Below are 288,358 nucleotides of genomic sequence, written 5' to 3'. Positions count from 1 at the left end.
TGCCGCACACATAGGGACTTGATACAAAAGAAAAAGTGGTTTTATTGAAAAAATTCCATTTGGAATTTTTTCAATAAAACCACTTTTTCTTTTGTATCAAGTCCCTTTGTGTGCGGCACTCTTTCTATTATATTTTTGTTTTTGACCTGCACCAAGGGCATTTGGGCTTGTATAGGGTGTGCTCCTCCCTGTATACTATATATATATATATATATATATATATATATATATATATATATATATATACATACAGATATGTTCTACCCCTGGCTTTATTACTGGTGCATTTCACTGGACGTGATGTGTCCGTCCTCATTTCACTTTATCTAGAATTCAGCTCCCAGTAAGCCAGAAGTTTCCATATTACAAATAACCTGGAATGAGATTGGCCCATTGAAGCTAGAGGGAACTTGTCATTTTTCCCATCATGCACCTGTGCTGTAGCGCTATTATTTTCACATCTTTTCTAATAGCGTTTGAGATAGAAATGGTTAATAAGGGTTTCTTATCTAGAAAACCCCATGTTATAACCAAAGGATGTGTTTGTTTTAAGAGACAAGGCTGGATATTTCCAACAGGACAGTGTCTCTTCTTGTTTCCACATTCAGGGAAGTGTTAGTCATGTTTACACACATTCTGGCCTAAAGAATTCTCACTGACTCCCATCACTGTCATGCCTGTGTATAGCAACGCCATATTCCCCCCGGGGGGAGCGAGCAGTGGCACTGGGATCAGTCCGTACAGTTGGCTCATAAACAAGAACTCTGTTGGAGGGTTTCCCTGGGTTCTTAAAAGGTGTTCTCTAAGGATAAAAACTAAAAAACACTATGTAAGAATAGGTATTTCATTTTACTTAGCATAATTCAGCAGGAACAGCCCCATAGGTTTGCTCATAGCCTGTACAGAGAGATACCATAAAACTATGGCACATAGGGATTCCCCTGTACTAAGCACAATTCAGCAGGAACAGCCCCCTAAGTTTGCTCATAGCCTGTACAGAGAGATACCATAAAACTATGGCACATAGGGATTCCCCTGTACTAAGCACAATTCAGCAGGAACAGCCCCCTAAGTTTGCTCATAGCCTGTACAGAGATACCATAAAACTATGGCACATAGGGATTCCCCTGTACTAAGCACAATTCAGCAGGAACAGCCCCCTAAGTTTGCTCATAGCCTGTACAGAGAGATACCATAAAACTATGGCACATAGGGATTCTCCTGTACTAAGCACAATTCAGCAGGAACAGCCCCCTAAGTTTGCCCATAGCCTGTACAGAGAGATACCATAAAACTATGGCAACATAGGGATTCCCTGTACTAAGCACAATTCAGCAGGAACAGCCCCCTAAGTTTGCTCATAGCCTGTACAGAGAGATACCATAAAACTATGGCACATAGGGATTCCCCTGTACTAAGCACAATTCAGCAGGAACAGCCCCCTACGTTTGCTCATAGCCTGTACAGAGAGATACCATAAAACTATGGCAGCATAGGGATTCCCCTGTACTAAGCACAATTCAGCAGGAACAGCCCCCTATGTTTGCTCATAGCCTGTACAGAGAGAGACCTGGGTTTGCTGGCTTATGTTTCATGAAACCCGTTTCATTTCAATAGTAAAGGATTCCGTGTTCGCCGTCTCTTTCTTTCTTTCTTTTTAATTTAGGTTGCAGCTTAACCACAAAAAGTTCCAGTCTCACAGCTCAACATTTAACAAGTGTCTGTGCTGCGTGTCACATCAAACTAATGGAACATCTTTTCTAGGTGGGAAGCCATTTTTAACACCATGTCTTTCTCAAGCTCATTTAATGTATATCCCCACCCAAATAGAAAAAATTCTAAGTATACATTCTAGTATACATTCTTACAAAAACATCAGTGGTTTTGGTTATCTGTAACTGCAACATAAATTTTAAATGTATTTAAAAATCTGAGCTGCCAATCATATATCACCTAGACGGCAAGATTTTGGTGTGATACAAAGCTTTGCCTTGTGACTGTAAATTCCAATACTGAAGGGGAAAAAAATGAAATAGTTTAACAGTTATGGGATCCCTTATCCAGACACCTGTTATCCAGAAAGCTCCGAATTACAGAAAGCCCGTCTCCCATAGACTCCGTTTTAATCAAATAATTCAGAATTTTAAAACTGATTTCATTTTTCTCTGTAGCAATAAAACAGTACCTGTACTTGATCCCAACTAAGATATAATTACCCCTTATTGGGGGCAGAACAGCCCTATTGGGTTTATTTCATGGTTAAATGATTCCCTTTTCTCTGTAATAATAAAACAGTAACTGTACTTGATCCCAACTAAGATATAATTACCCCTTATTGGGGCAGAACAGCCCTATTGGGTTTATTTAATGGTTAAATGATTCCCTTTTCTCTGTAATAATAAAACAGTACCTGTACTTGATCCCAACTAAGATATAATTACCCCTTATTGGGGGCAGAACAGCCCTATTGGGTTTATTTAATGGTTAAATGATTCCCTTTTCTCTGTAATAATAAAACAGTACCTGTACTTGATCCCAACTAAGATATAATTACCCCTTATTGGGGGCAGAACAGCCCTATTGGGTTTATTTAATGGTTAAATGATTCCCTTTTCTCTGTAATAATAAAACAGTAATTGATCCCAACTAAGATATAACTAATGCTAATTGGAGCCAAAATAATCCTATTGGGTTTAATTAATATTTTATTGATTTTTTTAGTTGACTTAAGGTATGGAGATCCAAATTATGATAGATCTTATCCTGAATACCCTTGGTCCCGAGCATTCTGGATAAGGGGCCCTATACCTGTATAGTGTAAGTAAAGTTTATTTTGCTCAAATAGCATGATAGAAAAGGATGTCCAACTGGAGGCCTGTGGGCCAAATGTGGCCCTTCACAGGATTTTTTTGGCCCCCAATTTGCTCACAGGCTTCACTATATGACATATAATTGGCCCACTAATATAATAAGTTGGACAGCACTGAGTCTGGACTGGATTTAGAAGAGCGGGTCTGGATGAATGCCAGGCATTATTACCCTACTGGAAAGGTTACAGGGAATGAATGCTGCAAACACAGTATAAATTACACGAGTAGTATCATTTAATCCTAATTGGGATAAGACTATACACAAAGGAACTGCAGAAGCTTTTCCATATTTCTGCTTTACCAAGCCGACTTGTACAAAGGGAAAGCCGCGGTTCGTTTCATTTCCCGCCAATTCCCACTTTATTGGGGCAGTTTGGTGCCGTATTGGTGTTTTCCTCGTGTGAGGAATGCGGGGAATCCTGCCGTGTCAGGGGCCGGGGAGATTTCATAGGTAACAGGAAGACAATTGTTCTGCAAATAAAGCAACTGTTCCGTTTAGTATCGACTTTATGATCCGCAGAACAGGCAGAACAGATTCCATGACTCCTTGAGTAGTTTTCAATCACCGGAGTAAAAATAACATATTTACTAGCATATTTGCACATTTTATGTTTTGTGTTCCCATAAACCGACGGCTCGAGAACACTCCTTCTCTGAGTAATTGTATTAATATGTATGTATATGTATTAATTGTTAATTATTAATTATGTATTAATATGAGTTCCATACGTTGCACTATGGGGCTATAGGGGATTGTGGGAACAGAACACTCTGCCTCTGTGTAATTGTATTTATAGGTGTGAGTTCCATACGTTGCACTATGGGGCTATAGGGGATTGTGGGCACAGAACACTCCGCCTCTGTGTAATTGTATTTATAGGTGTGAGTTCCATATGTTGCACTATGGGGCTATAGGGGATTGTGGGAACAGAACACTCCGCCTCTGTGTAATTGTATTTATAGGTGTGAGTTCCAAATGTTGCACTATGGGGCTATAGGGGATTGTGGGAACAGAATACTCCGCCTCTGTGTAATTGTATTTATAGGTGTGAGTTCCATACGTTGCACTATGGGGCTATAGGGGATTGTGGGAACAGAACACTCCACCTCTGTGTAATTGTATTTATAGGTGTGAGTTCCATACCTTGCACTATGGGGCTATAGGGGATTGTGGGAACAGAACACTCCACCTCTGTGTAATTGTATCTATGGGTGTGAGTTCCATACAGTGCACTATGGGGCTATAGGGGATTGTGGGCACAGAACACTCCGCCTCTGTGTAATTGTATTTATAGGTGTGAGTTCCATACAGTGCACTATGGGGCTATAGGGGATTGTGGGCACAGAACACTCCGCCTCTGTGTAATTGTATTTATAGGTGTGAGTTCCATACGTTGCACTATGGGGCTATAGGGGATTGTGGGCACAGAACACTCCGCCTCTGTGTAATTGTATTTATAGGTGTGAGTTCCAAATGTTGCACTATGGGGCTATAGGGGATTGTGGGAACAGAATACTCCGCCTCTGTGTAATTGTATTTATAGGTGTGAGTTCCATACGTTGCACTATGGGGCTATAGGGGATTGTGGGAACAGAACACTCCGCCTCTGTGTAATTGTATTTATAGGTGTGAGTTCCATACCTTGCACTATGGGGCTATAGGGGATTGTGGGAACAGAACACTCCACCTCTGTGTAATTGTATCTATGGGTGTGAGTTCCATACCTTGCACTATGGGGCTATAGGGGATTGTGGGCACAGAACACTCCGCCTCTGTGTAATTGTATTTATAGGTGTGAGTTCCATACAGTGCACTATGGGGCTATAGGGGATTGTGGGCACAGAACACTCCGACTCTGTGTAATTGTATCTATAGGTGTGAGTTCCATACGTTGCACTATGGGGCTATAGGGGATTGTGGGAACAGAACACTCCACCTCTGTGTAATTGTATCTATGGGTGTGAGTTCCATACAGTGCACTATGGGGCTATAGGGGATTGTGGGAACAGAACACTCCACCTCTGTGTAATTTTATCTATGGGTGTGAGTTCCATACAGTGCACTATGGGGCTATAGGGGATTGTGGGCACAGAACACTCCGCCTCTGTGTAATTGTATTTATAGGTGTGAGTTCCATACGTTGCTCTATGGGGCTATAGGGGATTGTGGGCACAGAACATTCTTTCTCTGGATACCTGTAATTATATACATGGGTGCCACACTGTCTCCCTTAATTAAGACATTACAGAGGGCAGAGCCTATATCCCAATAAATAATGTCTCCCCAGATGTCACTGTCAGGACACACCTAACTCCAAATTCAACTCCTGGAAGGAACAGCCTTTCATAGAAGCATTTCCTGCTGTTTACAATGGGAGCCTGACAGGGTGTTAATGCTTCCAGCACCGACCCTTCAATTTCATCCCTTTCATTCCCTGAGGATTACCCCAAAATAAATCCAACCATCAACATATTGTCAATATCAATGGAACTGTTAGAACAGATTAAAAACAAATCCAGTTTAACGAGATACTTTAAATAGCAGCAGGGCTGGGGATAGAAACAGGGCCCCCGGCTATACAGGAAAGCACAACAGCAGGAGGGCTATGTAGGCTATGCTTGGTATTGTTCCATAGCATAATGTAACCCCTACTGTAAATTATAATATATAAAGGCACAAGGCTGCAAGCTGAGTTATACAGGGAACTCTGAGTATCACTCATGTATTATAAGGGATAATGTACCCCCTACTGTAAATGATAAGGATATTAGCAGTCACTGAGGGGTTCTGTGCCCCCCATATAAAGGCACAAGGCTGCAGGCTGAGTTATACAGGGAACTCTGAGTATCACTCATGTATTATAAGGGATAATGTACCCCCTACTGTAAATGATAAGGATATTAGCAGTCACTGAGGGGTTCTGTGCCCATATAAAGGCACAAGGCTGCAGGCTGAGTTATACAGGGAACTCTGAGTATCACTCATGTATTATAAGGGGTAATGTACCCCCTACTGTAAATGATAAGGATATTTAACACAATTTAAATTGGTGCTACTTTCCTTGCATATTTATTTAGCCTTTAACTGAACTAGCTGTGCATTGTGGGAAGACCTACATACCAGCTACATTGCAGCTGCAGCCTTACAGAGTAGCTTGCCAAACAGTCCCCCATTGAACCTACTAAGCCCGTTTTCAAACAAAACATTAATGCTTTACCGTACAATAAACTCTGACCGGTGATAAAGACCATGCACGGCTCTGCTCCTGCCAACAATAATAATAATTAACATTGGCTCCTTCTGCCAGGGGATTTTCATTGTCCTAAGGAGAGGCTGCGGAATGTCCGGCTGTCAGAGATACATTCGGCAGGATGGGACTTAATCCTTCAATTTGCTGGAGACTGGGGCACAAGAAGTAAATTCCAGGACACTGCTGTAACTTGTACAGAGGGCGCATATAAGCCAAATATTATGACTGCCACAGCCTGGCGTGGTACTAACTGTGTATTCTGGGGGCATACTGCATACGTACTTGATCCCAACTAAGATATAATTACCCCTTATTGGGGCAGAACAGCCCTATTGGGTTTATTTCATGGTTAAATGATTCCCTTTTCTCTGTAATAATAAAACAGTACCTGTACTTGATCCCAACTAAGATATAATTACCCCTTATTGGGGCAGAACAGCCCTATTGGGTTTATTTAATGGTTAAATGATTCCCTTTTCTCTGTAATAATAAAACAGTACCTTTACTTGATCCCAACTAAGATATAATTACCCCTTATTGGGGGCAGAACAGCCCTATTGGGTTTATGTAATGGTTAAATGATTCCCTTTTCTCTGTAATAATAAAACAGTACCTGTACTTGATCCCAACTAAGATATAATTACCCCTTATTGGGGGCAGAACAGCCCTATTGGGTTTATTTAATGGTTAAATGATTCCCTTTTCTCTGTAATAATAAAACAGTACCTGTACTTGATCCCAACTAAGATATAATTACCCCTTATTGGGGGCAGAACAGCCCTATTGGGTTTATTTAATGGTTAAATGATTCCCTTTTCTCTGTAATAATAAAACAGTACCTGTACTTGATCCCAACTAAGATATAATGACCCCTTATTGGGGGCAGAACAGCCCTATTGGGTTTATTCAATATTTAAATGATTTTTAGCAGACTTAAGTTATGGAGATCCAAATTACAGAAAGATCCCTTATCCAGAAAACCCCAGGTCCGAGCATTCTGGATAACAGGTGCCGTACCTGTACTAAGAAAGCAGTTCCAGCCCCATAGTGGCAGCCGCACTCTACTTTCCCCCACAAATTCTAAACACACAGTAGCAGTCAGAGGTAGCCCAGCGGGTAAAAGTGTGATTACTGGTAATTCCATTTCATATGAGTATTAAGCAGACGGAGGTTTAAGAGCAGCGCTTTCAGTAATGAGGGCTTATCCCCTGGGAACCATGCCAGAGCTGTGAAACCCAACCATTAAATACAGGTGACTGACTGGCATTAGCACTAATTATACCCACATTTCTCAGGGGTTTTTTTTAAGCTGCGACCTCTTAAATAAAAACAAACCAAAAATATACACAAACCAAATACATACGCAGGTATTGGATCCGTTATCCGAAAACCCGTAATCCAGATTTTTAAAAATGATTTCCCTTTTTCTCTGATACCAACTAAGATATAATTAATACTTATTAAAGGCCAAACAATCCTATTGGATTTATTTCATGTTTAAATTATTTTTTAAAGGAAAAGGAAAGTCATTTTGGCATTTTACTGCCAATAGATTTGCCACATTAGTGCCACCAAGAACAATATATTTATTCTGCAGAAACCATTACCTTAAGATAGTAGCGGCCATTTTAAGTAGCTTCCTGCCTGCAGTCTAGCCGTTATAGCTGAGATCACACATTCCTAAGGGGGGGGAGGGAGTTTTTAGCATTCTTATGGGAGGGGGAGCAGGAGAGGGGAGAGAGGAGAGAACTGCGCAGACTCTGGCCACGGGAATTACGGATGTTTCTGAGAGAAGAAGTCAGACACTGGAACATCATGTTTAAAAAAAGAGAGACAAGAAATCCTGTTTCTTTTGATAGAGGACTCAGTGCAGCGTTTCTGTGAGTGCTTATGGCTGTATTTACATAGACCTTTCTGATAAAGCTTACTTAATTTTTACCTTTCCTTCTCCTTTAATAGGCAGGGGTGGGCAGACTTTTTTCGGTCCCGATCCACCGATGACCGGGGAATGCGGAAGTGCGGCGTGAATGCGTGCCTACGCGACGCAGCAAACGTATGCAGCACTTCCGCATCACCAGCTTGATCACGGTCCACCAAAAATCCAAGGGGGATAGACTGGTGGACCGCTATCAATGTATTGGCCACCCTTGGCCAATACGGGTATGGGGATCCAAATTTTGGAAAGCTCCATTACCTGGAAAACCCCAGGTCCTAAGCATTCTGGATAACATGTATATATAATTTTACACTTTTTTGCACTTCTGTATGGTTGCACTGATGCCACTGCATCTGTCCTGCTTCTTTTGCACAAATGCACTGACTGATGTTAGGACTGAGAGTTTAGAAAAGTAGCAAAGCAGAGTAGAAAAGGGAGCTTCTTTCCATGCCAGCCCCATTGCACGCTGGGTAATGTAGTTTTACATAGACCTTGGCTGTAGGCTATTTGTTAAATACAAACTACATTACCCAACATGCATTGGGAGCAGCATTCCAGGTACAAACCCACCAAGGCTTCAGAAAGCAGCCCAAATCCATTCCTTGGTGGGTTTGTACTTTGGAAACCCACCTGAGCTTTGAATTAGTAGCCCAATTTGGCAGAAAAAATGCCAACCTAGCAACCCATATCTTGATTTAAATTGCCTCACACGAAGCTTAACTTTCCCCTGTAAAGTTAGCCAATGGGATTGAGCCTTACTGTCCTGTGGAAGCCCTTGTTACCCAGCAACACCTAAGTAATTTCACAAGGCGGGAAATTTACAGAACAGGAAGTGCCCCTAACACAAACACACACAGACACAAATATAAAAATATACAGATAATGAAACTGAAAAGAAATATTCTGATTTCAGCCACCATGTGTAACTGTAGGTGCCATTTGCAGTACCCATGCCTCTGTAACTTGTTGTTCTGGTGATCCCCGGCCGCCGCCTGTATATTTCTGACAGAAGATGGGTCGGGCGCATGGGGCAGGGCCCACAATGTAACATTTGGTACTCGGCTGGGTAGCTGCAGCTCTTTGTGGTCTTGTGCAAATCAGCTGCACTCTCTCAGGATGTTTAGCCGAGTGTATCTAATAGTAAACACGTGGTTTGACTGAAGGGATTTTACGCTGCAGAGGATTCAATAAGGCGTGTATACACCGACGCTCAGAGTATTACACCATTTATAAACCCTTTGTTACATGAACAAAACGTGGCCCCGGGGCTTTTATACAACTCCCGGCGTCCCCTAACTGTCAGTCTCTGCAGTATGGACGGTGTGTGAGATGTCTAAAGGGAAAGGTTTCCCTGTTAACAAATATCATTATAAGCGCTTCAGTTTAACCTTCTTGTTGCTCCAAACCAATATTGCCTCATTCTATCTCCCAGCATGTTCTATCAAGGAATAAATATAAGAGTGTGGGGAGTATGGGAGATGTGGCCTATCTGTATAACACTGCTAAGCAGAATTCAAGCCCTCCAGGCTCAGGATAGAGTCTCTGGGCTCCCTGCACCCTAACCTTACTGGTTCTGTTCCACTCGTGCTGAGACATGGGAATGCCTCTGCCATAAGTTCTAGACCACTAAGGATGCAAAATCACATCACCTAGAGCTCATTCATATGGGGCTATGAGCAAACTTAGGGGGCTGTTCCTGCTGAATTGTGCTTAGTACAGGGGAATCCCTATGTGCCATAGTTTTATGGTATCTCTCTGTACAGGCTATGAGCAAACTTAGGGGGCTGTTCATGCTGAATTGTGCTTAGTACAGGGGAATCCATATGCTGCCATAGTTTCATGGTATCTCTAGGTACAGAGGCCTTTAAAAAAGCAGGAATGATGGAGAAAATGAGATTTAGATGTCAGAATACAAGCTGGCTGTCGGCACTGTATGAAAAGGAATTCAGTAACAATAACCATGTGGGGCCTGTCAGAGTGCAACCCAAGTTCCCGCAAAGCCCCTTAATGTTATTTGATTAAAAGCAGAACCTCGAGCAGGAAGAACCAACTGTTCTGACTGTCAAGAGAAAAGGGACAAGGCAGGAATGCCAGCTTTGTTACAACACGCTCCGGGGAAGAGAAATGGAGGAGCCTCAATACACACAGCGCTGGCAGGAACAAGCCGAACAGAAAAGTTCTCACAAACTCTTTCAAAAGGAATATACCAAAAGACAATGGAAATCTGAATTTTTTACAGCATTAAATGGGGTGATACTGAGGGTGACCAAAAATTAATTAGACACAATTGCCTGGTATGCTGCTTCATATAAATGTGATGTTCTCCTCCCCAGTGGCACGTTATACTGTGACTAAATGTGATGTTCTCCTCCCCAGTGGCACGTTATACTGCGACTAAATGTGATGTTCTCCTCCCCAGTGGCACGTTATACTGCGACTAAATGTGATGTTCTCCTCCCCAGTGGCACGTTATACTGCCACCTTAGGGCTATGTGCTGCTCTCCTCTCTGACAGCCTGCTGTTCTCCCTGCTATACTGCCTCATCTATAGGTACTGCTCTCAAACACAATGTCCTTATCCTTAAGGGATAATGTACCCCCTACTGTAAATGATAAGGATATTAGCAGTCACTGAGGGGTTCTGTGCCCATATAAAGGCACAAGACTGCAGGCTGAGTTATACAGGGAACTCTGAGTATCACTCATGTATTATAAGGGATAATGTACCCCCTACTGTAAATGATAAGGATATTAGCAGTCACTGAGGGGTTCTGTGCCCCCCATATAAAGGCACAAGGCTGCAGGCTGAGTTATACAGGGAACTCTGAGTATCACTCATGTATTATAAGGGATAATGTACCCCCTACTGTAAATGATAAGGATATTAGCAGTCACTGAGGGGTTCTGTGCCCATATAAAGGCACAAGGCTGCAGGCTGAGTTATACAGGGAACTCTGAGTATCACTCATGTATTATAAGGGATAATGTACCCCCTACTGTAAATGATAAGGATATTAGCAGTCACTGAGGGGTTCTGTGCCCATATAAAGGCACAAGGCTGCAGGCTGAGTTATACAGGGAACTCTGAGTATCACTCATGTATTATAAGGGATAATGTACCCCCTACTGTAAATGATAAGGATATTAGCAGTCGCTGAGGGGTTCTGTGCCCATATAAAGGCACAAGGCTGCAGGCTGAGTTATACAGGGAACTCTGAGTATCACTCATGTATTATAAGGGATAATGTACCCCCTACTGTAAATGATAAGGATATTAGCAGTCACTGAGGGGTTCTGTGCCCATATAAAGGCACAAGGCTGCAGGCTGAGTTATACAGGGAACTCTGAGTATCACTCATGTATTATAAGGGATAATGTACCCCCTACTGTAAATGATAAGGATATTAGCAGTCACTGAGGGGTTCTGTGCCCCCATATAAAGGCACAAGGCTGCAGGCTGAGTTATACAGGGAACTCTGAGTATCACTCATGTATTATAAGGGATAATGTACCCCCTACTGTAAATGATAAGGATATTAGCAGTCACTGAGGGGTTCTGTGCCCATATAAAGGCACAAGGCTGCAGGCTGAGTTATACAGGGAACTCTGAGTATCACTCATGTATTATAAGGGATAATGTACCCCCTACTGTAAATGATAAGGATATTAGCAGTCACTGAGGGGTTCTGTGCCCCCCATATAAAGGCACAAGGCTGCAGGCTGAGTTACACAGGGTAAGTGCCTGTATCACAACTCTACCTGATTTTACAATTGATCTGATGGTAACCGTAGACTAAAGGCCAAATGCTCTGCTGGTTTCCCTTTATTTCATTAATAGCTATTATGGAAGACAAACACAATGAAAGCACAAGTACAGACGGCTGGTTTTCATACTCTCATCGCCGACTCCTTTGCATACAAATTATGCAAGAACCTCAAACTGGAAAAACAAATTCCAAACAGGAGAAACAATCACACATTCAAATTGGTTTGGGGCTAAACTCATTAATAAAACAAAGCATTCACCTGTCACCTCATTGAACTGAAACGGGGGGGGTTAATTAACTAAGGGACATATTAAGTTTTATTGGCCTAATTCTCTATTGTATAATGATCCATGTTATACCGGGTACAAACGCAGGAGATACAGTATATACCGGGTACAAACGCAGGAGATACAGTATATACCGGGTACAAACGCAGGAGATACAGTATATACCGGGTACAAACGCAGGAGATACAGTATATACCGGGTACAAACGCAGGAGATACAGTATATACCGGGTACAAACGCAGGAGATACAGTATATACCGGGTACAAACGCAGAAGATACAGTATATACCGGGTACAAACGCAGGAGATACAGTATATACCGGGCACAAACGCAGAAGATACAGTATATACCGGGCACAAACGCAGGAGATACAGTATATACCGGGTACAAACGCAGGAGATACAGTATATACCGGGTACAAACGCAGGAGATACAGTATATACCGGGTACAAACGCAGGAGATACAGTATATACCGGGTACAAACGCAGGAGATACAGTATATACCGGGTACAAACGCAGAAGATACAGTATATACCGGGTACAAACGCAGGAGATACAGTATATACCGGGTACAAACGCAGGAGATACAGTATATACCGGGTACAAACGCAGGAGATACAGTAATATACCGGGTACAAACGCAGGAGATACAGTATATACCGGGTACAGACGCAGGAGATACAGTATATTCCGGGTACAAAACGCAGGAGATACAGTATATACCGGGTACAAACGCAGGAGATACAGTATATACCGGGTACAAACGCAGGAGATACAGTATATACCGGGTACAAACGCAGGAGATACAGTATATACCGGGTACAAACGCAGGAGATACAGTATATACCGGGTACAAACGCAGGAGATACAGTATATACCGGGTACAAACGCAGAGATACAGTATATACCGGGTACAAACGCAGGAGATACAGTATATACCGGGTACAAACGCAGGAGATACAGTATATACCGGGTACAAACGCAGGAGATACAGTATATACCGGGTACAAACGCAGGAGATACAGTATATACCGGGTACAGACGCAGGAGATACAGTATATTCCGGGTACAAACGCAGGAGATACAGTATATACCGGGTACAAACGCAGGAGATACAGTATATACCGGGTACAAACGCAGGAGATACAGTATATACCGGGTACAAACGCAGAAGGTACAGTATATACCGGGTACAAACGCAGGAGATACAGTATATACCGGGTACAAACGCAGGAGATACAGTATATTCCGGGTACAAACGCAGGAGATACAGTATATACCGGGTACAAACGCAGGAGATACAGTATATACCGGGTACAAACGCAGAAGGTACAGTATATACCGGGTACAAACGCAGAAGATACAGTATATACCGGGTACAAACGCAGGAGATACAGTATATACCGGGTACAAACGCAGAAGGTACAGTATATACCGGGTACAAACGCAGAAGATACAGTATATATCGGGTACAAACGCAGAAGATACATACATATTCTATAGCCCAGATGTTGCTGGATTATGATTCCCAAAATTCATCCACATATGATGAAGACCAAAAGCATGCTGGGTATTGTAGTCCAGCAGAATCTGGAGAAGCATGGATAGGAAACCTGGCTTGTAATGGGCCAACGGGGTTATTTATAAGTGTGTCTATACTAAGATATTGCCCCTATTGACACTATTCATTAAATGTTACCCCCAACTTGCAGCTAGGGAAGCAATTCATTCAGATGCATGGCTGCACATAAATCAGTTCAGTCTGCAGCATCAAACCGAATTGCTCATTAGCCATGCAGCATATGGATTCAATAGGTGGCAAGTATTAAAGGGGTGAGGTTGCAACTAGGGATGCACCGAACCCAGTATTTTGGGTTCAGCCGAACCCCCGAATCGATCCCGATGGATTCGGCCGAATACTGAACCAAATCCTAATCCTAATTAGCAAATGCTAATTAGGATCCAGAAGGGGTTAAAGTTGCTGCACACTTCGCTTCCCTGTTCATACGGACATTTAACCCTTCCAAATCCTGATTATTATAATTATTAATTATACAAATTGGGATTTGGATTCGGTTCAGCCAGGACCATAGATTCGGCCGAATCCTGGGCGAATACCGAACCAAATACTGGATTCGGTGCATCCCTAGATGCAACCATACTTGCAGCCGATGTCCGCGTAATTGCATTTGTTTCAATGCGTCGGGCACAGTTGCAGTTGACGTGCCCCCCCCCCCTTGCAGCTGCAATTAAACTGGGGGATAATGCTGTATTATGGGTAAGACAGGGCTGTATTTTTTTCACAAAGGATATATATATATATATATTTTTTTTATATATATATATATATATATAAAATATTGGATTTGGTGCATCCCTAGTGTAGAGATAGAAATACAAATCAAATTTGGTCAAATTCAACCATTCCCCCAAAGAGCATTTGCAACACTAATATTTCTATTATCTCTTCCTGTTTATAATGAATTTGGACCAACTGTAAGAATATTTTTTTTTCCTTCACTCCCAACTGGCAAATACTATTATTTCCTATACGGGGAGTTAGAAGTCATTCCCACATCGCCATTAATGCCAAATGTCAAACAGACACTGAGTAGGAAAATACACACTGACTCTGTGTCGCTCGGCCACGTAAAGGTTCTTTGGTTCAATTCACAAATTCCACGAAGCTAGTCGCCAGTTAGGAAACTTATAACTTTATGGAAAAAATACAGCAGGCGACGTGGGACCTCTACCAGTTTGTCCCGAGTACAGAAACCCAGCAGATTCCCTACATTCTACTCAAACAGCGAAGGCTGCGCATATGGGCTACACTCTATAGAGATACATAGGCAGGTCTGTCCATGTTACTACCTGCTCTGCTTTATATACAGAGGCCTTGTGTTCTATTGAAACTGGCCCCTTGTCATCAGATTTAACAGTTATTGCACCAAGGAATGTAAATACTATCAGCTCCTCTCATTAGTATCAAAATACTTCCACTTGTAAAGCAGTGAGCCTAGGGGGCAGTTACTCCAATATTTCTATATATCTGTAACCTTGTTATGGGCTAAGGGGGCCCAGCCTGAAGGCCAGTTAGGGGGGGATTTGGGGTGAGTGCTTATTTGTGCCCTGGGTACCCCTGGAACTATAGCGGGGTGACTGTTACCCCAATGTTTCTATATATCTGTAACCTTGTTATGGGCTAAGGGGGCCCAGCCTGAAGGCCAGTTAGGGGGGGATTTGGGGTGAGTGCTTATTTGTGCCCTGGGTACCCCTGGAACTATAACAGGGTGACTGTTACCCCAATGTTTCTATATATCTGTAACCTTGTTATGGGCTAAGGGGGCCCAGCCTGAAGGCCAGTTAGGGGGGGATTTGGGGTGAGTGCTTATTTGTGCCCTGGGTACCCCTGGAACTATAGCAGGGTGACTGTTACCCCAATGTTTCTATATATCTGTAACCTTGTTATGGGCTAAGGGGGCCCAGCCTGATGGCCAGTTAGGGGGGGATTTGGGGTTCTATTTTGCCTTAATGTCACAAAGATATTGATACATAACAACAAAAAGTCCAAATCTTCCTGACCACAGGGTGTGAAAATTTGCTGTTCTGTATCACTTATCTAGAACATAATTTGGCAACAGAGGGAAGTCAACTTGGAAGGAGGAAAAGGAACATTTTCCTTGTGTGACCCATAAGCCACCCACAGAGGAGCTTGTATCTTGTATCAGGAACCCGGGGAATACAGATTCAGACCTTGAGGAGTAAGAAGAGATTTCTGTGAAACGAAGGGAAAGAGGAAGAAATCGCGGCCAGGGCTGTATCACGGAAACACTGTGGAATGGAAAATTGGCAGCTCTTGGGCTTGGGAAACTAATTCTACCTGTCAGGGCAGGGGGAGAGAACAAAGAGGGGGGGCCCCTCGCTGGGAACGGCTGGAGGGAACGGATGAAAAGGGACACTGTTCTCTCATTTGAAACCTCAGTAAACTGATCCCTTTAAACTAAACAGTCGGACAATTCTCCCCAGGATGGAAAATGTCGAGTCGCAGATATACAAATATTCCAAGCTCTTCATTAGGGCGACGGGGCTGATACTGCCATTTGTTTACTCTAGATAGGGTGAGAGGGAAGCCCTTCTAACTGGCGCTCCTCTGTGCTGAGCGGCGGCCGCCTTTCATCTGCGCAGGTTGCAAACGTTTCCTGCATACTTGCCTGAGAATTCACATGTTTGTGCTTTTATAATGAACAAAAACATCTAAGAGAAGCGCCAAAAATCTTACAGGCCCCTCCCATCTCCACCCCCCCAACTCATTCAGTGATCAGATCAATTGAAAATTCAGGGACACATCAATAAAATTCAGCTGGAAGGGCTGCACCGCCTGCAATTAGATGTAAATGCAAGTGCGGCCCTGCAACATGCATTTATTAAACATGTCCCTGAATTTTTGAGGGATCTGGCCCAACAAACAAATGCACTTGTACGTACATGTAAACCTGTGTCTATGTGCATTCCTGCAAACTTTCCATGGAAAAACTACAGGGCTCATTTGTATTTATTTACCCAGATCTGCCCAAACCACGCCCACAATCTGCACAAACCACACCCAGAACACCACCCAGGGGCCCTGCAGGTGCAGTTTCCCTTTAAAAAACACTGGCTTGCTCATTTAAAGACTGCAGTGGGATTTCTGGGAGGGGGCAAGTTGCCTGAGCTGAACATTGTTAAAAGTAAAGGCCAAGTCAGAGAGGCTGCTGCTAATACAGGTATGGGATCCCTTATCCGGAAACCCAAGCTCCGAATTACGGAAAGCCCATCTCCCATAGACCCCATTTTAATCAAATAATTCAGATTTTTAAACCTGATTTCCTTTTTCTCTGTAATAATAAAACAGTACCTGTACTTGATCCCAACTAAGATATAATTACCCCTTATTGGGGCAGAACAGCCCTATTGGGTTTATTTCATGGTTAAATGATTCCCTTTTCTCTGTAATAATAAAACAGTACCTGTACTTGATCCCAACTAAGATATAATTACCCCTTATTGGGGCAGAACAGCCCTATTGGGTTTATTTAATGGTTAAATGATTCCCTTTTCTCTGTAATAATAAAACAGTACCTGTACTTGATCCCAACTAAGATATAATTACCCCTTATTGGGGCAGAACAGCCCTATTGGGTTTATTTCATGGTTAAATGATTCCCTTTTCTCTGTAATAATAAAACAGTACCTGTACTTGATCCCAACTAAGATATAATTACCCCTTATTGGGGGCAGAACAGCCCTATTGGGTTTATTTAATGGTTAAATGATTCCCTTTTCTCTGTAATAATAAAACAGTACCTGTACTTGATCCCAACTAAGATATAATTACCCCTTATTGGGGGTAGAACAGCCCTATTGGGTTTATTTCATGGTTAAATGATTCCCTTTTCTCTGTAATAATAAAACAGTACCTGTACTTGATCCCAACTAAGATATAATTACCCCTTATTGGGGCAGAACAGCCCTATTGGGTTTATTTAATGGTTAAATGATTCCCTTTTCTCTGTAATAATAAAACAGTACCTGTACTTGATCCCAACTAAGATATAATTACCCCTTATTGGGGGCAGAACAGTCCTATTGGGTTTATTTCATGGTTAAATGATTCCCTTTTCTCTGTAATAATAAAACAGTACCTGTACTTGATCCCAACTAAGATATAAATAATCCTTATTGGATGTAAAACAATACTATTGGGTTTAATTACTGTTTTTTTTTATTTCTTAGTAGACTTAAGGTATGAAGATCCAAATTACAGAAATACCCCTTATCCGGAATACCCTTGGTCCCGAGAATTCTGGATAACAGGTCCTATACCTGTACTCCTATTTAGAGATATTACTGGTGGGACAATAAAGGCTTGGGGGTACGTGTCCCCCTCAGTTATACACTTTCCCTCTTCCAGTTATTCTTGCAGTTATACAGTCAGTGACAGAATTTAGTATTTTTACCCGGATCCAATGTAGAAAGTAACATTATTTTAGTGCCATTCAGTGGGGTTGGGAGCTGCCGCTTTGTGTTACAGAAATCTTGCTTTTGCCAACAAGCTTGATGTGAAAGCTCAGAACTTTCTGCAGAACCATAACCACATTTAAGGCTTTTTTTTTTCCACCCGGGGTTACAATGTACCTCGCCCACGCCCTGCGCACCGAGCCTCAGCCGCTCCACTACTGACAAACACAACGGCCTGAGTTACACTGCTGCAGCCTGGCTTGAAACGGGAAGTCACAGGCAACTTGTCATAAATATAAATATAATATTCAATCTATTCTTATTACTTGGGTGTAATTAGCAGGACTACTAATATATATTTAAAGGAGAACTTAACTCTGAACATAATGTCACAGTGGCACAAATCCTATCTGATCCCCCCCATTGTAAGCAGCAGTCCTGCCCTGCTTTATGGCTGAGATTCTAGCTATCTGTATAACAGAGCATTCTGTCATAGTGGCACAGATCCTATCTGATCCCCCCATTGTAAGCAGCAGTCCTGCCCTGCTTTATGGCTGAGATTCTAGCTATCTGTATAACAGAGCATTCTGTCACAGTGGCACAGATCCTATCTGATCCCCCCATTGTAAGCAGCAGTCCTGCCCTGCTTTATGGCTGAGATTCTAGCTATCTGTATAACAGAGCATTCTGTCACAGTGGCACAGATCCTATCTGATCCCCCCATTGTAAGCAGCAGTCCTGCCCTGCTTTATGGCTGAGATTCTAGCTATCTGTATAACAGAGCATTCTGTCACAGTGGCACAGATCCTATCTGATCCCCCCCCATTGTAAGCAGCAGTCCTGCCCTGCTTTATGGCTGAGATTCTAGCTATCTGTATAACAGAGCATTCTGTCACAGTGGCACAGATCCTATCTGATCCCCCCATTGTAAGCAGCAGTCCTGCCCTGCTTTATGGCTGAGATTCTAGCTATCTGTATAACAGAGCATTCTGTCACAGTGGCACAGATCCTATCTGATCCCCCCATTGTAAGCAGCAGTCCTGCCCTGCTTTATGGCTGAGATTCTAGCTATCTGTATAACAGTATCAGTTGAATTGTAGAACATTCCTTTTTTTTTTACTATTTATATAAACATTTGTATAGTTTTAACTCCCTATCAGACCTCCAGTTTTAGTCTAGCAAATGTGTCACTAACGCGGGTCCCTGACGTAGTTCCTGGGCTCAGCGCTGATGAAATGCAAATGAAAGAGAAGTACGAGCAACAAACAGTGTCAGGCTTGCGATAAAAGGAAAGCTGCTCTTACGTAGACGTGCCACACACAGCACTTACAGATACGTGTTTGACTTTCCATTCCTGGATAAACCATCAGCTATAAAGTTCATGTGTCCTGTTGGCTACGTACAACCACTTTCCATTTGCCCTGACGGCTTCTTGGGAAAAGAGCTGTATTTTAGGCTTTGGATCTAAATCATTTGTTTCCACCTAGGCCTAGCTTAAGCTTATACATGCATCGATATCATTGTACAAAACATCGTTCTGTACCAGTTTCGGACTGTGTGTGGCTTACGAATTATCATCCCAATAATTTTCATACCAAGGTGATCGGTCGTTTAGCCGACTGGAGGCCCTACAATGGGAGTCCCTTTGGTACGATTGGTGCCTGTAACTAGTGATGGGTGAAATGTTTTGCCAGACATGGATTTGTGGCGAATTTCCACGTTTCACCATTGGCGGATTGTTTTGTGAAACAGATAAAAAAATTCGCCACTGAAAAATTCGCCGTGCGTCCAAAAATTGTCGCCCACGTCAAAAGAATAGTCGGGCGACGAAAGAATAGCCGCGGGAGACAAAAGAATAGCCGCGGGAGACAAAAGAATAGCAGCGGGCGACAAAAGAATAGCCGCGGGCGACAATTTTTTTTTTTGACGTGCGACATTTTCGCACTCTCGTGAATTTTTCTCTGTTTCGCAAATCTTTTGAAAGATTCGCGAATTTTTTGGGACAGATTCGCTCATCACTACCTGTAACTATTTCATGCTCAGAACCCCCTCCCATTGGTTATATTTAGGGCTTTATCCTACAGTTTCAGGCTGAATGTGAGTTTTAGATCGTTGCATTTAAACATACGATCGATATCCGAACTTTAGTCGGAAGAACGTGTATGGCCGGCTTTACTTAGCATACCTACCTGCCAACATGAGAATATTAAAGGAAAACTAAATACCAAATTATGTGCCATTTTATTATGGGGACCGTAGTCACGAGGCCAGCATATTTTAGTGTAGGAGGCACCACCACCAGGTTGCTAGGTTCTTATAAGTAGCTCCCTAAGTATCTCCCTGTGCCAGGGGTAGCAGAAGATGTTTTTGGTTGGGGGGTGGGGCAGGAGAGGGAGGATTTTTGGACACGAATACTTTTTGTGGCCAAACAGAGCCTTCCTTGAAGCCCATCCGCATTGTCCCTCTCCCGCCCAAGCTGCCCGCCGCTCGGCCATGGCCCCCCAGGTTCCGACGCCTATGCCCTGTGCTAAATAAAGCCGGGTGCATGTGTAGTACAGTAATTACATGTTTACTTGCTTTGTCCCACTACCCGACCCACAACTGCGCAACCTTATCCGCAACCCACTGACCATCATTAAACAGGAAGTGCTGTTGTTGCAAATGGGAAGTAACATCATCAAAGGTGGGCGGGGGGCAGAAAAAAGTTTTAAAAAATGTTTAAAGAAGTAAAATATAGATACTATAGGTAATATAATATAAGATAAAAAATATGTATAAGACCTGCAACTCAACCCAAAAGCCTCAGACCCGCAACCCGCCGACCCAGCATCTGAAAATCCTACCCACAACCTGCAGGTACCCGACCCCCTGCAGGACTCACAGAGGCACCCATATGTATTATATAAGGATATATTTATCTATACAGTCCCCACTAACCCCACTAACTTTCTGATTTTTCTTTTCTTTTTTGCAAAATACAATTGATAACAGTCTCTATAAGCTTTTTGATGCTTAATGGGAGGGGGGTTGTTTAATGTAACATCAGCTTTTCTGCATAAAGAGGAGATACAGGAGATACACAGCCCAAAAGCATTGCAGTAAAGACATTTTGTAGGTAATAGGCGCGGAACAGTTCCCATTTAATTCAAGCCCTGTTTTGTTTTGTTTTTTTATTTTTGCCTTTTCCTTGGTGATAAAATCGTACTTAACGCAGCGGAAAAGAACTGTGAAGTGGAAAATACACATAAAGGGTTTGGAAAATCATGCACTTATGAAACTGCCTGGAAGGTCAGCTATCCGGTGGCACTGCAAAACAAACCTAGCTGGGCCAGAACCACAGCTGTTTCAAGTGGTACTAGAGGCTCGGGCAAACACAAACGCCATTGTTTTAGTCAGAAGGAATGTTTAACCTTTTGGCTTTGGGTTTTGGTAACGCTGGGAGCGACACCTTAACAACAACTGAAGGGCCACGAGCTGCCCAATACTCATATCCTATCACTTTAGGTGCTGCTGTAGTTTATCCCAATATTTATGTCCTTAGGTGTGGGGGTGCTATTTTCACCAGGCACTGCAATGATATACTTTACTATAGGTGTTCTTGTCCCCAACCTTTACTTTTACATATAACAAACGTGGGGAATAACACAAGCATGAAAAAAGTTCCTATATAAGTCCCAATAAGGGCTATGATTGGCTATTTAATAGCCCAATGTTGACTGGCAGCCTACAGGAGGCTCTGTTTGTCAGTACGCATGGTCTTTATGCCTCCAAAACTTGCTTCCAATTCAAAAATTCTAAATTAACTACCTACTTTGAGGCCACTGGGAGCAAAATCCAAGGGGTTGGTGAGCACCTTGTTGCCCCCGAGCCACTGGTTGGAGAACACTATTAGTTACACTTCCACTATAGGCATTGTTATGCTGTTATTTCCAGTGCTGCTATAGGAGTTGCTCTGTTATTATTCCCATTGCTGCTATAGGTGTTACTGGGTCCCTACTGCCACTGCTATTGGGTCTGCTGTGCTATTATCCCCTGCAAAAACAGCCACCACTGTACTACTATGCCAGACAGTCTGGGCAGTCAAGAACAGTCTATGCACAAAAGCTTTCCCTGAGCTCTGGCCAGAAATATCAACATACACTTACCACCCGAGGCTTCGGTTGCTCGATGGTCTGCAGGAAAGGAGTGCTCTTCTCTGGGGATTTCTCTGGGTCACTGGAGATATCATCTTCCGACTCATCCCAAGAGGAAGAGAAGCCGGTGGAAGAAGCAGACGAGGATGACAGTTTCCTAGGCAAACATGTTGGTGGATTGGTGTCGGGGCTAATGCTTTCTTCGCCATCTTCTCCATGGTCAGTCACAATGACGGCAGGTATAAGTCCCGGCTTTGCATTCCCAGGTGAGGTTGGTTTATCAAAGTCATTCACCTGGGGAATAGGGCTACACAGCTCTCCTGTGCACAGTGCAATGTTACCAATGGACAAAGTATTCACCCCAGGGGAAATGACCATTGGTGATGGAGGAGCTGTTGATGTTTCTTCCTGGCTGGAGCAGGACAACCTGCGACGTGTTTCTGGTCCGAAATTAAAAGCCGTCACTTCTCTTCTGTTTCTACGTAAAGGCGATGGTGACCGACTGCCCAGTCGGGGACTATGAAGCACCGGGGAGGTGGGACTGTTCTGGGCCTGAATGTGAGCTTCAAAAAGCTCCACAAACTGATTGACTTGCACATTCTGAAGCTCCCTTTGAATCCGAGACAGACGCCTCTTCTCCTCAGATTCCATTAACCACGTCCCCTGACCCATTCCAGATCCCGAAGTGGAGCCTTGTCCAAGCTCTGACAATGTCCTGGAACGTGAGGCTATCAAAGACCCTGTTTCTCCCACGTGCCCTCCATGAAGCCTTAGTGGAGAAGGACTCCGGTCACTTCTTGGCATTTGTCTGTCTCTCCTACTCCAGCTCGGGCTGCGACCTCTCAATGTGAGTCGATCTTGCTCTTCTGTAGGGAAAATAAAAGCGCTGGAGTTGTTGTTCTTGGGAGAGCACCCAGGGCTGGAGGGGCCCGTGCTACGGAGAGGCAGTGAAGGGCTGGCCGGATAATAGGCGCTCCGTCTCTCGGGTACAGGCAGCACCGGTCTCTGGCAACTCGGGCTAGTTTTAGTCACGCTGACACTGCCTGTATTCACATTGTTGTTATTCATGATCACCAAACTATTCAAGGCATAACAAAATACAGCCATAGTAGTGTGAGGAGGTGGCTCGGCACTGAAGGCTCACGTGCGGGGTTCCCAAAGGCTTCTTTTCCAGAACAGCATTGCCCGGAACGCTCAAGTAAAGAAAGCTGCTCTGGGCACTTGCCCAAACCTCCATAAACAAATCAGCTGTAAAAAGAGAAGGAGAGACGTGTAAATGACGGAGCTTCTCCACGTGGTCTGTTTCCCAGTGAACACAAAGCATACTGGAACCAACACAAAGGAACTGAATTGGTGCTGGGCTTTTGGCTTTGGTTCTGCCCCTAGTTCATGTAATAAAGAAACTAGATAGTAACAAGGCATTGCAACCAATCTAGTTTCCAGGGTCGGTGACTTTAGCAACATATCACTGAACAATCATTATAATAGCTAATGGTTAATTAATGAACAAAAAATGAATAGCAACGGCATTGGTACTGACATTCTTTCCCTTATACAGAAACCCGTTATCCAGAAAGTGCCAAATTACGGAAAGGCCATCTCCCATAGACTCCATTATAAGCAAATAATTCTAATTTTTAAAAATGATTTTCTCTGTAATTATAAAACAGTACCTTGTACTTGATCCCAACTAAGATATAATTACCCCTTATTGGGGCAGAACAGCCCTATTGGGTTTATTTCATGGTTAAATGATTCCCTTTTCTCTGTAATAATAAAACAGTACCTGTACTTGATCCCAACTAAGATATAATTACCCCTTATTGGGGCAGAACAGCCCTATTGGGTTTATTTCATGGTTAAATGATTCCCTTTTCTCTGTAATAATAAAACAGTACCTGTACTTGATCCCAACTAAGATATAATTACCCCTTATTGGGGCAGAACAGCCCTATTGGGTTTATTTCATGGTTAAATGATTCCCTTTTCTCTGTAATAATAAAACAGTACCTGTACTTGATCCCAACTAAGATATAATTACCCCTTATTGGGGGCAGAACAGCCCTATTGGGTTTATTTCATGGTTAAATGATTCCCTTTTCTCTGTAATAATAAAACAGTACCTGTACTTGATCCCAACTAAGATATAATTACCCCTTATTGGGGGCAAAACAATCCTATTGGGTTAATTCAATATTTAAATTATTTTTAGCAGACTTAAGTTATGGAGATCCAAATTACGGAAAGATCCCCTGTACGGAAAACCCCAGGTCCCAAGCATTCTGGATAACAGGTCCCATACCTGTATTATTTATTTTGCTTTTACCCAGCTGAACGTCCTTGTATCAAACTAAAGCCTATAAAAGCCAATAAAAAGTTCTTCACCTTGAAATTAACTATTAGTATGATGTAGACATTGATATTCTGAGACAATATGCAATTGGTCTCCATTTTTTATTTTTTTTGTAGGTTTTCAGTTATTTGGCTTTTAGTTCAGCAGCTCTCCAGTTTGGAATTTCAGCAGCTATCTGGTTGCTAGGGTCTTGTTTACCTTAGCAACCAGGTAGTGGTGTGAATGAGAGACTGGGATATGAATAGAAAAGGGACTAAAGAAAACAAGGAATAAAAAGTAACAATAAAAATAAAATTGTAGCATCAAAGAGAATGGAGATGGAGCACTCTCTATTCCAAGTAGAATCAAACATAAAGTATTACATAACAAACAAAATGCCATGCAACAACTTCCCCTTTAAATAATAAAGAGAGTCCCGGAGGTTGCTGGGTGCAGCGTAAACACAAAATGACGCTGAGCGAGAGCGATGTCGGTTTTATTGTGCTGTGTAAAGTTCAGGGTTGCTGCTCTATACTGCACCTCGTTGTATTCTCATTATTACGTCGATGAGAAATACTGGGCTCCCGGCCAGAAAGTGAGACTGGCAAAGCGCACAGAGAATATTAGACAATGCGATGGGGGGGGGAGTGGAAACACATTAATCCTCAGCATTCAGAAGGTAAAGCCCCAGAACTATTCATCAGGATCTGTAATGGGGCAATATGGCGGTCAGATTCTGTTCTGCAGAGCAGTAATATTCCCTGTAATAATAAAACAGTACCTGTACTTGATCCCAACTAAGATATAATTACCCCTTATTGGGGCAGAACAGCCCTATTGGGTTTATTTAATGGTTAAATGATTCCCTTTTCTCTGTAATAATAAAACAGTACCTGTACTTGATCCCAACTAAGATATAATTACCCCTTATTGGGGCAGAACAGCCCTATTGGGTTTATTTCATGGTTAAATGATTCCCTTTTCTCTGTAATAATAAAACAGTACCTGTACTTGATCCCAACTAAGATATAATTACCCCTTATTGGGGCAGAACAGCCCTATTGGGTTTATTTCATGGTTAAATGATTCCCTTTTCTCTGTAATAATAAAACAGTACCTGTACTTGATCCCAACTAAGATATAATTACCCCTTATTGGGGCAGAACAGCCCTATTGGGTTTATTTCATGGTTAAATGATTCCCTTTTCTCTGTAATAATAAAACAGTACCTGTACTTGATCCCAACTAAGATATAATTACCCCCTATTGGGGGTAGAACGCCAAGCCTACGGGTGGGTGATATTGGGCTAATTTGATCAAGTTAAACGATGGACTTAGGCACCGTTGGTCATGGGACCGCATCAACGAGCCAATGCGGTCCCCAGTCCAAATGCAAGATCAAACCTGCCTGATCAAGATCTGTCCAATTTCAGGCCAGATGTCGGGGAGGCCCATCATTGGTCTAGAATCGGTCTAAAGGACCAATATGACAGCTGAAATCTGCCCGTGTATGGCCATCTTAAAGCCTTACCAACTAAGCAGATCTTTCCCTGACTTGGCCACCCAGCTGGAAGGTCCCACCTAATTGATCTAATCCTCATCCCATTGATGGGTGATGCACCTACGGTATCAGGGGTTCTTCTAAGTAGAGGGACCCACACCAGTAAGTCGTATAACTTATATCATGTGGCCACAATTCCCACTGGGACATTCTTCTGGTAAGTCCCAGCAAGTCCCAGCAAGTGTAGGTGGCCCAAATCCCACCTATCCAATTTCCCACAAAAGTAGCCCAATCATCTCCAACTCCAAAAGTCCTTGGATAAAAAAGCTCTGACTCTTGAGGGGATTGGGGGTCCCAGATTTACCGTGCTAGAAATTGAACACCCACGTATCTATATATATAAAAAAAAAAACATTTTTTGGATCATGGAGCCTCCCAATGTTATTTTACCCACCATGAGCATCAACTAGATCTTCTCTGCTAGTAATCTCAATAAATAAAGAATTTCCTCCAGGATGTGAAGCGGAAGGATTCGGGACCTGGAGTCAATCCAATTTAAAGGGGCTGCAAACCCAAAAATAACATTTGGTCTAATGAAAGAAAATGTCTTCCTATATACATTCATGCACCATTTTCACCCGTTTGCTGGTAAATGTAATTGTCTTTGAAAGCAGATACTGTTCCTTTCTGCACTGGTGGTTCTGACTCTTGAAACAATATAGTAGAAGGCCACTAGCCTCCCGCCAAGACCCCAGTTCCTACAATACAATGTTTCTTCTGCTCACTGTTTCAATAGCCAGAACCAGCAGTGCAGAGAACAGTGAAAATGTGTAATGAATGTATATTGGAAAGCTGTTGGAAAGGGCCCCCCGCCATGGTACCCCCCTGCGTGCATCTATTTTGAGCAATTTGCTATACTATCAGCCTTCCTGTTCCTCCCCTCTGGCCTGAAACTGAAAAAGCTAATCTGGTTGTCGTGGGGGGGGGGGGGGGGTCACTGTCCCCACCAACTATAATAAGAAGCTAACTGACAATGAGGCTTAAGTTATCCTTTTTTTTTTCTTTGCCAGGGAGTTGAAGCCACCAGTAAGGTAGCGGTTACTTTTCCAGCCCGAGAGCTGCACAACTACATGACACAATTTTAAAACCACAAAATAAATGAAGACCAACTGCAAATTTTCTTGCGGTCTCCATTGTACCAAAAAGGTTAAACTACCCCTTGTATATTCTCTTCCTGCGTACTGATAAGCAGTTGTGAAAACTTCTTGTGGCCTTGGGCAATTCGCTGTTTTGTGCCACGGGGACAGCGTTTGGGTTGTAAGCTCTTTGGTTCAGGGTATGGAATGTTCCTTTATGTGTATTAGTGGCTCCTATATGTTTGCAGAGCATAGGTGTAATGCATCCAGCCATCCCTACACACTGCTGGTACAGCATCCATACGGATCCCTACAGTATCAATGTTACAGGGGGTGCAGCAGATCCCTACAGTATCAATGTTACAGGGGGTGCAGCAGATCCCTACAGTATCAATGTTACAGGGGGTGCAGCAGATCCCTACAGTATCAATGTTACAGGGGGTGCAGCAGATCCCTACAGTATCAATGTTACAGGGGGTGCAGCAGATCCCTACAGTATCAATGTTACAGGGGGTGCAGCAGATCCCTACAGTATCAATATTACAGGGGGTGCAGCAGATCCCTACAGTATCAATGTTACAGGGGGTGCAGCAGATCCCTACAGTATCAATGTTACAGGGGGTGCAGCAAACTGATACTGCAGCAGCCGTGTAACCGGGGGTACACAGAGCTATACAACTATACAGCAAATCTTATACTGTAGCCATCTAACTTGGGGTACAAGAAATCTATACTGTAGCCATGTAACTTGGGGTACAAATAATCTATACAGTAGCCATCTAACTTGGGGTACAAATAATCTATACTGTAGCCATCTAACTTGGGGTACAATAAATCTATACTGTAGCCATCTAACTTGGGGTACAAGAAATCTATAGCGTAGTCATGTAACTTGGGGTACAAGAAATCTATACTGTAGCCATCTATCTTGGGGTACAATAAATCTATACTGTAGGGACCATATAGAAGAGTAGACGGGGCAATACAGGAGGGGGTAGAGTGCTTATTTAACCCTTACCAGAGTTCTCTCTCCTCTTTCTGGGTAGTAATTGGCAGTTAAAGAGGCAGAGGTGCTGTCATCTCCTTGTGTGGCAGTCTCTCTGTCCCTGCAGTATTGGTGCTGTTACCCTCCCGGGCTGTCAGTACCATGGGACTCTACTGGTGCAGTCTCAGTGATGTGACTCTGTCAGTGCAGTCCCAGTGATAATACTCTATGTACAGTGAGAGTGATGTTAATCTCCTGGTGCAGTCACGGTGATGTTGCTCTCTCTCTACCCCTATGCAGTCACACAGTGATGTGCCTCTGTCTCTCTCTGGGTGCAGTCACACAGTGATGTCTCTCTCAGGGTGCAGTCACACAGTGATGTGCCTCTGTCTCTCTCTGGGTGCAGTCACACAGTGATGTGCCTCTGTCTCTCTCTGGGTGCAGTCACACAGTGATGTGCCTCTGTCTCTCTCTGGGTGCAGTCACACAGTGATGTGCCTCTGTCTCTCTCTGGGTGCAGTCATACAGTGATGTGCCTCTGTCTCTCTCAGGGCGCAGTCACACAGTGCTGTCTCAGGGCGCAGTCACACGGTGCAGTCTCAGGGCGAAGTCACACAGTGCAGTCTCAGGGCGCAGTCACACAGTGCTGTCTCTCTCAGGGCGCAGTCACACAGTGCTGTCTCTCTCAGGGCGCAGTCACACAGTGCTGTCTCTCTCAGGGCACAGTCACACAGAGATGTCTCAGGGCGCAGTCACACAGTGCAGTCTCAGGGCGCAGTCACACGGTGCAGTCTCAGGGCGCAGTCACACAGTGCAGTCTCAGGGCGCAGTCACACAGTGCAGTCTCAGGGCGCAGTCACACAGTGCTGTCTCTCTCAGGGCGCAGTCACACAGTGCTGTCTCTCTCAGGGCGCAGTCACACAGTGCTGTCTCTCTCAGGGCGCAGTCACACAGTGCTGTCTCTCTCAGGGCGCAGTCACACAGTGCTGTCTCTCTCAGGGCACAGTCACACAGAGATGTCTCAGGGCGCAGTCACACAGTGCAGTCTCAGGGCACAGTCACACAGTGCTGTCTCTCTCAGAGCACAGTCACACAGAGATGTCTCAGGGCGCAGTCACACAGTGCAGTCTCAGGGCGCAGTCACACAGTGCTGTCTCAGGGCGCAGTCACACAGTGCAGTCTCAGGGCGCAGTCACACAGTGCTGTCTCAGGGCGCAGTCACACAGTGCAGTCTCAGGGCGAAGTGACACAGTGCAGTCTCAGGGCGCAGTCACACAGTGCAGTCTCAGGGCGCAGTCACACAGTGCAGTCTCAGGGCGCAGTCACACAGTGCAGTCTCAGGGCGCAGTCACACAGTGCAGTCTCAGGGCGCAGTCACACAGTGCAGTCTCAGGGCGAAGTGACACAGTGCAGTCTCAGGGCGCAGTCACACAGTGCTGTCTCAGGGCGCAGTCACACAGTGCAGTCTCAGGGCGCAGTCACACAGTGCAGTCTCAGGGCGCAGTCACACAGTGCAGTCTCAGGGCGAAGTGACACAGTGCAGTCTCAGGGCGCAGTCACACAGTGCAGTCTCAGGGCGCAGTCACACAGTGCAGTCTCAGGGCGCAGTCACACAGTGCAGTCTCAGGGCGCAGTCACACAGTGCAGTCTCAGGGCGAAGTGACACGGTGCAGTCTCAGGGCGAAGTGACACAGTGCAGTCTCAGGGCGCAGTCACACAGTGCAGTCTCAGGGCGAAGTGACACAGTGCAGTCTCAGGGCGCAGTCACACAGTGCAGTCTCAGGGCGCAGTCACACAGTGCAGTCTCAGGGCGCAGTGATAGAGTGCAGTCTCAGGGCGCAGTGATAGAGTGCAGTCTCAGGGCGCAGTGATAGAGTGCAGTCTCAGGGCGCAGTGATAGAGTGCAGTCTCAGGGCGCAGTGATAGAGTGCAGTCTCAGGGCGCAGTGATAGAGTGCAGTCTCAGGGCGCAGTGATAGAGTGCAGTCTCAGGGCGCAGTGATAGAGTGCAGTCTGTGGGCGCAGTGAGTCGGGGAGATGCCGGTGGGTGAGAGCAGGAAGGAAGCCGAGCAGTCAGTGTGGGGTTGCGCTGAGGGGAAGGAGCTTCCTTATTGTGGGGCTCGGCAGGAGGGGGACACTGAGGAAGTTTCCATTGGGCTGAGGGCCGCTCCGCACTCCCGCACTCCCGTACTGCCCGGCTCTCCCGCTGCTGAGGGTCAGTGCCAGGGTGCCGTGCCCTAGGGTGCCAGTCCCGGTACTGCCAGTCCGGCTCATAAGCCGTTCCAATGGCTCTAGCGGCTCCCGGTATCTTTAGCTGAGGGAAAGGGGGGGGTTCGGATGGGGAACTCTAGTCCCGTATTGCGGCTGTGAGTGGGGGGCGTGAGGGGCTCGGCTCAGAAATACTACTGTTATACAGTGTGTCCCGCCGGGGAGCCAGCACTTTATCTCTGTAGCAGTTACGGGAGGAGATCCTTCTACTCACACCACCCCCCCCTCCCTGGCACAATGGGCTCAGCCCCACAGCAGGGGGCGGGGCTACAACTCCAGCGCTGAAAGCTCAGCCTGTGGCGGAGAGTCTGTGGGGCAATAGCAATGTGTAAAGGTGCCAGTGTGGCTAGTGTGAGTGCCAGTGTGGCTAGTGCCGGGCTAGTGTGAGTGCCAGTGTGGCTAGTGCCGGGCTAGTGTGAGTGCCAGTGTGGCTAGTGCCGGGCTAGTGTGAGTGCCAGTGTGGCTAGTGCCGGGCTAGTGTGGGTGCCCAGTGCTGGGCTAGTGTGGGTGCCAGTGTGCCCAGTGCTGGGCTAGTGTGGGTGCCAGTGTGCCCAGTGCTGGGCTGGTGTGGGTGCCAGTGTGCCCAGTGCCGGGCTGGTGTGGGTGCCAGTGCTGGGCTGGTGTGAGTGCCAGTGTGCCCAGTGCCGGGCTAGTGTGGGTGCCAGTGTGCCCAGTGCCGGGCTAGTGTGAGTGCCAGTGTGGCTAGTGCCGGGCTAGTGTGGGTGCCAGTGTGCCCAGTGCCGGGCTAGTGTGGGTGCCAGTGTGCCCAGTGCCGGGCTAGTGTGGGTGCCAGTGTGCCCAGTGCCGGGCTAGTGTGGGTGCCAGTGTGCCCAGTGCCGGGCTAGTGTGGGTGCCAGTGTGCCCAGTGCTGGGCTAGTGTGGGTGCCAGTGTGCCCAGTGCCGGGCTAGTGTGGGTGCCAGTGTGCCCAGTTCCGGGCTAGTGTGGGTGCCAGTGTGCCCAGTGCTGGGCTAGTGCGGGTGCCAGTGTGCCCAGTGCCAGGCTAGGGTGGGTGCCAGTGTGCCCATTTCCGGGCTAGTGTGGGTGCCAGTGTGCCCAGTGCCGGGCTAGTGTGGGTGCCAGTGTGCCCATTTCCGGGCTAGTGTGGGTGCCAGTGTGCTCAGTGCCGGGCTGGTGTGGGTGCCAGTGTGTGCTGGTGTGGGTGCCAGTGTGCCCAGTGCCGGGCTGGTGTGGGTGCCAGTGTGCCCAGTGCCGGGCTAGTGTGGGTGCCAGTGTGCCCAGTGCTGGGCTAGTGTGGGTGCCAGTGTGCCCAGTGCCGGGCTAGTGTGAGTGCCAGTGTGGCTAGTGCCGGGCTAGTGTGGGTGCCAGTGTGCCCAGTGCCGGGCTAGTGTGAGTGCCAGTGTGGCTAGTGCCGGGCTAGTGTGGGTGCCAGTGTGCCCAGTGCCGGGCTAGTGTGAGTGCCAGTGTGGCTAGTGCCGGGCTAGTGTGGGTGCCAGTGTGCCCAGTGCCGGGCTAGTGTGGGTGCCAGTGTGCCCAGTGCTGGGCTAGTGTGGGTGCCAGTGTGCCCAGTGCTGGGCTAGTGTGGGTGTCAGTGTGCCCAGTGCTGGGCTGGTGTGGGTGCCAGTGCTGGGCTGGTGTGGGTGCCAGTGTGTGCTGGTGTGGGTGCCAGTGTGCCCAGTGCCGGGCTGGTGTGGGTGCCAGTGTGCCCAGTGCTGGGCTGGTGTGGGTGCCAGTGTGTGCTGGTGTGGGTGCCAGTGTGCCCAGTGCCGGGCTGGTGTGGGTGCCAGTGTGTGCTGGTGTGGTGCCAGTGTGCCCAGTGCTGGGCTGGTGTGGGTGCCAGTGTGTGCTGGTGTGGTGCCAGTGTGCCCAGTGCTGGGCTGGTGTGGGTGCCAGTGTGCCCAGTGCTGGGCTGGTGTGGGTGCCAGTGTGCCCAGTGCTGGGCTGGTGTGGGTGCCAGTGTGCCCAGTGCCGGGCTGGTGTGGGTGCCAGTGCTGGGCTGGTGTGGGTGCCAGTGTGTGCTGGTGTGGGTGCCAGTGTGCCCAGTGCCGGGCTGGTGTGGGTGCCAGTGTGCCCAGTGCTGGGCTGGTGTGGGTGCCAGTGTGTGCTGGTGTGGGTGCCAGTGTGCCCAGTGCCGGGCTGGTGTGGGTGCCAGTGTGTGCTGGTGTGGTGCCAGTGTGCCCAGTGCTGGGCTGGTGTGGGTGCCAGTGTGCCCAGTGCTGGGCTGGTGTGGGTGCCAGTGTGCCCAGTGCTGGGCTGGTGTGGGTGCCAGTGTGTGCTGGTGTGGGTGCCAGTGGGCTCAGTGCAAGGGGTTACACAGTATAATAAGGCGCTTCCCTCAGGGGGCCCTGGGATGCCGGGGACACCTCTTCTTACAAATGGTAGAGGTACTGAATGGGTGGGTTTGGGCCGGTCCCCATGTTTATTGTTCTAATACACGGATATACAATATATATATATATACCTGTAGGTGAACTGTGGTCTTATTTTGAAGTGAGTGTTACTTGGGCAATTTTCATGACAAATATGGGCTACAGAGCAGCACAGTAGGGTAAAACTAAAGACCATTTGCAAAGATGCCCTCTCCTTCCTCTTAGATACTAACAGGTAAGTTTAAGGGGGTCTTTCCAGCTGATCAGATAGATTCATAGTTATCTATAGCAGATCTACAGCATATGTACATGTATAGATGTCACAATAGAGCTATATATTATTGTAATATATTACTCCTTTTAATTTCTAAATATGTTTCAACCATGTTTTACATTCCCTGTTTCTTATTTTTTATATATCAGTTTGTTATTTCTGATAGGGACCTTACAGGTTGCCAATAGCGCCTCCTGCTGTCCTTGCTTATAGAAGCTTATAGAAGTGTTCCATGCTTACTAAATATGTCAAACCCGGTGCACCCATGGGGTTATTTGTGTAAACTTTTAATTTGTTTTACGCAATTTTCTAGCTAATTACCTACAGTTACATATGTCAGAACTTCTCTTGAGTATCTGTGCCACTGTGACAGAATGCTCTGTTATACAGATAGCTAGAATCTCAGCCATAAAGCAGGGCAGGACTGCTGCTTACAATGGGGGATCAGATAGGATCTGTGCCACTGTGACAGAATGCTCCGTTATACAGATAGCTAGAATCTCAGCCATAAAGCAGGGCAGGACTGCTGCTTACAATGGGGGGGATCAGATAGGATCTGTGCCACTGTGACAGAATGCTCTGTTATACAGATAGCTAGAATCTCAGCCATAAAGCAGGGCAGGACTGCTGCTTACAATGGGGGGATCAGATAGGATCTGTGCCACTGTGACAGAATGCTCTGTTATACAGATAGCTAGAATCTCAGCCATAAAGCAGGGCAGGACTGCTGCTTACAATGGGGGGATCAGATAGGATCTGTGCCACTGTGACAGAATGCTCTGTTATACAGATAGCTAGAATCTCAGCCATAAAGCAGGGCAGGACTGCTGCTTACAATGGGGGGATCAGATAGGATCTGTGCCACTGTGACAGAATACTCTGTTATACAGATAGCTAGAATCTCAGCCATAAAGCAGGGCAGGACTGCTGCTTACAATGGGGGGGGATCAGATAGGATCTGTGCCACTGTGACAGAATGCTCTGTTATACAGATAGCTAGAATCTCAGCCATAAAGCAGGGCAGGACTGCTGCTTACAATGGGGGGGATCAGATAGGATCTGTGCCACTGTGACAGAATGCTTTGTTATACAGATAGCTAGAATCTCAGCCATAAAGCAGGGCAGGACTGCTGCTTACAATGGGGGGGGGGGGATCAGATAGGATCTGTGCCACTGTGACAGAATGCTCTGTTATACAGATAGCTAGAATCTCAGCCATAAAGCAGGGCAGGACTGCTGCTTACAATGGGGGGATCAGATAGGATCTGTGCCACTGTGAAAGAATGCTCTGTTATAACAGCCATTGAAGGGATTTTGGCTTGGCGGGACTTTACTGTAAACTCTACATCAACATTGAGAATGGGTAACCATTGCTGATATACTTTCATAACAAGTCATACTTCCCCTTTAAAAGAAACTACTCACGTGTTTGTGTGTTGCTTGGTTACCAGGCACCATTGTTCCATTCTTCCTGCGCACCTGTTATGCCATAAGCCCCAGTAACATGTTCCTATTGTTGGTCCCCGAGCGGCCGTACTGACAGCGAGAAGGCCAACTCCGGCACGTTGAATGTTGCAGTTTGTCAGACAGGGATGTGCGTCTGGGCAGCGTCAGGGCGCTGAGCTCATTCACTGGCTGTTTATACTCCTCTCTTTACATAAAGGGTGCCAAGCAGTGCGCATGGGGGGGCGGGGCCAGGAACAACGTGGGTGTTAGTGCGCCGGGGAGGAGGAAGCAGTGGGCATAATGTTGCTACAGCATAAGGTACATGGAGCTACATGCAACTACTTCATAATGACTTCTACTGGCCCTATTAGTTTAGCTTATTCCCCCAAACCCAACTACACGGGGCTACTTTAAAAGGTTAAGTTAACTTTTAGTATGTTGTAGGCAATAGGCAATTCTAAGCAACTTTTCAATTGGTCTTTATTATCTTTGTTATTGTTTTTGAGTTATTTGCCTTGTTCTTTTGCCTCTTTCCAGGTTTTAGATGGGGGTCACTGACCCTGGCAGGCAAAAATACTATTTCTCTGTGTGGCTTCAACTTTGTTGTTACTGTTAGTTTGTATTACTTACCTTTGTATTCAGGCCCTCTTCTGTTCAGATTCCAGTCTCTTCAAATCAGTGGCTGGTTGTTAGGGTAATCTAGATCCTAGCAACCAGATCGCTGCTGAAATTCCAAACTGGAGAGCTGTTACATTTAAAGCTAAATATTTCAAAAATGACAAAGACCAACTGCAAATTGTGACACTCTTACAAATCTATCAATATATTCACACATATAAACTATATATACCGATATCTATACTAACTGTAGATCCCAATAGCCTTGGATATTATGCTTCTTCAGGAAATCATCCAGGCCCCTCTTTTATAGAATCAGGCCCGGACTGGCAATCTGTGGGTTCTGGCAAATGCCAGAGGGGCTGCTGTAAGGTGCCATAGGCAGTCACTATTTATTTGGAGCTGTTTGGGCCTCTGTGTACTTGGGCCTATTTTGAATCTCAGTCCAGACCTGAATAGAATCACAACATCCCCCAGCAGGGCATTCCCCAACCTCACCACCCTCACCATAAAGGACCATCTACCCTGCTTCTAATGAAAGTTCTGTTCTTATGTTTGGTTGCTGTTTCATGCACAGAAGTTTGGTGACAATAGAGTAGACCTGAGAAAGAAGGGATGGATGGTGACAGAGTAATGAAAGATGGCAACAATACAGCTTGAAGGAAGCTATAGAGCATAGGGCAAGATTGAGAGGCAAATGTAAGATGGAGAGAGGAGGGCAAGATGGAAACAGAAGGGCAAGATTTAGAGAGAAAGCCAAGATAGAGAGAGAAAGGCAAAATTGAGGGAGAAGGGCAAGACGGAGAGGGAAAGGCACAATTGAGGGAGAAGGGCGAAATGGAGAGAGAAGGGCAAGATTTAGGGAGAAAAGCAAGATGGAGAGAGAAAGCCACGTTTGAGGGAGAAGGGCAAGATGGAGAGAGAAAGCCATGAGATTGAGGGAGAAGGGCAAGATGGAGCGAGAAAGCCACGAGATTGAGGGAGAAGGGCAAGATGGAGAGAGAAAGCCACGATTGACCTTACCCCAGGGCGCAGTTATGCCCCCTAGTGCTCACTTAGCAAACACTTGGGTCCCAGGGTAATATTCAAAACTATTCTAGGAACAAGTGGCAGGTTTCTGAAATGGAGGGCAGAGGCCTGTTGCACTTTAGCTGAGCAAAAGTTTGAAGCCGATTAATTTGTCCTTTTTTAACCTTAGCTAGATGGAGAGAGAAAGCCATGAGATTGAGGGAGAAGGGCAAGATGGAGAGAGAAAGCCACAATTGAGGGAGAAGAGCAAGATGGAGAGAGAAAGCCACAAGATTGAGGGAGAAGGGCAAGATGGAGAGAGAAAGCCACAATTGAGGGAGAAGAGCAAGATGGAGAGAGAAAGCCACAAGATTGAGGGAGAAGGGCAAGATGGAGAGAGAAAGCCACAATTGAGGGAGAAGAGCAAGATGGAGAGAGAAAGCCACAAGATTGAGGGAGAAGGGCAAGATGGAGAGAGAAAGCCACAAGATTGAGGGAGAAGGGCAAGATGGAGAGAGAAAGCCACGATTGAGGGAGAAGGGCAAGATGGAGAGAGAAAGCCACAATTGAGGGAGAAGGGCAAGATGGAGAGAGAAAGCCACGATTGAGGGAGAAGGGCAAGATGGAGAGAGAAAGCCACGATTGAGGGAGAAGGGCAAGATGGAGAGAGAAAGACACTATTGAGGGAGAAGGGCAAAATGGAGAAAGACACGATTGAGGGAGAAGAGCAAGATGGAGAGAGAAAGCCACGATTGAGGGAGAAGGGCAAGATGGAGAGAGAAAGCCACGATTGAGGGAGAAGGGCAAGATGGAGAGAGAAAGCCACGATTGAGGGAGAAGGGCAAGATGGAGAGAGAAAGACACGATTGAGGGAGAAGGGCAAAATGGAGAGAGAAAGACACGATTGAGGGAGAAGGGCAAAATGGAGAGAGAATGGCAAGATTTAGGGAGAAAAGCAAGATGGAGAGAGAAAGACACGATTGAGGGAGAAGAGCAAGATGGAGAGAGAAAGCCACAATTGAGGGAGAAGAGCAAGATGGAGAGAGAAAGCCACAAGATTGAGGGAGAAGAGCAAGATGGAGAGAGAAAGCCACAATTGAGGGAGAAGAGCAAGATGGAGAGAGAAAGCCACGATTGAGGGAGAAGGGCAAGATGGAGAGAGAAAGCCACGATTGAGGGAGAAGGGCAAGATGGAGAGAGAAAGCCACTATTGAGGGAGAAGGGCAAGATGGAGAGAGAAAGACACGATTGAGGGAGAAGGGCAAAATGGAGAGAGAAAGACACGATTGAGGGAGAAGGGCAAAATGGAGAGAGAATGGCAAGATTTAGGGAGAAAAGCAAGATGGAGAGAGAAAGACACGATTGAGGGAGAAGAGCAAGATGGAGAGAGAAAGCCACAATTGAGGGAGAAGAGCAAGATGGAGAGAGAAAGCCACAAGATTGAGGGAGAAGAGCAAGATGGAGAGAGAAAGCCACAATTGAGGGAGAAGAGCAAGATGGAGAGAGAAAGCCACAAGATTGAGGGAGAAGGGCAAGATGGAGAGAGAAAGCCACAATTGAGGGAGAAGAGCAAGATGGAGAGAGAAAGCCACAAGATTGAGGGAGAAGGGCAAGATGGAGAGAGAAAGCCACGATTGAGGGAGAAGGGCAAGATGGAGAGAGAAAGCCACAATTGAGGGAGAAGGGCAAGATGGAGAGAGAAAGCCACGATTGAGGGAGAAGGGCAAGATGGAGAGAGAAAGCCACGATTGAGGGAGAAGGGCAAAATGGAGAGAGAAAGACACTATTGAGGGAGAAGGGCAAAATGGAGAAAGACACGATTGAGGGAGAAGAGCAAGATGGAGAGAGAAAGCCACGATTGAGGGAGAAGGGCAAGATGGAGAGAGAAAGCCACGATTGAGGGAGAAGGGCAAGATGGAGAGAGAAAGCCACGATTGAGGGAGAAGGGCAAGATGGAGAGAGAAAGACACGATTGAGGGAGAAGGGCAAAATGGAGAGAGAAAGACACGATTGAGGGAGAAGGGCAAAATGGAGAGAGAATGGCAAGATTTAGGGAGAAAAGCAAGATGGAGAGAGAAAGACACGATTGAGGGAGAAGGGCAAAATGGAGAAAGACACGATTGAGGGAGAAGAGCAAGATGGAGAGAGAAAGCCACGATTGAGGGAGAAGGGCAAGATGGAGAGAGAAAGCCACGATTGAGGGAGAAGGGCAAGATGGAGAGAGAAAGACACGATTGAGGGAGAAGGGCAAAATGGAGAGAGAAAGACACGATTGAGGGAGAAGGGCAAGATGGAGAGAGAAAGACACGATTGAGGGAGAAGAGCAAGATGGAGAGAGAAAGCCACGATTGAGGGAGAAGGGCAAGATGGAGAGAGAAAGCCACGATTGAGGGAGAAGGGCAAGATGGAGAGAGAAAGACACGATTGAGGGAGAAGGGCAAAATGGAGAGAGAAAGACACGATTGAGGGAGAAGGGCAAGATGGAGAGAGAAAGCCACGTTTGAGGGAGAAGGGCAAGATGGAGAGAGAAAGACACGATTGAGGGAGAAGGGCAAGATGGAGAGAGAAAGCCACGAGATTGAGGGAGAAGGGCAAGATGGAGAGAGAAAGCCACGATTGAGGGCGAAGAGCAAGATGGAGAGAGAAAGCCACGATTGAGGGAGAAGGGCAAGATGGAGAGAGAAAGACACGATTGAGGGAGAAGGGCAAGATGGAGAGAGAAAGACACGATTGAGGGAGAAGGGCAAGATGGAGAGAGAAAGCCACGTTTGAGGGAGAAGGGCAAGATGGAGAGAGAAAGACACGATTGAGGGAGAAGGGCAAGATGGAGAGAGAAAGCCACGAGATTGAGGGAGAAGGGCAAGATGGAGAGAGAAAGCCACGATTGAGGGCGAAGAGCAAGATGGAGAGAGAAAGCCACGATTGAGGGAGAAGGGCAAGATGGAGAGAGAAAGCCACGATTGAGGGAGAAGAGCAAAATGGAGAGAGAAAGCCACGATTGAGGAGAAGAGCAAGATGGAGAGAGAAAGACATGATTGAGGGAGAAGGGCAAGATGGAGAGAGAAAGACACGATTGAGGGAGAAGGGCAAAATGGAGAGAGAATGGCAAGATTTAGGGAGAAAAGCAAGATGGAGAGAGAAAGACACGATTGAGGGAGAAGGGCAAGATGGAGAGAGAAAGCCACGATTGAGGGAGAAGGGCAAGATGGAGAGAGAAAGACACGATTGAGGGAGAAGGGCAAGATGGAGAGAGAAAGACACGATTGAGGGAGAAGGGCAAAATGGAGAGAGAAAGACACGATTGAGGGAGAAGGGCAAAATGGAGAAAGACACGATTGAGGGAGAAGAGCAAGATGGAGAGAGAAAGCCACAATTGAGGGAGAAGGGCAAGATGGAGAGAGAAAGCCACGATTGAGGGAGAAGAGCAAGATGGAGAGAGAAAGCCACGATTGAGGGAGAAGGGCAAGATGGAGAGAGAAAGCCACGATTGAGGGAGAAGGGCAAGATGGAGAGAGAAAGACACGATTGAGGGAGAAGGGCAAAATGGAGAGAGAAAGACACGATTGAGGGAGAAGGGCAAGATGGAGAGAGAAAGCCACGTTTGAGGGAGAAGGGCAAGATGGAGAGAGAAAGACACGATTGAGGGAGAAGGGCAAGATGGAGAGAGAAAGCCACGAGATTGAGGGAGAAGGGCAAGATGGAGAGAGAAAGCCATGATTGAGGGCGAAGAGCAAGATGGAGAGAGAAAGCCATGAGATTGAGGGAGAAGGGCAAGATGGAGAGAGAAAGCCACGAGATTGAGGGACAAGGGCAAGATGGAGAGAGAAAGCCATGATTGACCTTACCCCAGGGTGCAGTTACGCCGCCTAGTGCTCACTTAGCAAACACTTGGGGCCCAGGGTAATATTCAAAACTATTCTAGGAACAAGTGGCAGGTTTCTGAAATGGAGGGCAGAGGCCTGTTGCACTTTAGCTGAGCAAAAGTTTGAAGCCGATTAATTTGTCCTTTTTTAACCTTAGCTAGATGGAGAGAGAAAGCCATGAGATTGAGGGAGAAGGGCAAGATGGAGAGAGAAAGCCACGATTGAGGGAGAAGAGCAAGATGGAGAGAGAAAGCTACAATTGAGGGAGAAGGGCAAGATGGAGAGAGAAAGCCACGATTGAGGGAGAAGAGCAAGATGAAGAGAGAAAGCCACGATTGAGGGAGAAGGGCAAGATGGAGAGAGAAAGCCACGATTGAGGGAGAAGGGCAAGATGGAGAGAGAAAGCCACGATTGAGGGAGAAGAGCAAGATGGAGAGAGAAAGCCACGATTGAGGGAGAAGAGCAAGATGGAGAGAGAAAGCCACGATTGAGGGAGAAGGGCAAGATGGAGAGAGAAAGCCACGATTGAGGGAGAAGGGCAAGATGGAGAGAGAAAGCCACGATTGAGGGAGAAGGCCAAGATGGAGAGAGAAAGCCATGATTGAGGGAGAAGAGCAAGATGGAGAGAGAAAGACACGATTGAGGGAGAAGGGCAAAATGGAGAGAGAAAGACACGATTGAGGGAGAAGGGCAAGATGGAGAGAGAAAGCCACGTTTGAGGGAGAAGGGCAAGATGGAGAGAGAAAGACACGATTGAGGGAGAAGGGCAAGATGGAGAGAGAAAGCCACGAGATTGAGGGAGAAGGGCAAGATGGAGAGAGAAAGCCACGATTGAGGGCGAAGAGCAAGATGGAGAGAGAAAGCCACGATTGAGGGAGAAGGGCAAGATGGAGAGAGAAAGACACGATTGAGGGAGAAGGGCAAGATGGAGAGAGAAAGACACGATTGAGGGAGAAGGGCAAGATGGAGAGAGAAAGCCACGTTTGAGGGAGAAGGGCAAGATGGAGAGAGAAAGACACGATTGAGGGAGAAGGGCAAGATGGAGAGAGAAAGCCACGAGATTGAGGGAGAAGGGCAAGATGGAGAGAGAAAGCCACGATTGAGGGCGAAGAGCAAGATGGAGAGAGAAAGCCACGATTGAGGGAGAAGGGCAAGATGGAGAGAGAAAGCCACGATTGAGGGAGAAGAGCAAAATGGAGAGAGAAAGCCACGATTGAGGGAGAAGAGCAAGATGGAGAGAGAAAGACATGATTGAGGGAGAAGGGCAAGATGGAGAGAGAAAGACACGATTGAGGGAGAAGGGCAAAATGGAGAGAGAATGGCAAGATTTAGGGAGAAAAGCAAGATGGAGAGAGAAAGACACGATTGAGGGAGAAGGGCAAGATGGAGAGAGAAAGCCACGATTGAGGGAGAAGGGCAAGATGGAGAGAGAAAGACACGATTGAGGGAGAAGGGCAAGATGGAGAGAGAAAGACACGATTGAGGGAGAAGGGCAAAATGGAGAGAGAAAGACACGATTGAGGGAGAAGGGCAAAATGGAGAAAGATACGATTGAGGGAGAAGAGCAAGATGGAGAGAGAAAGCCACAATTGAGGGAGAAGGGCAAGATGGAGAGAGAAAGCCACGATTGAGGGAGAAGAGCAAGATGGAGAGAGAAAGCCACGATTGAGGGAGAAGGGCAAGATGGAGAGAGAAAGCCACGATTGAGGGAGAAGGGCAAGATGGAGAGAGAAAGACACGATTGAGGGAGAAGGGCAAAATGGAGAGAGAAAGACATGATTGAGGGAGAAGGGCAAGATGGAGAGAGAAAGCCACGTTTGAGGGAGAAGGGCAAGATGGAGAGAGAAAGCCATGAGATTGAGGGAGAAGGGCAAGATGGAGAGAGAAAGCCACGATTGAGGGAGAAGAGCAAGATGGAGAGAGAAAGCTACAATTGAGGGAGAAGGGCAAGATGGAGAGAGAAAGCCACGATTGAGGGAGAAGAGCAAGATGAAGAGAGAAAGCCACGATTGAGGGAGAAGGGCAAGATGGAGAGAGAAAGCCACGATTGAGGGAGAAGGGCAAGATGGAGAGAGAAAGCCACGATTGAGGGAGAAGAGCAAGATGGAGAGAGAAAGCCACGATTGAGGGAGAAGAGCAAGATGGAGAGAGAAAGCCACGATTGAGGGAGAAGGGCAAGATGGAGAGAGAAAGCCACGATTGAGGGAGAAGGGCAAGATGGAGAGAGAAAGCCACGATTGAGGGAGAAGGCCAAGATGGAGAGAGAAAGCCACGAGATTGAGGGAGAAGGGCAAGATGGAGAGAGAAAGACACGATTGAGGGAGAAGGGCAAAATGGAGAGAGAAAGACACGATTGAGGGAGAAGGGCAAGATGGAGAGAGAAAGCCACGATTGAGGGAGAAGGGCAAAATGGAGAGAGAAAGACACGATTGAGGGAGAAGGGCAAGATGGAGAGAGAAAGCCACGTTTGAGGGAGAAGGGCAAGATGGAGAGAGAAAGCCACGTTTGAGGGAGAAGGGCAAGATGGAGAGAGAAAGACACGATTGAGGGAGAAGGGCAAGATGGAGAGAGAAAGCCACGTTTGAGGGAGAAGGGCAAGATGGAGAGAGAAAGACACGATTGAGGGAGAAGGGCAAGATGGAGAGAGAAAGCCACGAGATTGAGGGAGAAGGGCAAGATGGAGAGAGAAAGCCACGATTGAGGGCGAAGAGCAAGATGGAGAGAGAAAGCCACGATTGAGGGAGAAGGGCAAGATGGAGAGAGAAAGACACGATTGAGGGAGAAGGGCAAGATGGAGAGAGAAAGACACGATTGAGGGAGAAGGGCAAGATGGAGAGAGAAAGCCACGTTTGAGGGAGAAGGGCAAGATGGAGAGAGAAAGACACGATTGAGGGAGAAGGGCAAGATGGAGAGAGAAAGCCACGAGATTGAGGGAGAAGGGCAAGATGGAGAGAGAAAGCCACGATTGAGGGCGAAGAGCAAGATGGAGAGAGAAAGCCACGATTGAGGGAGAAGGGCAAGATGGAGAGAGAAAGCCACGATTGAGGGAGAAGAGCAAAATGGAGAGAGAAAGCCACGATTGAGGGAGAAGAGCAAGATGGAGAGAGAAAGACATGATTGAGGGAGAAGGGCAAGATGGAGAGAGAAAGACACGATTGAGGGAGAAGGGCAAAATGGAGAGAGAATGGCAAGATTTAGGGAGAAAAGCAAGATGGAGAGAGAAAGACACGATTGAGGGAGAAGGGCAAGATGGAGAGAGACAGCCACGATTGAGGGAGAAGGGCAAGATGGAGAGAGAAAGACACGATTGAGGGAGAAGGGCAAGATGGAGAGAGAAAGACACGATTGAGGGAGAAGGGCAAAATGGAGAAAGACACGATTGAGGGAGAAGAGCAAGATGGAGAGAGAAAGCCACAATTGAGGGAGAAGGGCAAGATGGAGAGAGAAAGCCACGATTGAGGGAGAAGAGCAAGATGGAGAGAGAAAGCCACGATTGAGGGAGAAGGGCAAGATGGAGAGAGAAAGCCACGATTGAGGGAGAAGGGCAAGATGGAGAGAGAAAGACACGATTGAGGGAGAAGGGCAAAATGGAGAGAGAAAGACATGATTGAGGGAGAAGGGCAAGATGGAGAGAGAAAGCCACGTTTGAGGGAGAAGGGCAAGATGGAGAGAGAAAGACACGATTGAGGGAGAAGGGCAAGATGGAGAGAGAAAGCCACGAGATTGAGGGAGAATGGCAAGATGGAGAGAGAAAGCCATGATTGAGGGCGAAGAGCAAGATGGAGAGAGAAAGCCATGAGATTGAGGGAGAAGGGCAAGATGGAGAGAGAAAGCCACGAGATTGAGGGAGAAGGGCAAGATGGAGAGAGAAAGCCATGATTGACCTTACCCCAGGGTGCAGTTACGCCGCCTAGTGCTCACTTAGCAAACACTTGGGGCCCAGGGTAATATTCAAAACTATTCTAGGAACAAGTGGCAGGTTTCTGAAATGGAGGGCAGAGGCCTGTTGCACTTTAGCTGAGCAAAAGTTTGAAGCCGATTAATTTGTCCTTTTTTAACCTTAGCTAGATGGAGAGAGAAAGCCATGAGATTGAGGGAGAAGGGCAAGATGGAGAGAGAAAGCCACGATTGAGGGAGAAGAGCAAGATGGAGAGAGAAAGCTACAATTGAGGGAGAAGGGCAAGATGGAGAGAGAAAGCCACGATTGAGGGAGAAGAGCAAGATGGAGAGAGAAAGCCACGATTGAGGGAGAAGGGCAAGATGGAGAGAGAAAGCCACGATTGAGGGAGAAGGGCAAGATGGAGAGAGAAAGCCACGATTGAGGGAGAAGGCCAAGATGGAGAGAGAAAGCCATGATTGAGGGAGAAGGGCAAGATGGAGAGAGAAAGACGCGATTGAGGGAGAAGGGCAAAATGGAGAGAGAAAGCCACGATTGAGGGAGAAGAGCAAGATGGAGAGAGATAGCCACGATTGAGGGAGAAGAGCAAAATGGAGAGAGAAAGCCACGATTGAGGGAGAAGGGCAAGATGGAGAGAGAAAGCCACGATTGAGGGAGAAGGGCAAGATGGAGAGAGAAAGCCACGATTGAGGGAGAAGGGCAAAATGGAGAGAGAAAGCCACGATTGAGGGAGAAGAGCAAGATGGAGAGAGATAGCCACGATTGAGGGAGAAGGGCAAGATGGAGAGAGAAAGCCACGATTGAGGGAGAAGAGCAAAATGGAGAGAGAAAGCCACGATTGAGGGAGAAGAGCAAAATGGAGAGAGAATGGCAAGATAGAAAGGCAAGATGGAAAAAGAAAGGTAAGATTGAGGGAGAAGGGGAAGGTGGAGAGGGAACGGCAAGGTAGGGAGGGAAGGGTAAGATGGCAGCATTAGGACAAGCCAGCAACACCAGGGCAAGATGGGGACAGTATAAAAAGATGATGATATTAGTAGAGATGTAGTGAAAGTATGGCAGGTGTAGACAGTAGATGAAGGAGGAGACTGTAGGCCAAAATGTTCACATTAACACCAGTGGGGCTCACAGTGTCAGCTCACCAGTAGGCTAATGTCAGACTTTGCTTTCCTTCTACCTCCTGTTTCCATTGCCGCTACTCTAATTTGATATATATATATATACTGCAGTCACTGGCATCAGGCACAGCCATTATGGGGTGGAATTAGCATTTGTTTGTTTGCCAAGTGCCAGCCAAAGGCCTTGCTAGGGGTTACAGGTGTGGGGCAAATGTTATGTTTGTTTCTGCATTCCCTTCCCAGGTCACAGTGTTAACATAACATGGGTCATTTACCTTACCCCAGGGCGCAGTTACGCCCCCCTAGTGCTCACTTAGCAAACACTTGGGGCCCAGGGTAATATTCAAAACTATTCTAGGAACAAGTGGCAGGTTTCTGAAATGGAGGGCAGAGGCCTGTTGCACTTTAGCTGAGCAAAAGTTTGAAGCCGATTAATTTGTCCTTTTTTAACCTTAGCTGCTATGCAATTACGTAACTCAGAATAACACACAGTTCCATTAAGCCATTTCTGTATGTTTTGAGTTTTCTCTTCTATTTTTGTCTATTTTGTCACTGATGTGTGAAGCAAGATGTGCTGATAAATTATATGAAGTAGGAAAAATCTATTCGCTGAAATTGAAAAATGTACAGAAGAAAATGACCCTGAAATGAAGAACAATGTACTGGCACGGAGCCCTGGTATTTCCACGGACCCTGTAGCCCGGCGGCTGGTTACTGGGGGGAGCAGAAAGGGAATTTTCTCTGGGCCCCCAGGAAAAAAAGTGTGCACAAAAAGTGCAAAGGCGAAATGATAAATATGTAACAATGGTTTTCCATATTCAATATTGACGTCAGGGCTTTCAAACAAACCTGCAGCCCTCCAGCTGTTTTAGGACTTCCCAATGACAGCCCAATGCTCGGAGCGCTGAGCCAACAAAAGTAGACTGGGCATCTGGGGGGCTCACAATTTCTGCATTGTCAGGGGCCCCTCTACTATTTCTGGTGCCATGTCTAGTCTAAAAGTGCGGCGTATCTAACCACCAGCGTTTATGGAGGGGCAACTGTATTGTGCACTTTGTAACCATAAAACCTTATTTACACAGCACACATTCCTCTAGATAAACACGTGCTGAGCCACTAAGAGAAGATTTATTAGTACTGGAGAAGGCTGACTTTCTACCTTAAGGCAGGGTCGTATTTAGCCCTTGGATGCCGCATTATAAATATTTATTATTTATTTATTAGTGAAAAAAAAAATGCCCCCAGCCGGCAATGCAGATTTCCATAGATAATCCGGCAATGGTGACGTGCGCGTAATGTCACTAAAGGTGGCCATACACAGGCACAAACGACGGGCCTGCCCAAACGACAACTGGCCTGAAATTGCCCAGATATCGGTCGGGCAGGTTAAAAGAATTAGTCGGATCGGGGACCGGATCGGCTCGTTGATGCGGTCCCCGAACCGACTGCACCTATTCCCGGCATTCTACTTTGATCGTTTAGCCCTGAATTCAGCCTGAATTCACCCGATATCACCCACCCATAGGTGGGGATATCGGGAGAAGATCCGCTCGCTTGGCGACCTCACCAAGTTAACGGATCTTAACATGTATGGCCACCTTTACACTACGTCATAGGTCAGTAGTACAGGGAGAATACCTAGATACAAGAACTTATTGTTAGATAAGTACAGAATATACTGATTTATATACATTAATTGTGCACAATCAAAGCTCAGGGAAACGTTTACCTATAGCAAAAGGCTGGAGTACCGGCGACAATTTGTGCTCTGCATCATTATGAGAGTCAGGTAATTGCGGCAGTCTACAGGGGTGCTAAGCATTTGCACAGAAAGGGTTAATACACTGGACTTTTGGATAGGAGGACTCCCGGAGAGGTCACAGAGGGGATATATGAGTTATACCGGAGGTTGTGTATCGAGCCATTGCCGACAAGAGAGTTTCCTGTTTCCATGTGCCATTGTTTATCCGAAGGGTTCATAACATTCCAGGCGAGCGGAAAGGAAGCATCGGATCAGTCATCAATATAACTTGCGTCTGAGATACCATTTGGCTGCTCTGTAGCATAAGTAACAAATGCCTGGATTCTCCATGGTAACTGGATGACTGACAGCCATGTTTAGCCGAAACCCAGTAAATAAAGTCTTTGAATAAAAATGTGCACTGCTTGTTATGTCAAAAAAACAAAACAAAACTAAAAATAAATATGATGTGTAACAGCAAAGAGGATCAGCAGCCCTATAACAGTAATGATGTCTCTGTCCCTATATATTAGGTACCTACCTAGTGCTACCAACCCCTATTTCTGTAGGGAAATGAGAGCAGGGCAGGCAGTAACCCTTCCAACACTTTCCCCTGTCTCTGCCCCTATATATTAGGTACCTACCTAGTGCTACCAACCCCTATTTCTGTAGGGAAATGAGAGCAGGGCAGGCAGTAACCCTTCCAACACTTTCCCCTGTCTCTGTCCCTATATATTAGGTACCTACCTAGTGCTACCAACCCCTATTTCTGTAGGGAAATGAGAGCAGGGCAGGCAGTAACCCTTCCAACACTTTCCCCTGTCTCTGTCCCTATATATTAGGTACCTACCTAGTGCTACCAACCCCTATTTCTGTAGGGAAATGAGAGCAGGGCAGGCAGTAACCCTTCCAACACTTTCCCCTGTCTCTGCCCCTATATATTAGGTACCTACCTAGTGCTACTGACCCCTATTTCTGTAGGGAAATGAGAGCAGGGCAGGCAGTAACCCTTCCAACACTTTCCCCTGTCTCTGCCCCTATATATTAGGTACCTACCTAGTGCTACCAACCCCTATTTCTGTAGGGAAATGAGAGCAGGGCAGGCAGTAACGCTTCCAACACTTTCCCCTGTCTCTGCCCCTATATATTAGGTACCTACCTAGTGCTACCAACCCCTATTTCTGTAGGGAAATGAGAGCAGGGCAGGCAGTAACCCTTCCAACACATTCCCCTGTCTCTGTCCCTATATATTAGGTACCTACCTAGTGCTGCCAACCCCTATTTCTGTAGGGAAATGAGAGCAGGGCAGGCAGTAACCCTTCCAACACATTCCCCTGTCTCTGTCCCTATATATTAGGTACCTACCTAGTGCTACCAACCCCTATTTCTGTAGGAAAATGAGAGCAGAGCAGGCAGTAACCCTTCCACCCCATGTCTCTTTCCCAATACATAAGGCACCTTCCCAGGACTTCCAATCCCTGTTTCTAGAAGAAAAATGAAAGCAGAAATGACATTAGGCTTATGGCAGACAGGTCATTTCCTTTAGGATTTCCATGCTGAAATCCGCTGTGTGCGCTGATGGGCCGATAACGTGCCTGTCAGCGCACACAAATTCAGGAAGCGGAAAGTAGTAGATTATCTCTTCCCCACTGCTGTATATACGTCAGCGTAGATAACAACCCATCTTACATTAGCCATACCTGTCTAAACCTTCTCCCCTCATCCAGGACCACCACCAGAAACTTTGGGGCCCCACACAAGAACAGCTACTTAAGTTTCGGCGTAACGTACACAATTCGCGTAACTATTGCCATGCCACAGGGCCCCTTACGAAAGAAGGTTCCACAGGGCACAATTGCAGTACCGCCACTCCCTATACGCAGCGTATGCAGTCTGTGTAGGGCACCAACAGAACAAGTCATCGTCGGTGGCTGCTGCTCCTTCTCTCTTATGCGTCAGCGATGAGGCGCAACCTAGAAGTGCCTGTTGCCGCGGCATAAGAGAGAAGGAGCCGCCGATGATGACTTGGTCTGTTGGGGGTACTTTCTATGGGGGCAACTGGGGGCACTGTGTGTGGGGGATACTGTCTATGGGGCTATTGGGGGCACTGTGTATGGGGGCTACTGTCTATGGGGGCACTGTCTATGGGGCTATTGGGGGCACTGTTTATGGGGGTAATTGGGGCACTTTCTATTGGGGGCACTGTTTATGGGGCAGTTGGGGCACTGTGTATGGGGACACTTTCTATTGGGGGCACTGTTTATGGGGGCAATTGGGGCACTGTGTATGGGGACACTTTCTTTCTCTATTTATGTATTTACTTTTATTTGAATAAAGTTTTATTTTGGCGCCTATAGTAGGTGTTTTTTTTTAATTATTTTATTTTTACTTCCGTAATATTTGGGGGAGGGGGCACAAAAGTAAATTTCTGCATAGGGCACCCATTTGGCCAGCAGCGGCCCTGCACAATTTTACCCCCTCTTCCCCCCTAATGGTGGCCCTGCCCTCATCTATGTCTTTAGTATCAGCCCTCACACAACGCCGGAGTTGTGATTACGGCGCCCCGAGGCCGCCCCCAATTTGTGTATAGTCAACTGCCAGCTGCCCCCTTCCCTTTTAGGTTATTTTACAATGAATAAAAATAAAAGCAGACTATAGCCCTGTGTAGCCGCCGTACCGCTTTGGCAATAAATGGAACGTTTGAAGACGCTCACACCTACATTAAATGCTGCAGACAGTGGGATAAAGGGATTTTTTTATCTATTTTCACAATGGTAAATGTCACAATTCAAGCTATGGGCCTGATTCACTAAAGTGTGATTTAACATGCGCTATTTATAGCATGCGTTAAAATTTTTACCACGTCTTAATTTTGGCGATTTTTCGCACGATTCACTATAAGCATACTCGCGCTTTTTTACGCGCGATATTGTATGCGTTATTTAACTCGCGAAGACTATTTCAATGCGGTATTTGCCAGTACATGTGCTAAATTACGCCCGCGAATAGTCGCCGCATATGAATAGTAGCTTAGAAATAGTGTATAAAAATTGTCGCTGCATATAAATGGTGTATATAAATATTAGCCACATATAAATAGTAGCATATAAATAGTAGCCGCTAGTGATGAGCAAATGTGTTCTGGTTTCTTTAGTGAAAAATTAGCAAATCTTTCGAAAGATCCACGAAACGGCAAAAATGTTGTGCGGGCAAAAAAATTGTTGCCCGTGACTATTATTTTTTGACGCTTGTATAAATTTTTGTATGTGCGGTGAATTTTTGCGTGGCAAATTTTTTCAGGCGTTTCGCCATTGGCGGATTGTTTTGCGAAACGCATGAAAAAATCCGCCGCAAAAAAATTCAACGCACGTCCAAAAATTCGCTGCGAATCCATGCCTGGCGAAACATCTCATCACTTGTAGCCAAATAGAAATAGTCGCGCAAATGAACGCACGCCATGTTAGCCATACACACCAATACTTGCAGAAAATTACTGTATTAAAAATGACCATTTCCCTGCAAACTGGCGGCTGCGTCACTCTAGGGGAAACACAGACTTGAATAAATAACACTGTAAGTCCATATTTTATTGCAAAAAATCATTTACTGTACTTTTGTATAATTTTTCGCCTGCCTGTAGTAGGTGTTAATTTTCGCATAGCCGAATGCGATATTTAGCGCGCAAAAGTTATAGTGAATCATGCGATCGTATTCTTTTCAGCACAGAAATGAACGTATGCGGTAAAACTAGCGCGAGAAATACCGCATGCGAAAATGCGACTTATCGCATGCGGTAATGCTGTAGTGAATCGCGCGCTAATTGTCGCGTCTTTTTTACCGCAAAAAAGCGTGCGATAAACTTTAGTGAATCAGGCCCTATGTCTCTCTGAAGGATTATTTCTAAAGGATGAATAAAAGGAATGGCGTTCAGTGCCCGTTCAGCCAGGAAAATGGAAAAACCTAAAACTTTAGATAAAGGGGAAATCTTTGTGTTCAGTTTCTTTTCATTCAAAAACCAATTTCTTAATCTCATATTCCCACAATTCCTCAAACTTTGGCCCCATTTCCCGTCACAGCAGAAAAGTTTTTGGCCTTTACTTGACAACTCTGGCATCCAAGATTTAGCCTACTGTATGCAATACAATATGGCAGCTCCCTGTTATACGGTCATAGATAATATCCTTGTATTACTTATATTGTATTACTTGACTTGTATTTTACAATAGGGGGCACATTATTCCCTGTATAATATATATAGTTGGGTCATTTCCCTATGGGACCAAACTGTAAATTATATACTTATAAATGGTGCTTAGTGATGTTATCGGTTATAATCAGAGCTTAGTGATGTCATTTCTGTCACATGACTCACTAAAACTTGTGTATTATAATAAATAAAGTACCTCCTGCTGTAAAATATGAGGATATTAAAAGTCACCTTGGAGTTCTATGACCTGTATAAAAGCACAAGGCCTCCATGGAACTCCTCAGTGACTTATAATATGCCTATATTTTTCAATAGGGGGCACTTTATTCACTATATATTATAAGGAACTCCTCAGTGACTTATAATATCCCTATATTTTTCAATAGGGGGCACTTTATTCACTATATATTATAAGGAACTCCTCAGTGACTTATAATATCCCTATATTTTTCAATAGGGGGCACTTTATTCACTATATATTATAAGGAACTCCTCAGTGACTTATAATATCCCTATATTTTACAATAGGGGGTACTTTACTCACTGTATATTATAAGGAACTCCTCGGGGGCTTATAATATCCCTATATGTTACAATAGGGGGTACTTTATTCACTATATACTATAAGGAACCACTCTGGGGCTTATAATATCCCTATATGTTACAATAGGGGGTACTTTATTCACTATATATTATAAGGAACTCCTCGGGGGCTTATAATATCCCTATATGTTACAATAGGGGGTACTTTATTCACTATATATTATAAGGAACCCCTCTGGGACTTATAATATCCCTATATGTTACAATAGGGGGCACTTTATTCACTATATATTATAAGGAACTCCTCGGGGGCTTATAATATCCCTATATGTTACAATAGGGGGCACTTTATTCACTATATATTATAAGGAACCCCTCGGGGACTTATAATATCCCTATATGTTACAATAGGGGGCACTTTATTCACTATATATTATAAGGAACTCCTCGGGGGCTTATAATATCCCTATATATTACAATAGGGGGTACTTTATTCACTATATATTATAAGGAACTCCTCGGGGGCTTATAATATCCCTATATGTTACAATAGGGGGTACTTTATTCACTATATATTATAGGGAACCCCTCGGGGGCTTATAATATCCCTATATGTTACAATAGGGGGGCACTTTATTCACTATATATTATAAGGAACTCCTCGGGGGCTTATAATATCCCTATATATTACAATAGGGGGTACTTTATTCACTATTTATTATAGGGAACCCCTCGGGGGCTTATAATATCCCTATATGTTACAATAGGGGGTACTTTATTCACTATATATTATAAGGAACTCCTCGGGGGCTTATAATATCCCTATATGTTACAATAGGGGGTACTTTATTCACTATATATTATAAGGAACTCCTCGGGGGCTTATAATATCCCTATATGTTACAATAGGGGGCACTTTATTCACTATATATTATAAGGAACTCCTCGGGGGCTTATAATATCCCTATATGTTACAATAGGGGGTACTTTATTCACTATATATTATAAGGAACTCCTCGGGGGCTTATAATATCCCTATATGTTACAATAGGGGGCACTTTATTCACTATATACTATAAGGAACCACTCTGGGGCTTATAATATCCCTATATGTTACAATAGGGGGTACTTTATTCACTATATATTATAAGGAACTCCTCGGGGGCTTATAATATCCCTATATGTTACAATAGGGGGTACTTTATTCACTATATATTATAAGGAACCCCTCTGGGACTTATAATATCCCTATATGTTACAATAGGGGGCACTTTATTCACTATATATTATAAGGAACTCCTCGGGGGCTTATAATATCCCTATATGTTACAATAGGGGGCACTTTATTCACTATATATTATAAGGAACCCCTCGGGGACTTATAATATCCCTATATGTTACAATAGGGGGCACTTTATTCACTATATATTATAAGGAACTCCTCGGGGGCTTATAATATCCCTATATATTACAATAGGGGGTACTTTATTCACTATATATTATAAGGAACTCCTCGGGGGCTTATAATATCCCTATATGTTACAATAGGGGGTACTTTATTCACTATATATTATAGGGAACCCCTCGGGGGCTTATAATATCCCTATATGTTACAATAGGGGGGCACTTTATTCACTATATATTATAAGGAACTCCTCGGGGGCTTATAATATCCCTATATATTACAATAGGGGGTACTTTATTCACTATTTATTATAGGGAACCCCTCGGGGGCTTATAATATCCCTATATGTTACAATAGGGGGTACTTTATTCACTATATATTATAAGGAACTCCTCGGGGGCTTATAATATCCCTATATGTTACAATAGGGGGTACTTTATTCACTATATATTATAAGGAACTCCTCGGGGGCTTATAATATCCCTATATGTTACAATAGGGGGCACTTTATTCACTATATATTATAAGGAACTCCTCGGGGGCTTATAATATCCCTATATGTTACAATAGGGGGTACTTTATTCACTATATATTATAAGGAACTCCTCGGGGGCTTATAATATCCCTATATGTTACAATAGGGGGCACTTTATTCACTATATATTATAAGGAACTCCTCGGGGGCTTATAATATCCCTATATGTTACAATAGGGGGCACTTTATTCACTATATATTATAAGGAACTCCTCGGGGACTTATAATATCCCTATATGTTACAATAGGGGATACTTTATTCACTATATATTATAAGGAACTCCTCGGGGACTTATAATACCCCTATATTTTACAGTACTTTATTCCCTATATTTCCTTATAAACAATTTATATTATATATAGTTATGTATTATCAGAAATAAGACACAGTAATACAATAGCTGAAGTTGGAAAAAAAAACCACACATTCAACCTTTTGTACAAATGAAACGTACCTAACTGTTAGTGGATCCAAATGATGCTGCTGCAGGTTACAGGGTGGAACTGGGCCGGCGGGACACTGGGAAAAAAAACCTGGTGGGTCCCAGAGCCAATCCCTGCTTGCCCTCCCCGTCACTCCTCTGCTGCCCCCCCCCAGATGGTGGCAATAGTAAGTAAGTAAGTAAGTGCACGCTCTGTAGGGAGGGCTTGTAACCATGTTAGTACACCTTTAAGATGTTTTTGTGCTACAGTAAATATCATGGGTGAATACAGTACACAGCATTATTGTTCTGCTGTTACAGTAATGATCCTATAGCCGTACCCAAGAGACGACAGAGATGCCCCCCCCTGCGCCCATGAACAAGCCGGGACTCGTCCCTATTGTTCTGCATAAAGGTGAATTGTTCCCAAACTCCCATCTGCACTGACGCCCACATTCACTATTCACTTGCAGAATGCACCCTTCAACTCAGCTCTGTCTATAGGTATATATTATACAGGTATATATTATACAGGAGCTTCCCAGATACTCGCCGGAGCAGGCTGATTGGTATAATTATCATTTATCCATGCCTAGCAATTATAGCACAGCAGGCAGACGTTGTGTGCAGAGGGAAAGCGAACAGGGTGCTAGCACCCCACTCTTCCAGGAGCGGGGAAAAATCTATACTATGAGGACTGATTCACTTAAACAGTGCAAAGGGCAGAAAAACAGTACAATTGACCATTTCCCCCCACAGTTTAAATGTAATTGATAATGAGAATTTAGGGTGGAGACACACGGAGCTACTAGTAGCAGCTACTTGTCACGGCTACTAAAATAGACAATGCTGATCATTTACTGATAATTGTCTCTTTGTGTGTTTTAGCAGAGGCAATTCCCAGTACTGTCTATGGCAGGGGATTTTCTGGCGTTTAGTAGCCGTGAAAAAGTAGCTGCTACTAGTAGCTAGTAGAGGGGCTCAGACTTGGATTTAGTAAGTTTCCTTGGTGATGTAGCCACAAATAGCCATGCCCCCTCCCCAACTTACTGTACAATATACTGTAATATAGGGAGCAAGATAGCAGCTCCCAGTAGGTATCAGAATAGCACTCAATAGTAAGAAATCCAAGTCCGGCTTGGGACTCCTCCAGTTACATGGGAGTAGGAGAAACAATAGGTTAGCTGAAAGCAGTTCTAATGTGTAGCGCTGGCTCCTTCTGAAAGCTCAGACTCAGTCACACTTTACTGCTGCGCTGCAAGTTGGAGCTCAGTTTGTGGCTGCCATACTGGATTTTCCATAACTCTTTGCCATTGGCTACTGTGAGTCATTGGTAATGAAAGCATTCGAAAGTCATTAAGAACTGTGCACGCTCCCTCTTTACCGAGTGATTAATTGTAATGATCAATTTCTATTATACTATCCTATCTCTGCAGGAATGCCCAGTGTTATATGGCAGCCATATTGGTTCCCAGAAAACATATCAGTGCTTGATTTCTTAGATTCAATAGCACTTCAGGATGGAACTGTCTCTGCTGCATATAATGAAGTGCTGTAGAAGTGTCACAGACTTTACTGGATCAATTCCAAGGCTGGAAAATACCAGAATTTTTTATTTATCCCCAGTCCCTGTCATATATGGCAATATATGGTGCTGTCAGTGACATGGCCAAGCTGTCATCTCTCTGGGCTCTATAGGAGATGCTGGGAATGTAAGAGGGGGGCTATCTGAGAGGGCCCTGAGCACGGCAAGGGTGACCCTGTCCTTTCTTGTAAAAAGGAAATTATATATATATATAATTATATATTATTTGCCAAGCTCCCAGCATCACCCAAAGGCTGAAGAAGAGAAACTTCTGCATTCGATATATTCAATAAAGTAGCACAGGGAGTCCTTACAGGCCTCACTAGAAATACAAAGCTGACAGGGGGTGAAACTATAGAGTAAGCAAACCAGGCACCTACTGGGTGGCTCCGATCAATCTGCACCAACACTGTATATAACTGTATATAACTGTATATAACTATGTGCCCTATGCAGATTTTGCAGACAGTTCATACGTTTAGAGCTTAGTGTAACAGTCTCTCTGTCTGTTCTGGACCGGCTGCTCTTTAAACCTGTAAATCCCACAGTGAAACCATAATTATTTGCTGTTTATTCTGAAGCTGACAGCAGCTAGCTATAAGGCCCTGGGACAATAATGAGGACTAAAGGGTTTAATAAGATAAAAGAGAAGGTGGCACTTTGGTTAAGGGAGTTTATGAATGAAGAACTTGGAATTATATTGTACTGAAGGGGACAATCCATTTAGGATAACAGATCCGACCAGAGTCGGACTGGGCCAGCAGGGTGATGGGAAAGAACCCAGACCTGATCCAGGCCGCCGCTCCGCCGGTCTGTGGATCTCCCATCCCTGACTGAAGTATGCACACTCAGGGGAGGGGGTTAAGCGGATAGCAGGGGTGTCGGGGGGCCCCTGGGGTGGCAGCCCCAGTTGGCCCTGTATCTTCCCAGTCTGACCCTGTGCATCACCATGGTATTTGGACAAATAAGCAGGGACACACTGAGATACAGTATACTTTTAGGAAGCCCACAACAGTGTTGGACTGTGAACCCAGGGCCCACCAGAAAACCTTAGACCCTAGGCCCACTTTCCGAATTATTTTTTCTTCCTTTCCTCACCCAATCTCTTTATTCTCCCAGTCTCTTTTATTTACACACTAGCATCTATTCTTCCATCTATTTCTCCTCTTTGTTCCCATTCAGAAATAGGGAATGGCCATGAAACAGGCCAAATGGTGAGGAGCAGGAGGACCCACTGACCCCTGGGCCCCCCAGGAGTTTTCCTGGTATCCTAGTGGGCCAGTCCGACACTGGCCCACAATAAAGGCAGAAGCTGTTACAGACCATAACAATCAGATACATAGGTTTGAGGGGGCAAAACAGAAAGGCACATACTTTACAAATGGCAAATAAAGCCCGGCTTTGTTTTTCCTTAGATTACTTCAATCTACAGGATCCTAAAATTTTGATTACAAGCAAACTTATTTTTTTTTTTAGTTTCTAAGCTTTATATACATTAAATCCAGGTATTATTGCAGCCAGTTTTAGAATTAGGGAACACAATGAATTTGCCCTGGTTCCCTGCATTAGAGAGGTCTCTTGGAACAGGACACAGAACTAAATGTACAAAAATCTAATTATATTTTTCAAACTCTAAAACATTTAATTTCTACCTCACAGATGCACAACATGCGGCCCTACTGCTCATGGGCTGTTACTTCAACATCCGCCTGTGGGCCCCCGACTGGGTAAAAGTGATATAAACAGATACTGTCCCCATTGTGCCAAGCTGTCTCCATTGGGTGCTACTGTCTCTATCACACCCTACTGCTGCAATGTTGCCCAACTGTCACAGTCTAGCCCTACTGTCTCCCTCTTTCCCTAATGCTGCCATATTTACCTACTGTCTCATACTCTCGCGTATATTCCGTCTGGCCCTGGTGCCACATAAATATTGAGTAATCCTTTCTGTACAATATCCTCTGTCAGCCACTGACTAGACTGAGCTGATTGAGCCATCAGTGCCCCCTATGGGGTAGGTCTTGAAACTCCTCTATTGTATACACTAAACCTTCATAGCCACATTATGTTATTTAATGGAGCCACACTCTCAGCCTGCATCTTTTTACTATTAATATAATTAAAAAACATGTTGGGGTTAGTCTTAGCCTCTGCCCCAATCTATTCCTCATTTTCTATCTTCACCTTCCCGATTGCCATTTTACAACATTTGTTATACTATTTATATTCATTGAAGGCAGCCTCTGTCCCCTCTGACTTGTAGTTTTTAAATGTTTTCCTCTGCTTTCCTATTAACTTAAAAATTAAGCCACATGGGGTGGTCTTTAACACTCATACATTTATTTGTTAATGGATTAAACTAATTTAACAACATTTTAAACCTAACGTCCCAATCTATGCTTTAATTTTCCACAGTGTGATCCCCCCATGAAGGGAGAAAAGAGACGCAACAAAACTACTGGTTTACACTGCCTGTTTAGCTAACTGCCAACTGTATGTCTGTAGTGCCACCTTGTGGACAAGGAAGGAGTTGCCTGATAGAGAAGAAACTGAAGCAATATTGGTGATCAATATGGAACATAAGAATGCAGGCTGCAGTTCCCTATCAGGTCAGCCTAGCTGCTGATTGGTTCCTATTCTACAGTGCCGCCGCCCCCTGCACATCCAGAGAATTCAGCCAGCAGGAAGTGGAACAGATGGGCGGGACTAGTATGGTTTTTGCAGAAATTGTCACTAAATCAGCCTAAAACACTACATTTTAGAGAACATTCCTTCTGTATTTAGATGAGTACTATCCATTGGCACAATATTGTTTTTCACATGTCCCCTTTAACTATCCAAACAACACACAGACACATACACAGCTGCGCACTGCTAGACACATACACAAACAGACCAGCACCATGAGACATAAACTCACCATACACAACTACATTGGCAGATACAACCAGACCATGCAATGCCGCATACACACATCAGGCACAGGGGTACACAGGAGTATACTCAGGTACAGACACATTAGCACACACTGGAACACAGTTCCCTGTATAACTCAGCCTGCAGCCTTGTGCCTTTATATGGGGGGCACAGAACCCCTCAGTGACTGCTAATATCCTTATCATTTACAGTAGGGGGTACATTATCCCTTATAATACATGAGTGATACTCAGAGTTCCCTGTATAACTCAGCCTGCAGCCTTGTGCCTTTATATGGGGGGCACAGAACCCCTCAGTTACTGCTAATATCCTTATCATTTACAGTAGGGGGTACATTATCCCTTATAATACATGAGTGATACTCGGAGTTCCCTGTATAACTCAGCCTGCAGCCTTGTGCCTTTATATGGGCACAGAACCCCTCAGTGACTGCTAATATCCTTATCATTTACAGTAGGGGGTACATTATCCCTTATAATACATGAGTGATACTCGGAGTTCCCTGTATAACTCAGCCTGCAGCCTTGTGCCTTTATATGGGGGGCACAGAACCCCTCAGTGACTGCTAATATCCTTATCATTTACAGTAGGGGGTACAGTATCCCTTATAATACATGAGTGATACTCAGAGTTCCCTGTATAACTCAGCCTGCAGCCTTGTGCCTTTATATGGGGGGCACAGAGCCCCTCAGTGACTGCTAATATCCTTATCATTTACAGTAGGGGGTACATTATCCCTTATAATACATGAGTGATACTCAGAGTTCCCTGTATAACTCAGCCTGCAGCCTTGTGCCTTTATATGGGCACAGAACCCCTCAGTGACTGCTAATATCCTTATCATTTACAGTAGGGGGTACATTATCCCTTATAATACATGAGTGATACTCAGAGTTCCCTGCATAACTCAGCCAGTATTTTTAACAGGGAATGTAGATTATCCCTTATATATTATTTAGCACCAGTATATTTTGCAGCACATTACAGGGATTATACATCATTCACAAGAGCCAATTATCCTGCCTGTATGTTTCTGAGAGCGGTAGGAAGGAAAGCAGAGATCCTGGGGGAACCGACAGACATAGGGAAAGTTACTCACTAAAGGAACAATGAATATCCAAATTGGCCACAAGGTGGCACCATATAGAAGTACAAGTAAAGCAATTGAGCATGCAAGTGTAATGTGCAAAGTGCTATATGACCGCAATGTTTTTACCCACAATGCAATGTTTTCCCCAGAATTCCACTCTACTTGCAAACCAATTGGAATTTCAGCTCTTCTAGTGCATTGTCCAATTGGTCTCTCTGCACCAGCGATGCGGCACCTCCTCGCCCCTCTCCGACACTGACAAGTTAAGAGACCAGGATGCGGCACAGGGGCCAGGATTGCCCCTTCCTGCTAGAGTCTTATTTACCCTAGCAACCAGGCAATGATTTGAATGCAAGACTGGAATATAAATAGAAGATGGGCTTAATATGAACTAAGAAAAAGTAAGGAAGAATGAGAATAAAATTGAAGCCTCACAGAGCAATCGTTTTTTGGCTGCCGGGGTCAGCGACCCCTATTTGTAAGTTTGAAAGAGTCACTGGAAGAAGACAAATAATTAAAGAACTATAAAAAATAAATAATCAAAACCAATTACAAGGTCGCTAGAAATAGGACATTCTGTAACACCCCAGGCTAAGCACGAAACGCGTTAGGCTACACACATGGGGCTGTTAATGTTTTTAATGGATTGAAATAAACCAAGTTTTTAGCACAGAAGTTTAGAATTGGTACACTTTACTCTCTTTGGGTCACTTGGATTTCTTCTGATATTTAGTCTATATGGACTGTTTACCAAAATTTCTTTACTCTTGTTTCCTTTTTTTATTCCTATTTTTTCTTGGGGGTCCAGAATCAGGATAGTTAAAAAAAAAAAAATGGATTGGGAGTTGTCTTGGGAAAGATCTGAGATAGGATTGTCACCTCTCCTGTTCGGTAACTCCAGGCAAGGAGGCGGGGCATAATATCACTGGGCGGGCTGTCGTCACCACAGGGGCGGGGCTATGACACAATTGTCCAATTGCCGCATTATTCTTCGAGAATCCCCAGGCTGTCCAGGTCAAAACCGGACAGGTGGAAACCCTAATCTGAGACCAGTATGTTGATAGAATGTTGTATTGCTCTTGCCTGGTATCAGAAGCAAAACTGGATCATATTTGCTCCCAAATGGCTGGGCCTTTCTGGTAGAGGGCAAGGGTTTGAGTTGATTGGGGCCTGGCTTGTTTGACTGGAAATGATCAGGCAGATCCACCTAATATGTTCCAATTTTTTATTTCTAATATTGAGAACTATTCTGGAGATAAGGCCATTCATGCAACAATGCAGCAAGATTCCAAGTGCAAGATGGAAGCAGTGCAGGGTCGGACTGGGGGTACAGGGCCCTATGGGGCTTCTGCCTTTGGGGCCCCTGCACCCCCCAATGGCCCCAACCACAGCCTTTCAACCCCCCCGCCACCCGTTGGACCCCCTCCCTCAAGCGTGCCTAAATTGAGCTTACGGTCAGACCGTCGGGGGAGATGGGAGGGAGACCTGTGGCTCGGTATAGTGCCCTGTGGGGATCGGGTCTGGGTCCCTGGGGCCCACAAGGTTTTTTCCCGGTGTCCCGGCGGGCCAGTCCGACCTTGAAGAGTGTGTAAGTGTAGCATCCAATCCAGACAGGGCTATGTGCCATAGTGCCAAGGCCAAGTACAACAGAACACAACAGATATACACGGCACAGCAGCACAAGGGTAAATATACAAGGTTAAGACAAGGTAAGTGTAACAGTGCAGTGAATATCAAGCTCAATAGTACACAGGACCAAGGCAAGACCAAGCGCAACAGTGCATAGGACTAAGGTATGAAGACGTGCAGAAGTACATAAGACCACAAAAACACAAAAACAAGATAACACAAGTCTAAGACAATACTGAGTATAACAAGGCAGAGATAAGGCCAAGACGAGACTGAGATCAGTAGTCACACAACTACACAGCGCTGAATGCAACAGTACGCAACAGCGAGATAAGGAACGCAACCAATGGCAACTGTACACGTCAGGCAACCAAGTGCCACATCACACAAGGCAGAGAAAAGAAAAACACTGCGAAAAGATCAGGTGAAACCAAACTCACAAATATTTCGGTAAAGGGAAATGACGTAAAAATGCTGAAAAAAATGTATTTTGCTCCCTAACAGACCAATTTTCTGTACTTTTTCTTCCTCTTCCAAAATTTTCAAAACATGTTGTTAAAAAAGGGGCTATTTTTGGTGTCACATGTACGTCCTTTATGAAAATTAGTCACAAAAAAACACACAACTTTCTCTGCCGTAACCAAAATGTTGGGGGGAAATGCCAATAGGTTAATTTGGCTTGAGTCTGTATCAGGTCAGACTGGGGGGTGCGGGGCCCACAGGGGCCCTACACCCCCCAAAGTGCCTCCTCTGGCCGTGTCCCCCGCAGGGGCCCCCACCGCGCACTCCTAACCCCCACCCGCAGGGGCCCCTGTCCGACGTCCTCCCCTGAATGCACATATATGAAACGCATCAGAGGAAGCAGCAATAGGGTCGGGTCTGGGCCGCTGGGGCCCACCAGGGCCGGAGCCCACTGGGTATTTTCCCTGTGTCCCAGTGGCCCAGTCTGACCCTGGTCTGTATAGAGAAAATGTTTTGGCGCACAAACGACATTCTCACAGCACAATAATGACAACTGTTTACCATGTATACGACACTTGTTAAAATTTGGCACCGTTACAACAAACCCATAAAACTATTAAATACCTTTTGTGAATTTGTCAAGTTGGAAACTGACACTTTAAGGACTGTGTACTTACTGACACTTTTGTTAATCCCCCCCTAAGTGCCGCCAGCGGTGCCCAAAACCCTGCAAGTAAAGCTGAGTGCAACACACAAGGCTGGGACGTTGGCAAGCTCAATGCATGGCCGGTAGCATGGGAATTAATTCATAGGTATCACCATCCATTTAAGAGGCTTGTGGGGTAGTTCTTCTTAAAGTTAACTTTTAGTGAGTTGTAGAATGGCCAGTTCTAAGCAACTTTGTAATTGGTCTTCATTATTTCTTTTGCCTTATTCTTCTACCTCTTTGCAGCTTTCAAATGGGGGTCACTGACCCCGACAGCCAAAACCCTATTTCTGTGAAGCTCCAGTTTTGTTTTTATTGCTCCTTTTTATAACTTGTTTTTCTATTCAGTCCCTCTCATATTCATATACCAGCCTCTCATTCAAACTGCTCCCTGGTCGCCAAGGTAACTTGGACCCTAGCAACCAGATAGCTGCTGAAACTCCAAACTGCAGAGCTGCTGAACAAGAACATTTGTGCCTGGCATATAAATATCCTTGGTACCTACTGGCTTTGCCCTTGGAGAGTGAGGGTTTCAAGTGACAAGACAAACAGATTTTGTCGTTCATTACCCACGCGGCGCTAATCCTTACCGGCAAATGTAACATTGACTTGACATTTAAGTGGCGCATTCTTTCAGTGCCCCTTCCCGTATCGCCTTCTAGGTGACGACGCTCTCTTTATTTTTAAAGCTGTTTGTTGTTTTCATTCTGGGTCCAGTTAACACTTGTCTGTCTTATTGTCGCTCCTATCACAGATGTCTCGTCCATGTAAACACTGACATTGCACAAAATGCGGTGCCAGTTTCTTACTCTTGCCCTGCCAGGCAGAAGGCATTGTTTGTCTGCAAAATCTTATATCTTTTATACTCATCAGTTTAATTTAGGGATGCACCAAATCCACAAGTTGGAGTGACAAGTTGGAGTGATATCCCCCCCCACTCACCCCCAGCAGCCGATCAGCAGAACAATGGGAAGGGAGCAAGATAGCAGCTCCCAGTAGGTATCAGAATAGCACTCAATAGTAAGAAATCCAAGTCCGGCTTGGGACTCCTCCAGTTACATGGGCGTAGGAGAAACAATAGGTTAGCTGAAAGCAGTTCTAATGTGTAGCGCTGGCTGAAAGCTCAGACTCAGGCACACTTTACTGCTGCGCTGCAAGTTGGAGTGATATCCCCCCCCTCACCCCCAGCAGCCGATCAGCAGAACAATGGGAAGGGAGCAAGATAGCAGCTCCCAGTAGGTATCAGAATAGCACTCAATAGTAAGAAATCCAAGTCCGGCTTGGGACTCCTCCAGTTACATGGGAGTAGGAGAAACAATAGGTTAGCTGAAAGCAGTTCTAATGTGTAGCGCTGGCTGAAAGCTCAGACTCAGGCACACTTTACTGCTGCGCTGCAAGTTGGAGTGATATCCCCCCCCCTCACCCCCAGCAGCTGATCAGCAGAACAATGGGAAGGGAGCAAGATAGCAGCTCCCAGTAGGTATCAGAATAGCACTCAATAGTAAGAAATCCAAGTCCGGCTTGGGACTCCTCCAGTTACATGGGAGTAGGAGAAACAATAGGTTAGCTGAAAGCAGTTCTAATGGGTAGCGCTGGCTGAAAGCTCAGACTCAGGAACAAGGCACTGAGATGGCGCCTACACACCAATATTACAGCTACAAATACATTTGTTGGTACAAGAATAAAAGGGTAAATGGCAGAGGGAATTATTTGCTGTGTAACAGTGTCATTCAGAGATAAAAATCATGGCAGTGTCCCTTTAATGTACATATCAGTGGGTGATACAGTATTGTACCTTTAAGATAGAGGAATTACAGATGTAGGTCGTGGACCCTTTTTACCCACCTACATCTGACCTTCCCTCTCCTGGATAAGCATGCTGGGAGTTTGAATTCAGCAACAGACCTTGGGCCATGCTTGTGGTATCCCTAGGCTGGGGGGGAACAGACGGAAGGATTATTGGTGCTAAGTAAAGAGTCTTGATCTTGTAAATCCTCCTGAACTTGCAGCCTGAGCTCCGGAATGTTGGCTGCTTTCCCCCCTGCTTGAAGGCTGGGAGTGACCTGCAAATAAAGGTGCGCCATTGGCTTTAATGCTGATAATCAGTACAAAACAACCATAGATCACTTTAACCACTGACACAGCTTCCGGCTCATTCTGCTATTCAGGAGCTGACATTGTTATTGCACTCAAATGCTCCCCTGATGGATAAACAGCTCTCAGCCAATAGGGTACAAGTGTCGGAGAGTCAGAAAATGGATCAGTGGATTAACCAGCAGTCAGACAGGTTCCATATGGACAATATAGTTGAACTTCATTGACTTAAAACCTCAAAAACTATGTAATGTTACGCTGTACAGGTATGGGACCCATTATCCAGAATGCTTGGGACCTGGGGTTTTCTGGATAAGGGTTTTTTCCGTAATTCGGATCTCCTACCTTAAGTCTGCTAAAAAATTATTTAAACAGTAATTAAACCCACTAGGATTGTTTTGGCTCCAATAAGGATTAAGTATATCTTAGTTGGGATCAAGCACAGGTACTGTTTTATTATTACAGAGAAAAGGGAATCATTTAACCATGAAATAAACCCAATAGGGCTGTTCTGCCCCCAATAAGGGGTAATTATATCTTAGTTGGGATCAAGTACAGGTACTGTTTTATTATTACAGAGAAAAGGGAATCATTTAACCATGAAATAAACCCAATAGGGCTGTTCTGCCCCCAATAAGGGGTAATTATATCTTAGTTGGGATCAAGTACAGGTACTGTTTTATTATTACAGAGAAAAGGGAATCATTTAACCATTAAATAAACCCAATAGGGCTGTTCTGCCCCAATAAGGGGTAATTATATCTTAGTTGGGATCAAGTACAGGTACTGTTTTATTATTACAGAGAAAAGGGAATCATTTAACCATTAAATAAACCCAATAGGGCTGTTCTGCCCCAATAAGGGGTAATTATATCTTAGTTGGGATCAAGTACAGGTACTGTTTTATTATTACAGAGAAAAGGGAATCATTTAACCATTAAATAAACCCAATAGGGCTGTTCTGCCCCAATAAGGGGTAATTATATCTTAGTTGGGATCAAGTACAGGTACTGTTTTATTAATACAGAGAAAAAGAAATCATTTTTAAAAATGTGAATTATTTGATTAAAATGGAGAATATGGGAGATGGCCTTTCCGTAATTCAGAACTTTCTGGATAATGGGTTTCCGGATAAGTGTATATAGTAGCAATACAAAACACTTAGGGGCGCATTTATTATAGGGGTTGTTCACCTTTAGATCAACTTTTAGCATGATGTAGAGACTGCTATTCTGTGACAATTTGCAATTGGTCTTCATTTTTTATTATTTGTGGTTTTTAAGTTATTTAGCTTTATATATTCAGTAGCTCCCCAGTTTGGAATGTCAGCAGCTATCTGGTTGCTAGGGTCCAAATGACCTAGGCCAGTGCTGTCCAACTTCTGCGGTGCCAAGGGCCGGAATTTCTCTCGCATACACAGTGGAGGGCCGCTAATGGAAGCCAGTTTGGCCATTTTAAACCACACCCACTTCAAACCACACCCATTTTATCACAATGGTCGCTGTAGGGATATCAACCATCATTCATATGTTTATGAATTATATTATGTCATATTAAGACACACCCTTAAATCCATATGCCTCCTCCTCCCCTGTGGATAGCACAGCAACCCCCAGTACATAATTACACACCTAAGGGACCATTTAATGGCTATTTCCAACTGCTAACAAACTCCCAGAACAAACCCCTGCCAGGTTCACCTCCCACAGGCAGCATAGGGCAAGCAGAGTATGGCACACACAGGCAGCATAGGGCAGGCAGAGTATGGCACTCACAGGCAGCATAGGACAGGCAGTGTATGGCACACAAAGGCAGCATAGGGTAGGCAGAGTATGGCACACACAGGCAGAACTCTGCCTGTCCTATGCTGCCTGTGTGTGCCATACACTGCCTGTCCTATGCTGCCTGTGAGTGCCTGTGGGGGCACATTATTAATTGCAAGATATTGCATATAAGTTTAAGCATTTAATAAAGACAATATATACTGTATATAGTACTTACATTAGACAGAAAGAATAAATCACATTACATTGCCCACAGCTCGGCTGTACGTGGCCCAGTTAGTGGGGCCCAAACCATAACTGAGCCTACAGGTCAAGTACTTTATGCACTAGAATTGTACACAAAGTTGTGGGTATGTTCAGTCTTTATACACAATTACGCACAATTATATTACACACTGACAATCAAACAAGTAACTTCACTATCACAAGACTAAACATTATTGTTGCCCCAGAATTATTATTGTGAACCTGGGTTTCTTCCAGGAATCTTTTATTTTGATGCTCTCAGCGTCGATTTGCCCGGAATCTCTTATTCTTTGTCGGCTTCCCCCTCTGATAGATTTGTAGGCAGCGCGTTTCGCTGTTCTCTCTGTATCAATAACAATTCATTAGGAGAGTGAGTTTGCATCGGGATGCTGTATGTATCAAGAGTGTGTTTAGGTTTTATACACAATTATGCCCCGTGCTGATGGGGAGGAAACGCTGCCGGGCTAAGGTCTAGGTACATTTAATAAGAACTGTGCATAAATCCTGATACTTTACTTCCTATTGTAAGGTAAAAACTCAGAAAGCTTTATCAGAAAGGTCTATGTAAATACAGCCATAAGCACTCACAGAAATGCTGCACTGAGTCCTCTATCAAAAGAAACACAGGATTTCTTGTCTCCTTTTTTGTAAACATGTTCTTCGGTATCTGACTTCCTCTCTCTCAGAAACATCCTTCATTCCCGGGGCCCAAGTCTGCGCAGCTCTCTCCCTTCTCCTGCTCCCCCCTCCCATAAGAATTCATAAAACTCACTCCCCCCTCCGATCAGAATTTGTGATCTGAGCAATAACGGCCAGAGCTGCAGCAGGAAGCTAGGAAGACCAAGCTAAAATGGCAGCTGCTATTTTAAACAAACACAGGGAGCTTCTAGGGCTGTTACTCAGATATGGTAAAGCTTTCTGCAGAATAAATATAGTGTTCTAGGTGCCACTATTTGGCTATTGGCCAAAATGCCTTTCCTTCTCCTTCACCTTAGATCAACATTTTTTTGCTCATAGATGTAAGCAGGCCCAGAAAGGCTTGGGCCTAGGGCAGCACAAATTTAGGGGCGGCCTAGGTGCACCCGGATTAGAAATCCAGCGCTGGGGCTGCCCAACTCAAAACTGCACAGGTCCATTCTGGAGCGCAATGACCTTATCCCATGTCAATGAGTTTAAGTACAGGGCAAGTTGCAAAGTGCAAAAAGTTTGCAAACACAATGTCATGTGCAAAGTGCAACTTTCAGATGCTTGCTGCCATGTTGTTTTTGGTTCTGCAAATTGGGAAATTGAAGTACCAAGGTTTTTAGTTATTTTCTAAGACTGGTTTGGATTTAGGTGAGTGAGGGACTGAGTGAGTGTAGGGGGTGAGCGAGTGTAGGACTGGTCACAACACTGTGCAACAAGAAGCACACATTGCGTCGGCCTGTGGACCTCCTTTGAGAAGATTTGATTAGATTGGAGTCCTTGGACCTTTGATATTTTACAAAGGAGCTCAAAATGGCCTGCGTGCCTTTGCCACAAGGTGAAAGAAAATGTTTATTTACAGATATGGACCCATGCTGGAGGGAGGAACCCACAGTAGCACAAAGCCTGGCAGGGCACTGTATATACCAACAGCAATGCCTTCCTATAACCCTCACACAAGAGCCTCTCTGTAATGCAACTGTTATCTGTTTGCTCCAGGGGCCCCGGCCAAGTCTTGCGCAACCTGGAAGTCTTGCCTCATAACGAGGCTCGTTAGGAACTTCCCTCTGTCCGGCCAGAACAAATGTTATTATTCTACACTTTCTGTGGCATTTACTGCCAGGGACAAAGACAATGCCTACATTTATACCTGCATTACTGTCGCACTGAAAATTAAGTGAGGATAAATTGAATTCTAAAGGTCAAGTAAAGACTGAAAACAAAATTAACCCTATTTTGTATTTTTCAGAGGGCTGCTGAGTGGAAACAGAGGTACAGCAGCCTTTTATTCTCACTGAGGATGTGGCACAGCCTCTTGCCTTACTGCCCCTTCTGTGCCAGTGACTTGGGCATGCTCAGTGCTCTATGCACATCTGGGTTGGCTCGTGCCATTGAACACATAAAAACCAGTCTACTGCATGTAAAATAATAAACCTGATTGGTTGCTTTGGTGCAAGTGTGCTCGCTGTTTATAACTGAGCTCCTGTGTATTTCCTTATCTCTTGTTTAATTGCCTAATTGCAAGATTTGATTGATTATACAAAAAACTATATATATTTAGTTGCACTAAGGCTATGGCCTTCATGGACCCGACCAACCCAGAAGTCGGACTCCCGCTGGGCCTCAGACACCCCAGTCCGAACCTTCCTCTGGCCATCGAGCCCTACAAAGTAAAAGTAGGTCTAAGCCTTAGTTCCAAAACTGTGGGGCTAGTTGCCCTTAGGGATTTGGTGCAGGGGCAGGGAAAGCTCAGCCTGAGGGTCAGTTAGGGCCATTGCTCTCCTAGAGTTAGAGCAGTGGTTCTCAACCTTCCTAATGCCGTGACGCCTTAATTCAGTTCCTCATGTTGTGGTGACCCCCAACCATAAAATTATTCCCAAGACCATCGGAAATATGTGTTTTCTGATGGTCTTAGGCAGGGGGTCCCCAACCTTTCTTACTCGTGAGTCACAGTCAGAAGTAAAAAGACTTGGGGAGCAACACAAGCACCATAAAAGTTCATGGAGGAGCCAAATAAGGGCTGTGATTGGCTATTAGGAGCCTCTATGCACCCTACCAGCTTACAGGGGCTTTATTTGGTAGGAAATCTTGTTTTTATTCAACCAAAACTTGCCCCCAAGTCAGGAATTCAAAAATAACTCCCTGGTTTGGGGGCACTGAGAGCAACATCCAAGGGGTTGGTGAGTAACATGTTGCCCCCGAGCCACTGGTTGGGGATCACTGGTCTTAGGCGACCCTTCTGAAAGGGTTGTTCGACCCCCAAAGGGGTCCCGACCCACAGGTTGAGAACCGCTGAGTTAGAGTAAGATTTAATGTGAATATGTATTGCTATGCTGCCCTAGATATTATTAAAACTATGATTGAATGACTGATATACTGACATTTTCCTATATAGCTGTACTTATTTCAGGAGTACTATAGGTTGGGCCTTCAAAGGCGTTCTAGCCAATGGCTGGACCTTCAAGTGGGGTGAAAACTTAAAAAGTCTGATAATGCCTGGTCTAAACTCAGACTGACTGAGACCTCAATGCCGGGCCAAGCCGACTAGCCACCCTGCGATGCTCCAGTATGGTTCCCCCTGCACTGGAGCGGCACTGACAAGTGGCAGTGAGGAATAAGGGCCAGACTAGGGGTAGGCGAATAAATTGGTATGTGCCCCACCATGGTTGTGCCCTACACATGTGCCTCTTCTGCCTTCCCCTAGTTCCATCCCTGACAATGCTACATGCAGGGAGAAAGTGATATATGAGATAAACCCCCATGTAATAAAAGGTGCAAAGTTTGCCCAGGATCAGTAAGGCTAATGCAACACCATCCGTATATATTTTCGGCAAGCCAAAAAATGCTCGTTGAAAATATACGCCATACGCTCCTACCTGTGCCTGCACCCGAATGAATACGCTCAGGTGCAGGCAGATGTAGCCAATATCCGCCAAATAAGGCAAGACTTATATATATATATTTTTGGCGGATATCGGCTACATGTGCCTGAACCTGAGCGTATTCCATTCATTCGGGTGCATGCACAGGTAAGGGCATTTTTGAGCGTATGGAGCATATTCTTGGCGTTTTTTGGCTTGCCGAAAATACGCTCCATGCAAGTGTGGCATTAGCCTAAAGGTGGCCATACACGCTAAGATCCGCTTACTTGGCGAGGTCGCAAAGCGAGCGGATTTTCTCCCGATATCCCCACCTATGGGTGGGCAATATCGGGCTAATTCGGTCATTTGGCCCTGGGGCCAAACGATCGAATTGGAACGACGGGTATAGGTGTCTGTCGGTTCGGGATCTGCATCAACGAGCTGATGCGGTCCCTGATCCAATTGATTTTTAAACCTGCCTGATCGATATCTGCCCGATTTCAGGTCAGATACTGGTTGGACAGGTCCGTTGTTAGTGCCCATACACGGGCCGATAAGCTGGCGAATCTGTCTAAGGGACTGATATCGGCAGCTAGAATAGGCCCGTGTATGGCAGCCTTAACCCATAACAACCAACAAGATACGTGCTTGTGAGCAGTAAATGCTAAGTGGTTGCTATAGGCAAGATGAAGTTTAGTAAACTTTGATCCTGATATTACAAACCCCTAAAGTGTGATAAAGCCCCCCTGTATCACCAACATTTGGTGAGATGCCCTGCATTGCATTGAAAATTTGACTGTAATTAATATGGGGATGTCATTTACTGCAGTGTTGTGTTACTCAAATTTACCAAACTCAGTGTTATTCCATGACTGGATTTTCCCCCTGACACATTCCCTTATCTCATGTCCTACATTCTGAGCAGCAGCCCCTGCTGTACGGTGCACTTATCAGCCTGCAGCCACCCTTCCCCGGGGCCCCCGTTAGACTTTTCTACTAAGTGCCCATATAAACTGTCACACTTTCTCTTTGTGGCTGCTTGCAATGCCGTTTAGTAAATACCTAGCACAGATGGTTCAAATAACAAACACCTGGGTTACTGGGGATGCTGGGAATTGTAGTTCAGCAAAACCCAACAAGCTGCACATTAGCGGCAGGGTGCACTGGAATTCTCAGGAGAGCAGGCAGACTGGGGAAGATTAAATATCAGCTGGCGTCTGCTACATTGTTTCAAAAGTCGGAACTGCCAGGACAAATGATATAAAGTGACAGACAGATACTGCTTTCAATAGCAATTCTGTTTACAGGTATTGGACCCCTTATCCGGAAACCCAGAAAGTTCCAAATTACAGAAGGGCCATCTTCCATAGACTCCATTTTAATCAAATAATTCACATTTTTAAAAATGATTTCCTTTTTCTCTGTAATAATAAAACAGTACCTGTACTTGATCCCAACTAAGATATAATTACCCCTTATTGGGGCAGAACAGCCCTATTGGGTTTATTTAATGGTTAAATGATTCCCTTTTCTCTTTAATAATAAAACAGTACCTGTACTTGATCCCAACTAAGATATAATTACCCCTTATTGGGGCAGAACAGCCCTATTGGGTTTATTTAATGGTTAAAAGATTCCCTTTTCTCTGTAATAATAAAACAGTACCTGTACTTGATCCCAACTAAGATATAATTATCCCTTATTGGGGCAGAACAGTCCTATTGGGTTTATTTCATGGTTAAATGATTCCCTTTTCTCTGTAATAATAAAACAGTACCTGTACTTGATCCCAACTAAGATATAATTACCCCTTATTGGGGCAGAACAGCCCTATTGGGTTTATTTAATGGTTAAATGATTCCCCTTTCTCTGTAATAATAAAACAGTACCTGTACTTGATCCCAACTAAGATATAATTACCCCTTATTGGGGGCAGAACAGCCCTATTGGGTTTATTTAATGGTTAAAAGATTCCCTTTTCTCTGTAATAATAAAACAGTACCTGTACTTGATCCCAACTAAGATATAATTACCCCTTATTGGGGGCAGAACAGCCCTATTGGGTTTATTTAATGGTTAAAAGATTCCCTTTTCTCTGTAATAATAAAACAGTACCTGTACTTGATCCCAACTAAGATATAATTACCCCTTATTGGGGGCAGAACAGCCCTATTGGGTTTATTTAATGGTTAAAAGATTCCCTTTTCTCTGTAATAATAAAACAGTACCTGTACTTGATCCCAACTAAGATATAATTATCCCTTATTGGGGCAGAACAGCCCTATTGGGTTTATTTCATGGTTAAATGATTCCCTTTTCTCTGTAATAATAAAACAGTACCTGTACTTGATCCCAACTAAGATATAATTACCCCTTATTGGGGGCAGAACAGCCCTATTGGGTTTATTTAATGGTTAAATGATTCCCTTTTCTCTGTAATAATAAAACAGTACCTGTACTTGATCCCAACTAAGATATAATTACCCCTTATTGGGGCAGAACAGCCCTATTGGGTTTATTTAATGGTTAAATGATTCCCTTTTCTCTGTAATAATAAAACAGTACCTGTACTTGATCCCAACTAAGATATAATTACCCCTTATTGGGGCAGAACAGCCCTATTGGGTTTATTTAATGGTTAAATGATTCCCTTTTCTCTGTAATAATAAAACAGTACCTGTACTTGATCCCAACTAAGATATAATTACCCCTTATTGGGGCAGAACAGTCCTATTGGGTTTATTTAATGGTTAAATGATTCCCTTTTCTCTGTAATAATAAAACAGTACCTGTACTTGATCCCAACTAAGATATAATTACCCCTTATTGGGGCAGAACAGCCCTATTGGGTTTATTTAATGGTTAAAAGATTCCCTTTTCTCTGTAATAATAAAACAATACCTGTACTTGATCCCAACTAAGATATAATTACCCCTTATTGGGGCAGAACAGTCCTATTGGGTTTATTTAATGGTTAAATGATTCCCTTTTCTCTGTAATAATAAAACAGTACCTGTACTTGATCCCAACTAAGATATAATTACCCCTTATTGGGGCAGAACAGCCCTATTGGGTTTATTTAATGGTTAAATGATTCCCTTTTCTCTGTAATAATAAAACAGTACCTGTACTTGATCCCAACTAAGATATAATTACCCCTTATTGGGGCAGAACAGCCCTATTGGGTTTATTTAATGGTTAAATGATTCCCTTTTCTCTGTAATAATAAAACAGTACCTGTACTTGATCCCAACTAAGATATAATTACCCCTTATTGGGGCAGAACAGCCCTATTGGGTTTATTTAATGGTTAAATGATTCCCTTTTCTCTGTAATAATAAAACAGTACCTGTACTTGATCCCAACTAAGATATAATTACCCCTTATTGGGGCAGAACAGTCCTATTGGGTTTATTTAATGGTTAAAAGATTCCCTTTTCTCTGTAATAATAAAACAATACCTGTACTTGATCCCAACTAAGATATAATTACCCCTTATTGGGGCAGAACAGCCCTATTGGGTTTATTTAATGGTTAAATGATTCCCTTTTCTCTGTAATAATAAAACAGTACCTGTACTTGATCCCAACTAAGATATAATTACCCCTTATTGGGGCAGAACAGCCCTATTGGGTTTATTTAATGGTTAAATGATTCCCTTTTCTCTGTAATAATAAAACAGTACCTGTACTTGATCCCAACTAAGATATAATTACCCCTTATTGGGGCAGAACAGCCCTATTGGGTTTAATTACTGTTTAAATACTTTTATTAGCAGACTTATGGCAGGAGATACAAATTATGGAAACCCCAGGTCCCAAACATTCTGGATAACAGGTCCCATACCTGTACAAATATCTTTAAAACCATTAAATATTTGTGATGAATGTACAGATTTTACAGAGCAAAATGTTACTTTTGTTTTTACATCCCCTTTAATTTTGACTATTCCTGGATTCCTCAGTGATGGGAAAACAAAATGCTGTTTAAACCTGTATTTCAGTGTGATTCTTCTCTTTAAAGGGTTAATACATTTTGGATCTCTTAGCAGTTCACTAAGAACACTCCCTTGTATGTGTCATTTCTCTCTTTTCATCACCCCCCCCCCCATATGTAAACATGTTTATACTCAGAAAGTGGCCCAGATATGAGCTTAAGTGATTCTTGCAAGAAGGCAGAGGGTTTTAAAATGGATAATTAACTAAAAAAAAAAAAATAGAAAGATTGTATATCTTACTAAGATTTTGGTTAAATTATACTCAGTTTCGTTCTTGCATATGAAAATGCAATTGTCAACACTGTAAGCAGCAGTCCTGCCCTGCTTTATGGCTGAGATTCTAGCTATCTGTATAACAGAGCATTCTGTCACAGTGGCACAGATCCTATCTGATCCCCCCATTGTAAGCAGCAGTCCTGCCCTGCTTTATGGCTGAGATTCTAGCTATCTGTATAACAGAGCATTCTGTCACAGTGGCACAGATCCTATCTGATCCCCCCCATTGTAAGCAGCAGTCCTGCCCTGCTTTATGGCTGAGATTCTAGCTATCTGTATAACAGAGCATTCTGTCACAGTGACACAGATCCAATCTGATCCCCCCATTATAAGCAGCAGTCCTGCCCTGCTTTATGGCTGAGATTCTAGCTATCTGTATAACAGATCATTCTGTCACAGTGGCACAGATCCTATCTGATCCCCCCATTGTAAGCAGCAGTCCTGCCCTTCTTTATGGCTGAGATTCTAGCTATCTGTATAACAGATCATTCTGTCACAGTGGCACAGATCCTATCTGATCCCCCATTGTAAGCAGCAGTCCTGCCCTGCTTTATGGCTGAGATTCTAGCTATCTGTATAACAGATCATTCTGTCACAGTGGCACAGATCCTATCTGATCCCCCATTGTAAGCAGCAGTCCTGCCCTGCTTTATGGCTGAGATTCTAGCTATCTGTATAACAGATCATTCTGTCACAGTGGCACAGATCCTATCTGATCCCCCATTGTAAGCAGCAGTCCTGCCCTGCTTTATGGCTGAGATTCTAGCTATCTGTATAACAGAGCATTCTGTCACAGCGGCACAGATCCTATCTGATCCCCCCATTGTAAGCAGCAGTCCTGCCCTGCTTTATGGCTGAGATTCTAGCTATCTGTATAACAGAGCATTCTGTCACAGTGGCACAGATCCTATCTGATCCCCCCATTGTAAGCAGCAGTCCTGCCCTGCTTTATGGCTGAGATTCTAGCTATCTGTATAACAGAGCATTCTGTCACAGCGGCACAGATCCTATCTGATCCCCCCATTGTAAGCAGCAGTCCTGCCCTGCTTTATGGCTGAGATTCTAGCTATCTGTATAACAGAGCATTCTGTCACAGTGGCACAGATCCTATCTGATCCCCCCATTGTAAGCAGCAGTCCTGCCCTGCTTTATGGCTGAGATTCTAGCTATCTGTATAACAGAGCATTCTGTCACAGCGGCACAGATCCTATCTGATCCCCCCATTGTAAGCAGCAGTCCTGCCCTGCTTTATGGCTGAGATTCTAGCTATCTGTATAACAGAGCATTCTGTCACAGCGGCACAGATCCTATCTAAGGTAATAAATACCACATATCAGTGCCCACTGCTCATACCTATATTTATGATCCTATGCTACCCCGTGGCTATTGCAGTTCAAGTTTAAGACCCAGAGGAAGCCTGCAGCACAAGTTCATATGCAGCCAAATGAGGGATCACAGAGGGCAGTAAAGTGTAGCGACTGCTCAAGGTCAGGCCGGGTTACATTCTAAGCAAGGAGGCCCAGCAAGAAACAAAAGTAGCTAGGTTTCTGCACTAAAGCTCTATACAGATACAAAATGCACATTCTCATGGCAAAACCAGCAGATAGTTCCTACACAATACAAAATCTTAATTGCTAATAAACTCCAGCATTTTGATTGTGTCAATTTCTAAAAAAAAGAACAGTATATAATACATATATAATACATCCCTGCATCATAGCACAGGGCTGGGGCCTTAAAGGCTCCTGTTATACCACGGGAACTGTATACAACATACATCCTGGCCTGTAACATACCACAGATCTGGTGCCCTGTATTTATCTCCTATACTATGGGGCCTGTGTGCAACATACTACATCCCTGTACCACAGAACACAGCCAGGGCACTTTCATCCTCTGCTATACCATGGGCACTGTATATAATATACTATATCCCTGTAACAAAGCTAAAGTGGGCGTGGGCCCCATACTATACCATGGACACTGTATATAATATACTATATCCCTGTAACAAAGCTAAAGTGGGCGTGGGCCCATACTATACCATGGGCACTGTATATAATATACTATATCCCTGTAACAAAGCTAAAGTGGGCGTGGGCCCCATACTATACCATGGACACTGTATATAATATACTTTATCCCTGTAACAAAGCTAAAGTGGGCGTGGGCCTGTGCTATACCATGGACACTGTATATAATATACTATATCCCTGTAACAAAGCTAAAGTGGGCGTGGGCCCCTTGCTATACCATGGACACTGTATATAATATACTATATCCCTGTAACAAAGCTAAAGTGGGCGTGGGCCCCATACTATACCATGGACACTGTATATAATATACTATATCCCTGTAACAAAGCTAAAGTGGGCGTGGGCCCATACTATACCATGGAAACTGTATATAATATACTATATCCCTGTAACAAAGCTAAAGTGGGCGTGGGCCCCATACTATACCATGGACACTGTATATAATATACTATATCCCCGTAACAAAGCTAAAGTGGGCGTGGGCCCCATACTATACCATGGACACTGTATATAATATACAATATCCCTGTAACAAAGCTAAAGTGGGAGTGGGCCCATACTATACCATGGACACTGTATATAATATACTATATCCCTGTAACAAAGCTAAAGTGGGCGTGGGCCCCATACTATACCATGGACACTGTATATAATATACTATATCCCTGTAACAAAGCTAAAGTGGGAGTGGGCCCCATACTATACCATGGACACTGTATATAATATACAATATCCCTGTAACAAAGCTAAAGTGGGAGTGGGCCCCATACTATACCATGGACACTGTATATAATATACTATATCCCTGTAACAAAGCTAAAGTGGGCGTGGGCCCCATACTATACCATGGACACTGTATATAATATACTATATCCCTGTAACAAAGCTACAGTGGGCGTGGGCCCCATACTAAACCATGGACACTGTATATAATATACTATATCCCTGTAACAAAGCTACAGTGGGCGTGGGCCCCATACTAAACCATGGACACTGTATATAATATACTATATCCCTGTAACAAAGCTACAGTGGGCGTGGGCCCCATACTATACCATGGACACTGTATATAATATACTATATCCCTGTAACAAAGCTACAGTGGGCGTGGGCCCCATACTATACCATGGACACTGTATATAATATACTATATCCCTGTAACAAAGCTACAGTGGGCGTGGGCCCCATACTATACCATGGACACTGTATATAATATACTTTATCCCTGTAACAAAGCTAAAGTGGGCGTGGGCCCCATACTAAACCATGGACACTGTATATAATATACTTTATCCCTGTAACAAAGCTAAAGTGGGCGTGGGCCCCATACTAAACCATGGACACTGTATATAATATACTATATCCCTGTAACAAAGCTAAAGTGGGCGTGGGCCCCATACTATACCATGGACACTGTATATAATATACTCTATCCCCAGTAATAAAGTTTAGGTGGGCCCCATACTAAACCATGGACACTGTATATAATATACTATATCCCTGTAACAAAGCTAAAGTGGGCGTGGGCCCCTTGCTATACCATGGACACTGTATATAATATACTCTATCCCCAGTAATAAAGTTTAGGTGGGCCCCATACTAAACCATGGACACTGTATATAATATACTATATCCCTGTAACAAAGCTAAAGTGGGCGTGGGCCCCTTGCTATACCATGGACACTGTATATAATATACTCTATCCCTGTAACAAAGCTAAGGTGGGCGTGAGCCCCCTGCTATACCATGGACACTGTATATAATATACTCTATCGCCAGTAACAAAGCTAAGGTGGGCCCCTTGCAATACCAAGGGAGCTGCACATAACACGCTATACCTCAGCAAAGAGTCGGGGCGGGGCCAGCGGACAGGCCAAACTGCACAACATGTTGATGTTTCTAACGCAGCACCTGGGAGACCCGCCCAACGCGCCTTCCTATTGGCTGTACCTCGTGTTATTGAAGGCTGATTGGCCTCACCCACATTCTGTTCCCCTTCTGCATTTGACTAACGCGACTGACTGACAGCTGCAAGGACAAATCACACGCCAGCTTTCAGTTGATTAGCCAATGAGGCGGAGGAAGGCGTGAGTGTGGGCGGGACAGCGTGCGCTGGTAGGATGGGTGCGCGCTGCTGGTAAACAGTCCGGACCGCGTGTGAGACTGAGAAGCAGCGAGAGGAACCGCGGCACCGACTCCCCGGGGCTTCCAGCACGGCTAGCGGCGCCCAGGCAGGTACTGGGGCTCTCCGTAGCGCTGTGCGGGGCGGGCCTGAGGCGCCTCAGCTGTGTGTGGGCAAGTTTGTCCGCTGTCTCATTGTAATGTCCCGTCTGGCACCCCGTATATTCTGGGCTGCTAACGGGGAGATCAAGCCGCCAGCTTAAAGGGGAACTCGTCCCAATATAGGGGCAGGTCACTGGGGACTATGTGAGGAAACAGGGACATGTGAATGGGACTGTAAGGGGTGTGTGAGAACTTGGGGCGCATCATTAGGGGTATAGGGTGTATGTGGGGTAGCAGGGGGCAAGTGTGGGGTAGCAGGGGGCAAGTGTGGGGTAGCAGGGGGCAAGTGTGAGAAGCAAGGCTCCTCTGTTAGTAGGCAGGGGGCAAGGAATTGGGGAGGTAGGGGCAAATAATTGGCGGGGGCAAGTAACTGGGGCATATGTGGGGGGGAATAACAGGAGGAATGTGTGTGGGGGGGCAAGTAATTAGGGGCATTTGTGAGATGAAGGATTGGTAAGTATTTGGGGTTGATGTGAGTAGGCAGGGGGCAAGGAATTGGTGTTTGTGGGGAGGTAGGGGCAAGTAACTGGGGCATATGTGAGGGGGGCAAGTAACTGGGGCATATGTGAGGGGGGCAAGTAACTGGGGCATATGTGGGGGGGGCAAGTAACTGGGGCATATGTGAGGGGGGCAAGTAACTGGGGCATATGTGAGGGGGGCAAGTAACTGGGGCATATGTGAGGGGGGCAAGTAATCGGGGAAATAGGCATGGGGTGAGTAGGCAAGGGGCAAGTTAGGGCATGTGTGAGGGAAAGCAGGGGTTAATTGCAAGCTGTATGTGAGATGGGCCGCGTTTCTCCCAGGGGCAAATAACTGCGTGTGTGTGTGTATATGTGTGTGTGTGTATATGTATGTGTGGGATAGTAGAGCGGGTCAGTAAGCTCTTGGGTCCATGGCAGTGACCAGCCCCCGGATTTAGGCATCAGTTCTGAGTAATTAGGGGGTAAGTAGCTAATGTAGGTAAGCTAAGGGGGGGGGGGGGGTCCAGGGCTGCTACTGGGGAAACAGGGCCCAGTGAGTGGCTATTGATCAAGGGCACATGAACTGGCAGTTTATTGGGGGCTCTCAGTCGGCCATTGCAATACAGAAAGGCCAATGAAGCCTTGTGCCTAACGATCTATTGTCCCCCCCCCGTGTTCCATATGGTATTAGTGCGAGGGACCCTATAACCCAAGCGCATTGCCAGCTGCACCCTCTGATAGTGTCAGGGGTCACAGTGTGTGCGGCTGCATTTGTTGCGCTTGGTCGTTATGTCTGTGCCCAGCGTGCAGCCCAGGCTGAACATATGGAAAGGCGCTTGTGTTCCCTTGGCTGTGAGTAAGTGGGTGTGAGTGTGCAGCACAGCGGCCAGCGGGACCTAATGCTCCTCGTGTGCAAATCTCCTTCAGAGTCGGATATTTCCCTTTCATTATTGCTATATATTCTCAGTAGTCACAAACAGCCGTGCATGCAAACAAATACTCTATTGGTGCTGAGTAAAGCAGCTGAAATGTTTCTCCCATGTGAGAGTCTTTAATCAAATATTAATCAATATTTAACCCCGCGCATTCCTTTTGTTTTGCTTAAACATTAAGCCGTGGGGTTGGTTCCTCAGCCTTTCTAAACTTGCTTTTCTCAGTCTCTCTGCTAGTTTACCCTGCATTTTCAAATACGTTTCAAACCTAATATTGTTAATTTATATTGAAAGTTGCTTGCAATTTAAAGGACATGTTAACCCCACAAATAAGTTTTTGCCTAATAAAAGGAAACATTATTCTAATATGGAGTTATTATTTTTCAGTGTTTTAATAGTTACCTGTAAATGTAATTGCTATCGAGAGCAGCATTTGCTGAACTCCTGGTTGTTACTTTTTATACATTGTTGCAAAGGTCGGTCTCCCCCCAGGGAGTCAGGTCTGTCAGGCTGCTGCCTTGTGTTACACTGTTTCAGGGGTCAGTCTCCCCCAGCGAGTCAGGTCTGTCAGGCTGCTGCCTTGTGTTACATTGTTTCAGGGGTCAGTCTCCCCCAGCGAGTCAGGTCTGTCAGGGTGCTGCCTTGTGTTACATTGTTTCAGGGGTCGGTCTCCCCCAGCGAGTCAGGTCTGTCAGGCTGCTGCCTTGTGTTACACTGTTTCAGGGGTCGGTCTCCCCCAGCGAGTCAGGTCTGTCAGGCTGCTGCCTTGTGTTACATTGTTTCAGGGGTCGGTCTCCTCCAGCGAGTCAGGTCTGTCAGGCTGCTGCCTTGTGTTACACTGTTTCAGGGGTCGGTCTCCCCCAGTGAGTCAGGTCTGTCAGGCTGCTGCCTTGTGTTACTCTGTTTCAGGGGTCAGTCTCCCCCAGTGAGTCAGGTCTGTCAGGCTGCTGCCTTGTGTTACTCTGTTTCAGGGGTCGGTCTCCCCCAGTGAGTCAGGTCTGTCAGGCTGCTGCCTTGTGTTACACTGTTTCAGGGGTCAGTCTCCCCCAGCGAGTCAGGTCTGTCAGGCTGCTCCTTGTGTTACACTGTTTCAGGGGTCAGTCTCCCCCAGCGAGTCAGGTCTGTCAGGCTGCTGCCTTGTGTTACACTGTTTCAAGAGGGAAAAGGACAAACATTACTTCTAATATCAATTATATATACAAATAACTCAAAAACCATTACGAATTTGTGATGAATGTCTATTGCAAAGTTGCTTAGAATTTTGCTTTCTTTTCTTATGTTCTGTGTTGACTTGTCCTTTACTTTCTTTTCAAATAACTAGAGATCCCTGTTAATGTATGTGACTCCTGTGCAGCAGGTTGCTGGCTAGTCGGATTAAAAACAAAGCGTCACTAGTGCGTATTGGCAGAAGGCTGCTTGCAGGTAAAGTGCCGCTGTGCCTGCTGGGAAGGGGTGCGGTTGGTGTTTATAAGGAGAAGCTGTTGAGCAAGGTGCCAGGGTGAGGCGTTCGTAGTTACCTGGTTTTCTAGGTAGCACTGCTGGATATCTGGGGCATATATGTCATTATCTCTATGTAAAGGCCTAGTGGGGGGGGGGGGGGGGGGAAGCCTTGGCTGGTGACAAGATTTATTCACCCGTTAATTAAACAGTACCTGCTATCGTTATTTACTGTGGTCACGGTCAGTAATTTATGGCACTGTCATTAAAAGCTGAAGTTTGCATTTATGGTTGGAAACCATGTACTAGTTTCTTATACGGTCTGTCAATTTCATATTTATCTAGGGGAGTTTAAGCAGCAGTCCTCCCTGCTTTATGGCTGAGATTCTAGCTATCTGTATAACAGAGCATTCTGTCACAGTGGCACAGATCCTATCTGATCCCTCCCATTGTAAGCAGCAGTCCTGCCCTGCTTTATGGCTGAGATTCTAGCTATCTGTATAACAGAGCATTCTGTCACAGTGGCACAGATCCTATCTGATCCCTCCCATTGTAAGCAGCAGTCCTGCCCTGCTTTATGGCTGAGATTCTAGCTATCTGTATAACAGAGCATTCTGTCACAGTGGCACAGATCCTATCTGATCCCTCCCATTGTAAGCAGCAGTCCTGCCCTGCTTTATGGCTGAGATTCTTGCGATCTGTATAACAGAGCATTCTGTCACAGTGGCACAGATCCTATCTGATCCCCCCCATTGTAAGCAGCAGTCCTACCCTGCTTTATGGCTGAGATTCTTGCGATCTGTATAACAGAGCATTCTGTCACAGTGGCACAGTATCTGCCCTGCACTAAAAATATTTGATGATAAATATTAGATCATGGTAGCTCTTTAGCTGTCTATGTATTAGACTACCAATGCACAGCATTCCTTGGCACAGGGTGGGTTAATATTTAGTTTATGACATTCAGTCATATGTTAGACTCATTCATCGGAGCCTGTTATTCGCCAGTATCCTGCTCCGTCACCTCTCGGTTCATTGTTCCGCCTGTGCCTGACATGCTGGGGGGGTAATGGTTCTGCTTTTGTCACGGCCGACTTCTGCTCGTGCCTGTTGGTCAGGGACACCCTAATGGCTGGGAGTGGTGAGTGGCCGACGCAGGAGTCAAACAGGGTCTGTGTTGCCCCCCTTTGGATCTGTCTTTCCTTGGAGTTGCTGATTTTTTTTTTTAAATTTTATTTTTGGCCGGCTGCCTCCTTGGCACGTGAGCTTCAGCTTGTTGTTTTGGCTTAGTTAAACCAGTCCTGGCCGTAGCTGCAATCCCGGACAGCAGAACTGTATGCCCCCACCCAAATGAGCAGAGCATGTGAAGAGTTAATGGGAAGCGGACATATTCCCTTCCTGACGTTTGCACAGAACACGTGGCCCTTTAGCTGTTTTGTTGATCTTAAACTCCCAACATTCTCTGAGCTGCTGTTGTGCCAGAGCTGAATTGGCAAATTATGGGTGAAAAATGCAGTTGCAGACATTTTTACATTATACATTATTCCAAATTTTTAGGTATTTTCTTTTAAAATCAAGCTGTTAATGTTCTCAGCACCTCTGACTCCTGAAACAATGGAACCTCTTCTGCTAACGTTGTTTCAAGCGAACGCAAAAAGGGATAAACAAATGCACCTTTCAGCCTGTTCATTTTCCCATAACTGGTATCTTACTCTGTATAGTTAAAGGGACATATTGTTTGAAAAACAATACTGTGCCAGTGAATTGTACTAATAAAGAAGGAATGGCATTTAAAAAGTAGTGTTTGGGGCTGAGTTTTTGAAAGTTTCTCCAAAAACCCCACTAGCCCCGCCCATCTATACTACTTCCTGCTGCCTTCTTTCCCAGGCTGTGCAGGGGGGCCGGCGGCACTGTAGGAGAGGAGCCAATCAGCAGCTAGGCTGACCTGATAGGGAACTGAAGCCTGTCTATGCTTGTGTGTGACTGCAGGGCTGTGATTGGCTCTCCCCTTCCTACTGTGCTTCTGGCAGGGACCGTTAGGACACACCCACCCCTCTTGAAACATAGACAGGGACCTGAGAGAATCTATAGGGAGCTCCAATAAAGGGGCCATTTTGGCAGATATTATAAAGTTTTAGCCCAAAGTGAGACCAGCACCATGTATAATAATTTCCTACAAGATTAGAGTTTTTTTTCATTTATCCTATATATTTCCTTTAAGTACATATGGCTGACAATTTTATAAGGGTATAGCTTTGTGTACTCATGGAACATTCTTAATCAATATGCAGTAGAACCCCCAAATTTATTTTCCATTGGACCACATCACAATGGTGTCAATTCCAAGTAAGAAATTGGAAACATAAATAAAATGCAGTAGACCCCCCCCCCCCCCCAATTTAACATTATATTGGGCTGGGAGCTGCCATATTGTTTCCCTTAGATACTTTTTTGCCTATGTGGTAGCGTCAATATCTAGGGTTGCCCCCCCAGCTGGTCTTTGACTGCAATTTGCCAGCTAGGACCAATTTGGGGTGGCAACCCTACCCACAATCCCTCTCTTCCCTAACTCTCTTCTCGGCAGATTGCTCCCTTTTATATAGAACCCAGCTTCTTCCCAGCCCATTGCCCCACCTGCCCATTGCCCCGCCCATTCTCCTGCCTAGCCCACCCACTAGCAACTCTAGGAGTATCTTCCTAATGGAGAAACTTCTCAAGCAAACAATACACAATCTTTGGAGTGGGGATAAACTACAGTTCCCAGCATTCTTTAGCAGTTGCTGGCTTATAGGGCATTCTGGGAATGCAAGAAGTGAAAGAAACAGGCTGCATTTACACAGATAGGAGGAATGCTGTGAGTGGCTAGCCATAGGCATCCCCGTGTATGTGTTTCTATTTAAGGCTAATCTAATATGTTTGCTCTGTTTTATCTAAAGCCGTGTAATAGGATTAGCCAAACACACATCTCTATGGTGTGGCACAGGGAATCTTGATCCAGCAGACACAGCTAATAATCCCACTCATTAATCCTGTAGGATGTAGGGCAGGGATGTCAATTTGTGTCTATGAGGCTGCTGTGAGCTGCTAATCCTGTGCCTAAAGCCATAATGGCGCTGACTGAGGAGCCTGGGATGCCCCAATCCTACAAACTGGGTTCTCTCAGTACTTGGCTCCAAGCTAGAATAGAACGGTGATCAGGAAGCCCAAAACCAACCCCTAAAGCAGAAAGACTTGCCTAGAATATTGGCTTGCATGTGTTTAAAAATGTATGTGCCGGGATATACAGTAATTGTTCTTTTTCTCTGATCCGTGGTTCCATTGCTTCTAAAGTACAAAGCGGGACCTGATTATAAAATAGATGCTAAGGTTCCTTCTATAAAATTCATAAGGAGGAAATGGATATTTTATTTAGGCCAGATACGTACGTTTTATTGCTTTGAGCTGCCCATACACGCGCCAATATTATACAAAATGCAGTTTTTGTATTGAACGTGTATGCTCGGCTTTAGCTAGATTGATTTATCTGCTGCGCTGCAAGTTGGAGTGATATCCCCCCCCTCACCCCCAGCAGCCGATCAGCGGGACAATGGGAAGGGAGCAAGATAGCAGCTCCCAGTAGGTATCAGAATAGCACTCAATAGTAAGAAATCCAAGTCCGGCTTGGGACTCCTCCAGAAACAATAGGTTAGCTGAAAGCAGTTCTAATATGTAGCGCTGGCTGAAAGCTCAGACTCAGGCACAAGGCACTGAGATGGCGCCTACACACCAATGTTACAGCTACAAATACATTTGTTGGTTCAAGAATAAAAGGTTAAATGGCAGAGGGGATTATTTGCTGTGTAACAGTGTCATTTAGAAATAAAAAGTGCCCCATAAATATCATGGCAGTGTCCCTTCAATGGTGCATAAACCAATGGATCATGGGGAGGAGGACAGTGTCAGTGTATTGAACATGTGTCGGAATTTTATAAGTTGGTCCTGTAAATGTAGGAGAGAAGAGTGGGAACAAGCAGGTCACACTGACCCACAGAGGAACACTGATCACTTATCTTCTGCACAGAAATAATTTGTATAAAAAATGATGCCCATCATCTGCCCTGTGTGCCAGTGGGTGCCATTTACCCAGTCGTTTGGATGAATCCTTTGTTTGCGAGTAGATCTTGGATCGTGGAGACTCCCTGGTTCATTGCAAAACGCACTGTTAAATATGTCCCCTTTGAATGGTTTTATTTTTGCTTTTTTTTAATGGTTTGTGGTCTTTTGAGTGAATAATATTGCAGAATATTTTATCGACCGCTTTAGATGCTCTTGCACACCTGTGTTTGCTTTTTTAGCAGTTTAAAGTGCTGTACAGCTTATATATTGTACTAGTAGCTGAAGGGGGGGACTTTTATAACAAGCTCCCATGGCTTGAAAATGCAACTTGACACTTGGCGTGCTTCATGGAGGTCAAACCTTTGGCAGGAACCCCATAGTGCTTAACAAGGTTACAGATATCGAATAAGATTCTAAATACAGGTATGGGATCCTTTATCCGGAAACCCATTATCCAGAAAGCTCCGAATTACAGAAAGGCCATCTCCCATAGACTCCATTATAAGCAAATAATTCTAATTTTTAAAAATGATTCCTTTTTCTCTGTAATAATAAAATAACCTGTACTTGATCCCAACTAAGATATAATTACCCCTTATTGGGGCAGAACAGCCCTATTGGGTTTATTTAATGGTTAAATGATTCCCTTTTCTCTGTAATAATAAAACAGTACCTGTACTTGATCCCAACTAAGATATAATTACCCCTTATTGGGGCAGAACAGTCCTTTTTGGGTTTAATTAATGGTTAAATGATTCCCTTTTCTCTGTAATAATAAAACAGTACCTGTACTTGATCCCAACTAAGATATAATTACCCCTTATTGGGGCAGAACAGCCCTATTGGGTTTATTTAATGGTTAAATGATTCCCTTTTCTCTGTAATAATAAAACAGTACCCGTACTTGATCCCAACTAAGATATAATTAATCCTTATTGGATGCAAAACAATCCTATTTAATGTTTTGAATTTTTTTTTAGTAGACTTAATGTATGGAGATCCAAGTTACGGTAAAACCCCTTATCTGGAATACCCTTGGTCCCGAGCATTTTGGATAACTGGTCCTATACCTGTATATTAAAAAGTTGCTTAGAAAATACATTTTTCTGGTGATTATGCAAAAGCAGTGTTTGTGCTGAATCCCCGTTCTGGCAGTATGCGTGCCCTGCTTCCTGACTCGGGGATGCCACTTCTATTTCATTGTTCCATGCAGTGACGGAAATTAAGAAAATAACACTAATTATGACCCGGCTGTGTGTGCGTAAGTCTCCATTTATATGCTAAACAACCCATTCTCTATTTTATACTCTCCATCTCAGCGAGGGGGCACTTGATGTTAGACGAGGGGCAATCATTGTCCCTATTGTACAAACCCCAGCACTTCAGGGAAGATCTTGTTCCAGTCGAGTTAAGGTTCTCTGCTGTAAATGGGGCAGTTAATTGGGCAGTTCTGCTGTACCAGGGATTCTCCATTTCAGTAGCACCTTGTTTTTACCCCAGGTTCTCACCACTCTGAACCATAGTTGCCATGGCTTCTTTCCATCCCTTTAATCTCTATCCCCCCCCCCCCCCCCTCCAGAGAAAAATAAAAAGGATCCCTTTTATTCACTTTGCCAGCGTTGTTACTGATTCCCATTACGTAAAAGTATTTGCGTAGTCTCCCACTGATCTCGCACTCATGTCACAAACAAAACGCCCTGTGTCACCCATGGCTGGGATTATCGCCCATAAATTCTCTGTGGTGCAGTTTATGGCAAGTTATTGCAAGTGTGGGGTGCCTGCGAGTGCTTTGCTTTGATTCCAAGGGAAAGTGAGTCTTGGGGAGTAGTGGGTTTGGTTGCCCTTTAGTCTGTCAGCTGTGTTACTTCACGGTCAGTATAGTTATGCTGTTTATACAAAATTATACCTCTAATTTACTTGAGTTTTATATAATGGGATCCATACTGTTTTTTCTATGTGGGCCTTTTTTCCTTCTTGGTTTAACCCATATCTGCTTTTCCCAACAGGCGTTGGAAAGGATAAGCAATGATGGCGGGGGACGCACTGATGCTGATGAGAGGCCTGGCCAAGCTGAGCAAGGCTGTACTGGAGGTGCAGGCAGGGCAGCTGCGCCAGCCGACACTTGGAGTCAATGGCATTGGATTTGCCAGGAGTTGGCAGGTAGCAGTGGAGGAGCGTTTCAGTGCTGCTATGGGAAAGATGCAGGTGAGTACCCATTATATGGTCCCCCTGTCATTTTAATAGATATTTACTCAAGCCCAATGTGCCCCTAGATAAGTGTTTTTCCTTCTAAGTGCATCTTCAGAACATACTTCTATAGATGGAATTTATAGTTCTAGTTTCACCACAGGAAGGACATTTGTGTGTTTTTATGTATTGTGAGGGGCTTCTTGCCTAACAGACTTATTTTCAGTTTTCCAAGCAGGATCATTATTCATTTGGGAATTTTTTTTCAAGCCAAGAAATGCTGACGTCGGGTTTGGGTTCTTGACAAAGTGCAGTGTTTATCCAAATCCAGTGCAGCCTTTGGCTTCAGTACATCACTTTGCCTTTTTCATATCAAGCATAGAAACTGTTACACAAGCTGCTTGTTTCAGGGGGTTAATCCCACACAGCGCGTCATTTGTTGCATGAATGTGTTTTCTGCCATAGAGATGCTGTGTACGTATTCAAGTACAGCAACCCTGTGGCGGTGAGTGAGACTCAGAAGTCTTGTCTGCAGTCAGATAACTTGAACTTCTCTCTTTATGCAGCTGACCGTGAACTATTAAGTAAGCCAGAACCACATTCCGGAATGCTGTATGAGCAAATTTAATGTTAGATGAAAGCAGTTTGAGTCTGGAGTGAAAAAGCTGCTGCTTCCTCACCGCATTAGGGAGGTACTCGTGTACCTTGGGCACCCTCAAGGCAGAAGGCTTCTGAAGCACCCCCTTTTGCCAGACTCCCTTTTAGCTCAAGTCAAGGATACAAATGTAGGAAAACATTTCAGTAACAGTCACCCTGCTATAGTTCCAGGGGTACCCAGGGCACAAATAAGCACTCACCCCAAATCCCCCCCCTAACTGGCCTTCAGGCTGGGCCCCCTTAGCCCATAACAAGGTTACAGATATATAGAAACATTGGGGTAACAGTCACCCCGCTATAGTTCCAGGGGTACCCAGGGCACAAATAAGCACTCACCCCAAATCTCCCCCTAACTGGCCTTCAGGCTGGGCCCCCTTAGCCCATAACAAGGTTACAGATATATAGAAACATTGGAGTAACAGTCACCCCGCTATAGTTCCAGGGGTACCCAGGGCACAAATAAGCACTCACCCCAAATCTCCCCCTAACTGGCCTGTGGACTTGACCTTTTTCTTGTTCTATATAAATTGTTTTTTGCTTGCAGGAGCTGGGCAAGCAGCAAGAGAACCTTGCTGGGCAGGATATGGAAACAGAATACAGCTTCTCTGGGCCGGCATCGGAGATTGCTGGCATGGAGTATTCCCCGTCTTCCAGCCAGACTCAGGAACTGCACCGCAGTGAGGCAGATGCACAGAACATGGATACATCTTACAGGAGTCAGGGACAAACAGACAGTACTTTCCATCCTGACCCGTCGTTTGAAAGGGACAATGGGGCCTTGTTTGGGGACGTCAGAGACCGCGCCGGCCCTTTTGCAGCATACGGCCAAAAGAGAGCTTTTCACCAGGACCATTCCTCTGTCAGTGGGCTGACAGCTGAGGATATTGATAAAGCCAGAGAAGCCAAGAATAACCCAGCGAACAAGCCTCACAAGCAAATGGTAGGTATTGTGCTGTAAGGGCCAGACACAGGAGGAACATGAAGTGATCTCCAAACTATTTGGAATGAGACACTGACATTTTAGAAAAAATGTTTGCAGACTTTATATGTGATTAACCTGCCAGGAAACCCAAGTATCCTAGAACATTCTGTTTATCAAAGTATCACACCGGTCCCCATCTGTTCTGTATTTCCACTAATAACAAGAGAAGGGCTACTTTTCAGGCTCTGTCTGTGATTAAATAAGGCAATGGTTGTCCAACCTCAAATCTTTGGTCAGGACCCCCTTGGTTCATAACAAGGTATTGCTTATTTAGCCATAGTTTAGCCATTATCTAGTCCAGCATATACATTTCCACCCGTCGCTTCCTTATTGTCCTTCAAGCTGGCTTTTCAGGTGTATGTAGCAAATAGGCATTCCCCTCCAAATCTTACTCAGACTAAGCCATGTTTGTAAGCTACGTAAAACTTGGGTTTCTGTCTGCGGCCAAAACATTAGCCCTGAGGTCTGGCAAGGAACATGGCTTTCTGTATGGGTGCATGTTGGGCAAAGGGCTGGTTTTGAGTGATGTACAGGTTGGGCCAAATCTTGTGGGTCCAACCTACTAATACACATTCTTTGCAGGTCCAACTCCTTCTGCCAACACCTTCTGCAACCTTACTATGCCCCACCATCATCTATAGGTGCACCTGCTCCACCTGGCCCATTCATGATGTCATTTGCAGGTCTATAAATACTGGTGACTTGCCAGGTTATACTGGGTGCAAGTTGGAAATGGGCTGGTTAGGTTTGGGCGCAGGTCGACTTTCTTTTGGGCCCCTACTGGCTTTATATTTCTCAATAATGAAGCTGAACTGCAGTGTTACAGTGTAGCGCTGTTTGTCGGCTAGTTTCCATTGCATTAGCCATACAATTTGAATTAAAATGTAATATCTTTGCTATGATGATAAAGCTGCTGCAGCTCTGGTATCTCCTATTGCTTACATGGTACATATCATCGAACTACTGTACAAAAAGCAAAAAAAATTTTTTTTTTGTAGTCTGTCTAAACTCTTCTACGTGCAGCGCGGCTCAGCAGTTCTGTAGGGCATGACTGGCCTTTGGGGGAAACCTGCTTATAAGCACGTCCACTGGCCCCTATACGTGCAGCTCTAGCCGTGCTGGGAAAGTTGGAAGAAGCGCTGTTCAGGCTTGAATGGGCTGTGTGAGGCATATGAATGAGCCGTGCTGCCTGCAGACTTCTAACACCTATTCCTGGCTGCTTATTCTGACTGATTTCATTTTCCATTCTGCTGCCTGATGTTTTATTAACTCTGACTTATGTGTTCTGCCTTTAAATCCGTTCTGCTTGTTGTGAGAGCTCTACGGAGGCATTTCTAGGGCACAATTCTATCACGTTATTGGCCAATTCAGCTTCTTTTTCCTCCTTTTGAGGTGATATCCCCCCCCTCCCCAGCTGTATTTATGCTGGCTGCTATGTGCAGGAGTTCCAATGCCAACACATCTATTCAGGTCAGGGTTTTTTAACCAGAGCCCTTTCAGCAGCCGGGGATGGATGTAGCATTATATAATCCTGGGAATCAGAAGTTGAATTTCCTTTGCTAGTAAGAAGAAAGATTTGTTTCTTAGTTCCCTCTTACATATATGGTTGTACTAGGGTGCCCTTTTATTTATCAGTGATGCACATAATGTGGTATGTTGGCTGAATTACCACGGAGGGGGGTGGGGAGCATGTACTTACCTTTGGTCCTATTCATAAGCCTGTGTGATCATTGGCTAAAGAATTTACCATCCTGTCATCATCGTCTTGGCTCAGAGAAGCAAAACTCATGAAGATGTAGGTGTTATTGATCCTAACTGGCCAGTGGTATCTGCCCTGCTAAACAAAACAAAAAGTTCCCTAGCATGGTGACAGAAAAGAAACAAGTGGGGGTAGTGGTGGCCATACACGGGCCAATAAGGATGAAGACACATGTAGCTACTTAGTAGCAGCTACTTGTCACAGCTACTAAAAGCCAGACAATACCCTGCCATAGAGAATACTGTGAATTGCCTCTGCTAATACACACGTAGAGACAATTATCCGTAAATGATCAGCATTGTCTAATTTAGTAGCCTTGACAAGAAGCTGCTACTAGTAGCTCTAAAATTTTGATCCTCCAGCCCATGTTTGGAGCTTATTGGCCAACGTGAGAGGCCCTCCTGGCAGCCTAACTTACCGCTAGATATCCATCGGGCAATGGACTGCAAGTGTCCTCTCCCAAGGGGGTCTCAGTAGGCCAGGCCAGCAGTATGATCTTTGCCCAGCCTATGGATGCCCAAATTGATCTGTCCAAAAAGATCTGTTTTGTTTTGCGACCTCACCAAATGGGTAGATCATTAGGCGTATGATCATTAGGCAGTTGACAAAAATGCCCCCCAAAAATGGGCTGTTACTGGCTTACGCATTCAGAACTCAACAGGACCCTCGTGTAAAATATGGCTTCCACCTACCTGGTCTCTCTGGGATTGTTATGGTTTGGAGATTTTTCCCCTTTCTCAATAAACCACCTTGACCAGCTGTTACCTTGGTTTCTCTTTGTTAATCATGGTTGTGTAGGAGTCGTCATAGACTAGTGGGCAGGAACACGGAGATTAATAACAGCGTATAGCCACTCTGTGTGCAGTGCAGCTTCTTATGCCATTAGTTTGTGTGTTTCTGGGATATAAAATATTGATTGTATTCATGTGCATAGGGTGGGCTGTGCCTGCTTGATACGGATAGTTTTACTGATACACTAGGTAGAAAAAGTCGTGTATTTGCTGATTAACCCTGGTATTAATTGGGAAGCGTTGGGTTCAGCCAACTCTCCCTTTCTGCACTGCTGGTTCCGTGTCTTGATACAATGTAGCACAAGTCATTGCTTTTCCGTGTCTGTCCCTTTCTGCCCCTTGACATTGTTGCAATGGGTATGGGAAGTTGCTTAGAATTACAATAATAGCAGATCAACCTAAAATGTATCTTTCATTCCCTGCTTTGTTTGTTGTCTCTCAATAGTGTAATTATATATTTTTTTTTTTTTATTGCAGCTCAGCGATCGCGCTCGGGAAAGGAAAGTACCGGTCACGCGGATTGGAAGATTGGCCAACTTTGGAGGTAATGTCATAAGGGCTCACTATCATTACACTTTATTGAGAACATTGCCATTAACATACCTGCGAGAGGTCAGGGAAGGACGCCAGTCACAGGGCTGAGGGCACAGTCAGCCTGCACCAAATAGTATGTTTTTGTAGTTCAGCTCTTCCAATTAGGGCAAAGGCTAGAAAGGGGTTTTCATAAGGTAAATGTAGAGACTAGACTTGCCCTGGGCCTCCAACATTAGAGTGGCCACTAGGGAAAAGGAACAAGGGACGTATGTACTTGTTATTGGAAACTGGCAGTTTATATATAATTAGTGATCTCTATCTCACCGCTCAAGGCTCCTCTTCTATAATCGTCTGATCTCTCAGGTTTGTTTTTTTTTTTGTTTTTTTGTTTTTTTTTATTCCTTGGGGCATGTTGCTGCAACGGAAACATTCTTATGTTATTTTGCTGAAACTGCAGGAGGAGTAATGTACCATTTTGCTGACAAAGTTCTAGATCTCTTGATGTGGGTATGGCCAGCCTGTGGCCCTAAAATTGTCTTTATCTGCTGTACAGCGCTGCATACATAAGCAGCACTATAGAAATAAAAATATACATACATACATACATACATACATACATACATTATAACACACATGTAAAGTATATCGGTGAAATGTGCTTAGTACAGGGGAATCCCTATGCTGCCATAGTTTTATGGTATCCCTCTGTACAGGCTATGAGCAAACTTAGGGGGCTGTTCCTGCTGAATTGTGCTTAGTACAGGGGAATCCCTATGCTGCCATAGTTTTATGGTATCCCTCTGTACAGGCTATGAGCAAACTTAGGGGGCTGTTCCTGCTGAATTGTGCTTAGTACAGGGGAATACCTTCACTGACCTATTTCTGAGGTATTGCTCTATTATGACTTCCTAGTTTTCTATCCCTCCAAAACTGAAAAAACTTCCTATTACCCTATTCAGGATTCCTTATGGCTAACGTTGGGTGGGAAAAACTGTATTGCTTAGTAATGCTTGTCAGCTCATGTGTTGGTTGAATTTGAGTGTAGACATTAAGCTATCCATGCTGGCCCAGGTTTGGTCAGGGAGGGCTATGTATGACCACCTTCAGCATGAGGAGGGGTCAGGGTAAGTATTTGGAACCGGCTGTGTGATGATTGCAGAATGACCCACATCCATTCCCACTGTATGATGTTCCTATTCCGTGCCCATACCCACCCTAACGATGTGATGTTCCTATTCCGTGCCCATACCCACCCTAACGATGTGATGTTCCTATTCCGTGCCCATACCCACCCTAACGATGTGATGTTCCTTGCCCATACCCACCCTAACGATGTGATGTTCCATTTGCAGGCTTGGCTGTTGGGTTGGGAATCGGTGCCTTGGCAGAAGTTGCAAAGAAAAGCTTAAGCCCAAAACCAGACAATGGCTCAGGTGAGCGTTCCTACATATACCTTGTTGCACCTTGTTATTCTTTATTCTCATGTGCCCTTCCTGCTCTGTGTACAGTAGGGACCTGCTTGACGTGTGTGTGGCCTGGGGTTGCTAAAAGCAAGTTTTGCCCCTGCTCCCTAACACCCAGCATCCCTGGCACTTGCACCTTCTTTGTTCCTGGGTGGGGCAGTAAAGGTTCATGTTTGCAGAGCTGCAGTGGGAGCCATGACTTGTGTCTGGGCTGAGGCAGGGTATGAGCCTAGAATAATACTTTCCTGCTGTGCCTACTATACCTGCTGTCATTGCTCAGAGCACAGAGCTGCTTTGCCCCTGTCATTTGTCTCCCTTTCTGGCAGGTCCCTGCCCACATTGTAGCTCAGTGGGGGGTGCCGGCAGCTCAAGCAGAAGGCAGAACAGCGCTAAGTAATGCAAAAAAAAGTTCTTTTTGTTTACACCAGTGCCCTATAAAAAGCATTTAGAACCAAAATCTTTATTCCTTCTATTATGTGCTGATTCAGTTGTGCGAGCAAACCCTGCACGCATGAGAAATTCCAGACGTGGGTGTGCGATTTAAACCTGCCACAAACATTCTTGGGCTTCTATTTCAAGCAATATATCACCACCGGTAACTGCAAACATTTGGTGGGGATTCCTCCCCTTCCCCAAGTGCATGGTCACACACAGGCTGATACATATACGGTTAATCACAATATAGACACTGGCTGTTACGCACCCTTTCCTTAGGCTAATGTCCCACAGAGAGATATAGTCGCCCGCGATAGATTTCTGCTACTAATCTGTTCGAAATGCCTTTCCACTGGCCACAAAGGTAATTGCTGGTGGAGAGGCCTACACATCACTTCGACTTTTCAAAGTCACGTCAGGTTGCCTGCAGGAGGAAACTTTGTGCGACTTTGTAAAACTGAAGTGATGTGTAGGCCTTTCCATCAGCTACTCCCTTAGTTACCAGGGGCCTGGATGAGTTCTTAAACAAGCATAGTATCCAAGGCTATTGTGATACTAATATCTACAGTTAGTATTAATGTTTGTATATATAGTTAGGTCAGTGTGGGTCTGTATGTGAGTGGATAGGTCAGTGTGGGTCTGTATGTGAGTGGATAGGTCAGTGTGGGTCTGTATGTGAGTGGATAGATAGGTCAGTATGGGTCTGTATGTGAGTGGATAGGTCAGTGTGGGTCTGTATGTGAGTGGATAGGTCAGTGTGGGTCTGTATGTGAGTGGATAGGTCTGTATGTGAGTGGATAGGTCAGTGTGGGTCTGTATGTGAGTGGATAGGTCAGTGTGGGTCTGTATGGGAGGGGATAGGTCAGTGTGGGTCTGTATGGGAGGGGATAGGTCAGTGTGGGTCTGTATGGGAGGGGATAGATAGGTCAGTGTGGGTCTGTATGGGAGGGGATAGATAGGTCAGTGTGGGTCTGTATGGGAGGGATAGATAGGTCAGTGTGGGTCTGTATGGGAGGGGATAGATAGGTCAGTGTGGGTCTGTATGGGAGGGGATAGATAGGTCAGTGTGGGTCTGTATGGGAGGGGATAGATAGGTCAGTGTGGGTCTGTATGGGAGGGGATAGATAGGTCAGTGTGGGTCTGTATGGGAGGGGATAGATAGGTCAGTGTGGGTCTGTATGGGAGGGGATAGATAGGTCAGTGTGGGTCTGTATGGGAGGGGATAGATAGGTCAGTGTGGGTCTGTATGGGAGGGGATAGATAGGTCAGTGTGGGTCTGTATGGGAGGGGATAGATAGGTCAGTGTGGGTCTGTATGGGAGGGGATAGATAGGTCAGTGTGGGTCTGTATGGGAGGGGATAGATAGGTCAGTGTGGGTCTGTATGGGAGGGGATAGATAGGTCAGTGTGGGTCTGTATGGGAGGGGATAGATAGGTCAGTGTGGGTCTGTATGGGAGGGGATAGATAGGTCAGTGTGGGTCTGTATGGGAGGGGATAGATAGGTCAGTGTGGGTCTGTATGGGAGGGGATAGATAGGTCAGTGTGGGTTGTGGGTGCTGGGTTTACTTGGAAGGGTTGAACTTGATGGACTCTGGTCTTCTTTTTTTCAACCCTATGTAACCAGTGGAAAGGCATTTCAGAGAGATGATGGGCCACAGTAGCAGGGATCTATTGTGGGCGACTAATTCTCTCTGTTGGACGTTCGCTGTACACTAAGATCTGCTTGTTTGGCAAGGTTACCAAGTGAGCAGATCTTTTCCCGATATGTCCCCCTACAGGTGGGTGATATCGGGCTAATTTGATCGTTTGGCCCCAGGGCATTTAGGCTTATGCCTCTAAAGTTGGTCGCATTGAAATGGAAGGCATAGGCGCTGTTGCTTCAGGGAATGCATCAACGAGCCGATGAGGATCCGATGGAAAAATGCCCGATCGAGATCTGACCAATTTCAGGCCAGATGTCGGTCGTGGAAGCTATCGCTGGTGCCCATACACGGGCAGATAAGCTGCCGAATCACTCTAAAAGAAGCTGAGAAGTGTATGGACATCTTTATAGGCATGAACCTCAATGCATTGTTAGATTATGGCTGTTAATGTGCCATATCATTTATGGCATGCTTAATTATCTCCCCTATCAGTGCAGTTCTCTGATGGCTCAGAAGTACAGATAGTTTCCAGTTAATATGCAGATACAGTCGGTACTGAGCCGCAAACTATTCCTGCTCACTGGGGGCAGCTGGGGGATTGGGGCAGTACTGATTGTTATCTGGATTGTATCAGCAGGCTGAATGTAGGTATTTGCTTGAGATATACTAAAATAGCATAGGCAGCCTAAGCTTCGGCTTGGAGACCCTTTTAAAAGGATACAGACCAACATACCCAGCAACCCCCGTGAATCACCTAGAAATAGTGCATTTTGGCAGAGAATGGCAAACAAAATCACCTTTCCCTTTGTATCCCCTTTACCTTCAGTTCTAGCTGAGGGAAGCTTGGAGATTCTCTCCTTTCTGCATTCCTTTTATCAGGTTTTTTTTTCTCGTTGTTTTGCTGAATTGTAGCCCCATCCCCTGTACACGCTGTTTGCATAAAGCCAACCTGGTCGGACACCCTCGGCGTGTTTATCACGTGATAGCTGCCAGGTATTGGCACATGTTCAGGAACACGCAGGCCTGATAAACCTGATTCCTGTAGTGCTCAGGCCTGACAAACACAGCCCTCAAAGTATTCAGTAAAGATATTCCTTCTCTGAGTGACACGGAGCCAGAATCCCTCCCTTATACATAGCTTATTAAAGGGGAACTGTCGCCTATACATAAATAGCTGTGTAAGGAGATCTGTGTGAGATTCCTACATACTCCCTATACATCATACAGAGCTGCTAATCCACCCCCATAATGAGGGAGATAATGATCCAGTCCTGGTTTTTAGGCCTGAATTCCTTTTCACACTAAATGATAACATGAAATAAATTCTCTGAAAAGGCCTGGAGGGTATCGGCTCTGCAGCAAAGCCTAAATACTGCGGCCTTGTACAACAGAAGAACTAGGTTTGCCTTTTTCCCTTTTTAAAGGGGTGGTTCACCTTTAAGGTATGACGTAGAGAGTAATATTCTGAGACAATTTGCAGTTGGTCTTCATTTTTTATTTGTAGTTTAGTTAATTTTTTGTTCTGCAGCTCTCCAGCTTGGAGTTTCAGCATCTAGTTGCTAGGGTCCAGATTACCTTAACAACCAGGGGAGGGGTTTGAATGAGAGACAGGAATATGAATAGGAGATGAACTGAATAAAAAAATGTTAAAGTAACAATAAAACTGGAGCCTCACAGAGCAAATAATATAATAATAATAATAATAATAATAATAATATAATAATACTATAAAAAAATAAAGACCAATTGAAAAGCTGAATTGAATAGAATTGGTCATTCTATAACAAACTAAGAATTATAATTAAAGGGGTGGTTCATCTGTAAGTTATCTCTCTTCCATGATTCTCTGCTCTAAGTTCTGATACGCCGGCTAGCAATCAGGGGTTTCTGGCCAAGGCCAGAGGGGCTGCTGTAAGTGGCCATAGATGGGCCCCACAGCCCACTACATAGTCACTGTTGGGGCCCCTGTGTGCTTGAAGTGCCAGGTCCTGTTTTGAAGCCCATTTGGGACCCCCCGTGCCGCAGTATGTCTCTCTGCATTACACGTTTGCTCAATAATAACTCATGAGTCAGAGATACTAAGCTTCTCTTCGGCACGGCCTGTGCAGAAACAGGGAGGCTTAAGGTTCCAGCGGCTTCATCTCCAAGCCGGTAACTGTTGTCTGCAAATCAGAATCTCTCTTATCCCATGCCTTTGTATGGTGTTTATTGAGCATCGGGTTTTATTGGATCCCTAATTGGGGTCGTTGTGCTAACGGATAAAGGGAAAGTTCACATTTAAAATGAGAGACAAAGGGGTCTTCCGACCAAGCAAAGGCCTAAACCAGAACACTGTGGCGCCTTCATGTGAGCAAAGCAGCCAAATAGCAAAACATCCTACATTGTTGGAAATGTTAAAAATGCTCTCTTAAAGGAACAGTAACACCAAAAAATGAAAGTGTATAAAAGTAATTGTAATATTATGTACTGTTGCCCTGCAACTGGGGTGTTTGCTACAGAAACCCTACTATAGTTTATATAAATACCCCGCTGTGTAGCCCCGGGGGCAGCCGTTCCTGCACTGGTACAGCTGGGGTGTTTGCTACAGAAACCCTACTATAGTTTATATAAATACCCCGCTGTGTAGCCCCGGGGGCAGCCATTCCTGCACTGGTACAGCTGGGGTGTTTGCTACAGAAACCCTACTATAGTTTATATAAATACCCCGCTGTGTAGCCCCGGGGGCAGCCATTCCTGCACGGCTATTTATATAAACTATAGTAGGGTTTCTGTAGCAAACACCCCAGCTGTACCAGTGCAGGAATGGCTGCCCCCGGGGCTACACAGCGGGGTATTTATATAAACTATAGTAGGGTTTCTGTAGAAAACACCCCAGTTGTACCAGTGCAGGGCAACAATACATTATATTTACTTTCAAATTAATTTTTTTGTGTTACTGTTCCTTTAAGTGCCACGTTATACATCTCCTGTTCTGTTTATAACTTACCTGTGTGTTTCTGGCAACAGGTGTCTGGCAAGGAGTCTCCGGCCTTATCAAACCTACTGATAAGCTTGTTTTGCTTTTAATCATTACATTCACCTTGATACAAATAGGAAGTCTCCTTTCCACGATTGCAGTGTTTTTGGTTTCCTTGGTCAGCGATTTCCCTGTGCTGAAGCCCATTCTTATTTTGGGGAATTGCTTAATAAATCCGTCTGAAACACAACTTTTTTTTTTTTTCAATACACAATCCTTCTATATTTAGAAGAGTATAATGCACTGGTACATTCTTAATTTTAACCTGATATGTCTCGTTTAAGCTTCTGGGAGGAAATTGGCTACCCAAAGGGTTAGTATTCATCTCTATGATAAACCTGTTGGATTATGGGAAATGGGCCTAGTAGGTTGCTGGGGAGTAACGGGTCAGATGAAAGCATTAATGACCATAATAAAGGCTAACATGTCCCTGCAGCACTGCACAAAAAAGGAGCCTTAATTGGAAACAATGAGTCTAATGATAATAATTAGAAATTCCTACTGGATCATTAACCAAAACCAGAATTCCACAGGCGGCACCGAGAGAACAGACTGACCCGCGGGCTGAACTGACTGACGAGTTCTGTTGTAGCCTATTGGGTCCATATTAAAACCTGCCTTTCCCATTAGGCAGCTGAATTCCCCATACATGGCAACAGAACAGCAGTAACTTTAAGTTAACTCTTAGTATGTTTAAAGAACGGCCAATTCTAAGCAACTTTTGAACTGGTCTTCTATTTATTTCTTCTAGTTTTTGAATTATTTGCCTTCTTCTTCCAACTCTTTGCAGATTTTAAATGGGGGTCACTGACCCCGGCAGCCAAAATTCCATTGCTCCTGTGAGGCTACAGTTTTATTGTTACTTTTTATTACTTATCTTTCTATTCATAGCTGCTGAAACTCCAAACTGGAGATCTCCAAAAAACTACAAATAAAAAATGAAGACCAATTGCAAATTATCCCAGAATATTACTCTCTACATCAGTGCTGTCCAACTTCTACGGTGCCGAGGGCCGGAATTTCTCTAGCATACATGGTGGAGGGCCGCTAATGGAAGCCAGTTTTTACCACTCCCCTTTTTGAAACCACACCCACTTCAAACCACACCTATTTTTTCACAATGGTGGTAGCACAGCAAAATCCCAAATGCTTAGTCCTTACTGTGGGGATATCAACCATCATTCATATGTGAAAGAATTATGTCATATTAAGATATACCCTTAAATTCCATATGCCTCCTCCTCCCCTGTGGATAGCAGAGCAACCCCCAGTACATAATTACACACCTTAGGGACCATTTAATGGCTATTTCCAACTGCTAACAAACTCCCACAACAAACCCCTGCCAGGTTCACCTCCCACAAGCAGCATAGGGCAAGCAGAGTATGGCACACACAGGCAGCACTCTGCCTGTCCTATGCTGTCTGTGTGTGCCATACTCTGCCTTCCCTATGCTGCCTCTGTGTGCCATACTTTGCCTGCCCTACCCTGACTGTGTGTGCCATACTCTGCCTGCCCTACCCTGACTGTGTGTGCCATACTCTGCCTGCCCTACCCTGACTGTGTGTGCCATACTCTGCCTGCCCTATGCTGGCTGTATGTGCCATACTCTGCCTGCCCTACCCTTCCTGTATGTGCCATACTCTGCCTGCCCTATGCTGGCTGTATGTGCCATACTCTGCCTGCCCTATGCTGGCTGTATGTGCCATACTCTGCCTGCCCTATGCTGGCTGTATGTGCCATACTCTGCCTGCCCTATGCTGGCTGTATGTGCCATACTCTGCCTGCCCTATGCTGGCTGTATGTGCCATACTCTGCCTACAGTACCTATGTCTGAGGTGTGAAGAAGTGAACAATGTGGGTGATTACAGCCTGAGCCTGAGGTGTGAACACTGCAGGGGGTGAACAATGCAGAGATTAAAAGGTGTGAACAACACAGGGGATTACATGTTTAAACAATACAGGGGGATTACAGCCTGAATCTGAGGTGAGAACCATGCAGGGGGCCAGTTAATCTCAGTACTGATACCATTTAATGCTTACTCAAAGGTAAGCCATCAAAGCAGCCAGACAGGTGGGGGGCCACACAGAGGGGGGGTCGCCGCGGGCCGCCAGTTGGACAGCACTGCTCTACATCATACTAACAGTTAACTCAAAGGTGAACAACCCCTAATAACTGTTGGTAGTTTATTTCCAGGGGTGGTGGCCATTCTGCCTTCCCGTGCTGCTGGTTGGTGGGGAGTGCCCCTGGCCTTATTCTGGGGGTCACAGATTAATGATATGAAAATATTTCACTGCTGAATGCCCAGATTTCCTTATCTCTCCTGCCTGTTTGCTATTGGCTGTTATTGGTGCCAGTTTTTTTTTTTTTTTTTGTGTGTAAAATATTAACGGATTGTGCAGATTGTTATGAAATAATCTGCCAGTAAGTTCTGCTCAGCCCTAATAAACATCCACCCACCCATTCAGTCTTAGGGCTCTGGCACACGAGGAGATTAGTCGCCCGCGACAAATCTCCCTGTTCGCGGGCGACTATTCTCCCCGAACTACCATCCCATTGGCGAAACTGTAAGTTGCCGGTTGGATGGCACACGCTGCGCAGGCGATTTCGGCAAATCGCCGAAGTTGCCTCTCAAGGAATTTTCGTTGATTTGCTGAAATCGCCTGCGCAATGTGTGCCATCCCACCGGCATTTCAGGGAGATTAGTCACCCGAGACACAGGAGATTTGTCGCGGACGACTAATCTCCCTGTGTGCCAGAGCCCTTAGGGTGAAGACACACGGAGCTACTAAGTGCTTGTCACCGCTACAAAACCAGACAATGCTAATCATTTACTGTTAATTGTCTCTTCTTGTGTTTCTCTGTATTCTTTATGGCAGGGTATTTTCTGGCGTTTCCTAGACAAGTAGCTGCTACTAAGTAGCTCCGTGTGTCTTCACCCTCATCCTCTAAGCCAGTGATCCCCACCCAGTGGCTCAGGGCAACATGTTGCTCCCCAACCCCTTGGATGTTGCTCTCAGTGCCCCCAAACCAGGGAGTTATTTTTGAATTCTCTGACATGGGGGCAAGTTTTGGTTGAATAGAAACAAGATTTCCTACCAAATAAAGCCCCTGTAAGCTGATAGGGTGCATAGAGGCTGCCTAATAGCCAATCGCAGCCCTTATTTGGCACCTCCATGAACTTTTATGTTGCTTGTGTTGCCCCCCCCAAGTCTTTTTACAATTGACTGGCTCACGAGTGAGAAAAGTTGGGGACCCCTGGCCTAAGCCTAATGACAATGATACTACATCAGCTTGTTCTGGCTGCTCTTGGAGAATTGGGGTGGTCAATAGGACCTTCCTTGCCTGCAGCTTTGAATGGCAGCTTGAAGTGTCAAGGAGAAACTCATGGACACACCAACGTTTGCCAACTGAGCTTCCCCCCTTTCCAAACAACGGCAGTTATTGGTAGGAAAAGGGATTCCTTCAATGTCATTGGCAACAACCATGGTGGAATGATGCAGCCCAAACTCAACAGAGCCTAGAACGGAGCATCTCCATCAGTGAAGGAGTCTGAAGAAGAGAAGGTTTGGGTATTACAGCAAGGGAGCCATTATACATGGATGTAGCAGACTCTGGTGAATGCATGGGAGTCCTGGGCTGAAGGACAAATGGAGAAAGAACAATTTGTTCCCCTCGATCTTTCTAGATGGAGCTCAACATTAGCGCCGACAGGGAACACATATAGAAAGTTGATGGCAATAAAACTATGGAACGTTCTACCAGGAAGGAAGCTGGATCAGTGGGGAAAACAAATGCAAAGGCAAGAACAGAATGGGCCATAGCTGGTTCTGGGTGACACATGGATGCCATTTGCTGTGCCAGGGGAAGAGTAGCCCTGACTGCCTACCCATAGCAATTGGCTACTAGATCTTGTACTGAAGTTTCTACAGTGATTTAAAATCATGATGTCTTGCTAAGTCCAAATGGCTTAAAATCCCCCATGGGAAGTCACGTCAGGTAGTGGCTGTGTATGGCAGAAGGATGGGTCGGATTGGGTGAGGAATTCCATCGGGGCAGGACTTACTGATACAAACCATTGGAGATCATTTAGGGCAAGCGGATTGTTTATAGTGCAAGTGGTGATGGAGGGAACGCCGGCGAATGCATTTTCCCATTGGGATTATATCATTGCAATAGGATTCTGTGCACTAATTAACGGCATAACCGGTTCTGAGAATGATGGCTGTATGGAATGCAAATGAATAGACTGCTGATAGAGTGTTAATTTTGGAAGTTGCCCCAACCGAGCCGCTCCAGTGTGCCCTGTACTAACTCCCTCCCTGTAGGGCATTACAGGAATGTATAGCTTTGTTACACAATCTGACATTGGGATTCTCTTGTAAACAACTGGAAGGGGCCGTACACTGTGTGTGTTGGTAATTAGCCTGTAAATACCTACACTAAAAATATATTTAATACACAAGGACTGGCCTTGTGCCTTTCATATAGTCCCAGAACCCCTCGGTGACTGCTAATATCCTTATCATTTACAGTAGGGGGTACATTACCCCTTATAATACATGAGTGATACTCAGAGTTCCCTGTATAACTCAGCCTGCAGCCTTGTGCCTTTATATGGGGGGCACAGAACCCCTCAGTGACTGCTAATATCCTTATCATTTACAGTAGGGGGTACATTATCCCTTATAATACATGAGTGATACTCAGAGTTCCCTGTATAACTCAGCCTGCAGCCTTGTGCCTTTATATGGGGGGCACAGAACCCCTCAGTGACTGCTAATATCCTTATCATTTACAGTAGGGGGTACATTATCCCTTATAATACATGAGTGATACTCAGAGTTCCCTGTATAACTCAGCCTGCAGCCTTGTGCCTTTATATGGGGGCCACAGAACCCCTCAGTGACTGCTAATATCCTTATCATTTACAGTAGGGGGTACATTATCCCTTATAATACATGAGTGATACTCAGAGTTCCCTGTATAACTCAGCCTGCAGCCTTGTGCCTTTATATGGGGGGCACAGAACCCCTCAGTGACTGCTAATATCCTTATAATTTACAGTAGGGGGTACATTACCCCTTATAATACATGAGTGATACTCAGAGTTCCCTGTATAACTCAGCCTGCAGCCTTGTGCCTTTATATGGGGGGCACAGAACCCCTCAGTGACTGCTAATATCCTTATCATTTACAGTAGGGGGTACATTATCCCTTATAATACATGAGTGATACTCAGAGTTCCCTGTATAACTCAGCCTGCAGCCTTGTGCCTTTATATGGGGGGCACAGAACCCCTCAGTGACTGCTAATATCCTTATCATTTACAGTAGGGGGTACATTATCCCTTATAATACATGAGTGATACTCAGAGTTCCCTGTATAACTCAGCCTGCAGCCTTGTGCCTTTATATGGGCACAGAACCCCTCAGTGACTGCTAATATCCTTATCATTTACAGTAGGGGGTACATTATCCCCTATAATACATGAGTGATACTCAGAGTTCCCTGTATAACTCAGCCTGCAGCCTTGTGCCTTTATATGGGCACAGAACCCCTCAGTGACTTCTAATATCCTGCATATACGATATCAGGGGGCACATTATCCTGCACTGCATGAATGTAACCTTGGCAGAAGGCGCAGCAGTTACAATCAGGATTTCTGCCCACTTGTATGAGATGAGAATGTATCTGAGCCTCATTCCTTTCCCTCCATCAGACGTTACATTGTGTCGCTGGCCCTTTGTTTATTGTGTATGATGAATGTTGTGCAAGTGACTTACCTTCTAGATGGTTTCCGTATTTATGGTGTCACATAAAACAAGATTTATTTATAAGCACTTATACCCCCTACATAGGGGACATGCCTGTGTGTCACGTACGGCTGAGCCAAAGAGATTTACCGCTCGGATGAAGGTTATCGGCCATACAGCACCTCCCCTTGTACCTCTCCCTGTCAGACTGAAGGATGATTTATATTGGAATATTAGTATTAATACTAATGCATATTTCCTTTTTGCTTTTCTTTCCTTTATGGCTCTTCTTACAGTTCCAGTCTTGCCTAAATCTCCGTTTTGGCTGGCCGGCCACATCCTAATATGGCTCCATTTTGTTCCCCCCCTTCTCCTTTTTGTAGGCAAGAAGTCCGTCATGGATTCCAGCCCTTTCCTGTCGGAGGCCAATGCGGAGAGGATTGTACGGACTCTGTGCAAAGTGCGTGGAGCTGCTCTCAAACTGGGCCAGATGCTCAGTATACAAGGTACCATTTCTGTTTTTAATTCTACACCATTGGCCACCATCATCTTCACTATTCCCTGGCACCCTGAGGCTGTTCTGTACTGCATATGCTCAGAGTGCTTGGGAAAGGAAGAAGATGGCGTCTGCCAGAACACAATACCCCGGGGCATTTTGTGCAGATGTTTGTAAATGGCATTTGCGCCTAGCACTGCGCAGTTTAAAGGGCAAGTACTTTGTTTGTGTCCTGGGTTCATCTGTCGGCAGTAAGGTTTCCGCGGATGGAATGCCAGTAATGGCTCGTTAGGGTTCGCTGCATCCGACTGCACAAAAGCTTGATTATTATCAATTCTAATTATCAATATAAGCACCAGAGGAAAGCCTTGCTGCCATTGGCACTCCTTCAGAGAGACGTTCTCCGGGAAAATAACTGTTATTAATCTGCACATTAAAACACAGTATAATATAAAGCAAATACTTTCAGCAGCTCCGTGCCAAGCCCTTGTGTTTGTGACAGTAGCAGAGCGACCGGTATTATTATATGTTCTGTCTTATCAGGGAGGCAACGGTCTGTCCCTGTGTCTGCACTTCCCTGCAGCTGGAAACTCTCATATCTCGTTTGTTCTCAGCATTAATTATAGTTCCCAACTCCATATATTTCATCTGAAATCTTCCAGCTAGTTCCCTAGTATTTGGGTTTACTTAGAAGGGTTGAACTTGATGGAATCCGGTCTTTTTTCAACACAATGTAACATGTCCGGCAACATTGGGTATCTGGATGGGCTGGTCAGGTGTAGTTTTTGGACAGAGATAAAAACATTCATGTTAAACATTTACAGAAATGAAATGAAAAGAATGTAACTCAATACTGTGCCTGAGTTTTGCCTGAATCAGACTTTCCCAAACTTTCTTGGTTATGGGCTAAGGGGGCCCAGCCTGAAGGCCAGTTAGGGGGATTTGGGGTGAGTGCTTATTTGTGCCCTGGGTACCCCTGGAACTATAGCAGGGTGACTGTTACCCCAATGTTTCTATATATCTGTAACCTTGTTATGGGCTAAGGGGGCCCAGCCTGAAGGCCAGTTAGGGGGGGATTTGGGGTGAGTGCTTATTTGTACCCTGGGTACCCCTGGAACTATAGCGGGGTGACTGTTACCCCAATGTTTCTATATATCTGTAACCTTGTTATGAGCTAAGGGGGCCCAGCCTGAAGGCCAGTTAGGGGGGGATTTGGGGTGAGTGCTTATTTGTACCCTGGGTACCCCTGGAACTATAGCGGGGTGACTGTTACCCCAATGTTTCTATATATCTGTAACCTTGTTATGAGCTAAGGGGGCCCAGCCTGAAGGCCAGTTAGGGGGGGATTTGGGGTGAGTGCTTATTTGTGCCCTGGGTACCCCTGGAACTATAGCAGGGTGACTGTAGTTGAACAGTATTTTCACAGGTTGGCAATTCCTGCTTTCTATTCTGCGTTGCTAAACCCAGGCATGTTTGTTCCCCATTAATGCTCTGGGAACACAGCGTGCCTGGAATTAATGCTTAGTGCTCCTGCCAGGTTGCCTCTCTCTGGTTAACTGCAAGTCATCGCCCAAAACGTACCCCCCTCTGCCCATCAGAACAAAGTGACCTACAAGATAGATGCCTGAATGAGTCAAGCTGCGGTTCCTTGCTCCCTGCCCGGGCATGTTGGCATTCTCCGCCTGCCCACTGTGCCCACATATTTGTGTCTGTGGCAGATATATACACACATATATAAATAAAAAAAATTCCATGGCTTATTTGTCCCCATGTTTAATGCCCCATCACTGGATATAATAACTGCTGACTTATCGTTGGCATAGAAATATGCAGATCTGCTTGGGTTTAATTATAACCCTGGCACTCATTAGCTCTGTTAACTGGACCTTTCGTCTCTTATTAGAACCCCTTGGGAAGCTGTAACCGTATCTCTCACAGCCAATAATAGCCAGGAGAGAGTTAAATGTGGCAATAATGTCCCAGCAGGCACCTTTATAAATGACTATGCAATAACCAGAGGTCATGACTTTAAAGGGGAAGTGTCACCTCTCTTGACCTTATTTTCCCACAAATAGAATAGATATTGGTAGCTTTGTCCCTTCCGGAAGCAGGATAGTCTGGCATTTTGTGCCAGGTTAGTTGCCCCCATGACTTGCCAGAGCCAGTGGCCTTTTGGTACTTTGGATCACTCTAGACAGTTTCCCCATAACATGGGCTTTACTTGCCCTTACACTGCAGATGAGAGGAAACTGGGCTTGATATATAAAAAAAAATGAATAAACTGCAGTTGGTCATGTATTTATAAATACGCCCCCTCCTAAATATTGTTGGGTTACCCAACACTCCGGAATCCTGTAATGAATCTGCCGCAAAGTCTCCCGTCCATCACAAAGGCTTTCACTTCATCTGTGTGACCTCCGGCTATTGGGGCAGCTTGGAGATGGGATTCATTGCCCTTCTACAGACAGTATGTTGGAATAGCTCATTGGGTGCCCAGATCATTCCCCTACAGCAGCCTGGGAGCAGATATAGAAGCAGAGTTTATGCCGCAGCCTGTACCGTAAGGGAAGCAGCAGGAAAATTGCATCAGTGGAAAAGCAGAGTTTATAATTTAAGTGTTCTTCCCCTTTAAGACTTGACCTAGTTTACTGCTGTTATGGGCCGTTTGGGCACATTCTTTCTGCAGGGCATTTGGTTGCTTGTTGCTTGGGCGCTGACAGGCTCCTTTGTGCCCTGTGCCAACCCTGCTGTCCGTCTTATAAACATTTAAAGAGACGGCGCCTCCTAGAATGGCAATCAGAAAAGATCCTTGGCGAGTTACAAAACAAAAAATGATGATGTAAAAGGATCTGCTCTGTTTTTAGGGGAGGGCTAATCCGGCCCTGTCATACTGCCAAGAGGGGGGAATTCTGACTTGTAAGCCCCCAGTGTTGGCTGCCGCTGGTCCGAGCTGATGAAATCCCATCCACTTGCCACCGTGACGCACACGTGTACAGCACATGCACCGACCCTGCCGGGTAACTGCCAGTGTAGCCAGCAGCTTTACTTGCTCTTCATTGGCTGTGTGTTAATGGAAACGTCTATGTATCCAATCCGATCACAGCTTTATTATTAGTATATATAATCTGCCTCCATAGATAAGCACAAAATTAAAAAATGTTTTCAATATAGTTAGTTGGGCAAAAATGTATCTATAAAGGCTGGAGTGGGAAGATGTCTAACATAATAGTCAGAACACAACTTCCTGCTTTCAGCTCTCTATGCTGTTAGCAGTCAGTGACTAGAGGGGGGCCATATGGACAAAACAGTTCATTTAGTTTGCTATTAAATCTGACCTGTGTGCTCACAAACTGACAATTCAGTCCCATGTGGACCCCCTCAAGTCACTGACTGACTAAGGGGGCTGTTAAGCAGGAAGTAGTGTTCTGCCTATTATGTTAGGCATCTGCCCACTCCAGCCTTTATAGATACATTTTGCCTAACTAACTATAATAGAAATATTTTTTATTTTGCGCAGTCTATTTTACCCAGTTTCATTTTTACACTGAACTGTTTCTGTAAGGCTCCATGTGATTGGTGCTCGGAGAGGAACCAATCTCTCTGTTGAACACAGCGGCTAAAATGTTATTATTTTTGCCTCCATAATGATTAAAACCATTATCTGGGCTCCTTCCCTGGTGGAGACTCCTATTTATCCATTTCTCTCTCATTTAGATGACTCCTTCATTAACCCCCAGCTGCAGAAGGTGTTCGAGAGAGTGCGGCAGAGTGCGGACTTCATGCCAATAAAGCAAATGATGGTAAGTTTGGCCCCAGTGGCTTTTAATCTCAAGCAAAACACACATTGTATTCCACTCTCTGTGAGACTGACCCTGTGGGACTCTTAAGTACATTTTCTGTTGCAGAAAACGTTAAACAATGATTTGGGCCCCAACTGGAGAGACAAGCTGGAGTCCTTTGAAGAGCGCCCCTTTGCCGCAGCCTCTATTGGGCAAGTTCACCTGGCCCGGCTCAAGGATGGGCGGGAAGTCGCCATGAAAATTCAGGTTGGTCTCCATTTTGCCATCATGAAACGTGCCGAGGTTTTGATCTCCCAAAAAAAAAAAAAAAAGAGGTCCGATGGGATTTGCGCAAGGAAGAAAATTCCATCTTATTGCTGTTAATGGCTTAAAGGAACAGTAACACCAAAAAATGAAAGAGCTTTAAAGTAATGAAAATATAATGCACTGTTGCCCTGCACTGGTAAAACTGGTGTGTTTGCTACAGTAACACTACTATAACAGGGTTACTATAATAGGGTTTTTGTTTTGCTTTCCTATGGAATAACTAATAGCTAACTGGGAGATTATAAAGGCAAAAGATTGAACATGGTGGTTTTTTTTGTTTTTTTTTAATTGCCCAACTATATAATTTTATATATACGATACTGGGTTTTTTTCTGGCTGCATAGCAAAGGTCTTTCATTTTGTAAAATATTACATTTATTTTCTGTAGTATCCTGGAGTAGCTCAGAGCATCCACAGCGATGTGAACAACCTCATGACGGTTCTGAATATGAGCAATGCTCTGCCTGAAGGTAAGGACCAATCAGCTTCCTGCTACTGGGCCAGCTGTTCTACTGGTCTCCTCTAGCCATTCTTCTTCCCTGTTGCACTCACCTGAGCCTCTGTCACACTTCCACTCATGAAGTACAGCTAATAGAATACTCATCTATATCTGGTGACTGACTAATGACTAAAAACTATTCCGCCCAATGCCCCCTCATAATCCGTGATCTAATGCGGCGTAAGCGGCAAAGTATAGTAAATGATTGGTCTGATTTAGGTGCCAAGTGGTGGCGTGACTACTATGGGCTGGGCCCCCCTGCAAAAAAAATCGAAGGGGCCTGGCACAGAGTAGCAATCCCTACCGGCCCCTGACCCGCTTTCTTCCACCCACTTTGTCGTCCCCCAGCCTGATTGTGTATTGTTCCCTGATGCTCTCCTATCTAAAGGGGGCCATACACGGGCCAGTTGTAGCTGCCGATATCAGTCCATTAGGCAGATTCGGCAGCTTATCAGCCCGTGTAGGGGCACAAATGATGGGCCGGATCAGGGGCCGCATCGGCTTGTTGATGTGGTTCCCCAGGGCCAAACAACCGAATTAGCCTAAATTCACCCCATATCACCCACCCGTTGGTGGGGATATCAGGAGAAGGTCTGCTCGCTTGGCGACCTCGCCAAGTGAGTGGATCTTAATGTGTATGGGCAGCTTAAGAATGGGTGGGGGGAGCAGGTTTTTTTACATGATCAGGCCAGGGGACACGAGTAGGTGGAGTGCCCACAGTACTCACCACTGCTTGGCACCTAAATCAGACAAATCATTAAATATACTCTGCCACATTAAATCGCTGATTATGAGGGGGCGTTGGGCGGAATAGGCAGTTGTTTCCACCAGTGCGACGTTAGGCAGACACCAGAGATAATTAAGCTGCAGGGGTCTGCTTTCTCCATTGTTGCACCACTGGTGCCAGGGGGAGGTTTGGGCAAAGATGTGGGTTTTTGTTTCACAGCCTGCCATTTACCTTTTCCCTAGGTCTGTTTCCCGAGCATCTGATTGAAGTTCTAAGCAGAGAGCTGGCCCTGGAGTGCGACTACAAGAGGGAGGCCGACTGCTGCAAAAAGTTCAAGTATGTGACCGAGTTGTGCCCGGCTTCACGAGGCAGTGATTCTGTGTGACATACACTATATACTGCCCCTTTTCAAGATGTTTGTAGTAAAGAAGAGACCTAGGGGGTATATTTATCATGCTATGTAAAAAGTGGAGTAAAACATTAATGGTGATGTTGCTCTTAGCAGCCAATCAGATGCTTTGCTTTGGTTTTCTAACTGTTGAAATTGCTGATTGGTTGCCCTGGGCAACATCACTAGTAATGCTTCACTCCACTTTTTACACAGCGTGATAATTATACCCCCTAGTGTGGATAAGGGATGTGATTTACTTTCCCAGCACAGCTGAGCCCCCCCCCCCCACCCCCCCAGTTCAGTAGTTCTTCCCACGGAACACTATAATGAAACTGGATCCGGTCGAGAGGCCAGCTTAGTGAAAGAGAAGTGAGGGAACGGTTTGTCCGCAGTCGTTGCATCAGCCTTGATGGGATGGGGGGGGGGTGTTTTCCCTGATTTCTGACAACAACTTCTCAGAAGTTTCGTTTGCCGAGTGTGAAGTGTCCCGTGTCGCTTTCCCGTGTATCATTCACACCGGCTTGCTTTCCCCTGCTTAAGGTTTCGCTGTGCTGAAATAACAAGACGAGGGGAAATTTACTACTAGGCGCTGACCTTGAAAGGGCACAGTGGGTATCACTGGTATCGGTTATTCTGTAACCCTTACTAAGCCACGCTGCCTCGGGTCAGAGGGTTGGGGTGTCCCGGTGCAAAGCAGGGAGCTGGGGTGAGTCATATAGGGTTTAGGTTATGATTAATAAACTTACTAACCTGTATGCCTGTTACTGCAGCTTTTTGGATATACTTGGGGGGCCCTCACCACATATTGAGCCACAAAATTATAGGGGTTGTTTATCTTCTTAACATCTTAGTACGTTATTTAATGGCCTATTCTTAGCAACTTTACAATTGGTCTTCATTTTTTATATTTTTTAGTTTTTGTCTTCTACCTACTTTCCAACTGTCAGATGGGGGGGGTCCCCAGCAGCCATGAAACTATTGCTCTGTGAGGCTGCCATGTTATTGTCATTTTATTACTTATCTTTCTATTCAGACCCTCTCTTGTTCATCTCCCAGTCACTCATTTAAACCACTGCCTGGTTACTAGGGTATAATAAACCCTAGCAACCAGATACCTGCTGAAATTCTTGAAGTCTCATGCCCCAGCTGACCTGAGTGACGGTATCTGAGCAATGATGGCTGCCATGCACAGATAGCTAAGGGTCCCTGTGCAGAATAACTGGTACCAGTCGTACCACAGTGTCCTGCTCAATCTGTAATAACAAAACACTGACTGTATGTATCTGTATAGCCACGCAATGTGCACATTGTCCTGCTTTCCGTAATGATGTGCATTTGGCTTTCCCCCAGAGAGCTGCTGCAGGACCATCCCTTCTTTTATGTCCCTGGAGTCATCGATGAGCTGTGCAGCGGCCACGTCCTCACCACCGAGTTGGTCTCCGGCTTTCCACTCGACCAAGCAGAGGGTCTGAGCCAGGAGACCCGCAATGAGGTAAATTCATATCTCTCCCTAACTTGGGCACCCTTCCCCCTCCCCTGTTCCACATATATACACCCATCTAGCTGGGACAGGCACCCTTCCCCTCCCCTGTTCCACATATATACACCCATCTATGTGTATAGATGTGTACCATCCCACTATGTGCTGTATATAGGACATATGTATATAAGCTGCCTGTGTATGGCACTATTGGACACTGACGGCTGCTTTTGCTACTTGCACCCTGAGGGACAGGTGCCCCTTTCCTGCCCAGAGATATCAGAGAGTGACGCCGGCTCTAAAGCCCCCACCTCTGTATCTGGGACAAGCCGTGTCTCGTTGCTGCTGAACTGCAATTTCCTTCATCCCATCTGGGGGAATGCTGGGATCTGTAGCTTCCATGCAGCACGGAAGCCTTTCTGTTTGGGACAAAGTGTATATTTGTTTCCTTTTTTGGTGAAACTGTGGATGTAAAATCCCTTTTATTTACCTTGACCTTCCCTCGCTTCTGACCCCACAAGCCTCCCCACACACACAGACAGGCAGAGAGATGGGATAGTTTTTCCAATGACCTTGACACAACGTGCGCTCAGAGCTTGGCTCAGGGGTGACGGATCCAAATTACAGTTGGCACCTTGGATCCCGGCCACGTTCTGCCTTCCCAAAAATAGATTCCATTCTATGTGACACAAGGGTCCTGGAAAGTTACAGGCAGTAAACAAGGAGGGAGGGACGGAATAGACAGCAGGGAATACTGGAAAGATCCAGCCAATGAGCCGGCTGCCTCCTTATATCAACTGCCGGTGATGTTGTGGGTAAAACATGTGCCGGATTTCATTTATAATCCTGAATTGGTTACATTATATATCTATATTTACTCCATAACAGCCCAGGATGCCTTCCCCCTGCTCTAATAGTGCTGCCCTTTCCCAGAAGGGACAGCGCTGCCTCATCTGGACGCTTTTAGAACTTTCTTCTGGGCTGGAAGAATGCAGACAGGGATATAAATCAGCAATGGGATAGAAACTACTCAATGCTAAAGTTATTTCCTTGTCTTCATTCTGCCCCCGGTCCCTGGCAGCATTGGGGCAGTGTCATGGCACCGAATGCATGAACTCTTCATTTAAATGCCCCCTGGGTGCCAGCCTGGGCACTTCCCTGTAAATAACATGGGTATTTAACCATCACTGCCATTAGCCCAGATGGGTGTATGGGGCCCCCAGTTCATTTCGGCAATCCTGGATGACCATACAACCGGAGGAAAAAGCAGTGGTCCTATTTGGGAATTATATATTTGCAAATATCCACAATTCTCTCAAAGTTGTGTTTTGTTTTGTTTTTTTTGCAGATCTGCTACAACATCCTTGTACTGTGCCTACGGGAACTGTTTGAGTTCCGCTTCATGCAGACTGATCCAAACTGGTCCAATTTCTTCTATGACCCTCAGCAAAATAAGGTAATTGTACTGGTGCTTTTGGCTGCTAGGGGTCTGGGGGCCATACATGTAACTAGAAATGGGCAGAACTACAACACACAGATGGACTTGGTCTTTGTGCAGCTTGTTCAACTGCATGGGCCCTGTGGGTAGCCACTTTGGCAGCTTGTTGGTACAAGGGAAGCAGCGTCGGACTGGGCCGGCAAAGCACTGGGAAAAAACCCAGTGGGCCTAAACACGGATTTCCATAGATCTCCTTTTCCCAATGTACCCAAGGTAAGAATTTAAAAGTATGTGTGTTTGAGGGAGGGGGTTGGGAGGGAGGTTGGGGGTCCCTTTTGGGGGGGGGGGGGTGCAGGGCCCCTGGTTGGCAGCCCCAGTGGGCCTTGCACCCCCCACTCCAACCCTAAGGGAAGGAGGTAAAATAGGCCAATGATTGGATAATAATGGGGGGCCTTTGTGGTTCTTGCCCAAAGTTATCCCTTTCAGACCTGCTCGATACATAACCGGCCAATGTTCAGCCAGATGTTAGTCAGGAAGGTTGTTGACCCCATACACGGCCCAATGAGCTGCCGACTCTAAAGGAATCAAATTGGCAGTTTTTATTGGGCCGTGTCTGGCCAACTTCAATGAACTAGTGCCCAAGCTTAGTGCAGCATTTCAGCAGACTGGCTGTGTATGAATTTATACATCTTTACACTAGCAGCTCAATCCCACCCAACCCCGGTGCCAGTATTACACGCTGCAGTATTTGGCCTTTACTTTCCACTGATTTCCGAGGGTGTCTAACCTTGCATTCTTCCAGAGACCTTTGCCTCCCAGGTTAATGATTGCTCAGTGCAGCTCCTGGAAATCTGTCTGGCCCAAATTCTTTATTTACCCTAATGCTTCTGTCTGTTCAGGTTGCCTTGCTGGACTTCGGAGCTACCAGGGGTTTCGATGAGGAGTTCACGGACATGTACATTGAGGTGAGCAGACAGCGACCCCTAGTGTCCGTATAGCAGAATGCACTTATATTATTGCATAGGGCCTAGAGAAACCCTTCTCTTATGGGGGCTTGCCCAGGAACTCCCCAACCGACGCCATTTAACTGTGGTGTGTCTGCTAACCTCCGGCGCTGTTCCTTTATCCCCCAGGTAATCCGAGCAGCTGCTGATCAAGACAGAGAAAAGCTGTTAAGGAAATCAGTAGAGATGAAATTCCTTTCTGGCTACGAATCCAAGGTAATGCTGCCTTCTGGGAAATATCTGCTGGGATCCCTGACTTTCATCAATGGGAATTCTGGGATTTTTTGCTGGGATCCCTGACTTTCATCAATGGGATTCAGTTCCCAAAGCCGTGCCTAGAACCCTGCCCGATACCCAGACGCATCATTCACATTAAATTATCTTCAACTTTTCATTGTTTGGCTCTTTAGTGATTAGTCGCGGGGGGGGACATATAACAATGAAGCTTTCCTTGCCCTTTAATTTCTAGAACTGCCCCTCAAAATCACCTTCCTAACAAATGCACCCTTTAGTTAATGCAATTACATTTTTAGTGTATTATAGAGTGGCCTATTCTTAGCAGCTTTTCAATTGGTCTTCATTTTTTTTTTAATCGTTTCTGAATTATTTCCTGCCGCCTTCTGACTCTGCTGATTTTTAAATGGGGGTCACTGACCCCGGCAGCCAAACCCTATTGCTCTGTGAGGCTCCAGTTTTATTGTTATTGTTACTTTTATTACTTATCTGTCTATTTAGGCTAAGGATGCACCAAATCCACTATTTTCGGATACGGCCAAACCCTAAATTCTTCATAAAGGATTCGGCCGAACACCGAACCAAATCAGAACCCTCATTTACATTAGTAAATTAGGATCTGGAAGGGCTAAAGAGCGCCAGGTGCCGTGAAAAATATTCATTTTCCATGTTTGTGACAAAGTCACATGATTTTAGGGATTCTGATTTGATTCGTCCGAATCCTGGATTCTGTGCATCCCTAAGGCCTTCCTTTTATTCATATCCCTGTCTCTTTCAAACCACTACCTGGTTGCTAGATTAAATTGGACCCTAGCAACCAGATAGCTGCTGCAATTCCAAAATGGAAAGCTGTTTGAACAAAAAGGTAAATAATTCAAAAACCTCAGATAATAAAAAAAGACCAATTGAAAATTCTGAAAATAGCTCCCTGTCTGATGATCTGATGATGAGTTTGTGTGTGTGTGTGTGATTGGCAGGCAATGGAACAGGCGCACTTGGAGGCCGTACTGATCCTCGGAGAGGCGTTTGCGGCAGATTCACCCTTCGACTTCGGTTCCCAGAGCACCACGGAGAGGATCCACCGCCTGGTCCCGATCATGTTAAAGCACCGGCTGATCCCACCCCCGGAGGAAACCTACTCCCTGCACCGCAAGATGGCCGGCTCCTTCCTGATTTGTTCCAAACTAAAGTCCGCAATCAGCTGCAAGGACATGTTTGAGGAAGCCTACGGCAATTACTGGAAGGGGAAAAGCAAATAGGAACCCGCAGGGGGCGCTGTTCAATGCTAAAGTGCCATTACTATAGGAAGAGCCCCCCCGAGTATTAGCAGCCTATTAGGAGGTTTCTCTTCTCGTTACTACAAAGACTTCTTTCTACTGCGGCCGCTTGCGGTCTCACAGACGTTGGGCAATAGTAGGTGGAAAATGTTTGTTTTTTTGGGGGGGCATTTTTTTTCTTTTTTTTTTTAAAGACTGATTTAAAAAAAATTGATGCCGTTCTGAGAATTTTTGGAAAAAAAAAAAGAGAAGCAAATGAATCATGGGAAGCGGAATCGGTGGCGCTGACGTTGCCGCCAAGGGACCTGTCGGACAGAGGACTCTCTCTAACCTGCAATGGCAATTAATCTGCTTTTCCTCACTGGAGTTTGTTGCAAATTAAGTCAAATTAAACGCTTTTGTACCGAGAAATCTATTTTTCCGATTGTGCGTCATTCAGATAGAGGCAGAAAGTGGGAGGGGCTCTGATGGGGCAAATTTTGTTTGTAGCCTATTGGGCAGCGGTGATACAGGGAAGGCGGGGCTTGGGCTGTCTGTTATACACATGGGAACCAATAAACCATTTACTAGGCATTGGCACTGTACAACTGGGGTTAAATTGCCGCCCCCCCCCCCCAAACACACGGAGAGACACTGCACACGTATGTTCTCTAACTGTTCCCTGTTTATTGCAATACATGAAAAGTCAGATTAATAATTGCATGTTTGCCAACATAAAATACCGGTGGTTACGGCTTTATTACACGGTTGAGGTGACCACCTTTTAAATATATTCTGTGCAAAAACAAAATAAAATCTACATCGGAGTTAAGCAACTTGTGCCCCCTCCCCCCCCGGCCGCGGCTGAACTACAACAGCTCAACCTAAGGCTGGGAGTTATAGTCCAACAGCAGCAGGGGGGCCTACAGGTTGGGCATCCCTGAACTAGGTGATAGTCCTGTAGCAGTGACATTCCAACGACACCCTCTCCCCCCAATCATGTCTGCGGCCTTCCTGCTAAAGGGGAAATTGAACCTGCAAATGTGTGATATAAATCGAGTGATTGCACCTAGGCCATGTGACTGTACAACATAATACAGATACCCCATGATGGGTACATACCAAGGGCAGATACAATTTCAAGTGAAATCTGGGAATAAAAGTAATATATAGATCTAGCCAATCGGCATTCAGTGCTCCAGTCTGGTGTTACTGCTTCTTAAAGGAACAGAGACGCAGATATGGCGCCAAAGCACGATGGGCTCCAAGGAGAGTTGTCGCTATGGGAACATATTGATTGACATTAATGGAAACCAAAGCCCTCAATCCAGAATGGAGACGGTGAATTATGGGAAATCGACAAACTAGAGCTAAAATCTCAGAAAGAACTTGTGATCTCTGGTCGTGATTCGAGGGCACAGTCGGGGGCCATAACGGCATTGGGGTGTTAAGGGGGGGTGGCCAAAATGTCCCCCCAATATATTCACCTCTGGTTTGGGTTATTACCTGTGTGCGCCACAAGCACTGGGAATATCCAAGACTCCTCCCCACGGCCCAGTCCCAAATGGGATCTCAACCCTAACCCTAGAACTGTATATGTGTATGTATATATGTGTGTGTATATATGTATATATATATATATATATATATATATATATATATATATATATATATATATATATATATATATATATATATATATATATATATATATATTATAGGGGGGGGGGGTAACTGGGTGCAGGAAATGGGCGGTGGCCCACATGTAACCACATTCTAGTGCTGTGATTGGCCTGCAGGGTGCCAGGTTGTAACAATTTGCTCCTATGGCACATCCAGGTCAGCTGGTAATTAGTATTGTACACTTGGGGTATTAACTTTATATAGGTTGCACCTGGCTGAGGTATTTGGGGTACAAACTCAGACATTGGTGCTTGTTGGGGTCTCACAGTATTGGGCAAATATGAAAACACCACCCCCTTAAGGTAAAGGGTCCGATTCTGGGGGCTGATTTGGGTCCCATTGGCCTAAAACATCTGCTTTTCATGTAATCACATTAACTGGTTCCCCATGTGATCTCCAGCAGTGCTGTCTCCCCTATTACTCTATTTATACAGGGAACTATCCTTTCCATTATTTAAAGGGGAACAAATCCCACCCTGTTATTTAAGATTTCATTAGCATTTTAGTCAGGAACTGTATAATGTTATTGGGGGAGGCATTATGTACCCTGCTATAGTTCCAGGGGTACCCAGGGCACAAATAAGCACTCACCCCAAATCCCCCCTAACTGGCCTTCAGGCTGGGCCCCCTTAGCCCATAACAAGGTTACAGATATATAGAAACATTGGGGTAACAGTCACCCTGCTATAGTTCCAGGGGTACCCAGGGCACAAATAAGCACTCACCCCAAATCCCCCCTAACTGGCCTTCAGGCTGGGCCCCCTTAGCCCATAACAAGGTTACAGATATATAGAAACATTGGGGTAACAGTCACCCTGCTATAGTTCCAGGGGTACCCAGGGCACAAATAAGTACTCACCCCAAATCCCCCCCTAACTGGCCTTCAGGCTGGGCCCCCTTAGCCCATAACAAGGTTACAGATATATAGAAACATTGGGGTAACAGTCACCCTGCTATAGTTCCAGGGGTACCCAGGGGAGGGTGTGTAGCATTATACTGGTATATAGGGGGTGTCACTTTCAATACAGTTTCCCAGGCAGTTTCCTGTTCTGCAGAGCAGGAAGTGATGTGTGCAGCAGGGATTTACCTTCCTCAGAACCTTTACATTGGGGTTTCTGCCTCCCCATTTGTGCACTGAACCCTTTACATTCAAGCCCCTTAGATAAATGTGTTAGAAAAAATAGAATCATATCCCATTTATTGCTGGTTAAGGCAAAAGTGTTTATTGGTGACACTAAGCCCTTATCCAATACTCTATCCTGTGCCCCCAGCTGCTCTATGTGGGCCATTTGGGTTTAAAAAAATCTCTCTCTCTCTCTAAATATATATATATGGGTGTGTATATAGCAATAACCGTGAGTAGAATACAAAGACCCTGGTGGGAGGAGTCTCACTGGATATTTAACACTGTGCCTGAATGTCACCTATCAATATGTAATGTGCCACTTTGTTACTCTCCCTATATATATATATATATATATATATATATATATATATATATAGATAGATAGATAGATACTGGCGGCACCAAACTGCTAATGTTGCCATGGAGACACACGTGTGCAAGTGGCGGGTAACAGACTGCCCAGCATTGAGATTATAAATACATTAACAGATACAATGACATCTGGATTGTAACACAAACAGTTCATTTGCAGATCCTGCGGAAAGCACAATAAGTGACACACATGTGGAACAGCAGCAGGATGGGGGGGGGATAGGATATTGGGGTGCAGGAGCCGTGATGTGAAAAAAATAAAAACACAAAACCAATAAAAAATAGTTATAATAAATAAATAAATAGGAAGAACAAAGCCGAGGTTGTGGGTCCGACATGCGCGGGGGCGGGGCTGACAGTAGGCGTTCTCCTATATCCCCAGTAGCAACACTTGGCGGAGTCCGTACAGTTGTGCGCAGGGGCGGGGCACAAGCGGAGGAGGAGGAGTAGCACCAGAAGAAGGCGGAGTTTCCTTAGTGGCCCCTCTTGCAGCCAAAGAGGTCACAGCTCGTTAGGAATGAACCTATCCGGCGCCGTATATACGTGCGGTTCCCTGGCCCGGTTCTGCTTTGGTTCGCTGCAGGCACAAGAACTGAAGGCAAAGTGGGTCGGCCAATCCTCTTGGGGTTCCCAATACCAAATTGCTCCATTCTTGGTTTCTTTTTCTGACTATTTTGGACTATTTGGTACCACCTTATCAATCACTTGCCCTTCCCGCTATAGAAACTCTGATCCATTATAAAACTATGACATTAATGAGACCACTCTATCTCCCCCCCCCCCATTCATTTCCCCCCCCGGTGCCAGATCCCTGTTTCTGTAGATATGTGCGGAAATAATACACATTCCCAAATATTCAAAAATAGTGGTCTCTTCTTTTTATCCTGAGAAATAGCAATTTCACTGGAAAACAGCTATTTGCACCGAAAAAAATATGTTTTTTTTGTTATGGCATCTATGTCTTTTTGTTTCCAAGGGATTTAGGGCCCCCTGTTGGGTCTCGGGGTGCCGGGCCAATTCCCTATGGAAATGTAAGGCTTGTGGCACACACAGAGGGGGGCAGGGAGTCTCCGACTGGGGTGCCAGGGACCCACACAAATTCCTTGGCCCTTCCTTTAGTCTCCTAGTCTCTAGCCTCCCTGCCATATTCCTATATAGGGAATATATATATATATATATATATATATATATATATATAGAATAGGGAACGGCCATGGTATTAGCACACAAAGTGCAGCCAAAAGGTTGTGAGCAGGGAAAACATGGAGGAGCCAAAGCTCTGTGTGCCCAACGTGAGTCCGACTTGCCGCCCCGAATGCCCCACACCCCGGGGGCAGTTGCACTAATGGAGCAATGTGAGTGTGAGTGTGAGTGATTGTACATAAAGAGAAGCTGCTATAGGGGCGGCTCTGCTCCAATAATCTGCTTTATACACGATCAATAGGAAAGCTAAATTCATTGCTAAAATTACACAATCTCTCTCTTTTTCTTTAAATATGACTCTATCTGCGCTGGGAATACATGATCCTCATATATATATATATATATATACTGTATATATATATACATGTACTATTAGACTAAACTCTCTGTGTAGTAAAATACCTTATTGATGGCGTAAGGGGGGGGTCGTGAGCGTCAATGAGACCCAATGAGGCTCAGGCACCTGATAGGTTCTCCTAGGTCAGGTGACACAGTGCTTGTAGGGGGCAGAGGCTGCACCCCCACCCCATATACCCTGCACCCACCCCGTACACGCGCCCCCACCCAATGTTCATCTTACGTGTAACATCCTGCTTCAGCGTGGCCTTTACGTGGCCACACGTGTCCGTAGCAAATAATCCACTTGTAAACCATGTATAAAGCACCCACATCTGCCACCTGTTCCCCCCAACGACTTTGACTTTGTGCCAGTCCGAGGCATTGCAGGGCACGGGGTACAGGGCAAAGTATCTGATCTCCGGTGCTCCACAGCAGTCCTGGTGCCCGGGGGGGGGCGGCGAGGAGACGAGGGGCAGAAGGTGGAGTTCATGCTTCCCAACTCACGTGATCTGAACTCTCTAACGAGCTGCTCTTAGTCTTGTGGGGGGACGTAGGGCTCGGGGGGCTGCTGAGGTTGGAGCTGTTGGAAGCTGTTGAGTGCCTTGGAGAGTCCGAGTCCTGCCAGCCAATAGGAAAAAGGGGGGTCAGTTTGGTGAAAAATACTGTACAGCTTTATGCTATCTCTCAGTGCAGCCAACAGGGGGAGCTCCTGGCACTGTGGCCAACTCCAAGGCCATAGTGGGCTCCAGAATGCCATTGGTAGGCAAGAGTCACATGGTTCACACAATTCTCACCTCTCGCTCAAAGTCTCTGGCCGGCACATCGCTTCCTTGGTCAAGTCCACCCGAAGACAAGGAGCCGTCAGACGGCGATGCCATTGGCTGGCGTTTTGCCCCGTAACTTCCACCTGAGACCTCTCTCCGTAAAGCGCTGCCATTCTGTGACGACCCTGGGGGTTGAGTTCATAGAGTGGAGTGAGTTAAGTACGATGCAGAGGGGGGTATTCTGAGACAATTTGCAATTGGTCTTCATTTTATTTTTAGTTATTTTACATTTTGTTCAGCAGCTCTCCAGTTTGGAATTTCAGCAGTTATCGGGTTGCTAGGATCCAAATTACCTTAGCAACCATGGAGTGATTTGAATGAGCGACGGGTATATGATTAGGAGAGGGGCTGGGCAGAAAAATAAGTTATAAAAGGTAACAATAACAATAAAACTGGAGCCTCACAGAGCAATAGTTTTGGCTGCCGGGGTCAGTGACCCCCATTTGAAAGCTGGAAAGGGTTAGAAGAAAAAAAAATGAAAAATAAATAATGAAGACCAATTGAAAAGTTGCTTAGAATTAGCAATTCTATAACATAATAAAAGTTAATAATAATAGTGGAATTGGTGGGAGTTCCCCCCCATACTCGGAGCTGCGGGACTTACTGGCAGCCAGGCCACTGCTGGCACTCATTGAGCGGCCGGGTTCCATGCGTGACTTTGTGATTGACGGAATACTGACCGAGCCACTGAACATCGTACGACTGTCTTGCTGCCGGAGGTTCTGCAATGAGGAACGGGGGGCACGGGAGTTACGCTGGAAACACAAGCAACACATTCCCTGAACCCCTAAAACCTTATAAACAGGAGGCAAAATGGCGGTTCCACACAGCCGCTGGCACGGTCACAGCAAAGCAAACGGCAACTCAGAAGCACAAAATGGCCGCCTGGTGATGGGCAAGGGCCACTGTAGGGCCAAGGTCTTGCAGAATTCCCGCAATGAGAGCACTGCAGGGAGTAGCTGGGCTGCTAATTACCCCCGCCCCCTGCATTACTGCACCAATCACTGCCACCCAGCACTTACCATCGCTCATCATTTACCCCAGTCCCTGCCCCAGTTTGCTGCTTGGTTGCTATGGGTTACTGCCTTTTATTACATAACCCTTTAATGGCTGATTTGCTAACACGGCTGCTAAATTGCACCAATCAAGTTACCAATATCCCAATACTGACCAATCAGCAGATTCGTTTTGAGCAGCCGTCTACACATTAGGAATAAAAGCATCTCTCTGATTGGTTTGTGGACAATAGAGAGAATTTGCAATACAGTGACCAGCTGCTCCCTCAGTGCAATGCGGTTGGGAACCTCACAGCGCATGGTGATGATGCAAAGTCATGATGCAAACAGAGTTGATGACATCATAGATACAGCAGTCATGCTACAGAGAGCTTATTGTACATAGTTTTGGAGGTAGCCATGACAGCAGAGTATCATGGGTCATACAGTCCCTTTCTAGTTGCCCCTACAGCTTAGGGTTGTTGCCCTGGTTGCAGCCTGGCAGAGTGGGAGAGGGGTGGGAATGGGCGGAGCAGGCAGGTGAAGGAGGCGGAGACACAGAGCCATGCAGTGCAATGCGGGCGGGCACACAACAAGACAGGTTAGTGGTGTTTCCGCGTACCCTGTGGGAGCCAGGGGTAGCACTGAGAGACGGGGAGGAGGAGGAAGAGGAGGCAAGGTTTACTGAGTCGGAAGAGAGGAAATTTTCAGCTGAATTTACAGTCATGTGATAGACGTGCTCAAAGTTGCTCGGTGTGGAGATCAGGCTGGACTGGCGGAGGGGGGATGGATAGGGGGATCGAGGCTGAGAAAATGAAATAAAAAACAAAAAAGAGACACAGGAAGGAAGAAGAGAGAATCAGCTCCAGGATAGGCCTGAGGTCATGTGAGCAGCAACCAAGGGAATGGCAAGGGCTGGATGTGACTATTGGCTGTAGCGCCACTGTGCCCAGCTATATATATGTATATAAAGGCTCCACTTGTTTATACAGAGTCTATAGGGAACCCCTCAGTAAGGGCAAGTAACATGGCAGCTCCCACTAGCACCAATATGGCTTCTGATCCATCATTTGCTCTAGTTCCCATGGGCGGCACCGTAACACAACAAGACAAACCAGGTTACCTCTCTCTCTCTCTCTCTTACCATTGGCAAATCTTTCAGGATTTGGATACCGTCTCCGGGGCCCATGTGCGCTATGTGGTTAAAATTGGTTGGGTTGGAAATCAATTTGTTTCTCATTTCTGGGTCTCGCAACATTTCCCTGAAAGTGAAAAGGGTCCTTTGTCATTAGTGTTTCCATACAGAGTGTGGCCCGGATCTGAGCCGCTCTGCACCCCAATACCCCACGGGGGCGGCGGGGAGCAGAGGCGCTCGGATCAGGAAGCAGCAGTGCAGCAGGATTCTGTGGGGTCTGTAAGCAGCAGCCCCCCCGTATATAAGGGGTTGGTCACCTTGAAATTAACTTTTAGTATGATTTAAAGCTTCATAGTCTGAGACAAATTGCAATTGGTCTTCACTTTTTTTGTTTTCTGTGGATTTGGAATTATTCAGCCTTTTGTTAAGCAGCTCTACAGTTTGGAATTTCAGCAGGCATCTGGTTGCTAGGGTTCAAATTACCCTAGCAACCAGGCATTGGTTTGAATGAGGCTGAAATAGGAGAGGGGCTGAACAGAAAGATAAGTAGGGATGCACCGAATCCCATATTCGGTTTGGGATTCGGCCAAATCCGGGCTTTTTTTTTAAGGATTCGGTGTAATTAACACATGTTAATTAGGATTTGGATTCAGCCAAATCCTTCACAATGGGTTTGGGGGTTCGGCCAAACCCAAAAAAGTGGGTTTGTTGCATCCCTAAAGATAAGTAATAAAAAATCACAATAAAATTGTAGCCTCACAGAGCAATATGTTCTGCCTGCTGGGGGGTCAGTGACCCCAAATCTGACAGCTGGAAAAAAAAAGGAAGAAAAGGGCAGATAAAAAATAAAGACCAATTGAAAAGCTGCTAGGAATGAGCCATTCTATACCAAACTAAAAGTTAAAGGTGAAGCAGAAGCTGGAGGGGGGGTATTGCATGGAATGGCGCCTATAGCAGCATCGTAATCCATCAGGCTCAATGGCAGAACTAGGAGTTATGGGCCCCGCAGCAAATTCATGTTAGGGCCTCCCTAAATGCTGGGTATAAATCATTTTTCATAAACATATACTGAAACTGCTTGTCACTAACTGGGCCCCTATACCCCCAGCAGGTCTGTAACTGAGCCTCCCAAAAGCTCCACTAAAGTTGCTTAGAATTCCATCTTCTTTTATTATGAAATGGAAACAGCCTTTGGGCAGAGTTCCCCTTTAAAAGTCAAGAACGCAGCCTAGAGCGGATATTGCTCAGACATGCCCCTATATGTAATAAAAGGTACTACGTTTGCCCAGGAGCAGTAACCCATAGCAACCAATAAGATGCTGTAAATGCTGCCTGCTGATTGGTTGCTATGGGTTATTGCTCCTGGGCAAATTTAGTGGGTTTTTTTTACATAACCCCAATGGAGTCTTATATTTATGAAATAAAAACTATCTGTGTTTCATCCTAGAAGGGCATCCCACTTTGAGCGCAATCAATGCTAATGGTAGGAAATCTGTAACCCGATTGCCCTTGGAATAAAGAACCCCGTCCTACGCTGATAGCAGAATCTCTATTCCTCCATTCTCTGCTCTGCCTGTTGTGCAATTCAATCCATGAGCAAGTTTCAAAAAGTGCTAAAATCAGTAGGAAAATGTCAAATTCAACGTAATTTTAAAAAAAAAATAGTCATCATCCCTGAAATCACATTTATTCATGTGATTTCCCAAGTGTGGGCATGGGAATGTGCGGAATGGGATGCATGGGAATGTGGGGGTTAATACTCTGACGGCCACATGTCATGCTTTTATTTACTATGAAATCCACTTCATTCCACATGGATTGAGCAGTCGGTGTGAGTGGCAATGTAGGGGGAACTGCATGCCCCTGTGTGTAACGTCGGGCCCCAGGGCCCAGTATAAAGGGGTGAGGCCCGGGTACCCACCTCCTCTGCTGCATCCTCTCCTCCTCGGGCACCCGGAACGAGTAGCGCCGCTTGTTGTTCATGTTCCGAACCATCTGCTTCCGACTGTTGTCCGACGTCTCAGGGACCACCAACTCATCCCCCTCTGGGAAGCCAAAGGGACAGTTACACATCCACAGAGCAAAAGTATATTACACAGGGTGCACACCCACTGCTATGGTTATTATACTCAATACATCCAGTCTTTATACAATAACACAAATGATTACAGAACTACCATGGGATTGTTCCCTTTGCCTTGCTTAGCTTTCCTATTTCCGGGGGGTGAGTGAGTGTAGGACAGGCCAGACCGGGGGTGAGTGAGTGTAGGACTGGCCAGACCGGGGGTGAGTGAGTGTAGGACTGGCCAGACCGGGGGTGAGTGAGTGTAGGACAGGCCAGACCGGGGGTGAGTGAGTGTAGGACAGGCCAGACCGGGGGTGAGTGTAGGAGGGGCCAGACCGGGGGTGAGTGAGTGTAGGACTGGCCAGACCGGGGGTGAGTGAGTGTAGGAGGGGCCAGACCGGGGGTGAGTGAGTGTAGGACTGGCCAGACCTGGGGTGAGTGAGTGTAGGACGGGCCAGACCGGGGGTGAGTGAGTGTAGGACAGGCCAGACCGGGGGTGAGTGAGTGTAGGACTGGCCAGACCGGGGGTGAGTGAGTGTAGGAGGGGCCAGACCGGGGGTGAATGAGTGTAGGACTGGCCAGACCGGGGGTGAGTGAGTGTAGGAAAAGCCAGACCGGGGGTGAGTGAGTGTAGGACAGGCCAGACCGGGGGTGAGTGAGTGTAGGACTGGCCAGACCGGGGGTGAGTGAGTGTAGGACTGGCCAGACCGGGGGTGAGTGAGTGTAGGACAGGCCAGACCGGGGGTGAGTGAGTGTAGGACAGGCCAGACCGGGGGTGAGTGAGTGTAGGACAGGCCAGACCGGGGGTGAGTGAGTGTAGGACAGGCCAGACCGGGGGTGAGTGAGTGTAGGACTGGCCAGACCGGGGGTGAGTGAGTGTAGGACTGGCCAGACCGGGGGTGAGTGAGTGTAGGACTGGCCAGACCGGGGGTGAGTGAGTGTAGGACTGGCCAGACCGGGGGTGAGTGTAGGAGGGGCAGACCGGGGGTGAGTGAGTGTAGGACTGGCCAGACCGGGGGTGAGTGAGTGTAGGACTGGCCAGACCGGGGGTGAGTGAGTGTAGGACTGGCCAGACCGGGGGTGAGTGAGTGTAGGACTGGCCAGACCGGGGGTGAGTGAGTGTAGGACTGGCCAGACCGGGGGTGAGTGAGTGTAGGACAGGCCAGACCGGGGGTGAGTGAGTGTAGGACAGGCCAGACCGGGGGTGAGTGAGTGTAGGACTGGCCAGACCGGGGGTGAGTGAGTGTAGGACTGGCCAGACCGGGGGTGAGTGAGTGTAGGACTGGCCAGACCGGGGGTGAGTGAGTGTAGGACAGGCCAGACCGGGGGTGAGTGAGTGTAGGACAGGCCAGACCGGGGGTGAGTGAGTGTAGGACAGGCCAGACCGGGGGTGAGTGAGTGTAGGACTGGCCAGACCGGGGGTGAGTGAGTGTAGGACTGGCCAGACTGGGGGTGAGTGAGTGTAGGACTGGCCAGACCGGGGGTGAGTGTAGGACTGGCCAGACCGGGGGTGAGTGAGTGTAGGACTGGCCAGACTGGGGGTGAGTGAGTGTAGGACTGGCCAGACCGGGGGTGAGTGAGTGTAGGACTGGCCAGACTGGGGGTGAGTGAGTGTAGGACTGGCCAGACCGGGGGTGAGTGAGTGTAGGACTGGCCAGACCGGGGGTGAGTGTAGGAGGGGCCAGACCGGGGATGAGTGAGTGTAGGACTGGCCAGACCGGGGGTGAGTGAGTGTAGGAGGGGCCAGACCGGGGGTGAGTGAGTGTAGGACTGGCCAGACCGGGGGTGAGTGAGTGTAGGACAGGCCAGACCGGGGGTGAATGAGTGTAGGACAGGCCAGACCGGGGGTGAGTGAGTGTAGGACTGGCCAGACCGGGGGTGAGTGAGTGTAGGACAGGCCAGACTGGGGGTGAGTGAGTGTAGGACAGGCCAGACCGGGGGTGAGTGAGTGTAGGAAAGGCCAGACTGGGGGTGAGTGAGTGTAGGACTGGCCGGACCGGGGGTGAGTGAGTGTAGGACTGGCCAGACCGGGGTGAGTGAGTGTAGGACAGGCCAGACCGGGGGTGAGTGAGTGTAGGACAGGCCAGACCGGGGGTGAGTGAGTGTAGGACAGGCCAGACCGGGGGTGAGTGAGTGTAGGACAGGCCAGACCGGGGGTGAGTGAGTGTAGGACTGGCCAGACTGGGGGTGAGTGAGTGTAGGACAGGCCAGACCGGGGGTGAGTGAGTGTAGGACTGGCCAGACCGGGGGTGAGTGAGTGTAGGACTGGCCAGACCGGGGGTGAGTGAGTGTAGGACAGGCCAGACCGGGGGTGATCCATAACCCTTGTGGTAGTTCCAAGATGGCGGCTGTGTGGTGTTCAATGCAAGGTAGCTGGTGGGAGTTTTGAGGAATATGAAGCTGGTGTCTCAGGCAAGGAGGGGATATTTGGTAAATAACATAGAATTTGGGCTTTAAATACATTTCCTAATCTTTTTTAATTAAAATAATATGCATTTCAAAGCACAAATATTAAGTGTATTCTATATGAATCTAAATGGCGCTCCTGCCTTCGGGTGGCACCCTATCATTGCTCCCTCCCATGTATTACAGACTGGGAACAAGGAAATAGCATTTGTTTTATAGGAAGTTGCTTTTAGTCAGTTCCAGCCTGTGGTACAGTCGGTAGAATCTCTGAGGCAGTGGCTAAGCTGTCATGTGATCATAACCTTACACTGGTCACCTGACAACAAGCTGACGTGCAATTGGCCAAAGCAGTAAGAGGAAGTAATACTGCTGTATGAGGTATAGAGGGCCTGAGGCCATTGTTGTTCATTGTTTTGCCACACACAAAGATGCACAGGGGGAATGTTCCACAACCATAATTAAATCCTCACTTATGCTTACATGGCAAATAAATAGTAGTTAATTTGAACGTACCCCAAAATAACACAATCCCACAACATGGCACAGACACATGCGAGTGAGTGATAACACTTACCTGCCATTTTATTTTTAAAATATATGAGCCGGATGGTCTCCAAGCCCAGGATATTAAGGGAACCTTCGGAATTTAATGGGCGCACCTAATGGGAACAGACAAATACTGATGACAGTCTCCCCTGGGACAGTCCAACTGGTCTCTCTTATATCCTGCCCCTTTCCCTGTTACATGTGTGCAAATACAGGTATGGGATCCCTTATCCGGAAAACCATTATCCAGAAAGTCCCGAATTACAGAAAGGTAGTCTCCCATAGATTATAAGCAAAAATTTCTAATTTTTAAATATAATTTCCTTTTTCTCTGTAATAATAAAAAAGTACCTGTACTTGATCCCAACTAAGATATAATTACCCCTTATTGGGGGCAGAACAGCCCTATTGGGTTTATTTCATGGTTAAATGATTCCCTTTTCTCTGTAATAATAAAACAGTACCTGTACTTGATCCCAACTAAGATATAATTACCCCTTTTTGGGGGCAAAACAGCCCTATTGGGTTTATTTAATGGTTAAATGATTCCCTTTTCTCTGTAATAATAAAACAGTACCTGTACTTGATCCCAACTAAGATATAATTAGCCCTTATTGGGGGCAGAACAGCCCTATTGGGTTTATTTAATGGTTAAATGATTCCCTTTTCTCTGTAATAATAAAACAGTACCTGTACTTGATCCCAACTAAGATATAATTACCCCTTATTGGGGCAGAACAGCCCTATTGGGTTTATTTAATGGTTAAATGATTCCCTTTTCTCTGTAATAATAAAACAGTACCTGTACTTGATCCCAACTAAGATATAATTACCCCTTATTGGGGGCAGAACAGCCCTATTGGGTTTATTTAATGGTTAAATGATTCCCTTTTCTCTGTAATAATAAAACAGTACCTGTACTTGATCCCAACTAAGATATAATTACCCCTTATTGGGGCAGAACAGCCCTATTGGGTTTATTTAATGGTTAAATGATTCCCTTTTCTCTGTAATAATAAAACAGTACCTGTACTTGATCCCAACTAAGATATAATTACCCCTTATTGGGGGCAGAACAGCCCTATTGGGTTTATTTAATATTTAAATTATTTTTTAGTAGACATAAGGTATGGAGATCCAAATTACAGAAAAATCCATATCCGGAAAACCCCAGGTCCCAAGCATTCTGGATAACAGGTCCCATACCTGTATATATATATATATAGCAGGTTTGTAGAAAGCACTCACGGCATCAAAATGTAAAGTAAAAAACTTTCTTGTTTATTTAATCATCGCATCAACGCGTTCCGATCCTCATAGGATCGTCATCAGGATGATGATGACGATCCTATGAGGATCAAAACGCGTTGATGCGATGATTAAATAAACAAGAAAGTTTTTTACTTTACATTTTGATGCCGTGAGTGCTTTCTACAAACCTGCTGTCTGTTTTTCTGGTCAGCACCCGGTGAGTGCCTTTGGAGCGGTGAGTGCCGATTTTACCTGGACTATATATATATATATATATATATATATATATATATATATAGCATCCAGTGTGCCAAATGCTTAAGCTCTGTGGCACGTGGCTCTTTGTATACTAGTGACTCTTTACATTGCCATGGAAACACTGGGGGTCTGCATTAACCCCTCTTACCTTCTTAAGCGGTATTGTCTGAATCCACTCCATGGAGTTAATATCGAACACATCCACTGCGTTCTCACTGTACACGGAGAGGTACGGCGCGTTGTAGCCTGAAAAAGAGAACAGGTCATGTGAGACGCGGAATCCCAGCAGCCTCTGTACTACTTTTTGCTATAGGAGATGTAGATACTGGACTTGAACTAGTTTAGAAGTGATTTTAGATGTGATCCAGTATATTTATATAAATAATTATAAATGACAAATTGCCATGCTGAGGGTTACAATGGTGAAGTATCCAATGGACACTTGTGAACCAGCACCCCCACTCCATATATATATATATTCCTTACACAGACTACTTCTTCCAGTGCCCATAATCCCTTGCACATATACCCCACTGCACAGAATGCCTCCTGGCCCATATAACATTTAACTAACAACATGCCACTATCCACACAGCCCTTACCATCTCTAAGTAATATGCTTGCACATATATTTTTTGTGAAAAAAAGTAAATAAAAAAAATGAATAAATAAATAAAATATATACATACATACATACATAATTAATTATTTAGAATCCCCACTTTACTCACAAATGATAACTTTTCGTGCACAAAGCCAAAAGAAATTTGAGGGAACACTCCCCCCTGCCCATTTTAAATTGCACATCCACCCGCTGCCTTTTTATGTGAGTCGAGTATTCGCCTTTCCAGCTGGCAAGGGGCCCCTGAAGTTCCCCATACACGCACTGATAAAACTGTGCCAACAACTTGTACTGTATCTGACCAATCGGCTCACAGGCAGGCACCATTCTCACAGGGGGATACTACTGCATCAATCGGGCCTCTCCTTCAATGTACTGCCTATTAATGCCCGCACCCTGCCTGTTTATGCCCACACACAGCCCGTTTATGCCCACATACTGCCTGTTTATACCCACACACTGCCTGTTTATGCCCACACACAGCCCGTTTATGCCCACATACTGCCTGTTTATACCCACACACTGCCTGTTTATGCCCACACACAGCCCGTTTATGCCCACATACTGCCTGTTTATGCCCACATACTGCCTGTTTATACCCACACACAGCCCGTTTATGCCCACATACTGCCTGTTTATGCCCACACACAGCCCGTTTATGCCCACATACTGCCTGTTTATGCCCACATACTGCCTGTTTATACCCACACACTGCCTGTTTATGCCCACACACAGCCCGTTTATGCCCACATACTGCCTGTTTATACCCACACACTGCCTGTTTATACCCACACACAGCCCGTTTATGCCCACATACTGCCTGTTTATGCCCACATACTGCCTGTTTATACCCACACATTGCCTGTTTATGCCCACACACAGCCCGTTTATGCCCACATACTGCCTGTTTATGCCCACATACTGCCTGTTTATACCCACACACTGCCTGTTTATGCCCACACACAGCCCGTTTATGCCCACACATTGCCTGTTTATGCCCACATACTGCCTGTTTATGCCCACATACTGCCTGTTTATACCCACACATTGCCTGTTTATGCCCACACATTGCCTGTTTATGCCCACATACTGCCTGTTTGTGCCCACATACTGCCTGTTTATGCCCACACACTGCCTGTTTATGCCCACACACAGCCCGTTTATGCCCACATACTGCCCGTTTATGCCCACATACTGCCTGTTTATACCCACACATTGCCTGTTTATGCCCACACACAGCCCGTTTATGCCCACATACTGCCTGTTGATGCCCACATACTGCCTGTTGATGCCCAAATGCTGCCTGTTTATGCCCACACACTGCCTGTTTATGCCCACACACAGCCCGTTTATGCCCACATACTGCCTGTTTATACCCACACATTGCCTGTTTATGCCCACACACAGCCTGTTTATGCCCACACATTGCCTGTTTATGCCCACACATTGCCTGTTTATGCCCACACATTGCCTGTTTATGCCCACACATTGCCTGTTTATGCCCACATACTGCCTGTTTATGCCCAATTGCTGCCTGTTTATGCCCACACACTGCCTGTTTATGCCCACATACTGCCTGTTTATACCCACACATTGCCTGTTTATGCCCACACACTGCCTGTTTATGCCCACACACTGCCTGTTTATGCCCACACACTGCCTGTTTATGCCCACACACTGCCTGTTTATGCCCACACACTGCCTGTTTATGCCCACACAGTGCAGCCAACTACTGTGAGGTGCTGGTAGGACTAGGATGGCATGGTGGATCACACTCCAAGCAGCAACATGCCCTACTTACTGCCATTCTATAATATTACTTGCGAGCCATGCAAGGTATTTAGCCCTAGCAATAGAGCCAACCCTATATGTGCCCCCATACCTTCCCCTCCATCTCCCTCCTCTTCATCTCCAACCCATGGGGAATCTTTTCTGTCTCCTCTACCCCCTCCCTGCATTTCTCCCTTCCCCACCGACTGAACCACTGCTAGAGCCCCCCCCCATCGGCACCCTGCAGTTTCCCATCACCAGATCTCCCAGTGCTTCCCCTTTCCATTGCTCTCCCCCCCCCCCACCCGCCCTTAGTGCTTCCTCACTGTTTGTGTTACCGGTGCCTGGCTACATAGTGACAATCAGAGGGCAGTGTGACATTGCAAAGAGAATGGAAAATACTCCTAAAATATTAATTAACACACACCTTCCTAAAGAATCAGTTATTTTTCAATAGAATTGAATAGGAATGACCTGTATTAACATGGTGGTAAATGTGGGGATAAGGGAAAATGTACCCCCTACTGTAAATGATAAGGATATTAGCAGTCACTGAGGGGTTCTGTACCCCCCATATAAAGGCACAAGGCTGCAGGCTGAGTTATACAGGGAACTCTGAGTATCACTCATGTATTATAAGGGATAATGTACCCCCTACTGTAAATGATAAGGATATTAGCAGTCACTGAGGGGTTCTGTGCCCCCCATATAAAGGCACAAGGCTGCAGGCTGAGTTATACAGGGAACTCTGAGTATCACTCATGTATTATAAGGGATAATGTACCCCCTACTGTAAATGATAAGGATATTAGCAGTCACTGAGGGGTTCTGTGCCCCCATATAAAGGCACAAGGCTGCAGGCTGAGTTATACAGGGAACTCTGAGTATCACTCATGTATTATAAGGGATAATGTACCCCCTACTGTAAATGATAAGGATATTAGCAGTCACTGAGGGGTTCTGTGCCCATATAAAGGCACAAGGCTGCAGGCTGAGTTATACAGGGAACTCTGAGTATCACTCATGCATTATAAGGGATAATGTACCCCCTACTGTAAATGATAAGGATATTAGCAGTCACTGAGGGGTTCTGTGCCCCCCATATAAAGGCACAAGGCTGCAGGCTGAGTTATACAGGGAACTCTGAGTATCACTCATGTATTATAAGGGATAATATACACGGTATTGTACTTGGTGTCTATCAACAAAAGCACAGCCACAGATTGTCAATGATTCTGGATTCTATTTACACCCTATGTAAGGATTGGTATAAAATGCCCTTTCAAAAAATGTAAGAAAAAAAATCTCAAAATGGATGATTTGACTCTTACTAACATGCCAGATTCCTCTCAGAGCAGCAACAGACAAATATAAAGCTGTAACTGTTGGGGCTCATTCAGCCGTGTAACCACAGAGGGGCGGCGGGACACTTACAGCAAGACAAGGGACCGGCGGGCCACATGAGTTCCTGTTGCCGCGACCTCCGCCCCTGGCAGTCGACATAAACCCCGACGCTGCTAAAACACAGCAGGTATTCCTTATTTGAGATTTCAACTGCGCAAATGGCGTCCGTGGCTTGCTGCGTGAGGAAGGACAGTGTGTGGTCGTCTGAATGCAGAAGGCTATAGGGGCTCCCGTCGGCGTGCAGCGGGTACCTCATAAACCCCGACTGGTAACCCACGCACAGGCGCTCGTTAAAAATGGCCATCCACTGAACGTTCCCCGGAACCTGGATCTCCTTGATCTTTTTGTGGCGCGTCTTGCTTTGGTTGAGTTCGTAACACAGAACCTGTCTTTTCATGGACACGCATAAACACGTGAGGGCCCCGTGGCGCACCTGCCCTGATACGATGCCCTGGCAGCCCTTGGTTTCTACCAGTTTGTAGAACTCTGTCTCTCTCCCGTCAAGGGATATCATGGGGTAAAGCCGGACGTGGCGGTTCCTTCCCGAAATCACGGCGATGAGCTGCTCGCTGGGGATGAGCTCAACCTGGTGAACTTTCTTGTTGTCTCCCACGCGAATAATCTCTGTGAGGGGACGGGGAGAAACACGCGTTATTGATAAACATATGGACAAGGCCTGTCATTCTACAGTATAGACTAACCCACATATGTAATAAACGGCACTAAGTTTGCCCAGTAGCAGTAACCCATAGCAACCAATAAGATGTTTGCTTTTAAAGGAAAACTGTCATGATTTTTAAGGGGTACTTTTTATTTCTAACTTACACTGTTACACAGCAAATAATTCCCTCTGCCATTTAACCTTTTATTCTTGAACCAATAAATGTATTTGTAGCTGTAATATTGGTGTGTAGGCGCCATCTCAGTGCCTTGTGCCTGAGTCTGAGCTTTCAGCCAGCGCTACACATTAGAACTGCTTTCAGCTAACCTATTGTTTCTCCTACTCCCATGTAACTGGAGGAGTCCCAAGCCGGACTTGGATTTCTTACTATTGAGTGCTATTCTGATACCTACTGGGAGCTGCTATCTTGCTCCCTTCCCATTGTTCTGCTGATCGGCTGCTGGGGGGAGGGGGGGGATATCACTCCAACTTGCAGCGCAGCAGTAAAGTGTGCCTGAGTCTGAGCTTTCAGCCAGCGCTACACATTAGACCTGCTTTCAGCTAACCTATTGTTTCTCCTACTCCCATGTAACTGGAGGAGTCCCAAGCCGGACTTGGATTTCTTACTATTGAGTGCTATTCTGATACCTACTGGGAGCTGCTATCTTGCTCCCTTCCCATTGTTCTGCTGATTGGCTGCTGGGGGTGAGGGGGGGGGGTGGGATATCACTCCAACTTGCAGCACAGCAGTAAAGTGTGAGTGAAGTTTATCAGAGCACAGGTCAGGGGGGGAAGGCAAGTAATAATAAAAAAAAAACTATAAAAATAAATAATGAAGACCACTTGCAAAGTTGCTGGGAATAGGACATTTTATAACATACTAAAAGTTCAGTAACCTGTAACTTACCATCTTTTGTGACATGTACAACAAACAGTCCCTCCTCGTTGCCCAGCGCTATTCGTTCATGATCTGCACCAAGAAAGAAAAAAAGACAGAAATGCACCGTGAGCTGTCTCTTTGCAATCAAGTACAAAGTATCCCCAGGAGCCCGGAATTACCCAATATGGCCGCCGACTGAGTGTTCTTAATGAGTGGCAAAGTGCTGTCATAGGCCTCTTTGGGGACGTAGACGGATCGGTCTTTGAGCTTGTTCTTCTTCAGGATACGGTGGAGTTCGTTCAGCACCCCCACCCACTTGCCCTTCTCACTCTCACTGTCGGCCAGGAGTAGGATGGAGCACTTGTTGCTTGACGCCGAGAGCTGAGAAGCTGTGACCTACAGAGGGGAGCAAAGAAATGACAATAATCAATCACAGAGGGACTCATTTATAAACTCCAGGCAGTAACCTATAGCAACCATCTAGAATCCTCGGGACCTGGGGTTTTCTGGATAGGGGGTTCTTTCTGTAATTTGGATCTCCATGCCTTAAATCAACTAAAAAATGATTTATACATGAAATAAACCCAATAGGGCTGTTCTGCCCCAATAAGGGGTAATTATATCTTAGTTGGGATCAAGTACAGGTACTGTTTTATTATTACAGAGAAAAGGGAATCATTTAACCATTAAATAAACCCAATAGGGCTGTTCTGCCCCCAATAAGGGGTAATTATATCTTAGTTGGGATCAAGTACAGGTACTGTTTTATTATTACAGAGAAAAGGGAATCATTTAACCATGAAATAAACCCAATAGGGCTGTTCTGCCCCAATAAGGGGTAATTATATCTTAGTTGGGATCAAGTACAGGTACTGTTTTATTATTACAGAGAAAAGGGAATCATTTAACCATGAAATAAACCCAATAGGGCTGTTCTGCCCCCAATAAGGGGTAATTATATCTTAGTTGGGAACAAGCACAAGGCACTGGGAAATTCTGCTGACTTACCCTAAAAATGCATGGGATGTCCTTGCGATTGGCGTGGATGACATCAGATGCCAGAACAGAACTCACTGCAAACTCTTCATCCCTTTAAAGGAGAAGGAAAGGTAAAACCCTCAGTAAGCTTTATCAGAAAGGTCTACGTAAATACAGCCATAAGCACTCACGGAAACGCTGCACTGAGTCCTCTATCAAAAGAAACACAGAATTTAATTTCTTCTGTTCTGTACACATGTAAAGCTGATACAGGGGTCAGAACTGTAACCACTGCAAATACAGGGCATTAGGCCCTTGGAAGGACACAGACATGCTCAGCCCAAACATGTCTCTGTCCCCTCATAAAGGACTCTGCTCTGAATATACAGGGTTAACTGGTTATGGTTGGTTATTTGCCAGTACCTCCTACTCAGCAAGTCAGAAGGGCCTTATGCTTAACACTGGTTAAAAATCAAGGCTTAGCATTTCCTGTAGCCAGATACAATGGGAACTAATGACAAGCAAACACAATTAATAAAGGGAATTATTACTGCAGTGCAAAAGAAAAGCATTATGGACCTGCACAGAGGCACCAAGGAGAGGGTGTCGTGGCTAAACACTTACCTCATATCAATGACCTGACTCACTACGCAGCTGGTTTGGGAGGATTTGCCCTCTGCTATCTCATACAGGAAAAGCTTGAAATCACATACAACTGCCATCGCTCTCTGCCAACCCTTCTTGACACCGGCCGGCTTGGGCACCTGTAAGGAGAAAACAGGAGAGTTACCCATCTGCAACGCACTGGAAACCAAGAAACCAACTGGGATCGGAGGCTTTAGCCATGTGTGCAATGAGTTAATAAGAGACCTCAATAGAAGCGTTACATTTCCATTGCGGGGTTAACCCTGTGCAGTAACAGCAGTGAATTCTGGGACCTGCCAATGATGTTAGAGCAGAACAGATATAACCCAACGTTGCCAGTCCAGTTGGGAAATGGAACCATGTCCTGAAGGAGCCACACTTACTTTTACATGACCTTCATACGCCGTTCCAATTCCTTTCTGGGGATCTATCCCCAGGGGTCCCTTCGTCTGGTCAGTGGGGATGGGGCAGACGGCCGGGGCTTTGTCCGCACAGGTTACATGGCAGGAAAATCCGCACACTGACCATAGAAAAAAATGAAAGTGTAAAGAAAAGACGACACAGGAAAACACCACAATCAATAGACGCAACTTGTTCTTCTTCATTTGGACCCGCTTGAGTAACAAACACTTACAGTGGCCATACACAGGCAGATTTAAGCTGCCCATTTGAGTCCTTCAGACTAATTTGGCCCTAGGGCCAAAAAACCAAATAAGCCCAATATCGCCCACCTTAGGACATATTGGGAGACCAAAGTGGATCTTAACGTGTATGGGCACCTTTAATACAATGTCTCTTTAAAGGGTAAGTTCACAATGGGTGAGATCTGAGTCTATTTCCAGAAGTTCTGATTCTCTGCACTTCCAGTTCCCAAGCTGCTCTCTCTATTGGTCAGACAGGACACTGTTTGCCATTGGCAGTTTAAATCTGTTTAATAGATCTTTGGCAATAAGAGAGGGAACTCCTTCCCCATAGTGCTATTCATTGTCCTGCCCCAGGCCCATAAATATCTATAGGAAAACCCAAATATTTTTCATCAGACCAATCCCGGCTCCCCCTGCTGGGGTAGTGAGAAGGAGTAGAAAGTCCATATCTGTTCCTAGGCAAACAGGATGAGCATGGTACATGGGATGGCGAGACGTTCAGCCATGTTGCTTTAAACTCACCTTCACAGGTGCAGCCTTGGCGTATCAGCCCGACCATCAGCGACGTGCACTGGTTGCATTTAGTAGGCGCGTTGAAAGTCTTCACCACAAACTGGTGGGCTTTGGGCTACAATGGAAGAAGACAACTGAATTAGTATTGGGCAACGGTCCAAACACCAATATATTCCATACTCTTATCCAGTCAGCTTGAGCTTTAGTGTCTCAGAAAGTGTTAATCACTTAGATATTATCCACTGAAAATTAATATGATTTAAAAATCCCCTTCTAGGTCTCCTATTATAATATGCAGGGCTTAGCTATTGGCTGGAAAGAAAAACATCAACATTTATGTTACCTTAGGGGCAGAGGATCCAGAGTTATGGTAGGAGGCCCTTATAGTTGGTGTCTGAATGGACCGGTGATCTGTTACCTGTAAGGAAACAATTACATACAAGGAAATGATCCTATCAAATACGTTGCTTTATAGGTGCTCTATAAATAAGTTCTGTATAGTATAAAGTATAGTAAGTGCAGAATGGCTGTATGTTACTGTACATAGTTCTATCCCTATAGTAAGTGCAGAATGGCTGTATGTTACTGTACATAGTTCTATCCCTATAGTAAGTGCAGAATGGCTGTATGTAACTGTACATAGTTCTATCCCTATAGTAAGTGCAGAATGGCTGTATGTTACTGTACATAGTTCTATCCCTATAGTAAGTGCAGAATGGCTGTATGTTACTGTACATAGTTCTATCCCTATAGTAAGTGCAGAATGGCTGTATGTTACTGTACATAGTTCTATCCCTATAGTAAGTGCAGAATGGCTGTATGTTACTGTACATAGTTCCATCCCTATAGTAAGTGCAGAATGGCTGTATGTTACTGTACATAGTTCTATCCCTATAGTAAGTGCAGAATGGCTGTATGTTACTGTACATAGTCCTATCCCTATAGTAAGTGCAGAATGGCTGTATGTTACTGTACATAGTTCTATCCCTATAGTAAGTGCAGAATGGCTGTATGTTACTGTACATAGTTCTATCCCTATAGTAAGTGCAGAATGGCTGTATGTTACTGTACATAGTTCTATCCCTATAGTAAGTGCAGAATGGCTGTATGTAACTGTACATAGTTCTATCCCTATAGTAAGTGCAGAATGGCTGTATGTTACTGTACATAGTCCTATCCCTATAGTAAGTGCAGAATGGCTGTATGTTACTGTACATAGTTCTATCCCTATAGTAAGTGCAGAATGGCTGTATGTTACTGTACATAGTCCTATCCCTATAGTAAGTGCAGAATGGCTGTATGTTACTGTACATAGTTCTATCCCTATAGTAAGTGCAGAATGGCTGTATGTAACTGTACATAGTTCTATCCCTATAGTAAGTGCAGAATGGCTGTATGTTACTGTACATAGTCCTATCCCTATAGTAAGTGCAGAATGGCTGTATGTTACTGTACATAGTTCTATCCCTATAGTAAGTGCAGAATGGCTGTATGTAACTGTACATAGTTCTATCCCTATAGTAAGTGCAGAATGGCTGTATGTAACTGTACATAGTTCTATCCCTATAGTAAGTGCAGAATGGCTGTATGTTACTGTACATAGTTCTATCCCTATAGTAAGTGCAGAATGGCTGTATGTTACTGTACATAGTTCCATCCCTATAGTAAGTGCAGAATGGCTGTATGTTACTGTACATAGTTCTATCCCTATAGTAAGTGCAGAATGGCTGTATGCTACTGTACAAAGTCCTATTCCTATAGTAAGTGCAGAATGGCTGTATGCTACTTTACAAAGTCCTATTCCTATAGTAAGTGCAGAATGGCTGTATGCTACTGTACAAAGTCCTATTCCTATAGTAAGTGCAGAATGGCTGTATGTTACTGTACATAGTTCTATCCCTATAGTAAGTGCAGAATGGCTGTATGTTACTGTACATAGTTCTATCCCTATAGTAAGTGCAGAATGGCTGTATGTTACTGTACATAGTTCCATCCCTATAGTAAGTGCAGAATGGCTGTATGTTACTGTACATAGTTCTATCCCTATAGTAAGTGCAGAATGGCTGTATGCTACTGTACAAAGTCCTATTCCTATAGTAAGTGCAGAATGGCTGTATGTAACTGTACATAGTTCTATCCCTATAGTAAGTGCAGAATGGCTGTATGCTACTTTACAAAGTCCTATTCCTATAGTAAGTGCAGAATGGCTGTATGTTACTGTACATAGTTCTATCCCTATAGTAAGTGCAGAATGGCTGTATGCTACTGTACAAAGTCCTATTCCTATAGTAAGTGCAGAATGGCTGTATGTTACTGTACATAGTTCTATCCCTATAGTAAGTGCAGAATGGCTGTATGCTACTTTACAAAGTCCTATTCCTATAGTAAGTGCAGAATGGCTGTATGCTACTGTACAAAGTCCTATTCCTATAGTAAGTGCAGAATGGCTGTATGTTACTGTACATAGTTCTATCCCTATAGTAAGTGCAGAATGGCTGTATGTTACTGTACATAGTTCTATCCCTATAGTAAGTGCAGAATGGCTGTATGTTACTGTACATAGTTCTATCCCTATAGTAGGTGCAGGTACCTCGGGCGGCTCAATGTCGCTCATGGTAGAGGGGGATCTGGAGCGGGAAGGGCCTTGGGATTTGACATCCTCGTCGCGGGAAGGCGTATTGGACAGGGTGAAGTTGTCCACAGAGTCCATCTGGAAGAGACATGCACCTAATTAGCCAGACTGCGAGACATCACACCACTTGCCATGAAGGATGTAGGCAACCAAAGAAGAAAGAGTAATGAAATCACTGCAAATGGGGGGACCTGGAATCATTGAAATCAATAAAGGGACTCATGAGGCTGAAAACCCAATGATCACCTCCTGCCCAAACCCAATGCCGAATGGAAAGTCACCATGAAGAGAAAGAATGTACCAGTGGGTTAAAGCTCGCCAGTGCCAAACTACAGGGACACAACTGCCCCAACTGCAACCAAGAGAGGGCAGGTTTCACTGTCTGCCGTATTGCTACAAGCTGGGAGAAACCATGTCTCTTGGCAAGAATGTTCTGGATTATGGAGAAAGTGAATGTTTCTTTAAAGGAGAAGGAAAGCTACTGATGCTTCCAAGTAGCTTTGCCACAATAGGACAAGCTAGTACACTATTTTACCATACCTGAGAAAATAGTCCTAGAATCTCTCAGTGTTTAAGAAAGCAGCTGCCATTTTAGCTTGGTCTGACTTCACTTCCTGCCTGCATCTCTGTGCTCTGGGTTCAGATTACAGCAGAGAAGGGAGGGGGATGGAGGAAAAGGGAGGGGGAGAGGAGCTCAAGCCCGAGCCGTGGAGGTTTGAACTGAGAGAAGGAAGTCTGATACTGAAAAACATGTGTACAGAATAGAAGGAAAGAAATGCTGTGTCTCTTTTGACAGAGGACTCAGAGGAGCATTACTGTGAGTGTTTATGGCTGTATTTACATAGACTTTTCTGATAAAGCTTACTGAGTTTTTACCTTTCCTTCTTCTTTAAAGGACAAGCAAAATGTAAATGGCATGGGGGTGCTATCTTGTAGCTTACACCTATGTGTTCCAAGTCGCTAAATTGGCGCACACAGTGTCCCAGCTGGTTCATCATCCCGGCAGGTCCTATCCGCAATGAGCAATGAGGAGCCACAGCAACAATAGAAAGGCAGTCAGACCATGTACGGCCCCTTGTACGGGATCTGTCGGACCCCTCAGTCTGATACCCCCCATCTATTGCTGCTTGTGCTTATGGCCTGTGATCAGCAACGCCCCCCACAGACACGATACTGGTATTATTAGGTTAAGGCAGTAACCCCTTCACCACCAGAGTGCAAAAGAGGGCTTGCAGAAAAAAGAAGTAGCCACTCAACATGCAAAGCGGTTAAACTGGCAAAACGAAGCCTGAAATGAGCCACGTAGAACAAAGACATTTATACCACAGGCAGAAAAGGGGGTGCACACAAAGCAAGACAGCCTCTTACACGTCTGCCTTTGCTGGCGGGGTTGCTGGACGGAGATCGCTTCAACAAAGAGAGGAAAACAGGTTACAGGCTTGGCAATAAACAGTGCCGGATGCACATAGCAAAATGGCTGCACACACACAGGGCACTCTGGGTAATGGTGCAGGTACCACTACACCCCATACTGCAGAACTACTACTCACATCAGCAGCTGCACTGGAGTTGTAGTTATGCAACATCTCTAGTATGTATAACAGCTTTAACCAATGGCTGGCTACTGTGTGGGACTGTGGGCCCTACCTACAGCAGGCTGGAGTGGCCCCTTGGTACCACCTCTAACCAGGCATTAGTCAGAACGAAGGATATATATCATCAATATATCTATTAATAAGGGACAGTCCTCATTTATAACCCTTGAAAAGGGAGGGGGTTACCTGAATATGGGCGTGGCTTCAGGAGGAAAGACACGTGTTTAGGCAAAGCTATGGCCCAGATTTTAGAAGACCAATTGCAGGGTCACGTATCCTCCTATCTGCAGCCTACTAACAGAAAACATGAACTTCCCCTTTAAACTGGACTTTCGGGGATCCCCACTTAAATTCTCAGCACTGCAACAATGATCTGATGGGAAAAGTCGATTAGCCCAAATCGACCAATCAGTAGCATGGTCTTGTCCACTGTGACTGCAAGCAAACACCTGTGACAGGTGGCAGTTACTGGCGAATAGGCTGCCATTGAGGCTGCGGCCAATCAAAATGAACCATCTCCAGATATCAGCACCTATATCCCAGGGGCTCATCTGCAACTACCACTCCCTACAATAGTCCATTGCAGAAGCATCAGATACAGGCACACTGGGCGGCCAAAGATGTGGCCAATATAAGCACATAAATACAGGTCCCTTTTTGAGACAGGAGACAGAAGCGCCATAGCTCAGCACAAGCTGCATATTCCTTGGAATCACTTGGATCCATATATTATACTTACCTCAAAATGGTCGAGCACAGAGGTAGGTGCATTCAGGAAAGCCAGGAAGGAATTCTGGGACTCCTGATGTTTCACACCTTGAAGATTGAAAGAAATGACAGACGTTACTTAACTTTAAAGGGACACTGACATGATATTTATGGGGCACTTTTTATCTCTAAATGACACTGTTACACAGCAAATAATTCCCTCTGCCATTTAACCTTTTATTCTTGTACCAACAAATGTATTTGTAGCTGTAATATTGGTGTGTAGGCGCCATCTCAGTGCCTTGTGCCTGAGTCTGAGCTTTCAGCCAGCGCTACCCATTAGAACTGCTTTCAGCTAACCTATTGTTTCTCCTACTCCCATGTAACTGGAGGAGTCCCAAGCCAGACTTGGATTTCTTACTATTGAGTGCTATTCTGATACCTACTGGGAGCTGCTATCTTGCTCCCTTCCCATTGTTCTGCTGATCGGCTGCTGGGGGGGAGGGGGGGATATCACTCCAACTTGCAGCGCAGCAGTAAAGTGTGCCTGAGTCTGAGCTTTCAGCCAGCGCTACACATTAGAACTGCTTTCAGCTAACCTATTGTTTCTCCTACTCCCATGTAACTGGAGGAGTCCCAAGCCGGACTTGGATTTCTTACTATTGAGTGCTATTCTGATACCTACTGGGAGCTGCTATCTTGCTCCCTTCCCATTGTTCTGCTGATCGGCTGCTGGGGGTGAGGGGGGGATATCACTCCAACCTGCAGCACAGCAGTAAAGTGTGACTGTAACACCACACAAGATATATACATTGCCCCCCCATATCTTGCTGTGCTGTGATGAAAAGCCCCACATTATGGGCCAAATACCTTTTTCTGATCGCAACTCGTCCGTCTCCCACTTCAGTTTCTCAATTTCTGTCGTGAGATCTTGGTTCTTCTTGTCAGATTCTTGCAGTTTGCTTTGAAATAACAAACAGAAAGGAACCCCAAATAAACTAAAAGTCTTTGGATACCCGAGGATGAGGCCTGTTTCAGGAATGATTCCATTATATAGCTCTTACTGGAACTGGAAGGGGCCATACTGGCACAACAGAGCTGCAAGGACTTATTTCACAGGGACAGCCCATTGGCCAATAGAATCCTTAGCCATGATCAGGGCAATTGGCTGCCAATCTGTCTGTCACTGTCTGACATTTACAGCCAGGATCACGGTGAGAAACTGATTTGGCTTTAGACATATTACATTTTAATGAAACATTAAAATATACCTGCACTTCCCCTTTAAACAGACACTAAAAGAGCCCAGCGGTTCCCCCCATGTACACACATACCATTCAGTGGCAATAATAGCAGCCTTGGCTTTGTTCAGTTCCTCCTGTATGGCCTGCTTGGCTCTGATCTCTGCATCCAGCGCCGACTGCAGTTCCAGCCTGGCTGACATGTCCAGCTTGGCAAAGCGACGCATTTTCCACGGCATGTCCTGTATGTAACCAACACAGCAGCGTCTCAGAAATGCCCTTAGCAACGGGCTCAGAACCCCATGACACTGAAAGCACATTCATTTTACCCTCCCCCCCATAAAAATATCTGTATGGTGAACTCCTCCTTATCTGTAAGCCTGAAATATAGGTAGCAAAGAGGATTGGGGGGCTCAGATATACAGAACCTATTAGCTCATTTTAGGTTTTCTTAATTAAAAGGACATTTTGGACCATGACCTGTCTCACTGTATCCAATTATTTTGGCAATATGGCCACGCTGGTGCAATTGATAGACTAAAGGGCCCTAAGTATCTGTAATACATGGAAGGGGCCCCTAAGTATCTGTAATACATGGAACGGGCCCCTAAGTATCTGTAATACATGGAACGGGCCCCTAAGTATCTGTAATACATGGAACGGGCCCCTAAGTATCTGTAATACATGGAACGGGCCCTAAGTATCTGTAATACATGGAACGGGCCCCTAAGTATCTGTAATACATGGAACGGGCCCCTAAGTATCTGTAATACATGGAACGGGCCCCTAAGTATCTGTAACACATGGAACGGGCCCCTAAGTATCTGTAACACATGGAACGGGCCCCTAAGTATCTGTAACACATGGAACGGGCCCCTAAGTATCTGTAATACATGGAACGGACCCCTAAGTATCTGTAATACATGGAACGGGCCCCTAAGTATCTGTAACACATGGAACGGGCCCCTAAGTATCTGTAACACATGGAACGGGCCCCTAAGTATCTGTAATACATGGAACGGGCCCCTAAGTATCTGTAATACATGGAACGGGCCCCTAAGTATCTGTAACACATGGAACGGGCCCCTAAGTATCTGTAACACATGGAACGGGCCCCTAAGTATCTGTAATACATGGAACGGGCCCCTAAGTATCTGTAATACATGGAACGGGCCCCTAAGTATCTGTAATACATGGAACGGGCCCCTAAGTATCTGTAACACATGGAACGGGCCCCTAAGTATCTGTAACACATGGAACGGGCCCCTAAGTATCTGTAATACATGGAACGGGCCCCTAAGTATCTGTAATACATGGAACGGGCCCCTAAGTATCTGTAACACATGGAACGGGCCCCTAAGTATCTGTAACACATGGAACGGGCCCCTAAGTATCTGTAATACATGGAACGGACCCCTAAGTATCTGTAATACATGGAACGGGCCCCTAAGTATCTGTAACACATGGAACGGGCCCCTAAGTATCTGTAACACATGAAACGGGCCCCTAAGTATCTGTAATACATGGAACGGGCCCCTAAGTATCTGTAATACATGGAACGGACCCCTAAGTATCTGTAATACATGGAACGGGCCCCTAAGTATCTGTAATACATGGAACGGGCCCCTAAGTATCTGTAATACATGGAACGGGCCCCTAAGTATCTGTAATACATGGAACGGGCCCCTAAGTATCTGTAATACATGGAACGGGCCCCTAAGTATCTGTAACACATGGAACGGGCCCCTAAGTATCTGTAACACATGGAACGGGCCCCTAAGTATCTGTAATACATGGAACGGACCCCTAAGTATCTGTAATACATGGAACGGGCCCCTAAGTATCTGTAACACATGGAACGGACCCCTAAGTATCTGTAACACATGGAACGGGCCCCTAAGTATCTGTAACACATGGAACGGGCCCCTAAGTATCTGAATACATGGAACGGGCCCCTAAGTATCTGTAATACATGGAACGGACCCCTAAGTATCTGTAACACATGGAACGGCCCCCTAAGTATCTGTAATACATGGAACGGACCCCTAAGTATCTGTAACACATGGAACGGGCCCCTAAGTATCTGTAATACATGGAACAGACCCCTAAGTATCTGTAACACATGGAACGGGCCCCTAAGTATCTGTAATACATGGAACGGGCCCCTAAGTATCTGTAATACATGGAACGGGCCCCTAAGTATCTGTAATACATGGAACGGGCCCCTAAGTATCTGTAATACATGGAACGGGCCCCTAAGTATCTGTAATACATGGAACGGACCCCTAAGTATCTGTAATACATGGAACGGGCCCCTAAGTATCTGTAATACATGGAACGGGCCCCTAAGTATCTGTAATACATGGAACGGGCCCCTAAGTATCTGTAATACATGGAACGGGCCCCTAAGTATCTGTAACACATGGAACGGGCCCCTAAGTATCTGTAATACATGGAACAGGCAGACAGTTAGGGCCAAGGATCAGTGAACGGTAATATATGGGGACTGCATTGATTCATGGGAAAAAAAGCAGAGCCAGGCTGGGCTTGGGGGTCTCACCGTAGGCTTGGCACCCAGGCTGGAATTCCGGAGGGTATCCAACTCTTCTGTCATTTTGGAAGCCAAAGCTTGCAGGTAGCCGCGGGCATCCTTCTCATCGCTCACCCTGGCAATGACACAAAGGAATCAGCAGGCTAGTAACGTAGGCACAAAGGAGCGAGAAAAGGGAAAATACAGTATTATTTTTTTTTTAAAAAGCTGCATTTTGATTGCTTGTGTTGGGTGGGCTTGGTCTGTAAGCACAGCAGTAAGGTCTTGCTTATCTGCATTCTCCTGCCATAGACTCCTTCAGATCAGATTCAGACAGGAAGTTGAGTAGCTACATGCGGAGAGTTCCTCGGGGCAATGGCCATTCCCAGCATTTAGCCGTCTGTGTGGTTTTAAACACTTCTTGGAACTGCCCCTGCACTGAGCTGAAGGTTAATTGCTTGGACCCCTTTGTTGAGGGTCATTGCTTGGGAGCCGTCTCTTCAGCATTTCTGAATGATAATGGTCTGCAGGGTCGGCCTGAACCAGCACCTCACGGGTTAAAAGAGATGTGGTATAGAGGGGGGTAGGGGCAGTTGTTGGAAGGAGGGCCCTGAGGTTGCAGCCCCGGTGGGCCCCTATGTCCCAGTCATACCCTGATAGTCGCACCGGGACAGGGCAAGGAACCCAAAGCAACCAATCAGAGCTTAGCATTAACTGTCTACTGTACTAGTCAGTGCTGTATTGGTGAGGGGTGGGAAGGGGGTGCATGTAGGAGTCCCCCCATCCGCCCCCTTGGGCTGCCCATTACAACTTGCACCCCAGGGATCAGTAACTGACCCCCGATGTGTTTCAATCCGTGGTTGGTCATTACTAGAGCCCCCCCTGTATATTTGCTTTAGAAACTCTCCCTAGTATATTAGTGGTTTATAAGAGGCAGAAGGGGTTAATCCCAGCTCCCACCCGGGGTAGGAAAGTGAATTGTCTCTGCTCCCTGTTTACTCAGCGCAAGGATGAGATCAGTGGCAGGGAATGCGCCGAGCGTATCCGCCTGATCCCACCGTCTGCGCTGTAACCCCCTGCGCGGCTCTTAAAGGCGCACAACTCCCCGATAGCTGAGTGCGACCGGCAGTGAAAGGGTTAATAGCCTGGCGGATATCCAGAGGGACGCGGCTACGATTCCTCAATGTCCGCACAGAAGGGACGGGGAAACCTTCAAGAACCTTTGCCCAAATATGGAGACTGATGGGAATCTGGATACGCGGGCGACATTCCCATAAAAAGACAATATTAGTTCCTCTGTCTGCCCCAGGGCTAATCTGTCATCCCTGCAGCATCGGCCCCCTATATCATATGGCAGTTAGGCCTATAACCAACGTGCATTTATATACAGGCCCCTTTGTACAATGAGCCAGCATATGAGCATAGGGATTCCCCTGTACTAAGCACAATTCAGCAGGAACAGCCCCCTAAGTTTGCCCATAGCCTGTACAGAGATACCATAAAACTATGGCACATAGGGATTCCCCTGTACTAAGCACAATTCAGCAGGAACAGCCCCCTAAGTTTGCCCATAGCCTGTACAGAGATACCATAAAACTATGGCACATAGGGATTCCCCTGTACTAAGCACAATTCAGCAGGAACAGCCCCCTAAGTTTGCTCATAGCCTGTACAGAGAGATACCATAAAACTATGGCACATAGGGATTCCCCTGTACTAAGCACAATTCAGCAGGAACAGCCCCCTAAGTTTGCTCATAGCCTGTACAGAGAGATACCATAAAACTATGGCACATAGGGATTCCCCTGTACTAAGCACAATTCAGCAGGAACAGCCCCCTAAGTTTGCTCATAGCCTGTACAGAGAGATACCATAAAACTATGGCACATAGGGATTCCCCTGTACTAAGCACAATTCAGCAGGAACAGCCCCCTAAGTTTGCCCATAGCCTGTACAGAGAGATACCATAAAACTATGGCACATAGGGATTCCCCTGTACTAAGCACAATTCAGCAGGAACAGCCCCCTAAGTTTGCCCATAGCCTGTACAGAGAGATACCATAAAACTATGGCACATAGGGATTCCCCTGTACTAAGCAGAACTGAAATAATTACTTTCTTTTTCTGATTTCTGGATACAAACCTATGCGGACCTCCCCCAGAAAGGCAGAAGGAGCAGGGGCACTTATTTCATACATAACTGTGGGCCTTACATGCCCCTTCCAGCGCTGAGCATGCAATTGCCAAGCATTACGGGTGCCAGGAGTACCAACCATTGAATGATTTCGGTTATCTGGGCCTCCCAGTGCGCCACCGACTCCTTCTTATCAGCCAGGTCTCTCATCTCTTCCTCCAGATGCCGATTATTCACGCTCAATTTCTCAAACATGGCGCTGAGCTGGAGGGGGAATGAGAAACCGTGAGAGTATATCTGCCTGCAGTCTGTCTTCCCTGTGTTCTCCAGAGTGGCCAGGAGCGTGGTTTTGTTTGGGCACTGCTGGAGCACAGGGCTCGGCTGCAGCACATGGTATATACTAAATCACATCACTCATGTATGCATAATGTACCCCCTACTGTAAATGATAAGGATATTAGCAGTCACTGAGGGGTTCTGTGCCCATTTAAAGGCACAAGGCTGCAGGCTGAGTTATACAGGGAACTCTGAGTATCACTCATGTATTATAAGGGATAATGTACCCCCTACTGTAAATGATAAGGATATTAGCAGTCACTGAGGGGTTCTGTGCCCCCCATATAAAGGCACAAGGCTGCAGGCTGAGTTATACAGGGAACTCTGAGTATCACTCATGTATTATAAGGGATAATGTACCCCCTACTGTAAATGATAAGGATATTAGCAGTCACTGAGGGGCTCTGTGCCCATATAAAGGCACAAGGCTGCAGGCTGAGTTATACAGGGAACTCTGAGTATCACTCATGTATTATAAGGGGTAATGTACCCCCTACTGTAAATGATAAGGATATTAGCAGTCACTGAGGGGTTCTGTGCCCCCCATATAAAGGCACAAGGCTGCAGGCTGAGTTATACAGGGAACTCTGAGTATCACTCATGTATTATAAGGGATAATGTACCCCCTACTGTAAATGATAAGGATATTAGCAGTCACTGAGGGGTTCTGTGCCCCCCATATAAAGGCACAAGGCTGCAGGCTGAGTTATACAGGGAACTCTGAGTATCACTCATGTATTATAAGGGATAATGTACCCCCTACTGTAAATGATAAGGATATTAGCAGTCACTGAGGGGTTCTGTGCCCATTTAAAGGCACAAGGCTGCAGGCTGAGTTATACAGGGAACTCTGAGTATCACTCATGTATTATAAGGGATAATGTACCCCCTACTGTAAATGATAAGGATATTAGCAGTCACTGAGGGGTTCTGTGCCCCCCATATAAAGGCACAAGGCTGCAGGCTGAGTTATACAGGGAACTCTGAGTATCACTCATGTATTATAAGGGATAATGTACCCCCTACTGTAAATGATAAGGATATTAGCAGTCACTGAGGGGTTCTGTGCCCATATAAAGGCACAAGGCTGCAGGCTGAGTTATACAGGGAACTCTGAGTATCACTCATGTATTATAAGGGATAATGTACCCCCTACTGTAAATGATAAGGATATTAGCAGTCACTGAGGGGTTCTGTGCCCCCCATATAAAGGCACAAGGCTGCAGGCTGAGTTATACAGGGAACTCTGAGTATCACTCATGTATTATAAGGGATAATGTACCCCCTACTGTAAATGATAAGGATATTAGCAGTCACTGAGGGGTTCTGTGCCCATATAAAGGCACAAGGCTGCAGGCTGAGTTATACAGGGAACTCTGAGTATCACTCATGTATTATAAGGGATAATGTACCACCTACTGTAAATGATAAGGATATTAGCAGTCACTGATGAAATAATAAGCATCACTAATTCCAAGCACTGTTTCTCTCGTTATGGTTAATTTGGTAATTTGTAGCTTCCCTTACACATTTGTACAATAAAGGGAATGTGATCCCCCCAGTGATTATATGTGCCAGACAATCAGAAAGCCGTAATTACACTAATACGCCGGCCCGTTAACCCCTCTTGTACTAATGGTGGGTGACAGTGATTCCCTGCTGTGCCAGTAAGCACTGCCATGATTTGGGGGAAGGGAATGACAATTATGTGAGGAAGAGGTAATGAGCAGTTAGAAGCTAATTGGGGAATAGCGGAAATAAGAAATCGTTCCACACATTTAATTATGCACCAAACATTAAAGGAACAGTAACACCAAATAGGAAAACTATTAATCTGATGTGAAATACTAGTTTATAATTGCCTGTACATGCCATTCAAAATGAACAAATATAGCAAAATGAACATATAAATGAAGAGCAATAGAAAAGTATCTAAGATAGATAAGATAAAAAGATAAGATATCTAAGATAGAAAAGATGGAGACAGTAGGGCAAGATGGAGACAGTAGGGCAAGATGGAGACAGTAGGGCAAGATGGAGACAGTAGGACAAGATGGAGACAGTAGGGCAAGATGGAGACAGTAGGGCAAGATGGAGACAGTAGGGACAGATGGAGACAGTAGGGCAAGATGGAGACAGTAGGGCAAGATGGAGACAGTAGGACAAGATGGAGACAGTAGGGCAAGATGGAGACAGTAGGGAAAGGTGGAGACAGTAGGGCAAGATGGAGACAGTAGGACAAGGAGGAGACAGTAGGGCAAGATGGAGACAGTAGGACAAGAAAGAGACAGTAGGGCAAGATGGAGACAGTAGGACAAGATGGAGACAGTAGGGCAAGATGGAGACAGTAGGACAAGATGGAGACAGTAGGGCAAGATGGAGACAGTAGGGCAAGATGGAGACAGTAGGACAAGGAGGAGACAGTAGGGCAAGATGGAAACAGTAGAAAAAGGAGGAGACAGTAGGGCAAGATGGAGACAGTAGGACAAGATGGAGACAGTAGGACAAGATGAAGACAGTAGGACAAGATGGAGACAGTAGGGCAAGATGGAGACAGTAGGGCAAGATGGAGACAGTAGAACAAGATGGAGACAGTAGGGCAAGATGAAGACAGTAGGACAAGGTGGAGACAGTAGGACAAGATGAAGACAGTAGGACAAGGTGGAGACAGTAGGACAAGATGGAGACAGTAGGGCAAGATGGAGACAGTAGGACAAGATGGAGACAGTAGGACAAGATGGAGACAGTAGGGCAAGATGGAGACAGTAGGACAAGATGGAGACAGTAGGACAAGATGGAGACAGTAGGGCAAGATGGAGACAGTAGGACAAGATGGAGACAGTAGGGCAAGATGGAGACAGTAGGGCAAGATGGAGACAGTAGGGCAAGATGGAGACAGTAGAACAAGATGGAGACAGTAGGGCAAGATGGAGACAGTAGGACAAGATGGAGACAGTAGGGCAAGATGGAGACAGTAGAACAAGATGGAGACAGTAGGGCAAGATGAAGACAGTAGGACAAGGTGGAGACAGTAGGACAAGATGAAGACAGTAGGACAAGGTGGAGACAGTAGGACAAGATGGAGACAGTAGGGCAAGATGGAGACAGTAGGACAAGATGGAGACAGTAGGACAAGATGGAGACAGTAGGGCAAGATGGAGACAGTAGGACAAGATGGAGACAGTAGGACAAGATGGAGACAGTAGGGCCAGATGGAGACAGTAGGACAAGATGGATACAGTAGGACAAGATGGAGACAGTAGGGCAAGATGGAGACAGTAGGGCAAGATGGAGACAGTAGAACAAGATGGAGACAGTAGGGCAAGATGGAGACAGTAGGGCAAGATGGAGACAGTAGGGCAAGATGGAGACAGTAGGGCAAGATGGAGACAGTAGGGCAAGATGGAGACAGTAGGACAAGATGGAGACAGTAGGGCAAGATGGAGACAGTAGGGCAAGATGGAGACAGTAGGACAAGATGGAGACAGTAGGACAAGATGGAGACAGTAGGACAAGATGAAGACAGTAGGACAAGATGGAGACAGTAGGGCAAGATGGAGACAGTAGGGCAAGATGGAGACAGTAGGGCAAGATGGAGACAGTAGAACAAGATGGAGACAGTAGGGCAAGATGAAGACAGTAGGACAAGGTGGAGACAGTAGGACAAGATGGAGACAGTAGGACAAGATGGAGACAGTAGGACAAGATGGAGACAGTAGGACAAGATGGAGACAGTAGGGCAAGATGGAGACAGTAGGACAAGATGGAGACAGTAGGGAAAACAGAGAAAGCAACATGTTATATGAGTGTTTCCCAAACCTGCCCCACCCAAGGAAGGCAATGTACCTTATCCAACTCGCTGGAGAGCTTTTTGTTTTCCTCCATTAACAGGAGCCGCTCGCGGTCAAACTTCTGCTTCATTTCCGCTTCAAACTCCTCCCTTTCACTTTGGCTGAGAAGACAGAAAAGTAACATTTCATTTAAAGGGGCATCAGAATGAATGTATTGAGCCCAGAGTAGCACCGGGGGTACCTGCCCTTCTACATCTCCCACCCCATTGCCCAGTACTGCAGCTTTGTGTTCCTGTGATTGTATCATTCTCAGTGCAATGAGTATATTTCGGGGGAGCTGTTTGTTCATGCAGGGGACACAGTTCAATATAAATACAAGCTGCCATTTACCCCAGTGCTCTTCTTGGCACCAAGGCCCTATGTTTGCCCTCCTCTGGCTCACACTGGGTTAAACCATTAATCTCAGCGGCCTGTAAGGCGCAGATCAAAGCGCCAGCCCCCCCCCCCCCCAGATCTATTATTTTAGAGATTTCTGCATTTGTTTAGACATAATCCCCTGGCGCTTAGGCAAAAGCAAACAAGCACTTGTACATGTGAAACAAGAACCTCCAGAGCTTCATCTCTTCCCTTTTAAGGATTTACTATGGGGTGCAGGCAGGGTCGATCCATTGTGTATATACATGGGGGGGGCATGTGGATTTGCCAAGGCTCTCACTTCCTGCATTCCCCCACCCCCCCCCCCCCATGTGGGTGCAGAGATAATCAGGGAATCTTATGTAATGGGAACGAGACCCCCTGCATTATTATTGGCCCAATAACTGGGGTTTTATTGGAAGTGTGACCAGGCTGTTGTTTAACCTTTCCACTGCCAGTGTAAATGCTACCTGCTGATTGGTTGCTATGGGTTACTGCTCCTGGGCAAATTTGGAGCCTAATAGTGCAGGAAGGAGCTGATGCGGCCCCTGCCTGATCGAGATCTGGCCAATTTTAGGCCAGAAATTAGTCGGCCGGGGGGAGATAAGGGCCGAAGGACCCGAATCGGCACCTAAAACCTGCCATGTATTAGATAAGTGAATACCCTGGGCAGCAGTGCTGCAAATGTAATTAAGCCTTTTAACCAATCATCCTTTGTGTTGTGTAAGAAACCTGCTTGGATTCTACGGGCAAATCTAGGCCCCGGCCAAAATGCATAACAGCCAAGCCAACTGGAATTCACCCAATAGCACAAGCACATTTCCATGCGCAGAAGCTTAATAGGAGCAGGCAGGGCGGCCATTACCTTTCCCTGCGAGTCTTGTCCAGTTTGTCTTTCAGGACCAGGATCTCTTTGTTGAGGTTCAGCTGCTGGCTCTCCGCATCCCGAAGCTCCTTCTTCAGGTTCTTGATCTCGCCGGCGTGCAGCGCTTCCCTCTTGGCGAACTCCTCTTCGTAGAAGACGCTCTTCTTTTCCAGATCCGTCTTCAGTTTGGCGATCTCCTGCTGGTGCTCGGAGTTGCTGACCCCCAGGGGGCGCCCCACCTGTTTCAGCTGCAGGATGAAAAATCATGGAAAATAAGGCTTGGCACGGATTCACTAACATGGGGGGTATGTAATAAAAGGCACTAAGTTTGCCCAGGAGCAGTAACCCATAGCATCCTATCAGCATGTAGAATGTACTGGTCAGCAAGCATCTGATTGGTTGCTATGGGTTACTGCTACATATGGGGAATAGAGTAGATATATATATATATATATAAACATACAGTGTGTGTGACAAACCCATACTGATGTACTGAAGTCCAGCCCTGTGGCTCTTAGGAGGCACTGTGCTCATAAACAACACCCCCCCCCTCCAATACTGATGTAAAAAAACACAAGTATAGCTGATGCCACACAGAGCTGATTCTCGGCCTGCGGAAAAACGCAGAATCTACAGTCAGGGTCCCAATATGGTCCTTGGCCAATGAGATTTCCCAGACAGCCTGATCCATATCTGACTGAAGTGATACTAGCCTGGAAGCTGTTGTTTTGGCCGCATACCCAGGCCAATGAGCTGCCAACTTGCCCGAACATTACACTGTAATGGGACCAAACTGTAAATTATATCCTTATTAATGGTGCTAAGTGATGTCACAATGTTAGCATTGTTTGCAATAGGATAATTCACTATATAATTCAGAGTCTGAAACTCGCCCAATGGGCTGTGTACTCGCACATACACAGTACACACACACACACATACACACATAGATCTATATGGAAGCAACTGTGTGACAAGACAATTTAGGGCCCCATTCCCACCTCAGATTTATGGGACCCCCAGAGACTTTACTCCCTGACACCTGCAGAGGCCAAACTTGGCCACAACCCCCCCCCCCCCCCGCATGCCTCTAAGCAATGGCAGATGGGGTTAATATCCCGTGAATATGCCCCTCCCACCACACTATCCATATGGGTCAGGGGCCGTAACTAGTGGCCTTAAGCCCCCATAATCAGCAGAGAGGCCCAGAAAGCAAGCGTGGCCCCTCACACACACACAGGTCCCCCCCCATGATTTCCTGCTTTATACAAAGCAAATACTGTAAAACTTTACTGCAAAGAGGACTGGGCAGTAGGAGCTCGAGGCATCTGGGATTCCAGGAAAAGGATTCTCCTCTCCGCGAGGCGCCACTTAGTATTACTCCCTGTTTTACTGCCGCCTCTCCTACTTGCTGGATTTTTGGTTACATTTCATGTGTTTTGAATTAAATCTATTTTCTTGTACTTTATCTCCTCTGTCCCCATTTGTTTATCTCCTCCCAGCAGCCACAGTGCAGCCTTACAGCCAACAGAGGAGTGGCTTGTTATTACGTACAGGCTATGAGGAAACTTAGGGGGCTGTTCCTGCTGAATTGTGCTTAGTACAGAGGAATCCCTATGTGCCATAGTTTATGGTATCTCTCTGTACAGGCTATGAGCAAACTTAGGGGGCTGTTCCTGCTGAATTGTGCTTAGTACAGGGGAATCCCTATGTGCCATAGTTTTATGGTATCTCTCTGTACAGGCTATGAGCAAACTTTGGGGGCTGTTCCTGCTGAATTGTGCTTAGTACAGGGGAATCCCTATGTGCCATAGTTTTATGGTATCTCTCTGTACAGGCTATGAGCAAACTTAGGGGGCTGTTCCTGCTGAATTGTGCTTAGTACAGGGGAATCCCTATGTGCCATAGTTTTATGGTATCTCCCTGTACAGGCTATGGGCAAACTTAGGGGGCTGTTCCTGCTGAATTGTGCTTAGTACAGGGGAATCCCTATGCTGCCATAGTTTTATGGTATCTCTCTGTACTGGCTATGAGCAAACTTAGGGGGCTGTTCCTGCTGAATTGTGCTTAGTACAGGGGAATCCCTATGTGCCATAGTTTTATGGTATCTCTCTGTACTGGCTATGAGCAAACTTAGGGGGCTGTTCCTGCTGAATTGTGCTTAGTACAGGGGAATCCCTATGTGCCATAGTTTTATGATATCTCTCTGTACAGGCTATGGGCAAACTTAGGGGGCTGTTCCTGCTGAATTGTGCTTAGTACAGGGGAATATCTATGCTGCCATGTTTACCATTTCCCATAAAAACCTTACTCACCCCTCCCATGCCCGGTTTAGGTAAGTGTGTAACTGCCCCAATACCCACAATCCAACCTCTCCCTGTAACCAATGAAGACCCTGCACTCACTTTCAGTCCTTCCAATTCGCTCTCCAGCTGCTTGGTGTATTGCTCACTCTTCTCCCGCAATTTCCTGTCCTTGGAGGCCTCGGAGGCTGCAGAATCCATTTGGGCTTCAAGCTGCAGATGAAAAAAAAACATTTTCTATTAATGCAGAATTCAACCCAAAAACGTTTTTTTTGTATAATAAAAATGGAATTTAAGTAATTTCCCAATATATAACCATTCCACATTCTCACTGTTTTTAAAGTTATTTCTAAATTGCCAGTGATAGGAGTGTCTGTCTGTTTATAATGTTGGCACTAGTGGTTATGACTACTGAAACAATGTAGCAGAAGACAAGAGAGGTTTCATGTATTTATATTTTAAATATACCTCTGGGTTCATCCGAGTCCCTATTGTTTATTTCTACCCTGTAAATCTAAACACTTTTACAGCGGAACAGTAAAGCAGCAGTCACAACAAACCTCCTTTTTAGCCCTTTCCACCCGGCGCAGATCCTGCCTCAGGCCTTCCAGCTTCTGCGCCACGGCCTCCATTTCCTCTTCCTTGTCACGGAGCTGCCTCACAAATTTCTGCTTCTGGGAGCGCAATTCAGTCAGTCGCTCATTTAGCTCTGCCATTTCCTGCAAGGCCTGTTTCCTCTGGCTCTGCGCCTCCTTCAGCTCCTTTGTTTGGGTCTTCATCTTCTCATTGGACTCCACCAAGTCCTAACACAAGAAAAGCCATTGGGCATCAGAGTCGGTTCCCTCTCTAGCTCCAACCCAGACCTGAGTCTAAATAGTGTTTCTCATTGCTATAGTTGTGCCCTGCTATAGTTCCAGGGGTACCCAGGGCACAAATAAGCACTCACCCCAAATCCCCCCTAACTGGCCTTCAGGCTGGGCCCCCTTAGCCCATAACAAGGTTACAGATATATAGAAACATTGGGGTAACAGTCACCCCGCTATAGTTCCAGGGGTACCCAGGGCACAAATAAGCACTCACCCCAAATCCCCCCCTAACTGGCCTTCAGGCTGGGCCCCCTTAGCCCATAACAAGGTTACAGATATATAGAAACATTGGGGTAACAGTCACCCCGCTATAGTTCCAGGGGTACCCAGGGCACAAATAACCACTCACCCCAAATCCCCCCTAACTGGCCTTCAGGCTGGGCCCCCTTAGCCCATAACAAGGTTACAGATATATAGAAACATTGGGGTAACAGTCACCCCGCTATAGTTCCAGGGGTACCCAGGGCACAAATAAGCACTCACCCCAAATCCCCCCTAACTGGCCTTCAGGCTGGGCCCCCTTAGCCCATAACAAGGTTACAGATATATAGAAACATTGGGGTAACAGTCACCCCGCTATAGTTCCAGGGGTACCCAGGGCACAAATAAGCACTCACCCCAAATCCCCCCCTAACTGGCCTTCAGGCTGGGCCCCCTTAGCCCATAACAAGGTTACAGATATATAGAAACATTGGGGTAACAGTCACCCCGCTATAGTTCCAGGGGTACCCAGGGCACAAATAACCACTCACCCCAAATCCCCCCTAACTGGCCTTCAGGCTGGGCCCCCTTAGCCCATAACAAGGTTACAGATATATAGAAACATTGGGGTAACAGTCACCCTGCTATAGTTCCAGGGGTACCCAGGGCACAAATAAGCACTCACCCCAAATCCCCCCTAACTGGCCTTCAGGCTGGGCCCCCTTAGCCCATAACAAGGTTACAGATATATAGAAACATTGGGGTAACAGTCACCCCGCTATAGTTCCAGGGGTACCCAGGGCACAAATAAGCACTCACCCCAAATCCCCCCCTAACTGGCCTTCAGGCTGGGCCCCCTTAGCCCATAACAAGGTTATAGATATATAGAAACATTGGGGTAACAGTCACCCTGCTATAGTTCCAGGGGTACCCAGGGCACAAATAAGCACTCACCCCAAATCCCCCCCTAACTGGCCTTCAGGCTGGGCCCCCTTAGCCCATAACAAGGTTACAGATATATAGAAACATTGGGGTAACAGTCACCCCGCTATAGTTCCAGGGTACCCAGGGCACAAGCACTCACCCCAAATCCCCCCCTAACTGGCCTTCAGGCTGGGCCCCCTTAGCCCATAACAAGGTTACAGATATATAGAAACATTGGGGTAACAGTCACCCTGCTATAGTTCCAGGGGTACCCAGGGCACAAATAAGCACTCACCCCAAATCCCCCCCTAACTGGCCTTCAGGCTGGGCCCCCTTAGCCCATAACAAGGTTATAGATATATAGAAACATTGGGGTAACAGTCACCCCGCTATAGTTCCAGGGGTACCCAGGGCACAAGCACTCACCCCAAATCCCCCCCTAACTGGCCTTCAGGCTGGGCCCCCTTAGCCCATAACAAGGTTACAGATATATAGAAACATTGGGGTAACAGTCACCCTGCTATAGTTCCAGGGGTACCCAGGGCACAAGCCCCATGGGGGTAACAGACAGTGCTACCTTGTTCAGATCCTCCTTCTCCTGCTTCAGAACTTTCACTTGTTTCTCAAACACTCTGATTTGTCGGGAGAATTCCTCGAAGTCCGGCCGCGCCAGACCCGACTTGTCCAGCTGCTGAGTGAGTTGGTTGGCACCTACAGAACAAAAGAAGAAATCCGTAACTAAACCTCACACTAAAGGAATGAAGGGCCGGAGTGACGGCGGCTCAGGTTTCCGTGCGTACATAAGGCCGGCGCAGAATGGGCGCTCTAACAATCCATAGGAACAATGTTGAAGCACAAATACATAAAGGGGTGAATCTGTGCCAGCAATGTGTCCCTAAGCCTTACGGGGGTATCAGAGGGCAGAAGGGGCAATCCCGGGGCATCTGTGTGCAGAAGGGGGAGCTTCTCTCAGTGTATTTGCTCAATACGTGTGCCTGGGAGAGCTATGATGTGACTAACTGTTGGCTGGAGGAGGCAACTGATGAAATGAACATTTAATCCAAATAAAAGAACACATTTGTTTTATTGAAGACAGATAATTAGTGAACAGTTCCCACTGTTTTTGAATAATGAACTTTGAAATAGTACACCCAGTTACAGGCTCATTGCCCCGCCCCCTGTAAGCCTCCATTACTACTATTACTAGTATTACATTACTAGTCTTCTAGTCCCACCCACTGTTTGACTTACATATTCTTTGCCCCTCCCCTGTAAGCTTCCATCAAAGTGTTACAGTCCCACCCATTACTTGAATTAAAGACTTCTTGCCCCTCCCCTGTAAGCTTCCATCAGAGTGTTACAGTCCCACCCACTGCTTGAATTAAGGACTTCCTGCCCCTCCCCTGTAAGCTTCCATCAGAGTGTTACAGTCCCACCCACTACTTGAATTAAGGACTTCCTGCCCCTCCCCTGTAAGCTTCCATCAGAGTGTTACAGTCCCACCCACTGCTTGAATTAAGGACTTCCTGCCCCTCCCCTGTAAGCTTCCATCAGAGTGTTACAGTCCCACCCATTACTTGAATTAAAGACTTCTTGCCCCTCCCCTGTAAGCTTCCATCAGAGTGTTACAGTCCCACCCACTGCTTGAATTAAGGACTTCCTGCCCCTCCCCTGTAAGCTTCCATCAGAGTGTTACAGTCCCACCCACTACTTGAATTAAGGACTTCCTGCCCCTCCCTGTAAGCTTCCATCAGAGTGTTACAGTCCCACCCACTACTTGAATTAAGGACTTCCTGCCCCTCCCCTGTAAGCTTCCATCAGAGTGTTACAGTCCCACCCACTACTTGAATGAAAGACTTCTTGCCCCTCCCCTGTAAGCTTCCATCAGAGTGTTACAGTCCCACCCACTGCTTGAATTAAGGACTTCCTGCCCCTCCCCTGTAAGCTTCCATCAGAGTGTTACAGTCCCACCCACTACTTGAATTAAGGACTTCTTGCCCCTCCCCTGTAAGCTTCCATCAGAGTGTTACAGTCCCACCCACTACTTGAATTAAGGACTTCCTGCCCCTCCCCTGTAAGCTTCCATCAGAGTGTTACAGTCCCACCCACTACTTGAATGAAAGACTTCCTGCCCCTCCCCTGTAAGCTTCCATCAGAGTGTTACAGTCCCACCCACTACTTGAATGAAAGACTTCCTGCCCCTCCCCTGTAAGCTTCCATCAGAGTGTTACAGTCCCACCCACTACTTGAATTAAGGACTTCCTGCCCCTCCCCTGTAAGCTTGTAACAGTACAATGGTGCTACTGAGCAGCCCCCCCAAATGCCCCTACACATATCTCCCCTCCCCCCCTCCCCGCCCCAGAGCCACAAGCTTAGTATGTTGGGGAGTGCAGAGAGCAAGCGCAGGGATGTCATTGTGCTGAGCGGAGCTTTCTCGCTGTTATCCTCGCATACTTGGCACAGCTCGGAATTCCTCAAAGTTTTCTCCCGTGTTACAGAGAACAAAAGTATGTCTGTGACTCTGTCTATTAGAACCATATGGTTGGACAGAGAGAGAAGCAGTCTGGCCTCTCTATAGAGACCGCTCACAGACAGGAGCCAAGCCTTGCACTCACACGTATTGCACTCTCCTGCAGGTGTCCGACCCACAGACACCCACAGGGGCCATTAAATCAGCCCACTGGTGCCGTAACGTTAGCCACGTACACCTGCAAGCCACGCCGTGTCAGGCAAGGTTCACAAATCAAAGGGGAACTGAGCCAAACGCATTCTTTTTTTTTACATAGAGTTTCTTGTACAGCAAGTGAGGTTCTGAACCCTCTTACTGCCCCCCCTACTGCCCCTCTTTCTGCATCACTTACCCTCCCCCAGGGCAGCACCGGGCAGGGCCTGTTATAATATATATAAAATACAGTTTGCTCATTTCCCTATGGGACCCAACTGTAAATGATATGCTTATAAATGGTGCTTAGTGATGTCATCAGTTATAATTGGAGATTAGTGATGTCATTTCTGTCACATGACTCACTAAAACTGGTGGTTGAAACGAGTGGGGTATCATCAGGGATGGTTCACTATCAAACCAACTTTTAGTATGTTATACAATTACCAATTCTAAGCAACTTTTCAATTGGTCTTCATTATTTATTTTTTATAGTTTTTGAAGCCTTTTGCTTCAGACTCTTTGCAGCTTTCAAATGAATGGGGTCACTGACCCCGGCAGCTAAACCCTATTGCTCTGTGAGGCTGCAGTTTTATTGTTATTGTTACAGGTATGGGATCCTTTATCCGGAAACCCATTATCAAGAAAGTTCCGAATTACGGAAAGGCCATCTCCCATAGACTTCATTATAAGCATTATTAAACAATCCTATTGGGTTTATTCACTATTTAAATTATTTTTGGCAGACTTAAGGTATGGAGATCCAAATTACGGAAAGATCCCTTATCTGGAAAACCCCAGGTCCCAAGCATTCTGGATTACAGGTCCCATACCTGTACTTTTTATCATTTATTTTTCTGTTCAGGCCTCTCTCCTATTCATATACCAGTCTCTCCTTCAAACCACTCCCTGGTTGTTAAGGTAGTTTGGACCCTAGCAACCGGAAAGCTGATGAAACCGGAAAGCAAAATACTTTAAAAATGAAGACCAACTGCAAATATTACTCTCTACATTATCCTAAACGTTAACACAAAGGCGAGCAACCCCTTTAACAGGAGGCAGATGTGTATGGAGTGCAGCAGAGGGTTATACTGGGCACACGTGTGAGGGAACGTACCCAGGACTCTAATGAATCATTAACCGCATTCTCTCATCGCATACGCACGGACACACGCTGGGAAGCGAGAGGAATCCGACCCCAGGCAGGACATAGCAACCTTCCAGTAAGCCCAGTCTGTGACCAGTACAAGATATAGGGGCTGTATATGCAGGGGGCGCTGGGGGCCAGGTGAATAAACAGACTTTCCAGGCGGCTGATAGAGGTAAATACCCCAAATAATGACAGATCGGTATTGTTAGCAGATGTCTGCAACCTGATCCTACCGCCAATAAGCCCCTCGTTATTCAACTTTAGCCTGTGTGTAACTGAATGTAGCTTTCCTTGCACATCATTAGGGCCAATAACAGGCCTTTAGGGATATAATGGGGTACAAACTTCTTAGCAACAGTCTCGGGGGGGGGAGACATTTCCCCTTGGGCACTTCTGACTGCATTGATCGTATCCCTTGTAATTAAAAATCTGAGCTGTCAATCATATATTGCCTGCCCCGCCTCTATGCCTCCGGCATAGAGGCGGGGCAGGCAATATATGATTGACAGCTCAGATTTTTAATTACAATCACTTTAACTTTCCATTCAGCACTTCCCAGATATCACCTAGATGGCAAATGTATAAGATTTTGGGGTGATACAAAGCTATACCCCCAAAATATATTGCATAAAAAGCTCATATGTAAAACCCTGCTTCATCTAAATAAACCATTTTCATATAAATATACTTATTTAGCAGTATGTGCCATTGGGTAATCCTAAATAGGAAACTGCCATTTTATGTACTAAGGGCCGCCCCCTGGGATCATAGGAGTCACAGTGCACACAAACAAGCCAAGGCACACATACATGCTAGGCCCCATCAGCCAATGAATGGGCAGAGTTCTGCCTTTTGCTCCCACACTACTTCCTGTTACAGTTAGAGCTGCATCACTTCCTGTCAGCTGATCTCTGAGGGAGCACACAGCCCATCACTAAATGGCGGCTCAAGGGAAAGGATGTAAAAGGGCAATATTTACTGATATATATATTCCAGTTTGGGGAGATTCTTTAATAGGCCACTTAACATAATATAAACTGTCTGTTGGTTACGTATTCATTCTGGGGGTGTAGTTTCCCTTTGATAACAGTATTCACAAAATGGCGGAGTGTAAATGTAAACATGGGTAGATTTTGAGGTATGGAGGCAGGGAGGCCCAGAAGACATGTCAGCCCCCTAAGGGTTAAACATTTACTGTGCTGGAAGCTCTCGTGTCTGCTATGTAGGGCACGGTAATTGGAGTGTGGCGCACAGAGGCCGAGCAGATTTTTAGGATGATTGGAGTGACTGCCAAGAGAGCTGACACACATCCTGCACAGACTGAGTGGGCATCATGGGAAAATCCAACGGAGCCAGCCAATGGGAACTTTCCTCCCCTACAAGCTCCAATCCACACTGGGCACTGGGAATGGCACAGTGCCCATACAGCCATTAGCCGTAAATATACAGACTGGCAGGGTCAGACTGGGGGGGGGGGGAGTACCCCTTATTGGGGGCAGAACAGCCCTATTGGGTTTATTTAATGGTTAAATGATTCCCTTTTCTCTGTAATAATAAAACAGTACCTGTACTTGATCCCAACTAAGATATAATTACCCCTTATTGGGGCAGAACAGCCCTATTGGGTTTATTTAATGGTTAAATGATTCCCTTTTCTCTGTAATAATAAAACAGTACCTGTACTTGATCCCAACTAAGATATAATTACCCCTTATTGGGGCAGAACAGCCCTATTGGGTTTATTTAATGGTTAAATGATTCCCTTTTCTCTGTAATAATAAAACAGTACCTGTACTTGATCCCAACTAAGATATAATTACCCCTTATTGGGGGCAGAACAGCCCTATTGGGTTTATTTAATGGTTAAATGATTCCCTTTTCTCTGTAATAATAAAACAGTACCTGTACTTGATCCCAACTAAGATATAATTACCCCTTATTGGGGCAGAACAGCCCTATTGGGTTTATTTCATGGTTAAATGATTCCCTTTTCTCTGTAATAATAAAACAGTACCTGTACTTGATCCCAACTAAGATATAATTACCCCTTATTGGGGCAGAACAGCCCTATTGGGTTTATTTAATGGTTAAATGATTCCCTTTTCTCTGTAATAATAAAACAGTACCTGTACTTGATCCCAACTAAGATATAATTACCCCTTATTGGGGCAGAACAGCCCTATTGGGTTTATTTAATGGTTAAATGATTCCCTTTTCTCTGTAATAATAAAACAGTACCTGTACTTGATCCCAACTAAGATATAATATTGGATGCAGAATAAAAATGCCAGGAAAACACCCAAAGAAAATGACTTTATTTTACCTGTACCCAGAGTTTTCAACTTGTCCAACTCTTCCTTCAAGGATTTTATTTCCAAGTCTTTGCTGGCAGTGACCGGGCCATCAACTGCAGAGTGCTGGAGGGCCTGAACGGCCTGGGTGGATTCTGGGAAAGAAAATACCCCGTGGTTAGTTGATTAAATGTTACTATACGAGGCTGGTTAGTGATCGCTGCATATTCACATTACTTGGAAGCATAGAAACCAGTGCAGTCTGAACCTCACTTCCTGCTTGATGCCTGCCCCCTAAGCTTCTCAGCAGCAGCCCAGAGCTCACTGAGCATGTGCAGTGCCACTGACACACAAAAGATGGGCTAACAAGATCCAAGATGGGGGCAACGTTAAAGGTCTGGATCAGTACTGTTATAGGGCTACTCAGTTGCTTTACCTTGAAGCTTCCTGGTCAGTTCCACCTTCTCCTGCTCCAGACGCCGGATGCGCCTTTCATACGCTTCCGTGGCTAAGCTGTCTTCTAGTGATCGTTGGACGTTGGCGTCTAGATCGGTACTGGGTGTCCCAGACGCATCTCTTAGAGAGCTACGATCTGAAAGCACACTGAGACAGCGACATGGTGGGTTACAGAAAGCAAAGGAAATATCCCACCAACATCTCTTGCCCAACTCCCAGTACCCTCGGCCGCCCAAGCTCAGAGCTGCTGGTGGGGAAAGGATTCCCTGCCCCTCTGATACAATAACAGCAGGAAGATGATACAGTGCCATAGGGAATCGGCTCTTACCAGTTGCTCGTGTAGGTAAATCCCACAAACGGTAGGTGGTGCCCAGAGAAGCCGGTGTGAGTGGGCGGCGGCATAGTCTCCTGGAAGAATCGTTAATGTTAATTGGAGTGAAAATGCGGTTGTGAATTCACCAGAGAAAAAACGCAGTGACTCCGAGAGAGTAAATGTGCGGCACACACAGCGCAATGAGAGTAAGTGAGAAGCTGCTCTGTATCAGGGTTACACAAGGAGTTAGCGCAGGATCACCGCCTATTACATCACCAAAGGGGAGACTTTAACACAATGATGTCATCCTGATGCGCCACTGAGGGTCCTAGGTGCAGGAAAGTCGCCCAGCGTGGCCCTGTCTGATGTCCGGTGCTCTGCGTGGGTAAGCCACTCCCATAAGCCCCTCCCATACTGCTGAGGGGTCCAACCTCCGCACAGTGGGCCCCCAGCCAACTTACAGGGCAGACAGGGGATAGGTCCCCAAAGTATCAGGTGATGATCTCACAGATTATTATTGTACTTATGTTCTGGATGGGGAACCCACAGTGCACCAGTTGATCAATAAGCTGGGTAGGTACAAGTTATATACATATTCCTGCCCATCTCATATCCCAGCATTCCCTCGGCCTCTCTCAGAATGGCATCAGGATGACTTCATTGCGTTTCTCTGACTGCAAAATCCAAAAACTGAGCCCCAAGTAATTTTAGTTCTTGCACATTAAACAAAAAAACCCAAACAGAATGCAAGACATATTGGACTGTGGGGCGCTGGTTCTGAGCAGGCAGCCAATGGGAACATCTCTGCCTCTCAATTCCTCATCTGGAATTTGAACTGGATTTTGGGCGGCCTGATTAGCCGTATCATTAGGCGAGACCAAATTGGTACGAGAGCAGGAGATTCTGAAGCCTGGTCCAAAAGCAGCAGGTAGAACCGCATATGTCTTACATTCTATCCATGGGAACCTTTAGATTTGAATATATCAGGAACCTAAATAATAACCAGTAAATACGATTTGATTGCAAAGAATCAGTGAGAATCTGGTGCAGCTTTATGTTTGGACTTTTCCAAACAGCCAGGGAAACCACTCTCAAAGGAAGTGGCCCCGTATCCTGACCCCACCCGCGCCTTGGGTTTGGAACAGGCCCAGACTGGGACTCAAAATAGGCCCTGGCATTCCCAGTACCCAGAGGCACAAACAGCCCCCCCCAGCCCAATAAATAGTGACTGTCTGTGGCACCTTACAGCCCCCCTGGCATTCCCAGTACCCAGAGGCACAAACAGCCCCCCAGCCCAATAAATAGTGAGTGTCTATGGCACCTTACAGCCCCCCTGGCATTCCCAGTACCCAGAGGCACAAACAGCCCCCCCCAGCCCAATAAATAGTGACTGTCTGTGGCACCTTACAGCCCCCCTGGCATTCCCAGTACCCAGAGGCACAAACAGCCCCCCCAGCCCAATAAATAGTGACTGTCTGTGGCACCTTACAGCCCCCCCTGGCATTCCCAGTACCCAGAGGCACAAACAGCCCCCCCCAGCCCAATAAATAGTGACTGTCTGTGGCACCTTACAGCCCCCCTGGCATTCCCAGTACCCAGAGGCACAAACAGCCCCCCCAGCCCAATAAATAGTGACTGTCTGTGGCACCTTACAGCCCCCCTGGCATTCCCAGTACCCAGAGGCACAAACAGCCCCCCCCCAGCCCAATAAATAGTGACTGTCTGTGGCACCTTACACCCCCCCTGGCATTCCCAGTACCCAGAGGCACAAACAGCCCCCCCAGCCCAATAAATAGTGAGTGTCTGTGGCACCTTACAGCCCCCCTGGCATTCCCAGTACCCAGAGGCACAAACAGCCCCCCCAGCCCAATAAATAGTGACTGTCTGTGGCACCTTACAGCCCCCCTGGCATTCCCAGTACCCAGAGGCACAAACAGCCCCCCCCAGCCCAATAAATAGTGAGTGTCTGTGGCACCTTACAGCCCCCCTGGCATTCCCAGTACCCAGAGGCACAAACAGCTCCCCCCCCAGCCCAATAAATAGTGACTGTCTGTGGCACCTTACAGCCCCCCTGGCATTCCCAGTACCCAGAGGCACAAACAGCCCCCCCCAGCCCAATAAATAGTGACTGTCTGTGGCACCTTACAGCCCCCCTGGCATTCCCAGTACCCAGAGGCACAAACAGCCCCCCCAGCCCAATAAATAGTGACTGTCTGTGGCACCTTACAGCCCCACTGGCATTCCCAGTACCCAGAGGCACAAACAGCCCCCCAGCCCAATAAATAGTGACTGTCTGTGGCACCTTACAGCCCCCCTGGCATTCCCAGTACCCAGAGGCACAAACAGCCCCCCCCCCCCAGCCCAATAAATAGTGACTGTCTGTGGCACCTTACAGCCCCTGGCATTCCCAGTACCCACAGATTGCCAGTCCGGGCCTGGTGTGAAAGGCAAATAGAGCAAAAGGGTGCATATGTGGGCCCTCTTTCTGCTGGAGGGGTATTATTTGGGCCCCATATGCAAGCTAATTGGTTGCCTATGTCTGGGGTGAGGATACAAGGCCACTTCCTTAATCAACATTTGGCCTCAATTACTAACACCTGTCAAATCTGCTAATGGGTAGTAACACATAGCAACCAATCAGTGATCAGCTTTGTTCAGACCGCTGCAGACAGAACAATTAAAGCTAACCCCTGACTGGCTGCCCATGGGATACTGCCCCAGTGTCAGTAAATGATCCCACTGCTTCCAGGCCATGCACAGAAGGCTGCTTAGCCCACCCGAGTCTCACACAGACTTTGCAGTCAATAATTCTCCTTTTTTTGCCCCAAATCATATTTTTTTTTATAGGGAAACTAAAGTACAACCTGCTACTGTATACAACTGAATGCTGCGTGTACAGAATGAATGTGGAGTGTATTAGTTATATTCCCAGGTACTGCAAAACTGCCACAACTTTGCCTTTAATGTTACGCTTAAAGAGAAACTATATCCAATATGGAACTGTTCGAGAACTGCATAGGTATATAAGGTATATATTTATATAATATAATAATATATATATACAATATATATATATATATATTATCTTTATCATGCATTACCTAATGTTCCCTATGTACTTTCCCTTAGAGCTTAGGAGGGCAAATCTTATATTAACTTTCCTTCTCTGAATGTGTATAACCCTACATGTGGGCAGGAGTCTCCCATAATACTTGCCTCTGCTGAGGGGAGCACCGCCACTAGGGGGAGCAGCTGAGACAGCCATAGGCAATGCATAGGCCAAATTACATTTTTGCCACAAAGAGCAATAGTTTTTTGGCTTCTGGACTCTCTCCTATTCATAAACCATTCTCTCATTCAAACCACATCCTGGTCACTAAGGTAATTTGGTCCCTAGCAACTAGATGGCTGCTGAAACTCCAAAGCTGCTGAACAAAAAGTGAAATAATTAAAAAACTAAAAATAATAAAAAATGAAGACCAATTGCAAACTGTCTCAGAATACTACCCTTTACGTTATACTAAAAGGTGAACCCCCCCCTGTAAGGGTGCCATATGGCTTGGTGTGTAAGTCCCGCCTACTATATAGGGGGTGGGCCATATCAGCATACAGTAGTCAGGTTGTATTTTAGCGTTAGTGCCCCTTTGAGTGCAATCACACACAGGGGGCGCTGTGGAGGCCTTGGGTAAAACCCCCAGTACCCGAGTAACCAGAACTATCACCCTGCTCCATTCTCCTTGCCGGTTCCACAACAAACATGAGCGATGCAGTGAAGCCAATTCTGTTGTCGCTGTTCGGCCCAAGGCTAAATCTTATTAAGGGTGGCAAATACATTAGTGGGTACATGCGTGGCACAACTCAGTGAATAGGACATGAAGTCATTACGGCTACGGGGTGCTGCCCGTTCGGACTGGGCTCGGTCAGACCTTCTGCTTGGAGATCAGGCGCTAAATCTATGGAGTAAGGGTGCGAAGGAACGGAAGCCCCGGTCTGTCGGGCAGAACAGAGCGAGGAAGGTTTTACACAACAGACTGCAAGATAAAACAGTTAGAGCGCAGTGCGGCCTGGCACCTAGTGCCCCCAAAATATGTACCTTGGCATCTGTACGTGTAGGTGCCCCACAGTGTATGGCTGGGCTATATTAACCTAATAAAGGGCAAGTAATCCCACCAGTAGTGTGACATGGGGTTTGTATATTCAGATAGTCCCACAGTGTATGGCTGGGCTATACTAACCTAATAAAGGGCAAGTAATCCCACCAGTAGTGTGACATGGGGTTTGTATATTCAGATAGTCCCACAGTGTATGGCTGGGCTATATTAACCTAATAAAGGGCAAGTAATCCCACCAGTAGTGTAACATGGGGTTTGTATATTCAGATAGCCCCACAGTGTATGGCTGGGCTATACTAACCTAATAAAGGGCAAGTAATCCCACCAGTAGTGTGACATGGGGTTTGTATATTCAGATAGTCCCACAACGTATGGCTGGGCTATATTAACCTAATAAAGGGAAAGTTATCCCACCAATAGAATGATATGGGATCCGTACATTCAGATAGTCCCACAGCGTATGGCTGGGCTATATTAACCTAATAAAGGGCAAGTAATCCCACCAGTAGTGTGACATGGGGTTTGTATATTCAGATAGTCCCACAGTGTATGGCTGGGCTATACTAACCTAATAAAGGGCAAGTAATCCCACCAGTAGTGTGACATGGGGTTTGTATATTCAGATAGTCCCACAGTGTATGGCTGGGCTATACTAACCTAATAAAGGGCAAGTAATCCCACCAGTAGTGTGACATGGGGTTTGTATATTCAGATAGTCCCACAGTGTATGGCTGGGCTATACTAACCTAATAAAGGGCAAGTAATCCCACCAGTAGTGTGACATGGGGTTTGTATATTCAGATAGTCCCACAGTGTATGGCTGGGCTATACTAACCTAATAAAGGGGAAATAATCCCACCAGTAGTGTAACATGGGGTTTGTATATTCAGATAGTCCCACGGTGTATGGCTGGGCTATACTAACCTAATAAAGGGAAAGTAATCCCACCAGTAGTGTGACATGGGGTTTGTATATTCAGATAGTCCCACAGTGTATGGCTGGGCTATACTAACCTAATAAAGGGGAAATAATCCCACCAGTAGTGTGACATGGGGTTTGTATATTCAGATAGTCCCACAGTGTATGGCTGGGCTATACTAACCTAATAAAGGGCAAGTAATCCCACCAGTAGTGTGACATGGGGTTTGTATATTCGGATAGTCCCACAGTGTATGGCTGGGCTATATTAACCTAATAAAGGGCAAGTAATCCCACCAGTAGTGTGACATGGGGTTTGTATATTCGGATAGTCCCACAGTGTATGGCTGGGCGATACTAAAGCACCAAAATGGATTTGCGGCGACTTACACAGTTCTTCAAGCAGTCGTCGTCCACATCGAAGTTGGAGGTGTCGGTGGGGCTGCTGACCTCCGGGATGTAGGGCGCCTCACAGTTGCGGATGTTGTCCCAGTCGATGCCCACAAAGAACGGGTGGTTCTTGAAGTCTTCGATGCCATTCTGGCCAAGCCGGTGCTCGCGGCTACAGATGAGCCGACGAATGAGATCCTTGGCGTTCTCCGACACATCGGCCAACTGAGTCGGGAACTGGAACCTCTCCTATGGGAACGAGGTTAAAGGGGCCGGTTACCTTTAGTATGTTACAGAACGGCCAATTGTGAGCAACTTTTTAATTGGTCTTCATTATTAATTATTTGACTTCTTCTTCCAACTCTTAAATGGGGGTCACTGACCCCGGCACCAAGAAAAACTATTGCTCTGTGAGGCTACAGTTTTATTGTTGTTCTTTTCTATTCAAATACTGGTCTTTCATCCAAACCATACCCTGGTTGCTAAGGTAACGTGGGCCCTAGCAACCAAATAGCTGCTGAAACTCCAAACAGGAGAGCTCCTGAATTGAAAATGAAATAACTAAAAAACTACAAATGAAAAATAAAGACCAATTGCAAATTATCTCAGAATATTCACTTCTACATCATACTAACAGTTAAACCCCTTTAAAGGGTAAGTTAACCTTTACAAAAGAACATCTCTCTCTATAAGGGGCGGGACGGGGATTATTAATGCTACATAAATCCAGTCACCGACTTGTGATACTCACTTTGTGGTTCATGATCTTCCCATAAGTCTCCACCAAGGACTCGGCGTAGAAGGGGGTCTCGCCGTAGAGCATCTCGTACATACAGACCCCCAGGGACCACCAGTCGCACTCCGGCCCATACTTTCCCTTCCCATCTTCCATGGCTTGAAGGATCTCAGGAGAGATGTAGTCGGGAGTCCCGACAGCTACGGAAGACTGGACCTACAATGGACCCAGGGGGGGATTGATAATGAATGAATCTGCTGGCATATTAAAGGGGAAGTTTCCCTTTCAACTAACTACTAACTTGCTATAGGCAATTCCAGGCAACTCTTCTTTATTTTTTATGGTTTTCTTTTCTATTCACAGCCTTTCCAGAACACAGTTTGACAGTTTACATCCTGATTCTATTTTATAGACTTCCTTTGCTAAATAACTTTATGCTGCCTGGTTGCTAGGGTAACTGGGACTATAGCAACCAGACACGCATTCATATTCCAAACTAGAAAGCAGTAGAACAAACAGTTAAACAAGTAAGTGCCATTTTCTACATCATAATAAAAATGGCGGTTTTAAGGGGAACTACACCTTTAAGGTGGTATTGCAAGTATTTCACCCAAACTGAGGCTCTGGGTATATAGCTGAACTCTAACTCTCCAGCTAAATGTTCCACTTAAGAGACAGCAGAGCAGCATACCGTTCCGTCCTCCATCAGCTTCAAACAGGAGCCAAAGTCAGCCAATCGGATGTGTCCGTTCATATCCAGTAAGATATTATCAGGTTTAATGTCCCTAAAAAACAAAGAGAGGCAGCATGGGAAACGATTATCTTCCAATTAAAACAAACAGCGTGGGAACTAGTGGGGAATAAGAATGGATATTAAAGGGGATGTTAACCCAACATTGGTTAATAAAAGAATGTGTAATTTTAAGCAACTCCCCCAATATCCATTCATTCCTCATTCTCACTGGGTTTATAGTTATGTGTAACTGTCACTGTGTCTGTCTCTTTCCCTTCCCTGCACTGCTGGTTCTGACTCCTGATACAACTCCCCAATATCCATTCATTCCTCATTCTCACTGGGTTTATAGTTATGTGTAACTGTCACTGTGTCTGTCCCTTTCCCTTCCCTGCACTGCTGGTTCTGACTCCTGATACAACTCCCCAATATCCATTCATCCCTCATTCTCACTGGGTTTATAGTTATGTGTAACTGTCACTGTGTCTGTCCCTTTCCCTTCCCTGCACTGCTGGTTCTGACTCCTGATACAACTCCCCAATATCCATTCATCCCTCATTCTCACTGGGTTTATAGTTATGTGTAACTGTCACTGTGTCTGTCCCTTTCCCTTCCCTGCACTGCTGGTTCTGACTCCTGATACAACTCCCCAATATCCATTCATCCCTCATTCTCACTGGGTTTATAGTTATGTGTAACTGTCACTGTGTCTGTCCCTTTCCCTTCCCTGCACTGCTGGTTCTGACTCCTGATACAACTCCCCAATATCCATTCATTCCTCATTCTCACTGGGTTTATAGTTATGTGTAACTGTCACTGTGCCTGTCCCTTTTCCTTCCCTGCACTGCTGGTTCTGACTCCTGATACAACTCCCCAATATCCATTCATTCCTCATTCTCACTGGGTTTATAGTTATGTGTAACTGTCACTGTGTCTGTCCCTTTCCCTTCCCTGCACTGCTGGTTCTGACTCCTGATACAACTCCCCAATATCCATTCATTCCTCATTCTCACTGGGTTTATAGTTATGTGTAACTGTCACTGTGTCTGTCCCTTTCCCTTCTCTGCACTGCTGGTTCTGACTCCTGATACAACTCCCCAATACCCATTCATTCCTCATTCTCACTGGGTTTATAGTTATGTGTAAATGCCATTGCTTTACTATGACAAAAACTATAAATATTAAAGTTTTAGATGTGGCACATCTGCTGCTGTTTGCAACACAGTTTATAGGAGGTTTATTTCCCCTTTAACAGTGAGTTATGTGTAAGGGACAGACCCAGCTGCAGCTGATAGAGAATAAAAGATAAGAGGTTCGGGCCTGGCTCGGCTGAGCGGGTTTCTATTGGCAGTGACGCGCTCTTGCGGTTACATTTCTCGCATATCGAGTTCAGGCTTATTCCGTTCTCAGGCATTTCTATCATGACTCCCATCCATTTAATTAATTTCTCAGTGCCGGGGGCAATCTGGCTAGACTCCCGCCTACTGGATAAGGCAAAGCATGGCTGAAACATGGGCAATAAATGTTGAACAGTAGCTCCCTGCTCTCAGAATGAATGGAGGGGGGGTTGTGTATGCAGCAGCATGAGAATAGGGACCATTCCTATAATAATATATTACAATATATAATAATATAAGGCTAATGCAGCCAATATGATGGCTGAGCCCATAGTGTAACACTGAGTGATGGCAGAACGCTTGCTTAGTTGTAGGAAGGGGAGTAACACAGTTTTACTGAGGCTGGTTATTTGCCCCCATTTGTCCCTTTGTACAGCGGCCCGGCCGGGAGCAACAATGGAAACACCGAGCACAATCCACAAGCAAATTCTTGTTGCATCTCATCAGCAGAAACACAAACGTAGGGAAAACACCACCACGTGCCGGGGAAAGGCATTCGATGGGCCCCACAGCCCGGGAACTGGGAGCACCCATGTGGCTACGGTTCTGCCGCACGTCAGCACATCTGTGCCGCAAACATACTATCAATCAGTCATCCACTCAGAGCAGAACCCCGGGACTCTCTGTATTCCTACTGAGCAGCAATATTACTCTATTTATTCCTACTGAGCAGCAATATTGCTCTATTTATTCCTACTGAGCAGCAATATTACTCTATTTATTCCTACTGAGCAGCAATATTGCTCTATTTATTCCTACTGAGCAGCAATATTACTCTATTTATTCCTACTGAGCAGCAATATTACTCTTTATTCCTACTGAGCAGCAATATTACTCTATTTATTCCTACTGAGCAGCAATATTACTCTGTATTCCTACTGAGCAGCAATATTACTCTATTTATTCCTACTGAGCAGCAATATTACTCTATTTATTCCTACTGAGCAGCAATATTACTCTATTTATTCCTACTGAGCAGCAATATTACTCTATTTATTCCTACTGAGCAGCAATATTACTCTATTTATTCCTACTGAGCAGCAATATTACTCTATTTATTCCTACTGAGCAGCAATATTACCCTATTTATTCCGATTGAGCAGCAATATTACTCTATTTATTCCTACTGAGCAGCAATATTACCCTATTTATTCCGATTGAGCAGCAATATTACTCTATTTATTCTTAGTGAGTAACAATATTGCTCTATTTATTCCTAGTGAGCAGCAATATTACTCTATTTATTCTTAGTGAGTAACAATATTGCTCTATTTATTCCTAGTGAGCAGCAATATTACTCTATTTATTCCTATTGAGCAGCAATATTACTCTATTTATTCCTATTGAGCAGCAATATTACTCTATTTATTCCTATTGAGCAGCAATATTACTCTTTATTCTGATTGAGCAGCAATATTACTCTATTTATTCTTAGTGAGTAACAATATTGCTCTATTTATTCCTACTGAGCATCAATATTACTCTATTCATTTCTACTAAGTAGAAATATTACCCTATTTATTCCTAGTGAGCAGCAATATTACTCTATTTATTCCTCCTGAGCAGCAATATTACTCTATTTATTCCTAGTGAGCAGCAATATTACTCTATTTATTCCTCCTGAGCAGCAATATTACTCTATTTATTCTTAGTGAGTAACAATATTACTCTATTTATTCCTACTGAGCAGCAATATTACCCTATTTATTCCTAGTGAGCAGCAATATTACTCTATTTATTGCTATTAAGTGGTACTATTGCTCTAATTATTACTATAGAGTAGAAATATTACTCTATTAATGTTTACTGAGTAGAAATATTACCCTTTTTATGCCCTATTTATTCCTAGTAAGTAACAATACAACTTTCTTCATTCCTACTGAGTAGCGATATTACTCTATTCATTCCTACTGAATAGAGCCTTTTTATGAACCAGTTTATTCCTAGTAAGTAACAATATTACACTATTTATTCCTATTGCGTGGCAATATTATTCTATTCATTCATACTGAATAGAAATATTACCCTATTTATTCCTAGTGAGTAATAATATTACTCTCTTCATTCCTACTGAATAGCAATAATACTCTATTCATTCCTATTGAGTAACAATAATATTCTATTCATTCCTATTGAGTAACAATAATACTCTATTCATTCCTATTGGGTAACAATAATACTCTATTCATTCCTATTGGGTAACAATATTACTCTATTTATTTCTACTGAGTAACAATATTACTCTGTTTATCCCTACTGAGTAGCAATAATACTCTATTCATTGCTATGGGATTCATGTGCAGCTATACAAACAGCATTAACAGGTAAACCACGCGATGGGTCAAACTGGACTGATCCCACTGTAAGCCCCTGGGAAATGATCACATGATGAAGGATGCCCATTGTAGAGCCATCATTTGCCCATATCATAATCCTCAGTGCCCTGTGATCCTCAGCCAACAGGGTCCCCAATAGAGATGCACTTTTGGCCAGAGCAGTAACCCATAGCAACCACTCCATTACTGAGTAGAGTGGGGGGTCTATAGGAACCCCAGGATCAATGAGTTGTTCTGTTGGTTACTGGTTGGGCTATGGCCAAATACCACTAGTACATTTCCCAGCATGCCCCAACAAGTAAGGGTCCAGGAAACACTGGAAGGTTTAGTTCAATCCTGCCATCACTAAGGGCAACTCTGCCTCCCTTTATATTCCCATGGAGCTGAGGTCCAGAGAGAACTTTCCCAGTGGTGGAACTGAGAGCATTAAACCTTCGGCACCAATCAGATGTAAAGTAAAGAGGGGCCACTGGGGACCCACTAACTGGAAGTAACTGTATTTAGCAGTGATTTTATAGATACTTGGAAAAGAAGCTAAAATCTCAATTAAAAAGGGTGAACCCAAATGGATTTCTGGATTTGCGAGAAACATATTTGGCCCTTTGGCCATATTAGAGGGGATAAATCACCCCTCCCCATAAAGTTCAATTTCTACACTTTTTATATTACCCCCAAATTAGCAATTTTTTAAACAAGCTCTGTTATTAAGCCCTTCCATTAAACACAGCAGTATCTGCTCACTAAATATTCCTAGTTGTTATGGGATTAGATATTTCAACTGCTGTTGAGGTGTTTCCTTCCCTCTTGCCAATGCCTGTGGCACAAAGGGCATTCTGACTTGCACAAAGCTCAACCTGAGAATTGCACCAATTTCTGCCATTGGCTTCTGGTATTTTGACTTCCACTCACCACGTCAATAACCCAGTGATCCTAAGACCTAAGCTTTCTTATGTCTGTCTGCTAATTGATCCTATTAAGGCCTTAAAATCCTACATGGTGTAAAGTATGGGTTTTTACGTAGGATCTCTGACCAATGAGGCCTGAATGCTCTGTTATACAAATAGCTAGAATCTCAGCCATAAAGCAGGGCAGGACTGCTGCTTACAATGGGGGGATCAGATAGGATCTGTGCCACTGTGACAGAATGCTCTGTTATACAGATAGCTAGAATCTCAGCCATAAAGCAGGGCAGAACTGCTGCTTACAATGGGGGGGGATCAGATAGGATCTGTGCCACTGTGACAGAATGCTGTGTTATACAGATAGCTAGAATCTCAGCCATAAAGCAGGGCAGGACTGCTGCTTACAATGGGGGGATCAGATAGGATCTGTGCCACTGTGACAGAATGCTCTGTTATACAGATAGCTAGAATCTCAGCCATAAAGCAGGGCAGAACTGCTGCTTACAATGGGGGGGGATCAGATAGGATCTGTGCCACTGTGACAGAATGCTGTGTTATACAGATAGCTAGAATCTCAGCCATAAAGCAGGGCAGGACTGCTGCTTACAATGAGGGGATCAGATAGGATCTGTGCCACTGTGACAGAATGCTCTGTTATACAGATAGCTAGAATCTCAGCCATAAAGCAGGGCAGAACTGCTGCTTACAATGGGGGGGGGGGGGGGGGGGGGATCAGATAGGATCTGTGCCACTGTGACAGAATGCTGTGTTATACAGATAGCTAGAATCTCAGCCATAAAGCAGGGCAGAACTGCTGCTTATAATGGGGGGGGGGGGGGGGATCAGATAGGGTCTGTGCCACTGTGACAGAATGCTCTGTTATACAGATAGCTAGAATCTCAGCCATAAAGCAGGGCAGAACTGCTGCTTACAATGGGGGGGGGGGGATCAGATAGGGTCTGTGCCACTGTGACAGAATGCTCTGTTATACAGATAGCTAGAATCTCAGCCATAAAGCAGGGCAGAACTGCTGCTTACAATGGGGGGGGGGGGGATCAGATAGGGTCTGTGCCACTGTGACAGAATGCTCTGTTATACAGATAGCTAGAATCTCAGCCATAAAGCAGGGCAGGACTGCTGCTTACAATGGGGGGATCAGATAGGATCTGTGCCACTGTGACAGAATGCTCTGTTATACAGATAGCTAGAATCTCAGCCATAAAGCAGGGCAGGACTGCTGCTTACAATGGGGGGATCAGATAGGATCTGTGCCACTGTGACAGAATGCTCTGTTTTACAGATAGCTAGAATCTCAGCCATAAAGCAGGGCAGGACTGCTGCTTACAATGGGGGGGATAGGATCTGTGCCACTGTGACAGAATGCTCTGTTATACAGATAGCTAGAATCTCAGCCATAAAGCAGGGCAGGACTGCTGCTTACAATGGGGGGATCAGATAGGATCTGTGCCACTGTGACAGAATGCTCTGTTATACAGATAGCTAGAATCTCAGCCATAAAGCAGGGCAGGACTGCTGCTTACAGTTTATTTATTTTTTTCTGCTTTAGACCATAGTCAGACAGCCCAGACGCTGTGTGAAGGGGCCCAGCTGGCCAGTGACGGGTATGGAGTAAATTCCTATAGAGGTTGATGGGAAAAGGCTGAGAATTAGACGTAGGGGGGATTCAGAGGCAAATCCATAGTGAAGTGAATAAGTGGCTTTTGGGCACAAGATGACGAGCTGAGTGGAGGAATGTCAGTAATTAGGGGTGTAGCGTGGGGCTCAGAGCGTAAGCAGGGAAGCTTATCACCAAAGCCCAGCAGGGTGGCACCGTGCCAGAGATTAGGGGCTGCTAGCCGGCCGGCTCATTCAGCCCTGTGAGAGCGCTCTGGCACTGGGGGCTACTGGGCACGGCCAGGGCTGGTAATGCACCAGGAGGGTAAGCTCCTTAGGAATGTGCGGCCCATCTGTTGGCGCCATCTGTCACAGAGCCTTGAAAGGAAAGGTTGGGGCGGAATGTCAAGCATTTTCAGCTGTTGCTAAGCAAGAAGTTACCTGAAACTGTAACTCAGACATGTGCCGAGGGGGCGTCACATTGGGGGGGGGGGGGGGGGGGGGGGGGGCAGGAATCCAAGGGGTAGGTATAATAACAAGGAGAATGCTTGGCCTGTGTGGGATGCTGCTGCCTGCAGTGGATTCCAAGCACCATGTTTTCATGGCCTCTGACCTCTCTAATGCCAATGAGAGCCATATTGGTACAGGAGGGGCAGTTTTACTCAGGGTTACACACAGGGATGCCTATGGGCTAATGGCACTGCCCTTGGGAGGTGTGTGCACACTGCCAACCCCCCTACTGGCATCTCTAACCCCAGTCATGTGGGACATTCCCCTCTGGGTTACACAGGGCCACCGGCTACCGGCACTGCCGGGGGGATGCACTGAAACCTCTAGCTCACACCCGCCATCATTACCGTTTGGCAAAAAAGTCCCAGAATCCCCTCTTGCAGTATCTCAACTCCCAGCATTCCCTGGTCACAGAATCCTAATACCCAGGGTGCCCCTTTTTCAGAATGTGACCTTCCAGCACCCCACCCTGCATGGCACAACTCCCAGCATTCCCTGTTGCAGGATCCTAATGCCCAGGGTGCCCCTTTTTCTAATTGTGACCTTCCAGCGCCCCACCCTGCAAAGCACAACTCCCAGCATCCCCCTGTTGCAGGATCCTAATGCCCAGGGTGCCCCTTATTATGAATATGACCTACCAGCGCCCCACCCTGCAAAGCACAACTCCCAGCATTCCCTGGTCACATGATCCTAATGCCCAGGGTGCCCCTTTTTCTGAATGTGACCTTCTTGTACCCCACCCTGCAAAGCACAACTCCCAGCATCCCCCTGTTGCAGAATCCTAATGCCCAGGGTGCAAACAGCTTATACTTATCCCAACTGCCACCATTACCTATTGCAGCATCCCAACTCCCAGCACCTCTATGTCAGAATCCCAACTCCCAGCACCTCTATGTCAGAATCCCAACTCCCAGCACCTCTATGTCAGAATCCCAACTCCCAGCACCTCTATGTCAGAATCCCAACTCCCAGCACCGCTATGTCAGAATCCCAACTCCCAGCACCTCTATGTCAGAATCCCAACTCCCAGCACCTCTATGTCAGAATCCCAACTCCCAGCACCTCTATGTCAGAATCCCAACTCCCAGCACCTCTATGTCAGAATCCCAACTCCATGCATCCTGCTGAGACCATGCAATCACTGTGTTTGGCTTATAGAAGTGGATCAGTCGGCCCCCATTACAGTAATGCCAAAGCCAATTAGCGGCTCGGCCCTCCCATTACCTGAGTATGACCCGTCCCCGGGTCAGTGGGGGACAGGGCAGTTAGCCGGGCTCCTTAGCGCAGCATTAAGCCCCCAGAGGGCTAACCCAGCTTCACTAGTTAATGACATTACCGCTTCCAAGCAGCCCAATTCCCTGCCTGCCAATAGGGCCACCAGTTCAGCCACGTAGGGTGTGGATTTTACATCTGAAGGGAATCGGAGTGACCAGGTAACAAGCCTTTCCACAGAAGGGTTAATGTCATTATCTCCCCAATGGCACGGGGTTGTTTGATGTCTCTCAGGGTGCAGATGGTGTGGGTGTCAGGGTGCAGAGACTTAATAGAAAGAATATTAACTGGATATCAGTGCTGGCAAAAGTCCAATGGTGCCGGATCAGACTTATATCCTGTAATACGGGATGTAGAGAGTAATATTCTGAGACAATTTGGTCTTCATTTTTTATTATTTCTGTTTTTTTTAATGATTTCACTTTTTGTTCAGCAGCTCTCCAGTTTGATAAGTTGCAGTTATCTGGTTGCTAGGGTTCAAATTACCTTAGCAACTAGGGAGCCGTTTGAACGAGGGACTGGTATATGGATAGGAGAGGGGCCTGAATAGAAAATAAGGAATAAAAAGAAACAATAATAATAAAACTGGAGCCTCACAGAGCAATAGTTCTTGGCTGCCAGGGTCAGTGACCCCCATTTGAAAGCTGCAAAGAGGCAGAAGAGAAAAGCAAAAAAAAACTATATAAAGTTAATAATGAAGACCAACTGAAAAGTTGCTGAGAATGGGTCACTCTATATAGCATACTCCAACTTGCAGCGCAGCAGTAAAGTGTGAGTGAAGTTTATCAGAGCACAGGTCACATGGCTGTGGCACCCTGGGAAATGAAGAATATGGCTAGCCATGGGAAAAACAGATCTGTATTAACTGATTCCCATGACAGTGTTCCTTTAACTCCCGGAGAGTCTCGGGGTGTAACCCAAGCACAGCCGGGGGTTCCCAAGCCAAAGAAGACTTACCCAGCACTATATTCCATGCCTGAGGGACGGAGCATTATTGGGCAGCACAACCCCGCAGCGCCGCAGAAAGGCTTAGGGTTCCGTACAGAGGATGGAAATGATTCGTCATAAAACAATAAAACATCTTAATTAACGCTCTTTAGTTACTAAAACGAATTCTCCGAGCCCAATAAAACCCCATGACATCACTGTACTGAGTTTAGCAGCTGCGGCGGCTGGAAAAAGCCGGGGATTAGACCGTAAGGACGAATGAGAAGCCTCCGTGTGGGTTCCACGCTGGGCTGCACTGGTGCACAGGGCTTGCAATCTAATATCTAGTATAGCAGCAACCAAAATCACCTTCATTATGGGCTTGAAGGGCCTCCCCAAGTTCCAAGTTTATATCCCAGCATGACATCAGGACGCCAGGAGCGACACAACCTGCCCAATCAATATCTGGGGCGCCATACTGTATCCCCTGCACGTTCATTAAAGGGGTTTTTCACTTTTAAATTAACCTTTTATAAGACATAGACTTTGATATGCTGAAACACGCTGCAATTGGTTTTCATTTTCTCTCTTTTGTGGTTATTAAGCTTCAGCAGCTCTCCAGCAGCTATCTGGTTGCTAGGGTCTTGCTTACCTTAGCAACCAGGCAGTGGTTTGAAAGAAAGTCTGAAATATAATTAGGAAAGGGCCCGAATAGAAAGATAAGGAATAAAGGGTAACAATAATAAAGGTCCCCATACATGGGCCGATTGTAGCTGCCGATATGGGTCCCTTGGAGCGATTCAGCAGCTTATTGGCCGGTGTAGGGGCATGAACGAGGGGCCTGCCCTAAAATTGGGCAGATATCGATCGGCCAGGTTAGAAAATTCAGTCGGGTCGGAGCCCCATCGGCTCGTTGATGTGGTCCCCGAACCAACTGCCCCATTGACGCCAATATTTTTTTTTTTACCTACTCGCTCCCCGATATCGCCCACCCGTAGGTGGGGATATCGGGTGAAGATCCGCTCGCTTGGTCGAGATCTCGCTAAGCGAGCGGATCTCAACGTGTATGGGGGCCTTAATGATAAAAACTATAGCCAAACAGAGCAATCAGTTTTTTGCTGCTGGGGTCAGTGACCCCCATTTAAAAGCTAGAAACTGCACAAGGGGAAAGCAAATAATTTGAAAATGATAACAAATAAATAATGAGGACCAATTGCAAAGTTAACTAAAAGTGAACTTAAAGGTGAACTCTCTCTTTATCTTAGTGTATAATACACATTACACTGGTGTTTATGCCTTGCATGTACGGAGAAGGGGGGGGTGCCATGATGTGCACATAGGGGCAGTGGGGTAACTACTCTGCGCTGGCCCCCCCTGCAAAAAAAATCATCCGAGGGGCCCGGTGCAAACTGATGTGTCCTCCCTCCGCTCTGACACGTACCCTTACCCCTCCCCCCCGGCTATGTATCCCCTACCCATCAAAATGGAGGAAGCAGACCCTAGACTCCATGACCCTTGCCCCCCACCGTAACTGCATCTTCTACTGTTACCCCACTGCATGGGGGGAAGTATTTTTGGTAAATGTCGAAACTGCACAGGGCGCTACTATGTCCCCTAAGACAGACGTGTACCCCCAAAGGTACAAAAGACCAAAGAATTGGGGGTTCATACAGGGTGGTTGAGGGGGGCTCATTCTGTAAGGCCTCTGACAACAGCGCTGGACACTTCCAATTTTTTTTTATTAATATAGCAGCTGACATTGTCCCCATAGCAACAAAGCCCCCCGTATATAACATGAGATGCAGTACATACGGGATACTGTATCCTTCCCCTACAGTAAAGGAGCGGCCATAGACTTGCACTGCCGGAAAACTCATTTGCTGGCTCCGAGGCCCTGCCTGTATTAACCGAGGAAAAAAGGCCAACAGAGATGTAATATTCTTTTATTACTTTGTGCTATAAAAAAGCGGAATAAAACCTTTCAGCAGATTTTGCTCCGTACACCTTGGCCTGGGCACCCCGACTTCCCAATATACATATATATATATCCAACTCGGGTAAATATCATTGCTGCGCTGAAAGCCGTATTATGTAGTCGGAGCCAGTTCTTATCCAAGTCTGTTAATCAGCTACATTGACTCAGGAGTCAGAACCGGCGAGGGAATATGAACCCGCCACATGGATATTGCTTTCAACTGCAATTACACATCATTATAAACCAACACTGCAAATTAACAGCTAATAAATTGAATTGAATTGAAAAGTTGCTTAGAATTAGAAAAAAAAAGTTCCCTTCTAAAACATCATTTGGAACTTGGACCAGGTGGTTGCTAGGGTCTCCCTTACCCTAGCAACCAGGCAGTGGTTTGGAAGCAGAACAGAAAAACTAAACAGAAAAACTAAACATTACTAAAAAATAACCCAATGGATAATATACCAAAAGTTAAAGTTGAACTTCCCCTTTAACCAGTGTCATTTCTACACAAGGCCGGAATGTAATTGTTTCAAGAGTCAGAACCAGAGAGCAGAAAGGGATAAACAAATACAAAGCTGATACCATCAGATTCATTAATGGCCGATGTTCCGTATCAGTGCCGGTGTTTGCTTCATTACCCATAAGTGCTGGCCAAGCCCCGCCCCTGAGCTGCAGTAAAGCGTTCATTAGTCAGATATAATCAATGAATCGTTTAATTTGCTAATTGCCCCATAGTCGCTGGACTTGTTTAAGAGGCTCCAGCAGAACCCATTCCATCATGATTCTGCCCAGAGCAATAACGGCCTGACACATGGGTCCGCTCAGGGGGAAGGATTTACAGAGAAGGAATGTTCTGGGCACACAATAAGCTGTACCCCCATACTGTACTGTCTAAGGGAAACACTATGGCACCCCCTACCCATATGTATAAATACAAATATACAGAGAAGGAATGTTCTGGGCACACAATAAGCTGTACCCCCATACTGTACTGTCTAAGGGAAACACTATGGCACCCCCTACCCATATGTATAAATACAAATATACAGAGAAGGAATGTTCTGGGCACACAATAAGCTGTACCCCCATACTGTACTGTCTAAGGGAAACACTATGGCACCCCCTACCCATATGTATAAATACAAATATACAGAGAGGGAATGTTCTGGGCACACAATAAGCTGTACCCCCATACTGTACTGTCTAAGGGAAACACTATGGCACCCCCTACCCATATGTATAAATACAAATATACAGAGAAGGAATGTTCTGGGCACACAATAAGCTGTACCCCCATACTGTACTGTCTAAGGGAAACACTATGGCACCCCCTACCCATATGTATAAATACAAATATACAGAGAAGGAATGTTCTGGGCACACAATAAGCTGTACCCCCATACTGTACTGTCTAAGGGAAACACTATGGCACCTCCTACCCATATGTATAAATACAAATATACAGAGAAGGAATGTTCTGGGCACACAATAAGCTGTACCCCCATACTGTACTGTCTAAGGGAAACACTATGGCACCCCCTACCCATATGTATAAATACAAATATACAGAGAGGGAATGTTCTGGGCACACAATAAGCTGTACCCCCATACTGTACTGTCTATGGGAAACAATATGGCAACTCCAACTCTAATATAAAAGCACAATAACCTATATCCTCTCCTTATAATAAATGGTTTATTTTGGCATTTAATAGCATTTACGTATTCACTGCACAGACTGCAGAGCTTTAGGTTAGTTCAGGTCTCTGTGCTGGCGCATTTGATCATTCCCATAACAATAATGACTATTCCATATTGCGTTTATCCGGCAGATAGTGCCGCGCAGCACCGGCCCAGCGCCTAAACCTGCAAACGAGCACAAAGCCAGTGTTTAAATGACTTCATATGTTTGGGGTCTGGAGTGAACAATGTGAGGGGAGCATCTGGGAAATGCGTCAGGCGAGTAGAAACGCAGCAATAAAAGCAGCACATCCCTCGCTGTAACACGGAAGGAATTCCACTGGCCAGAAATAAACCCCATGGATTCAACTGAGAGACTCATCAAGGTTTTCTGTAACCGTGAAATGTATGGATGTACTCTCCTACCCAGAGTGAGCCGCACAGCATACCGACAGTACTGTTACCCCAGGGATAGAGACTTGCCCCAACTGCCATAGCTTTATGGTATCTCTCTGTACAGGCTATGAGCAAACTTAGGGGGCTGTTCCTGCTGAATTGTGCTTAGTACAGGGGAATCCCTATGTGCCATAGTTTTATGGTATCTCTCTGTACAGGCTATGAGCAAACTTAGGGGGCTGTTCCTGCTGAATTGTGCTTAGTACAGGGGAATCCCTATGTGCCATAGTTTTATGGTATCTCTCTGTACAGACTATGAGCAAACTTAGGGGGCTGTTCCTGCTGAATTGTGCTTAGTACAGGGGAATCCCTATGTGCCATAGTTTTATGGTATCTCTCTGTACAGGCTATGGGCAAACTTAGGGGGCTGTTCCTGCTGAATTGTGCTTAGTACAGGGGAATCCCTATGTGCCATAGTTTTATGGTATCTCTCTGTACAGGCTATGAGCAAACTTAGGGGCTGTTCCTGCTGAATTGTGCTTAGTACAGAGGAATCCCTATGTGCCATAGTTTTATGGTATCTCTCTATACTGGCTATGGGAAAACGTAGGGGGCTGTTCCTGCTGAATTGTGCTTAGTACAGGGGAATCCCTATGTGCCATAGTTTTATGGTATCTCTCTGTACAGGCTATGAGCAAACTTAGGGGGCTGTTCCTGCTGAAAAATGCAAAAAATTGGTGTTTTCAGCTGTGATATGGAGGAACACTAAAGCTTTCGCCAGATCTGAGTTTATTCAAGTGCTTTTGGGAATCAGCCAAAGCGCCTGGATTTGTCACATGCCTAATTATAACACAAGAGGGGGGATATGGGAGGAAGCTGGTGGCCAGGCAGTCTAAAAACAAAGGAGGCCAAGGCAAGAGTGAAACTGCCGAGCCAGTAACAATGCAAGAGGGAAACACCAATCAGCTCTTTGTATTAACCACGACCCACTGGTACCAGGGAAATGGCAAGTTCTGCTTTTATTTACTTGCCCAAATGCCCCAGAGCCCCCGTGGAACAGCCCAGGGGGAGATATATTGCCCCCTCGTGCCACAGTGAGAAGCACAAACACAGTAACCCGATTGGACGTTAAGCCTGTGCGTATTAAATATCAGGAAAAGTAAATCCCTAACAGGGAACGCAGTCAATCTATTAATCCTCCCAATCATGTCTGCGCTCCTGGGGACACATTCTGTATCCTGCTACCGTTTCCCACGTTCTTTCCTTGCCGTAAAGGGGAAGCAAACCCAACATTACAATTCTGCCCAATCAAAGCAAATGTCATTGCAATATACATTCATTCGCAACACTTTTCATACAGTCATCTCTGCAATTTAGTTGTAAATATAACTGGAAACGAAAGCAGTTTCTATATTGTTGTGGATATCACTGAACTACAACTCCCAGAATGCAAAGAGGTGACGGCCTCCCCTATTATTACAGAATGCCAGGCTGAACAGGAGCAGAGCAGCAACAGGGGCACAGACAGACTGCAAATGAGTAACTGTTACTGATTAATAACTCAGGATATAGCAGTGTAAAGAAATTCCCCATATGGAATTTTCTGCCTATGTGATATATGGAACATTCCGAGCGGCCTGACACCGAGACTGTTCTCTAATGAGTCACAATATTAATTTCTCAGCAGCAGGAAACGAGCACAGAAACTCATTAGGAGCAGCCCCACGAACTCACACAGTACCACAAATACGGATAATTCTATGCCAGTCTGTCATTTATCTACCTTTATGTCTTTTACTTGTCAGTCCATCTGATTTCCTATCTATCTATCTATCTATCTATCATCTATCTATCTATCATCTATCTATCTATCTATCTATCTATCTATCTATCTATCATCTATCTATCTATCATCTATCTATCTATCATCTATCTATCTATCTATCTATCTATCTATCATCTATATATCCATCTATTTATCTATCTATCTATCATCTATCTATCATATAGCTATCTATCCATCTATCTATTTATCTATCTATCTATCTATCTATCCATCTATCTATCTATCTATCTATCTATCATCTATCTATCCATCTATTTATCTATCTATCTATCTATCTATCCATCTATCTATCTATCTATCTATGTATCTACCTACTATCTATCTATCTATCATCTATCTATCTATCTATCTATCTATCCATCTATCTATGTATCTACCTACTATCTATCTATCTATCTATCTATCTATCCATCTATCTATCTATCTACCTACTATCTATCCATCTATCTATCTATCTATCTATCTATCTATCTATGTATCTACCTACTATCTATCTATCTATCTATCTATCTATGTATCTACCTACTATCTATCTATCTATATATCTATCTATGTATCTACCTACTATCTATCTATCTATCCATCTATTTATCTATCTATCTATCATCTATATATCTATCTATCATCTATCTATCCATCTATTTATCTATCTATCTATCTATCTATCTATCTATCTATCTATCTACTATCTATATATCTATCTATGTATCTACCTACTATCTATCTATCTATCCATCTATTTATCTATCTATCTATCATCTATATATCTATCTATCATCTATCTATCCATCTATTTATCTATCTATTTATCTATCTATCTATCTATCTACTATCTATCCTAATTTGCTGAGTCAGTTTGGTTTTCAGTCAAATCTTTCCGAAACAATTTGGGTTTTTTCCGGATCCCAAAATAGTGGATTCGGTGCATCCCTACTTTATAGAGATTATATTTCATTCCCATCAGTCCCTGCACCAGCGGAGCTTACAATTTAAGGTCACAACCCTAAAATGGGGGGTACATTATCCCTTATAATACATGAGTGATACTCAGAGTTCCCTGTATAACTCAGCCTGCAGCCTTGTGCCTTTATATGGGGGGCACAGAACCCCTCAGTGACTGCTAATATCCTTATCATTTACAGTAGGGGGTACATTATCCCTTATAATACATGAGTGATACTCAGAGTTCCCTGTATAACTCAGCCTGCAGCCTTGTGCCTTTATATGGGGGGCACAGAACCCCTCAGTGACTGCTAATATCCTTATCAGTTACAGTAGGGGGTACAGTATCCCTTATAATACATGAGTGATACTCAGAGTTCCCTGTATAACTCAGCCTGCAGCCTTGTGCCTTTATATGGGCACAGAACCCCTCAGTGACTGCTAATATCCTTATCAGTTACAGTAGGGGGTACAGTATCCCTTATAATACATGAGTGATACTCAGAGTTCCCTGTATAACTCAGCCTGCAGCCTTGTGCCTTTATATGGGCACAGAACCCCTCAGTGACTGCTAATATCCTTATCAGTTACAGTAGGGGGTACAGTATCCCTTATAATACATGAGTGATACTCAGAGTTCCCTGTATAACTCAGCCTGCAGCCTTGTGCCTTTATATGGGCACAGAACCCCTCAGTGACTGCTAATATCCTTATCAGTTACAGTAGGGGGTACAGTATCCCTTATAATACATGAGTGATACTCAGAGTTCCCTGTATAACTCAGCCTGCAGCCTTGTGCCTTTATATGGGCACAGAACCCCTCAGTGACTGCTAATATCCTTATCATTTACAGTAGGGGGTACACTATACACTGATCTAATGATCCAGATGTTTAAAATGCTTATGTATTACAGCATATGTACTCCTTGGATGCTGGGGTCCCGGAATAAATGCTTAACCCCAGAACAGTTGAGCCCCCCCCCTCCCCCCCGTTGTGTGTTTTCCCTGGCATCTCAGGAAATAAGTCACATATACAAGGTTGAGAGCACAAGTAGCACATAAAACCCAGTAAGAAGGTGCCTGTGCCTCTGTAATGACAAGGTGTAAGTGTCTCTAGTGACCCGGGGGATGGGTAAAGCATGGAAGTGGGGGCAAAGTCAGGCACAGCAGTGCAGTGAATGGTGAGTGAGACATATTAGTGAGACATATTAGTATGGCAGCTGCAGTGGGGAGGGGAAGGTGGGAGAGAGATGCCGTACAGGGGGAGAGTACAGCAGCCGAGATGGGGAGGATTAGTGAGCGGGATGCTATTATACTGGTGATGATAGCAGGAAATGGCTGGATTTCTGAAATATTGCATTAAGTGCCAGTGATAGGAGCTGGTGACAGGGCTAATGTGCCGCGTGAATGAGAGGCTTTGTGGTGCCCGCGTGGTAATGGCGTGACCCAGGTACTGGCACCGAAGGGAAAAGCGAGGGTCCGTCTACGACAGGGATCCCCAACTTCTTACTATGCACCCTATCAGCTTACAGGGGCTTTATTTGGTAGGAAATCTTGTTTTTATTCAACCAAAACTTGCCCCCAAGTCAGGAATTCAAAAATAACTCCCTGGTTTGGGGGCACTGAGAGCAACACCCAAGGGGTTGGGGAGCAACATGTTACCCCTGAGCCACTGGTTGGGGATCACTGGTCTAAGAGTATAGAGTTGGGGGTGATATATAGTCCTCTAACCTTGCCTGTATACTATTCTAGCTATTCCCCTGTACTCCCCCAGAATCCTTTGCTCACATATACAGAGCAGCAGATAATGGCAGTGACCCCCCCCCTCCTCACAGGTACAGATACACCTGTTGTACCCAACACCCAAACTCAGCCCCGCCCCTCTGGCTTTTATATACCCCACGCCCACAGGAACCTGTCATCAATAAACCTCTTGTCTGAACTGAGAGCCTTCTCCATTGACTTCTCTTACCTGTGGACGTAATGGAGTTGGTGGACCGAGTCAATGGCCAGAACCATCTCTGCTAAGTAGAAACGGGACATGTCTTCTGGTAACCGGTCCTCAAACTTGCTGAGCAACGTGAGCAGGTCTCCTCCGACGTAGTAATCCATAACGAGGTACTGCGGGAACAAGTAGCCGGAGAATGGGCCGATGGGTACAAGATGGAAGGAGTCATGAATCCCAAGCAAGTAATGTATGAGTAAGCATTTATCTGGGTTACTCATACATTACTCTTACTTTGCCTTTAAACCATCACATGAGGAGCAAAGAGAGAACTTACCAGATTGTTGTCATCTTGGAAGGCGTAGTGCAAGGTAGTGATCCACTGACTGTCTCCATTCACCAGGACGTCCCGCTCCTCTCGGAAACAAGCCGTCTGTGGGGCAGAAAGGGGGCAGAGTGAGGAATTGCCACTATAGCTGCCATCTCTGGCAGCAGCAGGACACAAGTCCTAAGGTTTGTACCATTCTGTTTGCAGGGGGGAAGAGTTAATAACTTTGTGCCCCATGCCAATTGCAAGTGAACTTTCCCTTTAATATTTATTTTTGATAAATATAAAGGGAAAAAGATGCCTGGCCTTTAAACTACACATTGAGCCAATCCCAGTAAGCAGCATGGCAGCGCTCGCAGCAGCGACAGGAGCAGAGCAGAAATATAACTGCTTATTAATGTTTATTAGGCTTCCCTTATAGGCCCAACAGATTTGCTCCTTATTCACGCTGAAGGGTGATAGTTCAGAACAACAATTATTTCTACTAATGATTCCCAGCATGCATCAGTGTCATTCATATCCCTATCCGGAACTACATGGGCCGAGAGACTCCTGAAATCAGCACCGTGGACTGTGTGTCAACACTTCATTTCTGGCAACTCTGGGACCATCTTGCCCTACTCTCTTTATCATGCCCCTTTGTCTCCCTCTTGCCCTACTGTCTCCACCTTGTCCTATTGTCTCCATCTTGTCCTACTGTCTTCATCTTGTCCTGCTGTCTCCATCTTGCCCTACTGTCTCCACCTTGTCCTACTGTCTCCATCTTGTCCTACTGTGTCCATCTTGCCCTACTGTCTCCACCTTGTCCTATTGTCTCCATCTTGTCCTACTGTCTTCATCTTGTCCTGCTGTCTCCATCTTGCCCTACTGTCTCCACCTTGTCCTACTGTCTCTATCTTGTCCTGCTGTCTCCATCTTGTCCTACTGTCTCCACCTTGTCCTACTGTCTCCACCTTGTCCTACTGTCTCCATCTTGTCCTGCTGTCTCCATCTTGTCCTGCTGTCTCCTTCTTGCCCTGCTGTCTCTACCTTGTCCTACTGTCTCTATCTTGTCCTGCTGTCTCCTTCTTGCCCTGCTGTCTCTACCTTGTCCTACTGTCTCTATCTTGTCCTGCTGTCTCCATCTTGTCCTACTGTCTCCACCTTGTCCTACTGTCTCCACCTTGTCCTACTGTCTCCATCTTGTCCTGCTGTCTCCATCTTGTCCTGCTGTCTCCTTCTTGCCCTGCTGTCTCTACCTTGTCCTACTGTCTCTATCTTGTCCTGCTGTCTCCACCTTGTCCTGCTGTCTCCATCTTGCCCTACTGACTCCATCTTGTCCTGCTGTCTCCATCTTGTCCTGCTGTCTCCATCTTGTCCTGCTGTCTCCACCTTGTCCTACTGTCTCAATCTTGTCCTACTGTCTCTGACTTGCCCTACTGTGTCTATTATGCCCCTTTGTCTCCCTCTTACCCTACTGTCTCAACCTTGTCCTGCTGTCTCCATCATGTCCTACTGTCTCCATCTTGCCCTACTGTCTCTATCATGCCCCTCTGTCTCCCTCTTGCCCTACTGTCTCAACCTTGTCCTGCTGTCTCCATCTTGCCCTACTGTCCCCACCTTGTCCTACTGTCTCCATCTTGTCCTACTGTCTCCATCTTGCCCTGCTGTCCGCATCTCGTCCTGCTGTCTCCATCTTGCCGTGATGTCTCCATCTTGCCCTGCTGTCCCCATCTCGTCCTGCTGTCTCTATCATGCCCCTCTGTCTCCCTCTTGCACTACTGTATCCATCTTGCCCTACTGACCATGTCCTTCAGTCTCCATCTTGCCCTACTGTCTCCATCTTGCCTTACTGTCTCCATCTTGCCCTACTGTCTCTATCTTGCCTTACTGTCTCCATCTTGCCCTACTGTCTCCATCTTGCCTTACTGTCTCCACCGTGTCCTTCAGCCTCCATCTTGCCCTACTGTCTCCAGCAAGTCCTTCAGTCTCCATCTTGCCCTACTGTCTCCACCATGTCCTTCTGCCTCCATCTTGTCCTACTGTCTCCAGCAAGTCCTTCAGTCTCCATCTTGCCCTACTGTCTCCACCATGTCCTTCAGTCTCCATCTTGCCCTACTGTCTCCACCATGTCCTTCAGTCTCCATCTTGCCCTACTGTCTCCACCATGTCCTTCAGTCTCCATCTTGCCCTACTGTCTCCACCATGTCCTTCAGCCTCCATCTTGCCCTACTGTCTCCACCATGTCCTTCAGTCTCCATCTTGCCCTACTGTCTCCACCATGTCCTTCAGTCTCCATCTTGCCCTACTATTCCGCAGGCTTCCCATCTATACAAGTGCTGCTATTTGGGGCCCCCCTACATGCAGGACCAATGGTAGCTGCCCCAGAATACAGCTGTAACAATTAGATTCCTACAGTAGAGATTGCAGAGAGCGGCTCAGAACAGCAGTGTTTATTTTGGCTCGGGTGATAATTAATCGCTATAAGTAAAGATATAAATATATTCTGTAAAGAAGTTTATTTTTACTATTAAAGTCGCATTATGTAGGAAGCCAAGATCAACAGATTTTGGCCAAAGTGAGAGAATTAGACTTGTGAAGTCCTGTAAGGTTGAGAAGCTGCATATGGACACAAAGCTCAGAGAGCACAGCGAGCCAACATGCCATAGATACAGGCCCATAACTACCCCCCTGCCCCTCTCCTATCCACACACACAGGGGCCTAAACCAACTCTGGCCCAGATTCACTAAACAACAGTAATATTTGCATCTTTTTTAAGCACTTAGATCTGTGAGTTATTCCAGCTTTGCCTTCACCTTAACCAAGGGCACTAAGGGGCCTGCGCATCTGAATGGTATGGGACAGGGTGCAAAAACTGCCTTAGGAATCCCTATGCTGCCATAGTTCTATGGTATCTCTCTGTACAGGTTATGAGCAAACTTAGGGGGCTGTTCCTGCTGAATTGTGCTTAGTACAGGGGAATCCCTATGTGCCATAGTTCTATGGTATCTCTCTGTACAGGCTATGAGCAAACTTAGGGGGCTGTTCCTGCTGAATTGTGCTTAGTACAGGGGAATCCCTATGTGCCATAGTTCTATGGTATCTCTCTGTACAGGCTATGAGCAAACTTAGGGGGCTGTTCCTGCTGAATTGTGCTTAGTACAGGGGAATCCCTATGTGCCATAGTTCTATGGTATCTCTCTGTACAGGCTATGAGCAAACTTAGGGGGCTGTTCCTGCTGAATTGTGCTTAGTACAGGGGAATCCCTATGTGCCATAGTTTTATGGTATCTCTCTGTACAGATACAAGGAGCATTGTGTATATGTTATTAATAATGCTAAATGAAATTACAAACAGTGAGAGGGAGACAAGCTTTTCCTCCATTGTAAGAATCTGAATAAAGAAATGGGAAGTTCCAGACTTTATTTTTCCATCCAGCAAATAAAGCGGCGTCGCTGCGTATTCATTTGCCCCATAGAAAGCCAAGGAGCATGGGAGGGTAGTGCCGAACCAATAGGCCGTGCATTGTAAGCCAGTAATTGTGTGTACAGGTGCAAAGCTCCTAGTGATAATGGAAACTTGGAAATGAATATATTCGGCTCAGGTACCGGAACCGACGCAATTAGCACTGTCTGTACTCACCGTGCCCCCAACTGTCAGCTCTCATTATAATCATGTAATTATAAAGTGCCAACATATTCTGCAGCGCTGTAACATACAGGGGTGGAACCATTAAACATTTGATATACATATACTGACCCATAACGGGGTTCTGAGGGTTCTGCTCAACCAGGGGGTGTTTATGAGCCTTTGCCCCCATAGCAACCTCTGCCTAGGCCCCACTAAAATACAGCCAATACAGACGCGGCTAGCAATGCATCTTGGGAAAGAAGAACAATATGAAAGCAGGGGGTATCCAAAATAAAGGAAGGTCACCGTGACATTAAATATGATTCATTGGGGGAAAGAAATTCTATTTTTATGAGTATAAAAATGCACTACGTTGCTCGGTTGCTATGGCGCAGCTTGTTTATCGCATATTTTCTCCTGCAGAAACGGAAAAATTCAGGTTAAGAAAAAAAAAAAAAAAAAAAGAGAGAGCTATTTGGCGTTCTCCCATGTCCTCTCCTTTCTCATCCCCGGCAACCAAGGGAGAGTTAACCTGTGCACTGCTGGCAAAGAATTATAGAATGCCATAAAGCAGGGCAGGACTGCTGCTCTCCCTACTAGGCACCATCTCTCCCTACTATACCTGCTATCCCACAGCCCCAGTCCCTTCCCAGAGGCTATTATCCCCCCACTGCTACTATAGGCACCATCTCTCCCTACTATACCTGCTATCCCACAGCCACAGTCCCTTCCCAGAGGCTATTATCCCCCCACTGCTACTATAGGCACCATCTCTCCCTACTATACCTGCTATCCCACAGCCCCAGTCCCTTCCCAGAGGCTATTATCCCCCCACTGCTACTATAGGCACCATCTCTCCCTACTATACCTGCTATCCCACAGCCCCAGTCCCTTCCCAGAGGCTATTATCCCCCACTGCTAATATAGCACCATCTCTCCCTACTATACCTGCTATCCCACAGTCCCAGTCCCTTCCCAGAGGCTATTATCCCCCCACTGCTACTATAGGCACCAATCTCTCCCTACTATACCTGCTATCCCACAGCCCCAGTCCCTTCCCAGAGGCTATTATCCCCCACTGCTAATATAGGCACCATCTCTCCCTACTATACCTGCTATCCCACAGCCCCAGTCCCTTCCCAGAGGCTATTATCCCCCACTGCTAATATAGGCACCATCTCTCCCTACTATACCTGCTATCCCACAGTCCCAGTCCCTTCCCAGAGGCTATTATCCCCCCACTGCTACTATAGGCACCATCTCTCCCTACTATACCTGCTATCCCACAGCCCAGTCCCTCCCAGAGGCTATATCCCCCCACTGCTACTATAGGCACCATCTCTCCCTACTATACCTGCTATCCCACAGCCCCAGTCCCTTCCAGAGGCTATTATCCCCCCCACTGCTACTATAGGCACCATCTCTCCCTACTATACCTGCTATCCCACACGCCCCAGTCCCTCCAGAGGCTATTATCCCCCCACTGCTACTATAGCACCATCTCTCCCTACTATACCTGGCTATCCCACAGCCCCAGTCCCTTCCCAGAGGCTATTATCCCCCCACTGCTACTATAGCACCATCTCTCCGCTACTATACCTGCTATCCCACAGCCCCAGTCCCTTCCCAGAGGCTATTATCCCCCCCACTGCTACTATAGGCCACCATCTCTCCCTACTATTACCTGCTATCCCACAGCCCCAGTCCCTTCCCAGAGGCTATTATCCCCCCCACTGCTACTATAGGCACCATCTCTCCCTACGTATACCTGCTATCCCACAGCCCCAGTCCCTTCCCAGAGGCTATTATCCCCCCCACTGCTACTATAGGCACCATCTCTCCCTACTATACCTGCTATCCCACAGCCCCAGTCCCTTCCCAGAGGCTATTATCCCCCCACTGCTACTATAGGCACCATCTTTCCCTACTATACCTGCTATCCCACAGCCAGAGGCTATTACCCCATATTACTACATATATATATGTATATACAGAGGTGCTGCTGTGCCAGGGTTCTATCGTGCCCATCTCTAACAGTGGGTTGAGCACCAGGAATCCCTGGAGAGCAGCAGACAAGCTGTATTGTATCAAACCCTCCCGCCCTGTTACAGAATCACACAGAACTCACAGAATTCACAACTCGGCATGAAAGTTAACTATATCCGTCAGCTGCCGGAGAGGTATGTGGCTCTATCCCTGGCATTTAAAGGGCTAGTGCAATATAAAACATGGAGAGAATTATCTGAGCCTATGTGAGCCTATCAACACCTTTCCTACCAAAAATTAAAAATAGACCCGGAGGCTTCTCCTATGTAAGGTATGTCCCCGTCTCATCCCAGCGACCCCATTCTAGCCTCTCACAAGCAGCAGAATCAGCGCCATATTTCCGCAGTTGCTTCTGCCCATGTAGGCGTAGCATGGAAAGTCTGCCTTCCCTATCCAGTTACAGGCAGCGACCTTCACATATGAGCCCAAAACAACTCAATGACAGCGCTGATTCCCTTCAGCTGGAATACCGTAACATAGATTAGGTGGCCCATGTTAAGAGACACAGAAGGAATGAGGTTCCTGCCCACAGAGCTTGCAATCTCTGTTAGAGATGAAGTATTGGCAGCTGCATTCTGCCCTAGAAATCCCTTGAAACCAGCTCTATTTTATTATTTTATGCCACTCAGCTGTTATTATATGCCCGTGGCATCTACTATGTGCCAGGCTGTTCCAAGGTAACCCCGTCCTGCCTGCAGCTGTCATTCTCCATCGGATCAGCACCTTTACTCAACAACCTTTTATTCAATTACTTAGCAGCCCCGATCTAATCGGTGTATTAAAACACTTTCCACGGGGAGGCTAGATTGGCTTAATGACTGCAATAGTTTGCCTTACATATCTCTGCTATAATCGCTTCTCATGGAGGGATATGAAACCGAAGATTTACAGCCCATTATACAACAGGTATGTTCTCCTTTAAAGGACAACTAAACCCACTCAGCTAACACAGGCCATACACCTCATACCAGTCTTTACTCTTTTTCAGCTATCAGTGCCAGGGGGCAAAGGAATGGAAGCAAAGTGGGTAAGTATGGCATCCAGCATATATAGTCGCTTCACTTCCATTCCTTTGCCCCCTGGCACTGACAGCCAATAAAGTACATGTACTAGAATCCATTTGGGTCCTGGCAGGAGTCACTTGCTTTGACCCACTACCCAACCCGCAACTCCCTTATCTGCAACCTGATCTGCGACCCCCTGACCAACATTAAACAGGAAGTGTCGTTGCTGCAAGCTGGAAGTGACATCATCAGAAGTGGGCAGGGTAGAAAAAACTTTAGTTGGTTAAGTTTTCCTTTAAATTTGCGTTTAGATACAGCTGGAAGTAACCTTGGCAACTCTGCCATTGTTCATTTTATTTTGTTATATTTGGTTTCAGCCAGACTGACTGTGGGGCGACAATTTGTTCCTCTATGGCACATTCAATTGACAGCTTTATAATAGCCCAATTTTTCCTTCTTCTCACCTCTGCTCTTTTCAGCATCTCCCACTTATTCAGGATCTTCATGGCAAACACCTTATCTGCATTCTTCAACTTTACGACTGCAACCTGCGGAGAGGAATAGAGAGGCAGGAAATGACAACACGCCCAGGAAGTACTTGTCCTGTAACATACATGTTGGCTGATGCATTAAAGCAGAACAATATGGCTGCCTTGGCACACCCTACAGAATGGCAGGGGAGGAGGGACTAAATATTAATGTTACAAATTGTAACAACTTCCCCACAGCTTACAGACAGCATGCAGGAACTCCATAACCCACAATGCATTGCACTGGGATGTTCCTTTCCTTATTGACATCATGTGTGCAGCAGGGAATTGTGGGATTGGGAGGAGGCAGGCTGAAGGCAGGCTGAGGACAGGCGACTACTGTTACATTTTATTTGAGTCACAAAGTAGTCAGACAAGCAGGGGAACAGGGGGCGGGGCTTAGGGAACTTTTTCAAACCAGATTATTCCATTAACCATCATGAAAAGGCTGCATATTTCAAAAAGTTGAGTTTAGGTGGAATTCCCCTTTAATAATACAAGACAAGATGCATGCTACATTCCCTAACTATGGCCTAGTTAATTTTTTAATGCTAAGTGAAATTCATCAACAGGATTTGTGTTCCATAGTACATTACGGATCTGTTTCTCTTACATAGAAAGGAAAAAAAGAACAAAAAGAGAAGAAAAGAAGGAAAGATGGAGAGATAATAATAAAGGAAAAGGTAGGAAATATATGATAATATAGGATAATATGATGGACTCATGGGATGAGGGAAGAGGGGATGGAATGACAAGAGAAGAAAAATAATGATGGACTAATAAGAGAAGAAAGGAAGATTGGTTTCATTTGTGTGAAAAAGTGTCTCCTGGCCAAAACAAAATTATGGAATGATATAAGAAAGGAAGAAAAGACAAAAGAAAACACTGGATAATTAGAAGGAAAGATAGAATGGGAAAGGATAAGATGATATAATAAGCAGGGAAGAAAGCAAAACAAAATAACAGGATAAAAGTAAATGGGTGAATGAAAAAGGGAAAAGGCACAGAGGATAAAATAAGGACGTATCTCCGTGTCTGTATCTCTGAGCCGTATAGGGGCCCCTAGCCACGAGACATGCCGGAGTGTTCCTCCTGAGCCAACTGCATCGAGCTGCCAAGGCTGATCTATAGATAATTATCTGTACAGTATCACAAGTCAGAATATAAAATGTGCAGCCAACACAATACAGGTGAGGAACATGGACGCCAAAATCCCAGCCAGGAACTCCCTCCCTGAAAATATACATTATTAGAGCCCGGCCTTGTTAAACATTTACTTTAGTCATCCACCGAGTGATCCACAAGGCCTTTTGTATTTCAGCATAGTTCTTATGCAGGAAGGAAAATCGAACTTCTAAGGGTTGAAATACCCCCACATCTGTCCCTAATGGTGGTCTTATCCCTTTAAATGGGTGGTGGAGAACTCTCCTCTGCAGGGTGGAGATCAGCAGCTGTAAGTCCAATTGGTCAAAACACTTTTGCAAAGATACTGCAACCAATTAGGAAAGTGCCAGCGTATGAACCATATGACGGAAACACATAAATGGAAATACTATTGCACTCACCCCAAATCCCCCCTAACTGGCCTTCAGGCTGGGCCCCCTTAGCCCATAACAAGGTTACAGATATATAGAAACATTGGGGTAACAGTCACCCTGCTATAGTTCCAGGGGTACCCAGGGCACAAATAAGCACTCACCCCAAATCCCCCCCTAACTGGCCTTCAGGCTGGGCCCCCTTAGCCCATAACAAGGTTACAGATATATAGAAACATTGGGGTAACAGTCACCCTGCTATAGTTCCAGGGGTACCCAGGGCACAAATAAGCACTCACCCCCAAATCCCCCCTAACTGGCCTTCAGGCTGGGCCCCCTTAGCCCATAACAAGGTTACAGATATATAGAAACATTGGGGTAACAGTCACCCCGCTATAGTTCCAGGGGTACCCAGGGCACAAATAAGCACTCACCCCAAATCCCCCCTAACTGGCCTTCAGGCTGGGCCCCCTTAGCCCATAACAAGGTTACAGATATATAGAAACATTGGGGTAACAGTCACCCTGCTATAGTTCCAAGGGTACCCAGGGCACAAATAAGCACTCACCCCAAATCCCCCCCTAACTGGCCTTCAGGCTGGGCCCCTTTAGCCCATAACAAGGTTACAGATATATAGAAACATTGGGGTAACAGTCACCCCGCTATAGTTCCAGGGGTACCCAGGGCACAAAGAAGCACTCACCCCAAATCCCCCCCTAACTGGCCTTCAGGCTGGGCCCCCTTAACCCATAACAAGGTTACAGATATATAGAAACATTGGGGTAACAGTCACCCTGCTATAGTTCCAGGGGTACCCAGGGCACAAATAAGCACTCACCCCAAATCCCCCCCTAACTGGCCTTCAAGCTGGGCCCCCTTAGCCCATAACAAGGTTACAGATATATAGAAACATTGGGGTAACAGTCACCCCGCTATAGTTCCAGGGGTACCCAGGGCACAAATAAGCACTCACCCCAAATCCCCCCCTAACTGGCCCTCAGGCTGGGCCCCCTTAGCCCATAACAAGGTTAGAGATATATAGAAACATTGGGGTAACAGTCACCCCGCTATAGTTCCAGGGGTACCCAGGGCACAAATAAGCACTCACCCCAAATCCCCCCCTAACTGGCCTTCAGGCTGGGCCCCCTTAACCCATAACAAGGTTAGAGATATATAGAAACATTGGGGTAACAGTCACCCCGCTATAGTTCCAGGGGTACCCAGGGCACAAATAAGCACTCACCCCAAATCCCCCCCTAACTGGCCTTCAGGCTGGGCCCCCTTAGCCCATAACAAGGTTACAGATATATAGATACATTGGGGTAACAGTCACCCCGCTATAGTTCCAGGGGTACCCAGGGCACAAATAAGCACTCACCCCAAATCCCCCCTAACTGGCCTTCAGGCTGGGCCCCCTTAGCCCATAACAAGGTTACAGATATATAGAAACATTGGGGTAACAGTCACCCTGCTATAGTTCCAGGGGTACCCAGGGCACAAATAAGCACTCACCCCAAATCCCCCCCTAACTGGCCTTCAGGCTGGGCCCCCTTAGCCCATAACAAGGTTACAGATATATAGAAACATTGGGGTAACAGTCACCCTGCTATAGTTCCAGGGGTACCCAGGGCACAAATAAACACTCACCCCAAATCCCCCGTAACTGGCTTTCAGCAGCCCGTCTGGCATTTGCCACAACTCACAGCTTGCCAGTCCGGGCCTGGATTCCTATGTCTGGCTGTGGCTGTAACAAGCCCACCTACACCTGATGCTCCAGCTTCCTGTTCCCCAAACCCTACTTGCTGCTCCCTATATAACCCAAACAGGCCGTGGGTTTGTGCTGACAGGAAAAGCGTGTTTTAGCCTGGAATTTTATTCTCTCATTTATTCCCCCAGCTTGTCCTTTCCCACAGCTTCGCAGCCTGAGATATTTATTTTACCCTTAACAAATGAGATGTTTACCCAAGCGAGGAATCCGGGAACTGTATATTCTACCCTGAGTTGGAGCCTGGAGCTCACACAGCGCCATGCCTTGGGGCCACATAGAGCCAATAAGCAGAGGCTACGTCAGTGCAACACAGCGGCACAAGTGCCAACACTGGATTTCCAATCACAGAACCGCCTTGTTGCTACAGGAGAAGCCGGACTGCACGGAACCATGGCCTACAGAATTATATAGATAATTATAGATATTGTTGAGTGCTGGTTTGTTTCCAGCTAAACTGCTAATCTTCCATAACTAATCTAATCAAAATATATCTCTGAACTCTACTTTTCCTAAACAGAAATATATTTGCAGTAGAATTTAAATCTTCATGAGAAGCTATGTAAGTACTAGTAAATAGGTCCCCTGGGACAGATGGATCAGATATGGATCAGGATCCTTAGTGGCTCAATATTATCCCCGTTTGCTGACATTTCCCTGACAGTCGGGAGAGCGTTTAATGATTTGAGACATTTATCAAAGCAGATCAATAAGTGAATTCAGCACAATGTGTTGGCTGTTGATCCCTATTCTGCTCTATGGGGTGTTAGAGCTCTGCAGCAGCACTGAGCTTTAACACTCCTCTGACTTGTTAATCCCTGGTGGTGCAAACTGTGTCTCCCTTCCTACCCACCCAGGCTAAGGCTTCTGCCAGCTACAGGCCTCTAGCCCTATACTGTCAGGTTTCTCTGAATGCTACATTGGGGGGCAGTGCACTGATAGGCCGGGGTTCTGATCAGATCCATACTCAGGCCTATCAGAATTTCACATTGCCTTCCATCCCAGCACATACAGGAGAACAGCATCAGGACAGTGAAGGGGACAGAGGGTCTTGGTTCCTAAGGGGTCAGTATCAATTTAATGACAAAATGCAACTGACATGGGGAAAGGCTTCTAACTGGCAGAATACCTTCTATCCAAGCAACTGCCAGCAGAAAAGGGCATTCTGCAATTCTCCCTGAAAGGACCACAAATATTAAACACATACAATTACCCTACACAAGGCTTTGCTTTGCCTTTAATACCTGTATAAACATGTGTCTCATTTGGGCAAATTTGCCCATGGGCAGTAACCCATAGCAACCAATCAGTGATTGGATTTTTCAGTCAGATCCAGGCAGAACAATGAATGCAACAATTTGATTGGTTGCCATGAGTTACTGCCCACGGGCAAATTTGCCCAGTGTGGATACCCCACTGTGACAAGCAGTCTTGCAAGGCACGGGGCAAAACGAAGGGACCTCTCACCTCGCCAAAGGCTCCTCTTCCGATAACTTTTAAAATTTCGAAGTCTTCTTTGTGCAGTCGCATCTGCTTCACTTTCAGGGCAAATGGTTTGGCTGCAAGAGAAATAAATGATATTAATAGATGCCCCCAGACTGCATAAAGTTTGATATTTACTGAAATTCCCTCCTAGTTTGTGCAAGAGAAGTTAATTGAAAATGCGTAGGAGGCATGCTGGGAGTTGTATGCCCTTCTGATGCAAAGTCTGTCCAATAAAATGCAGCAGTGGCCAAATTACAACTTTGTGTAGAAGTTGGTGGATCCTAGTGGGCGTGTGTCAACAGAAGCCACCTATCAGCAGCTGGATTTGATTAACCCATAATAAACAATCAGATATTAGTATTTAGTATTAGTGTTAGTATTAATTGCACCAGACTAATAAAAGGTGGATGCTGATTGGCTGCTATATACATCGCTGTTCTATAGCAACTGTTACCCCTGTTACTAGTTAACCCCTATCATAAACGTATGTGTTAAACCTCAGCAGGGCAGCATTCCAGCACAACCAATCAGATATCTGTTTCTATTAATCTAACTGCAATGGACGGGTCAAAGCTAACTGGTGATTGGTTGCCAATGTATTAGTACATTTTCTGCGTAAATCCCCCTTTTCTAGTGCACATGTAACACTTTATACTTTTAAAGACCCGAGTTTGCACTTATTTCTTTAAACCTTCCCTGTTCCCTCAGAAATGTTGGCGACTTCCGTAGCAACTCCTGCCATTTATTATTTATCCAAATAGCAGCACGCAAAGCCACAAGACAGGATTCAGGCGTAACATGAAGGTAAAGTGCTGAGGCCCCTGAAAAAAAATGCTGAAAGCGAATCTTTTGATTCCAGGTCCGTTGCAGGGAAGTGCACATCGGCCAACGGGAGAAAACAATAACACCGAGTGGAATTTAAGGCAAGGACACTCTGCGGCAGGGAAATCAGGGCCGGCTCTAAAAATAAACGGCGGATCTGGCAACTGCAAACCACGCGTAACCTCCAATAGGAGGAGAGGAAGCGAGGGGCCACATGGCTCGGAGAAGCACCCAATACCTTCTGTGCCAAGGGGTGGGTTACTCACAAGGCCTAGGGGGCACCCCAAGATGGCTCTATTCTCTAATTCAGAACGTTATCATGCAGGAATTTACAAACTCAGTGCTTTAATGGAACAAAGCAAGGGGTCACGTGGGTAGAATTGCTGCCTCACAGTCTTGGGTTCGATCCTGAGCAGGGGATGATATTTTCTCCATGGTCAAGTTTGTATTTTTTATAAGCTGCAGTCATATACACAGGTTGGCTACCAGTCTCAAGATACTATTTCTGACTTGGGTCGAAGGTGCCACCATGGAGTCCAGTTTCTGCCATAAGCAGTCACTATACTAAGTCACTTAACCAGATATTCAGCTATTTTAGCAATTATACTCTCTGCACTAGCAATCCCACTAACCTCATCCAGGTCCAAGTACTTGGGATAAGCACAAGGGCAACTTGGCCCTTGAACAAGTTGCCCAATACCAGGTATTAACACCATGGGGACCCTGGCATAGTACCAGGCACAAGGGCAACTTGGCCCTTGAACAAGTTGCCCAATACCAGGTATTAACACCATGGGGACCCTGGCATAGTACCAGGCCTGACATAGGACCAGTCCACAGGCCCAAGTCAGGACATGAAGGTCCATATGAAGGGCAGCAGCAAAGAACTGGGCAGTAGCAGAAAGTCTGAACCAGAAAGTTAGTATGAATGTCAACACTGGAACCAAAGAGACACAAGGAAAAGAGGAGCAGGCAAGTCTGACCCACAGTGGGTAATGGAGGAGTGCTCTCCCAGGCCTTGTATTTCAACCTTGGGTCCCCAGATGTTACTTATATACATCTCCCAGAATGCTTTTACCTTTAATTATATATTAGAAAACTAATTCTATGGATTAGGTAGACCAGAAACATCTGGAAATCCAAGGATTTGCAACAATCAAATTAAAAGAAAAGACAGGTTACTAGGGTCAGAAACCTAGCAACCCATCAGAAGGAACAGTTTTGGTACAACATGTAGATACAGTTGTTAAATTACAGCTGCCAATATGGTTCATTCACGGACACTTACAATGTTTTTTATGTATATATGTATGTATGTATGTATGGATATCTTTATTTATAAAGTGCTACTTATGTACGCAGTGCTATACAGTAGAATAGATTAATACAAACAGGGGGTTATTGAGAAAATAATAGATAAATACAAATGAATACAAGATACAGTTGCAATAAGTTAAAGACACAAGAGGGTGGAGGTCCTTGCCCCGTAGAGCTTACAATCTATACATATAATCTGATGGGGTGGTGCAATTAGCAGTGTTGGAGGAATCCCGATGGAGTTATGTGGCACGGAGCTGCTGACCATGGAGAATTGCACGCCTGCACAGTGCCAAGTGTCTAATAAAATTTGCCCTTTAACGTCCCATTAAGTGATTGAATGCAGTAGGTAATGCACAGGTATTGTGATGTAGTGGAAAAACTGGGTATTTGGAAAAAGATAAAGGTTAAGTCTATCTGCGCAGCCGTTCATCGTGAGCGAGCCAAGGAAATGTCCCGGGTCTGTAACCCCCAGAGGCAGCATCTGCGTTCGTTCCAGTACAACTTTTAATCTTCTTGTAAATATTTTATATAACATTTCAGATATTTAGTTTCCTTTTTTATAAGACAGTTAATGCGTTTCAGCTCCTAACAATCTGTTCTGGGAAGGGGGTATCCCTTATCATGCCAGACCCCAGCAAACATTGGCAAATTAGCACAAATTGACCTAGTAAAAGCCTGCCTTGTGTGACTGCCTTTAACCCTTTGTGAGTCAGGGTTGGTTCTTTGACTTACGCAGCACGTTCCCATGCATACCTATGATATACATCAATGAGCAGTCAGGAAACTCAGGCTCTACAGCGCCAGTATTTGTCTTTAATGTGATGTCTACTTCTACAGCACTTACAGGGTTAAAGCAAATGCAAATTGTCCGTTTCTTACTGACAGTAAAAATCCAAGTTATGGATTTATGGAACTACCTTGTCTGTAGTCACCCATTTTTAGCTGTGAGACACCCAATGAGGGTGAAGACACACAGAGCTACTAGTAGCAGCTACTTGTTGTGACTACTTAAATAGACAATGCTGATCATTTACTGATAACTGTCTCAACGTGTGTATTAGCAGAGGCAATTCCCAGTATTGTCTATGGCAGGGGATTTTCTGGCATTTAGTAGCTGTGAGAAAATAGCTGCTACTAGTAGCTCTGTGTGTCTTCACCCTAAGGGCCCATCCCTAATACTCTCACCCTAACTGGCCTTTGGACTGGACGTTAAGTGCCAACCAGTACAGCAAATAAGCAACAAGCCAAGGACTCACCCTAACTGTCCCTCTATTACACATGGGTGCTTCCACCTTGGGGCACCTAAATAGTTCCAAAGCCAGGCCAAGCTGCAGGGGTCATCTCTCACTGATAGCAGCCTGCCTTCCCTCACTTAACCCTGAGTGCCTACCTACCTATCTCCTCTGCAGGCTTGCCAGCATTACTGAGTTGGCCTATAGAAGGCAGACTTCACAGAGTCTGAGCTACCTCATACCTGCCTGCCCTGCTTCTAAAATGTATATATTTTCTGTTAAAAAATTGTATTGGAGGAATCATATGCCAGAACTCCCTGGTCCAAAGCCCTTACAGGCAGCAGCCATGGCTGAATCCAGGGCACAAGAGGTTCTCAGATATAAAATCTATGTATTTGGTGCATAGTCCCTGCCATGTCAGTGTATTTGTTCAGTATAACCCAGACTAAAACCATACAGAGGTCCAATGACATTTACTCACTATGTTCTGACTGTTTTCGAGGCAATCACCCATTTAACATTCCGCGGTTCCTCGGCCTGAATTGACTACAGCATATTTTCTGCAGGACAGATAAGTGCCAACATCTGAAATCACAGCTTAGAAGAATCCGGCATATCCGGAGCCCAAGAGAGGCCACAGTTACGCACACGCTCCATTCCAGATGCTCCTATTTTCCCAGGCCAGAAGGATAATGTGATTTTAATAGGGTCAAGGAGAGTCAGTCAGTCCTGCCCAAACCCTATCCCACAGGTATGGAAACCATAAAAGGGGCCACTGCCCTAATTTCCAGCTGTGATGACATGAAACACTTTCATTGTAACCCTTTCTCCTTTACCAGTTACAGGTATAAAGGTGCTTCCTATTCTGCATCATGGTTTCTGAAATGGGAAGCTTAGCTTGCCCTTTAATGGGCCGCCCTATCTGATTTTACTAGTTGTGCTCTCTAAGTTTTCAGAGACAGTTTTTTTTTTACTTTCTCCACAGTCATCCCAATTAAATTTACCCACAAAAGCAAACGTCAGGATGGTTTCCAGTTAACGATTAACTCATCAGATGATCTCAGAATGATTTCAGGGTTAAATAATGTTAAAGGGACACTACCATGAAAAAGTGATGTTTGGATTTGTGTATAAAACAGTGTGTAACCAAATATAAAATAAATCACATAGCAGGGAGTGAACTACTTATTCATATGCGAGCGCAAAATCAAGATACTTCTTTTTATCATCTCTTTACTCTATAAAAATTGCTATTATTATTAGAATTAACTTTAATTTATAAAGCGCCAGTAAAGGCATAGGATCTATTATCCAGAATGCTTGGATACTTTGGCAGTTTTCCAGATAAAGGATCTTATCTACTATTTGGATCACCACACCACAAGTCTGCTAAAAATAATTTAAACATTAAATAAACCCAATAGGATTGTTTTGGAATGGATTAATGCAGTTTAGTAAGGATCAAGTACAAGGCATTGCTTTATTATTACAGAGAAAAGGGAATCATTTAACCATTAAATAAACCCAATAGGGCTGTTCTGCCCCCAATAAGGGGTAATTATATCTTAGTTGGGATCAAGTACAGGTACTGTTTTATTATTACAGAGAAAAGGGAATCATTTAACCATTAAATAAACCCAATAGGGTTGTTCTGCCCCAATAAGGGGTAATTATATCTTAGTTGGGATCAAGTACAGGTACTGTTTTATTATTACAGAGAAAAGGGAATCATTTAACCATTAAATAAACCCAATAGGGCTGTTCTGCCCCCAATAAGGGGTAATTATATCTTAGTTGGGATCAAGTACAGGTACTGTTTTATTATTACAGAGAAAAGGGAATCATTTAACCATGAAATAAACCCAATAGGGCTGTTCTGCCCCAATAAGGGGTAATTATATCTTAGTTGGGATCAAGTACAGGTACTGTTTTATTATTACAGAGAAAAGGGAATCATTTAACCATTAAATAAACCCAATAGGGCTGTTCTGCCCCCAATAAGGGGTAATTATATCTTAGTTGGGATCAAGTACAGGTACTGTTTTATTATTACAGAGAAAAGGGAATCATTTAACCATGAAATAAACCCAATAGGGCTGTTCTGCCCCAATAAGGGGTAATTATATCTTAGTTGGGATCAAGTACATGTACTGTTTTATTATTACAGAGAAAAGGGAATCATTTAACCATTAAATAAACCCAATAGGACTGTTCTGCCCCCAATAAGGGGTAATTATATCTTAGTTGGGATCAAGTACAGGTACTGCTTTATTATTACAGAGAAAAAGGAAAGCATCTTTTTAACATTACAATTATTTGCTTAAAATGGACCCTATGGGAGACGGCCTTCCTGTACTTTGAAGTTTTCTGGATAACGGGTTTGCAAATAAGGGATCCCATACCTGTATATTCCCCAACGCTGTACAACAGAAGCTCCATGAAGCTTACCATTCACACTGCATATCCCTATCCTAGCATCATTGTAAACATTTCCAAATGTCATTTGGCTTTTGTGGCACCTGATCTACACGATCTTAAATAAGCCCATTCAATATTCAGATTCCAAGTTTAAAACCTATTTATAACTCCATTTTAATGGTTTGTTATGTTTCATAGCGTTTGACTGTGTGGATCCCATTACTGGCCAACATTCCCCTCCTCGTTACTAGCCTGGCATTAACTGGACAAAGAGGAAAACACTGCCATAACTTTAGCTGGAGAGGCAGCCGTTTACTTAAACATCTGTACTTTCCATAAACACTCGGCCCTCATATAAATCAGGCGGCAGAGTATGCCGGGCTGCAGTGCCGCACTGCTGTTTACTTTAGTGACTTGATCACCTTGTTGAAGACACTTTGTGTACATGTGAAAGGCCAATGCTTGGCAAATGGATGTTTCAAGCTCCAAGGAAACCCAGTCCCCATCACTTGCGGCTACGGCCAGGCTCGTGCGCTAAAAATAACAGATTCTACAGATACCGGCACCTTTCTGCGACCAAAACCGTTTTAAGCACTGTATTTAAACAGCTGGGTTGCTCATGGGAGCTAATGTTGACAAGAGGTCGTTATGGCAATAAAATGTGTTTGTGCCCATTTTCTAACAGATTGCTTACGCCGACATCGCAAGTCTGTGCCGTTCCCTGTGCAGGAAAGGACCCATATGTACAATAGAAGGGCACTATCGTCAGATTTAAGGAACTGTTTTTTTTCCAAAACCCATCAGTTAATAGAGCTTCTCCAGCAGAATCCTGCATTGTAATCTGTTTTTCCCATGGGGCTAGCCATATTCTTCATTTCCCAGGGTGCCACAGCCATGCGACCTGTGCTCTGATAAACTTCACTCACACTTTACTGCTGCGCTGCAAGTTGGAGTGATATCCCCCCCTCACCCCCAGCAGCCGATCAGCAGAACAATGGGAAGGGAGCAAGATAGCAGCTCCCAGTAGGTATCAGAATAGCACTCAATAGTAAGAAATCCAAGTCCGGCTTGGGACTCCTCCAGTTACATGGGAGTAGGAGAAACAATAGGTTAGCTGAAAGCAGTTCTAATGTGTAGCGCTGGCTGAAAGCTCAGACTCAGGCACAAGGCACTGAGATGGCGCCTACACACCAATATTACAGCTACAAATACATTTGTTGGTTCAAGAATACAATTTTAAATGGTAGAGTAAATTTAGAAATAAAAAGTACCACATAAAAATCATGACAGAATCCCTTTAAAAATGTTTACTTACAACTAAAAACACTGTGTAATACTACATACAGATGAGTAGAATAGAATAAAATCTTTTAATTCTAAAAAAAAGTTGTAGTTATTTTTTTTTTTTCCTCTTCAAGGGAATGACATTTCCTGGTACTCGCATGACTGTTTCTACTTACTGTCTGCCAACAACAGCAGTCCTGTCTTGCTTTATGGCAGCTTTGGCAGGGATTGTAGATTTGCACTCAAGGTCAGAGGAAGACACCTGTCAGAATCAAAGTCAAAGGGCTACGGAACACGGGGGGGGGGGGGCTACACTGATGCCTTGGGGTAGTTCTATGCACTATAGAACTGCATAGGAAAAGCATCTAAAATCACTGGGAAGCTGCGTTTATTATGTCAATAACCTAAGTACATTTCCTTTATTTCTTTAGGACAAGGAAACTTGTAATCAGTTGCAGTTTTTGGCCCTGCCCAGAACCTTTTAGGAATAATGATCAGATGCCAATGTTGGGAATGAAGGCCGCTGGGGAGAGGACCCCACCCATCAAGGAGCAGGGATATTTAAACCTGCCCAATCGATATCTGGATGATTTTGGGCAAGATACAGTTGACAGCTTTTATCGACCAATGTATGGCCACCTTAAGTCTGCACCACAGGTATGGGATTCCTTATCCGGAAACCCGTTATCCAGAAAGCTCCGAATTACAGAAAGCCTGTCTGCCATAGACTCTATTTTAATCAAATAATTCACAATTTTGAAACTGATTTCCTTTTTCTCTATAGCAGGGGTGTCAAACTCAATCACATAAGGGGGCCAAAATCTAAAACACAGGCTAAGTCGCGGGCCAAATTTTTTATTAATATACTTAGCAAGATACTAAGGGGTACATTTATCACAATGGGTAAAAAGTGGAGTAAGACATTACCGGTGATGTTGCTCATAGCAGCCTATAGATGCTTTGCTACTGTTACTGATTACTAATTGGATGCCTTGGGCAACATTAGCGGTAATGCTTCACTCCACTTTTTACACAGCATGATAAATATACCTCTTAGTCTTAGTTACTATGTGAGGAAAATGGAAATTGATCAGGCTGGATGGTCAGACACACTCACCAAGGGCCACATAAAACAGCCAGGTGGGCCGGATTTGGCCCCCGGGCCTTGTGTTTGACATATATGCTCTATAGTAATAAAACAGTACCTTGTAATTGATCCCAACTAAGATATAAATAATCCTTATTGGATGCAAAACAATCCTATTGGGTTTAATTAATGGTTTATTGATTTTTTAGTAGACTTAAGGTACGGAGATCCAAATTACAGAAAGACCCCTTATCCGGAATACCCTTGCTATTCTGGATAATGGGTCCTATACCTGTAGTAACAAAAGGGGCAATAAAAGGAAGATGGTGGCATGGAGTTCCTAAAAAGGAGCACTGGTTCAGAGAAAACCTCCAATTAATCCGGCTTTCCTTGTCCCTGTCCTTTTTTATTTACTCTGGCTCTCTCCACCATTCCAGTTAGTTGCACTGTTAGGGACAATAAGCTGAGCAGCACAACATCCACATCATTGACCTTCAGTGAATGGTGGGTATGCGCTACAATGCCACCATGGTTTTTAGAGACTCAGGTTACAATTCTTACTGACATTCCCACATTTCTTCCATGTCACAGACCCCCCCCCCACTAAGTAAAATCTCACAAGTGGGCTGTTAGGCCGTGCTGGCTGCACTTAGAAGGGCACCGGGGAAAGACACATGGTAGGCCTGTCTCTTGTTAAAATGTGCCCTCTCTCTTTGAGATATCCTATAGCCCTTATGTGCCGCATTGCTGGAATTGTGCTGGCCATCCTGCCTGGGTGGCAGGCCACATTCCGGAACAAAAATGGCCGCCTGCTTCTAATTTACTGCAGTCTCCACATTGCACTACTAATGAGAAAATCCACTGAAGAAATGAAAATAAAGCATGTTTTGATTCCCCAATGCTCCCTATACAAATGTCACGGATGCAAAGAATTTATTCCTGTGTGGGAGGCAGGAGGCTATAAATAGGAAATAGGAATACTTCATCTGCTTGGGGTTAGTTACTTAGTGAGTATCCACCATATCTACAGTGAGTTTTGTCTTTATTTATTCACTTATACCATGTGACACACACAGAACACACACAAGTAGCTTATATGAGGGGTTCCCCATATCTAGGGGTGTTTGTCTTTGTTTATTCACTTATACCATGTGACACACACACAGAATGATGGGTAAGTGGGAGGGGCCTGTAACAAGTAGTTTATATGAGGGGTTCCCCATATCTAGGGGTGTTTGTCTTTGTTTATTCACTTATACCATGTGACACACACACAGAATGATGGGTAAGTGGGAGGGGCTTGTAACAAATAGTTTATATGAGGGGTTCCCCATATCTAGGGGTGTTTGTCTTTGTTTATTCACTTATACCATGTGACACACACAGACTGATGGGTAAGTGGGAGGGGCCTGTAACAAGTAGTTTATATGAGGGGTTCCCCATATCTAGGGGTGTTTGTCTTTGTTTATTCACTTATACCATGTGACACACACACAGAATGATGGGTAAGTGGGAGGGGCCTGTAACAAGTAGTTTATATGAGGGGTTCCCCATATCTAGGGGTGTTTGTCTTTGTTTATTCACTTATACCATGTGACACACACACAGAATGATGGGTAAGTGGGAGGGGCCTGTAACAAGTAGTTTATATGAGGGGTTCCCCATATCTAGGGGTGTTTGTCTTTGTTTATTCACTTATACCATGTGACACACACAGACTGATGGGTAAGTGGGAGGGGCCTGTAACAAGTAGTTTATATGAGGGGTTCCCCATATCTAGGGGTGTTTGTCTTTGTTTTCTCAGTTATACCATGTGACACACACACACAGAATGATGGGTAAGTGGGAGGGGCCTGTAACAAGTAGTATCTAGGTGTGTTTTGCCTTCACTGATTCAGTTATACCATGTAACAAAGCCAAGGCCTATAATACAGAGTTTATACGAGGCACTCCTAATGTATATGCATTACAAGATGTAACTGATACCGTAAAATCCTGCATCCCAAGGCCAGACACATAGCAGACAGGCCACATTTTAATCTGCAGCGTGACTACGAGCAGCAGTTACACACACAGCCATACCCAGCAGTTGGATGGCGGCATATGGGGATTCTTCGAAAGACTTGGGCAGCAGTGATAAGGCGAATCTAATCGCAGCCTCCGATGGAGCAGCTGTTGCTTTCTCACTGCCAACATCTGATATCATTTATTTATCAGTGTTATCCAGAGCCTAAATGCTCTTCCACTTATATCTAAGGCAGCAAAGCTATAGATATATATAATATATATCAGAAAAGGCCTTGATAATGGATTGAGCCATTTTGCTACGCACTTCCTTTCACTTAGGCTGATACTTGAAGGCAATAACTGCAGTGAATAAACGGACAAGGTCACTCATTTTTAATTTGTGAAAGAATTGGGAACCTTTTAATATCTGATTGTGCTTGCTGTTTCATTCCTCTAAATAATAAATCAACTTCTATTTTAGGCCCAGTGGATCTTCACTCTGTGCAGCTGGTCCAGAGACAGACAACCTTCACTTCAGTCAGTGGCACCCAGACAAACCAGTGAGAATGTTAGGGTAAAGACACATGGAGCTACTAGTAGCAGCTACTTGTCACGGCTACTAAACACCAGAAAATCCCCTGCCATAGACAATACTAAAGGGGGCCATACACAGGCCAATTCTAGCTGCCGACATGGGTCCCTTAGACCGAGGGGCAGGTTAAAACATTTAGTCGGATTGGGGACCGCATCGGCTCGTTGATGTGGTCCCCGAACCGACTTTGCCTATACCCGTCGTTATAATTTGAAATTGGAAGCAACCAAATTAGCCTGGATTCTCCCGATATCCCCCACCCATAGGTGGGAGATATCGGGAGAAGATCCGCTCACTTGGTGACATCGCCAAGCGAGCGGATCTGAAGGTGTTTGGCCATCTTAAGAATTGCCCCTGCTAAAACACAGGTAGAGACAGTTATCAGTAAAAGATCAGCATTGTCTATTTTAGTAGCTACGCCAAGTAGCTGCTACTAGTAGCTCCGTGTGCCTTCACCCTTAAGGTTGATGACCCACAGAACTATTTAATCACCCGCGATAGATGTTTGTTATCTTGGGCGACTAACAGCTCTGAAATGCCTTACCACTGGCAATAATAGGAGTCGTCGGTGGAAAGGCCTAGGCATCACTTTGGCTTTCCAAAGTTGCAAAGTTAGTCGCCCACCATAGCAGAGCTCCGTCGAACATAAGCCTAAAAGGGAGAGTTAAAAATAATAAAGAGGGAACTATACATAACACGGCTGGATCACTGCGGAACATGAAATCTGCAACCAATTCCATACCTTACGCCTGATGTACTTAAATATACAACATGCTAAACACTTTCCTTCATTGACACGTATTGGCAGAGTGGCTAACTAACATATACAGAGCAGATGTTCCATATTACAATAGCAGTTATTTACTCGAGGCTTTGAGAGTGCGCCAGAGAGAGAGAGCGCCATATAATCGCTAACTTTGGAAAAACGATCAAGAGTAAAATGTACGTTTTTGTGCATGATACATAACGTGTGTAATGATGAGAGATATTTGGGGGGAAATAATTTGCTTAAATGCTTAAAACTTTTAGCTGTCTTTACAGTGGCAAACATCTAATCTCCATTGTAAGCAGCAGTCCTGCCCTGCTTTATGGCTGAGATTCTAGCTATCTGTATAACAGAGCATTCTGTCACAGTGGCACAGATCCTATCTGACCCCCCCATTGTAAGCAGCAGTCCTGCCCTGCTTTATGGCTGAGATTCTAGCTATCTGTATAACAGAGCATTCTGTCACAGTGGCACAGACCCTATCTGATCCCCCCCCCCCCCCCCCCATTGTAAGCAGCAGTCCTGCCCTGCTTTATGGCTGAGATTCTAGCTATCTGTATAACAGAGCATTCTGTCACAGTGCACAGATCCTATCTGATCCCCCCATTGTAAGCAGCAGTCCTGCCCTGCTTTAATGGCTGAGATTCCAGCTATCTGTATAACAGAGCATTCTGTCACAGTGGCACAGATCCTATCTGATCCCCCCCCCCATTGTAAGCAGCAGTCCTGCCCTGCTTTATGGCTGAGATTCTAGCTATCTGTATAACAGAGCATTCTGTCACAGTGGCACAGATCCTATCTGATCCCCCCCCCATTGTAAGCAGCAGTCCTGCCCTGCTTTATGGCTGAGATTCTAGCTATCTGTAACAGAGCATCTGTCACAGTGGCCAGATCTATCTGATCCCCCATTGTAAGCAGCAGTCCTGCCCTGCTTATGGCTGAGATTCTAGCTATCTGTATAACAGAGCATTCTGTCACAGTGGCACAGATCCTATCTGATCCCCCCATTGTAAGCAGCAGTCCTGCCCTGCTTTATGGCTGAGATTCTAGCTATCTGTATAAACAGAGCATTCTGTCACAGTGGCACAGATCCTATCTGATCCCCCCATTGTAAGCAGCAGTCCTGCCCTGCTTTATGGCTGAGATTCTAGCTATCTGTATAACAGAGCATTCTGTCACAGTGGCACAGATCCTATCTGATCCCCCCATTGTAAGCAGCAGTCCTGCCCTGCTTTATGGCTGAGATTCTAGCTATCTGTATAACAGAGCATTCTGTCACAGTGGCACAGATCCTATCTGATCCCCCCCCCCATTGTAAGCAGCAGTCCTGTTCTGCTTTATGGCTGAGATTCTAGCTATCTGTATAACAGAGCATTCTGTCACAGTGGCACAGATCCTATCTGATCCCCCCATTGTAAGCAGCAGTCCTGCCCTGCTTTATGGCTGAGATTCTAGCTCAGCCATATTCTACCTGTACTCAGCGTACATATCAGTATTGCCAGAAAGCAGCTTTTTTTTCTATAGGCAACAAAAGAACAGCAGCACAGACTATTGTGCCAGAACAACTGACATAATAAAATAAAATAATGCTAACACACACAATTTCTCCTAGCAGATACCTAGTTTGTGGTGAATTTCCCCTTTAACCTTCCATTCTTAGTAGGGTTCCCAATCATTTAGTGTAAGCCCCTTGCAGAGAAATTCCCAGCAATATACAAAATGAGCCTTATTTTATCTACATGGGGATTCCTCAAACTCATGTGTTTCCTGAATAGCAGGAGCCATTAGACCATGGCGGTGGGGTTTACAGCACACACAAGACCTTGTCATCCAATCTGCCACAGCTGTCTCTATTCTGCCGGCCTGTGAAGTCTCACTCAATGCCCCCTGATCTCCTAAATATTTCCAGTTCAATTTCTCAGTTATATTTATATTATCCTTTATATACATTTAAAATACTCTGCAGCCTTTACAGAGATAGCTCACCCACACACATCCCTCCCCAGTGGAGCTTACGATCTAGGAACCCTATCACAGACAGTCTTTTATATCAGGAGCAAAAATACATAATAAATGTATATTGGAAGCATGCTTACTCTACCAAAGGCAAAGAAAACCTGTTTAGGGGGGTTAAGTTCCCCTTTAAATTACTAGTCACCTCTATTTAGTCTGTATAGTGACAGTGCCAGCTCCTGCTTGTGGCTGAGTCTAGACACTGGCCACGGTTTCTTTGACGCATACAGACGAACACATTGCAAATAGAAGGCAATATATTTTTAGTCTGGGTTGTCAGTTCTGGGAACTTAGCACGTCTCTGTGAATACAGCATTCTGTTCCTTAGGTGTTGCTGTCCCTTTAAGAAAGCCAGTTGTTCCGGAAGACAGAGTTTCACCTGCACCTGGCCTATTGAAAGTCACCGTATGTGACAACACATGTCGGCGGGACTCGAAATGTGGCAAAGACGCTCGGTTGGCTTTTCATTGTTAGCCAAAGAATAACAGCAGGTGAGGCTGCCCAAGGGGCTGCAACAAAGGAGCGCGTCAGGGGCTGCTAGAAGCCATCAGCTTGGCACAGGCAGGGCCCCATGACCTGCAACTCCCGCGTGGGGCCCGTCATATAAATAGGTCATGTGACCTCTGATCCATTAGTGACAATCACTCTATTATCCCTCACTGGGTGGGGGGGCAGAAGCATAAAAGGGACAGACAGGCACTGCCTCCAGCAGTTCACCTTTTAGATGTAGAGAATAATATTCTGAGATCATTTGCAACAGTTCTTCATTTTTTATTATTTGTAGTTTTTTAGTAGCTCTCCAGTTGGGGGTTTCAGCAGCTATTTGGTTGCTAGGGTCCAAGTTACTTTAGCAACCAGGGAGTGGTTTGGATAAGAGATTGGTACAGGTATGGGACCCGTTATCCAGACCTGGGGTTTTCCGGAAAAGGGGTCTTTCGGTAATTCAGATCTCCTACCTTAAGTCTGCTAATAAAACTATTTAAACAGTAATTAAACCAAATAGTATTGTTTTGGCTCCAATAAGGATAAATTATATCTTAGTTGGGATCAAGTACAGGTACTGTTTTATTATTACAGAGAAAAGGGAATCATTTAACCATTAAATAAACCCAATAGGGCTGTTCTGCCCCAATAAGGGGTAATTATATCTTAGTTGGGATCAAGTACAGGTACTGTTTTATTATTACAGCGAAAAGGGAATCATTTAACCATTAAATAAACCCAATAGGACTGTTCTGCCCCAATAAGGGGTAATTATATCTTAGTTGGGATCAAGTACAGGTACTGTTTTATTATTACAGAGAAAAGGGAATCATTTAACCATGAAATAAACCCAATAGGGCTGTTCTGCCCCAATAAGGGGTAATTATATCTTAGTTGGGATCAAGTACAGGTACTGTTTTATTATTACAGAGAAAAGGGAATCATTTAACCATTAAATAAACCCAATAGGGCTGTTCTGCCCCCAATAAGGGGTAATTAGATCTCAGTTGGGATCAAGTACAGGTACTGTTTTATTATTACAGAGAAAAGGGAATCATTTAACCATGTAATAAACCCAATAGGGCTGTTCTGCCCCAATAAGGGGTAATTATATCTTAGTTGGGATCAAGTACAGGTACTGTTTTATTATTACAGAGAAAAGGGAATCATTTAACCATTAAATAACCCCAATAGGGCTGTTCTGCCCCCAATAAGGGGTAATTATATCTTAGTTGGGATCAAGTACAGGTACTGTTTTATTATTACAGCGAAAAAGGAAACCATTTTTTAAAATGTGAATTATTTGATTAAAATGGAGTCTATGGGAGATGGCCTTTCCATAATTTGGAACTAATGGGTTTCCGGATATGGGGTCCCATACCTGTATATGAATAAAAGAGGGCCTGAATAGAAAAGAAAGTTACAAAAAGTAACAATAACAATAGTTTTTTTATATCCCCTTTAACACAGGCCTAGGAGCAGAGACAGCCGCCTCGCTTATTTTCCACCGAGCTGCTGTTCAGCATTACAGTTAGCCACGTGGCCACGAGCCAGAGAATGTTGGGGGATGCTGGACGTTATCATGCACAGCAGCTGGCGGGCCGCATATTCTGACATGAGTAAAGGGTTAAATAATGCAGCTGTTGCAGCCCCCCACTGACAGGCAGAGGGGGCATCTGGTGTAGGAGCCACAGAGTGACAGCTGCTCCTGTAAGTGAGTTTGCACTACACCGCCCCTGGGTGCCTTAGAAGCAGCAGGAAAGAGAAAGCACAGGGGGGGGGGGGGAATCTGAAGATCCATTTAGGGACAAAAAATACATCTCGGAGCTGGCAACTCCCTGAACCTGCTGAATTGCACTAGCTCCTGTAGCCTCACATGTAGGCAGCCACAGGGGGATAACTATTGCACATATACAGTAGCACGTGGCTTTCCCAGACAGAAGCTGAACTACAATTCTCTGCATCCCAATTCTGAGAGTTGTAGTTTAACAACCACTAATGTCGTTCTTCCTTTCACTGGGCATACTCTGTAGTACATAACTATACGTCCTCGCCGTGCTTCGGGGGCAAAATCCCCGGCCCCCCGCCATGTGTCTGAGCAGATACAGCGCCTGGTGTGGGGAGGCAGGAAGAGGAAACAGCTGTGCGTAAAAAGCCTAAAATGATCTAATTATCTGTATATCTGGGCTATTTGTAACTCTCTGTCATTCTCACTTTCTGCCAACCATCATCAGGAAGGGCCCCAGAATATTCCATTTGTTATCACTCCACCCCCAGGCCATAAAGAGTTAATCAGGCCTCTGGGCAGATGTACAGCAGATCATTAGTGACACAATCAGGAAAAAGGGAGACGGAAGGAGGAATGACATCAGTGATTATTCCTCCTGCCAGATGGGCTCTAACACCTCCTGGCACTGACGCTGTTAATTTCCAAATTGTACCGTCTCTTTTATTGTTCTGCAGGCACTTTATTTACCAACATGTGTTCCACCAACCGCAGGATTATAATAGCTCAGCAACACTCTTCTAACATCCTGTAAATAATATAGGGACTTATGTACCCCCTACTGTAAATGATAAGGATATTAGCAGTCACTGAGGGGTTCTGTGCCCATATAAAGGCACCAGGCTGCAGGCTGAGTTATACAGGGAACTCTGAGTATCACTCATGTATTATAAGGGATAATGTACCCCCTACTGTAAATGATAAGGATATTAGCAGTCACTGAGGGGTTCTGTGCCCATATAAAGGCACAAGGCTGCAGGCTGAGTTATACAGGGAACTCTGAGTATCACTCATGTATTATAAGGGATAATGTACCCCCTACTGTAAATGATAAGGATATTAGCAGGCACTGAGGGGTTCTGTGCCCATATAAAGGCACAAGGCTGCAGGCTGAGTTATACAGGGAACTCTGAGTATCACTCATGTATTATAAGGGATAATGTACCCCCTACTGTAAATGATAAGGATATTAGCAGTCACTGAGGGGTTCTGTGCCCATATAAAGGCACAAGGCTGCAGGCTGAGTTATACAGGGAACTCTGAGTATCACTCATGTATTATAAGGGATAATGTACCCCCTACTGTAAATGATAAGGATATTAGAAGTCACTGAGGGGTTCTGTGACCATACAGTTGTAACAATAATAATAATAACAGCAATACTAATGTCATCTCTGTATTGATTTATATTCAAACTCTCAGCGTAAGACCTATACGCTAGTTAGCAAATAGCAGGCCCTATCTGAGCCAACTGAAAGCAAGTCTATGTGAGGTCAGGTTACGGCTGGGTGAGGTGGCAATGCAGGTGAATTACGCCTCTCTAGTATTTTATTTCCCTTGAGCCACTGAAAGTTACAATAACAGTGCATGGTACCTGTTCTGTGATACATAGAGTTTGAAAGTGCAGTTAAACCTGTTTAGGAACATGGCTATTGTTTCTGGCGCACACAGGGCCATAGCGCCGCTGTCTCACCTGCTGCTACCAGATACGTCTTTAAATGGTGTAAATAGAGGTTCTGCATACAGTGGGGCCCAACAGAACGCCAGTGGAAGGTAGGTGGTAAAGAGCAAGGCAAGATGAAAACCAGCATGATGAGATGCTGACAGAAGAACAAGATGGAGATAGCAGGATATAGTGGTGACAGTAGGGCATGATGGAGGCAGTAGGAGAAGACAGGAAAATAGGACAGGATGGTGACAACTGGACAAGATGGAGACAGTTGGAGAAGATGGAAACATTAGGGCAAGATGGAGACAGTGGAGTAAGATGGAGACAGTAGGAGAAGAAACATTAGGGCAAGATGGAGACAGTGGAGTAAGATGGAGGCAGTAGGAGAAGATATCAATAAAAGGACAGGATGGTGACAACTGTTCAAGATAGGGACAGTTGGACAAGATAGAAACATTAGGGCAAGATGGAGACAGTAGAGTAAGATGGAGACAGTAGAGTAAGATGGAGACAGTAGGAGAAGACAGGAACAATAGGACAGGATGGTGACAACTGGACAAGATGGAGACAGTGGGAAAAGATAGAGACAGTTGGAGAAGAAGGAAACATTAGGGCACGATGGAGACAGTGGAGTAAGATGGAGACAGTAGGAGAACACAGGAACAATAGGACAGGATGGTGACAACTGGACAAGATGGAGACAGTGGGAAAAGATAGAGACAGTTGGAGAAGAAGGAAACATTAGGGCACGATGGAGACAGTGGAGTAAGATGGAGACAGTAGGAGAACACAGGAACAACAGGACAGGATGCTGACAAAAGCACAAGAGAGAGACAGTAAAGTGGAGACAGAAGGGTATGGTGGGCTTAGTTGGATAAGAAGACAGTACAGCAAGACTGAGACAGTAGGACAAAACTGAGACAGTGGTGCAAGGTAAAGACAGCTAAGGAAAAGTAGACAATGGGGTAACAGAGACACTAGGGTAAGATGGCAACAGGAGGGTAAAATCGAGACAGTAGGAGGGTAAGATTGAGACAGTAAATCAGTCATTGTGGAAATATAACCCCCAAGCAGGAGACCCAGTTCATCAAAACCTGAAGAGCCATGGCTTGAGCAGTCCTAGTTTAATAAAGAATGAGGTCTCACAAAGCTTTCACTTAGGCCCCAGCACAACTATAGGCAGCCCCGGCACCTGATCTCGCCTTATGTAAAATAAAGGCAGTTTTACTGTCGTGGAATGGGAGTGCGGTGATATGTCTAATACATTCCTGGCAACTCTCGGAATGATCATATTCCTTTATATGAAGCAGAAACATCAATCATAAAAATGTTTGGGTCACATGACTAACAGAAATCTATACATAACTTTTCCATTGTATAGGAAATACTGTATGAGATTAATAATAAAGTGTATAGGACAGAATCCCAATAAAGTGACTTGGTTAAATAGCCGGCGCTCTCTGTTCCCCCCAACTGCTGCCAGATGCCGGCTCTGTCTCCCCCCCACTAAATCACTTCCAATAAACACACAGCGGCTACACAACGACACGGTGGGATTAGAGGGCCCCCTTGGCAGAAGCTGACACTATAATGCAAGGTATCGGGATTTGTTACTGAATTCCCCTGTAGATCCCAGAGCTGGCAGTGACCATATATAGAGATACTGGTACAGGGGGCACAGTTACGCTTCTTACATACTATGGGCATTAAATTTGTGCACACAGTTATCCAATCCGCTCTCAGTATTCACTTTCAAGTCAAGTCAGCTTTAGTGTCATCACATTTGCAAACTGCAAATTCACTGAGGGCTACTTGGGTGACTTTTCTACACCAGGGGTTAAAGAAGATGGCAACATAATTTTCCATGTATTTGCCCCCCCCCACCCCCCTGGCATGTAAAGAAAAAATGGTGATACCGCTCACTGCTGCAAAGTACCCTGGGAAAGTCCATTTATTAAGAACAGGTGCACCTTACTGGGGTAAAAGTAGGGATGCACCAAATCCCGGATTTGGTTTGGGATTCGGGACGAATCCAGGCTTTTATTGAAGGATTCGGTTTTGGACGAATCCACGGTCCCGGCCGAACCGAATCCTAACTAGCATAAATTAGCATTCAGAAAGTGTTACATGGTCTGGGGCAGGGGCGGGCCAAGCCGACCGGGCGCCCTAGGCAACCCGGTCGGCTAACTCCGCCCACCTCCCCGCCCCCCCGAACGGTGCATGCGCGCCAATGCACAGGAGGAGTTGCGGGGGGGGGGGGCGGGGCAGTTAGATCGGTCATTGCCTCCGCCGCTAATGACAAGTGGCGGAGGCAATGACAAAATAGCGCTAGGGGTAGGCAGGAGAGGCTCCTGCCTGGCGCCTCTAAATTGTTGCGCCCTAGGCAGCTGCCTCTTCTGCCTACCCCTAGTTCCGGCCCTGGTTGGGGGGGGGGATTTCCACCACACGCACGCCGATTTTGAACCCCGAATTTGGTTTGGCAGAATCCGTTGGGGTGGATTCGGGGGTTCGGTCGAACCCAAAAAAATGGGTTTGGTGCATCCCTAAGTAAAAGGTTGGCAATGGTGCTCACTGCAGGGAGGGCGCCTAACAAATCCCTCCCCACCACATTGGCTTGCCCTTTAAAGATAATAGTTGAAGGTTCCAAGGGAAAAAAAACCAATTGTTCTGTTTGTAGTTTGGGTCCAGTAGCACAAAGAAGCTCTAACTCCCTGTTCCCTGGAAGCTGGAACTCCCGGCGGTTACAGACGAGCTGGCACAGCGGAGCAAGCAGTATTCCACAAGGAGCAACATCCTCCCATTTATAGTCAAAAATGTTCCCTGGCTCGGCTCCCATTGTGCTTCCTGCGGCCCCCAGACACATCTTCCCTTTCTGCCATCAATCAGGTTAACCAGAAAGCTCCCTCGTGACTTCCAGCAGCGAGATGCTTCTAAAGGAATCCCGTTATTGTATAGCGACATCCTAGCATGTTCCAGAACTCGGGGGGGGGGGACACTAAGCGCCCCAAATTCAGCATTTACAGGGCAGTGCTCTCAGCTTGTCTGGCAACTGTATATATTGATTATCGGCTGAGTATACTGTAAATACGGAGAATAAAATCAGATGTAATGTGGGGGTTAAACAGAAGGTACCCTGGATAAACAGCCGGGTACAAATGTGCAAGGGCCTCCATTAACTGCAGCAGTGGGCTGGGCTTAAGCAGTCGTGGCAGCTTACAAGGGAAGGAGTGGGCTGGGCTAGAAGACTCTAATGGCGGCTTACTGAGACAAGGATGGATTGTCATTAATCCAAAGAGTGGGCCAGACCAGACCAATCTGAAGGCAGGTAACAGAAGGGAGAGACAGGGCGCCATTAATTCAAGCAGAAGATTGATTAACTCCCTTAGTATCTTAAAGGAACAGTGACATAATAACATATAATATAATTTATGTCCCTGGCTAAGTGCTAAAACCGCTGGATTCTACAGAGCGACATATTGATCTACTGCAAAGGGAGAAAGTAGAAAATGGTGGTTTTATAAAATTGTTAGCTGCCAGGCACAAATTACCCCAATCAGCCAATCAGGCACTTGGATGAATACTAACGATTCATTAACCCATGGATTCCCAGTTGCTTGCAGTAAATGACTGCTACAGAGATTCATCTAATCCCCTTGGTCTGCAATTATATTCTGTGCAAGCCAATCAGAGCCTGAGTCCCAGTTGTTCTGAATGTCCCCACTCTGTGCTCTTATGATTGGCTCCTGGAACCCGGCCGCCGCTATGGTGAGTTTAACAGATGTTGCATACTTTCCTTGGTTTAATTAAAGAACTTACAAAAAAAAGTAAATGTAAAAAAAGTATTAAAATTCTGTTCTGGTTTTGGCAAAGCTGGGAGACTACTCCCCCCCCCCAGGGGGGTTAAAGGAGCGGCAGTGTAAAAATGGCAAAATTAATAAAGTTAATTGTGCAAATATGTAATCTATAAAGGCTGGAGTGGGCAGATATCTAACATAATGGCCAGAACACTGCTTCCTGCTTTACAACTCTCTAAGCTGATAGCACTCAGTAGCCAATCAATGACTTTAGGGGGGGCCTCCCAAACTAACTGAACAGTTATGTCCCACGTGCCCCCCCCTCAAGTCACGGGCTAATTAAGAGGTTAGAGAGCTGAAAGCAGGAAGCAGTGTTCTGGCTATTATGTTAGACATCTTCCCACTCCAGCCTTTATAGATTACATTTTTGCCTAACTAGCTATGTTACAATTATTTTTTTATTTTGTGCAGTCTGTCGTTTTTACCCAGTTTCATTTTTACATTTAACTGTTCCTTTAAAAACGCATCCCTGAGAACATATTGAGGCACAGCTTTATGGGGATGCAGCATGTTTAGGTGCTAAGGACACTGACCATAGAGATTCACTTTATTTACTACAATCCAGTGGAAAAGATCAGCCAAGAACCTTTCTGTACATAAAACCTTATTTTACCAGGGTCATCCAAAAGCACATCTGGTAATGCTAACTGTCCTATAACTGCTATCCCACAGCCCCAATCCCTTCTCATCCAAGGGGTGATTACCCCCCCCCCCCTGCTACTATAGGCACCATCTCTCCCTACTATACCTGTTATCCCACAGCCCCAGTGCCTTCCCAGAGGCTATTATCCCCCCACTGCTACTATAGGCACCATCTCTCCCTACTATACCTGCTATCCCACAGCCCCAGTCCCTTCCCAGAGGCTATTATCCCCCCACTGTTACTATAGGCACCATCTCTCCCTACTATACCTGCTATCCCACAGCCCCAGTCCCTTCCCAGAGGCTATTATCCCCCCACTGCTACTATAGGCACCATCTCTCCCTACTATACCTGCTATCCCACAGCCCCAGTCCCTTCCCAGAGGCTATTATCCCCCCACTGCTACTATAGGCACCATCTCTCCCTACTATACCTGCTATCCCACAGCCCCAGTCCCTTCCCAGAGGCTATTATCCCCCCACTGCTACTATAGGCACCATCTCTCCCTACTATACCTGCTATCCCACAGCCACAGTCCCTTCCCAGAGGCTATTATCCCCCCACTGCTACTATAGGCACCATCTCTCCCTACTATACCTGCTATCCCACAGCCCCAGTCCCTTCCCAGAGGCTATTATCCCCCCACTACTACCATAGGCACCATCTCTCCCTACTATACCTGCAATACAATACAAGACATATATGGTGCATATTTCCATACATTCGTGAATAAAACAGAGAATTGAGTCCCGACTGTAAGACACACGTAAACCAGATCTGCCATTGGCAGGCGTTGGGGGAAGCGCAGCCGGGGGAACGGCGGTCTCTGCCAGCGTAAGGATTTAATAATCCGTGCAGGCAGCAGGATTAATGATTACACTTTTATTTTCTTGGAGCACAGAATTTCCTGAAGTTATTTCAGTTAGTAAAGCTCTAGTCCCAATAAAAATCTGACTTTCCATTACATAATATAATTATAAAGTTAACGCACAGGCTAGAGGAAAAATCTAGGATTTCCAATAAAAATTAGTGCCATGTATCATGTGTTACGGTATATATATATACACACACACACACATATACAGTATATGTACAGCAGTATAGGCAATGTTTATGCTTACATTGCAAGTCAAACCAACCAATCAGCCGTTAGCTTTTACTTGTTTGTTACAGGAAGAAAAGCAGAAACAAACATTCTTATTGGCTGTTAAATTCCATGGCAAACCTTGCATGTGTTTGTACACAGCCCCTGCAGATTCTAACCAGCCTACTCATTGGTTACTCCTGCAACTACCTCCTTCCTATTCATCAATACACTTGGTTTACGCTTGGTTTATAAGGAAGGATAATACAATATATACCATTATGTTTCTACTGCATTTTCTTTTGGGGGGAGGGGCACATGTAACTGACGGGAAATGATCCCACATAGAGGCGGGGCTATAATATGATGATGGGACAGCGTTGTGCTGGGATTCAGAGCAGGAAGCAACTAAACGTTAATCAGATAATCCCAAATTCTGAAGGGGTGATGCATTATATTCTGTTATTTATGATTCTCTGAAGGAAAAACATTTAACTGTTATCAGGGAACATCACAAACGGCGGAAAATGTCAGCGCGGGAAAACACTGCATCTACAAGTTAATGGAAATGTGAGGAAGGAATACAGATGAGGTGCCATTTGCACCCATACAGCAGGCCACAAGAAACATCTGCGGGCATTATAGACACCTTACACCAGATTTATCATGCCATTGTTACTATTTAGGTGGAATAACATGGCCTAAACCATTCTGAATTTCCATTTTAGAATGTTGAGAGTCATCATGATGTCATAGCAATGTAACTACAGCCCTGAGAGTCATTATGATGACATAGTAAAGGAACTACAGCCCTGAACCAACTGGGTAACAATTCAACAGTCATAATGATGTCACACCCTTTAGGTGGAACTATATGGCCTAAACCATTCTGAATCTCCATTGTAGAATGTTAAGAGTTGGGATGATGTAATAATAATGTAACTACAACCCTGAAAGTCATGATAATGTCATTGTGATGTAAATACAACCCTTTATGTGAAACTACATAACCTAAACCATTCTTAATTTTCATGGTGATGATTTCATCGTAATGGAACTAAACCCCTGCGAGTCATGATGATGTCAAAGATATGTAACTACAGCCCTAGCCTAGTGTAACAATACAAGAGTCATGATGATATTATAGTAATGTGACTACAGCCCTGAGAGTCATTATGATGACATAGTAATGGAACTACAGCCCTGAGCCAAGTGGGTAACAATTCAAGAGTCATAATGTAATCCTTTAGGTTCAACTATATGGCCTAAACCATTCTGAATTTCTTTTTTAGAATGTTAAGAGTTATGATGATGTAACAGTAATACAACCCTGAAAGTTATGATAATGTCATTGTGATGTATAAACAACCCTGTAACTACAGCCCGTAAAGGCAAGATGATGTCATAGTAATGTAACTACAGCCCGTAAAGGCAAGATGATGTCATAGTAATGTAACTACAGCCCGTAAAGGCAAGATGATGTCATAGTAATGTAACTTCAGCCCGTAAAGGCAAGATGATGTCATAGTAATGTAACTACAACTACAGCCCGTAAAGGCAAGATGATGTCATAGTAATGTAACTACAGCCCGTAAAGGCAAGATGATGTCATAGTAATGTAACTACAGCCCGTAAAGGCAAGATGATGTCATAGTAATGTAACTACAACTACAGCCCGTAAAGGCAAGATGATGTCATAGTAATGTAACTACAGCCCGTAATGGCAAGATGATGTCATAGTAATGTAACTACAGCCCGTAATGGCAAGATGATGTCATAGTAATGTAACTACAGCCCGTAATGGCAAGATGATGTCATAGTAATGTAACTACAGCCCGTAAAGGCAAGATGATGTCATAGTAATGTAACTACAGCCATTAGGGTTATGATGATGTCATAGTAATGTAACTATAGCCCTAAGAGTCATGAAGATGTCATAGTAATGTAACTACAATCTGGAAAGTCACTATAATGTCAAAGCAATGTAACTGCAACCCTAAGTCAATGGGAAAACAATACAAAAGTTGTGATGATGTCATAGTAATGTAACTACAGCCCTGAGCCAATGGAGTAACAATACACATTGGTTTGCCAGGACAGACCCAGGTTCCCCCAATCATATCCATGGTGGAGAGGGGGCAGGAATCATCTCTGCTAGTGGTTTCATCAGGAGCACACAGAAAGTACCTTCTGCAGGCTGAAGCACGTGGCACATACATGTGTCTGTCAAGTACTGTGGGGAGTTTCCTGTCGCAATGAGTTCTGGGCAATGGAAGCATTTATGTTTTATGGGATGAATATTTCCATAAAGCTAAAGACAGACAGACAGAGCACCAGGATTACAAGGGATTAAGGCAAATTTAGTGCAATTAAAAGGCATTGTTGCAGGAAGCTGCACCGTGAATCAGGAGCATGTGGCGGTTGCCCATTGGGTCCGGCGGGCAAGTGATTAGCTGAACGCACATCGCAGACAATCATCTGTCAACCCCGGACACAGAGAGGATTAGAGAAATGGCAATTTTGCAACTGTAATTCGGGCAATAAAACACCTGCCAGGTTGGAGCTGCCAAGTCTCCGACTCATTTATTAAAGTGTAGTCAGATGCTCTGCAGGCGCCTTTTCGCCTCCTTTTTATCACCCAAATGTATTTGTTTTATCAGCCTCTTTATTTAGGGTGGTCCAACCTCCAGTCCTACAGTGCAACTCCCAGCACCCAGGCCTCACATCATACAGCAGTCCTGCTTCATAAATATGGCCTTGCCACTGCTATAGACAGCCCTGTATGTTGGCCTGGCCGGCAAAAATTACACTCAATGTTATTAATATGGAAAAAACTTTAATAGAAGAAAGGCCAGTCATTTTTTCCAGAAAAGGTGGCAACCCTACCTGTATGCCAGCATTCCCTTCTGCGTGTATTGTAGGAATACATGTCCCATCATTCCCTGCTGGCCCTCATGTTGACAGGCAACACACACTTAAAAGAAACTATACCCCCCCTCAACAATGTAGGTCTCTATAAAAAAATATTACATAAAAGAGTTCATTTGTAAAACCCTGCTTCATCTAAATAAACCATTTTCATAAAAATATACTTATTGGGGCAGAACAGCCCTATTGGGTTTATTTAATGGTTAAATGATTCCCTTTTCTCTGTAATAATAAAACAGTAGCTGTACTTGATCCCAACTAAGATATAATTACCCCTTATTGGGGGCAGAACAGCCCTATTGGGTTTATTTAATGGTTAAATGATTCCCTTTTCTCTGTAATAATAAAACAGTAGCTGTACTTGATCCCAACTAAGATATAATTACCCCTTATTGGGGGCAGAACAGCCCTATTGGGTTTATTTCATGGTTAAATGATTCCCTTTTCTCTGTAATAATAAAACAGTACCTGTACTTGATCCCAACTAAGATATAATTACCCCTTATTGGGGCAGAACAGCCCTATTGGGTTTATTTAATGGTTAAATGATTCCCTTTTCTCTGTAATAATAAAACAGTACCTGTACTTGATCCCAACTAAGATATAATTACCCCTTATTGGGGCAGAACAGCCCTATTGGGTTTATTTAATGGTTAAATGATTCCCTTTTCTCTGTAATAATAAAACAGTACCTGTACTTGATCCCAACTAAGATATAATTACCCCTTATTGGGGGCAGAACAGCCCTATTGGGTTTATTTCATGGTTAAATGATTCCCTTTTCTCTGTAATAATAAAACAGTACCTGTACTTGATCCCAACTAAGACAATATTAATCCTTATTGGGTGCAAAACAATCCTATCGGGTTTAATTATTGTTTTATTAATTTTTTAGTAGACTTATGGTATGGAGATCCAAATTACGGAAAGACCCCTTATCCAGAACACCCTTGGTCCCAAGCATTCTGGATAATGGGTCCTATACCTGTAGTATGTGCCATTTTAAGTACTAAGGGCCGCCCCCTGGGATCATAGGAGTCACAGTGCACACAAACAAGCCAAGGCACACATACATGCTAGGCCCCATCAGCCAATGAATGAGCAGAGTTCTGCCTTTTGCTCCCACACTACTTCCTGTTACAGTTAGAGCTGCATTATTTCTGGTCAGCTGATCTCTGAGGGGGCACACAGCCCATCACAAAATGGCGGCTCAAGTGAATAGATGTAAAAGATCAATATTTACTGAGATATATACCTGATTCCTGAATGACACAGCAATATGGCAGATGAGGCTGCTCAATAAATCTCCCTTCTCTCCTGATTTAGGGTATCTCTGTTATTGATAAAAGAATAAGATGAAAATGGACACCCCTACCAGGGGGGGAGATGACAGATTTGGGAGCCAATCAGCTGGCCTGTGCAGGGAGGGGCAATAAATAGATAAGACTTGCATAGAATCACACAGCACTGAGCAGCACATGCGAATAAGTTACTGGGAACACAACCCATAGGCCCGACTTCCATATACAGGTATTCTCCCGCATACTGTGCCGTCTATACAACAACATGGCTGCTCCATCCCACCCCTGCAAGGTGAAACTGGAGTCTTGGCTGAAGGAAAACTGGCTGCTACATTGTTTCAAGGATCAGAACCAGCAGTGCACAGATGGAAAAGACAGACACTGCTTATAAATGCAATTACATAAAGATAATGTTTAAACCTGTTTAACCTCAGACCCTCCAATTAGAATGCTGGGAAATAAGGGCGCCACAATGCCTGCATCACCCCATCTAAAGCCAGACGTGTGAGTGAGTGCAGTTAAATCCGTGTATAATAAACGACTGATTGCAGGGAGTTGAGTTCAGCAATACAATGAAAAAATAATGAAACAGTAGAGATTGGCCCTGGGGAGCGGCCGTTCTGCTTCTCTGGCAAGTGAGTCTCTATTCCGTGAGTGAGGGATGAAGCGCGGAGCATTTTTCTGGGCAAGATCGTTGCTAATAATAAATTCCACTTGTTTCATCAATGTAACATTAAGCCCCTCCCATTCACATGCGACCCCTTCCATAGAGTAATGTGGGGCCGGCTAATGCTTCACCTCCAGAGCTGTCTTTAGGGATTGTGTAAATAAGGGGGAAACTGCAACAGTGCCAGGGAATTTTGGGATCCGCCAACCAGCAGTGTTAGGTAAGAAAAGTGTGGAATAGCAGGTATAGTAGGGCAAGAATGAGACAGTAGGGCAAGATGGAGACAGTATGGTAAGAATGAGACAGTAGGGTAAGATGGAGACAGTAGGGCAAGAATGAGACAGTAGGGCAAGATGGAGACAGTAGGGTAAGAATGAGACAGTAGGGTAAGAATGAGACAGTAGGGTAAGATGGAGACAGTAGGGCAAGAATGAGACAGTAGGGCAAGATGGAGACAGTAGGGCAAGATGGAGACAGTAGGACAAGATGGAGACAGTAGGACAAGATGGAGACAGTAGGGCAAGATGGAGACAGTAGGGCAAGATGGAGACAGTAGGGCAAAATGGAGACAGTAGGGCAAGATGGAGACAGTAGGGCAAGATGGAGACAGTAGGGCAAGATGGAGACAGTAGGGCAAGATGGAGACAGTAGGGCAAGATGGAGACAGTAGGGCAAAATGGAGACAGTAGGGCAAGATGGAGACAGTGGGGCAAGATGGTGACAGTGGGGCAAGATTGAGACAGTAGGACAAGATGGAGACAGCAGTATAAGATGAACATTGAGGAGCAAGATGGAGACAGTAGGACAAGATGGAGACAGTAGGGCAAGATGGAGACAGTAGGGCAAGATGGTGACAGTGGGGCAAGATTGAGACAGTGGGGTAAGATGGAGACAGTAAGGTAAGTTGGTGACAGTAGGGCAAGATGGAGACAGTAGGACAAGATGGTGACAGTGGGGCAAGATTGAGACAGTGGGGCAAGATGGAGACAGTAGGGCAAGATGGAGACAGTAGGACAAGATGGAGACAGTAGGGCAAGATGGAGACAGTAGGACAAGATGGAGACAGTAGGGCAAGATGGAGACAGTAGGGCAAGATGGAGACAGTAAGGTAAGTTGGTGACAGTAGGGCAAGATGGAGACAGTAGGGCAAGATAGGGAGAGAAGGATAAGATGAACATAGAGGAGGAAGATACAGAGGGGCGACATGGAGACAGATGGACAGAGTGGGAAAAAATGGTGACATCAGGAAACAACAGATTTGTGCAGCAAGATGGAGACTGTAGAACGGGGGGGGGGGCTAATTCGTCGAGGTCCACCAGTCGATCCCCCGTGGGATGCTGAAGTGTTGCATGAATGCGTGCATACACTGCGTTGCGTACATACGCATTCACGCCGCACTTCGAATTCCGCAATGGTCTGGTCGATTGCGACCGAAAAAAGTCCGCCCACCCCTGCTGTAGAACAAGATGGAGGAAGCAGTAGAAGGCGGTGACAAGTAGAACAAGGTGACAACAGTAGGAGGCAAGATGGAGAAGGTAAGACAAGATAGAGACACTACAGCAAAATGACAAGTGTAGGTCAAGGAGACAGTAAAGCAACATAGCATTAATTTGTCCAGCACTGTGCATCCTATCATGGGGGGATACAGCTCTACATTGCAGTCAAGGGGTTTTGGCTGGATATGGTCATTCAGATACCCCCCCCCCCCCCCCCCCCACTAATAAGCAATTCCGTACCGGTCCAATCCAGAACTACACTGGGGGCTTTCCCTAACAAATTATATTGGAGGAGAAGGAAAAGAGCCAATAACAGGGCAGAGATCTGTCTGCTGAGCACTCACTGCTCCTTTCTTACGGGCGAAAACAGCAGGGCCCAACTTCCCCTGATAGAACAGCATTAATATAATGGGAGCAGGAAATCAATCCCGGAATAAGGAACACCTGCTCCGTTCCGCTGCCACAATGCTAAGCACCCAGGGAGATAAAGGGGCCCAATGTGCTGAAAGCAACTGATTAAAGGAGAACTAAAGCTCCACAAGGAATTGGGCTAAAAATTCTGCACATTGTGTTTTGGGTTTCTGTACCAGCTGAAGACCCCCACAGCTCTTTAGCGCGGAAGATGTCTGCCCCCAAACATGCCCCCAGTAGCCCCCCATCTTCTTTTCTGCTGTATATATTACAGTATATATACAATAAAACAGTCACAATATACAGTATATATACAATATAATAGTTACAATATAACAATCACAATACAAGGCTGATTAGTAATTAATTCAGAATCACATTACATGGCAGCATAGAAACCGGAGCAGTCTGCATCAGAACTGATCCATAATCAGCCCTGTAGCATCAGCTTCTATGGCAGATAAATCTCACTTTCTACTTGATGATTTCCCCGCCCCCTAAGCTTCTCAGCAGCAGCCCAGAGCCCACTGAGCACGTGCAGTGCCACTGACACACAAAAGATGGCCTAACAAGATCCAAGATGGGGAACTGCTGGGGGCAACTTTAAAGGGCTGGAGTGAATTAATACCAGAGTAACAATGTATTTACACAGCACCTACACACATGAACAGAAGATTTAAAGGTTCTAGAAGTTTTTGGGGTTTTTTTTAAGCTGCATGTTCCCTGTGCGTCAGGCTACGGTTACCTGGAGGGATCAGGTATCAGGTGAAGTCAGAGGAAGACCCAGACTGTGCTCTTTGTATGTAAGAGTAGTAGAAGATTTATAGGGGTAGATAGGGACTTGAGAGCTTTGTGTTCACTAGCTGATACCTAGCCAAAGTACCACAACTAGCCAGGGGATGAATAATATACACAGTATCTCTCCTAACTTTCAGTTGTCTCTAATGCCTGTGATCGGTGTTATAGTTCAACATCAGCATGGGCACAAGTAAATTCCTTTATAGCCACAGTTTCCTGGTGTATATCTCTAACTGTACATCAGCACTATTTAGTGTCAATGCTGCGGCTCTGCTGCTGGCTTCTGCTGCACGGCAACCCCAGCCTGTGATACATACTCATTGCTTTCTATTGTCTTTGGTGTAAATACCCCGACGGGTCACATTCCACCACGCTAAAGCGTTTTATACCATAGGGGTGGGGTGAAACTAAGCATCAGCTAAACACCAGCAACAAAAGGTGAGAGAGGCCCCCGGAAAACACATTTGCCACTTTCCAGCCTCAAGAAATGCCAATCATTGTCGGCACTGTGAGTTGTGCCAGAATAGCTCAGTTTGTAGGCAATAATATTATTTATTATTATAATAGAGCTGCTGTACAACCGGAAGCGTGCAGCCTTTGTGTACATGACTTATTGTGTTTCCTCTGCCGAAACAATATATTTATTTGGCTCAGGATTCCGAGTCCCAGTGAGGGGATTGGTGGAACAAAGGCTTGGCACAACCAACCAGCATTGCCAATAATTAGGTGGCGCTGTCACACTGTTTGCCTTAAAGCCCACGCAATGCACTTATCACTCCGGCACAGGCTGCGGCACCTAACTACAGGCACAATGGGCTCTGATAGTTCAGTAGCCGCCCCGGCCCTTTATCACCAAGGGAGAAACCGTGCAGAGTTCCTTTCTGGCCATTATCAGCTCGATACGTCAAAGCCGGATATAATGTTAGGAACTAGCCGGCTTCCCACAGGGCCTGCCCAGGTTTCCCAGAGTAAGAAATCCATGTACTGCTTGGCAGCAATGCGACTTCCAGAGAATTCAACTAACTTGTTGTTTTATAGGGATCCACAATCAAATTAAAAGGGGCAGTTGACCTACACAGGACTCATGTTTTCATACAGCGCACCACAAAATAATAGCTTTTTTAATCACTTTCTATTTTCTGTTTTTGGCCGTTTATCTAAAATCTAGGTTTTAACATTAGTCTCCCCACTTCCTGTTTCCCAGGAGCAGCTCAGTAGAACCAGACCTCCGCCTAACATGCTACATTGCTGGCCAGCGACTACTGAGCACGCTCCCTGATGCCCCAAGTTTCACTAAACAATCCGATACATTTGTCGCCGCGATGTCTCTCCAGCTGAGGGATGTAGCAATTCTTATATCACACTGCAGCACGTAAAAGAGACATGGCCGACGGGGATGAACCTCATTCATTTTTAAACCCTAATTTTTTTAAAAAACAACTGTACAAAATAGAAACTAGAAAGCAACTGATTAAAGGGCTTGTATGTGGGGTACTATCTAGAAATAATCAGTTTTGGGCAGCACGTGGGTCTCTGCCGACACACAGGGGCCACACATACAACTTCTCTCTATCCCTTTTAGGCTAATGTCCCACGGAGCCAGTTAGTCACCCAAAATAGATCTCTGCTACCGTGGGCCACTAACCCACTGGAAACAATGGGAATCCCCGGCGGAAATGCATTTCGGAGCGGTTAGTTGCCCACGGTAGTAGAGATCTATCGCGGATGACTAACTGGCTCCGTGGGACATTAGCCTTAACCGGACCTATAGACAAAGTGCAGATAAGATTTACAGAGCAGGATGCAAATGTCACTGCCCCACTCCAAGAAACTAAACCAGGCGGCAAAGAGGCAGATTGTTACTAAGAATTTACCCCAGGAAAGGTCCCCCGAAAAGTAAAGTTACCCAGGCTGTGTCAATAAATCAGGGGCTCGATAGGAGGGCTTGTAAAGGGGAACAGGGCAGTTAAAGGGGAACTCCTCTCATATTAAAAGAAAATTTCCAAGTCGGTAGATTAGTTGGCAGTGTTGGGGGCCCACCAATGGGCCTGTCCGGCCAATATCTGGACAAAAATCAGGTAGATATCTATCAGGCAGGTTTAAAAACCCCCATATCTTGGCTCATGGATGTGGTCCTCGCCCCACTGGTCTGCATCATCATCATCATCGTGATCAGCCTGATACTACCCGGTTCAATGTGGGCATGTCGAGAAAAGATTCCTTCATTTGGCATTTTTACCAGACGAGCGGATCTTTAAGTGTGGCCAGCTTTGGACTGGAAATACCCTATCAGATCTGTTGGCAAGGTTGCCGCACAAGCAAATCTTTACCCAAATTGCCCAACCAACACTTTGGGCCAAATGGTGATTTTTCATATGTGCCAATATGGTCCTCATCCAACATCACTATCAAATCTGCCTAAACAGAAGTCAGCAGGCAAGGTCAGACTGGGACGTGCGAGGCCCACTGGGGCTGCTACCCCAGGGATCCCAAGCCCCCTCTGGGGCCACCGCCGCATACTCACCCACCACTAACCCCCATGGTGCCTTATACTTTCTATGAGAGCTGCGGCCCAACAGGTTTTTTCCCAGTGTCCTATATTATATGAGAAGCCTATATAGGGCTCAGCGTGCCAATGGGAACTGCTGAGTCATATCCGCAAGCACAGCAACTTCATTAATATCTAATGGGATGAAATCAAGCTGCAACACCAAAGTCTCCATTCATTCGTCCCCCGGCTGCTCCATTAACCATGAGGTTTGGGCAAGGGGTGGGCTGGCAAATAAACCCTGTAGGTGTTCCAGTTTAGTGATTGGCTGCTTGCAAACTTCACGCAACTTCCCGTGACATTGTAAACATCACCCTCATTTATTTGTACAGCGCCAGCGAGTTCCTACTTATACAAATAAATACACATTTCATTGACTTTATGGCTTCTGACTCTGTAAGCAAATCTTTAATCCAATAGTAAAACCCATCCCCCCCCCCCCTTTATATTAAAGGGGAACTAATTTCAGCTGAAGAAGGGAATAAGAAGAAGCTCAGGCCTCCCACCCCCTTCGTCACCGTCGTGAAAGATTCCTGGAAAAAGATCTGGTTTCTGCTTTGTGCTCAGGAATGGACTCCCCGCTCACAGATACACCCCACTGACAATCTATAAACGTCCCGGGGCGAGGCCAAGGAAACGCCACTACTGAGTCGGCAGTTGCAGGGGGAGTGACGTCACAATGCACACAAGAGTTCCAGTATTGTCTCCATCTTTAACCTTCCACGGTCACTTTTCCAGGCAATGGGCTTTGCACAGACCAATTAGCTGCCCCCACAATGTATATAATGTATAAAAGCTGCTGCATTATTAATAAAGGCAAACATTAAGAGTCAGCTGTTTGTCTGTCTCTGGCTGGACTAAGCAGCGCTGGCAATTATCCTATTAACCCATTAGTGCCTTCCTTGCCGGTACCTAACACTGCTTCATTGAGGGGTCACCATTGGCTGGGAATAGAGGGCTGCTGGGAATTATAGTTCCGTAACAGTTTAAAGAGTCAAGGCTGGATTAAAATAGGGGTGAATAAAGCTACAGATCATGTGTCCCCCCCGGGACTGGGTCTATTCATCAATCAGGTATTCAGTGAAGTACAATGGGCTCAGGTGCCGACACAAGAAAGGGTGTGACCCTGCCGTGATTAGAAGCGCAAACACTGGGGCTCGCATACAGCCAACGCAAGGACAAATAAACATATACCCTGCGTATTACTACTGCTTATAGAGTGTGTATTTAGTCAGGCAGCAGTGCATGCCCAGAACATTCCTTCCCCTGTGTATTTGTATTCATAAGGGAAACAATATGGCAGCTCCAACCCATATATATATAAAAATACGGATATAGAGAGGGGAGGAAGGCTCTGGGCACGCGTTACAGCCAGGCAGTTAATAAAAGTGCTATAACCAGTAGGAATAAGTAGGACATTGGCATCTATAGGTTCATTAGTCCTTGTGGCTTCACATGAGTCTCAGAGTTTGTTTTATTCATCACACACAACACAAAGGGTTAATCTGAGGCCCATATGAATCTACTGCTCGTCTGAGGTACCAAGGTTAACGCCACCAGGTTGGTTATAGCTCCACCCCCATCTCCTCCTGGGGTCCAGGCCCCTCCATGAATGAAGTGCTCCCTCCCCCTCCTGTGTTGACAGTGCAGTTTCCTTGCTGAGCTCCGCTGGGCACCGCTCCGTATTCTCGCTGTCGTCAGACAATCTACCCAGCAGCATCCTTCTTCCTCTTCCTCCCCCCCCCCACCCCCCACCTGGGAATGGATCGCTCCATCATTGCATGCAGTGTGCCAAGAATCAGGATGATGGGAGTCCCATCCCTGGTACTGGGTGCAGGGAGTTTTAGTTCATCCCATGTGCAGCACAACCCGGCTATATACAGATCTACATGCAAAGACCAAGTTTAACCATTCCTTATTGCTACAAAATACCGTATCTACCCCCTGCGCTTCTCTGCACTGCTCATCCTGACTGCGTGTACCAATGATACAATATTGCAGTAGTAAGCAGCCAAGACGCCAGTTAGCACAATTCCTCCTTCCCAGGTCAAGGCGTAGGATTAAACTGGTTACTCATAATCTTTGTGGCACAGGAAGTCTGCAACAGGTCTAGTAACCCATAGCAACCAATCAGCAGGTAACATTTTATGGTGACCTCATTTAACACAATTGTTTGCTATGGGATACTAGACCTGGTGGAAACTTGCAACTTTTATTATAATACCTACATATTTTATTGCAAGGAACCCCCTGCCCCTAGCAATCAGGAAATAATCCCAATATAAATGTAGCTGAGCCCCAATGCAAAACACAAATACTGTCAGTATCATTGCAAAAATGATTCCCTTTTTAGCACAAATGTAATAAAAACAAAGAATGATTACCCCTACCCAACAGACCCTCATAGACCCCAAGATAGAAATCCCAACTCCAGCCATGGAGAAATCAATCAAATGCCTAAAGAATTGATCATCCCATCTGGGCAGAAATATATTCACTCACGGGCCTGGACTGTTAGCAGCAACTGGCCCCATGGGAACCCTGCCCAAGCCATGAAAGGTAACGGCCGGGGGCACGGGGATGATTGCTCACCAATCAGTAAACACATTGCCTCCTATCTAATAACAGATATATGTTAGAGATCTTCCCTTTGATTAAAATGCAGCGTTGGTCACATTCAAAAGTATTGACAGCTTTGTCACCAGCAATTACATGCGGCACTGATTCTGCCAAATGGGATAATAGCCTCTGGGAAGGGACTGGGGCTGGGGCTGTGGGATAGCAGGTATAGTAGGGAGAGATGGTGCCTATAGTAGCAGTGGGGGGGGGATAATAGCCTCTGGGAAGGGACTGGGGCTGTGGGATAGCAGGTATAGTAGGGAGAGATGGTGCCTATAGTAGCAGTGGGGGGATAATAGCCTCTGGGAAGGGACTGGGGCTGTGGGATAGCAGGTATAGTAGGGAGAGATGGTGCCTATAGTAGCAGTGGGATAATAGCCTCTGGGAAGGGACTGGGGCTGTGGGATAGCAGGTATAGTAGGGAGAGATGGTGCCTATAGTAGCAGTGGGGGATAATAGCCTCTGGGAAGGGACTGGGGCTGTGGGATAGCAGGTATAGTAGGGAGAGATGGTGCCTATAGTAGCAGTGGAGGGATAATAGCCTCTGGGAAGGGACTGGGGCTGTGGGATAGCAGGTTATAGTAGGGAGAGATGGTGCCTATAGTAGCAGTGGGGGGATAATAGCCTCTGGGAAGGGACTGGGGCTGTGGGATAGCAGGTATAGTAGGGAGAGATGGTGCCTATAGTAGCAGTGGGGGGATAATAGCCTCTGGGAAGGGACTGGGGCTGTGGGATAGCAGGTATAGTAGGGAGAGATGGTGCCTATAGTAGCAGTGGGGGGATAATAGCCTCTGGGAAGGGACTGGGGCTGTGGGATAGCAGGTATAGTAGGGAGAGATGGTGCCTATAGTAGCAGTGGAGGGATAATAGCCTCTGGGAAGGGACTGGGGCTGTGGGATAGCAGGTATAGTAGGGAGAGATGGTGCCTATAGTAGCAGTGGGGGGATAATAGCCTCTGGGAAGGGACTGGGGGCTGTGGGATAGCAGGTATAGTAGGGAGAGATGGTGCCTATAGTAGCAGTGGGGGGATAATAGCCTCTGGGAAGGGACTGGGGCTGTGGGATAGCAGGTATAGTAGGGAGAGATGATGCCTATAGTAGCAGTGGGATAATAGCCTCTGGGAAGGGACTGGGGCTGTGGGATAGCAGGTATAGTAGGGAGAGATGGTGCCTATAGTAGCAGTGGGGGGATAATAGCCTCTGGGAAGGGACTGGGGCTGTGGGATAGCAGGTATAGTAGGGAGAGATGGTGCCTATAGTAGCAGTGGGGGGATAATAGCCTCTGGGAAGGGACTGGGGCTGTGGGATAGCAGGTATAGTAGGGAGAGATGGTGCCTATAGTAGCAGTGGGGGATAATAGCCTCTGGGAAGGGACTGGGGCTGTGGGATAGCAGGTATAGTAGGGAGAGATGGTGCCTATAGTAGCAGTGGGGGGATAATAGCCTCTGGGAAGGGACTGGGGCTGTGGGATAGCAGGTATAGTAGGGAGAGATGGTGCCTATAGTAGCAGTGGGGGGATAATAGCCTCTGGGAAGGGACTGGGGCTGTGGGATAGCAGGTATAGTAGGGAGAGATGATGCCTATAGTAGCAGTGGGGGGATAATAGCCTCTGGGAAGGGACTGGGGCTGTGGGATAGCAGGTATAGTAGGGAGAGATGGTGCCTATAGTAGCAGTGGGATAATAGCCTCTGGGAAGGGACTGGGGCTGTGGGATAGCAGGTATAGTGATAGTGACACCCCTAAATATCTGTATATTTCCCCTTTAAACACTCAAATATACCATCACACAAATATAAGCTGTGCAATTATGTAATTGTTGGGTATCTGGGTGAGAACAGAATTAGGAAAGGCAGATAACAAGGGAAGGATGAACAGAACCAGTAATACACACAACACTGCAAATTGCAGGCAATGTCCCTGCCAATGACATGGGTAGAACTGAGCCGGTGCCGATGGTTTATTCCCTATCTGTGTCCTTCTGCGACACTGCCGGCCGGCTCATCTGCTCAGAATGATAAAGCCACTTACAGGGATATTGTCATTCAGTGCTGAGAGCCCCGGCGCAGTCTGAGCAGCGTGTAAATCACTATCAGGCCACAACTCACTCACGGCAGGGTATTTATGCCCAGGAAGTAGGGAGAAATGTCCTGTTCCCCCCAGCAGGGCAAATAACAGCCTATCAGATGCGGCGCAGACAAGGAACCTCTAGGGTGCATGATAAGGAAACTGCTTTGCAAACAAAGTACCACCTAGTTGTGACCTTGGGAAATTCTTCTTGCCTCGAGGCATAAGGGATGATTCATAGTAATGCACTTATTCAGCCTATAGCACAACGATGTACAACCAGCCCTACAGCTGCCATTAAACTAGAACTTCTCCCACCGGCTGTTGGGAAGGCCTGTGTTTACTATGCCCTGGGCCTAACAGCCTCTGGGAAGGGACTGGGGCTGTGGGATAGCAGGTATAGTAGGGAGAGATGGTGCCTATAGTAGCAGTGGGGGGATAACAGCCTCTGGGAAGGGACTGGGGCTGTGGGATAGCAGGTATAGTAGGGAGAGATGGTGCCTATAGTAGCAGTGGGGAGATAATAGCCTCTGGGAAGGGACTGGGGCTGTGGGATAGCAGGTATAGTAGGGAGAGATGGTGCCTATAGTAGCAGTGGGATAATAGCCTCTGGGAAGGGACTGGGGCTGTGGGATAGCAGGTATAGTAGGGAGAGATGGTGCCTATAGTAACAGTGGGGGGATAATAGCCTCTGGGAAGGGACTGGGGCTGTGGGATAGCAGGTATAGTAGGGAGAGATGGTGCCTATAGTAGCAGTGGGGGGATAATAGCCTCTGGGAAGGAACTGGGGCTGTGGGATACCAGGTATAGTAGGGAGAGATAGTGCCTATAGTAGCAGTGGAGGGATAATAGCCTCCGGGAAGGGACTGGGGCTGTGGGATAGCAGGTATAGTAGAGAGAGATGGTGCCTATAGTAGCAGTGGGGGGATAATAGCCTCTGGGAAGGGACTGGGGCTGTGGGATAGCAGGTATAGTAGGGAGAGATGGTGCCTATAGTAGCAGTGGGGGGATAATAGCCTCTGGGAAGGGACTGGGGCTGTGGGATAGCAGGTATAGTAGGAAGAGATGGTGCCTATAGTAGCAGTGGGGGGATAATAGCCTCTGGGAAGGGAGTGGGGCTGTGGGATAGCAGGTATAGTAGGGAGAGATGGTGCCTATAGTAGCAGTGGGGGGATAATAGCCTCTGGGAAGGGAGTGGGGCTGTGGGATAGCAGGTATAGTAGGGAGAGATGGTGCCTATAGTAGCAGTGGGGGGATAATAGCCTCTGGGAAGGGAGTGGGGCTGTGGGATAGCAGGTATAGTAGGGAGAGATGGTGCCTATAGTAGCAGTGGGGGGATAATAGCCTCTGGGAAGGGACTGGGGCTGTGGGATAGCAGGTATAGTAGGGAGAGATGGTGCCTATAGTAGCAGTGGGGGGATAATAGCCTCTTGGAAGGGACTGGGGCTGTGGGATAGCAGGTATAGTAGGGAGAGATGGTGCCTATAGTAGCAGTGGGGGAATAATAGCCTCTTGGAAGGGACTGGGGCTGTGGGATAGTAGGTATAGTAGGGAGAGATGGTGCCTATAGTAGCAGTGGAGGGATAATAGCCTCTGGGAAGGTGTGAGACAGAGGGTTCAGTAGGGTGGGAGAAAAAGACCAACTAATTAATTCAGTGTCCCACACATGCTGCCCTTTAGTTGTTGCTGAACTACACATCTTTGCACTCAACACATGAATGATTAAGGCTGGGACACCACTAAGCAGAGCTCAGGGTAAGACTGCTGTGGGGCCGAGTGGAGGAGCAAACAATATGAAGGTGGATGTAGCTGGAAGGATAAAGTTGGGCCGTAGCAGGGGGGGGGTGGCCATACTATTACCCACAGCCAGGTTTATGCAGAATGAGGCCCTTGGTGGCTGTGTGAGTGGGTGGCTGTGTGAGTGGGTGGCTGTGTGAGTGGGTGGCTGTGAGTGGGTGGCTGTGTGAGTGTGTGGGTGCCACTATCTCCCCAGCTGCCAAATGGCAAATCATTAGAGCCACACAGGACAAACTGCCCCTATGCCCCGCCCATCTGTCACCACTCCCCCCGGCCCATAAAATGGGCATTCCCACAAACACAAGGAAAGGCCACAGGCCCCATCACATCACATGACTCCTGGCCAGTACCAGAGAGCTGCAGTGAGGAAAGGGGCAGCTCTATGGTGCATCCAGCATTTCCTGCAGCTCAGCCCCCTAACATTACACTCTTACCCCTTCTCTATCTTACTGACCCCCCAGCCTGCCCCTGCATCTCACTGTGGTACTTCCCATTACTTCTATTCCTGATACCCAAGGATACACCAATGTGGTACCCTACATATAGCACCCACACACACAGTGGTACCCTACATATAGCACCCACACACACAGTGGTACCCTACATATAGCACCCACACACAGTGGTACCCTACATATAGCACCCACACACAGTGGTACCCTACATACAGCACCCACACACAGTGGTACCCTACATATAGCACCCACACACACAGTGGTACCCTACATATAGCACCCACACACACAGTGGTACCCTACATATAGCACCCACACACAGTGGTACCCTACATATAGCACCCACACACAGTGGTACCCTACATACAGCACCCACACACAGTGGTACCCTACATATAGCACCCACACACACAGTGGTACCCTACATATAGCACCCACACACAGTGGTACCCTACATATAGCACCCACACAGAGTGTTACCCTACATACAGCACCCACACACACAGTGGTACCCTACATATAGCACCCGCACACACAGTGGTACCCTACATATAGCACCCACACACACAGTGGTACCCTACATATAGCACCCGCACACACAGTGGTACCCTACATATAGCACCCACACACAGTGGTACCCTATATAGCACCCACACACACAGTGGTACCCTACATACAGCACCCACACACACAGTGGTACCCTACATATAGCACCCACACACAGTGGTACCCTACATATAGCACCCACACACACAGTGGTACCCTACATACAGCACCCACACACAGTGTTACCCTACATATAGCACCCACACACAGTGGTACCCTACATATAGCACCCACACACAGTGGTACCCTACATATAGCACCCACACACACAGTGGTACCCTACATATAGCACCCACACACACAGTGGTACCCTACATATAGCACCCACACACAGTGGTACCCTACATATAGCACCCACACACACAGTGGTACCCTACATATAGCACCCACACACAGTGGTACCCTACATATAGCACCCACACACAGTGGTACCCTACATATAGCACCCACACACACAGTGGTACCCTACATATAGCACCCACACACACAGTGGTACCCTACATATAGCACCCACACACACAGTGGTACCCTACATATAGCACCCACACACAGTGGTACCCTACATATAGCACCCACACACACAGTGGTACCCTACATATAGCACCCACACACACAGTGGTACCCTACATATAGCACCCACACACAGTGGTACCCTACATATAGCACCCACACACAGTGGTACCCTACATACAGCACCCACACACAGTGGTACCCTACATATAGCACCCACACACACAGTGGTACCCTACATACAGCACCCACACACAGTGGTACCCTACATATAGCACCCACACACACAGTGGTACCCTACATATAGCACCCACACACACAGTGGTACCCTACATATAGCACCCACACACAGTGGTACCCTACATATAGCACCCACACACACAGTGGTACCCTACATATAGCACCCACACACACAGTGGTACCCTACATATAGCACCCACACACAGTGGTACCCTACATATAGCACCCACACACACAGTGTTACACTTATTTATGGGCCGTTGTTCCCCAATTCTTGCCCCATCACAGTGGTCTTATCCCAAGTAATTTCCCACCATATCAGTTTTGCCCAATAGTAAGGGCACATTAATGCCTCTCCATCCCAGCTCTTGCCCCTGCCCCACAGTATTTCAGACAGTACCCAGCGATAGGTACCCCAGTTCCTGAGCCTCCATCTCTCAGACACGCTTCTTGCCTCACCATTAGGCTGAGATGTGAGAGAGGTACCCCAGGTCCTGCCCCAGTATAGTGGCACTGGGGTAACTACCCCCATCACAGAGCAGTAAGTACCCCAATGCCTCACCATTACGCTGAGATGTGAGAGAGGCACCTCAGGTCCTGCCCCAGTATAGTGGTACTGGGGTAACTACCCCCATCACACAGCAGTAAGTACCCCAATGCCTCACCATTAGACTGAGATATGAGAGAGGTACCCCAGGTCCTGCCCCAGTATAGTGGTACTGGGGTAACTACCCCCATCACAGAGCAGTAAGTACCCCAATGCCTCACCATTAGACTGAGATATGAGAGGTACCCCAGGTCCTGCCCCAGTATAGTGGTACTGGTGTAACTACCCCCATCACACAGCAGTAAGTACCCCAATGCCTCACCATTAGGCTGAGATGTGAGAGAGGTACCCCAGGTCCTGCCCCAGTATAGTGGTACTGGGGTAACTACCCCCCATCACACAGCAGTAAGTACCCCAATGCCTCACCATTAGACTGAGATATGAGAGGTACCCCAGGTCCTGCCCCAGTATAGTGGTACTGGGGTAACAACACCCATCACACAGCAGTAAGTACCCCAATTCTCGCCCTTACAAGCCCAATAGTTGCCCCGGGTATGGGCACTTACCCCATTGGATGTAGTCGTTGATGTGCTTGTCCCTGCGGAGCGGAGACGCGGAGCACTCATCATACAGGCAGAGGAGCGAGTCCAGGAGGCTCTCGACGCTCAGGGACCCCCCCCGGCCCGGCCCGTTCAGTACGAGCTGCTCCAGCTGCCTGAGGCGCACCTCCCCGGACATCTTCTCTCTCCTCCCGCACCGCCTGGGGGGCAGGAATCAGGCCCTGGGGCCACAGCGGGCTCCCCACTCTCCCAGCCGCAGCGCAGCGATCCCCGGCCCGGCCAACACCGCCATCTTCCCGCCGCAGCCGATCCCTCTGCCCCGTCCCTGCAGCAGATCCCGGTTGTCCCGCTGTGTGTGCGCTGCGGCCCGGGGGGGGGGGGGGGACACGGACAATGTTGCGGGCTGAGCAGCAGAGGAAGGAGGGAGGGAGCTGATCCGGGAGCAGAGAGCCGGGGGGAGGAGGAGGAGAGAGGCGGAGAGCAGCCAGGGATGGGGGGAGAGGGAGGGCTGCCAGGGAGGGGCACAGGGACACGGGGGGGGGGGGACAGTATGGGCACTGCATGATCCCCCCTAATGGCAGCAATACTGGGGGGCAAGGGGTACTGTATGGGTCACAGGGATACTGGGGGGCCAGGGGTACTGTATGGGCCACAGGGATACTGGGGTGCCATGGGTACTGTATGGGCCACAGGGATACTGGGGGGCCAGGGGTACTGTATGGGCCACAGGGATACTGGGGGGGCCATGGGTACTGTATGGGCCACAGGGATACTGGGGGGCCAGGGGTACTGTATGGGTCACAGGGATACTGGGGGTGCCAGGGGTACTGTATGGGCCACAGAGATACTGGGGGTGCCATGGGTAATGTATGGGCCACAGGGATACTGGGGGGGCCAGGGGTACTGTATGGGTCACAGGGATACTGGGGGTGCCAGGGGTAATGTATGGGCCACAGGGATACTGGGGGGGCCAGGGGTACTGTATGGGCCACAGGGATACTGGGGGTGCCAGGGGTACTGTATGGGCCACAGGGATACTGGGGGGGCCAGGGGTACTGTATGGGCCACAGGGATACTGGGGGTGCCAGGGGTACTGTATGGGCCACAGGGATACTGGGGGTGCCAGGGATACTGTATGGGCCACAGGGATACTGGGGGGCCAGGGGTACTGTATGGGTCACAGGGATACTGGGGGGCCAGGGGTACTGTATGGGCCACAGGGATACTGGGGGTGCCAGGGGTACTGTATGGGCCACAGGGATACTGGGGGGCCAGGGGTACTGTATGGGCCACAGGGATACTGGGGGTGCCAGGGGTACTGTATGGGCCACAGGGATATTGGGGGGCCAGGGGTACTGTATGGGCCACAGGGATACTGGGGGGCCAGGGGTACTGTATGGGCCACAGGGATACTGGAGGTGCCATGGGTACTGTATGGGTCACAGGGATACTGGGGGGCCAGGGGTACTGTATGGGTCACAGGGATACTGGGGGGCCAGGGGTACTGTATGGGTCACAGGGATACTGGGGGTGCCAGGGGTACTGTATGGGCCACAGGGATACTGGGGGGGCCAGGGGGTACTGTATGGGCCACAGGGATACTGGGGGGCCAGGGTACTGTATGGGCCACAGGGATACTGGGGGGCCAGGGGTACTGTATGGGCCACAGGGATACTGGGGGGCCAGGGGTACTGTATGGGCCACAGGGATACTGGGGGGCCAGGGTACTGTATGGGTCACAGGGATACTGGGGGGCCAGGGGTACTGTATGGGCCACAGGGATACTGGGGGGCCAGGGGTACTGTATGGGCCACAGGGATACTGGGGGTGCCAGGGGTACTGTATGGGCCACAGGGATACTGGGGGGGCCATGGGTACTGTATGGGCCACAGGGATACTGGGGGGCCAGGGTACTGTATGGGCCACAGGGATACTGGGGGGCCAGGGGTACTGTATGGGCCACAGGGATACTGGGGGGCCAGGGGTACTGTATGGGCCACAGGGATACTGGGGGGCCAGGGTACTGTATGGGTCACAGGGATACTGGGGGGCCAGGGGTACTGTATGGGCCACAGGGATACTGGGGGGCCAGGGGTACTGTATGGGCCACAGGGATACTGGGGGTGCCAGGAGTACTGTATGGGCCACAGGGATACTGGGGGGCCAGGGGTACTGTATGGGCCACAGGGATACTGGGGGGCCAGGGGTACTGTATGGGTCACAGGGATACTGGGGGGCCAGGGGTACTGTATGGGCCACAGGGATACTGGGGGGCCAGGGGTACTGTATGGGTCACAGGGATACTGGGGGGCCAGGGGTACTGTATGGGTCACAGGGATACTGGGGGGCCAGGGGTACTGTATGGGTCACAGGGATACTGGGGGGCCAGGGGTACTGTATGGGCCACAGGGATACTGGGGGGCCAGGGGTACTGTATGGGCCACAGGGATACTGGGGGGCCAGGGGTACTGTATGGGCCACAGGGATACTGGGGGTGCCATGGGTACTGTATGGGCCACAGGGATACTGGGGGTGCCAGGGGTACTGTATGGGCCACAGGGATACTGGGGGGCCAGGGGTACTGTATGGGCCACAGGGATACTGGGGGGCCAGGGGTACTGTATGGGCCACAGGGATACTGGAGGTGCCATGGGTACTGTATGGGCCACAGGGATACTGGGGGGGCCAGGGGTACTGTATGGGTCACAGGGATACTGGGGGTGCCAGGGGTAATGTATGGGCCACAGGGATACTGGGGGGGCCAGGGGTACTGTATGGGCCACAGGGATACTGGGGGTGCCAGGGGTACTGTATGGGCCACAGGGATACTGGGGGGGCCAGGGGTACTGTATGGGCCACAGGGATACTGGGGGTGCCAGGGGTACTGTATGGGCCACAGGGATACTGGGGGTGCCAGGGATACTGTATGGGCCACAGGGATACTGGGGGGCCAGGGGTACTGTATGGGTCACAGGGATACTGGGGGGCCAGGGGTACTGTATGGGCCACAGGGATACTGGGGGTGCCAGGGGTACTGTATGGGCCACAGGGATACTGGGGGGCCAGGGGTACTGTATGGGCCACAGGGATACTGGGGGTGCCAGGGGTACTGTATGGGCCACAGGGATACTGGGGGGCCAGGGGTACTGTATGGGCCACAGGGATACTGGGGGGCCAGGGGTACTGTATGGGCCACAGGGATACTGGAGGTGCCATGGGTACTGTATGGGTCACAGGGATACTGGGGGGCCAGGGGTACTGTATGGGTCACAGGGATACTGGGGGGCCAGGGGTACTGTATGGGTCACAGGGATACTGGGGGTGCCAGGGGTACTGTATGGGCCACAGGGATACTGGGGGGGCCAGGGGTACTGTATGGGCCACAGGGATACTGGGGGGCCAGGGTACTGTATGGGCCACAGGGATACTGGGGGGCCAGGGGTACTGTATGGGCCACAGGGATACTGGGGGGCCAGGGGTACTGTATGGGCCACAGGGATACTGGGGGGCCAGGGTACTGTATGGGTCACAGGGATACTGGGGGGCCAGGGGTACTGTATGGGCCACAGGGATACTGGGGGGCCAGGGGTACTGTATGGGCCACAGGGATACTGGGGGTGCCAGGGTACTGTATGGGCCACAGGGATACTGGGGGGGCCATGGGTACTGTATGGGCCACAGGGATACTGGGGGGCCAGGGTACTGTATGGGCCACAGGGATACTGGGGGGCCAGGGGTACTGTATGGGCCACAGGGATACTGGGGGGCCAGGGGTACTGTATGGGCCACAGGGATACTGGGGGGCCAGGGTACTGTATGGGTCACAGGGATACTGGGGGGCCAGGGGTACTGTATGGGCCACAGGGATACTGGGGGGCCAGGGGTACTGTATGGGCCACAGGGATACTGGGGGTGCCAGGAGTACTGTATGGGCCACAGGGATACTGGGGGGCCAGGGGTACTGTATGGGCCACAGGGATACTGGGGGGCCAGGGGTACTGTATGGGCCACAGGGATACTGGGGGGCCAGGGGTACTGTATGGGCCACAGGGATACTGGGGGGCCAGGGGTACTGTATGGGTCACAGGGATACTGGGGGGCCAGGGGTACTGTATGGGCCACAGGGATACTGGGGGTGCCATGGGTACTGTATGGGCCACAGGGATACTGGGGGTGCCAGGGGTACTGTATGGGCCACAGGGATACTGGGGGGCCAGGGGTACTGTATGGGCCACAGGGATACTGGGGGTGCCAGGAGTACTGTATGGGCCACAGGGATACTGGGGGGCCAGGGGTACTGTATGGGCCACAGGGATACTGGGGGGCCAGGGGTACTGTATGGGCCACAGGGATACTGGGGGGGCCAGGGGTACTGTATGGGCCACAGGGATACTGGGGGGGCCATGGGTACTGTATGGGCCACAGGGATACTGGAGGTGCCATGGGTACTGTATGGGCCACAGGGATACTGGGGGGGCCAGGGGTACTGTATGGGCCACAGGGATACTGGAGGTGCCATGGGTACTGTATGGGCCACAGGGATACTGGGGGTGCCATGGGTACTGTATGGGTCACAGGGATACTGGGGGGCCAGGGGTACTGTATGGGTCACAGGGATACTGGGGGTGCCAGGGGTACTGTATGGGCCACAGGGATACTGGGGGGGCCATGGGTACTGTATGGGCCACAGGGATACCGGGGGGGCCATGGGTACTGTATGGGCCACAGGGATACCGGGGGTGCCAGGGGTACTGTATGGGCCACAGGGATACTGGGGGTGCCAGGGGTACTGTATGGGCCACAGGGATACTGGGGGGCCAGGGGTACTGTATGGGTCACAGGGATACTGGGGGGCCAGGGGTACTGTATGGGCCACAGGGATACTGGGGGGCCAGGGGTACTGTATGGGCCACAGGGATACTGGGGGGCCAGGGGTACTGTATGGGTCACAGGGATACTGGGGTGCCAGGGGTACTGTATGGGCCACAGGGATACTGGGGGTGCCATGGGTACGGTATGGGCCACAGGGATACTGGGGGAGCCATGAGTACTGTATGGGCCACAGGGATACTGGGGGGCCATGGGTACGGTATGGGCCACAGGGATACTGGGGGTGCCATGGATTCTGGTCGGAAACAGGGGCTCAGGTAGGTACCTGGGGGGCAGGGTTACAGAAAGAGATTCTGATTGGGGGATAGGGATGCACATAGGGATTCTGATTGGGGGGAAAGGGATACTGGGGGTTTCTCATGGGGGGCAGACAGGGATAATGGGGGCGCTGATTGGGGGCAGAGATATTAGTGGAATGTCTTGGGGAGGGGACCAGGCTGTCCAGGGACTGCTCTAAGATGCTATTGGGCCTCTGTACTAGAAATGCCGGGGCCTATTGGATCCCAGTGAAGACCCTGTGGGGACTGAGGCTCAGGGTCAAAAAGGGACATTGATCAGGGCAGAAAGATAAAGAAAATGAAGCTGCTGTGTGGGGGGCAGAAGGGAGTGGGACAGTAGGGTAAAGGATACGGGGGGGGGGGGCACAGAGGCTAAAGATGTATGGGTTAGGGCTAGATTAAAGCATAAAGGGGGTTATGTAATAAAAGGCAGTAAGTAAGTAAGTAAAATGTTGAAAAAGGATGACAAGCAATCCGGACTCAAAAGGATCTGTTAAAACTTGAACTTTATTCCAACATGTTTAAAAACAAATGCCTGACGCGTTTCGTGCGTATGGGGCACTTAGTCATAGGCTAAGTAAGTATAGGTAAGTAAGTAAGTAAGTTTGCCCAGGAGCAGTAACCCATAGCAACCAATCCGCAGGTAGAATTTACTGGTCATCTGTTTAAAAGCAAACCTCTAATTGGTTGCTATGGGTTACTGCTCCTGGCAAACGTGTTGCCTTTTAAATGGGCGGATAGGATGGCTAGCGGGGCACGTAGGTGCCAAAGGCGCAATACATGTATGGGACCCCGGGTGTACCCTGACAATTTCTATTATATTCTCTCTCTCTCTTTTTTTGAACCTGGGGGGGGGGGGCACGCTAAGTAATGCCCTATTTACAGGGCAATTTCAACGTATCTTGGGTAGAAAAGGTCAATTTACCCTAAGCCTAATTTGCTTTGGGGCCCAGTAGTATCCAGTTTTGCTGCTGGAGGCCACACAGTTCAGTCACAATGTGGTTGGTCGCTTATAAGCCTGTTTGGGAGCAGCCAATCACCGGGGCTTTGGGTCATCTGCTGGTCCCCCTGCAGCAGCCCCTAAGGCTGTTTGCCCCCACCAGGTAGAGACAGATCAGGTGACAAGAGCCACCCATGTGTCACTATCCTAATGAATCATTAAGTCAAAACTCCCAGCTGTTGCCAAATTCCTTTTCTAATGACAGGACTGTGGCTTCGACCCCCCCAGGCTGGCACAAAAGGCACCGGGCAGCACAGTTCCCTCTATCCAGTGAGTATGTGCTACTGGGTGCCCACCCTTCCTACCTGCAAATTCTGCTTTATGGTGGTGGGGGGGGTAATGGACTCATTTCTTTGGGAAATGTATTTCCTGTGCTCAGGCCTAAGGGTAACATTGCAGCTGACTGGCGCCCCCTAGTGTTTCATTTAGGAATCATTAAATCACAAACATTTTCCCCATCAACAAACCAGCCTTGTAAAACTGTTGGTAAAATGAGTTGTTGGAAATATTGGGGTGTGCCCCTATGGGAGGGGGGAACCAAAAGCACCCAGCACCCACCTAAAGCTCATTTCTGTAAGCTGCGGGAAGTCATACACAGTTGTCTATAGAGCCTACAAACAGGAGGCTATCAAACTACACTGGGGGGCACATTAATCTCACAGGCCCCCAAATGGACAACCATATCCCAGGGTGTATTTTCAGCCGCTGCTTCTTCTTCTTCTTCTTCCCAAATCAGGATGACTTGATTATTTGGGCCCCTGGGTCAGTACCTGGAAGGCTCACACAGACCCAGTCAGAAGACAACCTTGGCCTTAGAACCTTCCACATAGAAATATCATGGATCCGATACCTCAAGGGGAAACCAGATCTGAGTCTGGAATACAAATCCCAGCATCCCCTGTGGCTACGGCTGCAGTTCCTCCTGGCACCACTAGTCGCAGATCCCTATTCCGTATTATACACAGCGAGCAAACAGCAAGTGATGCCTTTAATACAAAGTATAAAGCCCCCAAATAAATCAGTCCAAACCAAAATAACAAAAACACTTTAATCTCAATGAAAATAAGTCCAGTTCCTATCATTATTATACTCGATCCATTTAGGGTGAAACATTAATTTCCCAGTCCTGTTCTGGAAATAGTGGTGCGTATGCCCCACCCACAATATATATTATATACACATTATAACAGCCTGCTCTGTATTAATGATGTGTGGACCTCCCAAAACCCGTGGGGGTCGGCACTTGCACAACATATTCAGGTTGGGGGCGGGTTTAAGCTGAGCTATTCCCACCCACGACCTAACGGTACCCCCTCTGCCCCACCCCCTTCATGACATCAGAGATGGGGAAGGCGGGGTCTATGTAAACAGACGCTGATTTGCAGCCTAGTTGGAAATGGGTTTGTGGGGCGGGGGCCGGTTATCTGTTGGCCTACACATCACTAATCCACCCACACAGAGCAGAACATGACTGGGACATTACAGTGACACCCTGAATGGACTGAGTCTCTGCCCAGGCCCGGACTGGCAATCTGTGGGTTCTGGCCAATGCCAGAGGGGCTGCAGTCACTATTTATTGGGCCGGTGGGGGGGCTGTTTGGGCCTCGGTGTACTTGATATGTCAGGGTCTATTCTAAATCCCAGTCCGGGCCTGACTTTGCCTTTTCCTGTTTAAAGGTCACATGTAGCGGCAGGAGTGCATGCTGGGTACCCATAACCCCCCAGCAGAACGGCTGATTTAAGCAGAGGATCTGCCGGATAAGCATTGGTTGACGACTTCCAGCAAATGGGAATTCTCTAGGGCGGCGGCCACGCGCTCCTTGTCGGCCAACTGCTTGTTCACTGGAGAAAGCAGGAAAAAAAGCATTAGCCCATTTATAAAGATACAGGGTCGGCCCAGCCGGCACCCAAGGCCGGGGCTATGGACAGAGACCAGCGCTGATTCCTAATGGGAACCCACCTGCGTGCTCAGAGGCGTGCGTGCCGGGAGTTATATGGACGTCCACCTGGGAGAGTAAACATATAATAACATAAGAGTCAATTTCATTGGGGGGGGTATTATTTGTACTAATGTATTCAGCACCCCCAGTGAGTACTATTGGGGGATGTCTAAACCCCTCTGGCCCCAGTGAAGATCTCTAACCCCCCCCCCAAAGTGAAGACTATCGGAGATCTCTAACCCCCAAAGTGAAGACTACTGGAGATTCCCACCACCAGTGAAGACAATTGGAGATCTCTAAGCCCCAATGAAGACTATTGGATATGTCTAAACCCCTCTGGCCCCCAGTAAAGGCTATTGGAGATCTCTAACCCCCAAAGTGAAGACTATTGGAGATTCTCACCCCTCATGACGTCTACAGGAAATCTCTAACCCCCAATGGAGACTACTGCAAACCCCTCTGGCCCCCAGTAAAGGCTATTGAAGAGCTCATAACACCCCCCAAACAAAGTGAAGACTATCGCAGATCTCTAACCCCCAAAGTGAAGACTATTGGAGATTCTCACCCCTCATGAAGTCTACTGGAAATCTCTAACCCCCCCAATGAAGACTACTGGAGATTCCCACCACCAGTGAAGACAATTGGAGATCTCTAACCCCCCCAATAAAGACTACTGGAGATACCTATCGCCACTGAAGACTATTGGAGATTTTGGACCCCCCCAATGAAGACTACTGGAGATGCCCCCCCAAGTGAATGTCACCTTTCTTTCTTTAACAAATGAATTAGTTTAAAATGAATATGCAATTGAGATCTGAGACACAGGCCGCTGTACCCACCTTAAACCTCTCGGGCAGAGAGCGCAGGAGCTTTACTTTAATGGAGAGGCCGATGAGCGTTGCCATACTGCAGTGCGGGATGGTCGGGGTAAACTCGACGGACACTGTGCTCTCCTCATCACTTACCTGAGGAACAAACACGCACAGTAATAGGGATATTCACTAAGAGAATTTAGCTCTTCTGTTAGTACATAACATTTACTTATACTGGGGGGGGGGGGGGGGGGGGCCATAGGGTAACAAGCAATTTGCACCTTCACTCGAATTTCTTCAACCACGTTTAGTTCCTCCAGCGTAAGTGGGTGTTCCGGGTCATTTATACAGCGAATCAGATGTACCGGAATTAAGGGCAATGGAAGGGAAAGCAAGGAGTAAACTCAATAAGTAGAACATGCAAGCTACCAAAGGGTTAATGGGCCAGTGACATTATAACTGGGAGTATGTGTATCAGTTTTATTTGATAGGAGCAAGTTTCATCCTGAGTTGGTGCCTATATGAGCCCAGCTCAAGTTCTGAAATATTTGTATTGCAAACAGCGTCTCCTGTACCTCCAATATACAGGGGGGCCCCGCTGGAACATGAATGGCAGCCCCCCGGCTACACAGCGAATTCCTTATACACAATGACTAGCAATGCTGGGTAACCGCATATTAAATTCATTAACAAAAAACTTGCTTTGGTGCTACTTGCCCTTTACAATAAATGTGGAAGGTTGTTGAGAGGCAGTTAGAGGCTGGAGCTTGGGGCTGATATCGGAGAATGAGTGAAGGGATTGGGCAATTGTTGGGGCAAATGGATAGGGAAGGGGCAGTTGCAAGGGCAGATATACTGTATATGAAAAGGTCAGTATAAGTATGGGGCAGTTACAGGGGCAGATAGATAGGGAAGGGTCAGTATAGGTATGGGGCAGATAGATAGGGAAGGGTCAGTATAGGTATGGGGCAGATAGATAGGGAAGGGTCAGTATAGGTATGGGGCAGATAGATAGGGAAGGGGCAGATAGATAGGGAAGGGTCAGTATAGGTATGGGGCAGATAGATAGGGAAGGGTCAGTGTAGGTATGGGGCAGATAGATAGGGAAGGGGCAGTATAGGTATGGGGCAGATAGATAGGGAAGGGGCAGTATAGGTATGGGGCAGATAGATAGGGAAGGGTCAGTATAGGTATGGGGCAGATAGATAGGGAAGGGGCAGATAGATAGGGAAGGGTCAGTATAGGTATGGGGCAGATAGATAGGGAAGGGTCAGTGTAGGTATGGGGCAGATAGATAGGGAAGGGTCAGTATAGGTATGGGGGCAGATAGATAGGGAAGGGTCAGTGTAGGTATGGGCAGATAGATAGGGAAGGGGCAGTATAGGTATGGGGCAGATAGATAGGGAAGGGTCAGTGTAGGTATGGGGCAGATAGATAGGGAAGGGTCAGTGTAGGTATGGGGCAGATAGATAGGGAAGGGGCAGATAGATAGGGAAGGGTCAGTATAGGTATGGGGCAGATAGATAGGGAAGGGTCAGTATAGGTATGGGGCAGATAGATAGGGAAGGGGCAGTATAGGTATGGGGCAGATAGATAGGGAAGGGGCAGTATAGGTATGGGGCAGATAGATAGGGAAGGGGGCAGTATAGGTATGGGGCAGATAGATAGGGAAGGGTCAGTATAGGTATGGGGCAGATAGATAGGGAAGGGGCAGATAGATAGGGAAGGGTCAGTATAGGTATGGGGCAGATAGATAGGGAAGGGTCAGTATAGGTATGGGGCAGATAGATAGGGAAGGGTCAGTATAGGTATGGGGCAGATAGATAGGGAAGGGTCAGTATAGGTATGGGGCAGTTGCAGGGGCAGTTGCAGGGGCAGATAGATAGGGAAGGGTCAGTATAGGTATGGGGCAGATAGATAGGGAAGGGTCAGTATAGGTATGGGGCAGATAGATAGGGAAGGGTCAGTTTAGGTATGGGGCAGTTGCAGGGGTAGATAGATAGGGAAGTGCAAGTATTAGGATGGGGCAAATAAATAGATAAGGGTCAGTATAGGGATGGGACAGGTAAATAGGGAAGGGTCAGTAAAGGAATAGGGCAAATATATATAAAAGGGTTAGTTTCTGGGGCAGATATATAGGGCTGGGGCAAATAGATACGGAAGGGTCAGTTGCTGGGGCAGATAGATACGGAAGGGTCAGTATAGGAAGGGGGCAGTTGCTGGGGCAGATAGATAGGGAAGGGGCAGTATAGGAAGGGGGCAGTTGCTGGGGCAGATAGATAGGGAAGGGGCAGTATAGGAAGGGGGCAGTTGCTGGGGCAGATAGATAGGGAAGGGGCAGTATAGGAAGGGGGCAGTTGCTGGGGCAGATAGATAGGAAAGGGGCAGTATAGGAAGGGGGCAGTTGCTGGGGCAGATAGATAGGGAAGGGTCAGTATAGGAAGGGGCAGATAGATAGGGAAGGGTCAGTATAGGAAGGGGGCAGTTGCTGGGGCAGATAGGGATAAGACTGCGCTGAGTGGATGACAGCCCAGGGCAGTAGATTTGGGGGGGGGGGGGTATTAGGCAACAGTACGAGGCAGTTACCCCCATGGGCACAGGCGGATACAAGGGGCAGGAAGGACACGGATATTATCGGGAGAGGGCTCTATCCCCCGGTTGCTAGGGAACAGGCAGGGGGTGAGCCCGGCACTACGCCCATGGGTACGGCTCATATACGCGGAAGGATATCAAAGATCTCCCGGTCATCGATCCGGTCCGGCGCGTCCTCATCCTCCTCCTGCGCTGTGACCTGCCGCTCCCCCGCCCGCCGGTAAATGAGCGGATTCGCGTTCTCCAGCTGGCTCCCTCCCACCATCCCCGGACCCTTATTCCTACCGTACCACTTCCGCCCTCACCACGCCGTGCGGGAAATGTTTCCGTCTGGCAATAGGCACCTCCGCCTGCCATTGGCTGATTCACCCGCAGCGGGCCAATCACTGGCCGAGCCTCTTGGATTGGTTTGCAATGCCTACCAATCACCGGCTGTGTGGAAAAGGGCGGAAAAGGAAAACGCCATGTTTTATCCTGGCAAATTAGAATCAGAATGTATAGGTTGGTATGGTTCAGCCCGGAAACCGGAAGCCTTAGCTATTGGCTTGGTTACACTAAGTGCTACCGTCAGGGTTACCGGGTTGGCGGCTTTTCCACCCAATTGAGCTACTAACTAAAGCCCAGGTGGGTTTCCAAAGTACAAACCCGCTAAGGTACAGATTTGGGCTGTTTCTATGGAGCCTTGGCGGGTTTGTAGTGTGGAAACCTGGTAAACCTGACGCACCTGTCCCACTGCATGCTGGGTAATGTAGTTTGTATCTAACAATTAGCCTACAGCTAGGATTAATATAAGTGAATGAATGAATCACTAGGGGATCAGCCCCTGCCCGGCCAACTCAGCCACCTTAAACATACAGTATCATAGCAACAAGCAAAGGTATAGCCACTTCTCTACTGGATATTTCCTACTGCCCACGGGCCCATCTACGTTCTACCAGTCATTGCCCACAGGCCCATCTATGTTCTACCAGTCATTGCCCACGGGCCCATCTATGTTCTACCAGTCATTGCCCACGGGCCCATCTACGTTCTACCAGTCACTGCCCACGGGCCCATCTATGTTCTACCAGTCATTGCCCACGGCCCATCTATGTTCTACCAGTCATTGCCCACGGGCCCATCTATGTTCTACCAGTCATTGCCCACGGGCCCATCTATGTTCTACCAGTCATTGCCCACGGGCCCATCTACGTTCTACCAGTCACTGCCCACGGGCCCATCTATGTTCTACCAGTCATTGCCCACGGGCCCATCTATGTTCTACCAGTCATTGCCCACGGGCCCATCTATGTTCTACCAGTCATTGCCCACGGGCCCATCTATGTTCTACCAGTCATTGCCCACGGGCCCATCTATGTTCTACCAGTCATTGCCCACGGGCCCATCTATGTTCTACCAGTCATTGCCCACGGGCCCCATCTATGTTCTACCAGTCATTGCCCACGGGCCCATCTATGTTCTACCAGTCATTGCCCCACGGGCCCATCTATGTTCTACCAGTCATTGCCCACGGGCCCATCTACGTTCTACCAGTCATTGCCCACGGGCCCATCTATGTTCTACCAGTCATTGCCCACGGGCCCATCTATGTTCTACCAGTCATTGCCCACGGGCCCATCTATGTTCTACCAGTCATTGCCCACGGGCCCATCTACGTTCTACCAGTCATTGCCCACGGGCCCATCTACGTTCTACCAGTCATTGCCCACGGGCCCATCTACGTTCTACCAGTCACTGCCCACGGGCCCATCTACGTTCTACCAGTCATTGCCCACGGGCCCATCTACGTTCTACCAGTCATTGCCCACGGGCCCATCTACGTTCTACCAGTCATTGCCCACGGGCCCATCTACGTTCTACCAGTCATTGCCCACGGGCCCATCTACGTTCTACCAGTCAGTGCCCACGGGCCCATCTACGTTCTACCAGTCATTGCCCACGGGCCCATCTATGTTCTACCAGTCACTGCCCACGGGCCCATCTACGTTCTACCAGTCATTGCCCACGGGCCCATCTACGTTCTACCAGTCATTGCCCACGGGCCCATCTACGTTCTACCAGTCATTGCCCACGGGCCCATCTATGTTCTACCAGTCACTGCCCACGGGCCCATCTACGTTCTACCAGTCATTGCCCACGGGCCCATCTACGTTCTACCAGTCATTGCCCACGGGCCCATCTATGTTCTACCAGTCATTGCCCACGGGCCCATCTACATTCTACCAGTCATTGCCCACGGGCCCATCTACGTTCTACCAGTCATTGCCCACGGGCCCATCTATGTTCTACCAGTCATTGCCCACGGGCCCATCTACGTTCTACCAGTCATTGCCCACGGGCCCATCTACGTTCTGCCAGTCATTGCCCACGGGCCCATCTACGTTCTACCAGTCATTGCCCACGGGCCCATCTATGTTCTACCAGTCATTGCCCACGGGCCCATCTACGTTCTACCAGTCATTGCCCACGGGCCCATCTACGTTCTACCAGTCATTGCCCACGGGCCCATCTACGTTCTACCAGTCATTGCACACGGGCCCATCTATTTTCTACCAGTCATTGCCCACGGGCCCATCTATTTTCTACCAGTCATTGCCCACGGGCCCATCTACGTTCTACCAGTCATTGCCCACGGGCCCATCTACGTTCTACCACTCATTGCCCACGGGCCCATCTATGTTCTACCAGTCATTGCCCACAGGCCCATCTATGTTCTACCAGTCATTGCCCACAGGCCCATCTATGTTCTACCAGTCATTGCCCACGGGCCCATCTATGTTCTACCAGTCATTGCCCACAGGCCCATCTATGTTCTACCAGTCATTGCCCACAGGCCCATCTATGTTCTACCAGTCATTGCCCACAGGCCCATCTATGTTCTACCAGTCATTGCCCACAGGCCCATCTATGTTCTACCAGTCATTGCCCACAGGCCCATCTATGTTCTACCAGTCATTGCCCACGGGCCCATCTATGTTCTACCAGTCATTGCCCACGGGCCCATCTACGTTCTACCAGTCATTGCCCACAGGCCCATCTATTTTCTACCAGTCATTGCCCACGGGCCCATCTATTTTCTACCAGTCATTGCCCATGGGCCCATCTACGTTCTACCAGTCATTGCCCACAGGCCCATTTTCTACCAGTCATTGCCCACGGGCCCATATATTTTCTACCAGTCATTGCCCACAGGCCCATCTACGTTCTACCAGTCACTGCCCACGGGCCCATCTACGTTCTACCAGTCATTGCCCACGGGCCCATCTACATTCTACCAGTCATTGCCCACGGGCCCATCTACGTTCTACCAGTCATTGCCCACGGGCCCATCTATGTTCTACCAGTCATTGCCCACGGGCCCATCTATGTTCTACCAGTCATTGCCCACGGGCCCATCTATGTTCTACCAGTCATTGCCCACGGGCCCATCTACATTCTACCAGTCATTGCCCACGGGCCCATCTACGTTCTACCAGTCATTGCCCACGGGCCCATCTATGTTCTACCAGTCATTGCCCACGGGCCCATCTATGTTCTACCAGTCATTGCCCACGGGCCCATCTATGTTATACCAGTCACTGCCCACGGGCCCATCTACATCTTCCAGTCATGTGATTTCAGCTCAGTCCCACCCCATAAATCCCTGTGAAAGTGACCCCCAAATAGATCTCTATAGAGACTTCTCTGCCAAAAAGCTGCATTTGGGGTAAAATTTCAGGGTTTGGACAGATCAGCTGTGAGCCAAGCGGATGGCAGAAAGATCAGTCGGACCCACTGTGCTGACACTCATACAAGGTGGGGGAAGGGGTTAGCGTTGAAGTAGGACCTTGTAGCTGGGTTGGGGTGGGGGGCCCCTGGTACCCCAGTCTGACACTGACCATATCTGGGCAGCATTACAACAGGTTTGTTGGGGAGGCAGAATCTGAGAAACCTCAGGTCCAGGAGAGGGAGGAGTGACCGGGCAATTCCTGGGCAGTCTGAGCATCTCTAGGACATTCTGTAAATTGGGAAAAGAGCCTGAGAGAAGGAGTCGGTCCGTCAAGGAATATATAGCTGCATACAAAGCCATATCAGTCTATGTAATGCTCTTTCGTACCAGGGTGACACCTAGAACCTAGTTTGTAGGTTCTGTGTCTTTTACACAAAATTTTCTGTCTGGAAATGAATGAAAAAAACAAAAACCCCTGAAATTTCGGCACAGGCCAGAAATATTCTTTTGTTGACAGACTCAGTGTTGGCTTTAGTTATATGAGGAGAATGTTGATTTTATGGAAACTGAATCGGCTGCTTGTAAGAGAGGTTGATAGCGATAACCTAGTATTGTTGAATTCTGTTATTGACAGTATTTAGCCACTAGGTGGCAGTGTGAGACAGGGATTCCCCATAGCATTGCATTGTGTGTATTTATTTCTGTAGTGCCACAAATGCGCACAGTGTCACAAACACAGGCAGGGGCGCAGTTATTATAATTCAGACAGTGAGAAGAAATACACAAGTAGTTTCAATTCACGGTTGGGATGAGGTCCTTGCTCCAAAGAGCTTACAATCTATCTTCCCCAGGGAAGGGGGTTGGCCTGGTAAACCTCTTGGCAAATTGTTATTATTACTTTTCATTCCTATCATCCTAGCCACTGCTTGGTTGCTAAGGTAATTATTGTAGGGCTGATGGGATACATTAACGGTTACAGTGGGCATAAAGGGTGTCTAAGTGGGGTATGGCTAATGCCAAATTAAATTAGAAGAAAATGTAAAAACTCAGTAAGTTTTATCAGAAAGGTCTATGTAAATACAGCCATAAGCACTCACGGAAACGCTGCACTGAGTCCTCTATCAAAAGAAACACAGGATTTCTTGTCTTCTTTTGTGTAAACATGTTCTTCTGTGTCGGACTTCCTCTCTCAGAAAAATCCTTCATTGCAGTGCCGAGTCTGCGCAGCTCTCTCCTGCTCCCCCGTCCCATAAGAATTCATAAAATTCACTCCCCCACCCCTAGGAATGTGTGATCTGAGCTATAACGACTAGAGCTGCAGCAGGAAGCTATGAAGACCAAGCTAAAATGGCAGCTGCTATCTTGAACAGAGGGAGCTTCTAGGGCTGTTTAGCCAGGTATGGTAAAGTTTTCTGCAGAATAAATATAGTGTTGGCACTAATGTGGCTAATCTATTGGTAGTAAAGAGCTTAAGGGGTTAACTGACTTTGGCATTGAGGCTGCACTCAGGTAATCAAGGTGGCCCGTTGGGAGATCTGATAGCTGGGCCTGGCTGGGCTAATTAATTTACTGGACTTGTTGTGAGTTAATTAGTAACATAAATTGCTGTTATAGGTGTGTAATTAATATGATTAATTAACAGCGGCGGCTCTTTCCCCACCACTGTTTGTGTTTTTATAATGGATTTATAATGGGTAATGTGCGCAGTTTCCGTTTCCCATGAGCCCTCGGGAGCCAGGGGAAGTCACAGCCACTATTGGTTGCTCACAGAGCTCTAGTTGCTAGGCAGATTAGGAAAGGGGGTCAGCTGCAGGTTGTCGGGGCAGCACAGGTTGTGATTGGCTGGGATCTTTCTATATATTCTGGGAGGCCTGGGGATACTCGCCGTCACTGTGGGACAGTGTTTCTAGGGGATCCCAGGAGGGAAACGTCCTGCTCTGATTATTTAGATGGCTGCTGTATTTCCTTATTGGCTAAAGGTGGGGGCCGAGCTCCGGCAATCAGGAATCAAGGCAACCGGCCCGGATATCTGATAACAGGGCCCGGCTACTGTAATCAATTTACTGTAATTGTAAGTTAATTATTAGACAAATTTCTGTTACTGAAATGTTATTTATAGATCACGATGAACTATTAGTCTCATAATGGTTTAAAGGGTAACTTGCACTGTCAGCACTTGGGATAGGAATGGGCTAGCGACCCAAGATCGGGGGCAACAAGGAATTTAGAAGGGTCGGCACCCCATTGGTAGAGGGGTACAGTGAAAGGGTCAGGGCTAGTGAGATCCTTACAAATGGACCAATGAGTGGGTGACAATGTGGGCGGGACACTCATGGGCCCCTGAGGAAGGACGATACCAGGAGGGTGCAGGGGGGCCCCATGTCATGTGATAGCCTACGCTCATTACTTAGAATGGAGGCGGTGAGAGCAACACCGGGGGGTATTTACCCAAACCCAGCACCCAGTTTGGGGAGGGCCCTGCTCTTTTTGGGGTGAATAGGGAATCCGCTACCTCCATAGGGACAATCGGGCCCTTGGGGTGTTGGGTTGTCACATAAGGCTCCGCTGTTTAACCATATAATACCCCCCCAAAGTGCTTCCCTACAGTCACTTTAGCCCTGAAACCCCTTCCCGCCATCTTCTCCATTCATATCTGTCATTTCTAAAGGCCACTCCATAATCTGGGGTTAGCAAAAACACCTGACTGTGCATTCCTGGGGGTTAATCATTACATCTGGTACCGTCTGTCCCTAATATTCCTAAAATGTAAATAATATTTACCTTCGCGAGGGTTAAAGGATAACCCCGATGTTGCCGCTTCCTTTAGTCGTGATTATTAACCCGCTTCTTTATTTCTGCCAACCCGACAGCTGGTAGGGACTCGTTATTCCAACCTGTGGCCCCCAATACCCGCACCTACGGGGCTTAGGGAACTGCCCCAAACCAGATTATGGTATTAAAAAAGGCTGCAAATTGTTTAATTGATGTATATTGCAAATTATGTTTCAAAAAGCTCAAGTTGAGGTGAAGTTCCCCTTTAAAGTGAATTACACACAGCACCCAATATACATAGCAATGGCGGAAGAAGATCTCCCCAGAGAGACTGTTTATTCCCTATAGGTATTTGCCGTTCCAAGGCCGCTATCCCCGGCTCAGTGCAGTTAAACAGTAGCCAAGGCAAATACTGTAGGTCAGCGGTCAATGTCCCAGGAAAGTAAGTGTTTGTTTATCTGGGTCTCATTCCCTTTCTCAGTCACTAGGACAACAGGTCAGGCTGGCGCTTAATTGGCCGCTGCAGGTCTTGCTTACATAGGATTGGCCGCTGCACATACCATGTAAAGCACAAGCTGCTATTGGATGGTGCAGAAATGATAAATGGCATTGCGCCTACATCAGGTTTATCCATCTAACTTGCTGCCTTCCGGCTATAGGGTCGTATGTTGGGCAACCATTTGGGCAACCGTATAGTTCCACTTTTTCCCTGAGCTGCTTAACCCTTTCATTCAACACAAGGACAAACTCACTGAAAATCAGAGCTATTATGGGTTTTATTGGGAGTCAACTGTGTATATAGTATATTTACTGGGCCCTAAAAAAGCAACTGGAGGGGCTCTGGTACCCTAATTGTACAGCACCATAGAGCTCTACATGGGCTTCTGATAGGGGCCATATCTGGGGAGCACACAGTTCTGTAACGGGAGGTCTCTCTCGAGATGAGGGATGATGGGAGATGAGGGATGATGGGAGATGAGGGATGATGGGAGATGAGGGATGATGGGAGATGAGGGATGATGGAAGAGGAGGGATGATGGGAGAGGAGGGATGATGGGAGAGGAGGGATGATGGAAGAGGAGGGATGATGGGAGAGGAGGGATGATGGAAGAGGAGGGATGATGGAAGAGGAGGGATGATGGGAGAGGAGGGATGATGGAAGAGGAGGGATGATGGGAGAGGAGGGATGATGGAAGAGGAGGGATGATGGGAGAGGAGGGATGATTGGAGAGGAGGGATGATGGAAGAGGAGGGACAATGAGAGAGGGGGGACGATGAGAGAGGGGGGACGATGGGAGAGGAGGGACGATGAGAGGGGGGGATGATGGGAGAGGAGGGATGATGGGAGAGGAGGGGCAATGAGAGGAGGGATGATGGGAGAGGAGGGATGATGGGAGAGGAGGGATGATGGGAGAGGAGGGATGATGGAAGAGGAGGGATGATGGAAGAGGAGGGATGATGGGAGAGGAGGGATGATGGAAGAGGAGGGATGATGGAAGAGGAGGGATGATGGGAGAGGAGGGATGATGGGAGAGGAGGGATGATGGAAGAGGAGGGATGATGGGAGAGGAGGGATGATTGGAGAGGAGGGATGATGGAAGAGGAGGGACAATGAGAGAGGGGGGACGATGAGAGAGGGGGGACGATGGGAGAGGAGGGACGATGAGAGGGGGGGATGATGGGAGAGGAGGGATGATGGGAGATGAGGGATGTTGGCCAACTGGCTGGGTTGACTGGAGGGTCTATTGAAGCCTGAGCAAGACATTGGACTGTAACAGATGGCACATAAATCCAGCAAATGTGCTAAATAACCTCCTTGTTTATTGAGATCTCTGCACATTACAGTAGAAAAGCCTGGGGTGTGGCCAGCAGAGGATTCTGGGAGCAATGTGGGTGTCAGGGTGAGGCGCTGCTTATGATTCAAAGCTACAGAGTCAATAATAACCCCGGAGCCAGGAACCGTCTCACAATCAACAAACACCCTGTTCCCTCTTCTCCCTCCTCGTTTATATACAATAATAGGTTAATAAATCAGCTGCCTGCCAGGGTGTCGCTGCACCAGCAGATCCCGGCCGCCCCAGGCCCCAATGCTTGGCACCGACTCACTGCCAGGAACAAGCTGCGCAGCATTCCCGGTCTCTCCTCTCATTCTCCTTATCCAACCCGGCGGCACCGAGGGGCTCCCTGGTACGGCAATGGCACCTAATTGTGGCCCTCAGAGTCCCATACACACAGCACCCAGGGCTTCTAGTAGTGCAGTCTGGCCTCCCTGCCCTGTGCTGGATTGGGTGCAAGTGCAGAGATCACCCCTACAGCTACTGGCATTAATACAGGGCCCCCACTGCCCTGCACCCCTGGGAGAGCAACAGCTTGCACCCAAACTTTGTTGGGGGAAAGCCCCTTATTTGTTCTACCAGTGTTAGAACTTTTAGTATGACGTAGAGAGTAATATTCTGAGACAATTTGCAATTGGTCTTCATTTTTTATTATTTGTAGTTTTTTAATTATTTCAATAACTGTTCAGCAACTATTCAGTTTGGAGGTGTAACAGCTTTCCAGTTGCTAGGGTCCAAATGACCTTAGTAACCAAGGAGTGGTGTGAATGAGAGGCTGGTATATGAACAGGGGAGGGGCTGTATAGAAAAAGAAGTCATAAAAAGTAACTTGAGCCTCACAGAGCAATAGGGTTTGGTTGCCGGGGTCAGTGACCCCCATTTGAAAGCTGCAAAGAGTTGGAAGAAGAAGGCAAATAATTAAAAAACTACAACAAATAAATAATGAAGACCAATTGAAAAGTTGCTTAGAATTGTTAATTCTATTAAATACTAAAGGTTAAATTAAATGTGAAGGTGCCGCAGTGAAACAAAGGAGATGGCGGGGAATAAGGTTCACAAATATATTTGATTTTCCCTTGTGCATTTTTGGGCCGTTCCTTCCCAGTGTTACAGGCAGCCCTGAGGGGACTTTGCACCCTGGGGGTATGTGCATCACACAGCGGAAAACTTTCAAACTGTTTCTTAGTAGAAATGAAAAAGCTAAATAGTGTTAAACATTAAAAAAATTCTGTTATGTGACTTCCGCCCCCCCCCCCCCCCCCCCGGCCCATTATTTTGCAGAAAGGAAATAACGCGATTGAAGGAAGGGAGCAGATTTAAAGGGATCCTATCATGGTATTTATGGGATACTTTTTATTACATAGCAAATAATTCCCTCTGTTCCTGCTGAATTGTGCTTAGTACAGGGGAATCCCTATGTGCCATAGTTTTATGGTATCTCTCTGTACAGGCTATGAGCAAACTTAGGGGGCTGTTCCTGCTGAATTGTGCTTAGTACAGGGGAATCCCTATGTGCCATAGTTTTATGGTATCTCTCTGTACAGGCTATGAGCAAACTTAGGGGGCTGTTCCTGCTGAATTGTGCTTAGTACAGGGGAATCCCTATGTGCCATAGTTTTATGGTATCTCTCTGTACAGGCTATGAGCAAACTTAGGGGGCTGTTCCTGCTGAATTGTGCTTAGTACAGGGGAATCCCTATGTGCCATAGTTTTATGGTATCTCTCTGTACAGGCTATGAGCAAACTTAGGGGGCTGTTCCTGCTGAATTGTGCTTAGTACAGGGGAATCCCTATGTGCCATAGTTTTATGGTATCTCTCTGTACAGGCTATGAGCAAACTTAGGGGGCTGTTCCTGCTGAATTGTGCTTAGTACAGGGGAATCCCTATGTGCCATAGTTTTATGGTATCTCTCTGTACAGGCTATGAGCAAACTTAGGGGGCTGTTCCTGCTGAATTGTGCTTAGTACAGGGGAACAGGTCAGGACTAAGATATTCTGGCTATAGTACAAGACAAGGAAGGCTGTGTCCAGTCGGCCTCACACAAAGGCATCTTAGGCACAATAAATCCATGTTTGTGCATCACATTAAACTCCAGGGAAACAAGTGCTGCAATGAGTGATCAGCTGCCTGTGCCAAATATTTACATTTCCTTCTGCACTCACTTGGGGGAATTACCCTACTCATACAGTAAATCTGGATTTTATTCATTTCTTTTTATTTATGCATATGGGTGGGTATTAATATAACAAAAATATTTTTTTAAAAATTCCCAAGTCCAACAATATAGATTCTAAATTAACATAAATCACACATCAAAAAGCACCAAGAGACCTCACCCCTCCCAATGAGAAGGGAGCAAGATAGCAGCTCCCAGTAGGTATCAGAATAGCACTCAATAGTAAGAAATCCAAGTCCGGCTTGGGACTCCTCCAGTTACATGGGAGTAGGAGAAACAATAGGTTAGCTGAAAGCAGTTCTAATGTGTAGCGCTGGCTGAAAGCTCAGACTCAGGCACACTTTACTGCTGGGCTGCAAGTTGGTGTGATATCCCCTCACCCCCAGCAGCCGATCAGCAGAACAATGGGAAGGGAGCAAGATAGCAGCTCCCAGTAGGTATCAGAATAGCACTCAATAGTAAGAAATCCAAGTCCGGCTTGGGACTCCTCCAGTTACATGGGAGTAGGAGAAACAATAGGTTAGCTGAAAGCAGTTCTAATGGGTAGCGCTGGCTGAAAGCTCAGACTCAGGCACACTTTACTGCTGCGCTGCAAGTTGGAGTGATATCCACCCCCTCCCCCCCAGCAGCCGATCAGCAGAACAATGGGAAGGGAGCAAGATAGCAGCTCCCAGTAGGAATCAGAATAGCACTCAATAGTAAGAAATCCAAGTCCGGCTTGGGACTCCTCCAGTTACATGGGAGTAGGAGAAACAATAGGTTAGCTGAAAGCAGTTCTAATGGGTAGCGCTGGCTGAAAGCTCAGACTCAGGCACACTTTACTGCTGCGCTGCAAGTTGGAGTGATATCCCCCCCCTCCCCCCCAGCAGCCGATCAGCAGAACAATGGGAAGGGAGCAAGATAGCAGCTCCCAGTAGGTATCAGAATAGCACTCAATAGTAAGAAATCCAAGTCCGGCTTGGGACTCCTCCAGTTACATGGGAGTAAGAGAAACAATAGGTTAGCTGAAAGCAGTTCTAATGTGTAGCGATGGCTGAAAGCTCAGACTCAGGCACAAGGCACTGAGATGGCGCCTACACACCAATATTACAGCTACAAATACATTTGTTGGTACAAGAATAAAAGGTTAAATGGCAGAGGGAATTATTTGCTGTGTAACAGTGTCATTTAGAGATAAAAAGTGCCCCATAAATATCATGGCAGAATTTCTTTACGCTTTAGTTCTGTGCCCTTAGCAGCTGCCCGTTCTGCCCCCGGTACCCACAGTGCACTTACCTGCCAAATACTATTACAAAAATGATTCTGAAGGATGTTGCGTAACTTTAACCTTATTTGGTCCTTTTATCCCTCCCCCCACAACGATATTATAAATGTTATGTTTAAAATAAAGGCACAGAACATTGCACATCCCCCGGGGGGAGACTGACTCATTTCTGATAATCGTTACCTGCCTTAAGCCCCAGTTTCCAAACCCTGATTGCTCTAAAGCCCCTCCCACTGTGGGGGTGTGTCCTTCCCCTGATATCAACTCCCAGATCTCTTTGGCCCCTCCCCCTGGCACACACAACATATTTCTATACAGGTGAATACATCAGGGGGAGACAGCCCCACGGATACTTTTATCAAATGATGGCTCCTATTTCATTTTGACCGCATTTCTTCTTTTAACAACAACTTGAGGCTTCACTGGGGACTATGGACTGGGCAGGGTTTGGTTATGTAACATATAGAGTAGCTCACTAGCCTAGTCAGTAATATACCTGCCAAGACCAGTATTACAAATTTGCCGGCACTGTAGCCCGCCCTCGATCAGCCCCCAATTTGCCCCAAACTTTTTCTCTTCCCAGATGGCTCCATATCCTGCCCTCTGGCTGTCATGCCTCATAGCCCCGCCCCCCTTTTTATTCATTCATAGGCCCATCCCTTTTACATAATAACCACGCCCTTTTTGCAAACCCACCCCCCCCCTCCTGCGGTAAATGTGTTTTAGAAAGGTGGCAACCCTAGCAACAGATGAAAGATGGCTGAACTGATAATAAACAATCTACAATAAAAACAGGAGCTCTCCTTAAAAAAATATAATTTCTACCTGTGTGAAATAGAAAATAAATAGCACCTCAAGTAGCATCAGTACTAACAGTAGTATCAGTACTATCGGTAGTATCAGTCTTATCAGTAATATCAGTAGTATCAGTGTTATCTGTACTATCAGTAGTATCAGTACTATCAGTAGTATCAGCAGTATCAGTCTTATCAGTACTATCAGTAGTATCAGCAGTATCAGTCTTATCTGTAGTATCAGTACTATCAGTAGTATCAGTCTTATCAGTACTAGCAGTAGTATCAGCACTATCAGTAGTATCAGTAGTATCAGTATCATTACTATCAGTATTATTACTATCAATAGTATAGTTCTATCAGTAGTATCAGTCTTATCAGTAGTATCAGTACTAACAGTAGTATCAGTACTATCAGTAGTATCAGTCTTATCAGTACCATCGGTAGTATCAGTAATATCAGTAGTATTAGTACTATCAGTAGTATCAGTCTTATCAGTAGTATCAGTACTATCAGTAGTATCAGCAGCATCAGTCTTATCTGTACTATCAGTAGTATCAGCAGTATCAGTCTTATCTGTAGTATCAGTACTATCAGTAGTATCAGTCTTATCAGTACTAGCAGTAGTATCAGTAGTATCAGTGCTATCAGTAGTATCAGTATCATTACTATCAATAGTATCAGTAATATCAGTGCTATCAGTAGTATCAGTGCTATCAGTACTATCAGTCTTATCAGTCTTATCAGTAGTATCAGTCTTATCAGTACTATCAATGCTATCAGTAGTATCGGTGCTATCCGTATTATCAGTAGTATCATTACTATCAGTACTATCAGTAGTATCAGTACTATCAGTAGTATCAGTCTTATCAGTACTAGCAGTAGTATCAGTAGTATCAGTGCTATCAGTAGTATCAGTATCATTACTATCAATAGTATCAGTAATATCAGTGCTATCAGTAGTATCAGTGCTATCAGTACTATCAGTCTTATCAGTAGTATCAGTCTTATCAGTACTATCAATGCTATCAGTAGTATCGGTGCTATCCGTATTATCAGTAGTATCATTACTATCAGTAGTATCAGTACTATCAGTAGTATCAGTCTTATCTGTACTATCAGTAGTATCAGTCTTATCTGTACTATCAGTAGTATCAGTCTTATCAGTAGTATCAGTACTATCAGCACTATCAGTACTATCAGTACTATCAGTACTATCAGTAGTATCAGTACTATCAGTAGTATCAGTACTATCAGTAGTATCAGTACTATCAGTACTATCAGTAGTATCAGCACTATCAGTACTATCAGTAGTATCAGTACTATCAGTAGTATCAGTAGTATCAGTAGTATCAGTACTATCAGTACTATCAGTAGTATCAGTACTATCAGTAGTATCAGCACTATCAGTACTATCAGTAGTATCAGTGGTATCAGTATTCTGCTGAACATGTCACACAAACCTAATTTCTAGGCAATAGTTTCCTTTTCTGTTGGGTGGAGTTCATAGAAGGCGTTAAAGGTAAAGTAAACCCAAATATAAAACTTTGCCCAATGAAAGTCCAATTATTATCTTATTAACATTTTTAAAAATGGTTTCAAAGATATTTTTAAAAATAACTGCAGTATAAGCCCCTGTGGCTTTGACAGTGTAGCAGAAGCCGATTAGCAGACAAGTGTGCAAGGCTACATTGTGTCAAGAAGCACAACCAGCAGTGCAGAAAAAAGACAGACAGATAATGGGAAGTTTTAGGGTTTGTATCCCCTTTAACTTCTGACATGAGCAGAGTGAAAAGCCCAAAGGGACGGCAGATTATACATAACAATATGCAGCAGAAGCAATAACCATGGAATTATTTTCAATACTGAAGCCATACAGAATGCCAACTCCCCGGCCCCATTGGCTCCCAGGCAGGGGATGGTGGCTCCGCCCCACTGTGGGCTGACGTTCTGCCTGTTCACTCATTATCTGAGCTCTGACAGGCGGCTGATTTAGGGATGAGACAGTTCTTGTCACACTTTAGATGAAGGCTTTGATTCTTGTAAAGGACACATTCATCCTGCTATGGAGCCCAATAGGAGCCCCGATCAGCTGCTCTTCTTTGTCAATGGGAAAAAGGTAAAGCCTCATTCATATTATACTCAATGAAAGAAAAATCACTTCTTTAGGGTGAAGACACACGGAGCTACTTAGTAGCAGCCAGAAAATCCCTTGCCATAGACAATACTGAGAATTGCCTCTGCTAAAACACACGTAGAGACAATTATCAGTAAATGATCAGCATTGTCTGTTTTAGTAGTCACAACAAGTAGCTGCTACTAGTAGCTCTGTGTGTCTTCACCCTTAGAGAGAGTAAACTCATTCTCTAACTTTTTTATTCATAGCCATCAGCGGGGCACAGGGGAGGCAAGGCGAATTCATTAAAAGATGTTCTGAATTAAAACCAAAAATGAATCTTGTTATTTTTCATTCTATCAGCAGAGAGACTGCCTCTGTCTCTGTAGGGATAATGGGAATGGGTGAGAGCAGGCAGCGAGCTAGTTCCGCATAGGAGTACTGCAACTATCACGGGACTCTGGGAGTTGTAGCTACAGGGGGCACAGGTTTTACTTGCTTAACTGCTTCAAAATCAGTTCAAATAGGTGCAAATTGTCTGACAGACATATGATGAGTTTGCTTGTTCCATATATCATTACTTAAATATGAAGCCTTTACTTGCTTATACTTACTTACTAAACATTACACATTATATTCACACACTAACACTTTAGTTTTGTTTTTTTTTATGTGTTTCTCACCATAAAAATGTGGCTGTGGGATAGCAGGTATAGTAGGGAGAGATGGTGCCTATAGTAGCAGTGGGGGGATAATAGCCTCTGGGAAGGGACTGGGGCTGTGGGATAGCAGGTATAGTAGGGAGAGATGGTGCCTATAGTAGCAGTGGGGGGATAATAGCCTCTGGGAAGGGACTGGGGCTGTGGGATAGCAGGTATAGCAGGGACAGATGGTGCCTATAGTAGCAGTGGGGGGATAATAGCCTCTGGGAAGGGACTGGGGCTGTGGGATAGCAGGTATAGTAGGGAGAGATGGTGCCTATAGTAGCAGTGGGGGGATAATAGCCTCTGGGAAGGGACTGGGGCTGTGGGATAGCAGGTATAGTAGGGAGAGATGGTGCCTATAGTAGCAGTGGGGGGATAATAGCCTCTGGGAAGGGACTGGGGCTGTGGGATAGCAGGTATAGTAGGGAGAGATGGTGCCTATAGTAGCAGTGGGGGGATAATAGCCTCTGGGAAGGGACTGGGGCTGTGGGATAGCAGGTATAGTAGGGAGAGATGGTGCCTATAGTAGCAGTGGGGGGGATAATAGCCTCTGGGAAGGGACTGGGGCTGTGGGATAGCAGGTATAGTAGGGAGAGATGGTGCCTATAGTAGCAGTGGGGGGATAATAGCCTTTGGGAAGGGACTGGGGCTGTGGGATAGCAGGTATAGTAGGGAGAGATGGTGCCTATAGTAGCAGTGGGGGGATAATAGCCTCTGGGAAGGGACTGGTGCTGTGGGATAGCAGGTATAGTAGGGAGAGATGGTGCCTATAGTAGCAGTGGGGGGATAATAGCCTCTGGGAAGGGACTGGGGCTGTGGGATAGCAGGTATAGTAGGGAGAGATGGTGCCTATAGTAGCAGTGGGGGGGATAATAGCCTCTGGGAAGGGACTGGGGCTGTGGGATAGCAGGTATAGTAGGGAGAGATGGTGCCTATAGTAGCAGTGGGGGGATAATAGCCTCTGGGAAGGGACTGGGGCTGTGGGATAGCAGGTATAGTAGGGAGAGATGGTGCCTATAGTAGCAGTGGGGGGATAATAGCCTCTGGGAAGGGACTGGGGCTGTGGGATAGCAGGTATAGTAGGGAGAGATGGTGCCTATAGTAGCAGTGGGGGGATAATAGCCTCTGGGAAGGGACTGGGGCTGTGGGATAGCAGGTATAGTAGGGAGAGATGGTGCCTATAGTAGCAGTGGGGGGATAATAGCCTCTGGGAAGGGACTGGGGCTGTGGGATAGCAGGTATAGTAGGGAGAGATGGTGCCTATAGTAGCAGGGGGATAATAGCCTCTGGGAAGGGACTGGGGCTGTGGGATAGCAGGTATAGTAGGGAGAGATGGTGCCTATAGTAGCAGTGGGGGGATAATTACCTGTTCCTTTATAGGGCTATAGAAAGCCAATTCAATGTTAAATGATTATAGAAAAGACAAATTATGGAACAGCCTGGGGAGCAAAAATGCCGGTGTGAGTGGGGCACACGTGCCAAGAGATAAATCCCACAGGAAGCATGGCTGCTCTGTACAAAGGCTTGTGACGGCACGGGATGCCTTTCGCTAACTGATTTGCCATAGATACGTATCACTCAAGCATAACTTACATAATGATATTACATACACACACACATACACACACGTGCTGAGCCGGCATCTGTAGGGCTAAGGGGAAGCCCATGTGTTGGCACAACCCACTAAGGGAACCCTGACATTACTGCCAGGTCAAGGCTGATGTTAATCCCAGGAATCCATTACATTTATGGGCACATTTACATGCAGTTCATGGTATAGGGCAGCAGGGGGCACATTGGCGCAGGGAGTGGGTAGGTGCAACGACCATTGGGCTATTTTACCATTACATAGGTCCATAAGCTATGGGCAGCGATTATCAGCCCATATATACCCGCATATGGTGACTACAGGGTTCTATTGGTGCCCGAAAGTGTTAAATATATACATATTAATGTTGTAATCTTATTTTTGTGTTCTAGGCTAGGCTTGTACTGTCACTCATACATTATTTATAGCATTCCAAAAAATGCAGGCATGGGTCCAAAAGCACATTGCCTGTAATTGATATTAGTTTGGCCTCAGCTAGTGATATATCCCACCATTAACAAGACGTGCAAGTAAGGAAGAACCTTGGTGTCCTCCTAGATATCTTAATTAGAGATCTGAAACAGTAGAAGGTGAAACCCTACAGTTGCTATAGCATCACTTTAATACTGACCATATAGGAAACCACCTAAGTTTGGACTAGTCCACAATGATACCAGAAGATCTCTCAGTGGAACCTGGTTTATGTGGGCCCTTTTGTCTACTCTTCAAGATGCCCTCATTTCCTTCCAAGCTCTTCCCCTAGGCCAGTGGTTCTCAACCTTCCTAATGCCGCGATACGTTAATACAGTTCCTCATGTTGTGGTGACCCCCAACCATAAAATTATTCCCAAGACCATCGGAAATATGTGTTTTCCGATGGTCTTAGGTGACCCCTGTGAAAGGGTTCATTTGACCCCCAAAGGGGTCCCGACCCACAGGTTGAGAACCGCTGCCCTAGGCCCTTCTGCCCTTTCCAATCATACCATGTGGTGGGGCGATGAACATGGTCACCATCAGAAATCAATTTCAAGAAGAACATATGGGGCCCTTCTGATCCCTATATTGGGTTTTCTTTCTATAGAAATGATGGAGCCTTTGTGGGCTGGAGAGGGAGAGCTGAAGAGGACAGATAGCAGAAAATGGGGTTGAAGAGAGATGGAAGAGGGAGATGACAGATGAAGAGAAGAAAAAGGGAGAAGATGACAGAAGAAGATAAGGGTAGAAAGGAGGGAGAGATGACTAAGTAAAACTAATTGAGAGAAGGGGAAGGAATAGGTAACAAGGGAGAGAAATAAACACATGAGAAACCACCAAAGTAACATAGAACTACTATCAGGCAATAAAGAATAAAACCGCAAAAGGGCCAGGACCACCACTGGAGATAGTGAGCCCCTGGTTATGCAGGAAGGCCAACCGTGGGTCGACTGATTTCCTTCTCAAAAATAAAAATGTAATTATACATTATATTATAATGTAATTATACACTCCATGCAATGCAGCCAAATGTTTTCTCTTGTGTTGCAGGTTATTGAGAAAAATGCTGATCCCGGAATGACCTTACTGACCTATCTACGGAGAAAATGTACGGTTTGGTGCAATAATACCGCCCCCATGTATTCTGCATGCAAAGCAAGCTTATCAGAGCAAGTTGTTTGTCTGTGCTCAGCCCAAATTCTCATACATCACTGGTTCTGGTTTAAGAAGATGTGGTTTTTGGTCTTCTCTTCTCTCATGTTTGGGCCAACAAACCTTCACAAGGGCAGTCATTGCGTTGTGCTTGAGGTCAGGGCTACAAGCTTTTCTGCTTCTACACTTGTACGGAGGCTCATCCTGGTGCCCTTCTGTGTCATGTGTAGGGAAGCTTGCATGGAGGCTCACCCTGGTGCCCTTCTGTGTCATGTGTAGGGAAGCTTGCATGGAGGCTCACCCTGGTGCCCTTCTGTGTCATGTGTAGGGAAGCTTGCACGGAGGCTCATCCTGGTGCCCTTCTGTGCCATGTGTAGGGAAGCTTGCATGGAGGCTCACCCTGGTGCCCTTCTGTGTCATGTGTAGGGAAGCTTGCATGGAGGCTCATCCTGGTGCCCTTCTGTGCCATGTGTAGGGAAGCTTGCATGGAGGCTCACCCTGGTGCCCTTCTGTGCCATGTGTAGGGAAGCTTGCATGGAGGCTCACCCTGGTGCCCTTCTGTGTCATGTGTAGGGAAGCTTGCATGGAGGCTCACCCTGGTGCCCTTCTGTGCCATGTGTAGGAAAATTACATGGAGGCTCACCCTGGTGCCCTTCTGTGCCATGTGTAGGGAAGCTTGCATGGAGGCTCATCCTGGTGCCCTTCTGTGCCATGTGTAGGGAAGCTTGCATGGAGGCTCACCCTGGTGCCCTTCTGTGTCATGTGTAGGGAAGCTTGCATGGAGGCTCACCCTGGTGCCCTTCTGTGCCATGTGTAGGGAAGCTTGCATGGAGGCTCACCCTGGTGCCCTTCTGTGTCATGTGTAGGGAAGCTTGCATGGAGGCTCACCCTGGTGCCCTTCTGTGCCATGTGTAGGGAAGCTTGCATGGAGGCTCACCCTGGTGCCCTTCTGTGCCATGTGTAGGGAAGCTTGCATGGAGGCTCACCCTGGTGCCCTTCTGTGTCATGTGTAGGGAAGCTTGCATGGAGGCTCACCCTGGTGCCCTTCTGTGCCATGTGTAGGGAAGCTTGCATGGAGGCTCACCCTGGTGCCCTTCTGTGTCATGTGTAGGGAAGCTTGCATGGAGGCTCACCCTGGTGCCCTTCTGTGCCATGTGTAGGGAAGCTTGCATGGAGGCTCACCCTGGTGCCCTTCTGTGCCATGTGTAGGGAAGCTTGCATGGAGGCTCACCCTGGTGCCCTTCTGTGCCATGTGTAGGGAAGCTTGCATGGAGGCTCACCCTGGTGCCCTTCTGTGCCATGTGTAGGGAAGCTTGCATGGAGGCTCACCCTGGTGCCCTTCTGTGTCATGTGTAGGGAAGCTTGCATGGAGGCTCATCCTGGTGCCCTTCTGTGCCATGTGCAGGGAAGCTTGCACGGAGGCTCATCCTGGTGCCCTACTGTGCCCTACTGTGCCCTTCTGTGCCATGTGTAGGGAAGCTTGCATGGAGGCTCACCCTGGTGCCATGAGTAATGTGACATCAAACTGAAGTTTATGAAGGGAACACGTGAAAATTCTCACTGTGCTAAAATATCAGCTGATGGTCCAACATAACCATTGTGCCCACATCCCCCTCTGAATGATATGCTGGAGGCATAGAATAAAAACAGCTGGTGATATATGAGAATTTTGATTTATAAAAGGGGCATTCATAAATTGAAAAGCTTATGCCAGTCTGTTTCAGGCCACATGTACAGAGTGGATTTGTAACATAACTACTTACAGTACTTACATAGGTTGGTTGACAGGAGACCCAACTTGGGGTTGGTTGACAGAAGACCCAACTTGGGGTTGGTTGACAGGAGACCCAACTTGGGGTTGGTTAACAGGAGGCCCAACTTGGGGTTGGTTGACAGGAGACCCAACTTGGGGTTGGTTGACAGAAGACCCAACTTGGGGTTGGTTGACAGGAGACCCAACTTGGGGTTGGTTGACAGGAGACCCAACTTGGGGTTGGTTGACAGGAGACCCAACTTGCGGTTGGTTGACAGGACACCCAACTTGGGGTTGGTTGACAGGAGACCCAACTTGGGGTTGGTTGACAGGAGACCCAACTTGGGGTTGGTTGACAGGAGACCCAACTTGGGGTTGGTTGACAGCTCTGGGAACACAAGTAGCAACACAAAAACGTTCAATGACTTTTTGTATGTAAATGTAGTATGCAGCATGAATAACTGTGCAGTAATTACACTTGTGTTTGTGAATGAGCCCTACGACTCCATAGTGTGGCGCTAATGTTCCCTTAACCTCTTTCCATTCAGTGGGATTACCAGGAACCAAGCTGGGCTGTGGAGAAGGAGGGTGCGGGGCCTGTACCGTGATGGTTTCCCGGTTTAACCAGTTCCAGGACAGGATACTGTATCTTTTCCTGACCTTTTCATGAATTCTGTACTGCAGGGCTGCTTAACCAACTTTATTTTTCCCTTGGCATCTTATGGTAACAGGGTTGCCACCTATTCTGGGAAAAAATACCAGCATTCTTATATTTTTATGTTTTTTTCATGATAACATTGACATCAAGTAAAATATTGGCCCGGTGGCAGCCACATATGGAAATAGTTGACCAGTATTAAATGTAATTTGCCTATTTTCCCTATTTCCTATAAAGGAGTAAGAAACTCTGCTTGGGCATTTGATTGTGCTCAAGTCTCCTTTTTCTGATGGAACTTATACATTTCCCAAATGGACACAAGCATGAAAAAAATGTTCTTTGGGGATGCCAAATAGGGGCTGTGATTGGCTATTTGTGTGGACTGCTGGCCAGCAGCAGGCTCTGCTTGGAGTAAACCTGGTTGTGGATCACTGGCTTAAGGGATTTTTAAACCAAATATTGGTTAGGAAGCAGGCAAATAGACTGCCACTACAACCTACTGATCACTATAGCTGTAGTTTTATATTGTCTCCACAATGGAGACAAATGGAGGGTTGGGGAATGCCCTTCCTAGTGATGGGGTAATGGCAGATTCTGTTAATGCCTATAAGAGGGGCCTGGATGAGTTTTTGAACAAGCAGAATATCCAAGGCTATTGTGATACCAATATCTACAGTTAGTACTAGTGGTTGTATATATAGTTATGTATGTGTATAAATTGGTAAGTATAGGCTGTGGGTGCTGGGTTTACTTGGAAGGGTTGAACTTGATCGACTCTGGTCTTTTTTCAACCCTATGTAACTGTGTAACTATGTATCTTTGCTGCCGTTTCTTCTTAAACGCATAATTCCAGACACTATTCAGTCAATGCCTGTTTGGCACCCATATGTTCCCTGCATCACACGGCAGTGACAACAGTTGAAGGTATTGGGAGTTCAAAGACACGACTTCACCCCATTCAGGTGAGTAGATGTGCAGCAAGGATACACAGCCAACTGTTTCCTGGTCAACAGTATCTTTTTGCTAAGGGGTGGTTGCCAAGTTAGTGGCAGCCAACCACCTCTTGTATAGACATATTGGAGGCTTCATGACCAGCTCCTCCATTGATGATAACCGCTTAAATATGTCAATTGTTGGTACCAAAGGGCAGACAAGAACTGGTTTTGGAGAACTAGTCTGAATCCTTAAATAATTTCAGGAAAGAATTGCAAAAAGTCATGGATCTCAATGTGGCTTCTGCACGCCGGGCATTGTAATGTCCATGTACACCTTACTCAGGAACACACCGGAACCCACTATGGACGACATTGACAATGCATTCCAAGGTATGAATTTGATTATAGCAGGCAGAGAATCCAACAAATGTCCATCATCATGTGTAATGTATCCAGCCCTGTGTTATGTATCCAGCCCTGTGCTATGTATCCAGCCCTGTGTAATGTATCCAGCCCTGTGCTATGTATCCAGCCCTGTGTAATGTATCCAGCCCTGTGCTATGTATCCAGCCCTGTGTTATGTATCCAGCCCTGTGTTATGTATCCAGCCCTGTGTTATGTATCCAGCCCTGTGTTATGTATCCAGCCCTGTGCTATGTATCCAGCCCTGTGTAATGTATCCAGCCCTGTGTTATGTATCCAGCCCTGTGTTATGTATCCAGTCCTGGGGAACCCCTCAAACCTCAGTGTTCCCCCTTATTTCATGGGCATCGTGTATGCAATAATAAGATGTTGTATGGATTTTTCAAAAACACTATATGCAGGGTAGTAGGTGGGTACAAGCCTGTACTGGATTACTGTGTGTGTGTATATGCACAATTGTCTGTGTGCTCTGCAATGTTTTGTGTGCCCTGTTGTCATGTGTCCAATGGGAATATTGCTTTAGATCAGGGGTCCCCAACCTTTCTTACTCGAGAGCCACAGTCAAATGTAAAAAGACTTGGAGAGCAACACAAGCACCATAAAAGTACATAGCTGTGATTGGCTATTAGGCAGTCTCTATGCACCATATCAGCTTACAGGGGCTTTATTTGGTAGGAGATCTTGTTTTTATTCAACCAAAACTTGCCCCCAAGTCAGGAATTCAAAAATAACTACCTGGTTTGGGGGCACTGAGAGCAACACCCAAGGGGTTGGGGAGCAACTTGTTACCCCTGAGCCACTGGTTGGGGATCTCTGCTTTAGATCCATGACTTTAGGCTGCCATTTTGGAAAACCAAATCTCATCAGAGGTGCTCAATTTAACTGGTATTCTTAAAGGGGATCTCCACTGAAAAACAATTTTGCTTTGAACTAGTCTTCATTTTTACTTTTAAATTATTTGACTTCCTTTTCTGCCTCTAACAGGCATTTTAATGGGGGTTACTCACCTCATCAGACAAATAAACTTTTGCTCTGTGAGGGTACAATTTTATTGTTATTTTCTATTGTTTAAATCTATTCAGGCCTCTCTATTCAGGCTGGTTGCTAGGGCAAATTAGACCCTGGCAACAAGATATATAATTAATTCCAAAGTGGAGGTCTGCTGAAATTGTTTCAAATTATCACTGTTTACATGGAAGGTTTGCAATGGCCTTTCCACCGGTGACTCCGATCTATTGGGGGCGACTGAAGGAAAACTATACCCCTCAACAATGTAGGTCTCTATAAAAATATATTGCATAAACAGCTCATATGTAATAGTTAGAGCTGCATCACTTCCTGTCAGCTGATCTCTGAGGGAGCACACAGCCCATCACTAAATGGCGGCTCAAGGGATGTAAAAGGCCAATATTTACTGATATATATATTCCAGATTGGGGAGATTCTTTAATAGGCCACTTAATATCATATAAACTGTCTGTTGGTTAAATATTCGTTCTGGGGGTATAGTTTCCCTTTAAGAGACTCATATAAAAGTTTACTTTCTTTGAGATTCCAAGCATGTTGTGCAAGATTGTACTTATGAAGCAATACAAACGCCGGTAGAACAACATATTCAGCAAATATCTCAGTAATCGGTATAATGAGGCTAAACGGAGTTGAATTCAGGATATTGCCTGCGGAAACCATATAACCCTTCCCAGTTTTATACGCAGGGCACTTACCTGCTGGGGATCAGGCAAAGCCAGGAATCCTCTGTGATAACTTTATATGGAGACACGTGGGCCCTAAGCAGCAAAGCTTTGGCTACACAGTCACTTACAGTGATAGTCCCACTAGTGCCCCCCACAGTCCAGTTTTTGGCATAAAATCCCCACCCAGGAGCCCAAATAACCCAAAGTATCACTAACCTCCCCTAAGTATCTCTCATGGCTTAGGCATAAGGCTCCGCTCCCACACAGTAGGTGCAAACATTACACCTATCCCTGAGAATCCTCCCAATCACGCAGGGGTGCCCTGTGGTAGATCTGCCAATATCCTCTAAATGGCGGCTTACTTACTGGCAATGCCTCAGGTGCTGTCTAACTGCCAATCACAGAGAGGGCAAGGCAGTGTGAACAGCCATATTAGTCGCCTCTTTTGCAACCTTAGCATGGTATGGATCAGCTCTGTTCCTCTGTGCAGTGTTAAAGCTCCAGGCATTTCCTTCTATCCAACCTTAACACCCTACAAATATTCCCTCCCACTTACCCATCACTCTGTGTGTATATGTCACATGGTATAACAAGAAACACCCCTAGATATGGGGAAACCCTCATATAAACTACCTGGTACAGGCCCCTCCCACTTACCCATCATTCTGTGTGTGTCACATGGTATAAGTGAATAAACAAAGACAAACACCCCTAGATATGGGGAAACCCTCATATAAACTACCTGGTACAGGCCCCTCCCACTTACCCATCATTCTGTGTGTGTGTCACATGGTATAAGTGAATAAACAAAGACAAACACCCCTAGATATGGGGAACCCCTCATATAAACTACTTGTTACAGGCCCCTCCCACTTACCCATCATTCTGTGTGTGTGTCACATAGTATAAGTGAATAAACAAAGACAAACACCCCTAGATATGGGGAACCCCTCATATAAACTACTTGTTACAGGCCCCTCCCACTTACCCATCATTCTGTGTGTGTGTCACATGGTATAAGTGAATAAACAAAGACAAACACCCCTAGATATGGGGAACCCCTCATATAAACTACTTGTTACAGGCCCCTCCCACTTACCCATCAGTCTGTGTGTGTGTCACATGGTATAAGTGAATAAACAAAGACAAACACCCCTAGATATGGGGAACCCCTCATATAAACTACATGTTACAGGCCCCTCCCACTTACCCATCAGTCTGTGTGTGTGTGTCACATGGTATAAGTGAATAAACAAAGACAAACACCCCTAGATATGGGGAACCCTTCATATAAACTACTTGTTACAGGCCCCTCCCACTTACCCATCATTCTGTGTGTGTGTCACATGGTATAAGTGAATAAACAAACACAAACACCCCTAGATATGGGGAACCCCTCATATAAACTACTTGTTACAGGCCCCTCCCACTTACCCACCATTCTGTGTGTGTGTCACATGGTATAAGTGAATAAACAAAGACAAACACCCCTAGATATGGGGAACCCCTCATATAAACTACTTGCTATGCATTACAATATATGTATATGCCCCATGATATAATTAGTGAAGGCACACAGCCCAGTTTCTGCTTTATTTCAGGCAAGTGCAGCCATTTTAGTTAACAAATCTGGTTTCACAGTTTATTTTTTCCTTCTTACCACAGGGAACCTGTGTCGCTGTACAGGATATCGGCCTATTCTTGAGGGGTTTAAGACCTTTACTAAAGTAAGTGATATTTCTATCTAACCTGTGGCACTAAGCAGTCACACTGCATTTCCCAGCATCCCTTGTGGTCTGACTAAAGCTGAAGGACCACAGGTTAGACAGTACATGGCTTCATTTTCTGCCCTAAAACAGGGGAAATAACTAGACCTTTTTTTTCATTTCTCAGGAAGGATGTTGTGGAAACAAGACAGAAAATGGCTGCTGCAGAGATATGAACAGAGTAAATGAGGTAAACAATATCATGCCTTAGTATGTCCCTGGCCCCCCTGATGCTAGGATACCCTGGGCCCTAGCCTAAAACCATCCATGTTGGTAGATAATTCTGATTTCAATTCTACAGGAGACCATAACCTTACTTCCCATGTACAACTATGGGTATTATCTCGTATTGAAGCACCAAGCTGTCACTCTATTTGCCCACCCAAATGTCCTATTTGCCCACCCAGGTACCAACCCTTACTATAAGACCTGCTGTGTAATGCAATAAAAACTGCCACTCCAATTCCAGCACCTTATAGTAACCAATCAGCAGACAGCATTTCAGTCTACTGCTGAAAAGCATCTTATCGGTTGCTATGGGCTACTCAACATGGAGTCAGTTGTGCCCTTCATATAACATTTACAGCCATTCTGGGCTTTGCTAATGAGACTTTATTTCATTTCAAGGATATTTCAGTGTCGTCAGCTCTGTTTGATCCGTCTGAGTTCAGACCCCTGGACCCTACACAAGAGGTCATTTTCCCACCGGAATTACTGGTGAGTAGGGAGTTCCACAAATAATAGGATGGATTCAGGAACCTATTTTGAGACTCGAATAAAATGTAACAGTAGTCACCTGTCCTCAGCCTGCCTTCAGCCTGCCTCCTCCCAATCCCACAATCCCCTGCTGCACACGTGATGTCAATAAGGAAAGGAACATCCCAGTGCAAGGCATTGTGGGTTATGTAGTTCCTGCATGCTGTCTGTAAGCTGTGGGGAAGTTGTTACAATTTGTAACATCAGTGTTTTAGTCCCTCCTCCCCTGCCAGGATTTCAAATGATGCAGAAAGAGAAGAACTGTTTTGCAGCTGGATTTCAGCATATAAAATGGGATTTATTCCCAGTTACTGAAGGAACAGATTACAGCGATAGGTATATTAGGGGTTGTGTGGGGCTTTTTAACAAATTTTGGTTCCAAAGCCCCTTTGGGCCTAAAATTGGCTACAAAGAGCCAGTCATTCTTTACACAGATTTTATACCTAGCACTGTGTCCTCCAAAGGGGTATTCAAATCCAAAGTTGAATGCCAAAAAGAAAACCCACAATGATACTTGTTAACCTCCATCAAGATTGGGGCTGTGTCCCCACAATGCTGCATTCTAACTGGCCAACTGGGAGGCAGAGTCTTGTAAACTAGACTGCAATTGGACAAAATCTGATACAGTAGAAAAACCCATGGTATAATTATTAGGGCCCAGTGCCAAATCTGCACAGCACCCTAGAGTACAGTGCAGTCAGCGCTGAGTAACCTGTAGAACTGCTACTCTCTACCTGCCTAATATACTCCATCAGACAATAATGTGTTGGGTTTTTTGTCTCTTTCTTTTTCCCTAAAGATTTATAAAAACTCCCCTCCAAAGTCGCTGTGTTTTAAAGGAGGCAACGTGACGTGGCTCCAGCCGTCCAATCTTGAGGAACTATTGGCACTTAAAGCTCAGTACCCAGACGCTAAACTGGTGGTTGGAAACACAGAGGTCGGTGAGTGCTGGGATTTCGGCACTGGGGCCAGTCAGGGAGGAGGAGACTGCCCATAGCTATGCCAGTAAAGGCAAATATAGGTATACAAACTTTCTCTGCCCAAATGGGACCCTGGCAATGAAAGTCTGTTGGTTAGTTTTATACTTTAAAGCCACTGAAATGAGTAAGAAATGTATATTATATATATTAAAGGAACACTGCAGTGTTAAACATGTTTTTTTCAAAACCCCTCAGTTAATAGAGCTTCTCCAGCAGAATCCTGCATTGTAATCTGTTTTTCCCATGGGGCTAGCCATATTCTTCATTTCCCAGGGTGCAACAGCCATGTGACCTGTGCTCTGATAAACTTCACTCACACTTTACTGCTGCGCTGCAAGTTGGAGTGATATCCCCGCCCCCTCACCCCCAGCAGCCGATCAGCAGAACAATGGGAAGGGAGCAAGATAGCAGCTCCCAGTAGGTATCAGAATAGCACTCAATAGTAAGAAATCCAAGTCCGGCTTGGGACTCCTCCAGTTACATGGGAGTAGGAGAAACAATAGGTTAGCTGAAAGCAGTTCTAATGTGTAGCGCTGGCTCCTTCTGAAAGCTCAGACTCAGGCACACTTTACTGCTGCGCTGCAAGTTGGAGTGATATCCCCCCCCCTCACCCCCAGCAGCCGATCAGCAGAACAATGGGAAGGGAGCAAGATAGCAGCTCCCAGTAGGTATCAGAATAGCACTCAATAGTAAGAAATCCAAGTCTGGCTTGGGACTCCTCCAGTTACATGGGAGTAGGAGAAAAATAGGTTAGCTGAAAGCAGTTCTAATGTGTAGCGCTGGCTGAAAGCTCAGACTCAGGCACAAGGCACTGAGATGGCGCCTACACACCAATATTACAGCTACAAATACATTTGTTGGTACAAGAATAAAAGGTTAAATGGCAGAGGGAATTATTTGCTGTGTAACAGTGTCATTTATAGATAAAAAGTGTCCCATAAATATCATGGCACAATCCCTTTAATAGCTGAACAGGCTCAGGCTGAAGCTCACTGGGGATTGTAATAGGAGGTGTAGCTGAAATTATATATTTGGACAAGGTATATTTCAGTGCTAAATGTATTGTCTATTCAAGGTATTGAAACAAAGTTTAAGAACATGCATTACCCAGTGATCATTGCTCCAGGCCTGGTTCCAGATTTAAATATCATTGAACATAAGGAAGAAGGTGAGAGTCTTAATTATATCTTTCACGTATTGTTAGCAATGGGAAGGGCTTTCCACCGGCGACTCCTATTGTTGCCGGTGGCAAGGAATTTCGGAGCCGTTAGTCACCCTCGATAGCAGAGATCTAACATGGGCGACTGGACTGCTCCGTGGGACATTACCCTTAAACGTATGTGTTTGCTTCAAAAACTCTACTATAGTTCCTGTAAATAGGCTGCTGTATAGCCATGGGGGCGGCCATTCAAGCACAGGATTCAAAATAGATAACAGATAAGCTGTGTAGAATCTCATTGTATACAACAGAGCGTATCTGTTATCTGCTGTGTAACCTGTGCCTTTTCTTCTTTGTCAACTTTGATTGGCTGCCCCCGGGGCTACACAGCAGGGTATTTATATAAACTATAGTAGGGTTTCTGTAGCAAACACCCCAGCTGTACCAGTGCAGGAATGGCTGCCCCGGGGCTACACAGCAGGGTATTTATATAAACTATAGTAGGGTTTCTGTAGCAAACACCCCAGCTGTACCAGTGCAGGAATGGCTGCCCCCGGGGCTACACAGCGGGGTATTTATATAAACTACAGTAGGGTTTCTGTAGCAAACACCCCAGTTGTACCGGTGCAGGAATGGCTGCCCCCGGGGCTACACAGCAGGGTATTTATATAAACTATAGTAGGGTTTCTGTAGCAAACACCCCAGCTGTACCAGTGCAGGAATGGCTGCCCCCGGGGCTACACAGCGGGGTATTTATATAAACTATAGTAGGGTTTCTGTAGCAAACACCCCAGCTTTACCGGTGCAGGAATGGCTGCCCCCTGGGCTACACAGCGGGGAATTTATATAAACTATAGTAGGGTTTCTGTAGCAAACACCCCAGCTGTACCAGTGCAGGAATGGCTGCCCCCGGGGCTACACAGCGGGGTATTTATATAAACTATAGTAGGGTTTCTGTAGCAAACACCCCAGCTGTACCAGTGCAGGAATGGCTGCCCCCGGGGCTACACAGCGGGGTATTTATATAAACTATAGTGGGGTTTCTGTAGCAAACACCCTAGCTGTACCAGTGCAAGAATGGCTGCCCCGGGGCTACACAGCAGGGTATTTATATAAACTATAGTAGGGTTTCTGTAGCAAACACCCCAGCTGTACCGGTGCAAGAATGGCTGCCCCCGGGGCTACACAGCGGGGTATTTATATAAACTACAGTAGGGTTTCTGTAGCAAACACCCCAGTTGTACCGGTGCAGGAATGGCTGCCCCCGGGGCTACACAGCAGGGTATTTATATAAACTATAGTAGGGTTTCTGTAGCAAACACCCCAGCTGTACCAGTGCAGGAATGGCTGCCCCCGGGGCTACACAGCGGGGTATTTATATAAACTATAGTAGGGTTTCTGTAGCAAACACCCCAGCTGTACCAGTGCAGGAATGGCTGCCCCCAGGACTTCACAGCAGGGTATTTATATAAACTATAGTAGGGTTTCTGTAGCAAACACCCCAGCTGTACCAGTGCAGGAATGGCTGCCCCCGGGGCTACACAGCGGGGTATTTATATAAAATATAGTAGGGTTTCTGTAGCAAATACCCCAGCTGTACCAGTGCAGGAATGGCTGCCCCCGGGGCTACACAGCAGGGTATTTATATAAACTATAGTAGGGTTTCTGTAGCAAACACCCCAGTTGTACGAAACGGGACAGATTCGTTCATCACTATTAGTAAGTTACTATATAGTTATACAATTCCCACTGGACTATATCTGATAATATCTGACTTTCACACCCCAGGGATCTACTTTGGAGCAGCCTGTAGTTTGGCCACCATGGAAGAGGTGCTTAGAAAGGCAGTGGCCCATCTCCCAGATTACCAAACGGAAGTGTTCCGAGGAGCCTTGGAGCAACTGAGGTGGTTCGCAGGGCAGCAGATACGTAATGTAGCAGTAAGTGTGCCATAAAGCTCTTATCCATTATATGAGACAAAAGAAAGTGCTGAACTACCATTAGAAAACCTGTGGCCCCATACTACTTACTCCCACAGAAGGCCTGGGAGTTTCTCCCATTGCCTGCTCAGGTCTCCTTGGATCTGTACCCTGACCCAGAATGGGCTCCCAAACCTCAGTTATTCGGGAATCATGGGTAAAAGCGTCTTTGTAAACACAGGTTACAAGCCTGATAACCTAGGGTTAACATCAGAAGTGAAAATCTGCAGAAAAGAGACATCAGCTGCACGGAACTGACAGTTATATACCGTATATACTCGAGTATAAGCCGATCCGAATATAAGCCGAGGTACCTAATTTTACCTAAGAAAACTGGAAAAACTTATTGACTCGAGTATAAGCCTTGGGTGGGAAATGCAGCCGCTACTGCTAAGTTTCAATAATCAAAATAAATACCAATAAAATTACATTAATTGAGGCATCAGTGGGGTATATGTTTTTCAATATTTATTTCAAAGAAAAACAGTAAACTAGCTCTGTAAGTGGAGAAGAGGGTCAACAAAAACAATATGAGTACTACCCCACGCTCATTGCACATTGGCAAACTG

At 46.1% G+C, this 288,358-nt stretch overlaps 5 protein-coding genes across 11 annotated transcripts in view; 2 read left to right on the top strand and 3 right to left on the bottom strand.

Moving 5' to 3' along the window:
• The window catches only part of itpkb (inositol-trisphosphate 3-kinase B), a 60,656-nt gene extending 32,337 nt beyond the window's left edge, over positions 1 to 28,319 (bottom strand). Inside the window, 2 exon segments of the mRNA XM_002938844.5 lie at positions 22,255 to 23,490; positions 28,230 to 28,319. Of these exon segments, the coding sequence (XP_002938890.2) occupies positions 22,255 to 23,349 (1,095 nt within the window). The 5' untranslated portion in view covers positions 23,350 to 23,490; positions 28,230 to 28,319.
• A 50,021-nt stretch (positions 28,320 to 78,340) lies between these two features.
• On the top strand, positions 78,341 to 116,748 carry coq8a (coenzyme Q8A). 2 transcript variants are annotated; one of them, XM_031901859.1, is made up of 15 exons: positions 78,341 to 78,484; positions 87,468 to 87,666; positions 88,850 to 89,245; positions 92,315 to 92,381; positions 93,724 to 93,804; positions 105,069 to 105,191; positions 108,896 to 108,981; positions 109,087 to 109,227; positions 109,676 to 109,757; positions 110,756 to 110,849; positions 112,255 to 112,396; positions 113,733 to 113,840; positions 114,722 to 114,787; positions 114,956 to 115,042; positions 116,038 to 116,748. In XM_031901859.1, exons 2-15 carry the CDS (start codon positions 87,487 to 87,489, stop codon positions 116,317 to 116,319), a joined length of 1,935 nt encoding a protein of 644 aa, XP_031757719.1. In that variant the 5' UTR covers positions 78,341 to 78,484; positions 87,468 to 87,486; the 3' UTR covers positions 116,320 to 116,748. The 2 variants fall into 2 exon arrangements, with proteins under 2 accessions (XP_031757719.1, XP_031757718.1); XM_031901858.1 differs by having other exon boundaries at positions 78,341 to 78,488.
• Positions 116,749 to 119,631: 2,883 nt separating this feature from the next.
• cdc42bpa (CDC42 binding protein kinase alpha) lies at positions 119,632 to 245,989 on the bottom strand. Of its 6 annotated transcripts, XM_031902576.1 has the most exons (40): positions 245,596 to 245,988; positions 202,966 to 203,057; positions 198,133 to 198,216; positions 191,017 to 191,112; positions 190,707 to 190,855; positions 172,896 to 172,989; positions 172,220 to 172,420; positions 171,469 to 171,717; positions 169,934 to 170,038; positions 166,064 to 166,143; positions 165,716 to 165,882; positions 165,312 to 165,434; positions 159,754 to 159,887; positions 157,746 to 157,988; positions 157,288 to 157,398; positions 154,883 to 155,130; positions 153,659 to 153,764; positions 149,616 to 149,740; positions 147,373 to 147,478; positions 144,906 to 145,054; positions 144,442 to 144,533; positions 143,603 to 143,679; positions 142,637 to 142,675; positions 141,227 to 141,346; positions 138,980 to 139,054; positions 138,646 to 138,751; positions 137,863 to 137,999; positions 137,459 to 137,598; positions 136,865 to 136,946; positions 136,036 to 136,252; positions 135,884 to 135,946; positions 134,346 to 134,939; positions 130,668 to 130,765; positions 129,039 to 129,123; positions 125,915 to 126,038; positions 124,003 to 124,120; positions 123,580 to 123,663; positions 122,468 to 122,585; positions 121,834 to 121,988; positions 119,632 to 121,657 (listed from the first exon to the last, which is right to left on the bottom strand). In XM_031902576.1, exons 1-40 carry the CDS (start codon positions 245,765 to 245,767, stop codon positions 121,526 to 121,528), a joined length of 5,490 nt encoding a protein of 1,829 aa, XP_031758436.1. In that variant the 5' UTR covers positions 245,768 to 245,988; the 3' UTR covers positions 119,632 to 121,525. The 6 variants fall into 6 exon arrangements, with proteins under 6 accessions (XP_031758436.1, XP_031758437.1, XP_031758438.1 ...); XM_031902577.1 differs by lacking the exon at positions 142,637 to 142,675; XM_031902578.1 differs by lacking the exon at positions 123,580 to 123,663 and having other exon boundaries at positions 245,596 to 245,986.
• Positions 245,990 to 252,791: 6,802 nt separating this feature from the next.
• Positions 252,792 to 257,394, bottom strand: ciao2b (cytosolic iron-sulfur assembly component 2B). The gene is given in 5 exon segments (NM_001134804.1): positions 252,792 to 253,599; positions 253,718 to 253,763; positions 254,537 to 254,662; positions 254,791 to 254,870; positions 257,240 to 257,394. Coding segments are annotated over 5 exon segments (483 nt in total). The 5' UTR covers positions 257,367 to 257,394; the 3' UTR covers positions 252,792 to 253,495.
• Positions 257,395 to 271,627: 14,233 nt separating this feature from the next.
• The window catches only part of xdh (xanthine dehydrogenase), a 54,325-nt gene continuing 37,594 nt past the window's right edge, over positions 271,628 to 288,358 (top strand). Inside the window, exons 1-11 of the mRNA XM_031902400.1 lie at positions 271,628 to 271,771; positions 275,585 to 275,642; positions 277,988 to 278,084; positions 278,951 to 279,059; positions 279,296 to 279,422; positions 282,815 to 282,876; positions 283,043 to 283,105; positions 283,543 to 283,632; positions 284,471 to 284,612; positions 285,727 to 285,819; positions 287,599 to 287,750. Of these exons, the coding sequence (XP_031758260.1) occupies positions 271,718 to 271,771; positions 275,585 to 275,642; positions 277,988 to 278,084; positions 278,951 to 279,059; positions 279,296 to 279,422; positions 282,815 to 282,876; positions 283,043 to 283,105; positions 283,543 to 283,632; positions 284,471 to 284,612; positions 285,727 to 285,819; positions 287,599 to 287,750 (1,047 nt within the window). The 5' untranslated portion in view covers positions 271,628 to 271,717. The remainder of the gene's footprint in view (positions 271,772 to 275,584; positions 275,643 to 277,987; positions 278,085 to 278,950; positions 279,060 to 279,295; positions 279,423 to 282,814; positions 282,877 to 283,042; positions 283,106 to 283,542; positions 283,633 to 284,470; positions 284,613 to 285,726; positions 285,820 to 287,598; positions 287,751 to 288,358) is intronic.

This window comes from Xenopus tropicalis, chromosome 5 (assembly GCF_000004195.4).
Source record: "Xenopus tropicalis strain Nigerian chromosome 5, UCB_Xtro_10.0, whole genome shotgun sequence".
Taxonomy (NCBI): Eukaryota; Metazoa; Chordata; class Amphibia; order Anura; family Pipidae; genus Xenopus; species Xenopus tropicalis.
Note: the sequence above shows the minus strand (reverse complement) of the source record. Positions and strands in the feature narration are given on the sequence as shown.

What these genes read in the sequence shown, in the direction of transcription:
- cdc42bpa (XM_031902576.1), bottom strand. Translation starts at nt 245,767, where the DNA reads ATGTCCGGGGAGGTGCGCCTCAGGCAGCTGGAGCAGCTCGTACTGAAC. An exon ending in GGAAGATCATGAACCACAAA is followed by an intron (nt 171,718 to 172,219) that starts GTGAGTATCACA and finishes TCGTTCCCATAG; the next exon opens with GAGAGGTTCCAGTTCCCGAC. An exon ending in TCTCCAGCGAGTTGGATAAG is followed by an intron (nt 149,741 to 153,658) that starts GTACATTGCCTT and finishes TTCCCCCTCCAG; the next exon opens with CTCAGCGCCATGTTTGAGAA.
- coq8a (XM_031901859.1), top strand. Translation starts at nt 87,487, where the DNA reads ATGATGGCGGGGGACGCACTGATGCTGATGAGAGGCCTGGCCAAGCTG. An exon ending in CCAGATGCTCAGTATACAAG is followed by an intron (nt 105,192 to 108,895) that starts GTACCATTTCTG and finishes TCTCTCATTTAG; the next exon opens with ATGACTCCTTCATTAACCCC. An exon ending in TGCCAATAAAGCAAATGATG is followed by an intron (nt 108,982 to 109,086) that starts GTAAGTTTGGCC and finishes TTTCTGTTGCAG; the next exon opens with AAAACGTTAAACAATGATTT.